This window comes from Cavia porcellus, unplaced genomic scaffold (assembly GCF_034190915.1).
Source record: "Cavia porcellus strain 051 isolate PalLab524CR breed Dunkin Hartley unplaced genomic scaffold, mCavPor4.1 scaffold_23, whole genome shotgun sequence".
Classification (NCBI taxonomy): Eukaryota; Metazoa; Chordata; class Mammalia; order Rodentia; family Caviidae; genus Cavia; species Cavia porcellus.
The window spans coordinates 217,707-504,580 of NW_026947506.1; the positions used below are offsets into that span (position 1 = coordinate 217,707).

General features: G+C 46.3%; 3 protein-coding genes and 2 long non-coding RNA genes across 7 annotated transcripts; 4 read left to right on the forward strand and 1 right to left on the reverse strand.

Annotated features, from left to right (window-relative positions):
• Nucleotides 1-13,510: 13,510 nt before the first annotated feature.
• Nucleotides 13,511-25,272, reverse strand: LOC106026828 (uncharacterized). Its single transcript, XR_001200398.3, has 3 exons — nt 24,179-25,272; nt 22,005-22,159; nt 13,511-16,327 (listed from the first exon to the last, which is right to left on the reverse strand). It is a non-coding gene; the product is annotated as an uncharacterized LOC106026828 (long non-coding RNA).
• On the forward strand, nt 25,271-43,595 carry Prxl2a (peroxiredoxin like 2A). 3 transcript variants are annotated; one of them, XM_005002062.4, is made up of 8 exons: nt 25,271-25,421; nt 27,116-27,188; nt 33,509-33,608; nt 33,811-33,989; nt 35,567-35,658; nt 38,766-38,906; nt 40,049-40,213; nt 42,777-43,595. In XM_005002062.4, exons 4-8 carry the CDS (start codon nt 33,812-33,814, stop codon nt 42,888-42,890), a joined length of 690 nt encoding a protein of 229 aa, XP_005002119.2. In that variant the 5' UTR covers nt 25,271-25,421; nt 27,116-27,188; nt 33,509-33,608; nt 33,811; the 3' UTR covers nt 42,891-43,595. The 3 variants fall into 3 exon arrangements, with proteins under 3 accessions (XP_005002119.2, XP_003466137.1, XP_063089765.1); XM_003466089.5 differs by having other exon boundaries at nt 25,294-25,421; nt 27,104-27,188; XM_063233695.1 differs by lacking the exon at nt 27,116-27,188 and having other exon boundaries at nt 25,397-25,421.
• Nucleotides 43,596-45,740: 2,145 nt separating this feature from the next.
• LOC111755710 (uncharacterized) lies at nt 45,741-54,825 on the forward strand. The gene is made up of 2 exons (XR_010042210.1): nt 45,741-45,900; nt 54,308-54,825. It is a non-coding gene; the product is annotated as an uncharacterized LOC111755710 (long non-coding RNA).
• A 5,707-nt stretch (nt 54,826-60,532) lies between these two features.
• Tspan14 (tetraspanin 14) lies at nt 60,533-106,538 on the forward strand. The gene is made up of 9 exons (XM_063233697.1): nt 60,533-60,677; nt 83,619-83,716; nt 96,054-96,104; nt 97,063-97,209; nt 99,308-99,478; nt 100,917-101,042; nt 101,748-101,792; nt 103,629-103,748; nt 105,185-106,538. Exons 2-9 carry the CDS (start codon nt 83,636-83,638, stop codon nt 105,254-105,256), a joined length of 813 nt encoding a protein of 270 aa, XP_063089767.1. The 5' UTR covers nt 60,533-60,677; nt 83,619-83,635; the 3' UTR covers nt 105,257-106,538.
• On the forward strand, nt 105,373-225,539 carry Sh2d4b (SH2 domain containing 4B). The gene is made up of 8 exons (XM_063233696.1): nt 105,373-105,685; nt 159,838-159,997; nt 161,100-161,247; nt 172,622-172,769; nt 186,213-186,429; nt 191,559-191,686; nt 214,835-215,055; nt 218,915-225,539. Exons 1-8 carry the CDS (start codon nt 105,373-105,375, stop codon nt 219,005-219,007), a joined length of 1,428 nt encoding a protein of 475 aa, XP_063089766.1. The 3' UTR covers nt 219,008-225,539.
• The last annotated feature ends 61,335 nt before the right edge of the window (nt 225,540-286,874 follow it).

Here is a 286,874-nt window from a genome sequence, read left to right on the forward strand (position 1 = left end):
CACAGTTCTTAGACATTTCAGTCAAGGCAGGGCAGCATGGCACAAGGGCATAATGGGGGAGAAGCTGCTCGGCAAGCTGGTGAGGAAGCAAGAAAGCAGCTGGCACGGACAGAAGCACTTCAGGCCACTCCCTTGGTGACTACCTCTCCTGACCAGCCCCACCTCCTGACAGCAAGTCAGCTGGACACTCTCGCAATCCAGTCATCTTCCAAAAGCCCATGCAAGGCTCTTGGGGGGTATCTAGATATAATCCATAATGTCTCCTTTATTCAAATCTGTATGTAATTTTTCCTTTTATTGATAATTGCTATACCTAGGACTTTCATTATGACATTAAATATGACTATGATAAAGACATCTTTTCCTTGTTCCCACCTTAGAGGGACAACAACTGTTCTATTTTGCTAATTTTTGTATACTTGTTCTTGAGAGATACTGGTCTACAATTCTCCTTTCTCATAATGCATTTGGTTCTGGTTTTAAGATACTGCTACCATCACAGAATGATTTAGGAAGTTTCCCTCCGCTTCGATTCTCTAGAAGAGATTGTGGATAAGTGGGATAATTGGTTTTCTCCTTCAACTAGCCAGTAGAATGGACCACTGAAACTATCTGATCCTGGTGCTTTTACTTTTCTTTTTTTTTTTTTCATTTTTTTATTTTTTGAAAGGATTTTAGTTACTGATTCAAATTCTGTTTGTATTATCTGTTGCTACTTGTATGAACTTTGGTAGGTGTCTTTCAAGAAAAATGGTCCATTCATTTACATTATCAACTTTGTAGCCACAGAGTTGATCATAATATTCTTCGGCAACCTTTGAATATCCGTGGAATGGATCAGTTGTGATAACCCATTCTTTATTTCTGCTGTAATTTGTGTATTCTCTTCTTTTTATTCTTTTGGTTAGTTTCACTTTAGTTTTATAAACTATGTTTTGTTTTTAAGAATCAGCCTGACAGGTAGATATTTTTTTCTATAACATTTTTATCTTAAATTTCACTTACTTCTACTCTAATTTTAATTATTTCTTTTCTATGTTTTCCTTTATGTTTAAAAATATGCTGTATGCTTTTCTTCTTTTTCTAGATTTCAAGGATATAATTACACACACGTATAATACATCTTCTATTTTGTCTGCATCTCTCAAACTTTGGTAAATTATATTTTCATTTTCCCTTAATTTGAAATATTTTAAAATATACTTTGAAACATTCTTTGGCTCCTGTTCTTTTTAGACGTATATTGCAACTTTCCACATATTTGGAGATTTCCATGTATCTTTCTGGTTTTGATTTCTTTTTTATAACTCTATTGTCATCTGACGACACATTATAAATGATTTATATGATTTTAAACTGGGGTAAAATGTGTTTAGACCCAGAATATGAACTGTTTTATTTGAGTGTTCCACATGAGCTTTATTAAAAGAAACACTTTAATTAAATTTAGTAGTTTCTTTGAGCAAAGAAATGATTTATGGACCAGAGATTTAGCTCAGTGGTTTATGCACCTGCCTGGCAAGCACAAAGTCATGAGTTCAATCCCCAGTACCAAAAAACAACAACAACAAAAAGAAATGATTTATGATTTGGGCTGCATCCTGAAACAACAAGGTTCACAGAGCTCCACCCAGCAGCAGAGTATTCTCAGAAAAAGAACATGAAATACATAAATAGACTGGATATCATTCTTTGGGCACATCTGAGCAGTTTGTGGCCTGTCGCTGGCTGTCAGCTTGGCTGATGAGTGGTTGAAGCTCTGCTGTTATAAGAAGATACTCTCAAGTCAGATGGTGTATATACATACAAGTTAGTTTACAGTTTACATATTAAGGCAGTGTTAATCTGAAAAGAATGTATATTTGGCTGTTGCTGAGTGGGATATCCTATAAATATGAATAAAATCCAATTGATAGATAGTGATGCTTAGATAATTATCTCCTTGCTAATTTTTGCCTGCTAAATTATGGATAGCTAAATGAGCTATCCATTACTAATGGAAATAAGTTGAGTTTCCCCCTTATAAACAAGGTTGTTTCTTGTTTCAAATCTATCAGGTGACATCTTCATTCATTTCGTGCTGCTGTGACAGGATACCTTAGATCGAGCAGCTTAGACAAAACACAGATTTTCTTCTTGGAGGCCAAGAAGTCCAAAGCTGGAGACCTGCATCTGCTAAAGGCTTTCTTGCTGTATCATTTCCTCGTGGAAACGAAGAGTGCAAGAGAAGAGGCATGCACATGTACACAAGATAGAGACAGAAGGAAAAGAGCCCAACTTGGTCTTTTGATCCCATTTCCATGATAACTAACCCACTCCCAAGGACAAGACTGCAAGCACGTGGATGTGTGCTCCTGACCCCCTCCTCCTCCTGGCTGTATCTTTTAGTTGCCCAAGGGCAGGAACTTCACAACCTCATCACCTCTGAAAGGTGCCACCTCTTACACTGTGGCCTTGGGGATTAATACATGGACTTTGGAGGACACCTTCAAACCACATCTTTTTCCCCTGGCTGCCAAAATTTTTATCCTTCTCACATGTAAAATATTTTCATTCTCTCCCAACAGCCCCAGGGTCTTTACTTCTCCAGTACCAAGTCAAAACCCCAGAGTCCCATCTGAATCAGATCAGAGCCTCTTGGTGTAATTTGTGCAGAAGCCAAGTCCTCTCCGGCTGTGAACTGGTAAAGCTAACAACATACATGCTGCCAAATAGGACAGCGAGACAGATGTCTAGCAGACTTCCCATTCCAAGTAGGAGAAGCAGGAAGAAATGGGTGACTGGTACCAAGTAAGGGAATACAACAGGGAAAACAACACTAAAATTTGAAAGCTTGAGTATAATCCCTAAGCACACTACAAGAGGGTTTGAGGCCCCCAAAACCTCACACAGCCCTGCTGCTATGGCTTTGCTGGACTTAGACCATTCCATAGTTCTTAGGGTTTAGAGTTTCAAGCCTGCAGTTCTCCCAGGCTGCAACTGCATTCAAGTAGTCCTACAGCTCTTGGGTCTTGGGGGCTTCCCCATTTTCATGGCTCCCACTGGACAATGCCCATTTGAGGTTCTCCCCTGGGATTCTTCCAAGAATGTTCATCTCTGTCTGCAAGACCCACCTATTCTTTTTTTTTTTTTTTTTTTTTTTTTTTTTTTTTTTTTTTTTTTGTCTTTTTCTTTTTTATCGGTACCGGGGATCGAACTCACGACTGCCTGCTTGCAAGGCAGGCGCTTATGCCGCTGAGCTAAATCCCCAGCCCCGACCCGCCTATTCTTGCATGTTGTCGACTTTTTCTGTTACAATTCTCAACATACCAGTCACAGACACATTAGATTATCTGTCTAACTATTCTGGTATCTGTCACATTTGAGTCTGGTGTAGATCATTGCTGCATCTTGTTACACAATGTTGTTTCTTTCCTTTTGAGAGGCCTATTCTTTTATTGGTAGAGAGCCAGGCAAATTATATCAGGCAAACTGAATTAAGTGGACTATAGAATGAGGATTCATGATAATTTCAATAGGAGTTGGGACATGTTACATGCCTGCTCTGGCTACAATGCTAGAGACTTCAGATTCCTCTAGCATCTTTATTTACATTTCTCCTTCTGACTTGATGTCTCTACATGTTCCTCCTCCTCAAAATGTATCTGTATCTTTTAGCTGCAACCTACTGTCATTACACAGGTGCAGAAAATGGGGTGGAGGTACAACCTGTCAGATTCTGGTGGGTGTGTCTTGGGCTGTGACTGTCTCAGGTTTGCTCCAGAGACGTGGATGTGTGCTCCTGACTGTCCCCTCCTCCTGGCTGTAGCACACATCTATTTTCTGAAGCCCTGACTTCTGTTGACTATGTTTTCTGCCCTTGAAGCACTTAAATCATCCAAAAAGCCTAAAGGATACTGGAGCAAAAAGAACGCCCTTCTCCAGCTGGGATGAGCCTCCAGGAAAGTCTTTTCCCTGCACTGTGGGACTTTGAAGCTGCTCTGGACATTTCAGGAGTGTGCTTTTCCTTCCCTGTCATATCCCGAAAGCTATGAGAGTAATTTCCCCTGAGAAACGGATGCAGTCACAGATCACAAGAGCTCCCCCCCGCCCACACACACACACACACACACACACACACACTGGTCCACCCTGTTGCAACAGTCCTTCAAGACTGCCCCTGCAGTGTCCAGAACAGTGCCCCTCAGCTGGACCTCCATAGGAGTTGTTCTCCTCAAATTTCCAGGGAAGGATCGTCCCTGAAAACTCAGTTTGCTGATGGGGCTACAGAAACTCATTGCTTTTTCTGGGTCTTGTTGTTATTCTCACTGTTTGCTATACTAGGGATTAAACCTCACAGCTTTCTCACTGAAGTACCTCCTTGTCCTTTTATTTTTGTTTTAATTTTGAGAAAAGGTTTCACTAATTCTGTAAGTTGCCCAGGTTGTGCTGAAACCTATGATCCTCCTGCCTCAGCTTCCCAGAGTGATGACGTCTAAGGGGTTTAAGGCTTCCCAGGGAAGCCTCTTTGCATAATGAGTCAGGGAATGATGAAGGTCATCACAGCTGGAATCCAGAAATAAGAAAGAGGGGCTGGAGGTTTACCTCAGCGGCATAAGCACCTGCCTTGCAAGCAGGCAGTTGTGAGTTCGATCCCCGGTGCCAATAAAAAGGAAAAAGACAAAAAAAAAAAAAAAAAAAAAAAAAAAAAACAAAAAACAGAAATAAGAAAGAACACATCATCCCTGCCACATAGATTAATACCTACTCCCATTTTACAGATAATGCTCCCAGTGGTAGAGGGCAGTGCTGCTCCCAAGGGTCATGGCTCAAGGCTCAGAGCCAGGAACCATCTAGATATCTTTCCTCTGCCAAGCATCTTTCCTCTTTTGTCTCTCAACAAGAATGAAGCACAGAGGTCTACTTGTCTCTGGAAATGCTCAAATAGTTTCAGGTATTTTAAGGATGGGTCTTTTTTCTGACAGCCTTGCCACAAAATAAGCAAAACTATAGCTTTAAAAAATTGCAGTATGGTGGTTAAAGCTCTCCTCAGGGAGTTACAGGACCTGAGAAGTAGCCTGGCTCTAAAGGGACTTGCTGGTGATGTAGAGGAAGTGACTCTGTCTCCGTGTCTTGTGTTTTCATCCGTAAGATGAGAAATCCCAGCCTTATCACAGGAGTCTTTTGAGTAGCATAAAAATATTTTCCATTGAATATCAATACCCTTAGCAGCCTAGAGCCCAAAGAGATTTCATGCTGGCACAAGGAAAGAGCTGTTGTGTAACTTTTAGCAATAGTTTAGGCACGGAAGAAGGGCATAGAGCAAGTCAGGAACCAATGGATGATGACAGGTTTTCCACTCTGATGGCATGAAAAAGGGTGCCCCAAAGAGCACTGGACAGAACCTGGCCACACCAAAGTGCCAGTGCAGATGGTGTCACTGGCCTTGTGTGGTTCAGCTTTCAGCACTGACTTCTCCAAAGTCAACTACAGAGACAAAGGCACGAGAAGGAGACAAGCCTGCAGGTTGTCTTGTATAGAACAGAGGTTCACAAATACAGTGTCCTCAGACTGGCCTGAGCTGATGGCAATCGCAAACAAGAAGCCCACATCATGATGCTATAGCAAGCTGTCTTCAAAAATAGCCAACTTTTCAAGCTTGTACGCCTGGCTTCAGATGTGAAGTGGAAATTCTGCAAATGCAATGATGCCTTGTATGCATGTTTCCCTTGGCGATCTGTGAATCTATCTCATGCAGAGAGGGAATGGAACTCCCAGGAGGTCTACCTTTACCTTGATTTATGACCTTGACCTGTCAAAGCCTCCAGTTCACATTTTTAAGCAGTAATTCTTTCATTTACCTAAGATAGTATATGAAAATCACTTACCACAGTATCAGACAGATCACAAGCCTGTGGTAACTAGCAATTATTATCTTTGCTGTTACAACTATTAAATTAACACAAAGCCACTAAATACCTACCATGAGCCATGGTTAGTACTACAAGCATTGTACAGCATGCTTGGCTCTTCAAACAAAATAGAAATTTGAGGCTGGGGTTATAGCTCAGGGACAAGTGCAAGGTCCTGAGTTCAAGTCTCGAAACTCCCCCCAAAAATTGGTCCAACATAATCTCTGGATCCTGGGAAGATGGTGGAACAGTAAGCAGCAGAGTAAACAGCCTCTCCGGAAGAAACAGTCCAGATGCTAGAATATAGCATTCTGGAGAAGACAAGAAGAAAGAAAGTGGGTTCCCTTGACCCAGGAAGAACCTATAGTGAGAACTGAAGCCCACAGAGAGAATTAAAAAAAAAAAAAAAAAGAAAAGAAAAAACTTAGAAGAAGGTGGTAGCTGGCAATGCTTTCACTCAGAGCTGAAACCACTATATGGGAAGCACTGCTGGAACTTTGGGATGCAAAGTCACAATGAAGCTGGTGATTGGCAAGCCTGAAGGCCTCTCTGGGGAGATGCAGTGACAGAGGGGAGCAGCAGACCAGAGAGTTGCACTGGCTGGCAGTGAGTGTGGGGGGCTCAGTCCTCCTGTGGGAGTGGGCGATTGGCTGGGGGCCATTTGGGAGTCAGACAGGATATGCCCAGAGCCAGAACTGCAGCAGGCTTCATTCAGTCACTCCTAGCTCAGAGAAGACTGTGGAAATTGCTTGGACTGAGTCCCGCCCCGTGCACAATCCAATAGCCACAGCCCAAGGTTTCCCTAAAGCTATCCCCAACCAGCTCCACCAACCCTGTGCATACTAATGTGGTGAGGGCTCCCTGTGGTTAACCTACTCTGCAGGGAGATGCCAGCTTGCCCCACCCGTTTGCACTCCAGTAGCTACCAGCAGGCTGGCAAAAACAGCAAACAGCTCTACACCAGCACACCCAATGGTTACAATCAGATATCCCTAGCCAGCATGCTTCAGAGAAACTATAAACACCACAGGAAATGCCTGGGACCCTATTACCCACTTGTCTGGAAGAAACCAGGAACATGGCAAGAGGAAGAAGCAAAAGGCAGTTCTGGCCTCCAACCCAAGCAGTACTGGTCCAGGAGATGTAAACACAGAAGAGAACAGAAGTCGCACACCTGAAGTTTCAGAAGTAACAGCAACTGAAATAAAGAAACAACTTCAGGAGACTGTAAAAAAAAAAAAAAAAAAAAACTTAGAATAGAAATACTATCTCAGGTAAAAGAAAAAAGGAGAAACATAATAAAAGAATTGCTAAGTACCTCTAAAGAAGACACAAATGGAAGAATAGAGGAGCACAGAAAAATGAGTGAAACCTTCAATGAAGAATATAAAAAGATTTAGAATACATGAAACACATTCAAAAAGATTACCAGGAAATTAAAAACTCCATTGAAAGCTGGCAAAGCTGCTTGAAAGAAACTAAAGATAGACTATCAGACCTTAAAGACAGGTTTGCAGCTTGTGAGTGCGAAAGGAAAGATCTCTTAATAGTAACAAGGAACCAGAAAGTAACAATACAAAGGCTAGAAGATGACAAGAGGAAGTATAACTTAAGAATAAAAAAAGTGAGTGAAGAAGCAGGTGTAAACACAAATGAAATACAAAGGCTATTTACAGAAATAATTCAAGAAAACTTCCCAAAATAGGAAAAGGAAATGATATTCACATAGGTGAGGCATACAGAACTCCAGCCAGCTATAACCAAAATAGATCTACACCCAGAAATATGATAATCAATATTCCAGAAATTCAACACAAGAACAGCATATTAAAAGCTGTCAGAGAAAAGAAACAGATCACCTATAAAGGAAAACCCATCAGAATCACGACAGAATTCTAGACACAAACCATCAAATCATGAAGAGCTTGGAGTGAATTATTCCAAGTCCTGAATGAAAATAACTTGCAATGCAGATTTATGTACCCTGCAAAACTATCTTTCAAAATTAATGGAGAAACAAGATGCTTCTATGACAAACATGAACTGGGGTAGTTCATGACCACCAAACCAACCCTACAAAAAATACTGAAGGACATTCTAGAGAGATCAAAAAAAGACCATGGTTCCAGGAACAGTGGCAGAGGGGGCTCACTGAATGGGGCAGACAGTGTAATGAAGAGGAAAAGTAAACAATCAACAACAGAAAACTAGCATGGCAGAGATGAGGCAGAGAAGGTCAGCCATAATCAGTAATAGATGGCCTCAATTCACCAATAAAAAGAAACACAAGAAGAGTGAATCAGAAGATAGGGTCCATCAAGATGCTCTATATATAAGAAATACATTTAACTCGAAAGGGAGTGTATAGCCTGAGATAAGAAGACAATGCTCTATGTGATGGGAACCAGAAAAAAGTGGGGGTAGCTTGCCCATCAGCTGCAGATTGATTAGAAAGCCATGACACTTTTATACAATGGAGAACTACTAAACTATAAGGAAAGAAAACCTTGAGGCTCTTGTTGGCAAATGGATACAACTAGAAATCATGCTCAGGGGTAAAACGGTTCAGAATCACTTAGGTGAATAGTGGGTTGCTTCCCTAATATAGAAACTAAAGGAGTTAGTGGGATCCAAAATGTACAATACATCCTGTGAAAGTGAAAGGGGAGGAATTGTTTAAAAAGGGAAGGGAGTGGACATTGTTAATCTATTATCATGATTTGAAACCCAGGTTGTTTTCATTGCTTTGTTTAGTTTTATTCTGTTTTAGTTTGTCTATTTGTATTAGATTTGATGACATGGACAGCTATTCCAAAGATAGCAGGATGGTAACCATTTTTGATTTCCTATTAGTTTGACTTGAAGCCCTATATTGCTTTTACTGTTTTGTTTTGATTTTTATTCTATTCTGTTTTGATAGTATCAAGTCTCATGGAATAAGCAACTAGTTTGAAGACAATAAGATATACTACCATACGCATTCTGGTTTGACTATTATCTTCTTTTGAAGTCCTATAATGTCTGCAATGTTTTGTTTTTATTGGTTTTGTTCTGTACTGTTTTGTTCAATTTTATTATGCCTGATGACATGGGTAATTCTTTTGAAGATAACAAGAGGCATTATGGTAGCCATTATTGATCTCTTTGTGTTTTAAGTCATGTATCATGTTCATCCTTTTGTTTTGATTGACTCTATTTGGTTTCGTCTCATTTGGTTTTATTCTCTTCAAAATAAAAAAAAAAAGACATAATCTCTGACCTATAGGAACTTCCAGTCTAGCAGAGGACCAAATCATACACTAAGAAATAATAACACTAGGTGGATTGGAGTTATGCTTGCAGAGAGGAACGGCAAATTTAATGAGAGTTCAAGGCAGAAGTCTTGGCTGTGGATGTAGGGAAAAAGAAATAGCTTGGCCCTAACACAGGCAGGAGATAGAGGGGCAGAGGACAGGTTGAGGGACCACAGATGTACAAGGGGAAGCCTTAGAGTTAGATAAGCCCTGTTAAATGAGCAATTTAATCTTGATCCTCAAAGCCAAAATGTAACCACTATGCAACCTTAGCTTCTAATGAGATATGATTAGAAAAGTAGATCAAGGTTAGGCCAGAGGGTCTTTGAATACCTTGCAGAGCTATTCTTCTACTGCTGCTCACACTCTGCACTGAGAGCATCTGGTGGCCTACAAGTTTGTGGCAGTTTTCTCCAAGTTGACCAGAAAGTTGCACACAGATACAAGCCAAAATCAACCAACCTGAGACAGTGTTACTGTGAGTTATGTAGTCTGGAAATTGGTTTCCAAGTTCTTGTGTGTGACTAACAAAGAACTGGACTCAGCACATGACAGCAGGAGACAGCAGCAAAGGCTGTCTAAGGCTCTGAGTGAGCAACCTCACACCAAGGACAGGAAAATGACATGAGTGATGAGGGCACCGCGCTAGGGCTTCTAGGTCCCACATGCCTGTTTTAAGGAGCCCCCATGGGGTCTTCCAGAGTGGCTGACAGCATCCTCCAATCTCACCATTGACACTAACAGGAATGTGCTGTGTGTGATGCAGCCCACACCACTCCCCCACAACACTCCAGGCTCCTCCCCTCTTAGGACCTAGCTGCTACCTGACTTAACTTTCATGGCTGAGTCCTTCCACCCTGGAAAACTGAGCAACCCAGCAGCTTGTGAGAGAGAAGGAAAGAAGGGTGAGATCTAGTGAGAAGCAGAGCTTTGGAGAACCTTTCCCATGCCTGGCTTGGTTCAGCACACCCTGGGCCTTCGTTCCTCCTTTCTTTCATGGAGGAGCAGAAAGCTTACCAGAGATGCCAGAGGAGCAGCAGCTCATGGGCCATGATGAGCATGTGGCATCCATCCGGTCACCTTTACTAAATTGAGGATGATACCAATTTCAGTAAAATAACAGGACGGACTGGGTGAGCCCAAAGACCATTCGGAGTTTTGTTTGCCTAAGTTTTACTATCATGGTTTAAAAACAGAACATAAAGTCTGCCATCTTAACCATATTTAAGTATACACTGCTGTGCAACAGATTTCCAGAACTTGTTCATCTGGCAAAATTGAAAGTTGTTTTTTACTCATTAACTCTTTATATCCCTGGTTCCCAACCGTAGTCACCTTTTGCTTTCTGTCTCTGCATTTGACTACCAAAAGTACTTTGTATAAATGAAATTCTGTAAGTATTTATCTTTTTATGACTGGCTTATTTCACTTAATATCCTTATGGTTCATCCATGTTGTAGCGTGAGTCAACATTTCCTTTTTCCATGCGTGTGTGTATGCATGCATGCGTGTGTATGAGCACACACAGTGGAATTTGCCTCTCTGGCATAATGACTCAGTGGACTGGTGGGGACAGTTAGGTAATTAATATTTGAGCCTGCTGGTTGAGGTGAAGAAAGAATTAATCACTAATCACAGAATCCTCTTTAGGGAAAACTGTGACAGAAACTTGGGTTGGCCCACCGAAACTTCTTGGATTCATTCTCACAACCTAAATGCTTGCTAGCTAACTGGTAAGGTCTATTGCATATTCTGTCCATTCATGTGTTGATGGACACTTGAGTTGCTTCTACTCCACTGCTGTTACTGAATAACACCGCTATGAACTTGAACATGTGAACACCTGGAAGCCTGGTTTGGCCCTTCAGGACTCAGCTGCATGTTTTATTACTCTATACTCCATTAAAAATACCACAACCGGCTGGTCCGATGGCAGTGGGTTATCAGAACTTATTAACATTAGTGTCACTAAAGTTGGTATACCACCCCCCCCCCCACTGCTAAATTTGACTGGCTTTAAAAAAATAAAAAATAAAAAAATAAAAAATAAAAATACCACAACCATCTCCAAGCCTCTCAAGGAGTGGCCAAACTGAAACTGACATTTAGATGGCTTTATGCATAGGGGTGGGTGGGTCGGGTAAGGGACAGAGATGCTAACTGGGAGCATCAGAAGGGAACAGTCAGATCCGGTGTGAGTGTCACACAGTGGACAGTTCACCTGGGCTCTGCAGGATGGAGCCTCTCACAGGCAGAGCAGCATGTGAAGAGCAAAGTCCACTAGGGGAGCAGCATGTGTGCATGTGGTGTGTGGCAGGGTAACAGCAGGCACAGATCAGCTGGTCCATGGCACTCCTGAGAATCCCCACTTAGAGCCCTTGCTGGATCTGTTCCCATTATGGCCATCCTGGGTACCTGTGGCTCCCAACTAGAGAGAAATCTCAGCTCTCACTGTGGGCCTGAGTGTCTATAGCTGAAGGTGGTAATAAAGCATTACCTTGCAGGCTGCACGAGGACTCTTTTCATGCTATCAGGGGCCCAGGGACTCTGCATCACCAAAGAGCAGACCCTGCCAGGCAGAAGCCTAGAGCTGAGGTCTCCTGTGTGGGGGTTTGAATGAGCTTGGTGAATGTCTGCCTCTCAGCAGCTTTCTAGGAGCCTTAGCTCTGGTCACCAAGCCAAGAGGCTGTGACATCCCTGAAATGTGAATATACCATCCATGGCTCCAACAAGCTCCTTGGGTGTCCTGATAGTGTCTGATGAAGGAATACTGCTGGTGATTAAAGATTTAAGACTCGAGCACAAGAACATGCAGCAAGGTGCCTAGAGGAAAAGAGCTCCCAGCCATTCGTAGAAGGACTGGCTGCTGGCCACACAGTTTTCCGGAGTGTGCTTCTCCATAGTTTGGGAGACAATGCCTTTCATTCTCCCAGCTCAGCCTCTTCTGCCAGGGACACACATCTTTTGAACAGGACACTGGAAAAGGCAACAAACATTTGGACCATATTAGGCAAACAGACTCTCTGTCGGAAGCTCCTTCCTGAAAACATTTTAGAATGAAACAGAGGCTCTTGGGAACCCCTCTGGTGAACAGATCAGTGAGTCTTGCTACACAAGCTTCTGTCTGGGAACTCCAGGTATCTCTCCAGCCTCAATGAAAGAGCAAGATAATTTTTTTGATAATAATAAAGTGAGAGACAGAGCTAGGATGAACTGTAGAGGACACTCAAAGCAGAGATGCCCAAGATACAGAAGATGAAGACATTTTTATTTTTTAATATGGTAGCTATTTTATTTTTTAGTTACTTTGTTTTTGAAAATGCTAATTACCCACCGGTCTATAAATTGCAAAGGAACAATCTTTCATTTTGTCCTTTTCCCCAGTGCAATGTTTCTTTCTAGATGGTTCCTATGCGTGAAGCTTATCAGAGGATACAGAGACTAATTCTGGTCTTTAAGGCAGAGTGCCACGATAAGTGATTTTGGAGATCCACCCAGAAGACTTCTGGAGCACACTTCTGGGTGTGCTCTGGAGCACACTTCTGGGCGGTTATGGAGCAGTGGCTTTGGGGTCTGTGTCTGGTCTCCCACCCCTTCCAACCACCATAGACTGAGGACTTTTACTTTGCCACACCCTTTTCCCCTAATGCTCCTGCCTTTGAGCCTTTTGATCACAGACAAAACTGTCCAAACCATGAGCAAAATTAAATCTCTCCTTTAAGTCATGAGTGTTAGATATTGTGTCCAGATGGAAAAGCTGAGTAATACACTAATACATACTACACATAACCAGGACCAGAGCTAAGAGAGAGGGAGGAAGGAAGAAAAAGACAGACAGACCGACATAGATGGCTGATGTCAGCTCTTCCTATTCAACAACCAGGATATTCAAAGGGCCAAAATAGAAGCTTTTGAGAACAGAAAATAAGGAGTGAAAGTCTTGTGTTCCCAACTGAAGGCACAGGGAAGGGGAAACAAACCCATAACTGCAGGCAAGAAGACACTTATAAGGGTGTTGAGATTTCTACAACTGACAGAAGAGAGGGGATCGGTTCATCAGACGTGATGCCAGGGCCCGATTTGTCCTTGGGTTGCTGCAGGGTTTCTGGAGCGACAGAACCATGTGCACTAAAGCACTGAGTAGCTTCAGGGTTCTAGCAGCAATTAGGTAGTCAGTGAAGAATACACTGGGAAAGACAGATAGAGTGACAACATGGAAAACTTAAACACTGTATGTTTCTTTACAAAATTTAAATTCTCTTTATTAGTTAAGTCACTTTCAACATAAGTAATAAAAATTTGACTAATGCTAGTACAAGCAATGAACTAGTCACATAACAAAAAGCTTACAAGCAGACTGTCTAAAATTAGAGCAACATTTTGACAATATTGTTCATGAAGTAAAACTTCACACGTCCTTCTGCTTTATCATTCTCAGCTTGTTGATAACATATGCTAGGTAGGATTAAAGTGGTGTGTCACTGCATGGACCTGGGCCCATGGGAAGTGGTGCACAGTCATGGTGGGAATAAATCACACCGGAGACCAGGCTGATGGCACCAATGGCTTAATGTGTCCCTTGCCCTTTTATATAGGCTGGGCTAAGACCTGGATGGTGATAGAGCCTAGATGGTGGCCCTGGAAGGATGAAAGGGGTTCTTAGGGGTAGGGCCGGAGCGGGGCAGGGCAACTCACTCAGCCTGCCAAGGACATTTCAGGTCCAAGTCTTCTCAGACCCTCTCCTCTGCCAGGGCCATCAACCAGACCTCTGGGCCTTTACTCCCCATAGTGGTGGAATAAAACTCACAGCAAAATATAGTCTCTTTGGGACCTGAATCGAGACACATGAAAACAAGAACTTGGTGGGGGAAAAAGAGTACATCTCAAGTAATTAAGATTGAACAGACAGAAAAACCAGAAACTACAGAGCAGTTAGAGAAATAGAGGACAATATACACAAAAAGATAAAAGTGGTCTGCAGAGCTAACCCTTTTGCCAGGGAGGAGGACCTAGCTTTTCTAACACAAGGTAAGCCCAGAGAGGGCCAGAATCTCCAAAGGAGAAAAAATGGACCACTAGCCACAGCAGTACTAGCTGCAAGAAAAGCCTATAGCTATTGTAAGCTGCAGAAACAGCATAGGGTTTTACTTTGAAAAAATCATTACTTAGAGCACACAGAGAGACACAGAAACTGGGGGATTAAATAATACATACCAGAAAAATCAATGAGTCAAAGAAGAAATTGGAAAGTACCTAGAATCAAATAATAAAACCAGTACAACATACCAGAACCTATCAGACACAATGAAAGTAGTCCGAAGAGGGAATTTTATAGCCATGAATTCCCACATCAGAGGAACAGAGATGACTTCTAGGAAGATGGCAGAATGGTAAGCAGCTAAGAAGAGCTGCCAACCAGACACAGGAATACGCAGTGTGAGGAAGACAAGGAGGAGGGAAGTGGGTCTCCTGGACCCAGGAAGGATGTGAAGTGAGAACTGAAGGCCACCTGGAAAGTGAAAAAACTTCAATGAAGGAGGAGGAGGTAGCTAGCAGAGCCTTCTCCCTGAGTTGGGACTCACTGTGTGGGAGGAGCAGTGACTGCTAGTGGCTCTGGAAGTCTCCAGAGAGAGATGCAGCAGTGGACAGGAATGGCAGATGTGGAGGACTGCACCAGTTAGGGTTTGTGCTGAGGGTTCTGTCAGCCTGTGGGAGACAGCCATTGGCAAGGAGGCATCTTGGAAAGAAGCTCAGTGAGTTCAGAACTCCCACCTGCTGGGGTCATCTGGCAGCTCCCAGTAGAGTTCAAGCCCGCAGAGAAGGCACTGATAGCTGCAGGCTGAGTATGGTCTTGGCCTCCATGGCTAGAATACAGGCCGAAATCCAGGGGAAATAATCCCCACAATTATCCAGTACTTCACCAAAAAGCTATTGCTGGCTTACTGGCATAAATCCACAGATCTAGACTCTGTCTCTACACATTGTCCACCAGTGATAGCGGAGACAAACCTGGAAGTGGACTTCTGGTGTTTCTTTTCACCTTCATTGTTTGATCTTATTTTAATGAGTATGAATGTGGTTTCTAGCCTCTTTGTGGCAGCTGTTCTGTTCTTTCATTTCTTTTCCCTTCCTGTTTTCACATTTCCCCAGCATAAGCACCTGCCTTGCAAGCAGGCGGTCATGAGTTCGATCCCCGGTACCGATAAAAATGAAAAAGACAAAAAAACAAAAACAAACAAACAAACAAAAAAAAAACTGTTCTCAGAAGTCAACAGCAGAAAACTTTTCTGGGAGGGAAAAAAATCTAACATGCAGATAAGTGAGGCATATAAAACTCCAATTAGCCATGATAAAAAAAAAAAATCTACAGCCAGGCATATCATAGTCAAGATTCAGAAACTCAACACAAAAATAGAACCTTAAAAGCTGTTAGCAAAAAAAAAAATCACCTGTAAACACAAAATCACAGCTGGCTTCTTTTTTTCTTTTAATTTTATTTCAGGAGAAAAAGGAAAAAAAAAACGAAAAAGGGTACAAGTTATACAGAATTTCAGAAAAAATAAACAGTAGGAAATCACTAGTTAATAGGTTACATATTGTTATCTTAGAAATAGTTGTTCAACTTATAAAATTAAAGCATAGAAAGTGGACTTTCAAACAGTGAGACTGCAAACAGTTTTGTTCAATGATCCAACAAAACTCAGTAATATGGTTATCTATCTTATACACTTAAATATATATGCAGTTATATCCTTTAGAGCACTTTCTTTTCCTCTCTTTTGTAAAATGACAATTACACATTTTGGGTTTTATTACTCCCACAGTTCTTATTACTTTTTTTTGAAGAGAGTAAAAGCAAATGTGACATAACAGAACAAAGTCAGTCAAATCAAAAGGATGGACATAATAGATAATGTAAAAACAAAATACAAGGTGATCAACAATGGTTACAATACTGCCTCTTGTTATCTTAAAAAGAATTGCCTATATCATCAGTTATAATAAAATTGAACAAAACAGTAAAGAATAAAACCAAAACATTGGAGACATTACAGGACTTTAAAAAAAAGATAACAGTCATCCAGAATGGGCGTCATAATGAATCTTATTGTCTTCACAGTTGTAGCACTTTCAAACTTGGTACTATCAAGCAAAGCAGAATAGGGGAAAATCAGTCAAAACAAGATGGTGAGGCCAATACAGGGTTTCAAATCAAGTTAATAGGAAATCAAAGTGGGTTACTATAATATATCCTGCTATTTTTTATTTTTCCCTTAATTAAAAAGATAAAAATTAAAAAGTAAATAAAAAAGGAGATTGAGATAAAAGAGGGCATAACAACAAAACAGCACAGGTTAAAACATAACCATTTAAGCAAAATAGTGTTTCACCACAAGATATCCTGATATAAAAGTAGTTACCATAATGTCTCTTTCCTTGAAATCTTTGAGTATAACTTCGTATACTGTAGCACCAAACATATCAAGACAATGTAAAACCATTCAAGAGAATGACAGTATTACAGGGTATTTAGAACCAACTATCAGAAAATGAACAATGGTATCTGTATAATCTCCTTGTCTATAAAAGTTTTACAGCTGACTTCTTAACACAAACCTTCAAGTCAGGCAGAGCTTGAAGTATTTCAAGCTCTAAAGGAAAACAACCTCCACTCCAGACACTCCACAAAACTATCTTTCAGGGCTGGGGATTTAGCTCAGCGGCATAAGCACCTGCCTTACAAGCAGGCGGTCATGAGTTTGATCCCCAGTACCGATAAAAAATAAAAAAAAAAAAAGAAACAAAAAAAAAACCTATCTTTCAAAATCAATGGAGAAGTAAGTTATTTCCAAGACAAAGAACAACAGAGGAAATTTATGACCACCTAACCAGCACTCCAAAATGTCCTGAAGGACATTCTAGAAAGAGATAACACAGACTACAACTCCATGAACTTCAACAGAACAAAGCTACCAGCCAAGACAAACAAGACAGACAGGGTAAAAATGGGAGTCAAACAACAGGAAAATAACATGACATGGATAAGTAAATACATATTAGTTATAACCATCAATGTTAATGGTCTCAATTCACCAATCAAAAGACACAGACTAGAAGAATGGATCAAGAAGCAAGATCCAAAAATATGTTTCATACAAGAAACACATTTAATTCAAAAAGAAATTCATAGACTGAAAGTGAAAGGATTGAAAACAATACTCCATGCAACAGGAACCCAGAAAAAAGCAAGGGTAGCTATTCTTTTTGCAGACAAAGTGAATTTCAAACCAAGACTGATTAAGAAAGATAAAGAAGGTCACTACATTCTTGTAAATAGAAAAATACAAGAGGAAGAGATAACAATTATAAATATATATGCAAGAAATATCAGTGTAACCAACTATATAAAACAAATATTAATGGATGAAAAATCAAATAAGCACTAATACAATTGTACTGGGAGATCTCAATACCCCACTGCCACAAAAAGACTGATAAACTAGACAAAAAAATCAACCATGAAATATTAGAACTGAACCAAACTTTTGAACAAATAGACTTGATTGATGTCTAAAAAGTGTTCTACCCCACATTAGAATACACATTCTTCTCAGCAGCACATGCGACATTCTCCAAAACAGACCATATACTGGCTCACAGAACATGCTTAAGTGTAAATGAATTGAAATTATCCCATGCATACTATCAGACAACAGTGCCATGAAATTGGAAATCTATGCCAAAGGTAACCACAAGAACTTCATCAACACATGGGAATTAAATAGCATCCTACTAAACAATCAATGGATCACAGATGAAACTAAAGAAGAAATTAGACAGTTTTTACAGTTGAATGATAAAGACCATACAACTTCCTGGAACTTGTGGGACACAATGAAAGAAGTCTTAAGAGGGAAATTTACATCAGTACATACCCATATCGGGAAAACAGAACAATCTCATATAAAGAACTAAATGTTGAACCCCAAACTTCTAGAAAAAGAAGCACAGGTTAAACCAAAAGCTTGTACAAGGGTGGAAACTATAAGGATCACAACAGAAATTAACACACTGGAGACTGAAAAAAAAAAACAGTACAAAGAATCAATTAATTAAAGAGTTGGTTCTTTAAAAGATTAAACAAAATTGATAAATCTTTGGCCAATCTTATTTTAAAAAGAAAAGACTCAAATCCATGCAATTAGGAATGAAAACAGTGAAATCACAACAGACCCTATAGAAATCCAGAAAATCATCTATACCCACTTTGAAAACTTGTATTCTAATAAGATGGAAAATACAGAAGAAATGGACAGATTCCTACATATATATGAAACCAAAACTGAATCAAGAAGGTATAAAAATGCTAAATAACCCAATATCAATAAATGAAATTAAAGATATAATTAAAAACCTCTCAAAGAAAAGCCCAGGGCCTGATGGAGTCACTGCTGAATTCTACAATAAATTTAGTAAAGACCCAATACCACTACTTCTCAAACTCCTTAATGAAACTGAAAGGGAGGCAATATTTGCAAATTCATCCCTGGAATCAAGCAGTACTCTAATTCCAAAACCAGAGAAGGAACCAACTAAGAAAGAGAATTATGGGCCAATCTCCCTAATGAACATTGATGCAAAAATTCTCAGTAAGATACTGGCAAACAGATTGCAGAAAATTGTCAAAAATATTGTACACCATCATCAAATGGGATTCATCCCAGGGATGCAGGGATGGTTCAACATACATAAACCCATAAATGTAAAACATTATATTAACAAAGCTGAAGATAAAAATCATATGATTATCTCAATAGATGCAGCAAAAACTTTTGACAAAGTCCAGCACCCATTCATGATAAAAACCCTATAGAAAATTTGAATAGATGGTCTCATCTCAATCTGATAAAAGCCGTGATTAACCATATGATTAACCAATAACCAACATCATACTAAATGGACAAAAACTGAAAGTTTTTACGCTAAAATCAGGAAGAAGACAAAGATGTCCAATGTTTCCACTTTTATTCAACATAATCCTGGAAACTTTAGCCAAAGCAATTAAACAAGAGAAAGAAAGAAAAAGAATAAAGAAAGGAAAATAAGTTAAACTATCATCATTGGCAGATGACATGATACTCAATATAGAAGACCCCAAAAATTCCACCAAAAGACTTCTAGATTTAATAAGCAAATTCAGAAATGTAGCTGGTTACAAAGTCAACACTCAAAAATCAGTAACGTTCTTATACACAAATAATAAACTCATTGAGAGAGAAATCAAGGAAATAATACCTTTTACAGTAGCATCCAAGAAAATGAAGTACCTAGGAATTAATCTAACCAAAGATATAAAAGACCTCTACATTGAAAGCTAGACTCTAAAAAAGGAGACTGAAGAGGATAATGAAAATGGAGAGATATCCATGCTCTTGGGAAGGAAGAACCAATATAGTGAAAATGGCCATACTTCCAAAACTGTTACACAAATTCAATGCAATCCCAATCAAAATTCAACAGCATGTCTTACAGTATTAGAGAAAACAACTGATCTTCTGATTCACCTGGAATCAGAAGAGACCTAGAATAGCAAAGATGATCCTGGGCAACAAACACAAGACAGGGAGCCTCACATCTCTGACTTGAAATTATACTCTAAAGCTACTGTGATAAAAACAGTGTGGTACTGGCAAAAAAAAAAAAAAAACCACCTGAAGATAATGGAATAGATTAGAAGATGCAGAAACAACTATAGACACACTAAGCCACCTCATCTTTGACAAAGGTGCCAAACACATTCACTGGAAAAAAGACACCCTCTTTAACAACTGGTACTGGAAAAACTGGCTTTCCACATGCTGAAGATTAAAACTGGGCCTATATCTCTTACCGTATATTAAGTTAAAATCAGAGTGGATTAAATATCTTAATATTAGAACAAAAACATTGAATCTGCTGGAAGACAGAGTAGGTAAAACTCCTAAAAACATTGGTGTAGACAAAGACTTTATGAAAAAAAAACAGATTGCACAGGACTTATCACAAAGAATCAACAAATAGGAACTCATTCTACTAAGAAGCTTTTGCACAGCAAGAGAAACCACCAAAAGACTAAAGAGACAACTCACAATGTGAGAGAAAATGTTTTCCAGCTGTCCCTCGGATAAAGGATTACTATCGAAAACATATAAAGAACTCAAAAACATCAGCCCTCCCAGATTTAAAGACCTAGTCCAAAAATGGGCATCTGAGATGAACACATACTTCTCAGATGAAGAAGTAAAAACAACAAATATGTATGTGAAAAAATGTTCAACAAGGGGCTGGGGATTTAGCTCAGCGGCATAAGCACCTGCCTTGCAAGCAGGCAGTCGTGAGTTCGATCCCTGGTACCGACAAAAACAAAAAAAAAGACCAAAAAAAAAGTTCAATAGTACTGGTCATTCAAGAGATGCAAATTAAAACAACACTGAGATTCCATCTCACCCCAGAAAGAATGGCTATTATAAAGAAATCAACCAATAACAAATGCTGGAGGTACTGTGGGAAAAACAGAGTACTTCTCCACTGATTGTGGGAGTGCAGACGGGTGCGACCACTGTGGAAATCACTGTAGAGATTCCTCAAAAATCTAGGATTAGAAGTCCCATTTGACCTAGCCAGTCCCTTTCTAGAGTATCATCATTAAAAACATCATATCACAGTGATATATGTGCACCCATGTTTATAGCTGCACAGTTTATAATATCCAAATCTTGGAAACAACCTAAATGCCCATCGGCTGAAGAATGGATAAAAAAGATGCATTATTTCTATACAGTGGAATACTACTTGGCCATAAAGAATGATAAACTGAACACTTTTACAGGCAAATGGCTGCGCCTTGAGAACATACTTATTATTGAAATAAGACAATGTGTAAACATCATATTGTTTCATTAGTGTGACAAGCTGAAAGAAAAAGCATGCATATGTGTATGTATATAAAAATAGTTGGTAGTTTAAAAAAAAAAGAAGCAGTATATGGCCTCCTTTGTCATCCACATGGGCTGTGAAGAAGCAAATTCAATGCCTCCCTTCATTGAACACCTCAGTAGGTGCTGCCTTTTCTTCTACACCTTGTCCCAGTCTTTTTGTCCTAGACAGAATGACCTCAGTCAAAGCAATGACTCAGGTCACACCACAGCTTCTCAAATTATTGACTCTTTGAGTAAGGTTTATTGTTTGCACTGCATGCATTAAGTTTAATTGCTATATAAAAGTAAAAAGTTACACTCTGATTTGGCACTGAAATGAAAAAGATTACACACGCATAGATTCGTGGAATTGGAGCAACAGAACAAGAATTTGATAATAAAGCAAACTTTGTCATCAGAAATGACTTTGCTTTCTTACTTTCATCCAAAGCAACAACTGAGACACAGAAAGAAGCAAGTTACACACACATGAAGTCTATTATGTTTTGCTATTACAATATACACAAATTGTGTATATTGTGAATTGTGAATTGTGGTACACTGGAAAATCATTGCTAAATCTCTTAAAATGGATAAAAGCAGTTTCAAAGTAATTCACGTGGTGTGAAGGACTAGCATTGAGATAGAGAAATTACCAAAAACTTCCTGCTAACTTTGAACAGAAAACTACATAGATAGAGCACCATTTAAGCAATGCTACATCACCAATAAATTAAAGGCCAAATGACAATACCATGTGAAAATCCAAAAACTGCTGACTCGGAGACCAAAAAGATAAAGAAGTTGTACCACTTAGGGTTCTTATAACTACGTGAAGTACAAGATAGGCTTACAATAGTCACCTGGAGAACAGTGCTGCAAGAACACACAACAGTATCCTGTGTGCTGGAGATCAGACGATCCAGTTGAAGTCAAAAGCCTGGCACTCAGTGAAGATTCTGCTGTAAGACCATGCTGGAAAGGTGACAGTTCTGTGTTCCAAGGCTGAAGAGTCACACTGAAAGACAGAAAGAACTAGAGACAAAGGTCTAAATGCAATGAGGAAAACTTGGAACTCCTCTGAAGAAGCAAAATGCAGATTTCCCTCTTCTTTCCCTTTTCATTCTGGCTACACTAATACTGGCTGGTGCCACCCACATCCAGTGTGATCTTCCTTCCTCTGCCTGGAGCTCACAAGCCCATCGGCCACACACACACCCAGAGCTCTATTAATCTGCTAGGTGGTTTGGCTGTTAAGTAATGTGACACATCACCACTACCACAGAAGTGGCGGGCTTTGAACGTGATGTTATCTAAGTTATCTTAACATCTTTGTTTCATGTCTACATTTTTAAATTTTATTTTAAAGAGGATAAAACTAAACATAACAAAACAGAACAAAGCAGATCAGAAAAAAACAATGTAAATGGCACAGATTTCTAAGCAAGACAACAGGAGATCACTATTATAATGTCTCTTATTTTCTTCTAAATAGTTGTCCATATCTTCACACACAATGAATTCATACAAAACAAAATAGCATCTGATCAGAACAGAGTGATGAAGGTATATACGTCTATATTTTTTCCACTACCTGAAAGTATTAATTTTTATTTTGAGTCAGAGTTTCTTCCTAAGTCACTAAATTGCCCAGGCTAGTCTCGAATTTCATGATCTCACCCAGAATGCTAGGATAAGATGCCTGCATTACTATACCCAGCCCCATTTTTCTTTTTAAATGTATGCATAGCAATATACAAGATGTGAACTAATCCAGACTTAGACCATCAGAGTGCAGCAATACTTGAACCCCAGTGCTTGGCCAGTAAGAGTGAAACCCTGGGCTTTGTTCACTCCTTAGTCTAACTCTTTACTTTCCCATGCTAGATCCTGGGAGCCATCCTATGACCACAGGTGAACCAGCCTTAGCATGAAGCCAACACATGGATCACAGAGCAGAGAAGTGAAAGAAGCTGGACAGTTGGTGACTACAGAATCACTTCAAAGCAATTATTTTTCTTCCTTGTCAACCAATCCTTCTTAATGTAATGAAGTCTTAGTGCAGGTTAGCTGACAGTGCAAATGGTAGTGTATGAGGACACTTAAGCAGCACCACTTTCCTAGCTGGGAACAGAGTGAACCCCTTGTGGAGCCCCTGGCCATCTGCTCACTTGCTAAGCCACTAGTACCCACCATGGTCAGCTCTGGGGAGTCCTACAGGCAATGCTATGAGGCACACTACAGAGGCTTCAAGATTTAAGAGAAATTGGAAAGTAGGAAAGGCATTTGGAACCGATCTGGGCACATTTATTTAGAGTCATAAACATTTCTTGACCATGACTAGACTTTTATGCATCCACAGAATTGGGAATCAGGGCTCAAGACAATAGAGTCAAGCACCAATTCTTGGTTTATTTTCATCTCAATGCTAGCTGCTTCCTAAACTGTTCCTGATTTAGGTTAGTGCAGACTTTACAGGGCCATCAGTTTAAACTCGGTGTCATGCTGCTGGCCTGAGTCACTGCTGAGTAAATATATGAAGCCAGTTGAATCAAAAGGTGCTGGATGCTGAAAGAATCACAAGTCTTAATTTTAAAAATAAATAAATAAAAAATAAAAACAAATCACAAGTCTTTACCTGGGTCTAATTTTTGCTAATAGTGTTTTCTATCTGTTCTTTGGAATTTGTGAGCGACTAAAAAATGTTCCAGCCCGTCAAGATGGTAATACATCCGTTTAAATTGTCACAAAACTTCTTGTCAACCACTTGAATTCAAAATCTAAAGATATTCTATGAGCTGCACAACACTAGATTTTTTTCTTTAAATGTTGGTAGATTGTAGGGATGTTTTGGGATTTTTTGTCATCCTTTTGCGTTTTGCATGTTTTGTTCAATTCATCTTTGAGCTTAGTAATGTAGTTTCTCTATGCCTGCTTGATTATAACTTATTCTTCTGGGCTGGTAGCACTTGAAAAAATTTGGCTCATGCCTTCCTGTACAAAAACAAAGCAAGAGTATGAGAAGCGTATTACCTACCAGATCCAGCTTGATTTCTAAACTCTGCAGCTTTGGGAAGTCCCAGAAGTGTAACTTGTATCACAGCGTTGTGCATTTGGTTAGGAAGAATATATAGCTCAGCTGAATTCTCTGGGCATCTCCCATCCATGATTCTGCCAGTCCCAAACCCAGAATAGCACTGCCACTAACAGTTTCTGGGTAAGTATGTCCCAAGAAGATAGCTTCTTGTTTTCCTCCCAGCAAACCTTTCTCTTTAACCAAACTTTCTGTTTTAGGATGAAGGGAGAAAGCCTTCTCTAGCTCCTCTTCGCAAGTAGGGAGAGATAAAGCAGGAATAAGGAAGGTCCCCTAGGAATAGGTAAATTGTCTTTTCATGATTACAGCCACAATGCACAAATTATATTCTTTTCGACCTTCAAATCAAATCCCTGCTCTTGAAAGAAAACTGCTTTAGCACTCCGGCTGAATTTACCCCAGGCCCTGTTTCACACAGCACTTCCCAAGTACTAGTTAAGGATGACGGCAAACGACCCTCTTGAGAACTAGACGTGGAGCAAAGGGATTGAAGATCTGATTAACTTGCACCGGATCCACCGCCTCGAGAGCGCTACAGGGAAGACGCGGTGCGAGCGGAGCGCAAAGCCTTTGGACTCTGCCAGGCCAGAGCTGCTGCACTGCTTCCCGGCCTGCTGCCCAGCGCCATGATTCCCAGGGGCCCTTGAACCCTCTGTCAGTGAGCTAGACAACACTGCCCGAGGCTGTGCTCCGGGAGCCGGGTGCACAGGGGCAGGCAGGACGCACAGGGGCGAAAAAGACAACGCGCGCCAGGGCGCACAGGGGGTGGCGCGGTGTGGGCGGCCGCGGCGCAGAGGGGCGGGTGGGGTGCGTGCGGGCGGCCGGGAGCCCAGCACGCGGACACTCCTGCTCTGCCCGACGGCACCCCTGCACCTGCTCTCGAGGCTAGAAGGAGCGCTCCGGGGACGCGCCAGTCCCGCACACTCTCCCGCCGCGCCACCGGTAGCACCGAAACCGCCTATCCGCCTCGGGAAGGCGCTCAGAGAACTCTGCAACGCCGTGGGAACCACTCTGCGGGGACCGCCGGAGGCGGGGCAGTCACGTGGGATGGGGTGGTCACGTGCGGCGGTGCTGCGCGTGCGGCGGTGCTGCGCATGCGCCGGCGGCCCTGACCGCGGCAGGGATTTTTCTCTTCGACTCTGGCCGCCCACGCGGGGAAGCGTGCGAGCGGGACTGCAGCGCGCAGGTGAGGACCTGGTGGGGCCGGGGGGTCGAACGCAGGGCCTGGTGCGACCCCAGCCTTCAAAAGTCTCTTGGACCCCCGCCCGCGCGCCCCTCCCAGCCGGCCCCACGCGCCGCGATCCGTGGCACATCCCGCGCGGGGCTCAGGTTCCCGGACCTGTCGTCCCCGCCCGCAGGCTCTGAGGCAGCGCGCGGCAGCGCCGTGTTGGGTGGTCGGCCCAGCCTGGGCACGGGGTCTCTCGGCTGCAGAGGCACCTGCTCCATCGCTGCCGGTACTTGGGAGGAGCCGGGGGCCGTGCGCCCCCGCGCAGTGCATAGAAAGGCCTGGGGGCTGGCCTGCCCACGCGGCTCGCCACACAACCGCATTCAGCTTTATTTTTCCGTAGTTACATACTTCAAGCCCACTGCGTGATTTATATTTTCTTAATGAAAGCAATTAGGATTTTTTGGAAATAACGTGTGGGAGCCGCTGGTGTAGACTTAGATACTCCTAAATGGTGGAGGAGCCCTGGAGGTAGAACGGGGATTCAGACCACAAACCCTGACTGCGGATGGTGCACCTTCGTCAGAAAACCCTCCATCCTGAGTGTAAAGAACAATTGGGACTAATTAACTGAGAAATAAGCATTACCCGACATATCTGTTGGTGTGTTTTGTAAGGCAGGTTACAGAGCGTCTCCTGTACATTTATGCCGCTTCTTTCGTCTCTTAAATGATTCCCATTTTACAGAAGCAACAGTGGCCAAGTTCATACAGCTTATAGGAATTAGATGTTGTTCTTGGTCAGGCCTTTCTGTCCTCGTTTATGAGGACACATCCTTTAGTTGAGATCGTGTATTGCTGTTGAACGTGGTGCAGAGAACATTTCTGATGTGCGCAGCTCGGGTATTACCGGGAAGATTTAAGACTGGACTCTGCGGCCCGAGCCACAGGCTTGGTCACTGTCCTGCCAGTTGTGTTGTTGCAGCAGTGGAGTGGAGCATGGGGCTTCCAGCTTCCTGGCCGAGGTTCCTGTGTCAAGAACTGCAAGCCCAGCTGGGGAGGGACCCAGCATCACCGTAGAGCCTGGGTCCCTGGTGCAGGGAGGTTTCAGTTGAGCAGGGCCCTTTGTTTCTCAGGTGCCACTAGTGCAAAGGGCAGTTTGGGCGGCCACAGGAGGAGCACAGGTCCTAGGTTATGGGTTGACAAACAGCAGGGCAGAGATGAGCCAGGGGTCCCCCTAGAGGCAACCTGCAGTGACACTGTGAGAACAGTGGGTCAAGTGTTGGACCTGCTGCAGATGCCCTGCCCTCAGGAGAGAAAGTGAGCACTGCTAATAAGAGGAAAGTGCTAGTGCTTGCTGCATTTCACATTGTTTTGCTTAAATGACCACGTTTTCGAAGGCCTTGTTTTTTAAAAGATGCTGAGATGGACAGGGTGGGATGACTGCGTAGAGTCACAGTGTGAGCTGAGGATTCAGGTTCTGGAATCCAGGCTTTCCTAATATCAGCTTTGTCTTCCTGTCCACCCCTATATGACTTGATAGGTGTCCAGCCCAGACTTGCACATGAGGACAGAATGGCTGGATCCCTGGGGGACTGTGCAGCCTCAGAGTCACTTCTCAGAAGAAAGGACCTCTCCCAGCCTCAGCCCCCACCCCATGGCTCAGTTTCCCCAGTAGCTGATTGTATCATCTTTTGCTTTGAGCATCTGTTTCAGACTTTCTGAATCTGGCATCTGAGCAGAGGCGTAAGTGGAACCAGGCAGAGCTGAGAGTTGGCGAGTGCAGCAGGTAGGTGAGACCTTGCACCGAGTGACTGGCGATGTGGTCCTTGAGGGCACAGGTAGGTGGGAGAGGACATCTGCTGTTGCCCAGTATCATCTCACTCTGCACTGGTATTTTCAGGCTTTCTCTTCAGTATCTAGAATTGACAGGGCCCTGTTACCCTGGGTAAGCAGAAGTGCAGATCAGCCTCTCACCTGAGAATGGCAGTGTGACCCTTAACAAAGTATTTGGCATTTGTTTGTAAGCACCTTGTCAAGTGTTAGGTCCGGGATAGATTGGTGATATCTCAACCAGATTTCCCAGACCCCTTTTGAGGCCTGTGTCAGCTGTTAGCATGGTTGATGCTGATGATCAGGTTTCGGGATTCAGGTTTCAGAGACCCTTGTCTTGAGTCCAAACTCCACACTTCTAGCTGCAGAGGCCATGGTCATAGCTGGCTGCTTGGGACCTGGAGTGTTGAGGTCAAGATAAAAAAAGGCGTGGGCTGAAAGCTAGGGGGCTCGAATCCCAGCACAACTGCCAACAGACACCCTGTCCCACTTCTGTGACTGTGTTAGCCTGCCCCCTCTCTGGGCCTTAGTTATCTCATACACACAGTAAAAGAAGAGCCAGATTAGAACTTCCAGGGAAGAAAAGGGGAGCCAAGAAAAAGAGAATGAAGCAGCCTTCCAGCCTCCCTCACTGAGGGCCTGAGGCAGGGAACCCCAGGTACACACACTCTTTATGTCTGTGTCTTCCAACTCATTTGAGGTGGAAGGATTCCCTGGGTGGGGCTGGGCTGGGCTGGGCAGGTGTATCCCTGTTAGAGTGCAGTACTGCCTGTACTTGTTTTGAACATGAATTAACCCAGTTAGTGCTGATGCTTTATTTTAGTAAGACTTCAGCAGTTCCTATCCAGAGGCAACTTCTTGAGCAGACAGGATTTAGGTCAGGGAAAGGAGATGAGTGTGCACAGCCACCAAGAGAGTAATGTTGGCCAGTACCCTATGGTGTTTGGGGGTGCTTCCAGTCTCTGTACCTGGGGTCATGGGATGGAGTCTAGATATCAGACTTGTTGGGACATCCTCAATTTCTAGTTGCTCCTTGTGTCTTTACAGATAGACCCCAACCCACAATGTCTTCATAGCTCATGCCAGGCAGACCTTTCTAACAGCCAGGACTAGGTTTAAATCTCAAGGTTTTCTTTAATGTCACGCCAGCTTTGTCCACAACTACCTTCCACACTGAGCTGCAATGCACTGGTTATAAGTTAATCACAACTGCCTTGTGGAGTTTAATGAGTAAAATTCAGGTATCCTTGTTATTAGACACTTACGTTTGTAATTACCAGGATTGGTGTTAAGTCTTGGAGATGCAGGATGAGCTAAGACAACCCATGTCCTCAGATCATGCTGCTGGAATTGTAAAGACAGATGTGTAACTAAAACACAAGTACATGAAGTCCATTTGTGCAGAGTGTAGCGGTGTGTGTGTGTGCACTACAGTCAGAGGCAAGGGAGCAGGCACTTGGCAACACTCTCAGGAAGGGGTTTAGAGAACAGGGTGTGTTTGTGCTGGGTTTACCCGAGGAGTAGGCAGCCTCGAGGCTGAGGGCTGTAGGGTGCTGTGGTGGTGGGAGCTAAGACTAGGTGGTCTGCTAAAGTTAAGCTGAGTTCAGTGCAAGTAGGAGCCGAAAACCAAGGGAAGGGTGTAATCAGGTCGCTCTAGCTACCACATGAGGCATGAACTGTGGACGACCAAACCCATCCTGTGGTTATTGAAGTGGGCTATAAAATATAGTAACTGGCCAGGGCTTGGAGAGTCACAGAGAGGCAGAGGAGGTTGGGTCGCACATTTTAAAAATGGACAATGTAGGTAGAGAGGGCAAAGGAAGGATTTCTGACTTGAACAGTTGGCTGGGTGCTTGTGCTATTTTCTGAGATAGGGAACCTAAAAAAAAAAAAAAATTGAATGGTATGGCCACCAGTTTTGGACTTGGTACAACAGAGACACACAAAACCCCAAAAGGAAACTAAGCCAGAAATAGGAATGGGGACCTCAGGTCAATACAGAGATGGTGGTGATGTGCTGGGAGCAGCTACTTCCAGCCAGGAAGGAGTGGAGAGGAGCAGAGAGAGAACACTTAAGTGGTGAGAAGAAAAAGACTGGAACTGGAGCGTTAAGGAGGAGGGTGGGTGAGGGAGCAGGTGGCAGGAGGTGCATGGAGGTGGGCCAGGCCCTTCGATGCTGTCCTGTGATTCAGAGCGGGAGCACGTCGCTCCGTTGGTCTGTACCCAGTGGCAGGGTGGGTCTGTTGGCGCTCGGGAAATGTTATAATCTGCATGACTGCAGATGACTCAAAGCCTTGCTCAATTGTTTGAAGGCTAGGGGCCTTGGCGTCTCTCCATTTTGATGTTTTCTGGAGATTAACTGTTGAAAGCTGAAAGGGCCCCAGGGTTTGCGTGTGGCCTGGTCCTGCCTATGGATTGATGGAGTTTAGAGGCCTAGGCAAGGCCCCAGAGCCCCGCCCCCAGCTTCCCTGCTTCCTGCACCCATCCTGCCTGCATACCCGAGCCAGCCTCATTGCTGGCAGAGGCTGGGGTGTGGACACTGCAACGGTGAGTGCCTGTTCCCAGGTCTGACTGGTCCAGCATTGGGACAGAGTCCATGGGGGTTGAGGAGGGCCCTGTGTAAGGAGGAGACAGTCCAGGTGGGCAACAGAATGGGTGAGATGGGTGGTTGTGGAGGGGACGGCTTGGTGAACAATCAAAAATGTTCTCACTCAGAAGTCAGCTGTTTGTGTTAGAACCTCTGGACACCACCAAGAGCACCCCCACGCCATTTTAGAGATGAGGAAAGTGAGGCTTGGTGAGGGAGGCAAGCTGGGCTTCCCAGGCCAAGCTGGTGGTTTCCACCCCGGGAAAGTTCATGATCCTTCACAGCTGGTATTTGTCTCCCTGCTTCACCTTCTGCAGGAGAAGGAAGATCAGCCAGTCCCTGATGGGAACTGAGTTCTGCTGTGGGGTTCACTCCTCTGTAAACAGCCCCCCTCTGGTCTCTCAGAGAGACTGGTCCTTTCCTTAATGGAAGAGGGGCAGAAGAGGAGAAAGAAAAGGGACATCTGGAGTATGGTAAATTTCCTAGGGCAGACACACTTTTACTGTGTTTGGTCCATGACTTCACAAGTTGGTGGTTTAAATGTCGTTTGAGGCCTTGCGGCCTGTATCCCTGAGCTCTACAGACACACTTGTGAACCAACAGTGAGGCAGGTAATGACACCAGGAAGGCTGCAAGGCCAGTTCCTGCTGACCATGGCATGGGGGCAGGTCCTGGTGGCTGTACCAGGAGAGGAAGGTACTGAGTGGACTTCTCTAAACCTCAGCCTTAGCAGCTGCAGACAAGCCAGTCTCTGTACTACAGGCCTGTTCAGTGAATGAGCTTAGGCTGACACTAAGGAAATTCAGCACTAATAGTCTCCTTGCCTCTGTCAGCCAAACCCCAGGGGGAGTCACATGGCTCTGTTTCTTCAATAGAGCTCTTTCTGCCACCCTTTTAGTGAACAAAAATAGTGTGCTCAGGTATGTAGCAAGACGCAGGGTTGGGTGCTCCGAAGCTGGCTGGGTTGGGGGCACCATATCACTGTGGGATCTGGCTGAGAAGCTGAACCTGTGGGTGCGTTTGGCTTCTGCTGCTTGTCCCTGGCAGGGGAGCTGTGTGCTAGGGGGCCTACTGGGAACCATATGTCTGCAGAGAGGCCTGCCCTTCAGCAGCAGTGCTGGCAGTGCTCTCCTAGCCTGTGCTGCAGGGCTTGCGAGTAGGTGCCATCTCCTTGGAGGGATGACCCTGTTTACACTTTCTGAATCACAGCTGGGGTTGAGAGAGGGAAAACAGCACTCTGTGGGGGTTGAAGCCCGGTTCTAGTACTCCAGTCTTGAACTTGAGGTAGAGAGACGGAGCCTTTGCAGTTCGGAAATGCGGGCTCTCAGGGTTCCTTTCTGTACCTGCTCCAAAGCCGCTTCTTCCCTGTGTTCCTGTGACTTCCTTGCACTGCCGTGGCCTCATTCATACCTGAGCCTAACTACCTCACCTTCCCGCTTGCTTTGTTAGGTCTGAGAGAAGGGAGAGGAGGAAGTCCGTGGGAGGAATGGAGCGGAGTGGACGGCTGTGAAAGTAGTGGGCAGCGGTGACTTTATTCCGGGAATGCGGGGAGGGGGCCCCCCGCCGCCGGCCCCGGGGCGCAGCATCTCTGCACCCGGGGCCGGTGGTGTCTCCGGGAACACGGGGAGTGGAGACTGGCGCGCTGGCCGGTGCTGGCCGCTGGAATCTGGCGGTCTCTCTCGGGCGAACTCTCTCTCTGGCGAACTCTCTCGGACACGAGGCGTGGGGGAATCTAAATAGCCTAAGCTTAGGGCAGCACCCTAAGGCCATTAGAGATGCACAGGTATCTCATTGGCGCACAGATTCTTAAGGATGGGGATATAGGGTTACAATCAAGTCCATAGGGGGCAGGAGGGGAGGAGTTTAGCTGCAGCCTTTTCTGATTAGTGTTCCATCTGGGCCAACAACTCTTTCAGCTTTCAGTCCTTGTGTGCCTATATCTCCTTCAGGACTGTGTGTCAAATTTCATTTCATGCATCACCGAAACCCATTTATTGGATAGGCCAGTGCTGAATAAATGTTTGAAAATAACCACCAAGTCTAGTGGACTTGCATTCCCTTGGACTTATCAGCAAGCAAGCTAAATACCTGTGGTGGCGGGTGGGGAGATGCAGCCTGTTGCTCCTAAGTGTGGCAGAGCTGTGTTGAAAGGATGCAGAGCTGTCTGTCAGGGTCTCCAGGCTTCCCAAATGCACTGAGAGAGCCCAGAAGTCAGAGCAAATCCCTAGTAGAGCAGAGTAAGCTGGCTTTTGCATACTGAAGCAGAAATGTTTATCACTCACGTGCATTTGAATCACACACCTGTCAGAAATCCAGGATGTTTTCGAGGAGTGTAAAGGCACAGCCCTTGTTCTAGGCTCTAGAATCTCCTGTTTACCATAGGTCGGAGAGAGCTGTGGCTTACCTCCTAAGTGTTCTGTGAACTGTAATCCAGAAATGTGTAATTTTGTTACCTTAAAAACTTGGACATGGGACTGTGAGGTTTTCCCCCTGGGCTTGGGACTCTAAGGCATCAGTTTCGTTGTTCAGTCCTATGAGACCGAGTAGTGTTTGAGTAGTATGATTATAAGACCTCTTCCATCCCAACTCGAAGATGGCAGAGCAGTTCCTCCATTCCTGAAATGCATGGCTGGAGCTCCTCCTCTTTACTGTACCCTAATACGCAGGCTCCAGGTTCCTTTTCAAGTATTTTCTTGACGACCCCATATCTGGAAGTTCTTTCTTATTTTTTAACTCATACCTGAGCTTCCCAGGCTGCCCTCAGTGCCAGCCTGGCCTACTCTTCTCCCCAAAGTTATCCCACCCAGTCATTTCCTCCCACCTCACTGCAGTGCACCCCTCAGCTGCTTCCCTCACAGTGACATGGATTTGTACACAGACCTTTGCTTGATCTTTGGAGAATCCTAGCCAAATTCTGGAGCTCCTGAGGATTCTCCTACCCAGTTGAGTCTGAGGTTGGCAACCCACCCTTACACCCATTAATGGTCCGCAATGTCTGGAGCACAGAATCAAGCTAGCACTGGGAGGGAGGAGAGCCAGGTGTTGGAAGCAGTTATCTGGAGAAGCTGAATAGACCCCTGCTGTTGTTACATAGGTGGGATGTTTCCAGGGTTCCCGCACAGGGGATGAGTCTTCCTAGCAAAGCACCCAGGCTAGGCTAAAAACAAGAGTGGATTCCAGTGGGCCTTCCTGAAATTCCGTTGCCCGGTAGAGTCCCTTGCCCTTTGTGCACACCTTTCCGCAGCATCCTCTGAAGCAGACACCCACCGGGTCCCCCTTGACAGACACTGCTGCAATTCTGTTTGCACACTGGCATTGTGCAGTGGCCATTTTCACTTCAGAAATTTGTTTTCTCAATTTTATGTAATACCTCTGGTTTAGTTATTTTTTTGTGACCTGTTTCTATAATGAGTTAAAAATAAAGCTCCTCCCAGTTGGGAGAAGTATACAGAGATTGCCTGTGTAAAGAGGAGCGAAGCCTAGCTGGACACTAGCTGGGGCCTTGGTGAATAGGATGCAGTCCTTGTTTCTCAGAGATTTTCAAAGGAAAGAAGAAAAACAGAGCAGCAAAACTAGTTTCCTCTGAGAAAGCTGCACCTAGCCAGGGAGGTCAGCTCTAAGCTAAGCCACTTGGGTAGTGAAAGACAGGCATCAGGAAAGAAAAGAATGAGCAATTATTCTGCCACCAGGAGGTCACTGCAGGCTGGCTGCCACCGCCTAGGGCTGGGAAGGAGCACAAGAGGAGCCCTGAGAAGGCTGTTGCATCCCTGGACTGGTGCCTAACTCCCGGTGAGCCCCTTGGGTGAACTGCTGGTGTAGTAGGGAGCCCTGGGTGTGGCAAGTGTCCTGCAGTCCTGTCCAACCTGGTCTCCCCCACTGTAGCCCCTCCTCCCCTAGCCTCTGGGCCACCTTCCCCACTGCCTCAGCCTTGCCTGGCAGATCTGAGCCGCCCTGTGGGAACAGTAACATCCTCCTTCCTCTCCATCTCCAGAATGTCTTTCCTCCAGGACCCAAGCTTTTTTGCTATGGGGGTGTGGTCCATTGGTGCCGGAGCCCTGGGGGCTGCTGCCCTGGCGCTGCTCTTGGCCAACACAGACGTGTTTCTGTCCAAATCCCAAGAAGCCACTCTGGAATATCTGGAGGACGTGGACCTGAAAACACTAGAGAAGGGTAAGTAGTGACCCCGCTGTTCTCAGTACTTTTCCACTGCTCCAGGGTACTGGGTTACTTACTCTTTTTAAACTAGCTCTTTATTTTTTGAAAAGGCAACATAACAGTATTAAGGAAATTATAATAACACTTTGTAAATTACATTGCTCCATTACTATAACATAATCATTGTTTTTATTTTGGCCTATTCTTTTCCGTGTATACATATTATTATATGGTTGTGATCTTGGTATAAATTGCTGTCTTATCTTTTTCTTTTCAACATCATTTTTCACTCTATTGTCTCTCTAACAGTAATTGTAAATAACTTAGTAATACTAGATGATGTTGTAACGTCACTTAATAAGGTAGGCCTTCCCCAGAGTGTTCCAATGAAATCCAGGCTTGTGGTATCTTCCTAAAAAAAGGAGCCCCTGAGTTCAAGAAGTCTGAGACACACACTTGTTCATTTTCATGTTCCTGATGTTCAGTGTGAGGTCTGGCACCCAGTGGATCTGGTTGCTACTGATGGGGTGCAGTCAGCCCCCTCTCCAGTCTGGCACTGTAGTTCAGGCCTATCTGCCTCCCCTGGAGATCCACCCAGAATTCCCCAGAGGGTGTAAAGCCACACACACACTCATGGTCGCCCTGCATCCTCACTGGCCATCTGAAGTATGCAGGCTATAACTCAGTGGGCTTGGTCATATCCAGGTATACACTGGGGCTCGCAGGCTGAGGGTATCCAGGTTAGCACCCAGGAGGAAGCCACTGTGCTGCTCCCTGAGGGCACTTAGCTAACAAGGGCAAAGGCATGATTGTATGGAAGGCTAGTAAGGTGCAAAGAAGCCTGTTGAGCTTTGTTCAGCCCAGGCTTTTCAGTCTCCCTTCAGTTACAGTTTCTCTCTCTCCCTCCTTCCTTTCTTGTTCACATAACATCCTATAGGACATGGATGCATCAGAGATAGAAATTAGGGTTCATATTTATTAAGCCCTCACAAACTGTTCGACCAGACTCTGATGAGTGTGTTTATATTCATCCTTTGATGCTCCCTGCAACTCAGAGTGGGATTACCCCATACCTGCTTTTTACAAATGGACCTAAGAGGAAAAGAGTGGCTTCCTTTTCCCAGGACCCAGCTAGAGTCAGGCTCCTAGCAACCTCTGAAGCAGACTTGGGCTGCAATATTTCCTCACTGTACATCATCTGGCTGGCTTTATTAGTAATAGTGTAATTAGCATGCTTAAGTTACATTACCTTTTTGTCCCTTGAATACATTCTTAGGAACGGAGTAAGTTCAGAGTACAGAGCTTTGAGTCCAAGCCGTGTTTGTGTTGCATAGGGTTGTTACAGTATCCCATGATGCCAGCATAAAAGGATTTATGACTGAGCTGGAAATACTGCAGTTTGGAGGACTGAAGTTTGAAAGTAGATTTGGGGGGAGGGACCTTTTGAGCATGCAGTCCACTCCTTAAGCCTTATCCCGCTCCTTGGGAAGATGCACAGTTTAGTCCTCTGCCAGGCCTCATTTCTGACCTTGCTCAGGATTTGAGGCAGGGCTGGGAGGAGAGGATGTTGTTTTCCATTTCTTCTCCCTTAGAACCAAGAACTTTCAAAGCAAAGGAGCTATGGGAGAAGAATGGAGCTGTGATTATGGCTGTGCGGAGGCCAGGCTGTTTCCTCTGCCGTGAGGTAAGTGCTTTTGAGAATCTGTTCAGAGCAGAGGATTCCAACAGATGGGGCTTTCAGTTTCCATGCTGCAGGCCCTCCTTGCCCTTCATTCAGCTACAGGCTGTTCTCTTTTATTTGCACCAGTTATTTCTTAGCATAGGCTCTGTTCCTGTTCTGTAACCCTTGCCACCTCTGACTGGGGCTGGCAACACATCTGAGTTCCCTGGTGCTTCCAAGCCTTTCACCTTGTGTTGTTTCAGTGTCTGTCCCAGACTACTTCCACCTGCCCCAGGGTATCAGTGAGGTCCAATGCCATGGTCCTGGCATCAGCATGAAACTCACCTATGAAATGGGGACTGGGCTGCTACTGATAGGGTGTGGGTAACCCCCAATTGTAATGGGGCTGCAGCATGAGCAGATGCTGTTTAAGGCCACACTTTAGAACAGATCTGCCTGTCCGTGGCCTGGGAAGCCACCAAGTCCCACCTGGGTATCTGAGTACTCCACACTCCATCGTGACTGCCCTTCTGACTCACTGCCCCTCTCACAGGGTTGGGGTGCCCATCATGCTGATGGCATGGTGCACTGGCAGGAGAGCCAGGAGAGCATTGTTGCTCACTAAGGAGTCTCCTGGTTGGCCCATCGCTACCTGTGCAGGAAGTGAGGAAACCTATGAAAAGAAGGCACCTTGTGTCAGAGGGGACTTGTCACTTTGTGATAAGCAAGCTGAGGGCCATTGTGGTTTGGTAGACTGCCCACTCAGGAGCTGAAGTGTCAAGTTCTCAGATGGCTGCCTCGTGTGGAAGAAAGCTGAGAAAGGCAGAGCTCCTGTCCCGGCAGCAGCCTAGCTTCCCAGACCCTAGCTTCAGCCTCGCCCAGGTTCCTATCCAGATTCCACAGGTCATCTCCCACTCCAAAGGGTCCCCTCTGTAGCCTGGCTGTCTCTCCTGTTCATGTGTGAGAAATCCGCCTACTCACATAGCACATCTACACCTGTTTCCTTGGTTGTCCCTCACCATATCTCCCGGAAATTTGACTTCTCATTACATTTCCCTTTTCACAGAGGCAGCAGTGGTGTGGAGGTTGGAAGACAGCTGCACTGCCAAAGAGGTGTATCAGCTTCCTGTTGCTGCTGTAGCCACATCAGAGTGGCCACTAGCGCAGGGCCCTTAAACAACACAGTTATTGTCCAACCCTGGGTAGCATGCAATTACATTCCTCCTGGAGGCTGTGGTGGAGGATGCATTGCGTTGCCTTCTCCAGTCTCTGCAGGCTGCCAGAATTCCTTAGCTTATGGCCTGTTGCTCTGTTTTCTAACTCAGTGATGGTTGGTCAAGTCATCCCCATGTTATAATCCTATGATACTAACTTGTCCGCCTCCCTCCTTCACATTTTAAGAGTCCTGGTGATTACATTGGGCCTGGCAAGATAACCAGGAGAATCTGTGTGTCTGGCTGGCTGGCTGGCTGGTTGGCTGTGTGTGTGTCTGCGCATACAAGTGCTGGATTTGAACTCAAGGTATTGGGTCTGTTAAGCACTCTGTACTCCTAAACCAATGCCCCGACCCACAGGACAATCTTTTTACTAATCAGCAGCCTAAATTTCATCTCAGGCTTCATTCCCCCTTGTTATGCCACAGAATATGTTCATGCTTCCAGGGAATTAGGCTGTAGGTATGTTTGGAGGCTCACTACTCTGCCCACCACTACAGCAGAGTTTAAACTTGGGGCTTTTCATTGCAGGTCTGTAGTGCCTGGAGACACCAATATGGAAACCTGTTTGACTTGATCTCTTGAGACAGTGAAACTCAGGGGGTTCCAAAAACAACACTTACTGCTAATTGCATCCTGTTTTCCTCTGTGCTGGTCCTTGCTGTGGTACATCATTGTATAAAAACAGTTTTCAGGATGGTGGCTGGGTGGCAAGGTGGTAGTCTGAGTTCCTGGGAGAAGCCCAAGGAGAAGGTGCATGACTCAATTTCCACTTCATGGCTTTTCACAGGGAAATACCCAGGATGAAGAGCACAGAAAAAGCAAGGGAAACTTAATCTTCCACAGATGGTCTTTGACCATATCAAACACTGCTGTCACTGCTCTAGGGAAAAACTGCCAGGCCCTAAAACTCTTGATAAATGCATTATAATTAATTCTCCTGTGCCTGTTATCCTATCTTCCCTATTTTAGAAAGTAATGAAAACTTAATTCTAGTTGCCAGTATAGAGCAGCATGTTTGTTGTTGGAGATGAGCAGGCTCCTTTTTAAAGGATTTCCTGCTGATTCTTTTAATTCTGACACCTAATGTGAAAAAGAAATTTGTTAGGCTGAAGCCTCTCTGTCACTCCTGTGATTGTTATTCATCCGCACACAGTTCCCAGGGACGTCCATACCATACTGCTCAACTGCACTGTATGCATTGTTCAGCTTCAGATCATTCTGCCTGATATCTGTACCCTCTCTGTATCCAGCCTTGTGCCAGGCACCGAAGCTCTAAGAAATGGAACACTTAGTTTCTGACTGTGGGGGCACATTAGGGATTCAGCAACAACATTCAGCTTAACAGTGACATCTGGACCTAGCAAAAAACCACCAAGCAGGGAAGATAGACACACAGACAGAGCTTCCCTGTACAAACATCTTTCTAGACCAGAGAGGCCTCCCCGAGAGTCAGGTTTGAGCTGGAAAGAGATGGAGGATTGCAGCAGATGTGAGGGGCCCCAGTACAGCAGTGTGGGGTTTGGTCATGTGGTCTGTGTGGTATCTGTCTGTGGGTCCATTGCCAGTTCAGCCTAGCACAGTGCTGGGGGCGAAGGACCTGTTGGGATGCAGCCTCCCAGTCGCAGCTGCTCCCAGGCTGTTGTTGGGACTCAGAACAGGAGCCAGCTCTACTTTCCACCCCAGGAAAGACAGGAAACCTGCACGGAGGAGGGTGCCTGACACAGACTGGCAGCTGGAGCCCGCTGGGACAGGTGCAGCCTTGGCTCCGCGGTCTGAACCATCTAGCCTTTTGTTGCTGCTGTTCCTCTCCCCACAGCACCAGCCATCCTCTGGCCAATCAGGGTGAGAATACATTGTTGACCCCAGAGCCCCGGGACTTCATGGCCCTGAACTTGAACCCCTCTTGTCCTGCAGGAGGCTGCAGACCTGTCCTCCCTGAAACCCCAGCTGGATGCATTGGGTGTCCCCCTCTATGCCGTGGTGAAGGAGCAGGTCGGAACTGAAGTGGAGGACTTCCAGCCTTATTTCAAGGGAGAAATCTTCCTGGATGCTCAGGTGCATATGCTGTGATTGGTGAGGGCTGTCTCAGCTGTGGAGAGTTGGGGGGCTCAGGTCATGTCTTGCTGGAGATGTGTGCTGGTCGTCCCGTTGCTGCCTTGCAGGGGCTTCCCAACCATCAACACAGGCTGTCCTCTTAATTATCTCTGAATTCTCTCCCTGCAGCATGCCCCAGGAGGGTGGGAAGTAGATAAAACTCTGTCAGGTGCCCAACATGCAGGTGGGAATCCTTGGAAGAGACTGGAGGAATGCAGAAGCTCTCTCCCCAGACAAAGGGCTGGGGCCCGCTTATATTAACTCTCAATGGGTGGTGCAAAACTGGCTGGTGACAGTGGAACAGGAGTGATGTTTTTATCTAGGAATTGGAATGCCTTTGTCGAGAGTGGGAAGGAAAGGCAGGGAGTCTGTTTGGGGTCTGGAGCACTGTAGGAAGAAGATTGATAAAATGTCATTTTATGGTCTTGTGGCCACGTTGGACCTCCACCACGGTGAGGGGCAAATTAATGTGACTAAACACCTATCAGTAAGAAATAAGAGGCAGGAACTGTAGCTCAGTGTGAGGGTGCTTGCCTAGTGTGTATGATGCTCTGAAGTGCTGCACAATAATCATAACAGTAATGCCAGTAATCCCACAGGCATGGTTATAAACACTTACAATCCCAGCTGCTTAGGAGACTGAGATGAGATCATAGGTTCAAGACCAGCCTCGGCAAGATAATGAGACCTTATCTCAAAAAATAAAAAGGGATCTGAACGTGTATCAGTGCTCCCTGGGTGCCATCAAGAACCACAGAACACAAAACAGTGAGAAGACAGAGTTGCTTCCCTCAGTCAGGCCTGCCTCAGGTCAGAAGTGGAACTCATGGCTGGGGATGTAGCTCAGTGGTGGAGCACTTGCCTGGCATATGTGAGGCAAGCGCATGCACATGCACACACATATGCACAGTTTCTGAAGAAGAAGCTGCATCTGGCAGGAGTTTCTGTCTGCAGGCAATTGAGAGTGGTCCTGGCAGGGTGAGCAAACGACTTGACCCAGCAGGATGGGGGCTTTGCCTGCTCTCAGATGTCCTGCCTGGAACCTGGCCCTCTGGGCAAGGAAGCATACAGGCTGCCCATGGGGCTTCTTTCTTGCTTTTCAGAAAAAGTTCTACGGTCCACAGAGACGGAAGCTGCTGTTCATGGGATTCATGCGTCTGGGCGTGTGGTGCAACTTCTTCCGGGCCTGGAATGGAGGCTTCTCTGGAAATCTGAAGGGCGAAGGGGTCATCCTTGGGGGAGTTTTTGTGGTGGGATCAGGAAAACAGGTAAATTCTCAGTGTTCTTCTTGTGGGTCAGTGGGGGTGTCGAGGGCTGACTTTCCCTGCTCAGGGCCTCCTGGCCTTCCTTTTAGGACCAGGAAGCATGAAGAGGGGAAGGGAAGGCAGATGTCATACTATAGTCAGAAGCAGCGTGACCACATTGCAAATACAGGTCTTGGGACCTGGAGAGCTGAGTGACAGCACTGAGGAGCACAGCTCCACGGTGGCACTTAAGGCTTGGACCTAGGCCTTCTGACTTTAGGTTCTGTCTTCTGGGCGTGAACCAAAGCGTCATTTGTACTCTCTTTATGAGTTATTCTTTTAGTGCTTTTCCAAGCCATGATGGAGAAAGCCAAGAGGAAAGAAGGAAAAAAACAGGCCTGATGGGGCAAGTAGCAAGGGGGATACACACTTTCCCCTGTGAGGGGCTTGGTGCTGGGGTGGAGCCTGGAGAGGTGCAGAGAGACCATGGTGAGGCTGGGTCCTAAAGACCCAGAGTCAACCTGGGGACATGGGAGGAAGAGATGGAGGAGAACATTGAGGTCATGGTGGGCCCCTGAGCAGGGGCGTGTGTCCCCTGTAGATGGTGTGGGGCAGTGCCATCCATGCATGAAGATGAACAGCAGGGGCAGGGCAGAGCGAGGGCAGGTAGGGCAGGGGGACAGCCTGCGACTGGCGGCCTAACTTCAGGCCAGTCTGTCAACCTTGCTTGTGACACAGCTCAGAAAGAAAAGAAAGTTTTTCTCTATGTGGCAGGACAAAATGATCTGCAGCATTGGATCTCACCACCAATGTTGATAATTGCTCTTTTCCCAATTTAAAAGATCTGAAACTGAGAATAGAAGCCATTGGATAAGCTTATTTCTGATCTCTTTCTTTTCTATTTTGCTTTGATAACTGTATTTGCTTCTGTTAGAATTTGCAGTTGAACAGTGTGTAATTTAATGAAACCTGTTTGCTCATTTGATGGTAAACAGATAAAAATATCAGTGGTAGTGACTGTGGGAGCATGACTGCCTGTCTGCCCAGGAGCCCACACAGGAAGTTGGGTCCTCCGCGGCCAGTCTGGGATGTCAAGAACTCTTGTCCCCATCTACCTAGAAGGCAGTGAGCCTAGAGATAGGAAACCAGTCATACAGACACAGCAAGGAGGAGTATGATGGAAATGAAACTTGAAGTGAAATGCAAATTTCACTGCCCCTTCCCTCTGGCTCTGCCTCCCCTGGCCTCTGCAGCAGGGTTTGGTACACCTGCCAGTCTCTTCTTGCTTCAGAGTGACTCACCTGGTGCTCACAGCCCAGTGGCACATTCCTGCGTTGCCAGGTGTGATGTTTGAGTTTGTTGGTGTCCCTTGAGCTCCTGGCTTTCCTCAGCCCCAGGGAAGGCTTACGAGGCTGGCTGAGCACCAGGACTTACCTGCCAGGTGCTGCCCGTGGGGATACTGGGTATCCATCATTGTTCATGTTCATGCTTTTGTTTTTGTTTTTGATGATAATAATCTATAAGGCATACTTAAAGAAGTAGAGAGAAATGTACTGCAGAAAATTTGAAAATAGCAATGTGATGGTGAGGTCATCCTGCAAGTTCAGCCACCGTGGGCAGCCCACTGGGACAGAGCTGAGTGGCTTTAGCTTTGTCTCATTTTCAGAAGATAAAGTATTATCGAAGCAAAATTTTTTCCTATTAGTAATGTGTCTTGCACGTTTCTCCATGTCGTTATATATTCTTCCTCAGTATGCTGCTGTTATGCTTTATTGAGCAAGCAAATATGATTTCCTGATCTGCCTGTAGTCACCATCACAGGTTATTTTTTTAAGTCTTTATAGATAATGACAATGTATTTACAGTTTTTTAAAATTAAATATAAGATGAGTTTTCAAATGTTATGGGTTGGGCCGGGGATTTAGCTCAGCGGCATAAGTGCCTGCCTTGCAAGTGTGCAGCCCTGAGTTCAATCCCCGCTACCGATTAATTAAAAAACAAAAAGTCAAATGTTATGAGTTAGAGATATTTTTATCAAGCACTTCTTAGCACTCATCTCAAGCTATTATATCATATCATATCATCATATCATCTTATATGGTGTGGTAGTTTAGGGTAACTTTGGGGTATCCTGTACCTCAGTGTGTTTTCCTTCACGATAAAAAGAATGGCTCACAGTTTCTCAGGAAGACTGAAGAAAGGCATTGGCTTTCCTTCTCAGCTGGTCATTCAACACCTGCCAGAGTCTCACCTCTCGAGTTCTGCTTCTTTGAGTCTTCCTGTGTTAACTTCATTCTGTGGTCTTCAGCTGCAGCATCCCTTTACCTCTCTCACTTCCTGTGTCCATCCTGCTGCCTCCTCCTGTGCTTCCTGGTCTGTGAAGCCTTCCCTAACCCCTTTGTCTGGCTTCAGCTGCGTGTGCAGTTCAAGTGCTGTGAAGTGGCTTCCCTAGGAGAAAGGACCCAGGGCAGGTGCCCGGCCTGGTGCAGCTCTGTGTCCTCTCCTCAGGCATAGGGCTGTACAGACAGCTGGCACTCAGTGGCTCTCTTATGAATGAGGACTGATGTTCCCTTCCATTTCTTTTCAGGGTATTCTTCTTGAGCACCGAGAAAAAGAATTTGGAGACAAAGTAAACCCACTTTCTGTTCTGGAAGCTGCCAAGAAGGTCAAACCCAGGAGTTTAGCCTCAGAGAACCAGTGATCCATGAAGGGGGCCAGCTCACTCATGCACCACATTTTCATTGTGGATTATTAATGAATTATGTTGTTTTCCAGTTTAGGCCCCTAAGGCAAAATAGGCCCCAAAATAAGACTGAAAAAAATCTAAGAGACTAGTGAAGAAGAGATCTAGAAAATAGAAGGCTTAAAGTTGACAGCTGCACCTCACTATAAATGTGTGTTTGAGTACCTTTACTTGAAATTTTTATTTTCATATCTTCAAGTATTAAGAAAAGTTGGGACTAGGAGTGCAACTCATTAGTAAAGCACTTGTGTAGCATACTTGAGCCCTGGCTTCAACCCCAAGCATCTCACACACACACACACAAAAAAAAAATAGAAATAAAATCTAAGGGTGGAGGATATAGCTTAGCAGCACAGCACATGCCTAGCAAGCGTGAGGTCTTGAGTTCAATTCCCAGAACCAAAAAATAAAATACAATTTAAAATCTAAGAAAAGATGGTGATGATTGAATTAAAGATTGTAGAATTAAGGGTTTTGGCTTGAGAACTTTCTTTTAATGACTCAACATGTCAGTGCTCATACAAAGCAATTTAGGGCTGTTGGGTGGTTTGATAAAGGTAAATATAAAGTGAAATCTCTTGTCTTATTGTCTTTCATTCTAGCCTCAGATTTATATTTCTACAAGTAATTATTCTGACTTTAATAAAATTATACAACAGAAAACATCTGTGTACACAAATTTTTCTGACAAAACTAATAATGAAAATACTTACCATAAATTGGCTGAAACTCAAAAGTTACCATTCTCCTCTTGTGGAGCATGATGGGTGGCTCTCATTAGAATAATGGAGCAGTTTTGAAAATGATTGGAGATTCATCCTGTCATTCATGCTGGTGATTCTGCTGTCTTTCTTGGAGGAATGATTTTGGTATTTAAAATTGGTAACTGCTTTTATGCTGGCCTTTCAGTGTAATTTGCTAAATTGACAGGAGAAAGGACGTAGAAATGATGAAACATCTTGTTTCATTAACTTGTACTTGAGTTTTGAGTCTTTTTTTTTTTTTTTTTTTGTCTTTTTCCTTTTTCCTTTTTATCGGTACCAGGGATCAAACTCACAACTGCCTGCTTGCAAAGCAGGCGCTTATGCCGCTGAGCTAAATCCCCAGCCCCTGTGCTTGAGTTTTGTCCTGTGAGTAACCAGGGAGTCTCCACCAAGATACTCTGAGCCCCAGGCCCATAGGAGGAAAGGAGCTTGAATAGAGAAGGCCAGAGTCAGGCTAGGAGAGCTGGGAACTGCAGTGTGGTTGCGCTAGGAGCATGTTGTCCTGGCCTGTACCAGGCCTGGGTCTGACTGACGGTGGTGGTAGCTGAGGAGAATGCACAAACCCATGCCCATCTAGATTGGCCCATTTTCGAGATACCTCAGGGCCTGCACAGGTGGATGGGACATCCTCTCCCTGGACTCCTGTTGCTAACAAGTAACTGGCAAATGGTTCTCTGGTGTCCAGCTGACACCTGATGCCTGAAGGCAGTTCTCTTCCAATTACAGAAGAGCCAGGTCGTATATGTGGTCTCCTGTTGGTGTGGTCATGAGGAGGACCACTGAGGGTGGGCTCAATTTCTAATTTACTGACCTTAGAGCACTGACCTCAAAATTCCCTCATTTGTAAGATGGATGTGAAAATTCTGCCCTACCATTCAGAACTGTTCATTAAAAGTCACTGAGAATGATAAATATTACAAGACAATGCTTGTCCAGCTTTTAAGTGTGTGCAGATCACCTTATCTTACTAAAATGGAGATCATTGAAGATGGGCAGATCCCCTTGATGAACAGTAGTGACAAGTCAGTGTCGAACTGAGGCAGCTTTAAATCTGCAGAAATGATTGAGGCTTTAAATGCCATCCACCATTGGGAAGTGAAAGGACTGGCTCAAACAGGGTCCAAAAAGTAGAAGAGTGCGGAAAGTGGGGTCAGTGTGCTGAGGCTCTCTCTGCTGACCGGAAGGCTGGTGACATGGGGCTTCTGTCCTCAGGGCCCTGGGGCAACTCTGCCTCTTGATAATTACTTTTGAAGAAGTGGTTCCCATATCCTGGGTTATAGGTGGTAACTACCTCCCTCAAAGAGACAGAAAATTTACTACTGTAATTTCATAAAGGAAATGTTTTAAGAAAAGAGAAGTGAGCAGCCTGTGGTCAGGTGCTGGCTGAAACAAATGGTAAATTCTCTGAGCCTTGTTGAGTTTCCCTAAGCAGAGATTCAAGGAAACGTAGTCTCAAGCTGCTAGAAATTGCTGTTTGTTCAAGTGTCTCTCTCTCTCTCTCTCTCTCTCTCTCTCTCTCTCTCTCTCCTCTCTCTCTGTATGTCTCTGTCTCTGTCTCTGTCTCTGTCTCTCTCTGTCTCTCTCTGTCTCTCTCTGTCTCTCTCTGTCTCTCTCTGTCTCTCTCTCGTGTGTGTGTGTGTGTGTGTGTGTGTGTGTGTGTGTGTGTGTGTGTTTCCCTTGTACTGAAAGTTTGGCAGCTATCAAGGCTTCAGGGTAGCAGCCTGGAACTACCAAACTATAGATAATCCTGATGCTCTGCTGGCCCTAGAATCTCCCATGGAGAAACAGGGCTCTAAGGACGACCCCACAAATCAAAGGCATTAACTCTCTAGGGACCTGGGATAAAAGCTGCAATAGTCTTTACAACCAGGTTTATTTATTTGATAAAAAAATTGAGAATCCACAATGCAAACTACTGAGAGAATGAACACAATATCCTTTACTGCATGGCTGGTGGTTCTCCACCTTGGATACACAGTTGAACTCCTTGGAGAGGTTTTCAAAACCTCTTATTCCCTGGACCATGAAATTGGCATCTCTGGGCTGGAACTCAGGCAGTAAGTATTTATTTTAGCTCCTGGTGATTACAATAAGCAGCCAAAGTTAAGAACCATTGTAAAAACCCAAGTCAAGCTTGAAAGACCAGACCAGCAGTTATATCTCAGGAGCCATTTCCCAGGAAGAGTCTGCCATGAGCATCTCAGGTGAGTTTGTGGGAAGTCTGGGTGGCAAGTGTCAGGGACAGAGTGGATGTGGGGGCGCCCCGCTGGTGCAGAGCTCTCAAGGGGGAGAAGATTCAAGTAGGAAACAGACACAAGAGAACTGGGAGGACTGTTGCATTTTGTTTGCCTGATTCTATGTCCTATTCCCAGTGTGTAGATTTCTCAAAATCACACCCACATCTGCGTTCCCTACCCCACAGCAGGGTCTGCTATGTAGTGTGGACAAACGGGAAGGATGATGAGGACCAGCTGTGGGGAGCTGTGAGTCCAGGGGTGGATGAGGTCAGAGCAGATGCTGAATACTTCTTCCTGCCCTGGCCACCTCACCTCCGGGTCTGGGGTTGCTTGGCCCATGGGCCACAGCAAGTGAGTACTCACTAGTTCACATTTGGAAGAGAGAGGAAAAGTGCTTTTTCAGGTTTAACCAATATTTTCTAAGTTTAAGGGAGTAGATACTGTTTGTGGTTTGTGTGTTTTTAAATACTGCAAGAGATGATGGCAGGTATGACCCCTGGATCTGGGGAAGCACATGCTTCCCACTGTGTGAGGTCCCCTCCCATGTGATACCCCAGTGATCAGGGCCATGCCTCATGCCAGCTGGAAGCCAGAGATGGTTCCTCCCATGGAGCAAGGCAAGGTGGAGCATGCGCACTGCAGCATCCCTCACAGGGTGGCATCTGTCAGACACTGGAAGGAAGCGAGGAACTGGGTCTTGGAACACTGGGCCAAGGGTATGTTGGGGAAAAGCAGCAGCAAGTGCAAAGGCTCTGAAGTGGGGATGGGATGGCTGTGATTAAGAAAGCATATTAGAGTCGAGCAGAAATTTGATGGGGCAGTCTAGTACTGTGGCAACTACAAAGAATGCCCAGAGGTGTGAGTGTCAACTTGGATGCACTGAAAAAATGCTAAAGAGTACAACGTGCTTCAGAATAAAGCATTCAATAGGATGCAATGTACACAAATGTTTAAGCTCTGCAAAAGGTATTGTTCAGGGTTCCAGATATGCTTGGTAAGTGCATAAAGACAGGCATGGGATGTGATAAGCTGTACAGCCAGAGCTCCCTCTGGGAGTACCATGCTTCTAAAATCCTGTCATTCAGGCCAGATCCTAGTCCAGTTAATTCAGAATCTCTGGGGACAGATCCAGGCACTTGTACTTTGTAGAACTCTCTAGAGAATTTTAGTGTAGAGTCAAAGTGGAAAACCACACAATTGTGAAATCCTGGAACAGCAAAAGGAATTTTCCTCTTGTGTACCAAAACCTTGGTCAATGTCTGGGTTTAGGCAAGAGCCACCCATGCCCCAATTTCCAGGATGTTTGTGCAGAAAGCATGAATAACTCTCAAGAGGCAGCTGAACAACTTCCTATAAAAAGAACTTCTTGGAGAAAGGGCTAATTGTGAACCAGAAGCAAAATGTGTGCATGATGAGTGTGTAACATCTTGTCATACCAGATAGCAAGCAGGTTCATTTGTTTGTTTTGGTTGTTTCAAACATGGTATTGCTATGTAGTTCCAGTTGGTCTCTATATAGTGTAGAGATCCTCCAACCACAATCTCCTGAGTGCTGGGATTTCAGGCATGAGCCACCATGAACAGCAGCAAGCAGGTTCTTAAAGACCACTGAAGGCTTGTAGAAAGGACAGAGTCAGGAGACAGAAGCAGTTCTCAACCAAGACAGGATAATTTGGGCATCAGTGATAATAACTGCAAAGAGATAAGATACATCTGATGTATTTATGGCTATTCATTATGACCATTTACAAAAAAAATTGGAAATTATGCTTTTAAAAAAACTCATTTCAAAACCTGGTAAAGAAAAGTATTTACTCTGCCTTTGCTACTCTAAAGCAACCAGAGTTGATAACAGAAGTTTCTGACTGCAAGAATAATAAGAGGGAATAGTCATTCAGCTTGGGACCAGTGAGGATTAGCATAGGAGTAACCAGGGGTAGAGGCCAGTGAAGAGGCCTGAGGCCACTGGGATGGTTCTCAGGTCTCCCTGAAAGACAACTCTCCACAGAACTTTATCCCATCAGGCAGTGCCTCTAAGGCACTCTCCACCCAGCAAGGTGGGCTATTCTGTATTCAAAATGCTCCCCCACAGAGACTGAGTCCATCGAACTCCAATCCCACCTCACTTTGTGCAAGGTAAGGCATTCTCAGGATATAGTATGAGCAGCTTTAGTGCTGATTAGCAGCAGTTTTGGAATAGAGGAAAGAACAGCCTCCAGAGTTGGCCCACCTGTTTGCCATGGCACCTTGGGCTGGCCCTGCCCTCCCCGGGACACTTCTCTACCTGTGCTATGCAGGAGACAGTCTCAATTTACCTTCTTCAGGACAAACCTGGAGTCCAGGTCTCTGTTCCATCCAGTCTGGTTACCAACCAAGCCTGCTTTGTGTCTGTGGGCTGGACATTCTCTGGAGGACAGAAGTGTGGATCTTTCTTATCTTGGTGTCCTCAGCAGCCACAAGCAGCCCAGCCCTCAAAAAATAATGCATAAGCCAAGTTAAAAGGCCAATGGTGGCTAAGAAAGCATCTGAAACTCATACCACAAATGGCTGGGGTTCCTAATCTAGAATGAGCCCCTACAAATCAGTAAAAAGCTAACAGTGCTGGGGTCTAGCTTCATGCATCAGTTCAAAGCCACAGGGCCCTCCAGACTTTGCTTTGGGCCCTGTGAGAGGGTGTGTAAGGGTGCTAACTCCTCTGTTATGTCTGAATGAACACACCAAGTGTCCAAGAGACCAAGAGGAGATGCAGAGCAGGATCACAGTCTGAGGACACTGGAGTTGTCCGAGGGATCTTTCCTTGGTCTCTGTGATGGTTCATGTCGAGATGTCTCCCAAAGCCTTTTGAGGTCATGGATGGGGCTTTTCAGAGGTGGCTCAATCTAGAATGTGTAATACTGGGATCAAGGATTCATGATGTGATGCCAGGAGTGAGGCTGGGTGCTGGGAGTAAGGTGTGGGTGCTACCTTCCCTGAAGGTGGGGAGACTGGATAGGAAAGAGGGTCCCTGATGCTTTGCCATCTTCTGCCTGCCAAGAATTGTTTCTCCTCTGTGGTGTCCCTCTGTCGTGCCACCCTGCCTTGGAGCCAGCCAACTGTAAGCTGAAATCTCTACAAACTAAGCTAAAAATCCTTTCCATCCTTTAAGTGTCAGGTATTTTGTCTCAGCAACAAAAAAGCGACTAAGGCAGTCTCTTTAGCAACATCATACCTGAACCACTGAGTCCTGAGTGCACCAGATGAGGCTGACACAGTACTTGTTTCAGTGGTCATCTTGGTGACAGGCACATAACAATGTCTCTGAAACAATGCACTGAGGTGGTGCACTGATCTGATAAGACCAGCCTCTGCCTTGGATCTGCAGGAGTCCGTGAGCACACACAATGGCCCAGCTTTGGTAAGTGTGATGTCTGGGTCAAGGAGGTGGATGTTAGGACAGGTCACCAGATGGCCTTGAATAGGCTCAGCTCATTTCATGCCTTCACTTGTAGTCCTCCAGAATACCTGTCACGTGTGCTGGGAGGGCAACATCTTGAGACAAGGAGGAACTGGCTGGAATGGACTGCACAGTTCCAGTCACTCCTGGAAAAGGATGTCCTCCATGCTTTAGCCCAATAAGTCACATGGGCCTGGGATGAAGCACCAAGAGTGGGCTGCTTTCTGGGGTCCCACAGCTGCCCTGTAAGCGAAACACTCAGAGACAAGACTTGAAACTTTGTTCAGCCTCAGGGGACCTGCTCACAAAGAATCCTAAACTTCCATTGTTCCTGGTTGCCCATCTGTAAACAATAAATCTCTTTTATGTGAATTCCTGTGTGCAAGCATTCAGTCTCAGGCAAGCTGGGCACCAGGGCACAATAAACCTGTTCACACTCAGGAGAAAATAGCCATTCACCTCAGATCTGCTGACATTTTGTCAGAACCCACCAGCCCACACTGTCGCCATTCTGCTCAACCAGCCAGGCAGGGGAGGAGCCACAGAGAAGGACTCTTAAAGTTCACAGTGCAGAAGCACTGGCTTCCTAAAAGGTTTAAGTCCAAAGCATAGGGCAGAGGACCATGTTTTATCACCACCTCCCAGAAGTTACTATTTATAGGAGCCCCTCTCCAGTAGAGTAGTACAGTCTGTCCACATGTGGGGAGAATACAGGGCATACTGAAAGGCAAATAAAAAAACACAATTTGAGGATCCAGAGTAAGCATCAGAATTAGATTCAGATATGAAAGGGAATCTGAATAATCAGACTGAGAATGTAAAACAGCTCTAATTAATATGCAGAGGGCTCTCATGGCTAAAGTAAAGAAGAACCTATGAGAAATGCAAGCAGTGACAGAAATTTAAGAAAAAGTAATATAAGTGCTATAGATTAGGAAAAAACCAAACTATAAAAAACAGAGAGTAACCACGTGTGGTGGCACATGTCTGTTGCCTGGCACTCTGGGATGCTGAGGTAGGAGGACTGTATCTAGAAATACCAAGAGCTGGGGATATAGCTCAGTATGGAAGCCCCTGATGCGATACTCAATCTTGCACACACACAGGCATGCAGAAAGAGAAATGATGAGAAACCTTGTACTTACCTACAAAAAGTAGCTGGACAATGCACCTGTCTGTCTGTCTTTGTGTGTGCATCTGTGTGTGTGCTTGTACATATGTGTGTATACTGAAGATTGAACCAGGGCCTCTGACCTATATATCTCTAGTCCTGGAACTGTGATCTTTTGCATTGATGCCTTTGTACCCAGCCAAAATTTTGTGATTCTTCCCCCCACCACACACACTGGCTTACCAAGAAAAGAATGGATTTGGGAGGAAAAACCAACATAGTCTCTTCTAAAATATGTATGGAAAAATACATGAAAACCTGGTATCAGAACAGTATTTGCTTCTGGGAACAGGGTGGTGGTGGCTGGAGACATAGGTAGGAGCAGAATGTTCCACTGAATACCCTTTTGAAACTGTAATTCGTTCCATGTGGCTGTACTAACTAGTCCAACATTTTGAAGCAAGTTATTAAAATAGCACTACCCTGTGCTCTGTGACCCTTTCCAGCAGGCTCCCTGATGAAGTCTGTGAGTCTTCCCTTGCTCCTCAGAGAGGGTTACAGAAGATGTGTTGTGTAAACTAGGCCAATGAGCTGCAGAGGATCCATACTGTTCGAGGCATGGAGAGTTCCCTGCACAGACAGGAGCAGGAATTCAGATCAGCACCTGGAGCTGCAAGGCCCAGCCCCAGGAGTGGGCCAGCTTGGGAGGGAGGGAGGAGTGAGTAGAAGCCCACTTGGTGGTCAGGCTCCTGCTCAGCGGGTCACACAGAGGGAGAGGGACCTGGAGTGGCTGCGGAGACCCAGACCAGCCAACCCCAAGGGCCATGTGCTGCCTACCTCAGAAGCAGGAAGCCTTTGAAGCCTCTGCCAGACAAGGCCCAGGTGCCCTCAGGCTTTTTCTGGACTTTGACTCTAAGAGATGTCAACTCTCAGGGGATGAGGACAGTCCATCCCTTGGTAGGGCCAAGGGGCAGGTTCGGGACTGACACCCCATTGGTGCCCCATTCAGGGTCTGCCTCCTGGCTGGTTCCCTGGGCCCTCAGGCCATCGTGCACTTGGCAGTTAATGCAGAGGGGCTCCATACCCATGGAGAGGCACCTTCAGCTCCATATCTTGTCTAAGACCCAACACGAGAATATGTAAACAACTAACACTCCTCTAAACAGGCATACACTACTCCTGCAATTTAAAAAATAAAATTTTATTATTTTAACAGAGTAGACTTTTCCTGAACACTTACACATTAAATGTAATTGGTTGCTCTCTTCCCAATTCTAATGGCTCAGAGTCTCATAAATTGTTTCAAACACCTTTAAAAATCGAAAAATAATAAGATAATCATTCTGAAACAGGATCTGGGTGCACATGCTAAATCTGCTTACAGATGCAGTACTTCAATGCATACAATTTTTTTTTTAAATTTTGTTTTTGTCTTTTTATCGGTACTAGAGATCAAACTCACAACTGCCTGCTTGCAAGGCAGGCGCTTTTGCCGCTGAGCTAAATCTCCAGCCCCTCTCTGCATACAAATTTGTGTATCATTCACCATCAACAGCCTTGGAGAGAGAAAGGATAATTACGCGGCCATATACCATCCATCGCCGATTCCCGCCACTCCCCCCCCCCCCCACAACCCGGGTTAGGGTTTAGGAGGCCTCCCTGGCTCCCTCAAGAAGCCTTGCACCTGGAGGACCCATCAGGGCCAGGAAACATGCAAGATGCAGACCGGGAGCTCTGGAACTCCTGCAAGGCTGTAGCCTCCATGCCGCTTGATCTGCAACCAGACCTAGCCGGATGGGGGCACAAGCAGGGCCCCTTCCTCCTGCGGGTGATGGGATTCCAGCCAGTGTCCTGCCTGTGTGGCCACCTCCTGAAAGTGGTAGGCTGGGTCACCAGGCCTGTGGGGGAGGCTGGAAAAGCCCAGAATCAGACTGAAGGTCTATTTTATTCTAGGGTGTTAGGTCTGCTGATAAAGGCAGGGCGTGGTCCTGTGGACCCGTAGTAGAACGCGGAGAGGCGGGGGTGGGTGGCTGGGGTGCACGGGAAACTGGGAGGCGCCAAGAGGCCAAGTGGAGCGCAGAAAACAAGGCTGCCGGGAAAGCAGTGCAGCGTGGGTACAGTCCTCTCTGCACACGCGCAGGGCACCCACGCACTCGCGTGCCCACCCAGGAACCGCCGGCTTCTCCTCGGGAGCCCGCCGGAAGCCACCAGAGCTGGAAAAGGGACAGAGGCAGCGGTAGTAACTGCCCGGCGCGGCCCTTCCTCAGCTGAGCCGAGCACCGACCTCACCCCCCTCCAGGACCGGATCAGGGAGCCCTACTGGGTGTCCCCGGGCAGGGTCTGAGCCCGCAGCTCCGGGGTCCTGAGCAGACTCCCAGACCCCTGGGTGGACTTGGGGCTGGGCAGGAAGCTGAGTCTTTGGTTCTGCTATTTGTTCTGCGCCTTCCTGGCACGTTAGCTTTCCCAGTTCTCAGCGTCGCGAAGCCCAGCCCGCTCTAGGGCTCCCGGCAGGGCAAGTGCGCCACCCAGTGGCATGCGCGCCCGTGTGCACCCTTCCCGGAGCTTTCCTAGAGCCTAGTGGGCGCGGTTTTCCCTGGCAGAGCTGAGATCCAGCCAGGGTCTTTGGTCTTAACCTCTGTCACCCACTCCTGCCCCTTTGAGGTCTTATCTGACCACATCTAGGGTTTCCTTGGTTTGCAAAGCCACTTTTTCCCATTTGGAGTCATTACACTGTGGCTGAGCCGAAGGCAGGCCAATGACCCCAGGGACATTGCCCCTGCTGAACAATCTGCTGTTCCCTAAACCCACTTTACGGGTGGACGACTGAGGCCAGGAGGGTGCTGGTGCTACCTGTCACCGCTATCTGTTAACACAGAGTCAGAGCCATCATTGAGGTGTACCCCTCAGTGGCCTGGGTCCCGTCTCAGTGCTGTCCTGCAGGGGCCTCCATCTGAGGGCAAGGCGGTAGGCTGCCCTCACAACGGCTAAGGCCACAGGTGGTAAAGGAATGAGAGCAGTTTGGAAGTTTGCAGCTTCTTTAAAACAGATCGTTCTGGAACAAATACGACAGACACTGGATGACAGGCCCAGAAATCAATTTCTTCTTTTGTCTTCTTTTTCCCATGGCTCCCTGCTTTTCTTTTTAGAAAGGCAAAATCAATTCAGAACTGAGTTTGGATCAGGACATGGGGGCACATGCCTGTAATCCCAGCACTCTGGGAGGCTGGGGCAGGAGAATTACAATTTCCAGTCCAGCCTGAGTATCTAAGGAACTTAGCAAGAATATGTCTCAAAAAAATAAAAAGGGGTGGGTATGCAGGCCAATGCAAAGGCCTTGAGCTCAATTCCCAGTACTGCAAAAACAAATCCTTAAGGTTGGGTTGGACACAATGATGCACAACTACAGTCCCAGCTCCTTGGGAGGCTGAGGCAGGAGGATTGCAAGTTCAACCCCAACCCAGGTAACTTAGCAAGAACTTGTTTTAAAATAAAAAAGGGCAAAGGATGTCACTCAGTGGCAGAATGCTGCCTATTTGACTTCCAGGAACAAAACAAAATCAATAATAATAAAAAAAAGAATCCCACTCATGGACTGGGGATATAGCTAAGTGAGCAGCATAAGTGCCAACCTGAGAAGCACAAGCTCCTGAGTTCAATCCCCCCCCAAAAAAAACAAATCTTAAAAAAAAAAAACCCATTAAGCTTGAGCAAAGTCTATAACCTTTCCTTAGTCATTCCAGCCTGCCCTTCTCAGCAGCTCATCTGGCCCTAAACTTCCCAACACTCACGAAGTCCCCCAACTCCTACTTCCTATACTTTCTTTCCTCCCAGGACCTGAAGCAGACTGCTACAGCTGTGATCTCTCCTGTGGGGTCCTGTCCTCGTGAACACTCGGTGGACCTCCAGGCTGTGGGGCGGTATGCGGAATCTGAGGTGGAAACGAGGGTCTCCTCTGGAGGGAGAGACCCAGCACCCAGGACTCAGAGAGGGGCAGCAGGGTGACTGCATACTCTTGACTGTCCTATGGCCTTGCTCTTTGTCCCCTGCTCTTTCTGATCTTCTCAGATTTTGTGTTGACCATGATTGTGTCCTTTCTCCTTCTCCTCTCAGCCCCAAGATAACCTCCTTATGCCCATTGTCTCAGTGGTCGCCCATACTCTGCTTCAGCACCCATGCTCCTACCTATCAAACGGGCTATTACTGGCTTCTCTTAGCTACTGTAGCTTTCCCTTTTCCTGCAGTGCTAGTTATTGAACCCAGTACCTTCTGCATACCAGGTGAAAGAGATGCTGTGCCCCGGGGGCCGGGGGTCTCTCCCCGCATTCCCGAAATAAAGGTTACTTATGTTTTATACTTCTTATCTTTGCAGCCACCGCCGCCCACTCCTTCCACTCCTTCCACTCCTTCCACTCCACTCCTTCCACTCCTTCCTTCCCCTCTTCCTCTACCCTTCTCAGACCTAACACCAGGCAAGTGATTTACCATGGGGCTACCCTAGCACCCTGGCCTGCAGTGTTAGGGTTGGAACCCAGGGCCTTCACATTGAATTACATTCCCAGCCCTTTTAAATTTTCACTTGTGTGCTTGCTTTTTTCTTTTTGAGATAGTCTTTCTAAATTACTAAATTGCCAAGCCTTGACTCAAACTTACAATCCTCCTGCTTAGCCTCCCAAAAAGGGCATATACCATCATGCCCAGCTTCTGTTTTTTTTTTTTTTTTTTTAAACTATATTTACCAACTTCCCTTGGACCTAGCATTTGCCATGTGAGTAACTTGTCCAGTGAGGCACAGGCAAGTCTGTGGACTTTGCAGGAAAGTTTTGCCTTCCTAAGCAAAAGCAGATCTTTCATCCTTAATGCTTTTTATTTTTCCTGTGTGAAATGCAGGTAAGAAGCTGGTGCTGGAGAAGCTATTGTGTGACCATTGGCTCACTCTGAGGATGAAATCTGCCCAGCAAAGTGTGCCAAATGACTGACAGGGGAGCTCTGAGCAATGTTTTTTGGTTACCTTCAGACATCTCATTATATCGCTCCAAAGCATGTTCAACAGTGCCAAAAGCAACAAAACCCATTTGGTTAAGGCAAATTGTTGTACACAATTCTTAGTGGATTAAAATTGGCCAGGCATGGTATCATACTTCCATAATCACAGCACTGTGGAATCTGAGGCAAGAGGATCACTTTGAGATTGATGTAACCCTGGGCTAGAAAGTTATTGTAAACCCAACTATCAAGTTCAGTTATCCAAATATTGTAATCCTCTTTCTAGTTTTCCTCACAATCCAGAAAATTATATTTGTAATCTCATTGAGATGCTATTGGAATCCTAGCAAGTTAATTCCAATCTACCACCACCAATGCTACCCACAGTGAGAGTAAAAACACCAAGACATATTCCAAGTTAAGGGCAGCCAAGGGTCCTAAATTCAGTCCCCATGAGGACGTGAGGACATGCAGACCAAGTCCTTGATCCTAGGCCTCTCCCAGCATTTACTATCTTGTGAAGAAAGGTGGGTGGCTCAGGGATGAGTGACAGTGAGGATGTCTGGAATTACCAAGTAACTGGAACTGGCTGGCCAGGTGCAAGAATGGCATCTCTGTAATTTACAGAGATAAAGATAATCCAATTAAGGTAGCAGTGGAATTGTTTTGGAGGGCTATCTCTTTCGTTTCTGATATGCAAACTCTTGTGCCCTGGGGAGTCATAGCTTCTTATCTTGAGGCTGTACCCAGTTGACATTCCTGTGAAGAACACTATGCAAAGAAACAGGACTGTCTGATGGCTACAGATTTTGCATATTAGCACCTCAGTTAGCCTTATTTGCAAAGTTCAGAGCGAATTGAAGAGACAAGGAAATACTCTAGTCAGCCTTTTACATATCCATATAAGGAAATGAGTCTCCAAGTAATCAAAACCACAGTAATTGTTTTGGATTCAAAAGGTGTCACTGGAGTGGTCTCCCACAGAAAGTGAGTTCAAGGTCAGCCTGATCTGCATAGCAAGACACTGTCTCAAAAAGATAAAACCAAAAGACAAATAAATAAATAAAAAGCTCCTAAATTTATAGCTTCTGTTTAGATGTCTCTCCTGCACTTCACATACCAAATTGGACCCTGGCTTCTGTTTGAGCATTCCATATACAAGAGGTCAAAGTCATCACTTGTTGGTGAACATGTACACTCATGTGCCAGTGAATAGAACCATTGTCTATACAGCCAGAATGTAAGGATCCTGTGTTCCACATTTCTTCATGCATTTAGTTACCATTGGCTGTACTTCCTACATGTACCCTGAATCTGTCCACCGTTCCCCATTTCTTCACCTTCTTCATACACCATTGAAGGTTTCCTTCAGGTTCATTTTTCCTTAATTGTTCACCTTTCAACCCAGTCTTCCTACTGCAGCCTTTGGGGTCTTCCAGAAGTACAAACAAGATAGTCATTACCCTACCCAATACTTTTCAGTGGCTGCATGGGATCTAAGAAATACTTGCTGTGCCATCTCAACCAAGGATCTTGATCCTGATTCTGCACATTGTTACTTCATCTGGTGTGGCCATGTTGCTCTAGCCTGGCTCAGTTCTGGCAGCCCACAGCACCACAGTGACTGGTCCAGCAGTGGGCATGGAAACCTAGGTAGACCAATGTGAATCTTTCTAGGGGGCAGAGTTATTGACACACCATGGTGGACTCAGAGCACTAGGACAGACAGAGGCTTCTGGTTTGGAAATCCCCCAGAAACAACTCCAAGTTTTGTGAGTGTCTCTTATTCCAGGTTCTTCTTTCGATTTTGAGTGACTTGAATATCTTTCTGGTAATCTTGACCCTCCTTCATTTGCCTATGCTTGTTCAGATAAGGTTCTGTTTCCAACCAAGATGTCCCAGTTACTGTAAAGAGCCTTGGTGGTTGAGCCCTAACAAGACAGTATTCCTAGGTGACAGAAGTAATGATTTCTGGGGCTGGGGATTTAGCTCAGCAGCATAAGCGCCTGCTTTGCAAGCATGTAGTTGTGAGTTCGATCCCTGGTACTGATTAAAAAAAAGAGAAGTAATGATTTCTTTACAGTTTTACCAGGGTGTGTGTGTGTGTGTGTGTGTGTTGTTTTAGAACTGGAGACTAAACTCAGGTCTTTGCACTGAGCTACATCCAGCAGAGCTCCTTACAACTTATACACACACAGGGACTGGAATGAGGGCCATGATAGGCAGGAGCAGTTATCAGAGACCAAAGGCTTTCAATCCAAAACTTTGTTCCTAGCTACTTTGGGTCTGTGTGAAAGAAAAATACAAAACAAAAGCAATTCCTGGCTTGTTTCCCTCCCTTGTGTATTATTTCTTGCTCCTGCACTCCTGGCTTTAGCTTGCAGTCTGCTCTATAATTCAGCCACATTCTTTGCAATTTCAGGCCTAAGGGACAGCCTGCAAAGTAAATCACAGATTACAATATACACACTGCATGAGTTGGGGCTGTGCTGTCATAATTCTTTTCATTGCTTAATAAAGGAAAATAAAACAGGACTGTTCTCCAAAGAGTATTCCTGATGTTCTCAGAAGCCACCCCAAGTTGCTGTAGGAATGGTAAAGCTTGGTGAGTCTCACAGGACAGTTACAGGGGCAGGGGCAGGGAAGATGTGCCAGTCCAGTGAGGCCAGCAGGGCCTAGGATGGGGAAATGTAGCCAGTTGGTGCAGAAAGGAAGTGTGTCCCTGAGGGGACTTGAAGAGTTCGCTGCACCCTCCTTCCTCCTTGTTCAACACTCAGTCCTTTGTTCACACCAGGATTAGACAGAAAAGATTGGGTATGAATAATCATCTTTTCTCCCTGACCCTTTTCTTGGTAACAAGGACTGCACTCCATCCCCACGAGTGCCCATGTGCCTTCTGCCACCTGTTCATCAGAATTCGGGCTCTTCCCTCCTCCTGGATCATTCCTATCACTGGGCAAATCTGTTCCAGTCTCTCATATTTTAGTAAAATCCCTGTGTAGTCTGACAAGGTAAAATTAGATATGATTACAAGCACCAGGAAACAGAAAATTAAACATAGCAAAAGTTTATTTCTTTCATATACAAAGTCAAGAGGTAGGCAGATCAGATTTTGGTAATGTAAATATTAGGGACCCACAACTTACTCTAACTTGTTCCACTAAAACCTTTAACACATGGCTTCCACTACTGAGCCTACATGGCTGCATGAGCTCCAGCCCTGCATCCATTATGTCCTGGTGAGGAGAAAGAGCAAGGCCCAGGAAAGCACTTTGTTTGCCTTTAAGGCTGACTTAGAATTTGCAAGGGACCCCTCCACTTCTTGTTGGCCGGAATGGAGTCACATGACCACATGTAGCTGCAGGAAAGGCTAAGAAAGCTGCCTTCATTCTGGGAAGCCACACCACCAGGTAAAGTTGAGTTTTATTTATTTATTTATTTTTTATTTATTTTTGTCTTTTTCACTTTTATCGGTACCAGGGATCGAACTCACAACTGCACACTTGCAAGGCAGGCGCTTATGCCATTGAGCTAAATCCCCAGCCCCAAAGTTGAGTTTTATAATGAAAGGATTTTATAACGAACGGCCATCTAGCAGTCCTGTTAAGTGGCTAACAGGCATCTCAAACTCCATGCGCCCAGCATGAATTCTTCCTGTTCCTCCCTGAGATGGTCGCTTTTCTCTGGGCCACCTCATCTTCCCCAGTAACCTTGAAGTCACCTGGGTTTCACTATGTTCTCGTCCCATGTCCCTACTATAGCATCCTTGTGTCCTGTGAAATCCAAACTTCCTCTCTCAACCACTCAGCACAGCCACTTTAAACCCCAATCACCAGCAGCCTGGGCTTAGGCAAAGGTTTAGTTGGCTCCCTGCTGTCATTTGGGCTGGATGCCACTAAATGTATTCTCTCACAGAGGTTAACGCCACTGCCCCCTGTCCTCACGCACTCCATCTCCCTGCTTCCCGCCTCCTTCTCAGGCCTGCTGCGTCTTTTCCTTTGGTGCTGTGCTGGACATAAAGCTTCCCTGGAATGGGCACTGGGCTCTCTAGGGGAACTGTCTCAAACTGTTCCCCAACGTGCTTCATTCTTTCCAATTTCAACATCTCCTCCTCAAGGACCTTGGACTGCTCCATCTAGAGCACCTCTTATTTCCTATTCCAATTGTGTCAGCTTTGTGTCAACTCAACTTTCAATTATTTATTTGCCTTTTCCAAAAATACAAACTACATGGACCCGGCATCTTTGGAGACCGCTGCCCAACTTGAATGCGCCCAGAGAAGCAGGGCCTTGAGCTACCTGGGACTGGAGGGAGAAGGCCGTGTCCCTCGGGGAAAAAAATGAACCAGGAAAGGGCTGACAGCCGCCTTGCAAGGGTTTACAACTAGCCTGAAGTGGCAGGCGGCTCGCAGGCCGCCGACCGGAAAGCGGGCCAGGCTGGGCGCAGAGGGCTCCCCGCAGGCAGGCAGGTGGGGGTCGAGGCCGCGCATCGAGCTGGCGAAGGGGTGAAAGCATCCCCTTCCTCCAAGGACCGTCCGCAAGACCCGTTCCACCGCCGCAGCGCCACGCTGTCTCCCGGGCACCATCCACGGGCGCGCTCCGCCCATCCGCACGGCTCGGCGCCTCTCAGCTCGGCTGCGCTCAGCCCTGCCTCCGCTCTGCCCACCCCGGGGAAGGGGCGTGCATAATAGGCTCAATCCGCGCGTCAGGCTCCGCCCAAAGCTACACAAAGCGGCGACTGGCGGCCCAGCCTTTGCGCCCGCGCAACACACCCTGTACGCCACGCGTGGCCCGGTGCAGCATGGGCGGGGTGGGGCGAGCCTTGGGGGCGGGATGGGAGCGCGAGGCGGGACAAGCGTGGGGGCGGGGCCAAGCGAGCGGGGCCAGGTGGGCGGGCTGGTGTAATGAGTGTGGGGCGGGGCCAGGTGGGGGACGCGAGCAGAGAGTGGGGCGGGGCGAGCGGAGGGGCGGGGCCAGGCGGGGTAGGCGCGGCCGCGCGGCAGCGCAGGGAAGGGTGCACGCTCCTCCGCCGCAGCTGGCGTCGCGCCCTCGGCCCCGCCCCTGCGCGCCCCGCCCCGCCCCGCCCCCGGACGGCCCGAGTCGAGCCCTCCCGCCCCGCGCTGCCGAACTTGCCGTAACTTCCTCGGCCGCCCCGGCCGCCCCGTCGCTCCGCCGCCCCGCCGCCCCGCCGCCCCGCCGCCCCGCCGCCGTCGCGCCCGGTGAGTAGCGCGCTCCCCGCCGAGCGCGGCCTCCCCCTCATTGTCTGAGGTCGGCGCTCCCGGGCGTCCTCCGGGACGAGCGCCGCGATGCGAGCTCCCGCTTAGCCCCCGGACTCCCTCCTGACCGAGTCAGGGCGGCCCCGCGGCGGCGCTGGCTTTGTCCTCCCGGATCGCCCGCCAGGATGGAGGCCGCGGCGCGGACTCCGCTCCTGAGTCGTCGTCCGCGCCGCCCGGGGGCTACACCCCGCGCTGGCCCTGCCCCGGGCCCCCTCCGGCTCGCAATGGATCACTTCAGAGCCTGAGAAGGGCGAGGATGGGCGTTGGTCAGGGAGGACCCTAGCTGCACCCGCGGGTGTGCACCCCACTCTACCGTAGTTCGGGTTAGTGCTACTCTACCGTAGCACGAGGTCGAGGAGGGGCGACCCCCCGCCTGTGATCCCTTACCTGCCCGAGCTTTAGTGACATAGGGTTTGTGGTCTTGGAGTTGGGTCTGCTCTTATTGCCCCTTTCAGCCCAGTCCCTGAGAGGGGTAGGTGCAGTGTGTGTGTGTGTGCTCGACTTGGACGCCCGGACGGCAGGAGCGCGTCACGGCCCTGAATCCGGTTTCTTCGGGAAGGGTCTCGGTGTTGTAGGTTGGACCCCAGGCAGTAGCGGTCAAATTGGAGCCCCGGCACTGCGCCCTCTCCAGGCGCTTTTTGAGTGTGAGTGCTCAGCTACCAAGCCCTGGTAGGGAGCCTGTGCTCCGCTCCCCAGAGCACGAGAAGTTGGTGCTCGCTGGGCGCTTGGGCCATCTTTACCGGTTGTGAAAGGAGCGCGGGGCCCCACATTCTGCAATCCAGTGGTGGGCAGAGTTAAACTCCTGAGCCCTGGCAGCCTCAAAATGAAGCCCAGACCCCTCCAGTCCAACGCGCACTTTGGCCTCTCCTTCAGTTGTCGTCAAGCGTTGTGTGACATTTTGGGGATTTCTGATGTTTGGGGATCCGGCCTTTGGAAACCAGGCCACTAGACGACTTTCTCCTTCCTCCCTGCCACGCTTCTCTGCACGCCGCCCTGGCTGGAGACTTGTGTAAAGGGCCCTACACTTTTGTGCCTAAGTGCTTGTGCCACCTAATGTGGCCTTCGGTTCATGTCACGCAGCAGGATTGAGAGTCAATGGCTCGTGAGTACTGCCTCAGGACTCGCTGAGCAGCCATAAACTCTGCCTGCTCTTAGGACCCAGCTGGACCTGTAGCATTTCCTCAGCTGAGCTTGATCCCAGCTTAGAAGCAGCACACAGTACTCCTGCAGGCTTGTAGCTGCTGGCAGGAAGAAGGCTAAGGAAGGTGTAAGATCCCTGCTTCCTGGCAGGGCAGCGGTGCTGGTCTCTTGGACAAGTGAGGGCTCCGCCCTTGGAGTGTGGAAACAGGAGGGCAAGCTCAGACCTTGTGTGGCCTGCCCTCCCTAGGAGGTCTGTGTGCACAGGAGTGCTGGGTTTAATCGGAATGGTTCCTGAGGCCTCACACTAGGCCGCAGTGGGCTCAGGGGCTGACCCTGCTCAACTTCGTTTTTGCCAGTGCCTGTGAAGCACCATTGTTCCAGGCCCAGGGATCCAGTGGAGGTAGGGTCAAGCTTACATCAATCATGTAGAACGCTGACTAGCATAGTAATGGTGAGTTTGCTAAGGCTTAGTGTTTACGGAGGCAACAAGCCCTATCCTAGCTCTACTTGTGTTTAGCTTGTTTGATATGTGAAACAACACAGTGTGGTAGATGGTAATCACCCCATTTTACAGATGAGGAAACTCAGGGCCCAGAAAGGTCACAGAGTGACTTGCTTGAGGTCTCACTATGAGGTGAATTTCCTCATTTCTAATTTAGAGGATGCTTTCCTCTGGAGGTGATTAAAATTGATTAATAGGCTGAACAGCCTGGCCCACAGCAGCCCTGTGAGTGAGGCCTTGAAGCACAGGTCCCTGTCAGCTCTGCTTCTGGAGGTTGTGCCCCTGACCCCCTTCTCTTGGCCTGCTGACATAGCTCCTGTCATCTAAGACAGATCATGGGAGGAGGGATCAGAGGACACTGCCTTTGTCTGGATTTGAACATCGGTTCAGAGGCTTAAAGCAGCAAAGGTTTATTTCTGTTTTGCTGCATATATCCTGTTATGTGTCTGCTTTATGTTGTCCCTATTGTAGAACCCACACTGACTCACTGAAACATTCCTGGTTACTAGACTGAGGGACAGAGAGCAGGATGAGTTTTACCTGGCTTATAGCTTCTACCTGGAAGTAGCATTTCATTGGGTGAAACAAATCATATGGCTACACTTATCTATGAGGTGGGAGGGAAGAGCACCAGAAGCATTTAGTGAATCACCTGCTGCCCTGTGTCCCTCTGTGGCTTCTTCCCAAGTTCGGGGTCCTGGTGTCATTGTGGGTTTCCCTATTGCCAGGAACACTAAGCACTAATCAGAGAATTGCAAGGTTAGAGAGCCTTGAGGTGGCGCAGTGGGAAGGCAGAGGTGTGGTAAGAGGAATGCATTTGAGAGTAGGAAAAGTGGTTTGCAGTAGCAGCTTGTTCCTCTGTCCTCTGGTCCTGGGCTTGTAGTCTGGGTTTTGTTTTACGATTCATTCATTCATTTGAAAGCCCCAGTAACTAGTGATGAGTGCTACATAAGGACTTCTCATTTAGCACATGTTCAGCCCCAAGCCTGGAGCCAGATACCGAGAACAGGATTGCTGACCTCTTTATTATTGCTGGGTCCTTGTGGCCATAAAGAGAAATGTTAGTGCCCATGGGGAAGCAAGCAGGCTCTTTCTCCTGGGCTGTCTTGTAGGATGCTGTCCTATCCCTACAGCCACCTGTGAGTCTGGCTTTTGAGTATCTATCAGCTGCTGAGTATGCTGATGTCCAGCAGGGCCAGGAGACAATGGTAGAGGTCAGGGTTCTTTGGCAGGTTCTTTGGCAGCATAATTAGCTCTGTCCTTTGGCATGCAGTATTTCCTGCTCCCCAAGCTCCCTGGTTCTCACCTGTGAATGGAGGGAGAGTGATGGTGGTCTCCAGCAGTTCCCACTCTTGGCCCATCATTGGCTTCCCAGGAGCTGTGGAGACTATCACCTAGGCGAATTCCAGCATTGTTGTTTGAACTTGTCTTTCCTTGGGGCAGTCCTCTGCCTCTCACATAAGTGAGACCACAGGTAGATGCGTGGCACCACTTGCTCTGTTTTCCATCTGAGTGACCTAGCCCAAAGGGTCACATTTTTTCATCTGTAAAATGAGAGGCATCAAGTCTACCCTTCCTGTCTCAGGGTTGCTGTAGTGGGAAAATATAGTTCAGGTTTGAGAAGCAGGATTCAAGGGCCCGAGTTAGGCCATCTGTCAGGTGCTGTCAGCAAAGTGCTTGTTGCAGCTGCTTCTGGGAACCCCACTTCCTCCACACTTGGGTTTGGTGGGGTGGGGCTGGGTGGGGCTGTGGTTTTCTCTAGGAGGCAGCTGGCCTGGTAATAAGAGCTTCAGTGGGCTTGGGCAGGTTGGAGCTCAAATGTTCGCCTCTTGGCTCTGTTCTGGCTCCTTTGTGTGGCCAAGGAAAAGGCAACCATGGCTAGACAGCTAGAGAGACAGGCTTCCCCCTCCTTGGGCTCTGTAGGCCCACACTGGGTGGCTGATAGCTGTAGCACTTTTCTTTAAAGCAGCTGACAGCCTCCTGGTAGGAGGTGAGCTCTCCGTGTAGGTGGCAGAGCTTTGGCTGCCTGTCCTGCATTCAGAGGACCTGGGGAGGCCCAGGACCAGGCTGGTGCTCTCCTGGGTTTTCCCTGGGCTCTGCTCTTATGTGCTGCAAGGCCTGGAGAGTATTGAGGAAGCAGCTTGAAGGAATTCACAACTCTGACACCCAGGACAACCTCGCAGCAGCTGGAGGGGAATGAATGCTCTGAATAGTAGTGAGTGGGGACAGATGAGGCCAGTAGCAAGCGCAAAGACACACAGTTGAGAGCTGAATCTGGAGTTTAAAGCATCAGAAGATAAGAATAGCTGCCCTGGCTTTAGCATGGGGAGAGGAAGGAGAACCCCACAAATCTGCTGCAGTGAGTGATTCAGGCCACAATGGGCTCTGAGCTGCTGGAGGGTGTCTGTCCCTAATGAGGGATGGCCCCACTGCTTGCGGAGAGGCAGTGGTTGCCTACTGAAAGACCACAACCTCTTCCTCCTGACCTCTGGTCTCCAAAGCCTGGGGTTAGGGGTCCGGTTCAGCCTTACTCCTAGAGGCCTCCTAGGGGCCTCTAGGATTGATCCTAGAGGCTGGAGGGAGGCCAGCCTGTGTGGGTGACACTGGTACAGGGTGAAAGCGATAAGTCTAGGGAGCTTTGGGGAGCTCTGTGTGGATAAAGAAAAGCTGTTCTGGCACATTGAAAAAGGTCAAGACAGCCTGTTCAGGACTCTTGCAATGGGCTTCGTATGTAGGGAAAGAGGTTGGGCGTCATTCCAGATACCACAGAGAAAAATGTGGGATCTTAGTACCAAGGCACCATGTGCTGTCTGGGATTGTGGAGAATTTCTAAGTGCATGGGAAATTATTTTGTTGAACAGACCTAACAGGACTCTTGCTGAAGGCAGGCCAGGCGAGCAGATAGTGCCTGGTGAGGAGGGTAGATGAGGACTTTAGTTAAATGCTGAAATAAACTGACTAGCAAGATTCTCATTAACTTGGTGAGATCCTCAAGGTAGAGACCAAAGCCATCAGAACTAATTGAGCCTGGAGCTCAGAGAACTGGGCTGAACTTTAGTGAAAGGCAGAATTTTGTTCAGTATCCCACATGCAATTTTGCCCTGGGCTTTGTGCTGCCCTATGCCCATGACCAGTCAACACCCTGTCCTCGGCAGTGGTAGCCTTGTGGCCTTGTAGCCTTGTGGGTGTCCCTTGTCTTAAGGAAGGGGTTGCTCTGTTGTATCTAGACAATGGCCCTTTTATTCTAAGCTTCTACTGGCTCTGTGTGCGTGGCTCCCCGCCTGCCAGCCTGCTGGGCTTCTCTGCTTTCCTTAGGGGCTGGTTCAGGGAGCCCCCCCCCCCCATCTGTTGGCTGCCATGCAGGACCCTTGCTCTGAACAACCTGCCCAGCCTGTGAAACTGAGCTCCTCTTTCTCCTGCTTCCTGCCCCTGGGCAAACCAGTTTGACAGGTTTACACACACACACACACACACACACACACACACACACTCTCTCTCTCTCTCTCTCTCTCTCTCTCTCTTTCTTTGTCTTTCTCACACACACACTCTCTCTCACACACACATACTCTCTCACACACACTCTCATACACACACTCTCTCTCTCTGTCTCTCTGTCTCTCTCTCTGTCTCTGTCTCTCTCTCTCTCTCTCTCTCTCTGTGTCTCTGTCTGTCTGTCTGTTCCCTAGCCAGAGGGTCTCACCTGTCCAGTGGGCCCAGGGAGCTGCAGTGGGCACTGTGCAGGCCTTCTGTGAGAGCTTCTGGGGGTTCTGCCATGGGAGCCCCACCGGCTCCTTCCCTGGTCTGAGGCCTCTGAATCCTGGCCTCTACCAGCCTGGTTCCGCCTCCTCCTCCTCCTGTACTGAAGCCCTGTGGGACCCAGCCTGCCCCATCTCCACCAGGCCTTGCTGTTGTGAGGGAAGTGGCCTCCTGTCAGCTGCATAGAGGCCTGCTCAACTGTCCCAACTGCCACCACCCTTGCCGGGGGAAGGGAAGGTGAAATAGCCCTGCTCTCTCAGCCATCTCGCCTCCCACAGTTATTGTCTCTGTCCTAGCTGCTTCCTGTGAGAGACTAGCAATGGTGTAAACAGGATAAGTTTTGAGGGGGCAGGTGGAGAAAGGAATTGGTGGTAGTGCTGGGGTATTTATTCCCAAGAAAAAGGAAGAGGAGGAACAGCATGCCCAGATCAGGGGTGGGCGGCAGGCTCTGTACAGTGTGCCCTGCTTGGGGCAGCCCTGATGTTGCCCTCTGTGGGAAGATCCTTGAGGTGGTGGGGCAGGTGGCGGCTGCAGTGTCACAGCATTGACTGAGGAGGATCAGTGCCTGTGTGGTGGGTGCCCTCTGAGACCGATCTTGGGATCTTGGTCTAGTGGAAGGTTAGGGTTAGATTCCAAGAAGGACTGCTCAGGAAGACTTGCCCCAGCCACCCAGGGGAGTGGGACTTGTTTCAGCAATGATATAACGGTTCCAAGTGCTGCTGTAGTGAGATTGTATTTGATTTTGTTAATTTGGAGGTTACTTGTTAAATCCTTAGCAGTCATCAGTGAGCATCTTGGGAAGCAGGGAATCCAAACATGCACCTCCCTGCTCCCTGAGAAGGCTATGCCCTTGAGGACCAGGAAATGGTGACTGCTGTGATGTCCCTGGGGTGACTCATGGAGTTCTCTGGAACCGCTCCCTGTAGTCCAGTGGTCTCCATCAGTGGTCTGGCCAGTTGTGGCCATTTTTCAACAGTGGGAGAGGCTGGAAGGTTTTTGTGTTGTTCCAGACGTGCAGAGTGATGTGGAGGAAATACATCTGAGTGCAGACTGTTCATGGACTCTTCAGTAAAGGGGGGCTTTTAAATGACATCCTGTGGGCAAGGGATGGACACAAATGGGTCTCACAGCTCCATTTTGCAGCTTCCATTTTGTGAAAGGTACATGAAATTTAGTGGTTAAAGGATAGGATTTTGAGCTGGGATTTTGGAGAAACTGTTTTTAGTTTGTCCTTGGAGTTGGGCCAGGCCTAGAAATCTGTTGGAAATAGCTTTCTGTAGCTGCTGAAGTGGGGATGGGTTCCTAATGCCAGAATGATAAGGCTCTAAGGCTCACTGGCAAGTGAGAGACACCTTCCCCAGATTCCCTGCTGGGCACCTGCACTTAATCTGCCTCCTCACACATACACCTGTCACCTGAACCTGGGGATCCTGCAGACAGTCCTTTGGTGTGGGAAAACTTCCTTTCTTTCTGTTTTTGTCAGAATCTGTTGTTCTTGCTCTTAGAAAAACTTCTATTTTGGGATTTGGAGTTGAGTTGTAAGAAGGGAGGCTCACACTCCCCTCCCCTACCCCATTTTTTCTTTTTCCCCTGCTTGTCCCCCAGGGCCCTGTGTTCTGGGGACAGTACAGACAACTCACCCAGGTATAAATACAGCAGACAGTCAGAAAGAGCTGGGTGCTCAGAGGGTCCGGGAAGATGAAAACTCATTACAGCTGTAGCCAGAGGCCAGGCCTGGGAATAAAGACAGAATGACCAGGTCTGAGACAGGTGATGACACCTAATGAAGTGTAGGTACATACCAGTCATCTCAGTGGTTGGACAGCACCCTTGAATTCATCCCTTCCTTAAGAATTCTTTTGTTCTTGGCATGTGTACTCTCTACATGACCTGCTTCCCAATTGGATCAATATTACCTAAACAGTTATATCTGTAAACTTATTGGTTGATCAGAGCTGTACCCAGTGTTGTACCCATGTGGTCATGCTCAGTAAAACTTCCATTGGGAAGTGGGATCTTCCCCAACTCACTTTTGGGTTCCCCTCCTACCTCTCAGGAGATGTACCTCTCCTCTTCAATAAATATTATTACTCCTAACCTCCATTGTTCATAGAATTTATTTTTTGATTTTTAGAGAACATGAACTCAGCATATTGGACATCTAGCAGTTTGGAGTTACAATATTTCCTTGTAGGAGTCCTGATACCATTCCTATATCAGAGAAATGGCAGAAGCTGACTGCAGAAAACTGTAGGTCAAATATTTTGTGCCTCTAGGCACAAGCTTTAGGCATTAATGTACTAATTTAGGTTTAAGTTTTGATTTAAAAATAATACATGATGAGAAACACAGAACAAAGATGTCTTGAACATTCATGCCTCTGTCCTGCCTCCTTCAGCTCTGGTCCCCCAGGCCCCATCAGCAGATGTGCAGGCCCAGGGGAAGCCCTCTGTGCATTTGTGTATTGGTGTACCAGCTGTCATGCTGGCATGCCCTGACTGCACTCTGAACTCTCCTAAAGTCGCTCCGTTTGAGTCGAGAGCCAAGTTCATCCTGTGGCAGTGCAGGCCATTCTCAGCAGTGGGGGCTGCGTGGCTTCTCACATGTAACATTGAGCTTCCTAGGGCATTGGCAGGACCTGGGTGGCTGTGAAGCTGGAACTTCTGCTGGAGCTAGCCTTTTTGACACAGGAGGGCAAGTCTTGGCTGCCCAGAGTATCTTGCCCTTCTTCCCTGGCCTCCCTGTGTCCTCTTGTCACTCTTAGGTTCCATCTGCTGTCTGCTCTGACAGGCACATGATTTGCAAGTCCTTAGAGTGCAGTAAATAATAGATGGGTTTTCTGTTTTGAGTAACACTACTTTGAGAGCAGAAGCAGAGGTAGAGGCAGAGGTTTTCCTTCCTGGGATGGATAGGGGAAGGATGGAGGCTTGTCTCTTCTGGGAGCTTTCTGGCTCTTTCCCTGTCCTGGAAGCCCTGAGTGCCTCTGAGCAGACCACAGCCTCCCCAGCACTGGGCAGTGTAGAAGGTGGGTAGATTTTAGGGCTGTCAGGCAGATAACCGCTCCACTAGGCTCAGCCTGGGGGGCTGCGACTTGTGTCCCTGCCCCAACCTCCCTCACCACTACAGGGACACAGTCCCAGGAGGGCTCTAGAGTCCCAGGCCCACAGCTTTGCTGTCCTGGCATGGCCTTGTTGCATAGAGGCTGCTTTGTGGCCTGGTGGCCTGGGGCTGACCTGTGGGGTAAGGGGCTGGGCACTGACTGTAGAGCTTTTCAGGGCTTTGTCCTGGTTTCCTGCTGCCTCCCTGTGTGGATTGGAGGGTGGGGATAGGAGCTGGAGGGAATGGCCAGGGCTGCTGAGGTTCTCTGTGGTGTTCTTGCAGACAGCCCCATGCCTCCCCAGGACCCTGTCAGTTCTGGGCCCTGCCCTCCACCTTCCTGGACCTGAGAAGTCCTGCTCTTTGTGGATTCCTTTGCCAGGCTCCCCATTCCTGTCCCCTACTCTGTGCTGTGCCTGAAGCCTCCTGGGTGAACATCCCAGCTGCGGGGACAGGCAGTAGTGCCTGGCCAGCTTGTCTGCTACCTGTCCACTGTCTGGGCCCTCACAGGCCAGCTGTGCCCTTGGGTGGGGGCCAGGCGCATGCCTGGGTGGCTGTCAGTCTTGTGGGCCCCCACCTTCCTTTGTGCCTATCCTGTGTCCCATGTCCCTATTCGAGCACTTGGCTGTAGAAAAGCCTGTTGTCTGGCAAGCAACCTCTACCTGAGCCCAGCCGCTTCCTTTGTTCTACCATCTCAGGGGAGCAGTGGGCATCCTGCACCACCAAGAGCCCACTGGTGGAGATCTGGCCTTGGAGCTGTTGCCAGCAGCTCCACGCTCTACCTCAGGTGGTGGCACCATCTTCCAGTGGTGCCAAGACTTCCCTTTGTTGACTGGATTCAGAGGTGAGACAGGGAGCCCACCAGTTTCTGTTTACTGAGCAGGTGCATGGCTGTGTCATGTGGGAACACTGGCTTGCTGTTTTCTGGCAGAAGAAGCTCTCCTTCGTGGCTCCATGCTTGAGATTGAGAATCAGCCCATTCTGCCTTGCTCTGAACAGCTCCGGGGTGTCTAGTGACCTCCAGCCTTCAAAATACAGAGTTATTTGCTACAGAACATTTTATTTTTGCCCTTTCAAAGCCCATCTGTCTTCAGTCCATCTCTCACCTGACACTCTTCTCAACCAAGTTACAAATTAGGAAGCAAGTTTCAGCCTGTAGAAGACTGAGCCTTGGGGTGTCCTCATTTTAGCAAATGTGACTTCCCTTAGACTCAAAAGCAAAAGGAGCTGGAGTTCCCTGTTAAATGAATGAAACACAGATGCCACTTTGGGGTAGTTGTACCCAAACAAGATGGAGAAAGATATTACTAAGGCCTCCCTGTGTTAGGAAGACTCAGGGCTATGGGTGTGTGCAGCTGAGGGTTGAGTCCAGCCCTGGTTCCCTGGCTAATCCTGTCACTTGACTTCCCTGGGAGTGGGTCATAGACTAGAAAACGGGAAGGAAGGAGTTTAGCTGTGACCTTTCTAGTTTTAGGACTCTTAATTTAAAAATGTCAGTCTCTGCCATGTACCACTCCAGCCTGCTTAGGATCCTCATGAAAAACATGGCATCAGATAGAGTGGACAGAGGCCCCCGTCTTGCTCAGCATGTCTTCCTCAAGTCCTCAGGTGGCCTGCTCTCCTGGGCCTAGGTCTGGTTTCCAGCGGAAGCCCACCACAGCCCAAAACCCAGACATGAGCTGCCAGCCCTGAGGTTGTGCTCTGCATCAGGGTGTCTTAACAGTCCTTGATCTGGACCCTAGCTTGACTTTTCTTGGAAATGTCGCATTGCTCTTGTTTATTAGTGCTAAAGCTTTCCATTGTGAAGCTGGACCATGGGACAGGGATGTAGAACTTTTCATTTTACCTCTTGCTGAAATGAGGCCAGGCTGTTAGTGAAAACAGCAGAATAGAGATGCCCTCTGTCCTTCAGTGTCCCATTTTTCTCCCTTAGGATTGGGGTTGGGTTTGAATTCTGTCTAGGTTCCAGGAGGCAAAATGTTCCCTCTGTCAGCCTCTTCCTTCCCACCGTGCCACCTTAGCCACCCTGCCCCCAGCCATGGCTGCTGCAGTTTTCCTCCCATTGTCTTACAGCTTCCCTGGGCCTGAGCCCTGGAAGAAGTCCAAGGGCGAGGTCCTCCTTAGAGCGGATTTCACAGCTGTGGAGTGGGACTGAAGGTGACCTGTGATGGCCTGGGGTCCTGGCTCAGTGGCCCTGCCATCTGAGAGAGCCTGGATTTGATCCCCAGCGCCACAAGCACATATGCGCGCACACACACATGCACAGGGGGCTGCTCTGAAATCCCAAACAATCCCACAATTAAAGCATTTGTCCAGGAAAGCTGATTGTGCGCTGTGGAGCAGTATGGTGTAAGGACATGCTCCCCTAGCTTCGAGGTTGTTTTCCTCCTGTGCCTTAGTGCTGTGGCTCTTTCTCTCTGAGTGAAGGTGCCACCCACGGCCTGCTGTGAGACTGCATGGTTTCACTGTGGTGGGCTTGACCTAGACCTGCTGAGTCTAGTCTGCTTCAGCAGGAGCCCCGCCCAGGCATCACAGGGCTCTGCCCTGCTGTTCCCAGTCTGCTTTGTGGTTTTGCAGGCTGCCTTCTTGTCTTTCTTAGGGTTGTTGACTTTCAATGGGTCTGGCAGCTCTGGCCCTGCAGCTCCTTCCCTTGGGTGTGTGGTGTACATTGGCCATCCTTACGGGCTGGGCTGAGGGAGCTGGCAAGGTTGACTCTGCTCTTCAGCCAGCCCCTCTGTGCCATCCTTTCCAGCTGGAGAATGGGATGGGAATCAGGTGCTGTTTGCCTTCTGTTGAAAACTCAAGCAGTCTATATAAGGATGTTTTGTGAAAGTTGAAGTTCAAATAAATACTTTGAGAGTGGACTGTAATTTTACATTTTGTAGTAGTTTTGCAGCAGAAAAAACTTGAAGTGGCTCTGGATGACCCCAGCACTACCTGCCCTGTGGAGGGGTGGGATGGGGCTGGCCTCCTGGCCAGAGGGCGAATGCATCTGCCGCCTTGCTGCCTCCTGGGCTCTAGAGCCTGACCTGCTAACCTTCCTCAGACTTTCGCCAGATTCCTCTCAGTCCCTGTCAGCACTTTCCCACCATTGATTTGCAGTTTTTAAAAAGTACACTCCTTGGCTGTCTGTTTTCTCCTTTGACACATTCCAGCACTTGGTGGTGTTTATTTTGCCCCAGTAGGCTTCATTTTTCATAGCTTCTTTGTTGTAAATCCTTTTGTCCCAGGCCTTGTGGTTCTTGGAGGCCAGGAACCGTGTTCTGTCCTGGGCTGCAAAGCTTCCTGTGGGGCACAGGGAAAGATTCTAGGTTTTCCAGAATGTCATAGGGGTGGAGAATGGGTGGTTTATCTTCAAACAGAATATTGTTGCAAACTACACAGTTTTGTGTACAAAGATTTTTAACATCTTTATAGCCATAATCTCTTTGGCTGTTAGCTATGAAAAACTGAGAGGAGTCAATATGTAAAATTCCCTCTTACAAGTTTCTTTGTGTTAGGGGAGGTAGGAAGAGAGAGGAGCCTCACAATGAGCCTTCCAGATCCCATCAGGCATGCCAGTCAGACCCTGGCAGCTGCACAGAGTGGCTCAGAGCAGCCAGAGAGACCAATTGTTGCAGCAAAGTTTGTTCCTCTCCCAGAGCTTCCTCACTATTCAGAACATCAGTATTGCTCAGCAGGAGGTTGTACCAGATCATGACCTGAGAAGTACTTTGCTGGTTTTGCCTTGGTTCCATCCACCAGGCCCTGCATTGCTCTAGGTATGCTGCCCTCAGCTAGTGAAGGTGGAAGCCAGCTGCTCTGAGTGGGGTTTTGTGACTAGCCTCCTTCCTGCCCTAGGAAGAGAAGGAGAAGGGGCCTTGGTAAGTGAATCTCCAGAACCAGGTCCACTCCTAGGTGGAATACTCTGGATGCCTAGCAGTGGAAGTAAGTTGTCGCCTTTTTACTTTGGGCCCACGACAGGTTGTCTGCAGCCTTGCAGCGCCAAGGAGCCTTTGATCCTCCACCCTGCATTGAGGGTTGCCAAGTGCATAAGCCCAGGCCAGTCTTCCAATGCCCGGAGGTCCACAGATGCAGGCCTGCTGGGTTCTTGGCCACCTTAATGGCTCTGAAAACTGGCATGTGCTCTGGTGTTTTCGAGTAGGTGGCTGAGGAGGAGAAATGGGCTCCCGAGACGCAGGTGGCCAAAACTCACCTTGAACAGCAGCACTGAGGGGACCCTGCCTGTGTCAGCCTCATATCCTGCTGCGAATGGGCAGCCTCTCCACCATGGCATCAGGAAAGGAGTGTGGAAATGTGCCAGCAAGTCTGGAGGGGCTAGGTGGCGCCAGGTACTCTTCCCCTACGTGCACCCCCTTGCTGAGTAAGACCGGTTGGGGGCCCAGCTGAGGACCAGACCCTGTATCACCTGTGCCCCTGTATCACCTGTGCCACAGATGTTGGCTGACACTGGTGTGGCTGAATGAACTGCCCAGTGATGAGTCACTTAGAAAGCTGCCTTAGGGGCCTGAGGTCTGTTTATTACCCGTGTTTTGTTTGCTTGTCTGTCTGCCCTTCTTCCCTCCCTAGGGAAAGGATCATAAGCTCTGTATTTTGATTTGAGGCTGGTTATTTGCAGACTCACCCACAATTTGAGACTGATGTTTCCTCACGATTAGATTCCTTATGATCAGATCTAGTTTATGTGTATTTTCAGAATGTGCAGGAGTGCTTGTCCTAAGCCAGTGTTCTGGGGAGGCTTGTGGTGTTGTCTTGACTCAATTTGACTGAGTGCTGGTGATGTTAGCAGTAATTATTTGTTTAGCTCGTTGTCTGCTGAGTTTCTCTCTGCTAAATTATTGTCAGAATCTTTGTAATTGTAAGGGCCCTACAAGGAGATGCTTTGAGACTGTGAAAGCGTGCTGTTTCTTGTCAAGTCTTCATCAACTAGTTATAATGACCCATTGATGAGTCCTGACAGGATGGGTTATTTATGTCCTAGTTTCCAAATAGTGATTGTTTGATTCTATAATTTCTGCTGTATCTTTTGGCATTCTACTGTAAGGAGCTCTTCTCTCCCGTTCGTTCATTTATCAGTGTGTGTATGTATGTGTGTGTTTTAGACTAGACTCACGAGTTCTTGTTTTGATACTCAGTGTGCTCAGGATTCGGCCTGTGGGGCTCCCTTACATGGACTGCTCAAGGACAACTTTGGGAAAAGCACATCTGAAAATCTGCCCCAGTCTTGGTGGAGTTCTGGACACGTTTCCTCGAGAGGCTCAGGTGTTCTGTGGGGTTTAGGATCCGCTGGGTCAGACCCGTCCTTTCCTAGGGGGCACCTCATACAGTCCTGCTTTCCCCTGCCTCCTGCAGCGAAAAATGACATGCTGTGTTTGCTTCATGTCAGGTTTCTAGGTCAGAGCTTCTTTGAGCAAAGTCTCCTGTAGCTTAAAAAGTAATACAAATAATAAGTTTGAAAATCACTGGATAAAGTGACCTCCATTGCAGGCCCAGCCTGTTCCACTGAGCTGTCTTTCTCCACTTCCCTCCTCTGACCCACATATATCCTCCTTCATTTCCTTTCGTGATGACAGTGCTGAAGTAACAAAAGCTGCCTCTTACCAAATTAGCAAGGAGGCCCCTTGGTGCTCCTGAAACCCAGCAGGTTTGGCTTGCTGGTTTTGTGATGGAAACTCACACTGCTTAATTTGCTATGTTCAGTGTTTTTACAAGAAGCCATGTACTTTGAACTCAGACCTTCTGGAGACCTGGTGAGGCTCAGCTGGCAGCCAGGCCTCCCTTGAATCTTGTGGATGACCCTTGGAGGGCCAGAGTCCAAGCCTGGTGGCTTCCTGACTCTCAGGACCCAGGGTGCCAGGGCACTATGTCTATCTGGACGGCTTGGTGATGCCTTCCTGTGGTGGAGTGAAGTGTCCTGGTTCCAGTGAGTGCTGTGGCTTTGGTGTCTGCCCCAGCCTGGTCTTGGGCCATTGGGTAGGTGGGGTGGATCAGCATAGGACATATATGCTTCTGATTCTGTAGGTGAGACTGAGAGAGTTGCTCCTTCTCTGTAGGGGAAGTGGCACCTTGGGGCTGAGGCACAGTATGGTTGCTCTGTGAGAGTTCTTTGGGTACAGCCTGCTCTGCCTGCCAAATCAACCGCATCCCTTCAGGAGCCCCTTCCTGCTCTGTGCTACTTGTCTTGTCCTGGGCCTCTCCTCAGAGCCTACCTGTTTTCTGCAGCCTGTTAAGCTCTGAAGCCCCTGGGATGGACATGAGGGGTTGGGTGTCAGTCTTGGGGCCTCCCAGGCCAGGAGGATGGTGCAGTCATGGTGAGTGACTGGCTCCCAATCATGAGGGGAGAGGTCAGTTACAGCTTGTAATATGGGTGGCTGGCACTAGAACTAAGAAGGCAGGAAGAGGGTGGAGGTGGAGATGGAGGGCAGATAACAATCCTCTGACCTTCCCCTATAGGGAGAAAAGGAGACTGACCTTTGATCTCAGAAGGGAGAGGGCAACTGTCAGGGCCCTGCTGAGCAGCAGGTGGACCCGTGCTTGGGGAGCCTGCATGGAGGCCACCCTGATGGGCTACTCGGGAGACCAAGATGGGCAGATTGGTCTGAAGTCTGCCTTCTGCCTGGGGCCTGGGGACAAGGTGTGGATGGTCAGATACACATTGGGAGCCCAGCAGGTCAGGATCTGTAAGGAGAGCGACATCCCTTGAGGGCAGCACCAGTCCCGCCAGTGGACAGGCCCTGCAAAGCCAATGAGCATGTGCTGTCTGCTTGCAAGGCCTTGCAGTATCCAGTTCCTCATCTCACAGTCCTCAGCTTCCTTCCCTTCCAGCCTCAGTCTGTCTGTTTCTGTCAGTCTTCTTCCCTCTCATTTGTATATCTATTTCCGAAAGGAGTCTATTGTTTCAGAAGTTCTCAAATTCTAATCTTATTTCATGATCTTGTTAAGGCACAGGTTGAAGGGGACCAAGATTCTACATTTCGCAAATGCTCTTGATCTCAGTAGTGTCATGATCTTGGGAGTCACAGCCCCATTTTAAAGCAGACATTGTCCGAAGAGCACAAGTCAGAGGGAGACAGCACTAAGGAGCTGCAGGCAGGAAGACCCCACAGGAGGTGTCTGGTGGTGACTGTCCACCCACTGAAGTCTCTACCTGAGTGAAGTCTGCTCCCTGGGTGTGGTTTGCCAAGCACCAAGTGAAGAAGCCTGCTTGGTTTTTCGGAAGTGCCAGTTGGTGGAGACATTTTACTTGATGTTATTCTCAGTACAACATAGTAAGCAAACTCTTTATGAAGCATTTACATTTTATTAGGTATGATAAGTAATCTGAAGTTCATGAGAGGATGTACCTCGGTTCCATGCAAGTGCCATACCATTTCCTATAAAGGGCCCAATGTCTGGGCTTTGGTTTCCACAGGGGTACAGTTGTCCTTCGGCCCCATGGTAACCTCCCTATTTAAAGACTGGTTGATTTAGGAGCCTTAATTGCATGTGCAAAGTCTGTTTTGCTCTTTCTTTCATATGCTGATAGATTATACTTCTGATTTTCTCACTTGTTAGATATAAAGTGGCAACTAGATAGTCTTTGAAGTCATTTTGGGATCTAATGAGTAAAATGGGTAATTTGACTATTACACCTAATTTTACTTTCCGATAAAACCACATGTAAATTAAGGAGAATTTTAAAAAGGAGATCAATTTACCAGGCTGGGGAGGGTGGAAAAAGAAAACAAAAGAAAAGAAAACAAAAGAAAATTTGCAAGCTAGGAATGCATGAATGGTTGACCCAGTTTAAAATACAAGAATTAATGATGCCTAGATTATTTCAGAGACTAGGACGGGAAGGTAAGCTTCAGAGGAGGGTAAATATATTAGTTGGAAAGCAATTGATATGGTTATAGCTACAAATTGTTTTCCTTCTCCATGGTGCTGCTTGATTGCCTCTCTCACTTTACCTGAGCATTGGAAAAGTCAGACTTAGGAGACCCCAGTAAACAGCCAGCAGGTCACCCTCGCTAAAACTCTCCTGCCTGAGGACTCAGCCTCCTACTTCCTTAGTCACTCCTAATCATGGAAATTGCCAACGATTGCCATACATCTGACAAAGACACTTAACCACAAGTAAAGCGAATAGGAAAAGAGCAAATTGCAACAGCCTATTCACAGAAAAGAACACTTAGAAAAAACTCAGACACTTCCTTAGATAAGAGAAATACTATATCTGTATACAGTATAGTATAAAGAACAGGACACCATAAAAAAGGCACTCTTATAAAACAAGAAGTTATTTTAAAAGTTAAAAAAAGGTGTTGTAGTCAGAGATTGCACAGAAAACAATTACATAGAGGACATATAATTTATAGAATTATTTTATAATTGTCACCCAAAGAGTTAAATATAAGAAGTGCAGAAAATGTTTCCACATACTAAGACCCAAGGAATCCAGCTAAGGACCCTGGATCCCATAGCAGTTGTGCTATATGAGTCCAGCTAAAGACCCAGAGCCCATGACAGTGACTCATATAAGTCTTTCATGGTTCTGAGCTGGGAAGGCCCAAAGATCAGTGATGGGAGCTAGAAAGTCTGTGCCAGCAGGCTGACGGATCTGTACTGGAGCCAGGAAGCGATGCTCAAAGTAAGGACCAAGGCTTCCCTGAAAAGTACCACAGCCATCCTCATCGATGACGAGCTCCCAAGCTGCTTTGATGAAGAAAACAGCCAAGTTCATATCAGGAAGCCAGCATGAAAAACTTCTCCTGGAGATTGAACCAACATACCATCTTCCCCTCCAGAGCCAGGAAGCAGTGCTCAAAGTAATGAACAGAACTCACCCAAAGTAAACCTCAGTCATTCTTAGCAATGAGGTCCCAAGCTCCTCCAACAATGAGAACAACTGAATTCATATCAGGAAGCCAACATGACAAGCTTCCTGTGGAGACTGAACAGCACACATCTTCCCCTCTAGAGCAAGGAAGCAGTAAAGTAAGGATCAGAGCTCCTCCAAAGTGAACCGCAGCCATTCTCAGTGACAACAAGATCCTGAACTCCTCCATTGATGGGAACAGCCAAATTCACGTCAGGAAAGAAGCTTGACAAACTCCTTCAAGAGAACCAAAGGCAACAGGAGAACCAACACCACCAAATAACAACCACCATTTCTTGTCCAGTTCTTTTATGCTGGCAGAAGTCCTCAGGTAGGCCCCCACTCAGCACCATGCTGGTTCAGTTCAGCTGATGTGAAGCTGACCACCAGTTTTCAATCCACCACAATAGAGTAGAGCTAAAATATCAGAGTTATTAGAAGGTAAAGTTGAGACAATGTTCTAGAAAAGATGAAGAGATGGATAATAGGACCAAAAAAGTAAGGGAAATAATCCATTAAAAGCAGAAAAAGGGACAATAGAGAAGAATGTAAGTGGCAAAGTCCTGGAGGGAAACATTTCCTAGGGTAGAAAGTTAGAAGAGCAGAAGTTGGAAGGCTTCACAGAATGAATGTCGAGTCATGGGGTGAGGCAAGACCAGTAGCTGAAACCTCAGTGTGCCTGGGAGATAATTCTTCGGGTTCCAGGGGAAAACCATCAAATACAAAGATGAAGAGTCCGTGGATTTGGGCACCCAGGGCTCAGAACAGAGAAGGCAGCAACTGCAGCTTCTCACTTTCTCCGTGACACAGGCTCACCCAGGCCCTCTGCCATGGCCAGGCTTACAACAGAGTGGGGTAGAATGAGATGTTTTCTGGAGTGCTTGGTCAGAAAAAGTCAGCCTTTATACTGGTAGGTTTCTCCACAAAGGTGAACAAAGATTGGCTCTCTAGAAGAGGGAAGGGGGAGTCTTGGCATTGGTGGTGATAAGAGGCTCCCAGAAGGGTTTCTTCTGGAAAAAGAAACATAACTAGGACTTACTGAGAGGTTTAGAAAACAGACGTTGAATTTGAGGTTGATCATTGCTAAGTTCATACAAAATGAAGCAACCAAAAATAAGAATTACTAACTCCAGAGAAAACAAAGTTGCACAGGAAAAGAAAAGCAGTCAGGATCATGGTTTAGTTTGATAGCTCACGTGGCCATACCAATGTTAGCCCTGGAAATGACCCCCAGCCAGCTCCACAGTTTAACTGTAATTACAGAGGAGGGGTGAGGAGGGCAAGGGTGACGGGGGTGGGGCTTGGGGTGGGAGAAAAGAGGTTTATGGGGAGCATTGAGGTAAACCCACATATTCCACGGTAGAAAGTAGACAGGTAATGCCCCAGACTCTCGAAGCCAGGGAATACTACTAAAAGCATGAGATACCAAGATTTCTAAGGCTGTAGATATCAAGAGGCAGCTAGAAGTCTAATGTACCATGTAGAAGGCATGTCTTAGCCATAGAGTGAGACTGGGGTCTGCTCCCTCACTAAAGGGAAGTTTTTTAGAGGTTGATTCTTAGATTACATGCAAATATAGGCTGCATAGCATGTGATGGAAATAGCATTAAAGAAAAGTCATTTCAGTTGTGCATGCAGGTGTGTACACACTGCATTGATTTCTGCTAAATGTATTTCGTTTGTTACCTTTTTATAAGGTAGGGGATTGAACTTAGGCCTTGCGCTTGCTGGTCCATTGCTGCTGGGGCTTCAACCCGTAGAGTGTATTTCTTGCTGTGAGTGGTAGTAAGACAGTTGGAAAGCCCTCCTGTAATGGCTTCTCATTGCCAGTTCACTGTTCATACCTCAGAATTGATCCCATACACACATGCATGTGCAGAAAAATGATTTTTACAGTTGAGTACATGCTACTTTTTGAATTAAACATTGGTGGCAAGAGGAAGGTCACAGCATCATCCCATCCCAGTGAGTGGCCCCCGTTTGCATTTATGCTGCCAAAATAGGTGTGAACTTCTCTGGAAGCACTTGAAGGCCAGTGCCGGGTAGCCTACTCCCTGCCCTCACAGTCCATAGGGGCCACTATCCACATGCCTGACAGACTGCTTTATAATTGCAAGCCGGGGTATTCATGCTTCATATTTAATTCATACTCTTTCTCTTGTGCTGGCTTATTTTCATGAGGCCAGTCCTGCTTAAGAGTTGGTTAGATTAAGGGTGTGACTAGATGTTTTCGGTGTTGATGAATGAGCTGGTCTGCTGGCAGCCAGCTGTGAATGCGCCCCCCCCCCCCAGTGGCAGTAAACTCCCTTGGAAACTCTCTAAATGTAATTTCAATGACATTGACTATTTTTACATCTGTTGGTTATATTGACCTTCCATTTGTATATAATGTCAATACTCTTTGTTCACCTAAAACGAGAGTCTTTTGCTTTGTTTGTTAGGTATGAATCTTTCTGGGTCATATATATTTGCTTTTTCTCATAATTGCTGCAGACAACTTATCATTTATGTTAATTTATTATTTTACTGTTACTTTTAATCATATGATAGAGATGTTTGGTAATCTCGTTCTTTGAATTTGTTTTTCTGTTGCTTCCAGAGGGAAAATGATTAACATGAGCCTGCTGAAATAGCTTGTTCTCCAGGGTAAATGTACCACGCACATACTGTGTGCCCTTTAAATGTTTAAATTGATTTTTGCTTATTTAATTGTCCTCAGAATGCTAATCAGCTATCCTGACACTATTAAGTAATTCTAATTTTGCCCTGTTTTGAGAAGTTGATTTGACAAATATGCCTTTTGTTTGCCATGTAAATGCTTTGTTTTGTACTAAAATACTTGGAATTGAGGCCTTGATAATTGTTTTTTGTTCTCACAAAGTAACATTTGCATTCTTCCCTGCTAAAGAGGTAAGAAGTATTAGGGAAAAGTTTATTCATTCCCTTTTAGAAAACCAAGATTCTTAGTCATACATGCCTCTGTGTGTGCGCGCGCGCTGAGATAAATGGTATTGGGGTTAATTGAATATGTCAGTTGATACAAGAGCTGAGACAATTCTGCTGTCATTTTGTGTTATTTGGTTGGGTAGATAAGGCAGGGTGCTGGGACTGCTTTCTTTTGGGGTCCGGTCTTCCAGCTTGGGTTTGGACCCCACATCTGTCTCTCCTGGTCTGTTGTATGCTTGTGGGACAGGAGTTGAAACCAATGGGAGAAGAAGCCCGGCCTGTGGCGGGGCCCTGCTCCTGCTGTCTGTGAGGCTCTAGTGGGCTTCTCTATGGCCAGCCTGGAGCTGCCACAGAGTGCGGATCTCCAGGGTGAGGGGCCTGGTGTTGCCCCAGGGTAACCTAGTGTCCAGGTACTGGGCAGGAAAGTGGATTGAGTCACCAGTTTCTCTGTGGAGCTACAGGAGGTCTGGCATTTTTCTTTTCCTCAGAACTTCTAGGGTGTTCTGTGCTGTGGCCACAAGATGCCTTCTAGGGTCCCTCAGCATCTGGGTGCTGGGTCTGACTGGACCTTCCAGGCTTCTCCAGGAACCTGGAGGAGGAGTGGCCACTCTTAGGGCCAGGAACATCTTGACTGCCAAAACAAACAGGGTTTCTGGCACTTAGGGTTTTTTTTGCCTACTAGTGTGTTTCTGGCTGAGTGGGTTGTTCACTGAAGAACACATGGTTGAGTTGTAGGTTTATGGTACTGAGTCCAGCCATCTGCAGCCCCTCCCCCAAGTGCAGCAAAACGAAATACCCAGTGCTTTGGGTGTCTGCCATCTGTGGAGCACAAGCAGCGGTGCTAGTGTGTTTGGTTAGTTATCACCCCATCCCAGCCAGTGTGGCGCTTCCACCCTCACAGGACGCTGGAAGGACCGTCCTGTCTCCCTCACTCGCCTACATCTGGTTGCAGACCAGCTCGAACTCATAGTCTCCTGAAGAGTCCTCAGTGAGACTTGGGGTCCCCGGGTCACTAAAGATCTGGGTCTGGGAATCTGTGACCCTGACTGGCTGGGCCTCGAATACTGGTGATACCAGGGCCAGGCACTGAGAACCTCATTCCAGTTGGGAGTGTGGAGCCTTTGGCTGCTTGGTAGCCTGCTGTGGCAGGAGGTGCCTGTGTCTCAGTGGAGAGACCCTGGCTGTCTCTGCAGCCAGTGCTGGCCCCTGGGTGCTGTGTTTCCCTCATTCTCACTGGGAGGAGCTGTGGGCATGCAGACAGTGGGTGGGCGCTGTCACCTTCCTGGACAGGGCAGGCCCTTTGGGTACTGAGTGTCCTTTCTTCTTTCCTTCCTTCCTTCCTTCCGTCCGTCCATCCATCCATCCTGGGAAGGCCATAGCAGGGTAAGCAGATGATAGAGCTGCCAAACAGTCATGGCTGTTTGCAGGGGAGTGTGGTTTGTGTCCTTGCTGACCTTGCTTTCTTGGAATGTTATAGATTAGCACTGGGTGCCCGTGGCCACCTCCCAGGAAGGCACAGAGGCCACTTCTTCTGTGGCAGTCAGGGTGGGTTGTGTCCTTATTGCCAAGGTGGACTTGTATGTGCCTCCCCACACCCTGCCTGGAAAGTGACAGTGAGCAGGGGCAGGGCTGGCCATGCCTTGTGATCTCAGACCCTGCCTTAGCCCCACTTGGTACCCTGCCCTCACTCGTTCCCATTCAGCCTCGAGAAGGAAACAGGGATGGTGTTGTTCAGGGTCACTGGATTGCCTTGTGATTTGACGGGTTCACCTTTTCTTAGGGCTCCAAAGGGGCTTTGAGGGTGGACACAGACAGCTTCCTCTCTAGACCCCTCACGCCATGGCTCTTCCAGGAAGGTGACTTCACTGCAGCCCCAGGGGCCAGAGGTCATGGTAGGCAGGACAGGGCAGGTCTGCAGGCAAGGGAGGCTGCTGGGCTGATGCTGGCTGAGGAGGCCAGCGAATCATCTGCTGCTGAGTGTGAAACTGGGAGGCCTCTAGTGTTAGAGAGCAAGGTCAGAGCCCGCCCACCCATCTGCCTGCCATGTGGCTAGGGCCCGAGCTGTCTGGCTTTTCATCTTTACTTTTTCCTTCCCGGATGTGGCTGTTGGTGGTCAAATCCTGTTTCCTCATTTTTTTCTCGTGAGTGGAAAGAATGTGGACTATGGAACCCACTGTCCTTGGTTCGGATCCTAGGCTCTGTCTTTGTTCCCTTGTCCTTGAGCAAGTCACACAACCTTTCTGAACTCCCATTTTCTTAACAAGAGGTAAAAAATCAGTATGAGTTGAGTTAATGAAAGGAATGTTTGGGAAGATTCCAAGCAGAATTCCTGGGATTTAGATGATACTGTGAAAATTGTTATCTCCTTTCAAAAATCTTCCCGTTCTTTTGTTTGTTTCTCAAGGCTAACAGAATTCTGCCTCCCCAGGAGCTGGTACTGGTAGTGGATCTGTGCATGGGTTAGCAGACAGTGGAGAGGCTTTGGAGATTTTCAGGGCCTGACTCTGAGTCTTGGCTTGTTGCTGGGGGGATGCTCTGGAGCAATGTGTGGAAACTAAGCCTGCCCTCTCATCGCCCCTTTCCGTAGGCCCTGCCTCTCGGAAGATGCACTATTACAGGTACTCGAATGCCGAGGTCAGCTGCTGGTACAAGTACCTCCTGTTCAGCTACAACATCGTCTTCTGGGTGAGTGCAGAGGAGCGCTACCTCCTGAGGGAGCTTCCTTTCTTCACACTTCTGAGGCTGTTGGGGGGTGGGTGTCCGGCTGTGTGGGCTGGTCACCTCCACTGGTGCCTGTCTGCCTGTGCTCACAGGCCTCTGGAAGGCCATGTGGTGGTGGCAGCGTGGTGACTTGTGTGCTTGGGATCGGGGAGCAGGCCCTCCTTTCACTTCTGAATGGTGACAGTGGACAGGGACAGATTTGTGGCCCTTGTGCTGAGGATCACCCAGGATAGGGGCCAGCTAAACATCCATGAAAGGCAACTCGCATTGTCAGGGAAGGGTATCCCAAGGAGAAGCATTGGGGTTGGACCTGGGACAAATGCAGAGATGGCCAGAGGGCTTCTGGGAGAGAGGCTGGGGCAGAGAGACTGTAGTCACACAGGCCTAGAGGAAGGAGTGAGCTTGGCACGTGCAAAGGACAAAAGGAGGTCTGTCCCACTGGAGCCAAGTAAAAAGCATGGACACAAGTGAGGACAGAGGTCCCTTGGGCTGTGTAGGTCTCAGCAGGAGCAGCGATTATGCTCTACTTATGTCAGTGACCCCAGGATAATCATGCACATTTTGCCTATGGGATTGGTCCGATGAGAGGCAGACAATGACCCTGTGCCAGAGGCTCTTAAGCCACTCAGCAGGCCTGGGTAGAGGGTCTGTGCAGGGCATGCAGAGGCAGGAACAGCTGGGGGCGGTGAGGCTGCATTGTGCTTCTAGTTAGGTCAGTGGTTCCTGTCTGGACTGAAACTCTTGAGAACATAGCTGGCTTACAAACCTCTCTACTTTTCAACCCTGACTTGATAGTATTGTCTCCTGGCTATTTATCTCAAAGAGATTAAGATTTTTGTACCCTGAAAGACACACGGTTTAGTGCCTTGCCCTTTAACCAGGAACTTCCTCACTGCCCTGGAAGTGGATTGAGGTGGGTATGTGTTAGCCCTCTGTCGCTCTGAGGAACCCTTAACACAGGGAAGAGGCTTGTCTTGGTTAATACTTTACCCATGGGCAGGTGGATTCCCTGCTCTGGGCCTCTGGGGTAGTTGAAGCAGAGCAAATTATCTCATGGCCAGGTAGCAGAAAGGAAGGGCAAGGGCCCGGGATTCATATCCCCTGGAGGACGCCTCTCCAAAGACCTGTGATTCTCCCTCTGTACCTTACCCGCCAGAGATGCTACCACTTCCCCATAGCACCACCTTTGACACAGGAGTCTTGGGGGCACCCTGCACCTGAATGACAGCCACTTTGCTCTTTGGGTTCTTCTTTGGGGAGGATGGTGCCTCACCTTGTTGCATGTGGTGGGGGAGCCCCTAGTTCCATGGAGTGTACCCTTCCTTCCCCCCATGCCAGGTGTGATGGAGGGCCTGCGCTAGGTGGGCAACCTGACCCTTTGCATACTTGAATTCCTGGTCTTCCCGTTCTGGCTGTGCTTGCAAACATTTGTGCCTGGGCCTGACTCTTAAGCCTGGCTTCCACAGCTGGGGCAAACTCTGCTGCCATTGTGGCCCAGACCCCTGCTTCTTCAGAGTGTCTTCAGACCTGCACTTGGGCCTGTTGGAGGCTCAGCCCCCTCAGTTGGTGACACATCTTCACCCCAATTGTAGGCTGCGGAGCTAGTAAACCCAGAGTCTAGCAAGCCCACTTGGTGGTCGGGGGTGTTACTGGCAGCATCTGTGGCAAAGGCTTAATCATTGTTCCCTTTTAGCATGCACTGGGGCAGAACAGGCACAGGGCAGCTGGCAGATGAGAGTGCTTGCTGGGGAGAGTCAAGTGGGAAGCCAGATGTCCACTCTGTGGAGGTCCCCCATCCCCTCCTGCTGGGTCCTGGAGCATCTGTCCACCTTGCCTCCCCAGGAGCTGTCAGGGAGTAGTAAAGCCAGGGGCTTAGGGTGGGCATAGCCTTCTGGGAGCTCTTGGAGAATGGGAAGCCAGGCTTCTGGGGACCCTTATCTCGGCTGGGGTCCTTGAGAAACATTGCTCCCTGCCTTGGCTTCCTGCCTCACAAAGTTGCCAGTGCACTGAGTCCTCACCTCTTCAGGGAGAGTTTTCTCACATTGGGAAAATACAATGAGTCTCACATTCCTATCAACTGGCTTCAAAAGTTACTTACTCAAGGCTGATCTTACTTCATTTATGTGCCTTTGGATTATTTTGCAGCAAAGGCTAGAGAGGTGATTTTTCAGTGTTAGATTTTATGTGGTGGACAGAGGTGAGCAGTGAGGAGAACACCAGGCTCGGTGCTCCTGGTCCTGTGGTCTGCACACAGAGCAGAGGTGAGGTTCCTGTCATGTGATGTTTGGGAAAACTGTATCCAGCTACAGCATTTTGAGAGCAGTGGCACTTTGTACTTTTTTTAAGTCACTTTTTGGTTGTGCTAGACCTATTTCTAGTGTAAAATCTCACTTCAGCTCAGGGAAGCAAAGCAAAGCCATAGTGGGCTACCACCTCTTGCCTATTAGGATGCCTGTTTAAAAAACAAAAAGCAAAGCCAAGGAGAACATAAATGCTGGCAAGGCTGTGGGGTATTGGTGTCCTTTGTGCTGCTGGCTGGGGTCCATCAGAGGGTACAGCAGGATAGGAGCAGTCTAGTAGTACTCAGGCAGCCTCCTCTGGGTGCAGACCCAAACGGTGGAGAGCAGGATGTGAGGTGTGTGCTTGTCCGATTCACAGTGACCAGAAAATGCCCATTGTTGATTGAGTGGACAAATAAAGCATGGTGCATACATGCCACAGTATTATGCATTGTGACAACTGTGTCTAGGTGTACCCCAGAGCCTAGGCAGTCATTAGTGGGGCTTTTCGGAGGTGGCTGGATCTAGAGTGTGAGATTGATTCATGATGCAGTGCTGCTCAAGGGCACTAAGATTAAGGATATATGCTGCCCACCCTGAGTACCTTAAATAAGTTAAAAGGAACAGAAGTGGCTTTTCTTGCCCCATCTTGCTTGCTTTTGCTGTCTGCTGCCCACCATGAACTCTTTTGCTCTCTGTGATGCCCCTTTGCCCCCAGTCATCCTGCTTTGGAGCCAGCCAATTATGCCTCTACAACTGTGAGCTGCATACACCTTTCCTTCTTTGGCTTTGGGTGCTGGTATTTAGTCTCAGCAGCAAGTGAAAAGAAAGGCAGTTAAAACACGTGCCACACCAGTGGGCAAAGCTTGGGGACATAACGCTAAGTGAAATGAAATATAAAAAGGCAAATACTTTCTTCCACTTATAAGACGTGTTTTGTGTGATTCCTCTTTTCCTATAAAATCATGGAGACAGTGGAATGTTGGTTGCCAGGGAACAGGAAGAGTGTCCTCATCTGCTTAGAGTACCACAGCCTGTCACTTAGGCACAGTGGACATCTGTCTGCCTCGTGCTTGGGAAGCCAGAAGGTCTGAGAGCGAGGGCACACCTGTTCAGGCTTCCTTGTTGTGTTGGAAGACAGCAGAGGACATTACTTTGCAAGGAACTGACATGAGAGGTCAGATGTATGATGGTGTCATTAGTGCCCTCACAGGTATTCTTCCGTCTTTACCTCCTACAGATGTCAGGTGTCGACCCCTGTGGCATTGGGGGCTGAGTTTCTAACAGGAGTTTAATGGACTCATTCAAGCCACAGCATGAGAGTTACATTTACTGCATGGAGTTTCAGCTTTGCTAGATGGAAGCATTTGATACCCGGGTTTTGCTGGTTGCTCTGCACTGCATCCTCTTAATACTCATAGGCTGCTCACGTAAACATGGCTAAAGTAGGAATGGATTTGGGGGCATGCAAGTGTAATCCTAGTGCTCTGGTAGGCACAAGTTTGAACTCTGCCTGGACAGCTTAGTGATTTTGAAAGAGCCTGTCCCAGATAAAAAGGGGTGGAATGCACTTGAGGCTAATCTAAGTTCAGTCTCCAGTGTACCCTCTTTACCCAAAAGTGAGTTTTCTGTCATGCATATTTCCCCATACTTGGCTGCAGTCTCTTGGAGATTAAAGTGGGTGAAAAAAATCCCCTTTGGCATTGGGTCATTCTCCATGTCTTATCGTCCTAGGTAGCATGCACTGACTGGTAGTGGAGGGATAGAGTCTTGCTTTGAGGAAGGGAGAGGAGCCCTTTGCTGAAACAGAGTCCCAGAGGGAGGTGAAATGGGTTGCAAGGTACCACCAATCAAACCTGCCTGGCAGGTTTATGTAGTTACAGTTCTTTCCCTGACAGGCAGGCTGTCCTCCAATGCAGAAACTTGACCCTGGAGGTTAGAGTCATCTTCACTGAGGCTGCCATGGCCATGGCAAAAGTGCAGACTGGGAGTCAGAGGCTGCAGGAGAGTGAGGCTCAGCCTGTGCTCCCCGCCCAGCCAGCTGTATGCGTGGTGTTGGGGGCCCCAGGCATGGCCCATGAGGGTGGCAAGGTGCTGTGGAGTTGTGGCCTGGCACCTGTGACTGGTCAGGCCTTGCAGGCTGGGTGGCAGTATGGCTGTGGAGGTCACACCCTTCTGTTACTGGGCCACATGGCCCACCCTGTGGAGTGGTCCCCCTCTCACACCAGGGCCTGAATAATCACCTCGACAGAGGTGTCCTTTCCGTAGAGCATCTGCTGGTTGAACAGCCCAGCTGACAGTGGCTGTACATGCTGTGGTGCGGGCCTGATCCTGCCATGGAAGTGCCGCGCCTGCCTGATATTGCGTCTGACTAGTTTTAATGCCAAAAATTATTAAAGTTGTTTTTTATTTTTACTTTTAAAGATTGTGGTATGTAAAACATACATAACAGAACATTTACCACTGCAGCTTTTTTGTTTCTCTACTGAGGATTGAACTTAGGGCCTTCACACGGAAGTGTGTCCCCAGCCTTTTTTATTTTTCATTTTGACACAGGGTCTCATTTAAGTTGCTAAATATGAAACTCAGAGAATTTTTATTTTTGGTACCAAGAATTAAACTCGGGATCTTTGACTTGCCAGGCAGATGCTTGTTCCCCTGAGCTACATCCCCAGCCCTAAGTTGCTGAATTGACCAGGCCAGGCTCACACCTGGAATCCTCCTGTCTCAGCCTCATAGAGTGCTGGTATCAAGGCATTTGCCATCAGGTATGTGCAGTTCATCAGCGTTAAGTATATTCACATTCTTACACAATAGTAGGTATCCAGTTTATTTCATGGAATGAGATGAAAAACATCACTAGTTTTGTTATTCTCTTCTTTATACTTGGGGGATATTTTACTTTTTTTGTAGCTTCTGACAGTTATACTGCTGCACTCCAGAATTTCTTCTTTCCTAGAAGTATTTGAAGCTAGTGCATCACACACAGTTTCCTGTTTTCACTCTGGTTAAATGTTTTGTGTATGCATGTTACAGATTAAAACTGATGGTCAGGGGCTGGGGATTTAGCTCAGTGGCATAAGCACCTGCCTTGCAAGCAGGTGGTCATGAGTTCAATCCTTGGTACCGATAAAAGTGAAAAAGACAAAAAAAAAAAAAAAAAAAAAAAAAAAAAAACAACTGATGGTCAGCTTAACACCAGCTGAATTAAATTAGCATGGTGCCGAGTGTAGATGGACCCCCTCAGGACTGTTGGCAGCATAAAAAGGAGGCACAGAGCGAGAGAGTAGGTTCTCCCAAGTGTTGTTTGAACCTGTGGGTTCTCCTGAAGGAGCTTGTCATGCTGGCTCCCCTGATAGGAGCTCACCTGTTAATCATTGGAGGAGCTTGGGGCCATGCCACTGAGAGTGGCTGCGGTTCACTGTGGAGGAGCTCTGGTCCTTTGAACATCGCTTCCTGGCTCTGGAGGGGAAGATGTGTGCTGTTCAGTCTCCAGGAGAAGCTGTCACGCTGGCATCCTGATACGAACTCAGCTGTTTTCTTTGTCAGAGCACTTTGGGATCTTGTTGCTGTGGATGGCTATAGTACTTTTCAGGGGAGCCCTGGTCCTATTTTGAGTGTCGCTTCCTGGGTCCAATGTAAAGCCTTCAGCCCACTGGCACAGATCCTTTAGCCTGCTGGCATAGACTTTGTAGCTTCCACTGCTGCCCTTTGGACCTTTCCACTGCAGATTTGTGAAACAGGCTTGCTTGAGTCATTGTTGTGGATTCGAGGCCTCCAGTTGGACTCCTGGTCCTTATTTTGAGCGTCCTTATTTTGAGGGCACTGTCATGGGCTCTGGGTCTTCAGCTGGACTCATGCAAGACATTGCTGTGGGATCCAGGCCCTCAGCTGGATTTCCTAGGTCTTTAGTGTTTTGGGCAAATTTCCTGCACTTTCTTGTATTAACTCTGGGTGACCATCATAAAATAATATTATAAATTCTGTGTCCTCTTTGCAACCCGTGACTACAACATGTGAGATTTTTCTTCACTCTCCAGTCTAGTTCAGGAATATCTCTTTGTGGCTGGATTGTGGGGTGATTTTGTGCTGATTCTATTTGGGATTCAAATCTGGGAATACTGTATTTCAATCATGACTTTTTAAATGTGTACAACCCTTTTTATTTTTGGGACTTTGCTTCCACAGATCATGGAAGCTCTGTTCAGTTTCTGGTTTCTGTTCTTTCTTTTACTTCTGTGGTTTCTGTTGCTTTGCCTCCAGGTTCATCTATCTTTTCTCCACAGCATCTAATAGGCTATAAATTCATTTCTGATCTTTTTCTGTTTCTAGTCCTAGTTTGATATGGTCTTTTTATCATTTATTTCTCATCATGTTTATTTTTCCTTTACATCACTAAACACATTTATGGTGTTTGTTTTAAATACATGTCTGCTAATTCCCTCTTCTGCCTCACCCAGTGCCTGTCTTGGCAGGTGTATTTTTCCCTGTTGTGGGTCACGTTTTTTCTTCATGTCCAGTACCTTTTGTGGGATGCTTTACCCAGAATGTTTTGCCCTAACATGATGAAGTCTTTTGTGCCTGACTCTTCTGTTAAGTTTTCTACATAGGCTTATCCCTGCTGTCAATATGTATTTGTAGGTCATTAACTCCTGTTATTGTGTGAGGTTTCCTTTGGAAGTAGATTGATTGGGTCACTTACAATTTGAAGCTATTAAAATCTGCTAAGGAGTTGTATGGGGTGTCCTGCAGTTCAGGTGTGGGTGCTAAGGGATATCCTGCCTGTTGTCTGCTGGCCGGATGGGTTCTGAGTGATAGTGCAGTGCTGGCTTGACAGATTTCGCATGCAGGCCAGACCAGCCTTCTTCCTGTTGGTGAGCACATGCCGTTCATTTGCATTTGTCTGTGATACTTTCCGGCTGTCACTCCACGGCAAGAGGTTGTGGCAGAGCTCATCCAGCATGTTTCCTCTTTGGCCAGTTTATAAGGGCAGACTGGGGTACAGCTCCCCAGCTGTCCTCCCTCTCTTGGATGATCACTCCTCTTTGCCTTTCTTGACAGCCAGATTCCTGGGTGGGGTTTAGTAGACATGGACTCTGTGGCTCTGTTATCTGGCAGCCCAGAGGCAGCTGTGGAAGTCATCCCTGCAGCCTCTCTTGGAGCCCTCTGCCTCATCTGTCCCCACCCTTGGCCCCTGCCCGGGTTCACTGCTGTGCTGAGACTGCCTTGTGCTTTGCTCTGGCTGCCAGCCTTCTGCAGCAGGAAGAGCTGGCCATGATAGTTCTGTGGCTAGTTCCACTGCCCAGTGAGAGGGACTCAGTTCATACCTTCTCACAGGACCTTGAGGCGAGATCTCCAGCCCTGACAGATACCTGGCGACTGCCTCAGACCAGGCTGTCTGGCCTCAAGTTTGGATGATTGGCATTTCATGTGGCTGCGAGCCTCACTGGTGTTCTTCAACCTTCAGGTCTGAGCCTACCTCCGCTGTGGGGTTTCAGTGGGCAGGTGATGGTTTCCAAGCCCCGCACATAAGCCCTTTGCTGCCTTTGCTCCTTTCGCAGGTTGGCGGCCTGAGCCTCAAGAGAGGGGCGGCTATGCAGGTTGAGGCGCAGTTCTGGCTTTCTCCCCATCCTGCCTGTTTTGCTTTCCATTGTCTTTTGGTGTCTCCTTGGAAAAGCCTCTAGATGTCACGTCTTCCCAAGCTCTGTGCCCCGTAGCCTCTGATGTCCGATGTAACAGGTCCCAGGGAAGGGACCTTGTTCTTAGCTGTGTTGGGACTTACGGGGTTTGGGATACTCCCAGACTGCAGTGTGTGTGTGTGGCCCCAGCAGCCCCTCCCCTCTACTCTGCCTGCTCCTCTCCCAGGCCAGCTCTGTCCTGGTGTAAGCATGTCACCTTGGAGTCTTCCTCCAGCCCTCCAACTTTCCTGTTGTACAGGGAAGCATGTGGGCCCGGAGAACGTCCCCAGCCTGCATGAGGTCCTGTCCTACAGGGGAGCATGTGGGTCTAGGGAAAGTCCACATCCTGTGCAAGGTCCATTGCCAAGGCCATGTATAGTAGAGAGGAGTGGAGGGGTGGGGAGAGGAGCTGGGCTCTGACCTGCTGACGGGGCTGCGTATTCCACACTGCTCTGCACTGCCCTGAGACCCCGGCTCACTTTTGATTTCCTTCTGCTTATCTGAGGCACAGGGCTCTGTGTCACTGTGAGTCATCAGGGAATTGTGCAAGAACCACAGAGATCCACAGCATGGCCTGGAGTTCTCTGCCTTGTGCTTGCTTAAGGGGCCTCTGGGGCCTGCTGGAACTGTCTGCCTGCTCTCCCCATGCATCCATAGAGCCTGAAGGTACAGAGGCCAGAGACCCTGGGCAGCAGCCTGCTTTAGGTCTGCCCCTTAAGCCTATAGTCTCACAGGGCCTGGCCTGGTGTTGGCACTTCTGCCAGGACTTGATCCTGCTAGGGTGAAGTGCACAGGCTTGCTTATGTGATGGGGAGACTCCTCATGGCTTGCAGAGAGCCTGTGAGGACCTCTTGGTTCTTGGTTCCAAGAGGCATTGCGTTAGGAGGAAGGCCAATGTTGGGACTTCACAGTGGCCCTGTGGAGGGCTTACTTCCTAGCCCTGTGCTGTGCTCGGGATAAGAGGGCCACCCAGCTGTGGTGTGGGATGTGGCCTTTAGGTCTGTGAAGCTCGAAGCCCCTCGGTGATGTTTTGCCCTGCTGGGCTCCTTTGTGGACCTCTCTCTCCAGAGAGGTTGACTGTCCTTCCTGGATGGTGGCCAGATAGCCAGTGGCCAAGGTCAGAAACACTGGTCAGAAAACAAGGTCAGAAACACCAGCTACCTTTGTGGGCTTGGATGGCCAAAATACAATGTGAAAAATGAGGGTGAGAGGACCAGGTGCCGAGCTGTGTGTGAGCTGTGTGTGAGGTGTGCTAAGCTGTGTACTGGGGCTGCATGTGTGAGGTTTGCAAGTTGTGTACAAGATGTGTGCTGAGCTATATGTGAGGTGTGCAATAGGGTATGAGGCATGTGTTAGGGTATGTGGGGTAAGAGGTGTATGCTGGGGTGTGTGCTGGGTCATGTGTGAGGTGTGCAGGCTGTGTCATGCTGCTTCGCATGTGACACTCGGGAGGGAGTGAGGTGCCTGCCTGGTGGCCCCGCAGTCTGTGTTTGCCAGCCTCCCCTGACAGCGTTGCGGGGGGGCTTCCTCAAGGCCATGGAGGACTTGGAGAGCACACCACGCATAGCATAGCCTGTGCTCCGGATCCGGCAGCTGGAGGTAGCCCAACCTGCCTGGCCCTGAAGAGGTCTGCTTTGAGGGGAGCTGGCGGAGTGCATGGGGTGAACCCACTTTGCCGGCTCCTCCCACCTGCTTGCTCACTGGTTTCTGGAAGACTCTGGAGCCCAGAAGTCTTCATAGGTGCCCAGCAGGGTGCAGGCATATGGCTCAGACCTTCCTGGAGGACCAGTCTATGGACTGGGTGCAGCTACTCTCACAGCCACTCAGTCCTCTGGGGAGGCACTAGGAGTCCAGGTGGCTGGAGGGAGGTAGGAGACAGAAGAAAAAGGGATGAAGGGGTGGTGCCCCTGGTTTTGCCTGATGCAGAGTGGGTGGCAGCTATGCGAGTAGGGGCATGGGAGGCAAGCAAGCAGACTGGCCTCTCCTCTCGAATTGCTGGCACTATTCAGGGCTGGATGCAGCCAGACATGCCATGAGAGGACAGGGGAGGCCTTGGGCTGGGGTGCGCAGCCCGCTGTGTCATCTATGTCCAGGCATCACCTGGGGCTCTGGGGAGGGAAGCACGGGATGGGACTGGAAGGGAAGGGGCACCCTGAGGACCTATGTCATTGGGCTTCTGGCTCTGGGCTCTGTGGTGGGCTGGGTACAGGGTCAGGCAGCAGCAGAAGGTGGAGGCTGGCAATAGCCACAGCACCCTGGATGGTTTCTGTGCTGGGTGTGGAGAGGAGTCTCAGAGGACTCTAAAGGGACCTGCTAGCCACGCAGCCACCCTTCAGTGTCCCTGGGCCCACACTGTGCTCTCCTGCGGATGTTCTGTGGTCCCCGAATAACCCAGGGGTGCTTTAAAGTCTGTGGAAGGCTCCATTAGCATCCACGCCATGCACACTGTGTCGCTGTCCCCAGGGGTTGCTGCATCCATGGGAAAGGTCTTCTGGTCCTTAGGGAGCCTCCATGTTCCCACTGGGCATTGGGCTCTGCCTGAGGGCTGGGTGCTGCCCTGGACTGGAACTGGGAGCATCCCTGCCCAGCAATGCATTCTGCTCACGGAACAGAGGGGTGGCAGTATTTTTAAAAGATCACTCGGGCCCCAGCAATGGACAAGTGAAGAAGCCACCTGGCCACTCCTGGCCAGTGCTGGGCCTCACCGAGGCACCTGCACCCAGCACACACTGGGCCGCTGAACCGAGGCCTGAGAAGAGGCACCCACAGTTCCTGACTTACACAGGTGACCACGGCCAGAGTGAGCAAAGGCAAGAGGATGGGTCGAATGTGTGGTCCATGTGGAGGTTGAGCCAACAAAGTCCTGGAGGGTCAAATGTGGGGTACAGGGAAAGGAGGTGGCAGGCTGCAGGTCCTGGGTATCTCCCTGTGAGAGGAGTGGGGAAGACTAGGGTGGCCAGGCCACATAAGCCTCGGGTGTGTGGCTGGCTCTGCAGGCCAGGGACAGATGGCATTTGGAGCCACAGGAATCTCAAGTTACCAGAGTGTCCAGGCAGGGCAGGGGCTGGGGCGGAGCCTGAGGCTGAGCAGGGGAGGGAGCTAGCCTGGGGGTAGTGCTGTGTCCTGCTGAGTGTATCTGGACCTGCCATTACTTCACCTCCCAGGAGGTCAGATGAGGTGAGTGTCAGTGTTAGCAAGAGGGAGGTCAGTTACCAGGGACCGGTGAGGAGTGACAGGGTGGCTGCTCAACCTGTGGGTACCCCCTGGGCCAAGGAGAGACAGTGGCCATGGAGAGCTGGGTACTAGGAAACGAAATGGTGTGGTGGGGCAGGAATCCGAGGCCTGTAGTCCAGAGATGGGCCCTATGGCTCCAGGTGGTACTTGGGCAGTTCTGAGTGGATACTGAGGAGCAGGGGAGGGAGAAGTGAGGTGGGATGGGAGCCCTTCCCCTTGCAGCCCACCATCTTGGTCCTGGTCCTGGTGGGTGGGATGGCTTCACTTGAGGGGTCCCCAGACACAGCGGGAAACACCAGGAGAAGCAGGAGCCCTTTGCACTTTTGGAAGACAAAAGTCTTCCAAAAGTTGCCTGTGGTCCAGAAGTGGTGGCGCTCTCCCAGGCATTTCTGGGCTGTGGCTCAAGGGACCACAAGGCCCAGCCTGGGGTGGCCTTGTCCCCTGGAGGCGGAGATTTGCAGAAGCCCTCCCAGCCTGGCAGACCTGCCTCACAGGTGCTTTGTGCCTGCAGCCGAGGTGGGGAGCAAGTGCTTCCTCCCGAGGGAGCTCAGCCCAGCGCAGGCCCCACTCCATCCAGGAGCCAGGGGCCCAGTGCCAGGTACAGGTGCTATGGTGAAGGTCTATCGCTGGCCAGGAGCGGCCAGGCGGCTTCTTTAATTGTCCATTGCTGGAGCCCGAGTCCCAGGTAGAAGCCTGAGGTAGGAATGGAGATGGTGCCACCTCTGCTGCTGGGCCATGCACTGAGATGAGCAGCTGAATGCAGAATGTAAGACACAAGGTGCGGCCTGGTGATTGTACCATGGTCCTCACACTGTGGTCCTCATCTCTGGCCTGGGTTTGATGGATTTGTAACACGAGCACTTGGAGAGGTCAAGGCAGGAGCACTGCACCTTCATATCCAGCCAGGCATCTTAAGGTTTCTTAAACCCTGTCTTAAAATTAGAAAAGACTGGGGAGGGCTTGGGTTCAAGCTCTAGTACCACAAACCAATGCCAAACAACTGAACTGCAGCAGCAGTCCATGGTGCTGCCTTCCAACCTAACCTTTCTCCTTCTCCCCCTCTCCCTTCCTTTTCCTCTCCCCCTCCCCCCATCCACTGTCTATGCCCAGCTGGCTGGAGTCGTCTTCCTTGGAGTCGGGCTGTGGGCATGGAGTGAAAAGGTAAGTGGACCTACCCGGCCAGAATACCAGGCAGCCCAGATAGAAGGCCAATAGGCATCTCTGTGCAGTGCAGCCTGAAGGGTGACACACAGCCTTGGGGCTGGCTGCTCCTGAACCTCAGCCGTTAGCAGTGCTGGGCTGGGCCTGGGCTGAGGGCCTGCTGCCTCCCGTGACCCATATGATCTTGAGCTTGCCTGCAGCTTGGCACAGCCCCTTCTCTTCTCTGTGCAGAGGAGGGAAGTCAGGCTGCTGGTCTGGTGGGCCCGGGCCCTTGGAGTGCAGGGTTTCCATGATGTGGGTGCATGGAAGAGGTGCTATCCCGGCCCTGGTGGTGAGGACTGAGGTTCCCATGGAGCCATGCAGAGTGGGAGAGGATGCGCAGTGGAGTAGAAAGGGAAGTGCAGCCTGGCAGAGCCTTGGCCTGGGCCCCTGTCCCTTCAGAGGAGCCTACCTTTGCTTCCACAAGGACGGCAGTGGGAGCACTAAGCTCTGTGCTCCTCCCTTCAGTGCCTTGAGGATTTGGTGAGGTTCTGCACCTTGCAATTGTCTTGCGAAGTTCTAAGTGGCAAAAATAGGGCCTAGGGTCCCTTTGCAGAGCATCTGCGACTCACAACACCACCGTGTGGCCACCTCCAGGACTGCAGCAGCGTGAGTGGTCTCCAGTCTCCCAGGAGTGTGGATGTCCCTAGACACACTAGCATTATGTGCATTTATGTTGAAATGATCTAAAACGAGCACAAATGCTGGCTAGTTTTTCAGTCTCCCTGGCCGTACCCCTAAGTGCTTAGTGATACCTGCGGCCAGCGAGTGTTGCATGGCAGCAGCGTGCAGGGTTCCCGAAAGAGCCTCCAAGCCCCCAGAGACCCCATGTGGGAGGACAGAGGGGCTCAGTAGCTAGGAGTCAAGGCATGGGCCTCCTGCCACCCCCCAGGGAATCCTGACAGTGCTCTCTCTGCAGGGCGTGCTGTCCGACCTCACCCGTGTGACCCGGCTGCATGGCATCGACCCAGTGGTGCTGGTCCTGATGGTGGGCGTGGTAATGTTCACGCTGGGCTTCGCCGGCTGTGTGGGGGCTCTGCGGGAGAACATCTGCCTGCTCAAATTTGTGAGTGGCCTGGTAGTGGGGGTTCAGGGGACAGCAGCAAGAGGCCCTTGGTACCTGCTGCCTTTGGGGAACAGAATTGGACCTCTCCGGTTTTTAGCTTCTGTGGAAGCAGCTGGCAGGCGCTGGCTCCTTCCTCGCCTTTTAAAAATTAGTTTTATCAGAACGTTTTAGGCATGCGTAATGATCACATTCATCATAGGGAATTTGCCCCCTGCCTTGCCTTTGTTGCCCAGAACTGCCTTTGTTATTTTATATCTCTTCTAGTTCCAAATGAATTTTAGGGATGTTTTCTCTAGTTCAGTGATGCGTGCTATTGATTGATTGAGATTGCGTAAATCTGTATAACAATTTTGGGAGTATGGCCTACAATCTGATAAAAGCCATCTACAACAAACCTACAGCCAGCGTCATGCTAAATGAACAAAAACTGAAAGCTTTAACTCTTAAATGAAGAACAAGACAACGATGTCCACTATCACCACTCTTATTCAGTGTAGTTCTGGAAATGTTTAGCCGGAACAGTTAGACAAGAAAAACAAAAGCAATAAGGATAGGAAAGGAAAAAGTTCACTTACCATTACTTGTAGATGATATGATACTCTACATAGGAGACCCTAAATCTCCACCAAAAGACTTTCAGGTTTAATAACCAGATTCAGTTGTACAGCTGTATGCATAGTTCACACTCAAAAATCAGTAGCTTGCATATGTACAAATAATGAACTAGAAATTAGGGAAAACATGCCTTTCAAAATAGCATCCAAGTAATGAAATAATTAGGAGCTATTGTAAAAAGAAGTAAAAGACCTCTGTATTGAAAACTGCAGTACTCTGTAAAAGGAGATGAAGATACCAGAAAATGGGAAGCTGTGCCTTCCTCTGGGGCAGGAAGACCCTCCCTTGCCTTTTATCTGCTCTCATAAGTTCTAAAGGAATTGTTTGTTTGCTGCTTACCTTTGCCTTTCCTGGCTAAGATCAAAAGATGTTACCTTGAGAAAACATTTCCCTCTTCCAGGATGTATGAATCTGGACCTGCAGTGCAGAATCCTAATTTCTTGGCAGAACTGCAAGCTACTAGGAATTTAGTTTTATATTTAGATGCAAATGCATTTTTCAGAGCATTCAATTAAAATTAAATAACACCTGGTGAGGAAAATATGCTATCGCTTTTCACAATATATTATTTGTTGAATTTATTAGGTCAAATGTTTTCTATTCTGGGCATAATTTACAAAGCAAAGCAAGTTTTTTTTTTTTTTTTTTTTTTTTTTTAACTTTTAAAAATGCTGTTTAGTGTCTGGCTTCCCAGTGAGCAGATACACTCTAGGGCCCTCACACACAGCTTCTGGACGTGTGAGTGTTGCTTCTGATTCTTCTCTTACTTTGAAAGCCTCTTCCACATTTTTGTTGTAGCAAAACTGCCCAGTGTCCTGTGAGGCTGTGAAGACAGACTCTGTAGGCCAGTGGCATCTTAATGGGGATGCAGGCCTGGATAGGGCCACCCCTACTTGTGGTTGGAGCAGCTGTGCTTTGGGTGGGGTCTGTCTGCAGCCGACTACCACTGTGACTGTGGACTCACCTCCAGAGTGGGTGCTGGTAACATTGGCACCTCTGGGAGTGAGAAGAGTCCTGCTGGGGAGCCCAGGTGATCTGTTGGGACCTTAGGCAAGCTGCATGCCAGGTCAACCTCAGTTCCTATGTCCCTAAAGTACGGTGGTTATCTGTATGTGGCATGTGACCATTTAATGCCTGGGCACAGGCCATGTCCACAAGCAGCTGGAAGCTTGGTTAAAGTCTCACTCTGTCCTGAGATGGGACTTTAATTTCATTGTGGAGCAGGGCCACTTCTTGGAGATGGGTGGCAGGGGGGCCAGGCCTGTTTAGATCCGCACATATTTCAGCCCTAAGGCTGTGCTACACCCCCATGTATAGAGGGGGCCAAGTTGCCAAGGGCTCCTCATCAATAGTGGGAGTCCCTGGGCCCACCTGGGATCTCACATGCGCAGCTTGTGCTCTTTGCTGCAGATGGTAGTTCTGGTGAAAGTGATTGGGGCCAGGTTTGCATATGGTGTGGTGACCCCATCCATGTCTCCCACAGTTCTGCGGTGCCATTGTGCTCATCTTCTTCCTGGAATTGGCTGGTGCTGTGCTGGCCTTCCTGTTTCAGGACTGGGTGAGGGACCGCTTCCGGGAGTTCTTTGAGAGCAACATCAGGTCCTATCGGGATGACATTGACCTGCAGAACCTCATTGACTCGCTACAGAGAGCCGTAAGTGCTGCCAGCCAGCTCCTGGTAGCCTGCTGTCCGTGTGCATAGCTGGCTGTGTCTTGGGTCTGCTGGCCACTTGGTCAGGGTAGCAAGTCCAGCAGTGTCGAGGGCACCCATCCCAGGAGCACCCCCTGCCTTCCCAAGGTCCTGGACCAAACCATGTGACTCACCCTCCAAGGCTGTTCCTGTCCTCTTCCTCCAGGATGTTTCCCTTCCTGCTAGAGAGGGCAGAGCTTCCCCTGCTGTGGGATGTGACCTCTGGAACACATCCCCAGGGCTGAGAAGTCCCGGCTGGGGCCATAGTGCCCTGCCTGGGTGGCTGCCCCTGGGGCCTGGACTATGGCCTCTTGAGGTGCACCATGCTGTCCCACACCATCCTGTGCTAGGAGCCCAGCTTCCTTAAGATGTTGATACATAGCACTTATTTAGGAGAAGGAAATAAACTAGAATGTTCTAAAAATAGCCAAGGCTGTGAGAGCTTGCTTGCCCTGAGTTCCCAGTGAACCCACCTCTGTGACCAGAGCCCACCTGTGGTGTTGCTGCTGACCCTGCTCGCCTGTGCTCCTGTCCACGCTCCTGTCTGTGCTCCTGTCCATCCTGCCTCTTCCCCCTACCCCCTTTCTGAGTTCACTTAGCCCTGGGCTAAGGGTGTTTCCTCGTGGGCAGTGCAGCCTCTGCCACTGCCCTCCTCCTCTCAGAAACGAGGCTTCCCGGGTATTTAGGGAGTTAGGGAGCTTTCTTGGGGGAACAGAGTAGGTAATAGTTAAAACAGCTGGCATATAGAAAGGTGGGGTTTTATCTTAAAAAATTGCGAACCTAAAAACTCCAAACATAGATTTGCTGTGACTTCTGCCTCGAGGGCAAGTCCAGGAGTGGGTTAGAGCCTTTTGGGTTGGGTGGCCCTAGGGTGAGAGCCATGGTTCATAACAGTGATGCTTTCAGGGTGGAAGCTTTCCTTTGCTTCGGCATCAGAATGTGGGAAGCAGGGGCAGAGGCCCCCAGAGGGCGGGAGACAGATGCATTGCTGTTCACCTCCATAGGAGCTCTCACTCTGGGTGAGACACTCAGCAACTCTTTTGTGAAGAGCCAAATGAATAACAGGGCCAGCCTGAAGTTTTTGGAGACCAGGCCTGCTGCCAAAGGGTCCCTTCCAATAGGGGAGGGCTTCATGGGACAGGAAGGCTGTGCTGGAGGCTACGGGAGGAAGGGGAGCAGCTGACCAGGGTGGGGCTAGACAGAGGCTTGAGGACTAGTGTCCCTTACAGGACTTCCTGTTTGTCAGCACTTGGCAGTATCTGCGTGCCCAGGACAAGTGCAGGCTGGGCCCACTTTCTGTTGAATAGAGGTGCCCTCAACCTGCTGTATCAGATTGCTGCCTGGTACGGGGCACCCCAGCCCCACCCCAAGCCCTGATGGCTCTGGGCATTTGTGATTGCAGAACCATTGCTGCGGAGCTTATGGTCCTGAGGACTGGGACCTCAATGTGTACTTCAACTGCAGTGGCGCCAGCTACAGCCGTGAGAAGTGTGGGGTGCCCTTCTCCTGCTGCGTGCCGGACCCTGCGGTGAGTCAGCCAACCTGGGGTCCTGTGAAGTTACCTGGATGCTCTTGCATTGTCTTCACTATATGGGGTGCTGGGTAAATTAGGAGGAAGGGCACACCCAGCCACCTCCCAGGCAGTTGAGAAGAGAGTAATTTGGCTCACAATTTTAGGGACTGTGGGCCATAGTTGGGCAGGCCTGTTGCTTCCAGGCCTCTGGTGGGGTCAGGGATGGACAATGGAAAGCACATGGCAGAGTAAAGTGCACCCCTTGTCTCCAAGAAGCAAGAGAGCAGGCCAGTGACCTGAGGGCCCTCCACTCGGCTCTGTGTCCCTGAGCACCATCTAGGACCAGGCCTTAGACACACTAGGGACATATCCAGCACTATGTTGTGATGTGGCTGAAAATGGGCCAGAGGAGAAGCATCTTGCAATACGTGTGGGTTGTAGGAAACTCACACTTCAGTGTCCATGTGGTTTTTCAGAAACGTAGCCAGGCCTGTCCCTTCTTCGCACCCCCTTGTCTATTTCCTCTGCTGCCCAGAAGAGGCAGAGTGGGCATCATGCTGGGCACCAAGCTGAAAGGGTTGCCGCCTCTGTGGCTGGAGGGGCATGCACAGTGATGGGCCTTGCACAGGTTTGCTGGTGCTGGGGCATGATTTTTCAGGGTCCTCCAGTTGCCACCTTCTCAAGAGGATAAATGTGGCTTTTTTTCTGTTTTTCTTACAGCAAAAAGTTGTGAACACACAGTGTGGATATGATGTCAGGATTCAGGTGAGCACCCTCCAGTGCACAGAACTTTGAGGGCTCTATTGTATTACAGCTTTCTAGGTTTTTATGCTTTGTGGTCTCACTTCTGGAAGTACAAATTGAGGAAGTTAACTCAGAAGGCATTGTTTGCTGTGGGAGCCAGCTGGGGGTGGGGCAGGGAATGTGCTACCACATGCTTGGGTCCCGAGCTGGCAGCACAGCCCCAGGTGCAGGTCTGGGTGGAGTTTTAAAGCCCTGTGATTCCAGTCACCAGACTTCACCATTGGTGCATCCGAGTGGGAGGTCAGAAGTCCTGGAAAACAAAGAGTGTGTTTTTAAGAGGCTCCTTCAAGGGTTTGTGGTGCTGTCATGGGAGTGTGGGCTGGGAGTCCCCAGGGAGGCAGTGGTAATGGTGGCTCTTGGTTGGTATGAGACAGCCTGGGGCGGGTTCAGAATTCTCAGGGCTCCCTCAGGCCCCAGGCAGTGGGTGCCTGGATATGAAGAAGCAAGAACCCACCCCAAAGAGACAGACAGAGGCCAGCACCCCCACCACAGTCCTTGCTATGGCAGCTCTGATAGGAGTGCCACAGTCCCAAAAGGGAAGGCTTGGGGAGTCTGTGAGGACCCTCCTGTCAGCTGGGGCATGAGGCAGTGTCCAGCAGCTTGGGAAACTTGAGGGTCATTCCTGGTGACTTTGTTTCTTGGGGACAGGCCACTATGGATGAGTGCTGCCCCCACCCCAGTTCCCATATTGAACCTTGATTGCCAGGGTGAGAGCAGCACTCGATGGATGATGTGTGGGCTGGGGTGGCCATGTGAGCTCAGTGGCAGCCTTGGATGCGAACCTTCCCAGCCCCCGGAGTGGTGACAGCTCGATTGTGTTGTCTCACCCGCCCAGCTTCTTATATATAGAAGCCCCGATAGACCCAAGAGCTCTGTCGGCTCAGTTTCCTGGGTTTCGGATCTCATCGCCTCTAATGTTAGTTTGCTGGTGCTGCTGTGACAAAGCGCCAAAGCTTAGTGGCCTAAGAAGCAGCAACCCCATTCCTCACGTGCTGAGGCCTGAGGGCCCAAGGTCCCCATGTCCCCAGGTTGGTTCCTGTGAGGGCTGAGAAGGCAGGGTCTGTCTCAGATCTCTCTCCTGGGCTTGCTGTGTCTTCATGTGGTTCTTCCCAGTGCCTGGGTCATGACCCCTCTTCTTGTAAGGACACCTGTCCTACTGGATGTATAAAAGACCTCCGCCCAGACCCTGTCATCACATACCTCACATTCTGAGGTCCAGGGGCGGGGGGTGCTTAGCACGGGTGCATAGCAGTCAGCACAGGAGGGGGCACAGCCTGTAAAGCTGCTGGAATGCATGAGTGTCTACCACTTGACCTGGAGGAGGTGGATAAATGGGGCTTAGCTCCAGGTGGTAGTGGGTAGCCTGGGACCAGAGCTCGATTGTCTACTGGGTGCCACCAGAGGTTGGCTTTGGAGGGAGCTAGTTAGCCGATGGCCACCACCCACTGGCCATGTCCTGGAACCAGGCTTCCCCAAGGCGCCACCGCTTCTTCCTTGGACAACTCCTTTGGCTGAGCACTCTTGGAATCCCCTCTCCCTGACTCTCCCATTAGAGGTAGATCTTTCTCCTCCATGCCTCCAGACTCCTTCCTGAAGGGTTTTGGGGTGTCTTTGAACAGAAAGGGTCCCAGATGAAGGCAGAGAACATTGGATCTGACAGGGACTGGGGCTGGAGTGTCCGACTGTCCCCAGCACCACACTGGAGGCCTCGTCCCTCAAGGTTGCCCTGCTCTATGTGGGAGCTGGGCTCCCCAGGGCCGTGTGGGCTGCAGGCTCAGCCAGTGTGTTTCCCTGCAGCTGAAGAGTAAGTGGGATGAGTTCATCTTCACGAAGGGCTGCATCCCAGCGCTGGAAGGCTGGCTGCCGCGGAACATCTACATCGTGGCTGGTGTCTTTCTTGCCATCTCACTCCTGCAGGTGGGTCCCCAGGGCCTGTGGGGCCGAGGCTGGCACGCTGCTTTTTATTTGAAGCAGCCAGGCCCTTAACAGGATGCTTGTCCAGCTCAGGTGTCCATCAAAAACTGTACATCTAAGCTGTGTGTGTGTCTCTGTGTGTGTGCTTGCATATCATGTGCACACATTTAGCTTGTTGGCTCTCATCACTGTTACATGTAGAGGGCCTGGGCCGAGACCAGGCTGGAAGGGCCCTGTAGCCTCCTGGAGGATCCAGGAGGCCACAGGAGTGGAGCTTGGGTTGGATGCCAGCTGGGCTGCCACCTGCTTTGGGATCCTTCCCTGCTGTGAGCAGAGGTAGCAGGCTTTAAGGAGATGGTGAGCTTTAGAAAGAAGGCTGACTATTGGTCAGCTAGGGCTGGAAGAAGACCCAAGGCTTGGATCTACAGGGTTCCTCAGCACCCCTTTCTTCCTGTCATTGGCACACATCTCCGGATTATTCCTGTTCACAGCAGACCCCTGGCTGTTCCCTTGTGAGTCTCTCTCCTGGAGGCTGCTGCCTTGTGTTCATCGGAACCAGACCTCACACATGGAAGGGGCAGAAAGACCTGGGTACATGGGCCATCAGTGTCCTTCTGAGAGAGCCAGGAAATCAGTGCCATCAGAGAATAGGCTGCATTTACAGTACTGCTCAGGGCCTCTGGGAGTGCCCAGCTCCAGCTGCAATGTGCCTGTGGGGCATATAGGTGGCTCTGATAGTGTTCGCTATGATCTGCCTGGAGTGTCCCTGCATTGCCCTGGCACCCAGCTGTCCCACATGCTGCCTCCTTCACTCCATGGCGCATGTTACGTGGACTAGAGAAAGACCGAGAGAGAGAGAAGCCTGTGGGGGGAGGGGGAGGGAGACATTCACTTGGAGAGCAGGCAGAGAGATCAGACCACAGCAAAAATTACAAAGGGGAAAAGCCAAACCAGCATGGAAGGTTCCCAAGGTCATGCTGGTCAGTTCAGGGAGAAGCCTCAACCCTGCTTCACCAAGGTTGAGCCATGTCTTCAGGTTTGCGCCAGCCACCAGGAGGGGCAGCTTTGGCTCCAGAAGATCTAGGTTGGCAGGACGCTGGGGATGTACCATCGGGAATCCAAACCAGTTGGGTTGCCCTGTACTTTAGGTCGAGCAGCTCTCCATGGCCTGTGATGTACTCACTTGTGTTGGAGGTGGAATCCAGGGCTTTCTGCTTCGTGGAGCCTACTCTTGGCTCTTCCAGACTCTGGGGACAATGATGGCCCTGGGCTCACCTCCTGGCAGTGACTCTTTTGTGCTCTGCCACTTGCCCTAGAATCTGTCTGTGTGTCTGGTGTCGCCATAGGGTGGGCAAGGGACCTATCTGCAGTGGGTATCTTCAGCCTACTCTTTGTCTTTGGGCGCTGCCGACATCACTGTCCACTGCCTTTGGTTGCAGATTTTTGGCATCTTCCTGGCGAGGACCCTGATCTCAGACATCGAGGCGGTGAAGGCAGGTCACCACTTCTGAGGAGCCAGCGCCCCGGCTTCGGCAGCAGCACAACATGACCATGACCTGTCTGCTCTGCTTGCTGGTGCTGAAGGCCCAGGGCCCCCTCAACACACCTGGAACCTGGACATCACCCAATGGGAGATGTATCTCCCCATGCAGCAGTGACTGAGAGACAGACAGGACCCTGTGGCTATGCAGAGGGCTTCACTCAGCCCCCCTGGAGTCTGAGGACGTCACAGATGCCCCAATGTTCACTGCAGCCTGGGCTCACGGGCAGCCACATCTTCCCAGGGTGGGCAGGGGGCCAAGGACAACAAGCAAGGTTCCCTGTGTCGGGTGAAGCAGGACGGGGCCTGCCCTGCTGCAGGAAGGGGTACCCAGGTGGTCCTCAGTACCCTCGGCCACAGCCAGGTGAAGCAAGCCTGAGCCAGTGCTTTGCTGGGCTCGGTAGGTAACCCCCCCCCCCCAACCCTACCCCAACCCTACACCCCCCCCCCCCCCCCCCCCCCCGCAGCATTAAGCCCAGGGCAGCAGGGTGGGTGGGGCTGGACCTCGGGAGCAGGCTCTCCTGTGGCCAGTGTACATAGTTATTTATAGCAGTAAGAGTGTCCTCACAGTGGCCTGCCTTTCCTTGGGCACCCTTCTCTCAGCAGCCTTACCTGGTGTCCCTGGAGTGTCTCAGAGCCGACCACATGGCCTCTCCTGTCCACGCTGTTGCCCTCCTCCGTGTGCCCCACACGCTTCACCTTCCCACTTGGCCTCACTGTCTCCTGGTCTCGGTGCTACTGATCCTGTCACCCAGAACTTGAATCCCCACCCTCCCTCCTCTTGGAGCCTCTTGTGCACTTCTGAGAGAGGGGCACTGCCTTAGGGCCAAGCCCAATGCCGGGAATCTTGAGGCTTTAGTTCCTGAATGTGGGTTATCCATGGTCTCTGTCTGCCCTTCCTATCCTGGCCACCTGGGACTCGATCTCGAACATGCAGCTGGCCTCTGGACCAAGTGCCCCGGGCAGTGCCCGGATGCTGTCCTTGGCTGAGCCACCCCAGTGCGTCCCCAGCCCTTCCCTCCCACCAGGGCCGCATCACCTGCCACAGTATACTCGTTCGTGTGGTGCACTCTGGTGTCGCCAGTAGGTGTTTATTGATGATGATGATTCTATAATATTTGTTTTCTGTTTTTTTTTTTTTTTTTTAACAATTCTCTGTAGATTAGAGGAAAATGAATGCTTGTGTTTTTAGGAAGTATGAAGCTTCTCTCTGACTGCCAAACTCTTTTATGGAATATATCTTTATATTAACACTGCTGTTCTGGTCTCTTATTTTTCATTACTGTTGAGGATCTTGGTGGCAAATCATCTGTCGGGAAAGACACTGGGATCAGGGTGACCACACTGTCAGGGGTCGCAGGCAGTGGCAGCAGTGTATCAGCACACTGACATTAGCCCCATTTTGCTGTAGTCCAGGCTGCTAAGATCAGTCAGCTGGCAGCCGTGTGTGGAGCTGAGGTGCTTTGCTCCTGGCCTTTCACTCAGCAGTATGTTAGGCCCAGCTCCAGGCAGTGCTGTTGACCAGGAAAAGGAGTTGGGGGCATGGGGCTGGAGTGTGGATGGTGTACTCACAGGGTTCCTAGTGCGTCCTGGACTCCTGGGTCTTTCTGAGGGGCGAGGGAGGAGGGTCGGGGACACTGTCCCATTGTGAGCTTCTGGCCAAAAAACCATCTTTTCTGCTCCACAAGCAGCCATAGCTTGACCCAGAGTGGATCCTGAGCCTTCTAAAAGCAGGAAATGCTCAGTCTCTAGCATTAAACTCAGTTGTCCGAACAGCTCTGAGGAGGCCATTTTTATGCCAAAATAAGGCGCAGAAACACGAGTTGCTGCCGAGAATTTGGGAGGACTGGGTTCACACCAGGAAGTCCCAGAACCTCCCCTGCTGCAGAAATGTGCACAGGGCCCTCCAGCCCTGAGCACCACAGCCAGTCAGCCCTTGCTACAGACCCAGAAGTCAGCTGCTCGCAGCTCTGGCAGGGCTGCAAGCTCTTAGAAAATGGTGAAGTGTTGATTTCCTCTCTCTACCTGGATTTGGGTGCTGAGTTTGTTTGGGGACCCTGGGAGCTCAGCCTCTTCCTGGGCCAGAGGAATTGGAGCTGGGTAGCAGTTGTCTCCTCTTTAATGCGAACCACACAAGGCTATCATACGTATATGCTGCGTTACCTCTGTGAGGCAGGCTGCTGGGAGGGACTCACTGCTACCTCTGCCGCCTGTGGAGGGCTCTCTGGGAGCCTTTGCAACGTGTATGGGCTTTGCAGGGAGACACCAAAGAGGCAGCTGGGGCTGTGAGCTGTACCCAGGATACTACCAGCTGGTGAGGGACCACCAGGCTTCCTGGCAGTGGGGATTGCAGAAGCCTGCAGGAAGGGGAGGTTCCTCCCCAGATGTGAGCCTGGCACCCACTGGTGGAAAACCCTCACTTGTACTGAGTGAGCATGAGTGGGGAGAAGGAACAGGTTATGTCCTTCGTGGTTGGGCCTGCTCCCAGTCACAATGTCCCACCTGTCCCCAGGCAGCGGGCTTTTGGGTTGTCTGTGCCCTGGGATGGATGCTTATGCCTCACTACTCTGGGAGGATATGGTCAGGGCCTCCAGGACAGTGCCCTTCTTGCCAAAGAGCCAGAGGTCCATCCACCTTTGGGACCTCCAGGTGCCTTCTCTCCTTGGTGCCCCAGCCACTGGACGCCTGTGGAAACCTTCCTGGGTGGGCAGGTGCCTGACCCTTCTGAGAAAGTGATGCTGCCCCAGGGCCAGACCACCACTGCTGAGAAGCTTTGGACGTTTTGTTCCATGGTGAGTCCCTGCTGGTAAATCCGTAGCCTGGTATCAGCCTTTCCTGTCCCAGCCACCAGGGGTTGCTTTTGGATACATGATCGCCTCTGTCCTGAGTCTAGCTGGCCTTTCCCTTCCAAACAGGAAAGCCATGTTTCCTCTCCAAATGCCTTAAGCAAATGTCAGATGAGCAAAATAGACCTGGGGTTGTATTGCACCTTTGGAAAAAAGTTTCAGGATCTGTTTGAGAGGGTACTGTTTTATGAAAGTTGGGTTTGGCGGGATCCCAGTGGTACAGCAGGAGCAGTGGGCATCTTTACAGAGGTCAGAGACAATTATCTCTCAGCTCAGCTTTCTGCTGGCTCTGCCTCTTCCAAGCCTGACTTCAGAACTACCAGAATAAATGATCAACTCAGGCTATAACTTAGCACCCCACGTAGCTTTTAAACTAGCCTTTTAAAATATACGCAAGTGAATGCAATCTAAACAGAGTATAAAGTCTGTTTCATGTCCAGAGGCAGCCACTATTAAGACCGTTCCAGAAAGAACCTCCAGCTCTCCACACAAATGACAGTCATTTTGCACAGCACCCTTCTGTCAGTTTTGCACTTTGCCCATCTGTGGCCTATCACATGGTCACAGTGACCGTGATAGGGTTGTGCCATGAACTGGTGGGCCTCACTTTCCTACAGGGGAGCCGGAGTGTGGTGAGTCACAGGTAACTGAAAACCCAACTCAAACTAGCCCAGCTGTGAGGGGAGGATCTTGGCTGGGAAACTGGAAAGTCTGGAGTGAGAGTCAGGGTTGGTTTGATCCAAGCAGCTGGGTGGTGTCAGCAGCATCCGGTTTCCTTTGCTGCTGCTCCGCCTTCCACATTATCCCCCTCACCTGAGGTAAAGAGAGATCAGTCTGTCTTGGACAGTGGACTCAGTGCAGCAAAGTGGAGTCCTGTGGGCGAGGGCAGGGCTGCTGTACTCCGTTGTGCTCCTGGGGTGATCCTCGCGGGGTATGCTCTAGTACTTGATTATTGGAATTACCTCCTGGGTTTGTAAACAAAGCATGTGGTTAAGGGAGCTCTCTGGAGAGGTGCCCGATGAGGCAGAATTTGGGGCTAGAGTGTGCTGCTTTCTACCGAGCCATTGCTGGTTTGTGGGAGAAGTCCTGAGCTTTTTATTTTGAAGGTAATATCACTCTCCCTTGCGAGGTTGCTTTAAGGATTAAATGAGATGTATAAACCATTTAACATAGGTCCATCGTACTTTTACTAATACAGTGTGGGGGCTCACAGGGTTGTGTTTGTAGCTGCCAGTTGCCATCAAGCTGAGCTGTCTGGGTTGCGTGTCATGCAGCTCAAGTGTGTCTCTAGGTGGGAGGCATCTAGCCCTTTAGGGAACCTCAGCAGGCATTCAGAGTTAAAGATCTCTGCTCCTTGTACCATAGTGGGTATGGTGGTGAGGAGGAACCTGCCCCTTTCTGCCCGAACCCTATGCAAGCAAAGAACCCCCCTCCCAACAGCAGTATGGTGCCATAGCTGCTGCCAAGGCCCTGGTGCCCGGGAACAACAGCAGGGTTGGAGTTGGGGCAGGGCAGGGTAGGACTGGAAGCTGGTGCAGCAGGGCCTATGTGCTCTAATGTGGTATGAAAGCTGTGGGGCGGTGACCAAGGGGGGCAGGCACTTCTCCCTCTCCTCTGAGGGAACATAGCTGCCAGCAGGACTAGGGAGTCCTGAAAGCAGGGAGTGTGTGAGTGGGACCAGTGCTGAGAAAGTTATGAAAATATGGGAACAGGTGCAGAGGCAAAGCCAGAGGGAGGGTGAATACCGTGACCCTGCAGTGGAGAGGCAGTGTTCCCCATGAAACTCTCCTCCATTGGCCAGTGTTGTCCTCTGAGTCTACCCACTTCAGCTTGCTGTGCCCTTGTGAGAAAACTCGATGTTTTAGTTACCGTACTTGCTGCTGAACTCAAAGGCAATGAAAGCAGGATCAGAACAAAAGAGCTGCAAGAGAGTTCCCTAAACAATGTGTAGGTTTCCACTGGGGGCATCCGGAAACTGTTTTGCTTGTTTGCCTTTTGTCTTCTATTCACCCTCCCTGTCTAGAAGGGAGCTCACTTCTAAATAAGCACCCAGCAGGTAATCCAGGAAGCCAGTGTCTCAGAGTGAAGAGTGATGCCTGGGAGTTACAGCACCTGCCCCACTGTCCCAAGTGATGGTCAGCTCCTGTGGGAGGCATCCTGGAGCTGCTGGCTGCCTTCTTGATGAGACTGAATGGCTCAGGCCATGTCTGCCGCACAGGGAGCCTGTGTCTATGGACCTGCTGTAATCTGTCTCCCTAACTGTGCTGTGGAAAGACATGGCATTGCTGCTTCTAAATCCTTGTCCTTTCTTCCCTGTCCCTAACCTCACCCATACCCCAGCCCACCCCACCCTATCTCAGCTGCACACATCATCTTCCATTCATTGTGGCCAAGTCCAGGAGAGTGGGCTTCATCAGGGCTCTGAGGATGACCAGGCTCCTCTGTACGAACATGGCCTATTCTCACAGTGAATCATCTCATCTAGTCAAGAGTTGCTTGGAATAGCCAATGTAAGAGGTCTCAGTGTCATTTCCCCCCTTTTTTGTCTGAATGATTCTTGGATTCCTGGATTCTTTTTTCCATCATGACTACGTTTTGAAATATATTTACTGGAGAGAAGACTTTGGTAGTACAAAAGATAATTGGGGGTACAAGGTACCTCAAGGTCCTGGCTGATGAATCCTTATTCCTCTCAACAACACAGTTCTAACTTGCAAATATATACATTTAAATTTCATAATTCTGGCCTATTTGTTTTTTGGAAGACTCCCTGTGTCAGTTTCCCTTCACTATAATGAAATAATCAATTTATAAAGAGCAATCGTTTATTTTGCTTCAGAGTTTTGAATGTCCCAGTCTATGATTGGCCCATTACTTTGGGCCTGTGATGAGACAGCACATCATGGTGGAGCACACAGGTGAACAAAGCTGCTCACCCCTTGGCCAGGAAATAAAAGCAAGAGATTTTTGCTTTTGGCCACACTACCAGTGACATGGCCCCTCTTCTGAAGTCCACAGCATCTCCTAGTGACACCACCCTGAGGACTAAGTCCTGAACACATGGACCGCTGGGGGACAGCCAGCAACCAAACTCAGTACCCACCCACCCCCAAGGCTACCCCAGAATGGGTGTCTCCCCTGGCCCTACAGGCTGCAAAATGGCTGATTATTCACTATTGTCTTCAGAAGTGAGGCTGGGGTATCCAGCATTGGAAGCCCTTCCTTTCATCTGTTCCTGAAGCAGCAGTCAAGGTCTATGTCTTAGTTACTGAGAAAAAATATTCAACATCCAAAGTTAAAGAGGAAAGGATTATTTGGCTCACAGTTTGCAGGGGTTTCAGTTCATAATCAGCAAGCTCCAAGACAGTGACATAGAGCAGCAACAGTTCATGGTGGCAGAAGATAGCAAAATCAACAAGAGCAAAAGGGGAGGAGCAAGTCTCTTTTCCTCCCTTATACTGTATGCAGGCTACCCACCTTAAGGTGGGTATAGCACTCACACCTCCAATCCCAGCGCTAGACAACGAACCAATCACAAATTCTAGATTTAGCTGCCTCCAAAAAGCTTCCCTCCCTCCATGACCACATGAGGATTTGGGGGGACACCCATACACAAATCATAACATTCTGTCCCTGGCCCCTCAAAGACTCATGTACATCCCTATATGCAAAAAGCATGTTAGTCCATCTCTTAAGAGTAGCCAAAGTCCTAACAGTTTCAGCATTGCTGAAAATTCTGGGTCCAAAGTCTCTGAGATATAAGGCAGGCTCTTGACTGTGAACCCCTGCACAAATGAGAAGTTGGTTCAACACTTGCAGCACTCAGTGGCACAAGATAAACATTTCTATTCCAAAAGTTACAAATGAGGATACAAAACAAGTCCAAGATCCAGCAGGGCACACACTAAGTGCACCATTTGAGGCAATCTGTGGCAAATTGTGAGTTCCAAAGGGATTGAATGACTCCACCCCTACAGCACATCCAGTGATAGTAGTTCCAGTATCTTCTCTATTGGGTGAGCTCTGCTTCCTCCTTGCAGATTTCCTCATGTTCTCCTAAATTCTGGGGTCTCCACTGCACCTTTGACTTCACCTTCACAGCTTCACACACTGCCCTCTTGGGGGCACACTGGCTGGCCTCCCAGGCCTTCTGAAATCTGAAGGGAAGCCTTCTCAACCCCACAATTTTTCCATTCTGCATGCACCTAAAATCAGTGTTACATAGATGATGTCAAGGTCTGCTACCAGTTGGAACAGTAGACAAACCTCCCTGTTTCACTGCTATAAAGTCAAGTGCCTGGATCACCGAGCACTCTAAATCCTCTGAGGAACAAACTCTCTATGATGCCGCCATTCTGGAACATGGTGTTTTGTGGCTTTCTTCCCAAAGCAAAGTTTTTGCTTTTGTAGTTTTGAGGCTGCAAAGGGTAGAATCCTGTTGTTTCTTGTGATGCCTTCAGGCTGTCTTTCGTATTCTGTTTCTTCTCAGCAATCAAGATATCCTCTGCTGTATCTTTGCAGTCCACAGCTCTACTGGAGCTTCCTTTCAGGCTCACATTTTAAATCATTCTCCTGGGCTTTTTACTCTTGATTCTGAACATAAATCTGACTAAAAACTTTCAGGAGTAGCCATGCCACTGCCTCAACAATAGACTGCCATGAAGTTTCCTCTGCCAGATTAATAGTTCATCACCCTTAATTTTGGTCTCTAGCAAAGTGTCTGGATGTGAGCAAAATGCTGACAAACTTTCCACCAAGCCATAACACACACCATCGGGTGTCCAACAACCAATGTTGTCTTTCCCAGCAGAAAGTTCCTGATCATGTCCCACTGTCTGGAACTCAGAGTCAGGTGGAATTGCAGGTGGCAGAAGGCTGGCTGTCAGTGGACAAGGAGTGGCTAGACACTGGATACCAGTGACCTGTGTCCCAAGTACCAGAGTTCAGGGAGGTGTGGACCACAACTGTATTTCCAGGAACAGTGCCCTGGCTGGGTGTGCTGGCTTGCTCTCTGCAGCTCTGCTCAGCCACAGGCATCTTTGCTCCTCAAGCAGCCTGGAGGATGGGGTTTGTGTCCAGGTTGGGGCTGCAGCATGCTCAGTGCTGCAGTGCCCTTCAAGTCATCTCAGGGCAGGTGGCTGGGATGCATCGTCTGCTCAGCATGGTCTTGCTAGGAGTGAGAGCCCTGGTGGGTATGGGAGGGCAAGAGCCAATCAGGGCTCAGTGCCACTGGGTTTGGTCTTCAACCTGCCCTCAGCTGGATGACCCCAAACCTGTTTCCTCAAACATAATCTTTAGGTGATGAATCGCCTGCCTTGAGATGTTTTCCTGAAGACTAAATGAGAGCTGCTACACTGCAGACAAGGAAGAAATATTTTCAGTTCTCCCCTGGCTGACCCCACCTGAACCTCCTATCCTGGGCATCTTTGTGGCACCCATGACCCTGGGTTGGGGATCTGGATTTGATACTTGCAGTGATCTTCAACCTTAGCTCTAGGGGGCCAAAGGGGTCTCCAGGCACCCACTGCAGGGAAGGACAGGAGCACATTTTACTTTTGTGCTGTTTAGAATGGACACAGAACCTCACACCTGCTAGGAAGCAACCCACCACTGACCTACAGCCTAGCCCCTCCTCTGTTCAGTCTTTTGGCTAATTCGGTAGTCTTTATATTGTGTTTCCTCCACCTCCTGCTTTCTTTTCATATTTAGCTTGGACTGATATTAACTCTATAAGTGAGTTTGAGATTGTGTTAGTTATACATGACCATGTGACAACCCTGAAACTTATACCAAGGATTAGGAATCTAGGAGCAGTTTAGTGGGGTGGTTCTGGCTGTGTGACTTTCATGAAGTGACAAAGACTTGCTGGTCAGGGCTGAGAATTCTCCAGGCTTCAGTTCTTACATGTATGATTCTCCCTGCTTTCCCCAGGGAGAATGGAAAGAAGAAGAGAGAGACAAAGACACAGAAAAGTCAAATGCCTGTTAAAACAGTCACTTCTGGTATATCTGACTGGTCATGCATACTAACCCTGGGCTGTGTCAGAGGTGACTTCACAAGGAAGAGAGCTCCAGAACATGGGACCAATTGGGAACCTCTTTGGAAAGGGTCAATTTCACAGTATTGGGTCTTATTGATGGTGAACAAAGTGTGTTTCTATACTGACTTGGTGTACCCTCAGCAAAGAGGTCTGCTTCTCTTCATCCAGGTCTCCATGGGTTCCTATGGTGAGACAGATCTGCATTCATGCTGTGTTTTCTAAGTTGTTGCTGTCCTCACACAAGGACACTACTGGCCTTTATGCCTGTTTTTCAGTAGTGACAAAAAAAAAAAAAAACAAAAAAAAAAACTACTCTTGACTTTCTCTTAGTCCTTGAATTGCAAAATTGAGACCAGGTGAGATCCCACATGAGCTTTTGGGAGTGGGCAGAGAGGAAGGAGGGTCCCTCTGCAGCTGATCCTTGTGTAGTGGCTGTGCCCATGCTTGCTTGGCTTCAGTTGACACGATGGAGTATTGTGACCATCTCTGATCCTACCTCCTGGGGACTGTGTGGTCAGGACATGAAGCCAAGGTAGGTGGCCTGCATGAGGACCACCATTCATTTGGTTTAGCCCATCTGCCAATGAGCCACACATCCAAGTGTCCTGCCCTCTGGGTGTCTGAGTCCCTTCTGTGAGCCCCTGCTGCTCTGGTCACCTCCTTAGCAGTTGCACAGGCACTGGTCGATTATGCCTGGAAAGTTACTCCTTCATTCTGTTTTCAATGTTTTCTCAGTGTAATCCTGTGTTGGGTGGTATTTTCCACCAGAGAGCCAGCCCAGTGAAAGCCCTTGTCCTTGGGAGCTTAGGGAGAGTGAGACAGGAGCATGATCACCAAGCAAGTGGATCTAAAGGTGTTTTACAAAGTAAGTGCTGAGGAGAAAACAGCAGAGAAAGGGAGAAGGTCCAGGACCACAGGGCACCTAAGACTCTGAGCGAGGACTGGAACTGGTGACAAAACCCAGGGGGTTCTGGGCAGTGCAGGTGGGGTGGGATCCCCACCCTGCACACAGAGTCTCCAGAGATAACGTTTGCAGATGACATCTCAGACTTTTGAAGCAATGTGGTTTTAGGTATATGAGTCCTACATGTCAATCATTGCAAAGCAGCAGAATAGTTAGTGGGAAGTTTCTTCCTATTCTGAGAAGCTGTGCTAAGCAATTCCCTGTAAAGTCATCCTGTAGCAGATAATGCCCCCAGCCAGTACACTGCGGACTCCTGGTTGCCCTGCGACAGATCCTGTTGCAGGTCCCCTTGCTTCTGTATCCTAGGACTGCTGTTCACTGCGGTGCACACCTGGTCATTATGATGCACACTGTAAGAACTCAAAGAGCCAAGTACTCAACCTCTGTACTTCCTGCTTTCTTATCCCATGTAAGCCCCAAACCAACGGAGATCAGGCCTGACACTTTGAGGAAAATCGAACCCTGTCAGTGCTCATCCAACCTTAGGTAAATCTGCCTCCAAATTCAGGGTGGCCTTTTGGTGTTTCAGCTTGCCATAGCACTAGTTTTTTCTTTGTTTATACAAAAGTAATCAGTGGATTTTTACTTTTTCTTCTACTCCCCAGTGCCACCTCTTGGGTTCAAGCACAGACTTTTAAAAAGAAAGACCGAACTGCCACGGCTGGCAGCTCTTTCCCCTCAGGCATGCACGGGGTCGCGCTCCCGCAGGACAGACCCATAGCGGCACTGTGGCTGTGGGTGGAGAGTGGTAAGAGTCGGTCCCAGCCGCCCTTAGCCCTTCCTGGGGCACCTGGTGCCCTGGACCCCACCTGCCCTCCGACCCTCTGGGTCCCCCCTGCTGTCAGCAGTGCCTGTCTGCCACCAGCGTGCCCCGGCCTAGGGAGGAGGTCGGAGCCGAGGCCCGCTCCATGGTGTCCGGATCTAGTGTCGCAGGATCCCACTGACCCGGGCCTGGCCCTCCCCGCGTCCCGCATGGTGCCTCCTCTGTCCCTCCTGTCCTGGGCCCCTGGGCACGGCAGGAAGTAAAGGGGCTGCCTCCGAGGCCTGAGTCCGGGTGGTGGCCTTCTCCCTGCCACCTCCCCGGGGTGCAGCTCCATCCAGCCAGAGCTGGGGCGCAAAGGCAGTGGCCGGGCCAGCGGTGGAGAGGCCGGCAGAGCCTGCGCAGCGAAGGAGGGGGTAGGGCTAGAGGTGGGCAGATAGCGGTCCCCCAGAATATCTGGGTCACCCCAGCACCCGCCTACTGTGCCTGGGAGGGGCGCCACTGGAGCCTGACTGGAACCTGCAGAGCCCTTCTTGGGGTGTGTGCGCCTTGCAGGGGATAGAGGTGCTCACCCCTAGTTTGGGCCCTTGTTTCTATGATGATGGAAATTAAGATTACATTTTACAGGGAAAAGCTTTGGTTGGAAAGAAGGGGAAAATGAAGTTGGGAGGGTGGTGTTCATAGTTCTGACAAAAATCAAGCTGGCTCCTGGACCAAGGAAAGGAAGGACTCAGGAGGCCAAGAGGAGGCTGGACCTGGCCCATTCCCAAGGGGTGCAGTGGCCAGTGGTGCTGCAGTGGACTACGGCGTGGAGGGACCCTCAGGGTATAAGAAGCCTTTGGTTCCTGTAAGGTGATGTCCTGTCTGTGCTGAGAGGGTGACTTGGTGGCAGGAGGTAGCTGCTCCGCTCTAGAGGTGAGCCATAAGGGTCGTCCAGGCTCTGTTTCCCTGAACTGGAGTTGTCTATAGGGTCACAGACGTCAGTGCAGGGGTCTGGAACTGGAAGTTGTGCAGGCAGGAAACTGAGAGCGCTGCAAACCCCGAAAGTCATTTTATTTGTTCTTATCTTGGTGTCTTTGGCCTGGAAGGGGGTTGAGACAGGCTTGGTAAGCCTGGGGCTAGTGCACCTTGTAAAGCAGGCCCTCCCTGAGTCTTGAGCAGGCGTAAAGTTTGAGCTAAAAGAGGAGACTTTCAAAGGAAGGCACAGAATGCCAGGTGTTTAGGTGACCCTGGGTGTCTGCAGGCCCACCTCCCTATTTTAAGATGCCTTTTTCGAGCTGGGGATTTAGCTCAGCGGCCTAAGTGCCTGCCTTATAAGCATGCAATCGGGAGTTTGATCTCCAGTACAAAAAAAAAAAAAAACGAAAAAGATGCCTGTTTTTAGACACCTGGCAGGCCATGGTGATGCTTCAAAAACTCTGCCATGGGAGAGAAAAGGCCCTTCCTCCATCTGCATCAGCCGAGGAGGGAAATGAGTAGGATCCGTAGTGACCTTGGAAATTGCATGGCCAACAGCCTGTTGGCCATACAGTAAAGGCCACTTACTTTTCCCAAGCCCTATTTTCTTGTCCAAAGACGAGCATCTGTGAGCACTCCTGAGCACATCTTGGGCAACTTTTGGTCTCAGCAGCAGCAGCAGCAGCTCCTACTCGTCCTTGGCCTGGCAGGGTAGGCTCCCCGAGCAGAGCAGGCTTCCTGCCTGGCCTGGCCAGGCTGCCTTACTAGTGCCCAGAGACCAGGGAGCTTCATGTTCTTTCTTTTGATGAACCCCAGGCACCTGCAACAACATAGAGATCAAATACAGTGCCCACAGTGGCCTCTGGAGGAGGTTTGTCTGTCGGGCATCCTGGCTTTGGAGTCTCCTTGTAGGAAAGAATGCTTTCTTCCTGTCCTTGAACTCCAGGAGAATGATCTGCAGCTGTCTCTACAGATCCCACTCATTTCCCTCCTTGCCTGATGCAGATGGTGCAAGGATCTTTTCTCCCCTAATGGCACAGTTTTTGAAGCATCACGGGGGCCTGCTGAGTGTCCCTAGAGGGTGGCAATGTTGGAGTAGATAGAGCAAGGGACTGAGGAATCCAAAAGCTTCTGTCTAGTGTTTCTGGCTTCTGTTTGAAGTTGGCTCAAAAGACATGGAATTGGTAGACAACACTGCCTCCTCCCCTCTCCTCCTCCTGTTACCTATGAAGGAGAGATCAGTTGGCCAGGGCAGTGTCACTGATATGGCTGGTGTCATTGTTACCTTCCACTAACAGATCATTCGACACCTACCAGCCCAGGCTGGACTCAGTCTGCCATTGCTCAGCTGAGCTGGAGCTTAGAGCCTCCCCATCACCCTCAAACCCCAGGTGAGGCCAAAGATACAGGTGATGCTGGGACGTGGTGCTTGGTGACCCAGCAGGAGGACTACATTGCTCCTGGTGGCTACTTGCATCCTTGGTTCCTGGCTTCTTTTGCTATCTAGAGCAGAGGAGATGAGTTCAGCGCTTGCCAGTAGCTGAGGTGGAGCGGCAATATACAGCATGAGAGCTGACCCTGGAGTGAGGAGCTACGGCTGAGGTGGGGTCAGGGGCATTTGCCTGCCTGACCGTCCTGGTGTAGTGCAGCCTGCATCATGCTACAGCAGATCCTGCATGATCTGTACATCGACCCCGAGCTGCTGGCAGAGCTCAGTGATGTGCAGAAGCACATCCTCTTCTATAAGATGCGAGAGGAGCAGCTGAGGCGCTGGAGGGAAAGAGAAGCCCGGGAGGCCCTGGTCCAGGCTGATGGCCTCAGGCCCCTGAAGGTCAAGCGAGGTATGAGCCTGGTCTCCGAGGGTGGAAAAGTCATTGAAGCCAAGCCTGGCTCTTCTGAATGGTGGCGCTGGTGTGAGGAAAGTGGAGACCTCAAACCCCTGCCTCTGAGGGCGTCAGGTCCCAGCTTGGGCTTCTAGTTTTTGAGCAGGAGTATAGGTCAGGGTTGCAGCAGGAGCTCTCCTGTACCCACAATGGGTGAGAGACTGGGGCTTGCTTTGTCTCTCTCTCTCTTTTTTAAAATGTATTTTTGAGACAAGGTCAGACTATGTAGCTCAAGCTGGTCTCAGACTCATGATGATTCTCCTGCCTGAGCCTCCCAAGTGCTGAGGTTACAGATGTGCACCACCATGCCTGGGTTTTACTTTGTCTTATTAGGGAGGCTGAAGTTCTGGGAAGGCACCAGAGGGGCCTCAGATTGGGCAGATGATCTGGGCAAAATTGCATGTGAGGAAGTACAGGTGGGTGAGGGGGCAAGGGGCAGTGTGTAGTTGCTTTCTCCCTGGATGCAGGCTTGGCTCTTGCACTGTGACCATGCCTTTCTCTATGTCCTTATGTGAGGAGACACTGGGGTTGTGCCTGGATCCAGGCTGGACATCTAGAGAGAGTCAGGAAATGCCCTACATGAGTTGCTAGCCCCAGATGGCAAAGCGGCTGCAGACAAGAAGCCAAGGCCTGGCCACCTTTCGAGTGGTTTATATTCAAAGTCATTGTCTTAGTTTTGTCTCACTGCTGAGACAAAATACCCGATGCCCAAAATTAAGGAAGGAAAGTTTTATTTGGCTCACAGTTTGTGGAGGTTTCAGTCCATCATCAGCTGGCTCTGGGGCAGGGTGACCTGACACAGGGACAACAGTTCAAGGCAGCAAAAGACAGCAACGCAACAAGAGCAGAAGGCAGCAGGGGCGGGGGGTGGAGCAAGCCTCTTCTCTTTCCTTATACTGTAAGCAGGCTCCCCACCTTTGGGAGTCTCTAGCCTTGGGTGGAAAAGTCAGCAAGACCAAGCCTGGCTCTTCTGAAATGCGGCTCTGGTGTGAGGAAGGCAGAGACCTCAAACCCCAGCCACTGAGACTGTCAGATCCCCAGCTTGGGCATGTATCTCTTGCACCTCCTGCCCTCCTCTTGCACAGGTTCAGGATGTTTACAAAGTGAGGATCTGGCTCCCTGCTGAGTCATTTAGTTAAACTTCTAAACCTCTCAAGTTAACACAGTGTACCAACCATTACAGTCATGCACTCATCCAGCCCTGACAGCACCTCTGGAAGTGAAGGCATTGCTCAGGAGCCCTGGGCTGGGAGCAGACTGGTTTCTGTGGCCTGGCAGGGATGCTGGGTCCTGCCAGAGATGGTGTTTGTGAGAGCTCTGCACTTATGTACACTTCGCAAAGCTCTGCCTCCTTTCACTTTCATCATCCTCCACTTGGTCTCCTGGCCCTGACTGAGTGCCCTGCAGCTTTCATCTCTTCAGAGTCTGGTAGGGCAAAGCCCTGTTTCATTGTAGACAGACAGCCCCAATAGTCCGGTCGTGTCTTCCACTGCAGCCTCATTCCCTCATGTGTGAACACACTTGCTCAGTTCACTCTGGTCTTTGTGCTGAGTTCTCACTCGGGAACATCCTCCTGCCTTTTGCTACCCAGTGGAGCCCGTTTGTGCCGGCTCTGCCCTGGAATCTTTGGGGAGCTCCCAGCACAAGCATACTTGTTCCTCTGCCTCTGTGTGGCTTGGAGGGCCTACCCTGACCCTGGGATTCGCCACCCTGTCATTGTCATCCATTGTCTACATGCCTGGTTCTCTCAGTGTACTCAAAGCCCCTGGAGCCTAAGGCTGCATACCACTCTGCCCTCCTCCAGGGTCTCATGCAGAGCTGCACATGGTGTAAAAATCCCTGTTTTGAATAAGTCACAGCTCGACCCCAGTGATGGGAGGTCATGCAGAGCTCCTGGGCTGCCTGCGTGCTGGCAGCTGCATCATCACCTGGTAGAAGTAATAGGCCACCTTTGCAGCCCCACCTGGCTCAGCCTGGGACCTCATGTCTGTCTGGTGGCTCCTTTGGAAGGAAGACTGATGCCTTTAACTGTAAAAATATTTATACGGAGATTTGTCACACATCGACATCTACATTTTCATGTATAAATTATGTATAAAGTCATTTGGGTTTCTGCTGCCAAAGATTATTTTCTGTGTAATTGATTTTCTGAATTATAAAGAGTGGAAAAGCAGGGGAGCTTGTGTGTTGCAGATTGTGACCCTGTCCAGACCAGCCCTGTGCTACCATCCTGCTTCTGTGAAGTGTTCAGGCTGGCCTCTGGGGAGCCCTAGAAGGCTGGCCCTGCCCAGAGGGGCAGAGAATTTTGGCTGGCATTCAGAATGTGCAGTGCCCACCTCCGTCCTAGGGTCATGATGAAGGGTTGCCAGGATCCCAGACCTTGTCTATGAGCTTTGTGTGTACCCGGTGCCCACCCTGCCCTTTTGAGGCTGGTGAAGGCTCAGAGCTGGGCTGGAGAGGAGGCAAGGAGAGGAGGTGGGGCCTTTACTTAGCACACACTGTCTCCTGACCATGAGCACTTTCTGTTTACATCTTCCACTTCGGTGCAGTTTCCCATGTTCTCCCGATTGTGGGAGCTCCCTGGGCTCACTGTGCGCTGCTGGGTGTAGTGTTGGCTGCTCTCCAGCCTCACTCTCCACCCTTTGTTCCCACTTGGTCCTGGACCCTCTGAAGGCCTCTTTCTGTTCCCAGTCATTTCTCAGCTGACATCCACTTCCAATGAGCCCCACCCCATCTCTGTTATAGAACCTGCTTCTTTTCCTGATAGCTCTTACTACCTCTGGAAGCCTCTGTGTATTGTGGTAAGATGCGATTTGTCATGCGAACCACTGAGGAATGCGCTCCAGTGATGGTAAATGCATTCCAAACATTGCCCGGTTGGTGCCATTGCCTAGGTCCAGAACGTTTTCCTGAGTCCCAGAAGGAACCCAGTGTCTGTCCCTCGTCCCTCAGCCTCCAGCAGCCACCCTTCTACTTTCCGCCCGCCTGTGAATCCCTGCGTCCAGCCCTCTCATCCTCCTTCTCCCTATGCCTGTGTCTGCCTGTTGAAGGTCTGTCTCCTCTTGCTGATGTGCTGAGGTCCTGGGTGTCTTGCATTGTTCTACTTTCCATCCCTACCTCTAGAGTCTACTTCGGGGTAGGGCTGGGTCCTTTCAGGTGTGACCAGGGCCCACATGTGTCAGAGGAATTTGATCCGGAGGGACACATGCCAGACCGTTTCTGAGTACAACGCTTCAGCGTGCTGCATACCCTGTGGCCTCCCCAGACTGACCTTCAGGGAACTCATGCAAAGCTTCCGTGCTTGTGTCTGGGATAGTTATAGAAGCTGGCACACAGGGCTGCACTACAGAAGCAGTGACTATTGTGTCACCTTTTCACACATAACTTGGCTCAGTTTTATTTCTTGTTTTGAATTTTAACTCGATTTGAGTTGACCAACAATGCATTTGGTCTGTTATGTTTACTCCATGTATATTTACTGTATCTTTTTCCTCCCAGACTTTTGATAGCATTTTTTATTAGGTGGCTCTATTGGAAAATGCATAATAAGCAGTGTAAGCTATGTGAAAACTTATTTTGTAAATATCTTCACACTTACTCTATTTTGCTCAAGAAAGAAAGATTGTCTCCTGAAGATGAGAAACATATTTCTACATTCTCCATGACTTTGTTGGTATAATCAAGGACATTAGATTGATTTTGCTTTATGCCACTTATTTACTCTTAAAAATTTATTTTGTGTTGGTTTATGTTTGTGATATGTGATAACTGCATTTGTCTTGGGGATTTGTACTCAATATCACATCTTAAACATTTTCAATCCTTTTCCCTTTCTCTTCTATTTCTCCTTCCCCTGATTTATTTAATCTTTCAGGACTTTTTTTTTATCTTAAACTGAGATCTCATAATCAAATCACACTAACAATAATCAGTGTGCCAGTAGCTCCCCTTTCACACTCTTTTGCTGCTCTCTTCCTGGGGGGTGTGACAAGTATCTCACTGTCCTTTGCCCTAGTATTCCATAGTATTCCTGGTGAAGCAAGTATTTGTCTTTTTCTTTTCTTTTTTTTTCTTTTTTTTTTTTTTTTTTTTTCGGTACCGGGGGATCGAACTCATGACTGCCTGCTTGCAAGGCAGGTGCTTATGCCGTGCTTATGCCGCTGAGCTAAATCCCCAGCCCCAAGTTCTACAGGGTTTTAGCTGACTCACTGCGCTGTTTAGGGGGCGACTGCATAGGAAGCCTGGGGGGAGGGGAAGGGATGAACTGCTTTCTGGACCTTACCTCTTTGCAGCTGTTGCTCTTGGCCACTTTGCTGGACAGTGGGGCCAGTGCTGTGTCATGAGGACAGAAGTTAGGGAGACAGCTGCAGCCTCCCCGTCTCATTTCTGACAGGGCTTGCTGCTCACCACCAGTGCTCCGTTCGTTGCCTTGGTTCAGAAAACACGCTCTGTCCACAAACAGTCAAGAGCAGTTCTCTGGAGGATGTGTTTGAGCTTCTTCAGCAGGCACATGCGATGTTGAGAGAGAAGCAGACATCTGTGGGTGGAGTGTGTGGTGGAGGCCATAGCATGATGTCAGGAAGAGAGCAGTGACTCACTCTCTGGGCCATGATAATTGGAAGGTGGTGATGGATGGGGTCTGAGGGACCTGCTGAAGCAGAGAGGGAAAGGGAGAGGGAGAAAGGGAGAGGGAAGGGAGGGAGAGGGAGAGACAGAGGGAGAGGGAGGGGGGAGAAGGAAAAGGTGTGGGGAGAGGGAGAGGCAGAGGGAGGAGAGAGAGAAAGAGAGAGAGGGAGGCCAGGGAGAGGGAGAGGCTCTTTGTGCTCTTCTTGGAAGGGCACTAATCCTGTTGGTGAGGGCTCCACTCTTATGTTGCTCATAATGCTGTACCTCCCAATACCCTCACATTGGGATTAGGGTTTCAGCCTAATTTGGGAGTCCATCAGAGGAGATCTTAGAGAACAGAGGCCTCTGTCTGGGGTCATACAATGGGTCAGTTACCACTGGACAGGCAAGGAACCCAAGTTTCCATGTACTCACTCTTGTCTCTGATAGGATAATTTCCAAAAGATGTGAAGTATAAAACAAAAGAGGCCCTTATTCTGAGAACACGGAGAGAGATAACCGACCCCTCCCCCCCGCCACCGCTGGAGTCCGGGGATCTCTCTGGCGGACACGTGGGGTGTGTATGTGGGGTATATAAGTAGCCTAAGCTTACGGTAGTGCCTTAGGGCCATTAGAGATGCACAGGTATCTCATTGGCACACGTTTGACGCAAGGGGCAGATTCCTAAGGGTGGGGGGAGATAGAGTCACAGGTAAATCTCTAGGGGCAGGGGGAGGTTCCAGTTGAGGCTTTCCTGGCTACAGTGTCCGGCCTGGGCCAAACCCTTTCAGTCTCCCTCTTTCCCTCAACTGCTACTGAAAGCCCAAGGACTGTCTGAACAGGACTGGGTTTTGCTCAGCTCTGCACAGAGAGGGGCACCTCTCCTGGGCTATGTATGTCAGTGAGGGATGCTGGATTAAGCTATCCAGGCTTCATTTCTCTTTCCTTGCCTCAGGACCACTCATGGCTGCCACCTCCTATTTTCCCATCTGGCCTGCAGGTCAGCCGGGGCAGTTCCTAAAAAGTCCACCAGCTGGTTGTCTCCCTGTAACCCGGCCTGGGCTCTCATCTCCAGCTCAGTGCAGGGAGGCTGAAGTAACAGCTTGTAGATTATTCCTCTGTTATCTCAAAGTGGCTAGCATTACAGCATTCTAGGTTTTGCTCACCTAAAGAGTAGCAAAGCTTCTCATGATTTTCTCATCTGGCAAAAGTTTGCATTTGATTTTGAGGTTTAAATTATTTGAGTTCATTTTCACATCGGTTTTCTCCATATCCTTTCAAAATGAATGACCTTAGGCCACAAGGATCATTTGTTTTCTATCCTATCATTTTACTGAAGTGCTCATTTTCAGGCCACCAGTGACACACACAGAAAGATGGTGCTGAACACAGCATAGAGCAGCCTGGCCCTGTCCACAGCAAATTTTATGTCTCGTTCTGGGCCTTTGCGTCCTGATGCCAGAGGGGTTTGCTTGCTGGTAAATGTGATGGTGCTTGGCTAAATTTAGCCCTACTCACTGCTTGCCCATGGTCATTTCTGCTTATTAACTTGATGCTGACAAAGTATTCAGGACTATGTAAACTGCAGACAATAATGAAACCTATATTTTACCTGTGTGAAGATGAAATAAGATGGTCTGGGGAAGTTGGATATGTTGCAAGTACTTGACATTCAGTATAGAGACTAGGTAGGCACGGTGGTGTGTGCCTGTAATCCCAGCGCTTGGGAGACTGAGGCAAGAGCATCACCATACATTAGTGGCCAGCCTGGGCTACATAAGTAAGTTCAAGGTCTGCCTGCACTGCACGGCGAGACTCTGTGTCAAAGAAACAATCAATACAGAGATTCCTCTAAAAAGTAAAACAGAGGGTCTGGAGGAGTGAATATTTCTGCAAGCAGGGAGGGATCCCAGGTTCCTGAGGCACCTCGGCCTGTGCCCAGCCGCGCCTAGCCATCGGCGTGCAGAGGAGGAGCTGGGCAGAGCCGGAGTGCCTGCAGAAGCCCCTTCCTTTGTCTGGAGGAGTGAATATTTCTGCAAGCAGGGAGGGATCCCAGGTTCCTGAGGCACCTCGGCCTGTGGTGAGTGGCCAGCACAGCCTGCCCAAATCTCAGACTGTTCCGGACCCCCCAGGCTTCTGGGTGCAGTGAAGTGGAGCAGTGGGTTAGACGCCATTACTGCCGCCTCCCCATCCCGGCTACACCTGGAGGTCTGTGGAGCTCACCGGGTGGGCGGGCCTACACTATCCCCCGAGCCCAGCTGCGCCTAGCCACCTGTGTGCAGAGGAGGAGCTGGGTGGATCCGGAGTGCCTGTAGAAGCCCCTTCCTTTGTCTGGAGGAGTGAATATTTCTGCAAGCAGGGAGGGATCCCAGGTTCCTGAGGCACCTCGGCCTGTGCCCAGCCGTGCCTAGCCATCGGCGTGCAGAGGAGGAGCTGGGCGGATCCGGAGTGCCTGCAGAAGCCCCTTCCTTTGTCTGGAGGACTGTGGATATCTCTGCAAGCAGGGAGGGATCACAGGCTCCTGAGGCACTGTGGCCTGTGGTGAGTAACCTAACCCAGCTGCGATTCAAGAGCTGTGGATCTACCAAGGGGCAGGTGGGCGCACAGTGTCCCTGAGGCACAGCTTGTCTGGAACCGCGGAGTTCTGAACAAGCAGAGGAGGGCCATTGGTTCTGCAGGCCCAATGGCCTGGGGTAGAGTGGTGCCAGAGTCTCAGTAGCTCCAAACATAGAAGGGGATTTTCAACAGATCCTGAGGAGGCTTTCAAATAACACTTGAAACACAGAAATATAGGAAAATGACAAAACGAAAGACCAAATTACAACCTCAAACCTCCAGCCCATCTCATGAAACCCTAGGAGGAATGTATTTAGAAGAAAATATATCCCATCCTCCTCATATATCAGACACAATAGCTACTGAAGTTGACAAGCAACTCCAGGAAGCTTTAAAGAAATTCAAACTCGAAATAATATCCCAGACAAAAGAAGAAATGATAAAAGAAATGAAAGAGATTCTAAATATATCTAAAGAAAACACAGATAAAAAATTGGAGGAACTAAACAAAAAGATAGAATCCCTAGATGAGCAATATAGGAAACAAACAGAATACATAATGCAGATGCACAGAGATATACAGGAAATAAAAAACTCCACTGAAAGTTGTAAAAACCGCCTTAATGAAAGTGAAGATAGAATTTCAGACCTTGAAGACAGGATTGCAGCTAGTGAATAGGAAAGGAAAGATCTTTTAAAAATAACAAGGAATCAGGAAACAACAATTCAACAACTGCAAGATGATGCAAAGAAGAATAACATAAGAATGATAGGGATTAATGAAAAAGAAGGAGACAACATAAAGGATATCAAGAGGATATTTAGAGAAGCAATAGCTGAAAACTTCCCAAGCATGAGATCAGAAACTGACATCAGGATCAGTGAAGCATATACAACTCCAAATAGTCATAACCAAAATAAAACTACACCCAGACATATAATAATCACCATCCCAGAAATCCAACACAAGAATAGATTATTAAAAGCTGTCAGAGAGAAAAGACAGATCACTTATAAAGGAAAACCTATCAGAATCACAGCAGACTTCTCATCACAAACAATAAAGTCAAGAAGAGCATGGAGTGAAGTATTCCAGATCCTAAAGCAAAATGATTTCCAACCTAGACTGATATATCCTGCAAAACTATCATTTAAAATAGATGGTGAAATACGATACTTCCATGACAAAGAACAGCTGAAGAACTTCATGAACACCAAACCAACCCTGCAAAAAATATTGAAAGACAGTTTAGATACACAAAGGAAAAAACCACTAAGCAAAGCAAATAATTAAACAGAACAGAAAGATAAAGATGCAACAGCAGAGAGATAAGATTCCTACAATTAACCAATATTTAACAGTAATAACCATTAATGTAAATGGTCTCAATGCACCAACCAAAAGAAACAGACTAGCAGAATGGATCAAGAAACAAAATCCAACCATATGCTGTTTACAGGAAACCCATCTAACCCAGAAGGATACTCACAGACTGAAAGTCAAAGGATGGAAAACAATTCTTCATGCAGCAGGAATCCAAAAAAAGGCAGGAGTAGCCATTCTGTTTGCAGACAACGTGAACTTTAAACCAACAATGACCATAAAGGATAAAGAAGGACACTACATACTCGTAAGGGGAAAACTCCAAGATGAAGAGATAACTATCTTAAATATATACGCACCAAACTCCAGAGCGCCCAATTATATAAAACAATTATTAACAGAAATGAAAACTCAAATTATCAGTAACACAATTGTAACAGGAGTCCTTAATATGCCATTGACACCAAGGGACAGATCGACCAGACAGAAAATGAGTAAAGAAATAACAGAACTGAATCATACCTGTGAACAAATGGGTTTGATAGACATATACAGAATGTTCCACCCAACAACATCAGAATACACATTCTTCTCAGCAGTACATGGATCATTTTCGAAAATAGACTATATATTAGCTCATAGAACATATTTAAACAAGTGCAGAAGAGCTGAAATCATCCCTTGCATGTTATCGGATCACAGCGCTCTGAAATTAGAAATTAACGATAAAATATACTGCAAAAATCCCACAAACACATGGAAACTGAATAACACACTCTTGAGTAATCAGTGGGTCACAGAAGAAATTAAAGAAGAAATCAAACAATACCTAAAAGAAAATGAAAATGCAGATACAACTTACCGGAATCTGTGAGATGCAATGAAAGCCGTCCTGAGAGGAAAATTTATTGCACTGAGTTCCCACATCAGGAAAACAGAACGAATACAAATAAATAACTTGATGCTACACCTCAAACAGCTAGAAAAAGAAGAGCAAGTCAAGCCCAAAGCCAAAAGAAGAGAGGAAATTATAAAAATCAGAGCAGAAATCAACGCAATAGAGACTAAGAAAACAACCCAAAGGATCAACAAATCAAAGAGTTGGTTCTTTGAAAGAATAAATAAAATCGATAAGCCCCTAGCCAACCTTATTTAAAAAAGGGAAGAAAAAGCTCAAATTCATGCAATAAGAAATGAAAAAGGAGAAGTCACTACAGACCCAATAGAAATACAGAAGATCATCAACACCTATTTTGAAAACCTCTACTCTTAAAAGTTTGATAACACAGAAGAAATAGACAGATTCTTAGAAGCATATGAAGTGCCAACGCTAGATCAAGAGGATATAAAACTGTTGAATAACCCAATCTTGGTTATTGAAATTGAAAATGTAATTAAGTCCTTACCCACCAAGAAGAGCCCAGGCCCAGATGGATTCACTGCAGAATTCTACAAGAAATACAAAGAAGACCTAATGCCGACACTCCTCAAACTATTCAATGAAATTGAAAGGGAAGCAATCCTTCCTAAGTCATTCCTGGAAGCAAATATTACTCTAATACCAAAACCTGAGAAAGACCCAACTAAAAAAGAGAACTATAGACCGATCTCCCTAATGAACACAGATGCAAAAATCCTCAATAAAATATTGGCAAATAGGATCCAGCAAATCATCAAGAAGATTATACACCATGACCAAGTGGGATTCATCCCAGGAATGCAAGGATGGTTCAACATACGCAAATCAATAAATGTAATCCACCATATCAATAAAGCCAAAAATAAGAATCACATGATCATTTCTATAGATGCAGAAAAAGCCTTCGATAAGGTCCAACATTTATTCATGATAAAAACTCTACAGAAAATTGGAATAGATGGTCTTTACCTCAATATAATAAAGGCCATTTATGACAAACCAACAGCCAGTATCATACTAAATGGCCAAAAATTGAAAGCCTTTCCTTTAAAATCGAGCACAAGACAAGGATGTCCTTTATCACCACTCCTATTTAATATAGTACTGGAAGTACTAGCCAGAGCAATTAGGCAAGAAAGAGAAATAAAAGGGGTAAAGATAGGAAAAGAAGAAGTTAAGTTGTCATTGTTTGCAGATGACATGATACTCTACATAGAAGACCCCCTAAGCTCCATTGAAAGACTCTTAGATACAATAAATAAATTCATTAATGTGGCTTGATACAAATTCAATACTCAGAAATCAATAGCATTCCTATACACAAACAACAAAATCACAGAGAGGGAAATAAGGGAAACTGGACTATTCACATTAGCAAGCAAAAAAATGAAATATTTAGGAATTACTCTTATGAAAGAAGTGAAAGACTTATACAGTGAAAACTATAATACACTGAAAAAGGAAATTGAAGATGATCTCAGAAAATGGAAAGACATCCCTTGCTCATGGATAGGAAGAACAAACATTGTGAAGATGGCCATTCTCCCAAAACTCTTATACAGATTCAATGCAATCCCAATAGAAATACCATCAACATACCTTATAGATCTAGAGAAATCACTCCTAAAATTCATCTGGAACCAGAAGAGACCTAGAATCGCAAAAGCAATTCTAAGCAGCAAAGACAAAGCAGGAGGCATCACAATCCCTGACTTGAAATTATACTACAAAGCAACAGTAGTAAAATCAACATGGTATTGGAATCAAAACAGAGCTGAAGATCAATGGAATAGATTAGAAGATACAACCACAACTACAAACACACTCAACCACCTTATTTTTGATAAAGGAGCCAAGCAGGTTCACTGGAAGAACGACAGTCTCTTTAATAAATGGTGCTGGAAAAACTGGCTCTCCATTTGCCGAAAACTAAAACTAGACCCATGTCTATCACCATGTACTAAATTAAAATCTAAATGGGTCAAAGATCTGAATATTAAAACAGAAACGCTAAATCTATTGGAAGACAAATTGGGTAGAAACCTTGGAGACATAGGAGTAGGTAGAGAATTCATGAACAGGACTCAAACTGCACGGGAAATACTTCCCAGAATCAATAACTGGGACCACTTCTTATTAAAAAGTTTCTGCATGTCAAAAGAAATCTCCAGCATAGTGAAAAGAAAACCCACAAACTGGGAAAAGATTTTAGTGAACTCTCTCTCAGACAAGGGACTCTTGTCTAAAACATATAAAGAATTAAAAAAACTCAAACCTCCAAAATTCAAAGATCCAATCCAAAAATGGGCATCTGAGATGAATACGCAATTCTCAGATGAAGAAATGCAAATGGCAAATAAATACATGAAAAAATGCTCATCATCATTGGTCATTAGAGAAATGCAAATTAAAACCACACTGAGATACCATCTCACTCCTGAAAGAATGGCCAGGATCAAGAAAACCAACAACAACAAATGCTGGAGAGGCTGTGGGGAAAAAGGAACTCTCCTGCACTGTTGGTGGGAGTGTAGACTGGTACAGCCTTTGTGGAGGTCTGTCTGGAGGTTTCTCAAAAAGTTGGGACTGGAAATCCCATTTATTCCAGCTATTCCACTTCTAGGCATATTCCCAGAAGAACTGAAAGCATCATACCACAGGCATATATGTGCACCTATGTTTATAGCAGCACAATTTGTAATCGCCAGATCTTGGAAACAACCCAAGTGTCCATCAACTGAGGAATGGATGAAAAAGTTGTGGTATTTCTATACAATGGAGTATTATTCAGCTATAAAGAAGGATCGCATTGAGATATTTATTAATAAATGAGCGCAGCTTGAGACCATACTCATAAGTGAAATAAATCAATCTCGCATGTATGAATACCGAATAGTTTCCCTAATGTAAGTAATGATTCAAATATATAAAAATATGTGATAATCATGATTCCCCATTATGTGGCCTCGAAGCCTTATAAAATTTTCACTTATTAATTAGAAAGGCTTTATTCTGGGCTTCTTGATATGGAAATATTTGAAGCTATAGTATATGAAGTTTTATCCAAATATTTTAAGGAAAAAGACAGACACTATGGTAACTACTATTCTTTAAAAAAATTATTTAGCTATTTCTTATGTTTATTTTAATTAAGGGAAAAATTAAAAAAATTAGGATATATAATAGTAACTCTTTTCGATCTCCTATTAACTTGTTTTGAAGTCCTGTAATACTCCCACGATCTTGTTTTGACTGATTAGACTCTGTTCCATTCTGTGCGATAGTAGCAAGTCTGAGGGTATAGGCAACTAATTTGAAGGCAATAAGATTCACAAAGATGCCCATTCTGGTTTGACTATTGTCTCCTTTGGAAGTCCTGTAATGTTCACAATGCCTAAGTTTCATTGGCCTTGTTCTCTACTGTTTTGTCCAACTTTATAATATCTAATGAGATAGACAATTCCTTTTAAGGAAACAAGAGACAACGTTGATAACCATTGTTAATAACCTTGTACTCTGTTCTACATCATGTGCTATGTCTATCCTTGGTTTTGACTGACAGCTTTGTTTTGCCATATTTGACTTTATTCTCTCTCCCCCCCCAAAAAAGTAATAAGAACTAAGGAGTAATAAAATCCAAAATGTGTAAATTTTGTTGTAAAAAAGAGAGGGAGGAAAAAAAAAAAGAGCTCTAACGGATATAACAGCAAGTGTGTTTAGGGGTGTTAAATAGCTGACTATATTAATGTTTTTGGATCATTGGACACAGCTGTTTGCAGTCTCTCTGTTTGGGTGTCTACTTTGTATTCTTTGATGCTGTCATTTGAGCGACTGTTTCTAGGATGATGATGTGTGGTCTGTTGACAGGTGATTTCTTACTGTTGTTTTTTTTTTGTAGTTCTATATTGTGTGTAACCTTACACTGCTTTGTTTTGTTTTGCGTTTTTCTCTTTTTCCTCTTAAATAAAAAAAAAAAAAGTAAAACAGAAATTTTGTTTGACCCAGCGATTCCCCTCCTAGTGTCTTCCTTAAAGAGTCAGATATCATGTTACAGTGATCCATGCATATCCACGTTCACAGCAGCACAATTCATAGTAGCTCAGTCTTGGAGGCAGCCTGTACATCCATCAACAGATGAGTAGATAGAGAAAACGCGGTGTTCCCACACTGCGGGGTGCTAGAGAAGCGTACCCTTGAGACTGTGAGAAGATGCGCCCTGGAACCACAATGTTAAGCAAAATAAATCAGTCTTAAATATTGTGTAATATCTCTTCTATGAGAGGACCAAAATATAGATAAATTAGGGAGCAAAATAAAAGACAACCGGAAATAGGGAGATAGCTCTTTTGCAGAAGAGAAGGGGACACAGAGCTAGAGAATTGGGGGAGGGGGTGACAAGGGGGTGAAATAAAGAACTAAGATCTGTTATGTATGTGTTCCAGCTCCCCATGATGAACGCAATCATTATATCCTGAAACATGTACTAACAAAAATGAAAACAAGCACATTCCTGGTCTTCCTAGTCCAGTTCATTTTGTTGTTTCAAAAGGTTAAAGTTCATTTATGTTAAGGAATCACACTCCCTGTTTGTTTGAGACAGATCTCACTATTAGTCCAGGCTGCTCTTGAACTTGCTGTGAAGCCCTGGTTGATCTTGAACTCACAATCCTCCTGCCTCAGCCTCTAAAGACTGGGATCACAAATAACTGTGCCTTGTTCTCAAGTTTGGAGGAAAGCACTTGACCTTGATTCATAAGTGTGATGTTAACTGTAAAATTTTCACAGATGCATTGTATCAAAGTGAGGAACTTTTCCTGTATTTCTAGTTTGCTGAGAACTTTTATTAGGAATGCATGTTTGATTTGTCAGATATTTTCCACAACTTTTCAGATACCCATAGTTTCTTTTTTCAGTAATCTGCTATGTTGAATTACTTTGTTTGAATCTTGAATGCTGAATCATCTTTAAATTTCTGTGATAAACATCATATGGTCATAATAATCTTTTTAATATATTTCTGACTTCAACTTGCCAATACATTATTACAGTTTACAAGTATCTGCATTTGTGAGAGATACTGGTCTGTAATTTTCTTGAAATAGCTTTAGTTTAATATCAGGGTGATGCTGACCTCATACAAGTGAGTTGGAATGTATTCTTTTTTCTTGCACTTCCTAGAAGAGTTGTGTAGAATTATACTATGTGTTCCCAGTAATGTCTGTTGTGTCTAGACTTTCACTGGGGGCAGATTTAAAACTACAATCAAGTTCTTTATAGATGCAGAGCTACTGAAGTGATGTTTGTTTTCTTTGTCCATCAACAGATGAAGGGACAAGGCAAATGTGGTCTGTGTACACAGTGGAGTTCTACACTGTCACAAAGGAAGATAAGCTTGGGGTGTTTGTAGGTAAAGGGCTGCAACCTGAGATCACAGTGTAAGTGAAATAAGTCAGACACAGAAGCTTAAACAGCACGTAGTTTCTGTTTTCTGGGAGAAACCATAAACCTGCACATATATACAGATATGGAGAGGGAGAGGTAGAAAGAGAGCAAGAGAGAGAAACAGAAGAAAGATAAATGAGTAGGGAGAAGTTCAAATATTTCCCCGAGCTACCTATTCCATTGATTCAAAAGTTTTACTATATATGCTAGTTTGTTTCATTTACACTACTGATTTATCTTTGTTCACTGAAAAGAACTTTTTGTGAAATTATCTGTTTGATCCTATAAGAATCTTTTGGGTTGATGGCTGGTACTTTGAGTGACTACTTTGAAGATAATGATACCCAGTGTATTAACTATTATTATTCTTTTATTGTTATTAAATTTTGTCTTAATTTTCATAAAATAAAAGAAGAGAAACAAACAGAGTTTCTTTTCTTTATCTCAGTTATCAGTGTATTGATGTGAAATTGTCTACAGGAACTGTAGCGAGGGCCCCGTGTTTATACCTACTCTTAATAAGTTATGTTTTTTCACTTGTTATCATGATCATTCTGGTGAAAATGTTATCAGTTTTACTAATGGTTTCAAAGAATGAATTTTTGTTTCGTCATTTTTTTCTTACTTTTCTGTTTTCTAGCTCTTGATTTCTGCCATTACCTTTCATGTTTCTCACTTTAAAAACAGTGCAGCTGTTTTTAAAGTGCAGCTACTTAGTGTAGAAGTGTGGGCTGTTGCTTTGAAATGTTTCTTCTTTTCTCCAAAGGATCAGAATGTATTCATCAGACAGGGAATCCCTGGCTTCCCCCTGCCGCCTCTGGCCTGGCCTGCGGCCCTCTCTATGCCCAGCCCTGGTCCGCACGCTGCTCCTTTACCGGTGCCTCTCTGTGGAAACCTCTCCCTTAGCTCCCAGTGACTCCGGGCCAGGGCCAGGGTTCCGCTGCTGCTGTCTCCACTCCATGGGAAGCGAAACCTCCTCCTTCAGTTCTTGTTTGAAAAGTTTGCCTATGAGTGCACAAAGAGGCACTTAGGGTTCAGCCTTTTAAAGTAAATTAAATTATCTCCGGCAGTGCTGGGGATAGAACCCAAAGGACTGAATGTGTGTACACAGAAATGCCCTGTGATGTCTTTATGCCACAGTCGCAATTTCATTTTAATTTTTTCATCAAAGACTTACTTTTATTACTTCTCCAGAAAGAAGCTATACAAGTATCTGTAAAAACATTGAGAAAGCACTTTAAAATCCTGGGATGACCGATATAATACATCTGTGATTTACACCGAAGCATAAAATGTTAAATTCTGTAAGTCAGAATTCTGAATGATTTTGATATTTTGATAGGAATACATGGAGAAACCAGAAAGATTTAAAGACTTTTTCAATTCAGGCATGGGGTGTAGCTTCACGGTAAAGCATGTGTTTAGCTTGCATGAGGCCCTCAGAGTGATCCCTGGCACCAAAAAAGAAAGAAACATTTTTTTCTATTTTAATCACAATTCAGTTTTGAAAAACTACACAGGTAGCAATGAGGAGATGAATGTGGAAGGAAGAGATTTGTGCATTAACGTCTGTCAGCCTTTCCGTGCAGCTCACTGAATGTTCTCTTATTTTTTCCCTTACATTTTAAATAAAAGTACAAATTTACATATGGTAAAAAAAATACACACAGTTAACATGGGTGTGGTGGTGCTGCCTGTAATCCCAGCACTTGGGAGACTGAAACAGGAGGATCACTGAAAATTCGAGACCAGCCTGAGCTACAAAGTGAGTCCAAGACCAGCCTGAACCGCATAGTGAGACCCTGTCTCAAAAAGATGGAAAAAAAAAAGTACATGTTAGAAAAATCTAAAACAGTGCATAAATACCCTTCTTCCACAACAAAGCAAGTCTGATGTCCTCAAAATCCTTAGCAGTCAGAGAGTGACCCACAAGCAGGGTGATGCAACGCTCACACCTCAAACACTTCTCAGCCTCCGGGTGCATGGCTGCCAGGCAGCCTCTCGGCCAAGGAGAGCAGTTTTATCCTTCTTGGAAAATGCCAGGGGCGATGGGATGGGACACACTGCTGGGGACAGCGAGGGCCTGGCAGCACCGCATAGGGTGCCAGAGCAGTGGTGGCCCCAGAGCCCCAGGGGTCAGCCCTCTGCCCAGCAGGGAGGGCTGTGCCTGCCTTCTTGGGGTGGGGGCGCTGGCTTAGGGCTCCGGCTTGGCCTCTGGTCCTGGGCTGAAGGCCCAGGTGCACCTCCTCCCCCCAGCTCTCTTTCTTTTTATGTCTGTCTATCTCTCTGTCTCTATCTCTCTGTTGCTCTGTCTCTCTCTGTCTCTTTCTGTCCCCCCTCTGTGTCTTGGTCTCTCTCTCTGTCCCTTTCTCTCTGTGTCTCTGCCTCTGTCTCTTGCTCTGTCCCTCTCTCTGTCTCTGTCCCTCTCTGTCTCCCTTTCTGTCTCTGTGTCTCTGTCCCTGTCTCCCTCTCTCTGTGTGTGTCTCTGTCTCCCTGTCTTTCTGTGTCTGTCTCTCTGCCCCTCTCTCGCTGTCCTTCTTCTTCTCTCTCTCTCTCTCTCTCTCTCTCTCTCTCTGTCTTTTTCTTTTTTGAAACAGGGTCTTGCTCTGTAATTTAGGCTGGCCTTGACCTCGCTATGTTACTTGGACTGGGCTGAAATCATGGCAGTCCTCTTGCCTCAGCCTCCTGAGTGCTAGGATTACAGGAGATGTGCACCACCATGCCTGGCTTGAAATGCTTCTTTTTTCCTGACTATAAATATTTGCCTTTATGAACTCCTTTCACTAAATCCCATGGATTATGGTATTGCTTTTGTTTTTCCTCATTGAATATATTTCCTGTTTTTCACTTTGGCATTTTTCTTATCCATGGGTTATTTAGAATTGTGTTTCTTGATTTCTGAATGTCTCAAGGATTTCCCCCTCAGGTGTCTTTCTGGTGTGGATTCTGGGCTGATTCTGTTGTACTCAGATCATTTATATGCATGATACCAAGAGTTTTATATTTGCTGAGCTTTTCTAATTATGTGAAGATATCTGTCATGGCAAATGCTCTGTATACCTGTGAAAAGTGTTTTGATGCTATGTAGAGTTCTATACATGCCAGGTTACATATATCACTATATCACCATAGTTCAATTAATTTTTCCTTTTTCTCATATTAATTACCAATAGATATTTTAAAAACAGCGTTGTTGAGGTATAATTAACACACAATGTAATACATCCATTCAGAATGTATAGCTCAGTGGTTTTTAGAATAGATTGAACATCCTTATCTGAAATGTTTGGGACAAGAAATGTCTTACATTTTGAATTTTTAGAATTTTTTGCATATTTATATATACATAATGAGATACACTGCGTTGAGAAACAAGTTTAAACGCAAAGCTCACATATGTTTTGCATACAAGTACCTTGAAGTTAGCTTTACAAGATATTTTAAAAAGTTTTATGCGTGGAACAAAGTTTCAGAGGTAGAGTTGTGGTAGTATGTTGATACAAAAGAGTTTCAGATTTTGGGGCTTTTTGGATTTCAGAACATCAGATTAGGGGTGTCCGGTGCTATCACCTTCACAGATAATGGGCAACCATCATCACAATTTTAGAATATTCTATCACCTTAAAAATATTATTTAACTGTCATGTCCTTAACCTTCTCTTCCCCTCCGTACTGTCTCAGCACCCAATTATCTACGGATCTTCCTCATTTAGTGGCCTGATTAATGACTGTTTGGACTTCCAACCCATCTGGTTTTTGTTGTGCAGCTTTGCTCATCCTGTTTATCAAGCCTTTTTGGACAGTACCCTTGTCTGCACAGCGCTGTAATTTTGGGCTGATTGTACTGTACAGTATAACACTGTAGTTCTGTGCTCTGGTATGCACTGCAGCACAGCATGTAAGAGTTATGCCAAAGAAAACAAAGTCTTCAAGCTGAAGTCATCTTTGACCCCTTCTGTGTTCTGACTATTTTGTACATACTGCATACAGTTCAGTTAAAGACCTAGTCACAAGAACAGAACTCAGCTGTGAAATGGGGAGTGTCTTAAGTTCCTTATTTTGGATTTTCATGTGGACGGAAATGTGCAGTGTGTAGACTCTCGAAACTGACTTCTCGTACTAAGGTCAAAGTGTAGCTCTCGGCACCTCGGCACTGCAGAAATGAACAAATAAGCAGATGGACAACTCTCCTCTCAAAATCTATCCATGTCGTAGAATGTATCAGCATTTCATTCCTTTTAATGAAGACCACAATTTGTTTATTCCCTTTTCTGTCCATGGACACCCGGTTTATCTCCAGGGTGAGCACCCTCATGAATAATGCTTCTGTAACATCCGTGGACAAGTTTCTTGTGCGCTGTGTTGTCATCACTCTTGGATGAGTCTCTGGGTTACTCAGCAACTCTATGTTCCCTTATTTGAGGAACTGCAGGGCTATTTTCGGAAGCAGCTGCACCATTTTATGCTCTGTCTTCTTTGGAGAAATGTCTGTTCAAATTCTTTGTGCGTTTTTTTTGGCTCAAGTTTTCTTTTCATTATTGAATTTTGAGTTCTTTATATACTCTAGATAAGTTTCTTATCAGATATTGATTTACAAATTTTTTTTTTCCTATTCTTTGAGTTGCTTTTTTACTTTTTTGGTGGTGTCCTTAGAAGCACAAACATTGAAATTTTGATGAACTTCACTTTATATGTTTCTTTTTTCTCTTATTGGTTGTCTTTTAATGTTATATCTAAGATAGCATTCTTTATTCTAAGGTTATAGAGATTTATGCCTATCTCTAGATTTTCAAATTTATGAACAGTGTAGCATATAATATTCTTTTAATAATTTTTATATTGCTTATGTTATTCTTAATACTATATATTTTCTTTTGCTTCATTTTTATTTAATTAGGTATGCCAGATACTTTCCTATTTTGTTGGATTTTCAAAAGTGACACATTTTAACTGTACTTGTGATATTTGCTATTTATTTCATTAGTTTTAACTTGTTTCTTTTTCCATTTTACCTATGTACTTTTATTTTATTTTATTGTTCCTTTACTAATATCTTAGATTGAAAACTTACATTATGCATTTTTTAATACAGGGTCTCAATGTGTAGCCCAGATTGGCCTTAGCTTCATGGCGATCCTCCTGCCTCAGCCTCCCAAATGCTGGAATTATAAATATGCATCACCATGTCTGGCTGATTATACATATTATTTATTTTTAAATCATGATTTTAATATTTATCAGTATAAAACACTTAACATAGAGACACAATAAAAAATTATATAAATACCCACAAGCCCATAGTGTCTTTATCAAAAGATTTAATGAGTACCATTTTTGTTCTTATTTATACCACTCTGACATTTCTGAGATCCATTCTGATGCCTATTACCTTGCTCCCCACCCCTCACCATATGCAGCTATGATTATGAATCTAGTGTATAGCATGTTTATTTCTGCCCCTTATTATAATATATATTTCATGACCATAAGCAATGTGTCACTTGATATTTACTCAAATGGTATTGTATTACTATATCATAGTAATCCTGAATTTAATTTTGTGGTTCTTCATTGTTTAAGAGATATAAATGTGTTGTTCAAACCTATTTTTATTGCTATTCACTGTTGGATTATAAAAATATACCATGTTTATCTCTTTCTTTATTGAGTATTTATTTTTCATATTTTCATGAGTTATCTTACTCGGGTTTCTCTTATTTACCTAGAAGTGCTATTCTTTAGTAATAATGGAAAGTATTTTCAATTTTCTATAAAATATTGCTAAATATCTTTAAAGTGGCTGGATTGTACTTTCTATCAGCATTCATAAGAATTACTGTTGCTTTTTATCCTTTCCAACACTCGCTGCCTTTAGACCTTTTCAGTCTTTCCAGTCTTGTAGGAGTGAAAGCTTTTCTTGCTTTAATGTGCTTATCTTTAATTAGTGGAGAAGTTTAGTATTTTTAATGCCTTCATTAATTTGTCTGTTCCCTGTGAAATGCCTGCTCCTATCAGTAACCTGGTAGGAATGTGTTCAGCTGAAAATAGCAAAATCCCTGAGCACCAGGGACCTGCATAAGTTCTACCTTCCCCATGCCTCACTTCAGTTTTTATAGCTACAGCAAAGTACCCAAGACTAGCAATTTACGTTGAGTGAAAACTTATCATCTGTTCAAGTTTTAGGAAGCTGGGAAGCCAAGCATGGCAGTGGCATCTGTCACAGCGGGTCAGCACCGGTGACACGGTACCGCGCGTCGTGCAGCCGCAGGTACCAAGCACGCCAGCCCTCTCTCTCCCCTTTATAAAGTCACAATGCCACCGTGAGGGTGCCAAGGCCTCACCCAATCCTGATTCCTTCCAAAGGCCCCACCTCCAATGCCACTAACGCATGCATAAAGAAATTAAATTTCCTATACGTGAACTCGGGGGAGGCGCACTTTGTGTCCATAAGCAATACACTGCGCAGCCTCACCTAATGAGAGCATCTGAAAAGGCCGTGTTGTTGGCTCCAGGACACCAATATCTTCTGTGGCTCTGCTTTCAAGGTCCTAGGGTGCTGGCTTAGCGTTTGGGTCCCCCTGTCCGTTGTGTACTTTGGCACCGCCTCTGAGCCTCCGCAGGGCCGCTGGAGGAGGTGTCTGCACCAGAATAGCAGAATCTTTCCCACAGCTCCCAGGAAGGCTGCACGTGTGTTCCTTGGTCAGAGCTTTGTCCTCGGTCATACTTACCTGCAGGGGTGACTGAGAGAATCCGAGAGGCGAAAGCAGGCAGGTCGCGGTCTGCAGTGAATTCAGAGTATCACAGCCAGGAGGCAGCGGGCAGGAGCTGGAGGGAGGCCAGCAGGTGACCAGCAGAGTGTGCTGGAGCGTGCACTGTGGTTTCCCTGAAGGTTGTTTTTGTATTCATTTGTAGGAATTCTTGTTTTTTATTTTAAAGAGCAAAAAGTACAAATAAAAATAACAGTAAAACAGTTTCAAAACAGGCTAGTAGAAGAGTAACAATAATGAATACATTGTGTATTGTTATCTTCATGTAGTTACTTGAGTACAAGACACGGGCATGAAGTACTGTCCACACAAGAGGAGCTCAAACTTCTCTTCAATGAACCAAGAGACACTAGCTGTATGCCTGTCTCCTATGTATTTTGTTTCCGTTTCCCTTCCCCTGGCCCCATCACAGTTTCTCTTGTTTTGAATAGTTTGTTCCCAATTCATGATATCTTTTGTACATTTTGGAGTTTATTTACTTGTTCAATGTCTCACAATAGTGAGACAGCATGTTTATGTATGTGAGTCTGATTTATTTCACCTATGAGTATGGTTTCAAGCTGCATTCATTTACCTATCAAAGTCTCAAGTTTATCCTTCTTTAGTACTGAGTAGTACTGCATTATATAAAAGCTGCGTATTTTCTTATCCATTCCTTGGTTCATGGGCATTTGGGTTGTTTCCAAGATTTAGTTGTTACAAAGTATGCTGCTGTACACATGGGTGCATATGTTTTGCTCATGTATTTTAATTCTTCTGGGAAAATACCCAGAAGGGGGACAGCTGGGTCAAACAGGACCTCTGATCCTAGTTTTTAAAAGACATCTCCACGTTGATTTCCACAGTGGTTGCTCCAATTTGCACTCCCACCAATGGTGCAGGAGGGCTCCTTTCTCCCCACAGTCCTGCCGGTGTTTGTTATTGGTTAATTTCTTAATGATAACTCTTGCTTCTGGAGTGAGGTGGAATCTCAGTGTTGTTTTAACTTGCATCTCTTGAATGATCAGTGATGTTGAACGTTTTTTATGTATTTGTTTGCCATTTGTATTTCTTCATCTGAGAACAGACACCCATTTTAGTATTGGGCCTTTGAATTTTGGAGTCCTGATTTTTTGCAATTCTTTATATGTTCTAGACATATAAAGTGCTTTGTCTGAGGGACAACTGGCTATAATTTTTTTTCCCATTCTGTGAGTTGTCTTTTCACTTGTTGGTAATTTCTTTTTTTGTGCAAAAGCCTTTTAATAAAATGGGATCTTGGTTGTTGATTCTTTTTTTTTTTTTTGTCTTTTTCATTTTTATCGGTACCAGGGATCGAACTCACGACCGCCTGCTTGCAAGGCAGGTGCTTATGCCGCTGAGCTAAATCCCCAGCCCCTGGTTGTTGATTCTTTGAAGCACATCTTGTGTGGTCTGGGTTTTGTTCATGAACTCTCTGCTTACACCCATGTCTTCAGGATTTCCACCTATTTTATATTCCAGGAGATTTAGTGTTTCTGTTTTAATGTTTAGACATTTGGTACATTTTGACTTTTAGTGCATGGTGATAGGGGTCTAGTTTTAGTCTTTGGCATGCGGAAAGTCAATTTTTATGGCACCATTTATTAAAGAGTCTGTCTTTGTTCCAGTGAACTTATTTGGTTCCTTTGTCAAAAATAAGGTGGCAGAGTGTGTTTGGAGTTGCATATGCATCCTTTTTTCTATTCCAGTGATCCTCAGGTTTGTTTTTTTTTTTTTTTTTTTTTGCCAATACCATAATGATCTTATCACTGTAGCTTTGTAGTATGATTTCAAATCAGGGATTGTGATGCTTCCTGATTGGACTTTGTTGTTAAGAATTTGTTTTGCTATTCTAGGTCTCTTCTGGTTCCACATGAATTTTAGGATTTGTTTTTCTAATTCTGTGAGGTAGGCTAAGGGTATTTTGATTGTAATTGCATTAAATCTGTGTAAAATTTTAGAAGCATGGCCATTTTCACAATGTTGATTCTTACTATCTGTGAGCAAGGGATATCTATATTTTCTGATACTGTCTTAAATATCTTTTTTTTAGAGTAGTAATTTTCAGTGTAAATGTGTGATTTTTCTAATTTTTCTCTGAGTTTGTTGCTTGTGGACAAGAATGCTATTCATTTTTTAGTGTTGATTTTGTATCCAGTTTTATACTGAATTTGGTTATTAAATTAGAAGTCTTTTGGTGGTTTTGGAGGTCTTCTATGTAGAGTATCATGTCTTCTGCAAATAACGATAATTTAATTTCTTCCTTTCCTATCCTTATTCCTGTTATTTCTTGTTCTTATCCAATTGCTTTGGCTATTTTTCAGAACTATATGGAATAGGAAGGGTGATCGTGGACATCTTTGTATTGTTCCTGATTTTAGAGTGAAAGCTTTCAGTTTTTGAAACTGATGATGTTAGCTGTTGATTTGTCATATATAGGTTTTATCAGATTGAGGTAAAGACCATTTATTTCATTTTTATGTAGACTTTGTATCATGAATGGGTGCTAGACTTTGTTAATTGTTTTTCTGCATGTAGACAGATGATCAAGTGATTTTTGTCTTTCATTCTATTAATATGATGTATTACATTTATTGATTTGTGTTTATTAAACCATCCCTGCATCCTTGGGATGAATTCTAGGTGGTCCTGGTGTATAATCTTCTTGATGATTTGCTGCATTCTGTTTACCAGTATCTTATTGAGGGTTTTTCCATCTATGCTAATTAAGGAGCTTGGCTTATAGTTTTCTTTCATTGTTGGGTTCTTCTCTGGTTTTGGAATCACATTGAAATGATTTTGAAAACTTCCCTTTCAATTTCTTTAAGAGTTTAAGCATTAGTGGCATTAATTTGTCTCTAAATTTCTTACAGAATTCACCAGTGAATCCATCATGGCCTGGGCTTTTCTTTGTTGGTAAGTTTTAAATTATATTTTCAATTTTATTGACTGATATCAGGTTATTTAGAATTTTTATATCTTCTTGATTTAGTTTTGGCAATTCAGTTGTATCTATGAATCCATTCATTTCTTCTGTGTTTTTCATCTAATTAGAATATGGTGTCTTGCGGTAGGTATTGATGCTCTTCTGAATTTCTGTAGGATCCATTACGATTTACCTCTTTTCATTTGTAATTGCTTGAATTTACATTTTTGTTCCCTCTTTTTGATGGTTTGTCAATTTTACCTATTCTTGGAAAGAACCAACTTTTCAGTTCATTGAGTTTTGTATTTTTAAGTCTCAATTGCAGAAATCTGCTCTTATCTTTGTAATTTCTCCCTCATACGAGCTTTGGGTTTTATTTGTTCTTATTTTTCTATAAAAGTTTGAGGTACAACATTAGATCATTTATGTGAGCTCATTCTATTTTCCTCATGTGAGAGTTCACTGCCATAAATTTCTCCTGTAGTACTGTTTTCATGGTATCTCATAAGTTTCAGTATGTTGGATATAGTGTTTGATTTTATCTTTAATTTCCTACATGTGGGATGATGATTATTCTGTATATACTTAAACATGTTTTGTGGGCTATCAGGTGGTCTATTTTGGAGAACATTCATGTGCAACTAAGAAGAATATGTATTCTGATGTTTTGGGGTGGAACACTGTAGACATCTCCCGAATTAATTTGTTCACAAGCATAGTTTAATTCTGTTGTTTGCTGATTTTTTGTCTAGTTGTTCAATCTATATGTGAATTGTTAACATCTCTCCCTACAATTGTGTTAGGGCTTATTTGGTTTTTCATGTCTGTTAGTATTTGTTCTATATAGATGGGTGTACCAGCATTTGGTGCACATATATTTATGTTTTTTATTTCTTCCTCTTGGAGTTTTCCCTCAACAAATATAGTGAACTTCTTTGTGTTTTTTGATTAGTGTTTGCTTAAAGTTTACATTTTCTGCAAATAAAATAGCTATTCCTGATTTTTTCTGGGTTCTGTGTCATGGAGAATTAGTTTCTATCCTTTGATGTCTAGTCTATGAATTTCTTTTTGGGTTACATGTGTTTTTTGAATGCAGCACATTGTTGGATCTTGTTTCTTAATACAGTCTACCAGTCTATTTCTTTTGATTGGTGAGTCGAGACTATTTACATTGATGGTTATAACTGATATGCATTGACTAGTCTTTTTCATGTTATTTGCCTGTTGTTGGTTCCTTATCATACTTATGTTTAATTGCTTGTCCTGCTTGGCTGTTTCTATTGGTGTTTGTGGTCTTTGTTATCTCTTTCTAATATATCCTTCATAGCATTCTGTAGAGCTGGTTTGGTGATCATGAATTTCCTCAGTTGTTTGTTGTCATGAGAGTAACTTATTTATCCATTGATTTTGAAAGACAGTTTTGTGGGGTACATCAATCTGAAGGTTTGTTTTATTCGTTTTCTTCAATTTTGAAGGTAATAGGGCTTGAAATACCTTACTCCAAGCTCTCTTTGATTTGAGAGTTTGTGTTGCGAAGTCTGCTGTGATCTAATGGACTTTCCTTTATAGGTGATTTTTTTTCTCTAGCTGCTTTTAATATTTTGTTCTGGTATTGAATTTCTGAAATCTTGATTATTATATGTCTTGGTGTAGATTTATTTTGGTCATGGATATTTGGAATTCTACACACTTCATTTATTTGTATGCCAAATTCTTTATCCATGATTGGGAAGTTTTCTGCCATTGTATCTGTGAAGAGGTTTTTAATGGACTGTCTCCAGCTTTGTCATTGAATCCAATCAATCTTATGTTGTTCTCTTTGCTTCATCTTGGAGCAGTTGGATTGATTTTTCATGGTCTCTTGTTATTTTTAAGATATCTTTTGTTTCCTGGTTACTAGTCATAATCCTGTCTTCTAGATCTTGTATTCTTTCTACACCTTCATTCAGTCTCTTGTGTATATTTTCAATAGAGTTTTTAATCTCCTGGATTTCTGGTGAGAGCTGTTTCTTTCTTTTTTTGGGGGGGGGGTAGAAATAATACATATGTTCAGAGAAAAAATAAACAGTAAGAAATCACTAGTTGATGTTTACATACTGTCCTTTTACAAATAGTTGTTCAAGATACAAAAGTGGGAATTCAAACAGCGAGACTGCAAAGAGTTCTGTGCAACTATCCAACAAAAACTTAGTAATATGCTTGTCAATCCTATACACTTAAACATACATGCAGTTATCCATATCTTCATTTATGTTGAGATTAAACAAACTAAAGCAGGCTAAAGTCATTCTGAACAAAGAATAATGGTATTGCTGGATTTCATATCATGACACTCCAGGATCAGCACTGGGTACTGTAGTATCTTTTTAAAAAAATTTTATTTAAAGAAAGACTAAATAAAACAGAAAATGGGCAGAAATAATACATACTTTAAAAGAAAAAATAGACAGTAAGAAATCACTAGTTGATGATTACAGATTGTCTTCTTACAAATAGTTATTCAAGATACTAAAGTGGAGCATATAAAGTGGGGATTCAAATAGTGAGACTGCAACCAGTTCTGTTCAACTATCCAACAAAAACTTAGAAATATGGTTATTAATCCCATACACTTAAACATATATGCAGTTATCCATATCTTCAATTATGTTGAGATTGAACAAACCCAAGCAGGCTATCACCACTCTGAACAAAGAATAGTACAATCGCTGGGTTTCACATTATGACACTCTAGGATCAGCACTGGGTACTTTAGTGTCTCTTTTTTCTTCAAAGTATCTATTCATTTCATCATGTGTCATAAGATCAGTTCTCATAAACTGTTTATAGATTCTACACATGCATGAGTCTTAACATATATTCTATCCTTTCTATATTAAGAGGGAGAAACAAAACAAAGCAAGACAAAACAAAACATATTTCTAAAAACACATGAAACAAAAAAGACATATAAGACCATTATACAAGGAGTTCTACCATAGTTCCTGTGTTGTCTCTTGTTATCTTCAATAGAATTGGCTATATCATCAGACATAGTATAATTGAATATATCAGTACATAGCAGTATTAATAAAAACACCACTTTGTATATAGTATACAACTTCAAAAGCAGGCAGTTATCAAACCAGAATGTATTGTAGAGTCTTATCATCCTCAGTGTAGTTGCCTATACTCTCAAACTTGATACTATCAATCATATCAGTTTTGAATAAAATCTTTCAATACCAAACAACAATCAAACAAACCAGATTTAACTAAGATCAATCATGATAAAACAGTATAAGTCATATAGGGCTCCAGATTAAGATAATCGGAAATTAAAGATGATTACTGTGCTATACCCTGATGTTTTTGGGATAGCTGTCTGTGCCCTCAAATCTAATGCAAGTAGACAAACTGGGGCAGAATAAAATATGTCTAAGCAGAGTGGTGCAAGGAATGTGGGTTTTAAATCCTGATACACTATTAACAATATCTTTTACCACCTTTTATAAGACTCTCCCTCCCCTTTCACTTCCCTAGGGTATACTGTGCATTTTTGGGTCTGACCAAGATCCTTGGTTTTAAACTGGGGTGGAGGGTGGCAACCTGCTATTTATCTAAGTGGTTCCGAACCTTCTCTCTGCTGGACTTGATCTCTAATTGTATTCCTTTACCTATGAAAGCTTGTCTTTCCAACCTATCCACAAATACTGGTCTAGTTTCCCCTATTACTCTCTGGTTCTCTGTCACATAGAGCATTGTTTTCTCATATTTGATTTTCAGTCCATGTACTCTTTTTCATGTTAATTATATTTCCTATAAATAGTATCTCAATGGATCCTACCTCCTGATCTACTCCACTTGTGGTTCTTTTTTTTAAATTTAGTATATCAAGGCCATCGATATTAGAGATTATAACCAACCTTCTCTGCCTCATTTTTGTTATGCTCTTTTTTTTGCCATCAGTTGTCTGCTTATCTTCTTCATTCTGTTTTCTGCTCCATTCATTGAGGCCTCTCTGCCACTGTTCCTAGAATCCTAGTACTTTTCTCTCTCTCTAGAATGCCCTGCAGTATTCTCTGTAGAATTGGACTGGTGGTTGTGAATTTCCAAGTTCCTCTTTGTCTTGGAAGCATCTTGTTTCTCCATTAATTTATAGAGACAGTTTATCAGGGTATATCAATCTGGGTTGGAGGTTATTTTCTTTCAGGACTTGGAATATTTCGTTCCAGGCTCTTCTTGACGTGATGGTTTGTGTCGAGAAATCTGCTGTTATTCTGATGGGCCTTCCTTTATAGGTCACCTGTTTCTTGTCTCTAACACCTTTTAATAGTCTGTTCTTTATTGAATTTCTGGGATCTTGATTACTATATACCTGGGTGTAGCTCTATTTTGGTTGTAGGTGGCAGGAGTTCTGTATGCCTCATGTATCAGAATATTGTTTCCTTTTCCTATGTTTGGGAAGTTTTCCTTAATTATTTCTGTGAATAGCCTTTGTAGTTCCTTTGTTTGTATCCCTGCTTCTTCATTCACATTCTTTATTCTCAAGTTGTAGATCCTCTTGCCATCTTTTAGCCTTTGTATTGTTACTGCTCGTTTCCTTGTTCTTTTTAAAAAGTTTTTCCTTTCATAATCTCACACTGCAAAACTGTCCTCCAGTTTGGATAATCTATCCTTAGTTTCTTTCAAGCAGATTTTCCATCTTTCCATAGAGTTTTTAATTTCCTAGTAATCTCTTTGAATCTGCTTCATGTATTTTATATTTTCTCTATATTCTTCATCAAATGCTACTCTCCTTTGTTTGAGTCCCTCCCTTCTTCCCTCCTTGTCTGCTTGAGGGGTGCTTAGCATCTCTTTTATTAATCTTCTATATCTTGCTTTACTTGGCTAAATATTTCACTTTGGACTTGTCTATGAGGTCCTGAAGATATCTCTTTATGTCCACTGGTGCCGTGTCTGATATTGCATGTTTGCTGTTCTCATTCTCCTTTGTATTTACCTGTCCTGGGTCAGTGTTCTCAGAGTTGGGACTTGAGGTCTTCTTGTTGTTGCTTCCTCTTCCCATCTTTTTTGTTTCTTCCAGGAGGCCCCAGTTTCTTTCTTTGTTGGTTACAATTCTTCTGAAGCATGCTGGATAGGTGACCCTTCCCCCTGTAGTGTGCTAGTGAGTTGCAAACAGGGGCAGCATGTGCTGGCCCCTCCCTTTCAGATCAGTCAAGCTGCTGAGGTCTGCACTGTATTACTATGTGCCGCCTCCCCTCCAGGTCAGTCAAACTTCTGAGGCTTCAGTGCTTTAGTGTGCACTGCTGCCATAGGGAACTAATTTCGGATAGTCTGTTAGGTCTCAGGTATGTCGTGTGACCCAGGCCTAGCTCACTCCACCAATCCCGTTCAGGAAAGGAACAACTGACTGAAATCACTGCTGCGCTTGTACCTGCCAGTCCTGCCCAGTCCCAGAAAATCATCTGCCGGAGCCCCCTTTTCTGTGGAATGGCTCCACTCCCATCACTCACCACAGGTTGATGCAGGCTCCCCACCAGCTCAGCTCTTCATTCGGCTGGCCAACCCCCAACCTCAGTGTGACTGCACCTCCAGTGAGTCGAAGCTGCAGGACCTCGATGGCTTGGCAAGTTGCCTGCTGTGGTGGGAGCACTGAACTTTTAGCTGTTCCAATAAGAGCACCGGGATTGTATGTTTGATTGGTTCTTCTCACCTTAGTTTCTTCTTGGCATGAGAGAATTCATCTCCCTTTGTTCAGGGCTTCCCATGCTATATTATGTTGAATTCTAAGTTGACTATCTCAGGGAGCCTCTGTAGCCAGCTGTTATCTATCTGCCATCTTTATGTCTTATCTTAGAGCTGTTTCATTGATTCCATTGTTTCTATGTTGGGAATTTATGGTTTCCATTGTTTTCATGAGCTCTTCTATTTTTAAAAATATGTATCTCTGTAATGTGTGTCATTATGATCATACCTTAGATATTATTTTTTCTATGGCTACTTCCATTTGTTTTTTCAATTCCGCTGCTAATGTTTCAAAAATTTCCAGTGGTTTGCTTGTGACATTAAACAGACTTGTAAAATTTTAAAGCAAAACTAACTGTCATGGTTTATGTTGGTGGCCCCCAAGCCTCATGCATTTGCATTGTGCATTTGTAATTGGTTCATTATCTTGGATTGATGGTGTCAGTACCACACCTGCCTAGGGGTGGAGTCAGCATACAATGTAATGGCTGGAAGAAGGTGTGTGTGTGTGTCTCTCTCGCCAGTTTCTATCTTGCTGTTTGTAGCCACCATAAACTGCCACCCACTATGCCACCTTGCCTTGGAGCCAACTGAGTATGGACTGAAACCTTGAAAAACTGTAAGAAATAAACCTGTCCTTCCCCGATTTTGGGCATCAGATATTTTGTCTCAGCAACAAGTAAAAAGTAACTAAGACAGAATTTGGTACCAAGGAGTGGGATTGTTTGCTGTGACTATACCTGACCATGTTTCTCAAGAGGCTTTGGAAATGGCTTGTGGGCAAAGTTTGGAAAGGTTTGGACATGTCACCTGGATGCATAAAGCTGGAGCAGCTTAGGCTGTTCTGTAGAGGATATTCTGATGAGAGCTCAGGAGACCAGATGGCTGATAGCCTCATGGTAAAGCCTAGGCTTGGGAGGTTTCTGCTGGGAATAAACTGCATTGGTTGTTGGACTCCCCAGATGTGTGTTATAGCTTGGCAGAAGTTTTGTCTACATTTTGCTCATTCAGAGACTTTGTCTGAAACTGAAATTAAGGGCAATGGACTGATTAATCTGGCAAAGGAAATTTCAAGACAGTCAAATGTTGAAGCTGTGGCATGAGCAATATTGTTGGGGGCTTTGTCTTTTTGTGTCTGGCATATTTTACTTAACACAGTGTCTTTCAAATTCATCTGTATAGTTGCAAGCAATAGGCTGTCCTTTGCTAAGGCCTAATAGTATTGCCCTGTGTGTGATATTTTCTTTACCATTCCTGTCTTGATGGATGCAAACTGATTCTGTTTTTTGGCTGTTTTGCATGATGTTGCCACAAATATAGAAGTACACACACCTTTTGGGCACATGGATTTCACTTTCTTTGTATCTATATCCAGAGGTGAGATTGCCAGATCATTTTTAATTTTTTATGTACTGCTTTAATGCCTATAATAATTTACATTCCTACAACCACATACAAATATTTCTCTATTTTCCAACACTTGTTACATTACCTTTTTTAGTTTTAAAGAGGAAAAAAGAAATAACAGAAAAATCAAGAAGAGAACAAATCCGAAAAACAACAGGGCCTGGGATATGACTCCGCAGCCCAGCACCTGCCTGGCAAGAGTGAGGTCGAGAATTCCATCCCTGGTACCAAAAACAAACAAAATACAAAACAAAATAAAACAAAACAAAACAGCAAAGAACAGTAATAGCTATATAGATTTTCAAAACAAGATAATAGGAATTTAACAATGGTTGTTATATTGCATATTTTTATCTTCAAAATAGTTGCTCAAGTTACCAGATACAGGAATAAAATAAAACAGTAAAACAGAACAAAACATTGGATTTCAAAAGTAATACAGAAGGAACTCCCCCATAGTTGCTATAATACATATTGTTATCTTCCAAATAGATATGTAGATTATCAGTTTTAGCATTAAGTTACTGCTTAATGCTTAGTTGTTATCATCTCAGCCTGAGTTTCTCCGAATCAGCCCATTGCTTACCTGGGTAGTGGGAGGAGGCAGCAGTGTGTGTTGCTTTCCTTGTCTCCCAGTGCACTGGTTTGCTCAGGGGAAGTAGTTTGGTTTCTTGATTGTCTTCCTGCTCCCCATCAAGGCCACTCTTGGCTCACAGGAAGGAGTGGTTTGGTTTCTTGATTCTGTTCCTGTTTTTCAGGGTGGCTTCTCCTGGCTGTTACTTTTTGATAGTGACCATTCTAACAGGTGTGTATGGTGTCTCATTATGGCTTTAACTCACATTTCTCTTATGGTCAGTGATGCTGACAATTTTTTCTTGTACCTGTTGGCCATGTGTATGTGCTCTCTTGAGAGTGTCTATTCCAATCCTGAGCCTACTCACCTTTTTCTTTTTGGGGGCAGATAAAGTCTCTCAATTTAGTGCAGGCTGGCTCTAAACTCATGGTGATCCCTCTTCCCATTTGTTTTCTTGATATGAAGTTGTCTGAATTTCTTATATACTTTGGATATGAACCCCTTATCAGATGTAAGCTTTATAAGTATTCTTCCTCCTTCTGTAGGCTGTTTCTTCGCTGTGGCTCTTGGGCTGTACAGAAGTGTGTCAGTCTGGCATGATACAGAAAGTAATCAGCCTCCAGATCAGTGTCGTGGAGATTTTTCCTACCTTTTCTACTGCAATTTTTTGGTTTTAGAACATATGTTACTTATTTAATGGGTTTACCATTATTTAAAAATAAGTATTTAAATTTTTTTTCATTTTTTACTTTGAATATAGTAAATATTGGTAGATACAACTTACATAAACAAAAGCTTTCTGTGAAATACTCAATTGAGAATGTGATGGTGTCTAGAAAGCACATTATTTGATAATGGCTGTCCTCGAAAACTACGGTAAATGTTTAAATTTTAAAAGATGGTTACAGGAAAGGATGTGTTGTCATTAAATCCTCTCAGAATACTTCCTCTCACCTGAAACGCACTGACCTCATCGTTCTCACCACTTTCTGAAGCAGTTCTGGAAGTCCTCAGATGTGAGCATCTTCAGTTGTACTATTGTGGCTGCCTTGTGTCCTGCATGCATTAAAAATACTTATCTTTCACACTCATTTTGACTTGGGAAGAAGCAGAAGTTGCAAGATTCCAGAGTCAGAAATAAAGTAGACAAGGACACACTGTAATCTTTTTATTTGACAGATACTGCTGTAAAGATTTTGAATTGACTTAGGACATTGAGGTAGCCATGAAAAGACACTCATGAAAGGGAACTTGCAGAACCATTGGTGACTGTGGCTGGAATGAGCGGATATGTATGTTCCAAGTGGAGGAGGGGATTTTGAGGGAAATTAATTGTAATGTATCTTTTACTGTAGTAAATTTAAACACTTTTATTTCAATATTTGCCACACATTTTGATTATACTTTGTATGTTATGAGTTCCCTTCTCTGCAGTGCTCTTGGTCTAGCTCAATCCACGTGTCATCCTTGGGATAAATGGGAAAAATCATCGTTCAAATTGTGTTTTAGGGGGCTAATTTTTCCCCTAGAAAGCTAGTTGAAAAGATTATTCTTAAATTTGTTACATATAAGATATACTGCAATTAACAGATAAGCACTCTAAGATATTAGCTGTTATTGTGTTTATTAATAGTTGCAAAGCTTTGATGGCTCTATGTATTCAGATGTCTTCTCTCACCTGTTGACTTGACTTTTAATTGTCTTTTATGATATTCTTGTGTGTGTAGGAATTATATACTTTAATCTGCACACAAATATCAACAATTACCTCTCACAGTTTATTCTTCTTATGTTGTGCAGTTCTTTTCTTCTCCAAAGTTATAATGATATGCTTGCGTGTTTTCCTCTAAAAATTTCCAGCTTTCCAAGCACTGCTTTTCACAGGCTTTTGAAACTTCCCTGAATGCACCAGTGTATAAAGTAGGTGAGTGCACACCGTAATGTTCTTATTGACAGATGCTGTGGTCCAGCCATCCAGTTTCAGTCCTCTGCCCATCAGCAGACGGGACCCAAGGTCCATTCTTAGTCCTTCCTTTGGATTTGGGATAACAGCGTCTTTGGCTGCTCTCTTTCCCCACAGGCCTCTTTGCCCTGGTCTCTTTTGCGAACCTCTTCCTTCTAAAGTGTCAGAGTTTCCTGGAATGCCATCCTTGAACTTCTTACACTCACTTTTTCACTATTTAATCCAGCTTCTTGTAAATGTCATCTGTACATGGATGACTCAAAATTTTATTTTTAGTCTCCACATCTCCACTGAACTTGATTTTACTCAACCACCTATTGGATGTTTAATAAGTGTCTCGAACTCATTCTGGCCAAAGCAGAAACATCAATTTCTCAGACTTCTTTCTTCCACACTACTCATTTCAGCAATATGATCATTTAGCTGCTTAAGCAGAAATATTGGGATTTTCCTTTTCTTCACAAAGTGCAGCCATGATGCAAGCAAACCTTCTGTTTCCTTCTGACTGTATCTACTTCTTAGCCTCTTAATGCGTTCAGTACTGCTTGCGTCTGAGAAATGACTGTCTTTTGTCCTGATTGTCACAGATGCTAACTGGCCATCAGGTTGGCCTCCTGTTCCCCAGACCCTTCCCTGACCCTCGATTTCCTGCATACAGGGCAGAAACAGCAGAGTGACCTGTTGAGAATCAAAGGAGCTCATGTCACTTCCCCCACTTCCTGCTGCTAGTGGTTTCCCATCTTACTCTGGAAAAAAATTCAGGGCAACAATCTGCCTCAGTTTCTCCAACTTCCTTTTCATTTGTCCGCCTCAGGACGGTCCTGTCGCATCTGAAGAGCATTTCAGATGCTCTAGCCTACAGGAGCTGCATTTCTGTTGCCCACTGTTTGCTCTGTGAGGCAGGAGTTCTGCAGGCGGGAGAGCCCCTCACCCCGCAATGTCGTGTGAGGGATGCCATCGAGATGTTTCTTGCGTCCCTCTGTATTTTTCTTGTTAGTTTGTATGCATTTTTGCTATGTGTTTAGAGGAGAGAGGAATGTCTTCACAAGGGCATCAAAATAAAACCTTGAACTCGGTATGTATTATTTTAACAATGAGCTACGTGAATATTTCATTCCTATATTTTCTACCCAAGATAATACGTAATTTCAGTGCCAGTTTCCCTTGAGGTTCCCAGATTGTATGGCAGATATATTCTTGATTATAGAGCAGTTAGGATTTTGTATTACTATTTTCCCCATTGATTTCTAAGTTTTGGATTATTATTGGTTAATATGGCCTATAAATTTTTCTCATAAAGAGAAACACACTCTCAGTATTTATGGAAGAAAGACTTATAAGTACTTAGTAATTTTTTTTACTGTATCAGTCAAGTCCTCTATATTATTATTTTTTAAAAATCGGTTTGACATACCGACTTCTGAAATAGACTTTGCACCCTCATCATGAATATGTCTACAGACTTTTAAATTCTTTTGTTTTCTTGGAGTTTTTGATCTGTGTAGTTGGCTGATATGTCCTTTGTTATATAAAGTTTTATGACTGTTCTATTTTCTTTGTGGGTGCTTCTTTGGTTATCAGGCAGTACCCTTCTGCTGTTTGACACATTTGTCCTTGACTCTTGCTTCATGTAACAGTACCACTTTCCTTTCCCTTTTTGCTTGTTTTTGGGCAGACTGCTGTTGCTTCTATTTTTAACATTTTGTTTAAAAATATGAGTTTTCTTTAAATGGCATGCAGCTGGGTATAATTTTAAGTTGCAGCTGACAGTCTCAGATTTTTTTTTTTGGCTTTTTTTCATTTTTATCGGTACCAGGGATCGAACTCATGACTGCCTGCTTTCAAGGCAGGTGCTTATGCCGCTGAGCTAAATCCCCAGCCCCTCAGTCTCAGATTTTTAATACACGCATTCTGTTCACATTTATTGTGTTAACTAATATACTTAAGATATGTGTTTATTTTCTGTATCAGGGATGTGCTTGATCAGAAATAACAAATCACAAAACTAATAGTTGCTTAATTAAATACATCTTTTATATTTGTGTTATCTTATTTCACTTAACTGTGGAACTTTATTTTTGGAGGTTCCTTGTTTTTCTCAAATGGCAAGAAATCTGCCAGTGTCCTGAGATGGGTGGCTTAGTTTAGTTGTTAACAAAATCTTTCAAGGCACATTTTCTTCTGTGTCTGCATCCCTATCCATTGCTTGTAGAAGTCTTTCAGCAGTCTTAAGCCTCACTTTCTCATTCCACATAGGAAAAGGAAATGGGGTAAAAGACCTAGGACTGAAGCACTTTGAAGAAGCTTTACCTTTTCTATGGAAACTTTTGCTTGTATCCCTTTTGTCAAAAACAAGGACATGGGCCAGGGATTTAGTTCAGTGGCATAAGCACCTGCCTGACAAGTGTGAGGCCCTGAGTTCGATCCCTGGTAGCAAAACAAAAACAAACAAACAAAAAACCAGGGACATCTAGTCATTCCTAATTCCATTCCTGATCGCCAATGAGAATAATATTATATGTTCAATTTAGAGACTGAGTGCAAGATGGAAACTCAGTTTTTCTGAATGTTAGAGTTTCTTGCTGCTCCCCAAACAATTGGAGTTCTACGGAGGAAGAAGTTGGCCTGGAGTAGATGGTGGGTGGGAATTGATAATGTTTGTGGTTATTGTTTTACTTTTTTTGTTGTTTTCTCTGTTAATCAGCTTTTGATTGCTATTACAAAATACCCAAGAAAAATGATTTAAAGAAGGAAAGGTTTATTTCGGCTTGTGGTTTCAGAAGTCCAGTCCATGGTCAGCCAGCTATTTCTGGACTACAGGGAGGCAGAACATCGTGGTGGAGGGCAGTGGCGAACAAAAGCTGGCTACCAGAGGGAGGAAGTGTCCAAGGACAAAATATCTCCTTCAAAGGCACGATGCCAGTGACCCGCCTGCTCCACCAGGCTCCACACCCTGCAGGCTCCATCACAGCTCAGCGGCATTAGCAGCTGGGGAACAAGCCTTCAACAGATTGAACCTTCATGGAATATTCCAGAGTCAAACCATAAGAACCATAAGACTCTGCTGACTTTACTTAATTTGTAGATGTGGGGAGCCTCATCACTTACTCCCTACGATTAACGTGAAGTTTTATAATCGCCTCCCTGCATATATTAGTCACAATTAAAACCATGCTCCTCTATAATTATATTGCTTTTAACATATCAAAAAAATCTCATGTCCCTTCTAGTTAAGGGAATCAATGTTGCCATGTGCAATAGGTAAACCATGAAATTTCAGTGGATTGATACAATGAAGGTTTATTTCTTGATCACATCACAGTTTGATGTTGGTTGGGTAGCTTTTCTGTGTGACTTTCTGTCAGACACTGACTCATGGCTCGAACTGCTTTTTCCCCTTGAAATGCTGTCAGTTTGGAGACATTTATTTCCAGCAGGGTGGACCAAAGAGAAAACGTGGAAAGGCTGCCCTCTGCTAGAAGTGGGCCAGTCACTTACCCTTGCATTCTGTGGACCAGATGTCAGGGTAGGGCCCAGGGGACTAGAAGCACCTGAGGGAAACTTTAGCCTTTGGTGGGCTCAAGATGAGGACTGTGCATAGTGGGCATAGCACTGCCACAGACTGTCATCCTAATCCTTTACATACTTTAATCTTCTTCATGTGAAATACACTTTCTCCTTCACCCAACCACTGCACTGAGCTCAAGGTCTGTGGTTGCCAAGGTTCTGCATTAGTCTCTACCAGGCTTAGTACAGTATGAACACAGCCATTTGAACAGCTCATTGCACTTAAGACACAACATACAGTGCTTATCCAGGGCTAGGCATGCCTAAGGGCTCTAGGGAAAAGGGGAACATAAGACACACAGTTTGTAGCACCCTGAAACCAGGTGAGTCAGGTTCTGAGGGCCTCTTGCCTTGGCAGAATGTGTCTCTGTCCTCAAGCAAACTCCTTCTTCATCACGACCCTCTTTGGTCTTCCTGGAAGTGAATTATGAGGACCAGACTTCCTTGGACCAGGGGAGCCTTGTAACCTGCTTCCTGATCATTGCAGGTGAGCATCCAAGGGCTTTTTGAGTCTTTAATAATCAAACACTTTTTAGTGCAGAAAAACTTAGGAGGTTCCTCACCTGTTTGATTCTTTGTCTCAGGAATAACTTCTAAAATTCTTTTCTAGATGTTGTCTCACTTTCTTTTGCCTCTTAACCTCTATGCATCTGCAGAGCACGTACTTTGAAGTTCTCATAAGACTCTGAGTGATCATGCTTTTCATGTGCTTGGTCAGACTGGTTCCTCAAAAGAGCACAGGCCAGGGTGGAACTTATTATAAGAGGGATTAATTAAGGGCCATGCCCCTGTGAGAAGGTGGGCAGGAGAACGGAGGAGGCCACAGTGCCGGGTTGATCTTGAGTGAAGGAGAGAGGAGGGAGGTTGGAAGAGGTGTTCTAGAGAGCCATGCTGTACAAAGGAGGTCCCACAGGGGATGGGTGTCTCCCAGGATGAGAGTGGCATGTTGAAGCCTGTGGCAGCTCCCGGTGGCAAACACAGGGATCTTAGACAATAGATTCCCAGTGTCCTGAATAAAGACTAGAGAAGGATGCCAAACTGAACTGCAGGACCACAGATTTACTGAAAGTGAAATTTGCTAATTAAAGATGTGTGAAGAAACACTGGTGTCATGGCTTATGTCAGTGGCCCCCAAGACTCATGCAATTATGGATGGGACCAAATATAGCACTTGTGATTGGTTCATTGTCTAGCGCTTGGATTGGTGGTGTGAGAGTTTCACCCACTCAGGGGTGGAGCCAGGATATGATGTATGGTGGGAAGAAGGTGTGTGTCTCTCTGTTGCCAGTTTGCAGTTTGCAGTTTGCTGTTTGCTGTTTGCTGTTTGCAGTGGCTGTGAATGGCTGCCCTGCTATGCCATGCTTCCTTGCAGCCAGCTGAATATGGACTGAAACCTCCAACCTGTAAGAAATAAACCTTTCCATCCTTCATTTTGGGTGGCAGGTATTTTGTCCCAGCAACGAGTAAGAAGTGGCTAAGGCAACTGGGAAATCAAGACTGGGAGAAACTAGATTTAATTCCGTCTAGGGACAGGCAGACTGAGATCAGAGTGGTATCAGTGAATATCTGGAGGGGAGGTTGTGTATATATAGGTTTGGGTTTGGGGGTTGGAGTCTCAGGGAATCTGGATGGAATGTTTGAGGTCAAGGTACAAGGACCATCTGCACAGGTATGTGTCTAATTCTGGGCTTCCAGTGTCAGGGAGACTTCGGGTACCATCCTGAATTTCTTTGTGGCCATCAATTCTTGTTTGCTGAGAGCAGCATGGATTGTAAGGTCTTTCTCAGGGGGCGGGGGGGGAGGGCTGACAAAATTATAGTCAACCAGGTGGTGTAGGTCAGTGAGAAGAACTCATGGCCCTGAGGGGTCTAGGTCCCAAGGGTTTTAAGCCTTAGGATGTGGGAGGGACTGAAAGTGGTCTGAGTTTTTTTGCCCTTGCCCACAAGTCATTTGGTTCTCCTTCTCCACTGGGCAGTAGCAGTTTTGACCTTCTGCTGCCCTCAGAGGAGCAGTTGTTGCACTCAAAGCCTTGGGGGTGTGGCCAAAACTGACCTGGTAATTAGGGCTGAGGTTGGCCCAAGCCTGCTGAAGACCTCTGGGCAGATGCCCAGAGACTTACTGTGTATAACCTAGGTTGCCTACGTCTGCCTCTCACTGTAGTTAGACCTGGGCATCCAGGCCTGAGTTAATGTTTAACTTGGAAACAGTGGAGCTAGCCAGGAAAGAAAGCTCCAAGGCAAGCTGTTCCTTCTCTCTGTGATCATCTTTAGCTACCACTGGGGCTGGCAAGCTTGGCCACTTAAGTTGGGAGTCCATGCAGCGCATCCTCAAACCACCATAATGCTTTGTGTCCTAGGTCATCTATTCACTCAGAAGTTCTACTGGCCTCTGTCATAAGGCACCTTGAATCATCCCATCGCTCCAGTTTGGGCCCTAGAAGAATATGAACTGGTTTCTGGAGTTCTACATTTTTATTTTGTCTCTATTCCTTTTCATTTTTAGCTTCAAAACACCCAGTTATTCAGTGAACTCATTTCTTTAACACCTTGTCAAACACAGCCATTAGCAACCAATACATGTTCCTGAGATTTTGTTTCCCAGCTCCTTCCCTCAGAATGACATGTCAGGACACATGAGGACCCACCTTTCAGGTGGTCATGTTTAGCACATTTGTCAAATGCTTTGCCTCTGCATTACATCGGTCTGAGTCACTCAGCCGCTGGCTGTCACTCACCGCCGACTGCCAAGGCAGTAACAAGGAACTCAGGTTTGTGCCAACAGCACCCTGTGTTTAAGGCAGTCTCTATTTTACTCACAGAACGTCGTGGAATTGGTTGCAAGAGGCAGCCTGAGAAATCTCAGGCTGGATGGAACGCAGATTTGTCTCTTGCTTGTATTACTGTCTGATGTCGCTCACGGACCCTCAGGCACCAGGCTGCTCGCTCTTGCAGTCCACAACCTCTGTTTCTCTTTCTGGCAGCAGACAGCAGGGAAAGTACAGAGCAGGGTCCCAGCTGCCAGCCACCTAGCTCAGGAGTGGCACAAGTCACTTCTCACAGTAGTGCTGCCTGTTGCTTGGAGTCCTCTCTAACAAGCAGCTCAAGAGGGTTGGGTCTCAGGTCCAGCTTTGGCCCTGGATGCTGTCCAGCAGCCTGGATGGGCTGCTGTGCAGCTCCCTAGAAGGAAGGGAGGTAAGGAGGGCAGGGAGGAGCCCTTGGGTTGCATCTCCCTGGGAGCCTCTGCTGGATGTTAGGCATTATGGCTACCTTAGCTCTTCCCTTACTGACTAAAGAGCAGATGTGTTTCTCCTCCTCCTGTATGGCAGCCAGCAACAGGCACATCCAGTGGCTCCTGGGAGCAGACGGCGAGGTCTGGGTCTGGGTCATGGGAGAAGGCCCTGGCGACAAGCCCTATGAAGAGATCTCAGAGGAGCTGATTGCTGAGCAGGCACGGCTACAGGCACAGAGGGAAGCTGAGGAGCTCTGGTGAGGGGTGCGGGCTGAGCTTGGGGTGGGTTTGGAGGATGGGAGAGGGCAGGAGGGAGGCAGGAGGTGGCAGTCACCTGAGCCCTGCTGAGAGGAGGTGACCCCAGCACTGGAGTCCATGTCAGCTGACCCAGCGGGCTCAGATCCTGGCTCTGTGGACTGGTAGTCAGCTGACCTGGGGCTGAGCTTACCCATGGTGGTGTGGGCCTGGAAGTTCCCTCCGGCCCCCTGTCATGTGAAGGCCTCCCCCAGATCCGTACACCATGTGTACTTGCTTTGCTCTCTTGTGGCTGTCACAGGCACGGGAGAGCAAATTGGATTCATTTCTGTTCTTCATTGGCTCCTTTCCTGTTCCCATTTCTCACGGAGAGGGACAGGTGAGACCAGGTGAGGTTTGGAGTCTGCCTTCTTTCATGGACACTAATGTTTCCACCAGACCTAGAAATCTGTAATGAATGGACTCCAATGCCTCCAGCCCAATTTTGAATGACAGTATTTTAGTTGCAAAATCATAAAGACATGTAAACAACATTCAAACTTACATAGAATAAATGAAAGAACAAACCACACCCATCACCTAAGACAACCACAGTGAGCATTTAGATGACATATGCTTGTAAACTGTTTTATTCACAGCTTCACAAGTTAATAGATACAAATCCACATGACCATTGAAGATTATCACATTCTATTATATGGGAAAACCATCTTATTGGTCCTATTGATAAATATTTGAATTTCTTGCCCTTTTCTGCTATGAATATCTGATGAACATTTTCTTCATGCCCCTTCGTACACTCGAGTGAGATATGGGATTTCCCAACCTAGTGTTTGGTGCTTCCAAAAAGGATTGGCTGCTCAGCACGTCCTATGTGAGAGTGCTACTTCTTCCATCCTTTGCCAAGATTGAATTTTGTTGATCTTCAGTATTTGCCATTCTAAAAGCCAGGAGAGATTTCTCTCTGTTGTTATCTGAAGTCCATAGTCAGTATTTGCTATTCTGGAAGCCAGGAAAGAGTTCGCACGGTAGTATCTGGAACCCACAGTGATGTGGCCCTTCAGGCTTTCACTTAGGCTACTCTTGCTGGTGCTTTCTTGAAAGGAGACAGAAGGAAGCAGAGATCACCAAGAAGTTCCGGGATGCTCTGGCCAATGAAAAAGCCCGGATCCTGGCAGAGAAGTGGAAAGTGGAGATGGAGGACCGCAAGGCTGCCAAAATCCTGGAGGAACGCATCCATGAGGAATTCAAGGTGGGGCGGGGCAGGGCCCCTGTGTGTAGATGTCTGCTCCAGTCCTTGAAGCTGCTGGGGCTGACCTCTGGCTTGGACCTGTCTCTGGCCCTTGGTGGTCAGTGGGTGCTTCCTGAGAACAGAAATCTGGCATGTCTGGGCAGGGGAGAACTTGATGTAACGATTTGGGCTTGTCCACTTCTCAGTGCACAGAGGAAGAAACTGGGCTGTCAGATAGTGGGAGAGAGCTTCCAAGGCTTCAGGTTGCTGGGGACAGTGTCAGGATCAGAGCCAGGCTTCCACACCCCACACCAAGGGTCCTGGAGAGAGGCCTGGCAGGCCTGGGTCTCTGGTCAGGCCACTGTGGGACCACGCTCTTCCTGTCTTGCTTACTGCTAGTGACCCTGGGAAGCTCACCTAACTCCCTGAGCCATCACTTCCCTTTTGCTAATAACTGGGCAAAGAGAACATTCTGCTTGAGTCATTAATGAGGATTTGGTTGATAGAGAGGATTTAGATATTTGTACTTAGATATTTTGGGGGCAAGGATAGGGAATTGTTTGGTAGCTCTTCATGTCTACTTATTCTGTGAGACCTTGGCATCGGAGAGGGGCTTTTCTGCTCTCTGGTAGGAAGTTTAAATTATGGACACACTTTTTTCTTTTCTTCATTCTGAGTTATTTTAACCTTTATTTATTTATTTTTTTGCTTGTTTGTTTTGGTATAGGAATAATACATCTTATAGTATAAAAACCAAAGAAAAGACAGACCCACAGAAATGAAAAAGATAATTGTGCTACATGTCAGTGTTGTATTATTTTGTGAGTTCAGTGTCACAGACAAATACAGCCAGGCGTGAGTTAAGGCTGTGAAAACAAACTTTCCCCCAGTGACTGTTGCAATGGAGAGATAGAGAGCTGGTTTCCAGCTTGTGCAGAGGCCATGTGAGTGTGTGAATGGGGCAGAGAAGTGGAATGACATATGCTTGTAAACTGTTTTATTCACAGGGAGGGAGAGGGAAGAGCAGCTTCGCAGAGAGTTGGAAACAATGCATCAGGCTGGTCAGTGTGGATCCACCAACAGCTGTGTCTGCTGGGGCGGGTGCTCAAGTCTGGGCTCTGTCCTGTCTGTGGGCAGAGACTGGAGAGGGCAGACCTTGCTTTCCCAATGAGGATATCTCAGTGGGATGGCCCTTGAGCCCTGGAGAGAGATGCTTCTGAGTTGTGAGAGATGCATACACAGTACCGGGAGCTCCTTCTAGCAAGTGCTCCAGGAAGGGCAGTGAGGGCCCAACAGTTGGGCTGGTTAGGTCAACAGAATGTCTTTCTGGTCACGCTGAGCTTGTTCAGGCAGGTGTTTAACGGGATCTGGAGTCACCCTTGGCAGACTGACCTCTGGTCCAGACTTTCAGACCAGGATTGGGCAGGAGTTATCTGTCAGTATATTTGTGGCATTTGCCCATTTAAAAATAGTCCTTCACCTCAAAATGACTGGATAGTGAGGACACTAGTTTTTTAAAAAATCATTTATGTTGCAAGAATTTTTCTCTGTTACTGGGTTTTTTCTCTTACTTATGGTTATAGTATTTTCAGATGTGCAGAAGTTTAAAAATTTTATTCACCAAATCTTTATCATTTGTTCTATGCTCAGAAAGATCTGTGTCACCATGAGTTTATAAAAATACTAATCTGTATCTTTTATATAGTTTTCATGATCTTATTTCTGTGCGTTAAAAAAATTTTTTTTTGCCTTGCAGAGTGTAATGATATAAGACTGTGGCTTTATTTTTTCCCAAATAGTTAGCAAGTTATTATAACATCCTTTATAGTACAATCTATCTTCTCCTTTTCTACTGGACTTGATTGATTCCTTGATTGGAATTTTACTGTTTACATAGTTCTGGACCTTTTCATATGTTATCTTCTGTGATTTATTGTTTCTGAGCCACACTTACCTGTTTAATTATTGTAGCTTTAAAATACATTTTTGTATGCATTGTTAGTCTTCATTTTCAAAATGTGCTTGGCAGGGGTGGGGCTGTAGCTCAGTGGCACATGTGCCTGCCTGGCATGTATGAGGTTGTGAATTTGACCCTCTGATACCAAAAATTAAACACACAAATAAAATGTCCCTGGCTAATCTTACTCATTTTTTTTTTTTCCTGCTAGGGGAACTTTTGAATCATTTTATTCCTAGTCTTTCCCTCAACTGCAAAAACTACGGTGATTTTCACTGGTATTGCTTCAATGTAAGAGCTGTGTTTATGAAAAATAGAGAATTTTTACAGTATTGAATCATTGAATTTCCTTCTTCAGGAATGTGATATATTTCTTCTGTTACTTAAAATTGTTCATCTTTGTTAAAGTTTATTAAACGCCTATAAAATGTACTGATCACCTAATGCTGAATATCTTCAGTAATTCATAAATAATTATATAGTTCTACATTTTGGATCTTGGTAAAATTTATTTACTTTGGGTGTTCTACATTTCTATTTTTAATTAAACCTTAGGGTTAATATTGTTCATTGCAATTTTGAATGAGGTCATTGATAGATCTGGCCAACAGTGACCTATTTCCCCACCATTGTAAAAGCCCAAACATAGGGACAAAAGGTCTGTTGCCACATTACCTTACCACAAGAACAAGGAAATACTCCTTGTAACAGAAAGCGCCACTGCCAAGCTCCTCCAGAAAAAGACATGTTTCATGGAAAGTACAAGAGCCACCCACAGCTCTCAGCCCATGACCTAAATAATACCTTCCCTCCCCTTTGACTCCTGATGAAAACCCTACTCAGCCTGGCCCTGAGCACCTTGCTGTGGTCTTCTGGGTGAAGAGCCGCTTCTGTATCTTTTGATTAAAACCTTTCGTGTGGACCTCCCAGTGTGTTCTGGTTCTTGGCATGGGGTTCAGCTGCTCTATCAGTCATCCCCATTAGTTTGCAACTATTGCATGTGTTGATTTATTTTTATGTGAGAGTATGTATCAGTGTCTGTATATATGTATATAGTTACTGATTTCTTTATTTAACTTTCCATGAGTTGTAACTTTTCAGGGAAGATTATCTTGAGTTTTTAAATAAAGCAATTAGATATTATATTTTATTAAATTTCAAACATACAAAGAACATGAAATAAATATAGAATTAATACTTATATTTTCCACTCAAATTTACAGATTACTGTTTTGTGAAATATGCACTCTTTTTCATGTGTATGTATACACGGTGTATATGTACATACACATGCAGTCAGTCTGTCTGTTATCTATGTCATTGTTGTTTTGCTGAACAGTTTGAAAGACAGTTCTGAAGATCATGACATTAATCACGTGTTAGCAAGCTAGTTCCTAGAAAGGCCTGGGGGAATATTTTAGGCAGTGGGGCAATTCCACCGAGGTCCCACTCCTCTCTCTGCCCTTGTAGCACAGCTGCAGCTCTATGGAAAAGAATGCACGCGCTGAGTTCCAATAAGACTTCACTTTTAAAAACAGATGGAGGCCAGATTTGATCTGGGAGCCTCAGTTTTCAGACTGCTGGTAAAATCCTAAGAACCCTTCAGCTCGCCTCTCCTACGTGTAAGGACACTGCTCTGTGGAGCCACAGTGATTCTTGTCACATGCACTGAAATCCACCATAATTCTGCAATGGATGTCCAACCTAATCCAAGGGGAGAGATGCTGACATTGTTGGATTTTGCTTGTGACTATCTAGACTGCTGGGGAGGCCATGCTACTTTTTTTTTTTTTTTATAACTCTATCACTGATACTCACTCGTTCCATTGTGGTCTCCCACTGCCCGCATGAGGCTGAGCCCCAGATGCCCAAGGACAGTTCAGGGCAACTGGGTCATAGGCCAGTTCACATGGAGATCGTGGAGGGACTCAGTTACTGCTGGAGATCTGATTAGTGGATCTCCTTGAAAGCCTTGATGATAGAAGGGAGAGAAATGGCGGGGTTCTCAGCGCCAAGGGCTGTGGAGAGGTACCGGGTTCCCATGCAGGCATCTGTTGTTATTTCTGAAGGAAGTTATAGTTATAATGTGTTTGTTTTGTCTTAAAGACTAACTTGGTAGATGGAAATGTTTCTTCTTTAGTGGAAACAGCCGTCCTGATTTGTCTTCATGTGGAAGAGCCAGCTGCAGGGGGTCTCCAGGAAGACCGGAGCTGGCCGGTCCAGCTGTGTGTGCTGGGGCCTGCTGATTGGATTTGTCCTTAGTGTGCTTTCCTTTTGCTGTGTCGAGTTCTTTATCCCAACAGATTATAAGCACAGAAGGAACCTTATCTGCAAATGTTTCTGTGGTGGCTTGCATAGGCTGGGCAAATCCTCTGACACGTCCCACTTTGGGAGTTGGGGTTGATTTCCTCTCCCGTTGAGGCAGTGCTGGCTTTGAGACTGGCTTCGATCTGGAGAAAAGAAATGATTGTACTTTCAAAAAATTTCTATTGAAAATTTTTTGCAAAAATTTTAAGAAGACATCTATATATACAAAAAGGCATAGAAAAATAACAGAAATATTTGGCCATCTAAGTCACAAATTAAAAACTTTGATATTTTCCATGTTTGCTTCACATTAAAAAAATGATGCTAGGGCTAGTGGTGCCTGCCTGCAATCCCATCCACTCTAGAAGCTGAGGCAGGAGGACCTCAGTGTGAGGCCAGCCTGAACAACTTAGCAAGGGAACTTTTCTTTAAATGAAACAACAAAAACAGCTGGAGGGGTGGGTGGCTCAGTGCTTCTCGGGTAATATCTCTGTCTATCATCTATCTATCTAATTGCTGAAGCTACTGACATCTCACATTGCCATTTTTTGTCCCTGCCTCCTCCTCCTTAGGAGATGGTAGCCACTCTCCTAAGGTTTGTACTTTATAAAATGCGTAAATCTGTAATGACTTCTGGTGGTTCATGGTTTATAAATTACATAAACATCTAAATAAATTGTCCATCATAATACTCAGTTTTTTTGGAAATCTCTTCATCCTGTGCAGTTATTTCACAATTGGATGCTTTGAAACAAAAAGGGCTTTACCACGGCTGGCTGGTGACACAGGAGGTGGAAGAATTTACCAAGCCCAGAGCCAGGAGAGAGACTATTGACTGCCTTGCTGGGGCGAAGAAGAGCGGGGTCCCCCAAGCAGAGGGAGATGCTTGTGCAGGGCAGGGCCGCTGGTTTAGGGGGTAACTGGGGTAGGGTGGGAACTGGTGAGGAGGGAACTAGGGGAAGACAGCTTTTGCCTCCGTTGCAGCTTGTGAAGATGGTACCCTCATGATAAGGTTCGGGGTCTGGCTCAGGAGGACTGCAATGGTCACACTTGTTAGGCAAAACATATTACTGACTGTTTTGCTGTGAGTTTCTGGAGCATCTCACTGGAGAACGAAGTACTCGACTCTGATATCAGGCTAATGGTGGCAAAAATGGACCCATTTACAATCCATGGTTGCTAAGTAAAAAAGACAGCTGGAAATCTGCTTATAAAATCCATTCTGTTGTGACTCATGCCATTTGAATGCAACCCTTGCATAGGAAAGGCTCCTTTAGAAAAAACAGGGTCCTGATATAATTTGTGTCACCCATCTTGGTTTCTTAACAGTAAGACTGCCTCCGCCTGCTTCCTCCCTTCAGATCACAGAGCAGGATTCAGGGAGGCTCCTGCTGTGGTCTCCCGCTGTTGTGTGGCCTTTTCCCTGCCCTGCTCCTAGTTTACCTGACAAAAGCAGACACAGTAAAGATTCCTTCAGCTTCTCTCCATCTTCCACTTGAGGTCATTCTCTTTTCACCCCCTTTAGGTAGGTGTTCATTTGGGCCACTGGATGACGTCCTCTCCAGTTGCAGAATCTATTGCTGCCTTGTTCTCAACAAGATTGTACATGGGAGGAAAACTCCCCACTTCTTAATTTTCTCTTGGAAAATTTAGACTTTGCTGATTCCCTCCTGACAAGGCTGACATGAACAAGACAACTCAGTCTGGCCTACCCTCTCCCAGGTCACACAAACCAGGGCAGTGTTACCTTCACACCTCACTAATCACCCACCCCCCACTCAGCTGTGAGCACCTACTCTGAACATGAACTGGGTGAGAACTCCATGTGTGACACAGCTGCAGCCCTGCCCACGGCAGTGCCTATCTGGCAGAGCCCAGTGGTGTTTTGGGGGCTGGATGAACACCGCCATGATGCCTCACTTGTCTTGGTGACACTTTCCACTGGGAGAGGTGGCCCCGGGCCTCTGAGGGCTCCTGCAATGTGCTGTTACTGATGGGTCATCAGGAGAAGGCAGGTGAGAAAGCCTGGGGGCTTTTTGAGGCTTGGAGCAGCCAGAGCAGGGCGGTTTGCACCCTGGATAGAATGCCAGCGGTCACAAATCTGCCACTTGGCTGTGAACCTCAATGATCTCAGACCGGCCAAGGGACCCTGATGGCTGCAGCAACAGAGAGGATTTTAGGGCATTTCATCCCTGAGAGTTGAGTCATCTTAGCGAGACCTTGACAAAAAAGATGCAGTTCAGTTTATTTGGAGTTGCCAACTATGTTCTTTGTCATCCGGTCCTTGGGCAGAGCTTGCCTTTGTTGCAGTAAATGGCCAGTCATTTCCCAGTGAGAGGGAGCAGGTTTCTGATCTTGGGCTGCCTGCTAGAGTCCCACTTGGAGGTAACCCGAAGAACAGGTGGCCACTGGAGGAGGTGGAACACCACGTGCTGGGTTGGGTGGTACAGTGCCCCTTGTCCATGGTGACCAGCATGACTCTTCTCTGGGGAGAAGCCTCCTTATTTTGGGGTGAATTTGGGCCTCCCCCAAATTCACATATTGAAATCCTAACTGCCGGTGTCCAGAAGGTAACTGTATTTGGAGACAGGCTCTTTCAGAGGTAATTACCCCCTTTCCTTGAAAAAAGACCTAATCGGGTCTTATTATTGAAAACGGGGTGAAAAGTGCCAGTTCCAACCAGCCCACCTCACGAAGGAGCCAGCGCACAAGGGAACAGTGACGGCAGCACGGTGAGGACAGGCCACTGGGGCTGGTACTGTTGGTGTCCAGTTTTTAAGGCTGACTAGTTCCTAGGTAGGTCTTATTTTCAGGGGAACACGATATGGTAAAAAGAAAATCTTCAGGATGAGTGGGACCAGTATGATTGGGTCATTATGAGAGAGAAATTTGACCATGGGCAGTCCACACTCAGAGGATAGTTCCCCGAGACAGATGCAATGGAATTGACCCTGTACCGCCTTGCTTTCTATATGTGTAATACATGTATTATGGAACTAAAGATGTAATGCACAGTTAGTCAATGTTTTAGGTAGTTTTCTTTTATTCAGACTAACTCTAATCTGTTTTTTCAATTCTTTTTTATTAGTATATATTTATAATATGTAATAATTATATTCATCTCCAATATCCAGTATATATCTATCATATTTAGTTATTTCTACTTGCCTTTCCTTTGTCTCTCAGGACCCCAGAAAGAAAGATAAAGTTGAGTCATTCTTAGGAAAACAGATGTACCTTGAGACCTCAGTGCATAAATCAATGAAATAAATCAGACCTGGGACATTGAATACCTGATGATTTCTCTTACAGGAGAAGCCCGAAGTTAAGTAAAGACAAAATCAAACATAGCCCTCGGGAAGCTGAGGCAGCCTCTGCAGAGATGGGTGGGGTCTCCAGGGTGGCTTTGTGATCTCCACAGTGCCATGGCCAGGGAACAGCTTTCTACCTCCTGGTATGGTCTGGGCTGTGTGTTCCTATGGCCTGAGCAAGTTCTTGTGCCCCTAATCTGTCTGGGGAGCAGGAGCAGGCCCAGCGGAGGGGCGGGGGTAGGCTGACAGGCTGCTCCCTTGGAGACTCCAGCAGTGGCCACAGGGTGCTGCCTTGTTGGTGTGCTGGGCACCTAGAGTGCAGGGCTGGCATCAGATGGGAGCCCTGGGAAGGACCAGGAAGTTGGCTGCTCGCAGCACTGGCTGAAGCCTGGCTCCCGCACTGCTGAGGTGCAGTGCATGAAGTAGGCCTTGGGAGTGACTCTGCTTCTTTCATGCTGGAGTCTCAGAGGGCTTGGTTCCGATTCTGCACGGCTCAGGAACTCTGTTGTGGTGTTGCTCATCGCAGCTCCCCCGCCCCACATCTTTATTGTGATGATCGCTGCTGCTGCTGCTGCTTCTGCTGCTCCTGTTTGTGGTACTGGGGCTGAACCTAGGACCTTTGCAAAGAGCTGCGTTTCCAGCTCTGTTTGCTAAGTCACTATGTTGCCCAGGCTGCACTCACACTCGCGATCCTCCTACCTCAGCCTTGTAGACCATATCTCTTTTAAGCCCACCTTCCCCTCCAGTGCTTCTCCTCATCTCACTTTCTTTTCACAGGATAAGAGCTTCCTGAACAGCTGACCATGGCTGCCTGTGGTCATCTCCTCTCCCTCCAAAGCCACTGGGTGCTGGGGCTGCCTTGTCAAACTCTGCCATCTCTTCCTGTGGCCACATCCAGCAGCCAGAGAGGCTTCTGTGTCCTTTTTTTGCGGCATCTTCTGCTCAGTTTGCCACTCCCATTTCTTGACATGATCTCTTCTTGGTTTCCCAAGAGGCGTCTCCCCATCTGGATTTTTATACCACCCTTGGCCTACCCTGTCGACCCCTTCTCTGGCTTGGATGTTCTCCACTTACAAATGATGGGGTGACTGGAAGCACTCAGGTGTTTTCCTTTCATCTGGACTCTCTTGGTGACGCCGTGGACCAGAGGGAGAGGGGAGTTGAAAAGGAAAGGTTCAGGGCTCTATTAGGCAGGATGGAGAGCAGGAGAAGGACAAGTATTAAAGTGGGAGGTGAAGCTTTGACCCCGTGTGACTCAGAGCTAGTTTATCTTATGGTGTTCAGGGCTGGTGAGTAAGTGTTTGCAAGGTCTTTGTAGTGACAGTTAGAGCCTGTTAGCTTTATTCTGCAGCCCAGTCTCATGTGGTCTTGTGATAAAGATACCATGGTGACCAACAGAATTTATCTGCTTGTTGGTTACTTCCTGGAACTAAGGCACAGGCCCCGGGCCCCTGCTGGTGCCAAATATATGAATCCTGGAGTTCCTTGGGGTATCAGGTCAACTTGTTGCATAGGGGTGAGGGCAGGCAGGGTGGGGAGGAAATGGGGACCACAGCATACATGGGATCTAGTCCAGGATGAGTGACTTAGCAGGACAACATTGCTGCCACCCTGGGAAAATTTACAAAGAGATACATTACTGCAAAGTCATGGTATTCAGGCCACGGATCCCACTTGCTCAGATCCTGCCTGTAGTGTTTTCCCCAGCTGACACCCGGAATGCTGCTGGCCAGATAGCACTCAGGAGAGACAGAGAAGACCCTGGCCAGTGTCACAGCAGGGACCCCTAAAACCTTACATCTGAAGTCCCAAAGTAGATCAGGACATCAACCCAGAAGTAGGACAGAGAAGATAAAAGATGGCAAACAAGAAAGAACTGATAAAGCACCTTTGAGATCAGTTCAAAACAAGTGCTTGCTAAGTAGCAGTCCTACAAAGAAGAAGAAAGGAGAGAAGAAATTATCGAAGAACTCCTAAGCAAAGAACACACATCACACTATACAGACTGAGACTCTAGACTGAAAGCACCCAAGCACCCAACACAGTGAAGAAAAGAAAATCCACGCCAAGGCCCACCCTTTAAAACAGTTCCAAGAGACCCTAAAGGCTTCTGGAGAAAAAACTTCACGTGCTATGTGGAAGGGTGAGAATCAGAACAGCAGTGCCGAACTCTGGAAAACAAGGAAGGCAGTAAAAGCTTTTTTAGCACTTTGCAGGAAAATAATTTTTAATCCAGCTCTCTGCTCAGCTAAATTAGCAAACCTGTGAAAGTAGCATATCAACATGTTCAGATAAGTAAGGACTCAGAAATATTAGGAAATACATTGATGAAAAAATGAAGGCGTGGCCAAGAAAGGAACAGAGGCTCTCCTGGGGAAGGTGAAGAGGTAGGCCCAGGGCGGATGGGAGGCCCTGGACTATGGTGTGTTCAGATCAGGGAAGAAGACGTGACCCTGGGCAGGAGTTCCCTCTGGAGAAGCACAACTGCTGTGCTGGGCATTATAGGAAAGCAAACTTGGTCAAACCTGGCAAAGGGTTTGCCACATCTGCTGGAAGATTCACAGCCAGCTTACAACAGGTAAAAAACAGGTATGAACCTAGGAGAGATCAGACAAAGAGATGAAAAGAAAAAGCCATCTTATTTCCATATTTGACTGAATTTAAGATGCCATCAATTATATAAACATTATTTTAAGAAGAAAAACTACGACAAACTGGAAATTGTAAGATACATGCAAAGTTTAGAAAAGCTAAAAGGTGGGGCTGGAGGTTTAGCTCAGCGGCATAAGCACCTGCCTTGCAAGCAGGCGGTCGTGAGTTCGATCCCCAGTACCGATAAAAAGGAAAAAAAAAAAAAAAAAAAAAAAAAAAAAAGAAAAGCTAAAAGGTTTAAAAATGTACTTCTAGAACTGGTGAAAATAGCTTCCTCTTTGGCTTCACAGGGAACTAACTCTACTGACCCATGATTGTGACGCAAATTTATTGTGTGGATGAGAAGAAGAAAAGTACAGGTATTCACTGCTGTGGGAAATTTAAGGTCTGAAAACTCACATGCTCAAATAAAAGACATAATTTAATGTTCAGAATTGATAAATCAAGAGTTGGTATCAGTCAACAAACACATGGATATAGGGGAGAAGAGCCTGAGGTAAATGCAGCCTGTATGTGCTAGATAGGGGTGGAGAGGTTGCGCTGGCTGAAATAAATTTGAAGGTGGCTATTTTCCAGTAGAAGTCATTGTAAGGTCACAGTTCCTGCCTCACATGAATGCATTACTTCTCTGTAACCAAAAGCAAACACACAGACACACAGACAACCTTTCTGGAACTTGAAGTGGGATAGAAGTGAGAGATTTTGGGTCCCCAAACCACTGTCTCAGGAGTACCTTGTGCAGACTACAGGTTAGGTGAGCTCACGTCCTGCTAATTTGCCTCTAGAAGACCAAGCACCCTCCTGTTGCTGCCTCCGTTCTTGGCCCCCAAAGGAAGCAAGTCCAAGGGTGGCCCAGGCTCTTCTTTGCAGAAAGCCTTAGAGTGCACACATTCCTCCATGTGGTTTGACCCATTTGGGTTTTTTCCCGGTACTGAGCATTAAACTCAGGGCCTTGTGCCTGCTAGGCAAGTGCTCTACTCTGAGCTACGATATAATTCTCACTAAGTGTAACTATTGCCTCCACCTGGGTAGGGACTGAGCGTGGAGTGGTCATGGTGGTCCAGCCCACCCAAATTCAGCTCGGCCCCTGCTTGCTGTAGACTAACAGAGGCACTTCTTTACTCTGAGGGGTTACAGTCCCCTAATGTCACTGTCTCTGACTTTTTAGAGGAAAGAAGAAGAGGAGAGGAAGCAAGGAGAGGAGCAGATTCGCCTGCAGGAGGCGCGGAGGGCGAAGGAGCTGTACTGGAGCCTGAAGCGGGCGCAGCTGCACAGCCAGACCAGCGAGCGTGAGGAGCTCGAATGGGAAGAGCAGTGTGAGTAGCACTTTTGCCCCAGGGAGGCCCCAGCCCTGACTCGCCACCCATGCCCTGGTGGCAACACTGCGACCCACTCACTCCTACACAGGTCTTTGCCAGGGCTCACTGTGCTTGTGTCCACCATGCTCCCAGAGGGCCGGGGCATGTGCTTGAGGGTTTCCATGCCTGTTCTGGAGATTCTGGTGTTAGTAAGTCAAATGCCACATTTTCCGAGCTGCCAATAATTCCTGGCTCTGTGCTACATCCTGGGGACCCCAAGGTGAGGTGTCTTGGCCCTTACATTGGAGGGACTCACCAGCGGAGCACAAGACACACATGTAGGCTTCATGGCACAGGAGCTGTGGTGGCCCAGAGTGTGCAGAGCTGTGGTGACAGCATTGGAAGTGTGCGTGGTGTAAGCCCGGGGAGCATCACAGGTGTAAAAAGTCAAACGGAACGAGGAAGTGGTGCCAGGCTTGCTAGGTGGTGTTTTGTTATGTGCCCAGAATTTGTTGTTGTTGTTGGGCAGGAAGGATGCAAGCATGGAACTGACTCAGGAAGGAGCTGGGCGTGGAGAGCTGTAGGGAGCTGAGTGACAGCCCATTGCTGCCTCTCTGTCTCTCTCTCTCCTATCAGCACTGTGTCTGCCTACATTAACCATAATCCTCTCCTGCTTAAATCTAGGACATAGCCCTGTTTTTTTTTGTAGAGGACTGATTTTGATTTTTTCTTTTGCAATCACAAGCCATGTGGCCACTTTGGCCACATTTGAAACAAGCGGCATCTGTTTTAGAACGAGAGAGGGGTTGTGTAACTGTGATCTTAGGCAATATAAATGGGTGACGATTGTCAAAGTCAACTAGCTTATTTGGAGGGTGATGATTGTCAATAGTTCCTGAAAAGGAATCTAAGGCAATAGGCCACACTTCCGTAGTCTGAAGTAGCCAATCTATTTGGTCTTTTGTAAAAGGTTAAATGATAATGTCTGGTTCTTTGCCAAAGTAACATTTTCCTTGCTTTCTACCCTGAATTATCAGGTCTGAGACAGCCTGGAAATAAGGCAGGAGTGTTCTTTTTGGGGAGACTGATAAATGGACCCACATGAGGGGAGCTTGTTGCCAGAACACTGCTGTGGGACAAAGCTTTGTATTAAAAATGAGAAACTGTAAAGGCTCATTGTAGTCCATAAAGGAAACAGTTTGTTGAGCAATAGCCTCTTCTACTTTACTGAGCGCACTCCTGGCATCAGGTGTAAGCTCTCGGGGGTGGGGGGGGAGAAGGGAGGTTGGATCTATGTCTCCCCAAAGCAGTGCATAAAGGGGCTGTAAATCATGTTTAGTTAGTTTTAAAAATGGTATGAGCCAATTAATGTCTCCCAATAGCTTTTGGAAGTCATGAAGTGTTCTGAGGCCATCAAGCCTCAGTTGGGGCCTTGGAGAGAGTATTTGAGTGCCACATAATTGAAAACCCAAGTATGTATATGGATCAGTAAGCTGTACTTTATCAGGGGCTATTTGAAGTCCAGCCTCTTGTAAGGCAACCTGTAAGTCCTGGTAGCACCTTAGGGTTTGGTTTTGGTCATCTCTTGCCAAGAGGATGTCGTCCATATAATGAATAATATAGATATGTGGCCAATGATCGCTGACTGGCTGTATTGCAGTGGCTACAAAAGACTGGCATAACGTGGGGGAGTTAGCCATACCTTGCGGCAAGATGCACCATTGAAATCTCTGCATAGGGGCTTTAAAATTAATTGTTGGGAGACTGAAGGCAAAATGCTTTTGGTCATTTGGATGTAAAGGAATAGAGAAAAAGCAATCTTTAAGATCTATGACAATTTAAAAAAACCCCAGTGGAATGGCACTGGGTGAGGGGAGGCCTGGCTGTAGAGGCCCCATTAAGACTATTGTCTTATTTATTGCCCTAAGGTCTTGTAGCAGCCTCCATTTCCCCGACTTTTTTTGAATAGCAAACATAGGTGTGTTCCAAGGGGAATTACTTGGGACAATGTGGCCTGCATTTAACTGGTCCTGCACCAGCTTTTGTGTGGCTGCAAGCTTTTCAGAGGTAAGGGGCCATATTGAGAGACTGCGGCCTTTAACTCTTTTAAGGCTGTCACGGTGAGAGGTGTGTGTATCCTAACAGCTTGTGGTTCAGTGCCCTCTTCAACATCCCGTGGGGGAGTAAGGGCCTCTGTGACTGGGAATGCCATATTAGGCTGGCTGCCGGAGGCAGGCACCATTTTAAGCGTGCCACAAGGTGTGCTGGAGGCAGGCGCCATCTCAAGGACACTATAAAACTGTAGCTTGAAGGGCCTGCAATTGAATTGAAAGATTTTGGCATTCTTTTTCTAGCTGTATCTGTTTTAAAAGATCCATTTTTCTTTGCTCTAATTCTGCTAATGTGCTAGAAGTTTGAGAGCAGATGCTGAGTGCATCATCATAGTCAGGGGACTGCCTAATAGTGGCTGGTACTGCAACAGGGTCAGGATGATATGTAGAGGCTTGTTGTGTTGGTTGTTCCCAGGGAGCAATGGTGGGAATGACCCAGACCCATTATGTGCAGGTACAAATCTGCTAAAACAAAATCCAATAATCTGTGTAACCAGTGGGAAAAGGAAAAGACTGATTAGGAAGATTAGGAACCTGAAAAGAAATAAAAAGGAAAAGTGTTTGTGGAAGATGTGGTGCAGCATACAGGGCCACCTCGAGGAGCACTGGGGTCAGTCAGGAGCTGTGGACTGAGGAGAAACAAGAGCGTTCATTGCACTGTCCCCAGGGATGTGTAACAAACAGGTTTAGGACCAGCGACCTGCTCACTCCCTGGCTGGGGCGAAGGAGCTGTCTCTAGAGTATCTGGTCCTGGGGGACCAGGGAAGAGGATGCAGGCATGGGGGTGAGAGAAAGAGAGTTAGAGGGCTGGCTTGGCTGGTTTGCAGCCAAGTCCTTGGTTTGTGTGTTGGATTTATTCATTCAGCAGAGCCTTTGAGAAATTGATATGCCATTCACTAACCATAAAGCTTAGCCTTCTAGAGGGTGCAGTTCAGTGTCTTATTTTTAGTCAACTCACAAAGTTGCACAACCACACCACTATCTAATTCTGGAACATTTTTATCATCTCAAAGAGAAACTTGGTACCAATTGGTAATCACCCCTCCCCATCTAACCTGTCCCCAGTGGGTTTGTCGTGATGGCTATTTCATGTAAATGGAATGACATACGGTCTTTTGTGTCTGAATCTTTCATACAGTAGATGCAAAGATCCATCTATGCTGTGGTGTGTATCATTACTTTGTTCTTTTTATAGCTGATGGATATTATGACCCATGCACATGCCACATTTTTATCTGTGTAGCAGTGGATGTATATTGGGATCGTTTTTCTCTTTTGGGCTGTTATAAATAATGTTGTTGTGAACATTCTCGTGCACATTTTCGCACCAGCCTGTAGTTGCATTCCTAGCGGTGGAATTCCTGGTCGCATAACTGTTTCTCATCTCGGGCACTGCCTGCTGTTGGGGATCCTGGTGGCATCAGCAGTGCTAAGGGCTCTGCTCCTTCACGCACTCGCTCACAGCAGCCACTGCTGCTGTCCTTGCCTACAGACCAACTCATGGAGATGCAGTGTAGCTCACGCTGCTTTCGGCAAACTCGTTTCCGATGACCAGCGAAGGGAAGCATCTTTTATTTGTATTATCTCCTGAGAAATTACTCTTCCAGTTCTTTGCCCATTTTTGAATTTCATTGATTTATAAGAGTTTTGTACATATTCTGGATATTAATCTTTATTATTTTTAGGTATTTTCACCATTCCTTTGAATTGTTTTTAAACAAAAATTTTTCGATTTTTGGTGGTTTAATTTATCTGATTTTTCTTTCCTTGCTTGTGACTTATGTCATATCTAAAAAACCAGTAGCTCATTTCAGGGTCACAATGACTTACACCTATTTTTCTTCTAAGAGACTAATAGTTTTAGCTCTCACATTTAGGTCTTTGATCCATTCTGAGTTAACTTCTGTATGAAAAAGGCTCCTACTTGATGTGGCTTTCAAGCACCACTTGTTGCAAAGATTATTTTTTTTCAAGACTTTGGCACTCTTAAGAGATCAATTGAACAAAAATGTAAGCGTCTGCATCTGCAGCCTCAATTCTGCTTCATTGATCCTGGCTGTCTGGTGTCAGAGCCACACTGTCTTCAGCTTTGCAGTCAGTTTGAAGTTGGCAGTGTAAGACCTCCATAGTGGCCCTTTTTTTCTGTAGTAGTATGGACATCCTGGGTACCTATATATCATATGTATTTTAGGGTCAGATTGTTGATTCCTGCCATAATGCTAGCTGGAATTGTGATAGTAATTATATTAAATTTGTAGATCAATTTGGGTAATACTGCCACCTTAATAATACTTAGTTCTCTCATTTGTGAACACAGGATACCTTTCCATTTATTTAAGTTTTATTCAATCTAATGTTTTTGTAGTTTCCAGCGTACTTTTGTCCTTATTTTGTTAAATGTATTTTTAATTATTTTTGATGCAATTATAAATGGAATTGATGTATAAGTTTCATTTTTAGGGTTTTTATTGCTAGTGTATGGAAATACAATTAACTTTCATATATTGATTTTATATCTTGAAATCTGACTAAACTTGTTTATTGTATATTCCTCATGGTTTTTCACATCCAAGATAATTTCTGGTGTAAATAGAGATATTTTACGTATTTCTTTCCAATCGGGATGGGTTTTCTTCTCTTTTCTTGCTCTGGCTTGTTCTAGCTCTAGCTAGAACTTCCAATAGGATGTTGAACAAAAGCAAGCATCCTTGTTCCTGATTTTAGAGTGCAGTTTTCAGCCTTCTTTTACAAGTGAGTACATTAGCTGTGGGTTTTCCATGGACAAATGTGCAAGTTGAGGGGGTTTCTTGGTTCCCCAGTGTGTTTTGTCATGAAAAGCTGTTGGGGCTGGGTTGGTTGCGCGTGCCTGTAATCCTAGCACTTGATAGGCTGAGGCAGAAGGATCACTGAGAGTTGGAGGCCAGCCTGGGATACATAAGCAAGTTCAAGGCCAGCCTGCACACTACCTAATGAGACCTTGTCTCAAAAAAAAAAAAAAAAAAAAAAAAAAAGAAAGAAAGAAAGAAAGAAAGGCTGATGGGTGTTATCAAATGTTTTGTCAGTATCCATTGAGATGATTATGTTTTTGTTCTTTATTCTGTTAATGTGGTGTATTCCACAGTTGAGTTCCATATGTAAAACCAGTCTTGCATTTCAGGGATGACTCTTGTTCATAGTGCATGATCTATTTCGTATGTCACTGGAATCAATGTGTTAGTGTTTTGTTGAGGATTTTTGTATCTGTATTCACGAGGGAAAGTGGTCTCTAGTTCTCTTGTAATGCTTTTGTTTAGTTGTGATATCAGGATAATACTGACCTCAAAAATGTATTGGGAAGTGTCCACTCTTGTATTGTTCTATGAAGGGTTTATGAAGAATTGGAATTAATTCTTCCTTTAATATTGGGCAAAGTTCAACAGTGAAGACATTTTGTCCTGGGATTTCTTTGTGAGGAAGTTTTTCTGATTAGTAATTTATTTCTTTGCTTAAGTCCTTTTTTTTTTTTGACTCCTTGGATTACTGTAAGCCTTTGGTTAATTTCTAACATTCTGTATAAGCTAATTATTACAGTTTGTCCAAGTTCTCTCTGCTGTTGAAGAAAAGGACTTTTGGAGCCCTCAGTTCACCCCTCTATGTTCTCTCAGCTGATAACTATTAATTCACTGTAGTCCTGAAACATTTAATTTCTGGGCCATCCTCAGTCAAAATTGAGCTTCTGGGGCAAGGTAGATATGTGGAAAGTATCTATTTTTGTGTTAGTGTTTTAAAATTCTAAATGACCCAGCACATAATCAACTGATAGAAGAGGAGGAAGCTAAGGAGTTGGATAAAGTGAAAAAATTGACTAAATTGGAAGTTACACTATCAAATTATTGTGATTTGAATCTAAAATGTCCTCAAAAGCCATATGCTGAGTGATTGGTGATTGGATCAGGACAGTCCTAAATCTGTCAGTGATTAATCCATTGATAGAGTCATAATTTCAAGGCTATATAGAGGTGATGGAAACTTAGGAGTGGGGCCTAGCTGAAGGGAGTGGGTCATGGTGTGTGGCCGTGGGGATGGCATTTTGTTCCCAGACTTCCCTGCCTCTCTCTGTGTTTCTGGCTGTCATGGGATGCCAGCTTCTCTTGACTGTGGGCTTCTTCATGATGTTCTGCCTCACCAAGACCCAGAAACAATGGGGCCATCTCACCATGGACTGAAGCTCTGAAACTGTGAGCCAGAATGAAACTTTTCTCTTTTGAGTTTTTTTCTTTTCTTTTCTTTTTTTAGGAATTTTGCACAGCAATGGAAAGTTGACTAGACCAGAGATAAATGCAATTCACAAGATACCAGCATTTCCCCCAATTTTCAGTATTGATGTTTGCGTTGGTTAATCTTGTCAAATTGACTGGTGTAGGAGTCTTCAGAGGAGGGGACTGGATCCTAGAGCACTGTATGCATTAGGGATCAAGCACTGATATTCCTGGCTTCATGTGCTGCTAGGAGCTGGGTCCAGCTGGAGGTGGCTACTGGAGGGCATATCTCTTTCTGGAGCTCTTCTCCTGGGCTCTGCTTCATGGTTGCCATGAGGAGACTTCCTCTGCTACACCCTTCCAACATGATGTTCCTGCCTCAGAAGCCAGCTGACAATGGACTAAAACCTCTGAAGCCAAGAGTGGAAAATAAATCTGTTGGGAACCACAAATTCACAATGACTAATTTTATGTATTTCCCTATGGGTTAAAAGGAAGAGTTGTGATTATTGTACCACCCATCTGAGATTTCCCATTGATTCTCTCTTTTTTTTTTTTTTTTGTCTTTTTTGAGACAAGGTCTTGCTATGCAGTTCAGGCTGGCCTTGAGCTTACTTTGTAGCCCAGGCTGGTCTCGAACTCACAATGATCCTCCCACCTCAGCCTCCCCAGTGCTGGGATTACAGGCGCGAGCCACCATGCCCAGCTATTTCCCATTGATTCTTTTTTTCTTTTCTTTCTTTTTTTCCAGTACCAGGGATCGAACTCACAACCCCCTGCTTGCAGGGCAGGTGCTTATGCTGCTGAGCTAAATCTCCAGCCCCCTTCCCATTGATTCTTCCAAGCATAAAATCATCTACATATTCATGAGTCATCTCAGGGTTATATTCAAGGTCAAGATACTCTAAGCATAAGATTATCTATGCCTTCCTGAGGGCGTAGATACTAGCCCCACCTAGTCACAGTATAGAGGGAATAAAGGGCTGCTTTGGAACTGAGGGGTTGGATCTGGGACACTGACTCCAGCAATTGTTAGAATGTTATACTTGGCTCTGTTTTTTATTTTTCTTGCTCATTCTTGAGACTGACAATTGGCCAGGTTCCCTACATAAACCTTCCATCTGTAAATAGTGGGTGTCAAGTAGTTTTTTCCAGCAGTGGAAAAGCTGATCCATTGTCCTTGACCAGGTACCCACAGGCCTCATGTACCCTGGAGTTCCTGTGCATCTAGGCCCACAGCAGACACCATCAAAGCCTGAATGCCAGCATGCTGGGAATATCATTTCTCAACGAGGCTGCCGTTTCCTCCTCCCATCAGCTTACTGCTGCAGTCACACAGCACTCACAAAGCAGGGCCCTCTGCTTTCAGCTGGTGCTGGTACAGAAGCCTTGGCTGAAGCAGGTGCATGCAGACAGCTCTGGAGAAGACAGTCCATGATGCTGTGGTTTTTGTGACTCCAGGGATCTTTCCATAAAACTTTTTGAATTCTGCATAATGTATTTTGGACACCCTTGCCCTAGCCTCATGGCTGCTCTTTGCTTGAGCTTTTCTTCCCCTTAGGAAACTTCCTTTCTTCCTCTAGGGGTCTCTGCACTATGAGAGGTTGCTTGTGTCAGGCCCCCCAGCAGTGTGAACACAGCAGGCCCCTGACCTCCTTCACAGTACCAGGGCAGTGAGTGTGTGTGTGGACCCTCAGTTCCTTCTTAACACCCACAGCCTGAAAACATGAACCACGTTAAACCTCTCCTCTTGTAAGCTGTGGACATCAGATATTGTATCTCCATGATGGAATGCTGATTATCACAGGGGCAGCAGCAGGAACAGCATTGACAAAGCAAGCTCACTGCATTAGTGTCTTCCATGGCTGTAACAAAATACCTGAGGCTGGGGGCTTCACAAAGAAAAGAGACTTATTCAGCTCACAGTGTTGGAGCTGAAAGTCCCAACAGCAGGTGCAAGGGTGCCCTGGTAGCATCACATCCTGGCAGGTAACATTATGGCAGAAGACACTGAGAGAGATGGGCCATATGGCAAGACAGGAGGCCAGAAAACAATTTGGGGCTGGGGAAGATCACCTTGAGGCTGGGCAGAAGTGACCATGATTAATTTATAATTTGCAAATATTACTATGAGAGAAGGTCCAAGGCTTGCATGGCTGGGAGAGAGACTCCCTCGGGTGTCTTGAGTGAAACCCAGCCCCAGGACCCTGCTGGAACCCCAGGACCCTGCAAACAGCCCTGGATGCCTGGTTCCTCTGAACCCAGGCAAACACTGTGCCTGAGGTTGTTTCACTTCATGGCTTCACTGACCACCAAGTAGGTCACTTGTTAACTTTGAGCGAGTGTCCTGGAAGCTACACTAGAAGGCTTTGCACCTCAATTCAGGATCTGCAGCATCAGATCAGCCTTTCAGCCCCACTTTTCCCATCACAAGCTCATCACTTATGTTGTCATTTCGATGAACATGGTTGAACATGGGCGTCCAGCGCCTAGTCTCTGTCCTCACTGCACTTTGACCATCACGGTTCCCCACTTTGCATAACTGTTCCAGTTTAGCTGCCCGACACCCTTTCTACACAGTGCTGATGGTGGGGTGTGGCGCACCCCTACCCTGCACCTCCAGATCGGCTTGGGCCGAGGCCACTGGCTTAACAGAAGATGGAAATTGGGGATTTGAAGGATGATTTCTATTGAACTCTGGATTTTTACACCTGAAGCCGAAAATTCTAAGTTGAACCATAAACCTGGGACTGTCTGTATAGAAAGCGTGGCCTGAACTCTGGGTACCTGCCCTTTGGATGAGAGCTCCAAATGGTGCTCCCCAGCCCCTCAGGCCCACTTTCCCTCCTCTGAGCTGCTGCAGTTGCACTAGGCGGCCACACGGAGACACTGTGGGCAGCCCTTTCCCCCTGCAAGGAGGATCTGTGGCCCTGGCTTGGACTGGGCTGGGAGCCTATCCCTTGGCCTGCTGGCATGAATAGCCTGCTTTTATTTTTATTTTTAAACCAGATATAGGTCTCACTGAGCCACATTCCCAAATCCTTTTTCAGTTTTTACATTTTGGGACAAGAATTTGCGAAATTGCTTAGCAGCCCAGACTGGGCTTGAATTTGTGGTCCACCTGCCGCAGCCTCCCCAGTTGCTTGGACCCCAGGCGAGCAGGCAGACCTTGCTTGTTTCCTGCAGAGTCCATCTCTCCGGCTTGCAGTCTTTGGTGTGGAACTCACCAGGTCCCCAGAGACCTGGGCTCACAGGACCAGGTGTTCCCCTGCCATTGGCCTGGAGGGATCCCCTCCCAGAAGCAGACACAGTCCCCTCCTCCTCACTGCAGGAGTCCCTGTCCTTGTCCCCTCCCCCTCCTCGCAGGAGTCTCAGGTCCCCTTCCCTTCCCCACAGGTGCCCACTTCACCTTTGAGTCCCCCATCCCGTCCTCCCTCGCCTCCCTTATCGAGGTGACCCCTGCTTAATCCTTCTGGACCAGACTTCTCACTACCTGCCAGTGGGCTGTTAGGTTTCAGGGACTTCTCTGTGTCCAAGCCCTGGCTTGCCCCTCTCCGGGCCCCTCCACAGGTCAGAGGGTCTCTGAGGACCCAGAAACACATCGGGGCTCCACAGTTTGGATGGGGCCTAGCCTACTCTGCCCTGGGACTGTGAGTGACCTTGGGCCACACCCTGCTCCAGTGGCAGGGGAAGTTGCTGGTTCCCTGCTGTGCGTGTCTCCCTGGCTTGGGAGGCAGGCAGGCAGGCAGGCAGGCAGGCAGGCAGGCAGAGAAGGGAGCTGGGGGCAGCAGTGGCCACACTCTGCAGAGCCTGTGGACCCCCCTCCTGCCCACACCCACCTGGCCTCCTGGGCCTCAGAGCTCAGCCCTCCTCTCTCCACCTGCCTGGTCACCGCAGTCAGAGGTAAAAACAGGGTGGTTGTTCTGGTCCTTTCTCCTCTAGAAGCCTAGATGGGGGAAGGTCCCATCGCCTGAGCTGGCTGTGTCCATGCCCTGTCTGTCCTGGATGTGCACTTGGCCATGGCCACTTCCCACACTGTCCTGGTGCTGTAGGGGAACGAAACTTGCAGCCTACTAGATGTCCAGTATGAGTTGGTGTTCTCTAAAATCCAAGAATGAATTTTAGGAACAATGGAGGTTAAGAGCGGAAATGTTTATTGAGCGCATGAAAGCTTGACTAAGAGAGAGACAGAAGGGGTCCCAAGCAGGTTGCCAAAGATGCTGTCTTTTCTAGGGACTTCTATAGAGCAAAACCATGAAGTGAGATGGGTCCAAGATGGGGAAAAATGGGAACTGACAAGGTGGGCATAAGGTTGGACAGAACTATGGTCAACCACTGAGATTAATTTCCCAGGTAAAATGGATCAGATTTCGGGGAGAACTGAGGAAGCCAGTCATGTAGCAAGCAGGTGTGAATATATAGAACAGTGACTCTTCCCGTGTCGGGCTGGGGCAGTGACTCCCGGCTTCCTCTGGGTGATCTGTACCTAGTTAGAATATCAGTCCCTGATGTCTAGACTCAGGGTGTGATTGCATTTGTTTTGCCTTTTGTCTAGAGATCTGGCCCGAAGCAGAAGTGTCTGTCTCCCCTAAGGTTGCAAGCTATCTAGTCTTCTGCATGCCTCCCTCAATGGCCCAGCCCTGTCTGACTGCCTGTAATATTTCTATCCAACTCGGCCGCCTGTAACACTGGCTGCAACTCTGCTGCTCGCTGGGTTTCTGTCCGAGTCTCTCTTGGATCCATTTCCAAGGCTGTGGATCTTCAGAAGTGCAAGTAGCATCTGGGTCCCCTGTCCAAACTGCACGAGGGTGTTCTTGGGCCTAGTGGAGCACGTGAAGCCACAGCCGGGCTTGTGGCCTCCATGGTCTCTTCTGTTTGACCGCAGCCCCTGCCCTTCTTCCAGGCATCACTGTGGCCCAGTCCAGGAGGGATACTCCCCGCCCTCTGGGCTTCCCCAGCCTTGCACCTGCCTGGTAAACCTCGGGTCCACTTGCAGAGTGCCCTTGTTCCTCCCATGAGTGTCCCTGTCGGCAGGGGTGCCCCTGTCGGAGGGGTGTCCCTTCTTGGGCCCTCAGCACCTGTGCCCCCACTCACCCATTGCTCACAAAGGGCTTTTCCTCCCCAAGCGCCAGCTCTGGAGGGCAAGACGTGCTGCCCCAGCTCCAGCCCAGCAATCTGGGATGCCCTCTGCTACCTGCCAGAAACCAATGGATGGTTGCGCTTGGCTGTGTGGCTGTGTGCCTGTGACTGCATGGTTTGCTGTGTGACAGCCCATAGGTGAAAAATTCGTCCATTCTTGAGGGAGGGAAAACTGAAAGCCAAGCGGATAAAAAGTTGTCCTAGGCCAGACAGGGAGCCAGCCAGCAGCAAAATGTGCCTGTCAGTGTGGTTCCGTCTCCGTGGGGCTGTAAACCCCCGAAGCCTTGTTGTCCATGGGGCCTGAGCTTTAGGGTTTAGTGTGCAGTGTGGGGACCACAAAGCCTGCCTAGGGCTTTTGATCTTGCTGGGCCCTGCACTGTGGTGCAAGGAGGTTTCTTGAGGTGTTGTGTTTGGTGTGCGGGCAGCTGGGGGCTGGGACCGGGTTTGCCACTTGGAGTGGCTTCTTGGGTCTCTGGGTCTCTCCAGAGGGTTGTAGCTCATCTTCAGCTGCTGCCCCGAATGCCTAGCACTGGAGCCCTGGGATGGGAAAGAGGGATACTGTGTCTTGTCGACTGCAGAGCAAGATGGGGAGGGGACAAGGAGCGGAGCTGCTTTAAGGAGCCAACCCATCCTGGGGATACTGACCTGGCTGCAGGACGCTTGTCCCTCTAACAGGTCCCACCTTTGACCCACTACTGTCAGCCCAGGCTGCAGCATGTGCTGTGGTGGAAAGAGCCGCATGCACTGTGGCACAGTCTCAGGCTGGGCCTCACTCGGCCCTGGCTGCAGCTCCCTACACACCCAGAGTGGCTGGCCGAGTTCTCACAAGACACTTGACTGGGGACTGAGCTTTTCTCTGAGCTGTTACCCAACCCTTTTGTTTTTATCCTGAGACAAGGGCTCCCTAAGTCACCGAGTTGTGAGACTGGGCAGAACTTGTGCTCCTCCTGCTTCAGCCACTCAGAGTGCTGCTGAGATGGCAGGTGTGCTGCCACGCCTGGCTCTTGGGTCCCTTTAGAGACGATGCCCATTACCTTCTTCATTAGGGTAGAGGTGTTTATTTGTTTTACTTCCCAGCTTGCTGTGGGTTCTTTTGTCATTTCTCTGTCCAGTGTAGGGCCAAGCACAGAGCTGAGTGCTTAACTGGGTGCTTCCAGTCCTCCAGAAATTCGTGATGTCTGCAGCCATGTTCTGGCCTGAGTTTCTGCAGTGAGCAGACCAGAGATACTTCACCAGCCTGGTGGAACACATGGCTGGCTGGGGAGCCTATCTGCTATGGCCTGGAGGCAGGGCCACAGATTCCTTCCTAGGGTGGCCCGAAGGCCAGAGCATCCCAGACCCTGTGGAGGACAGCACGTCCTCCAGCACCAGGGTGACTGCTTGTGTCCTCCAGGCGCTAACAGGATGCATCCTGCAGGTGGTCTCAAGTGTGACCAAGGAGGAGCTGCTGCTAGGAGGCCCTCCCTCCCCAGGGAAGCTAGGCAGGCTCAGGAGTGTGCTTGGAGTCCAGAGCCAGGCGGGCCTGGGAGGCAGCTGAGGAGGAGCCAGTTTTGGGGGCCTGGACTGCAGTGGGTATGGCTCTTTTCTCACTCTAGACTTCTCTTTTGAGTTTCAGAAGCAGTAGCAATACATACACTCGTGTGCACAAATGCACTCATACACGCAGTCATATGTGCATGCACACTCGCACATACAATGCACTCACACACACATGTTTCAAGCCCACTTGTTTGTGACAGGGCTCTGCCTTTAGAAACAAGGTGGAAGGCCTGAGAGAAGGCGGTGCTGGAGTCTTGAGAGTGTGGAGTGACAGTTACCCAAAGATCCCCCGAAGCATGTTCTGTCAGGAGCCCCAAGCCTCTGTGGATCCCACGTGGCTGAATCCCCAGGTTCCTGAACTGTGCCCTGGCCAGGCTTGTGCAGTGCACAGCCTGGGCTGCAGGTCAAGGCTGACAGTGTCTCTCCCGTTGCAGTGCGCAGGATCAAGGCGGCCGATGAGGAGTGGAGCCTGCAAGCCCGACGTGCCTGGGACGAGTATCGGCGCCACTCACTGTGTGCCATCCAGAAGGGCACTGTTGCCGGGCTCAGCTGCATGTTCCAGGGCCTTGGCCAGAACCATGAGCAGGAGGCAAGGCTCCACCACCCACTTCCAAGCTCTGGCCCCCCACTACCCCGTGCTGTGCCCATCAGGTGAGTCTGAGGCTCTGGAGGACCCTTGAATCTGGGGCGGGTGCAGAATGGGGCTCCCACGGGCACTCACTGGTCCTCTCCCCTCTGCAGCCTCAGGGTCTCAGGATGTTTGATGTCGTGATGGGGGTGGAACGAGGTAGGGTTTGCAATTCTCATGTTTAAGCTTTTAAACTCAGAGACGTGCAGTATTTCACCATTTTACTGCTGGTATTTTCTTCCTCCACTTTAATCATGCAGTATGAGTGCATGATAATTGCAATGATGCTGGGATTCACTGTGGTGCCTTCACACAGGCATGGAGCTTGCAGGTCTGGGTGTTTCTAACACCTTTGGAGTTCTGCGAGTCTTCGAACCTCCGGGGTGTAGGATTCCATTGGTGATCTAAGGAAGGCTGTGCACCCTCTTCCCCTCAAAATGTGCAGCTATGAATACACCAAATGTCTGCATGCCATTTCACGCTGCTAAAGGCCCTTGGACCCAGGTTAGGGGCACGTGATACAGGGCCTGAGTGGGTTAGGTAGGACCCAGGATCCCAGAAGTAGGCCTCAGGACCTTTCTAACATGAACAGTGATAGTCTGAAACAGGATGAATGGAGGGCCACAGATCAGTGTGGGGGAAGCCTGGTGGGGGGCTCTGGTTTGTGTCCCCAGGGGTCACCTAGGTGACAGTCCATGAGTGCCAGGATGGATGACCAATAGACCATGGAGGCCTTTGGGTTCACCCATCCCCACTGAAGGCCCCCTCCGCTTCCAGCCCACTCACCATTGCTAGGCAACCAGCACCCTGGGGAGGCCCAGGGCCTGTCTGGAGGGTCAGTTCACGCCCGGAAACAGGTGTCAGAGCCTGCTGTAGTGAGGGATTGTGTTTAGGCTTTGCCGACCACATCCTCATGTCTTGTGTCCTCCTCTCTTCTGTCCCTTCCTTCCCTGGCCTGTGTGAGGCTCCAGCCAGGAAGCTGAGAGAGGTGCAAGCAGCCAGGACACTGTCCTTGGGTCCCATCTCCCCAGCTCCCATGCGTCCTGCGCACTTTCCCTGGGTCCTGTCACCTTGGGTCCCATGTGCCCAGAATGCTTTCCCTGGGCTCCTTCCCCCTGGCTCCCTCTGCCCTGGTGATTATGGCTCTTATAGTGTATGTGTCCTCCCACTTTCCCTCTGAAAGTGCCGATCTGAACAGTCTGGTCCCGGGCCTCTTTTGTCATTGCTGCCTGGCAGCAGGCTTGTGCTGTAAATGATTTATTAAATACCTATCAGTGGACATCAGTGGTGTTGCACAGCTTTTGTTACCTCCAACAGTGCCTGAATGAATTACCCTGTAGAACTTAATCACATCCACATGCACTGGTTAATGCGAGAGGAAGTCTCCCCAAATGGGGGTCTCTGCATGCTCTGCCCAGGGTTTGTACTAACTCACAGCCCTATTCTTTGGACTGGTATTATAATCCCCAATATTGAATACTGTAAAATAAGTATTGTAGTCCCTTTTCCAGGCCTCCTCACAATCCAAAAAGTTATATTTCTAATCCCACTGAGATATTACTGGCATCATGACAGGTTGATTCCTGTCTACTACCTCCAATGCAACTCACAGTGACAATAAGACACAAAGATGTATTCAAAGGTAAGGGCAGCCACAGGTCCTAAGCTGAATTCCCATGAAGATACGTAGACAAAGGCCCTGGTCCCAGAGACTTTTATCTTGTGAAGAAGGAGGTGTTCTCGGAGGAGTGGCAGTGAGGATGCCGGAAACTATGTGAGGAACTTGAGCTGGCCAAGTAGACAAAAAGCATCTCTGAAAATGCAGGGACGATGACACGCAGAAGGATCGATCTGCATAATCCCATTAAAGCAGCAGCTGAGCTGTTTTTTGAGGCTGTTGCTTCAGTTTCTGCTCTGTAAACTTCTGTGCCCCAGGGAGTCATAGCCTCTTGCTTTGAGGCTCATGTCTGGCTGACATTCCCGGAACCAGTGGCTCTGCTGTCCCACCGTGCTCATATCTTTTACTGTGTGAGGAAAAGGAGACTGTCTGATGCCTTTAGGGACTACACACCAGTATCTCCGCTAGCCTTATTTGCAAAGCTTGGAGCCAATTGAAGAGAGAAGGAAATACAGTAGTCTGCCCCGTACATATCAGTGTATGAAAATAAGCCTTGATATAATCAATGTTGCAGCAATTGTTCTGCATTCAAGGGGAGTCTCTCAAATTGTCTCCTACAGACTGGCCCCCAGTGTGTTGTCAAACTCTGGTTCTGGTTTAAACTTGTGCTTTTATTTGTGAGTCTATGTATTTTTGCATGTTTATGGATCATTGGGGTTTCTTTACCTGATTCCCTATCCATTTTTACATGATGTGAGTAGTTTTTCCCTTAAGCAGTTCTAGGAATGCCTTACACATTAGGGAAAAGGATTTTTTTGTTTGCAGTAAATGTCTTTACTCCATTTGTTGCTTGTATTTTAACCTTCGTGATGGAATTTTCCAGCATGTGGGAATTCTTGAGTTTGTGCGGCGTTACTATTTGAGAACTAGCTGGAGGGTATAGTTAGTGTGTGAGTCGGCCTTCCCCTCCCTGGGACAGAACACCTAGCACCCACAGTTTGGAGGAGAACTGGTTCTATTTGGGCCCCAGCTTCGGTTTCCAGCACTGGGTTGCTGGCTCCGAGGCAGAAGCAGCATGGATGATGGCCGGGAGAGAAGCCTCCCGCCTGTGGCAGCCAGGTAACAGGGAGAGGGAGAGGGGAGTGCAGGAGACAAGAGCCCATCCTTTTCGCCATGTCCAGGTGACCCACTGCCTCCAGCGGGGGCCTACCACCCAGCAGCAGTGAACCGAGCTTATCCTCGGATGGACCTGCAACCAGCACAGCGCTCCCAGACCCCACCGTCCTCCAAACGCTGGGGTTTCCGGACCTTTTGGTTCACAGCTCTAAGGGCATGGTTAGAAAAGCCCTCCTCCGCTTTCTGCTTTCGAGGATAAAGTGTCTGTCAGTCCACGTGGTGGCGCTGCAGGAACCACAGCACAGCCAGAAAAGGGAGGGGGGGGGGGGCTCAGTTTGAGCCTGGAGAGGCCCAAGGGTTCCCAGGGGTGGACACAGACACGCTACTGCTGCCCAAGGTACAGGAGCACCCAGGCTTGTGTTTGGGGGACCAGAGTTTCTGCTTGGAAAGGTAGACACTCAGTGCTTAGAGCAGAGCCCTCAGGAGCCGGTTTCCTTTGCTGATGTTTATCACTTGCTGCTGCTGGAGCTGCAGTCCTGAAGTGGCAGGGATCTTCACCCATGGTGTAGCTGGTTTTGGGGGATGCGAATGTGGGAGAAGGGATGGAGCAGGGCCGCTGCTCAGTAGGGCAAGGAGGCCCTGGGCCCCTGAGAGGGAAGGGAGAGGTTCCCAGGGGAGGAGAGAGGAGAGTGGTGGGCTGCAGGCTCTTGGTGGGTGGGTAAGGCTGAGCCTGGAGGGGACAGGGCACCAGGTTAGAAGTCCACACTCTCACCTGGTGCTCTGTGGTCCGGATATGGTATGAGTGTGTCTGAGCCCATGTGGTGCATGTGTGGGCTTGGTTCCTAGTGTCAGTGCATAAGCAGTGCCCTGTGGCAGTCCTCACCTCATGGGGAGGGCACCTGGGACATGGGTTAAGGCAGCTCATGTGCAGAGTAAGAGTGTTCCTGGGGAGCCAGTCCGTCTAAAGGCCTGAGCCTGATTGCAGTGTGTTTTCTGCTTGGTCAGGTAACCGCTTCCCTTTGCATGCACTCCTGTATCAGTGATGCCATGGACAGCAGGCCCTCCAGATCCTGGACCAGCTAAAACCTCTCTTCTTCCTGTGCATCCGGCCCTGGCTGTTTTGTTACAGTACAGAAAACTGACCAACAGTGTGGCTGTGAGCTGTGTGCCCTGCCTTTTCTCCAGCATCTTTCCTGAAATCTGTGGTGTTTAGGCCTCTCTGTGTGTTGTGCTTACACGTGTGTGTAAGTGGGCCTATTGTGAGATGCTGTTAAGCTCTTCAAAGGTCAAAGTGTCTTCACAGAGCAAATATGGTTTATTTTATAAAAAATGTTGGATCTTGTAACCTGAGCAACTATTTCTAAGAGAACAATATGCAATATATTAACTAGTATTAAATTTCTTACTATTTTTTGAAATTCTGCATTATTTATATCCTTTTTTCTGTTTTGCTTTAAAAAAAGATGACAACAGGGGTGACTTCAAGTGCTAATCCTTCAGGGAAACAGCAAACACAAAATTGGATTTTCTGTCTCCCATCCCTCTTTCAGAGGAGTGAAGAGGGCACTTTCGCTGCCAAGAGACCACAGTCTCCTTCAGACACTGCATTTCCGCCCCATAATGCGAGGTTCCGTGGTCTTGCTGCCCTGCAGCTTAGTGCTTGGTGGGGGCCTGTCCCGTCCTGGGCTGGGCTGTCGCACTCACCGTGTGCCCATGTGCACCGTGGTCCTGGGTGACTGGGGCTCTGTGCCCCTGAGAGCCTCCGTGCAGACATGAGGCTCCCTGTGAGGTGACCTAGTGTGGCCCTGAGACCCCTCACCTGCTTCTGCTCGTCCCTCCGGGGGTTCCCGGTCCCTCATGTCCCTCTGGGCCAGGGATACCAGTGAGCAGTTGTGCTCCCTTCCCTCCCCTTTCTTCAGCTCTAGTCTCTTTACTTTCTGGGAGTCGAGGTTCTGTGCTTTCTCTTTCTGCTCATTGTCGTGATCCTGCCTTGTACAAGTCTGACTGGCTGGAAAGGCAGGAGTCCCTACAGAAGGCGGAGTGGGGGCCCCAAACCAGGACTCTCCTTGGGGGGGGTACAGGACACCTACACAGTAGATTTGCCCTGTCCCCTTGGGACCGTCTTCATCGGTGCTGATTTTCACGCCTAGCAGTCCTCCTGGGGAAAGCATCTTTTCCCACTGCAGACCTCTCCTCCTGACCTCTTTTCACTTTTCCTCAAAGTGAGTGCTAGCTATCTTCATTTTGTAAAAATAATTGTAGCTGCTACATTTGCAAAGTGCCTTCAAGTACCCAGACTCACTGAGTCCCCTTCATGGGCCTGAATCCACCACGCATTGTGCTTACTCATTCTTAGGGGCACCCCCTTCTCTCCCTCTGCACTGCACTCTAACTCCCCCATCACTTCTCTCTGCTCAGTGGAACGTGGGAGCGACCCCTGCGTCCAGTCTCCAGAGAAGTCATTGTCCGCTGGTTTAAGGAGGAGCAGCTGCCTCGTCGGGCTGGCTTCGAGAGAAACACCGAATGCATCGCGCCCTGGTTCCATGGTAGGATCTCTTTGTGGGCCCTGGGGCAGGATTGTCCATGTATCTGTGTCTCCTGCATGGACAGGAGGTCTTAGAGGAAAGCTGTAATCAGGGGATAGGGCTTCAGGCTCCAGCTGCCTCTCCTCTGCTCCCTACAATTCCAGCAGGAGTCCCCAAACTCAGGGTGCACTTAGCTGCCTCTGTCTGCGGGGAAGCAGGTGAACAAGAGTCCTGTCCACTGCTGGCCACATGTGACCCCATGGCCAGCAGAGCTCCTCTGTGGTAGCTTCCTTGGATTCAGAGCACAGTGAATCTGCAGTGGGCCCAGAGCTGTCTGAATGGAGCCTCTGGGTCCAGGCGGGGCCTGGCACAGGTGGTCTCTGGACAGATCCTTGCTCCACATGGTAGATGGTTGGATAAGGAAGTCCAGGCACCCAAACAGAGCACTGGAGCTGGTAGGCTCCATGGAGGCCTTTCAGTCCCCTCATGACAGATGAGAAACTGAGGCTTAACGAGGGAAGGAAGTTTTAATAAGGTACCAGGAGAGAGGTAAAGTCAAGTTCCAGAATGGGTCTTGAGGGTTGTGAGCCCAGTCCAGTGATGTGACTATGCAGTGGCCTCAAGCAGGGAATCAGGGCTATGACTTTGCCCTAGATTTGCTACAGGGAACCAGGAATGGCTACTGGCTGTGAGTCCCCTCTGTATGGGTTAGCTAATGCTGCATGACAAATCATCTCCAAACTCAGTTGTTTAATGGAAGTAAACAGGTATTATGTATTCAAGAATTTCTGAATCAACTGGGAGGTTCTTCTAGCATGTCTTAGCCTCAGGTGACTGAGCTGCTGGCAGGTCAGTTGGGATACTCTCAGCGGGGCTGCTCCCTTCAGTCCCTGTGTTGCTCATCCTCCTGCACCTGGCCCAGGCCCTCAGTCTCCTCTGCAGGAGCTGCAGAGTGCTTAGCTCCCCGAGCCTCTCCCTAACCAGCTCGGGTCTGCCTACAATATTCCAGTCAGAACTGGCCTTGCCCTCATGGTCACACCCTGTCAACCCACGCCTGTCTCTGCTTGCCTTCTGTTGCTCTGGAAGCTTGATTGGCCTCCACGCTGGCTGGCAGCCAGTGGTTTCTTGAGGGCTGACAGGCAACCAGCAATGGCGGGCTCCAGGGTCAGTTCTGGACATGGGCTGGCTCCACAACAGGCAGCTGTGGCTCTGAGAAGAAGCCACACAGGTTGGCAGCTCCAGCTGCACCCCTGTGCCCTTCATTCCCAGAGCTGGGCAACTTGTGCAGCAACAGGCTCACCCTATAGACCAGACACGGAGGTGTGGCACTGTGGTCGGCAGCTGAAGGTCACACGGGCAGCAGCACCAGCAGTCCAGGCTGCAGGAGATCCTCAAGGGCTGGCGCCTTTCGCTCCACAGTTCACCTTCCACCCACCGCCCGAGGCTTTTCCCAATATTCTCCGGCCCCCTTGCTGCCCTGCTCAGTGCCCTCTACTCCCCACCCCTGCAATGAGCTCTGAGCCCCAGGGCACGGCCCCCTCTACCCCAGCCTCATGCTGTGACCACTCTTTGCCCACTTACCCTCGGCCCGCTGGCCTTCTCTGTCCTTCAGGCGAGCCTCCCTTCTCTCCACTGCAGGCCCTTTGTCCTTGCTGCTGCTCTGCTACTTTTGCTGTCTTTCTGCAGCTCTTTGCCTGGCTGACGCGTTCTTGTTTTCGTGTGGAACAGTTTCTTTTCTGAGCTCCTCGCCTGCAGCACATGCGCACCCCAGTGGGACTCATTTCATTGTTCTCTTGGCTGCAGGTTAGCTCCTGGGACTGAGCACCTTGTCTGTGTGCCCAGTACCCACAGAGGGATGGCAGAGGGGGCAAATGAAGGGTCAGAAGTGGGATTAGGCTTTTGTGCCTGAAGAAATATCCTTTGCTTTCCCGTGAGGGGTTCTGGGAGGTGTGCAAGTCCCATCAGCAGCTGAGAATGATCCAGAAACCAGGAAATGTGCTGGAGAGGCTTAGCTTCTCCCCTCTGTTGGCTGTGTGCTCAGTGGGCCAAGGCTGCTGTCTCAGCACCTGTGTGCCTGCCTCACCTGCCTCCCATCTGCCCAGGCCAGGTGTAGAAGTGCATCTAAGGCAAGCCCACTGTCTCCATCTGCTGTCACTGGTGAGCTCCCAACTCCACGGACAGAAGCCTGTTGGGCAGGTCACAGTGCCTGGGCAGGCTTGGTTTTACCCTTGTAGCATTTGTGCCTGAAAAGACAATGACTCCAGCCATGAGCTACTTCTCACCCGTGTCTCAGGCCTACTGGAGCTGGGTGAAAGAGCTGAACGAGGGCCTCAGACCAGGGAGCTGTTCCCTTGGAAACTCCGATGGCTCAGGGAAGACAGAAAAGCAGGACTCTGCAAGCCGCACCAAGCCCGAAGCTTCTGCACAGGTGCAGGATTTCCCCATCCAGCGCCGGCCTGGGGTTTTCAGTGACAGGAGGATCTGTTATAACCGCCACCCACGGTTAGACCTCTGCCTTTGCCGAAAGCCTGAAGAGGCTCCGAGGCTTGGAAGATGCCAGTGTTCGAAGAGCCTGAACCCCGGTCCCTCGAGTGGGTCTGGGATTCCTGCCTCCCACTTGTGTCATGTTGCGCGTCCCTCACCCCTGCTGGAGCTCCCATATGAGTCACTGCCTTTCCCTGATTCATACATCATCATCATTGTGGTGACAGGCACGACACAGGGTGCAGCTCGACTGTCCTGAGAAGGGCATTGGCAGCTGCATCTGGGCTCAGTGGGGCTTTGACAGCCGAACAGGAAGGCACAGTAGAGGTGCTCAGATTTATCTTTAGTTTTATTTTCTACTTGATGGGGGAAAAGGTAACTTTTATATTGTTACAGAACAAACAGAACTAAGATGTGTCACAATTTATGTAACTGACTGTATGTTCTCCTGACAGCTTTACCCTAACGCGATCTGCACAGCTGCTAATCTGCTGGACGGAGCTGTTACCTGACGGGGTTTCCTCGCTCTGTGACAGAGTGAAAGGAGAGGCTCGTGTCTGGAGAAGTGCCAGGTGTCCTTGCTTGGAAAGGACTTGATGCATTTTAAGATTATAGCCTTAGTTTTACTGTGAAACTGTCTTACCTTTTATGAGATGGTGGTGCTGGTAAATGGTGGTTATTTTTACATACTGTCTTTGCAAAGGAAAAGAAAATGTTACCAGCTTTCTGTTGGTTCCTGAAACTTCTACTTTTAATAAATTGGAACAACAGGTATGCTCTAGCTTTCTGTCCAGCAGAGGAATTCCCTGAGGGAGGAGGCAGGGCCCCTACCCAGTCCTTACGGTGACAGGGAGCTTACTGCCCCTCAGGCACCTTGCACCAGCCTAAGTGCCAGGGGTTTTTGATGCTAGTGGGCAAGACTCCACTCCCTGTGTTTTTAGAGCTGGGCTTCTTAGCAGGGAAGGCTACGATGCTCCCCTCTCCTGCTCCTACTGGAGCCGCCTGGGGAGCTCAGGCTCACACTTCTTGAGGGGACAGTACAGGGCTAGGGTGCCATGGGTAGTGTAGTGCCTAACCTTTGTTCTCTGCACTGGCTCGTTGCCTCCCACTGTTGGCCACAGTGTGTCTCAGTGGCGGAGTGGGCAGTATATTATGCTGTTTTCTTGAGAGGAACTTCATAGCCAATGTCAAAGGCGTGGAGATGTGGAGGGCAGAAGAATTTGGGCCAGCAATGAACTCTGTGGTGATCCCAATGTAGAGCTTTACTTTCCTGGGTAAAACACTCTAACTTAATTTAGCTGGATTTTAGGAGCAAGTTAAAAGTAGCTACTTTGGCTCCCATTTCCTTGGCTTTTCTCACACATTTGGGTGTGTTGTGGTGAGCACCTCATGTGCCAGGAGTCTGAAGATGGGACTGTCTTTAGTCTGACCTTGGGTGAGTCCTTTCATTCCCTGCCCGAAACCTTGACATTATGACACCCACCTCACTCAAGAACACTCAAGAAAATTAAGTCGACAAAAGTGGTTTGTCACCCACAAGGGGACAGGTCAGTGAGAATGCTGATGCCTCTGGAGTCTGGGGCCAGGTACTCACCTCCTTTGGGAAACAAGATTCGGAGAAGTGGGAGGACGCTGGCTTCTCTCTGGGGTGAGGGGCTCTGATAAAGTTTCTTTTTTTAAAAGAGCAGTGCACAAGCAATTCCTTGTTTCTCTTTTGCTCACTGTTATTTTCTAGGAGTTGTAAGAGAGACTTCCAGTAACATGGGAGAATTCTTGAGAAACGGCAGTGCATATAATCTTGGTTTTGGGGAAAAATTCTTATCTTTAGGCTTTGAAGTCCATGTCCTCTGTCTGAATGTAGGTTCATCCAGGCTTATTTCTCTTCCCAAGCTTTATGGCTAGAAAAGCATTACAGAATGGCCCTTGGTCTATTGATTTAGCCTAGCTCCTGGCTGGCTTGCTGCCTGTCTTGAGAGGTGGCACCAGGTGGGACTGTGGTTGACAGTGGTGCCTGTGGGATTCTGCTCAGGCACGGGATGCTCTCCCCAGAGCTCCAGAGGGTGAGCTGCACTGGAGTGAGGTCCTGGCTTGATTTCTCTTCTGACAAGCACAGAGTCGGGGTGCCCACACCAGGGAGATACTCTCCATTCATGTAAATAGTACGGCCTGTGGCAGCCCAGCTGTTATGGGTGGGCGGAGCTCCTGTGCAAAGCAAGAGCTCAGAGTAGCTTGAGCTCCTCGAACTGAACTTCAGAGCACACCTGGAGTGGAGCAGTGCAGGCTGTAGCTGCTGGTCCTAGAATGAACCCAGGTCCTGGGACCCTGGAGTGCACTGCTGTTTGGATGACACCACAGCACAAAATTGTTTGAGGGAAGGGAATTTCAGGATGACTTGGCAAACATCTGTCTTGGGAGAAAGAAGCTACGGTGAGGAATGGATGGAGAACAGAGCCAGCCCCACAGATCTCTGGATACTGGTTAAGAGGCAAAACCCGGGTCCAGGATGGGGGTCTGAAGAGAGACATGTCACCTCATAGAGGACAGAGGTCTTGCTATCAGGCAGCCTCCCTGGCCTGAGTGCTTCCCATTCGGGGAGTGGATGCAGTGTGTGTCTGAGGGCACATTCTGCTGCTCTGGCTTCAGCACCCCTGCCGTGGCTGTGGGTCGGGGACCTGTCAGGGCCAGGCCAGCTTCAAGTGTATTCCTGGGAGTCTGTGTGCTGAAAAGCAAGTGTGTGGATTTACTCTTTGGCTGCCAAGCTTCCTACAGATTTTCCTTTGTTGCTTTTGAATTCTGGGTTTGAGCGGCTTGAGCAGCACTGAATTCCCTCCGGTCAGTGACAGTAGGAATTGGGTCGGGGCGTGTACTGGGGCTCTCCTCCTTTCTGAGTCACACAGAACAGGAAGGGATGGACTGGCTGACTGGTGCCAGCTGCCCACCATCCTTGGGCTGGCCTCTTCCGTGCAGTCTGATGTGTGTCTGCCAACTTTGGTACACAGCATCTCAGGGTGCTGACAATTGCTCCTTCACCTGGCTGTGGTCAGCACTTTACAAGTGTTCTGATTGGTGTCAACTTGAGAAGTCTAGAAGCTAACTAAGCAACTCAGCAACTCTCTGTCCTGGGGTGCGGAGGACTGGCCCTTACTGCTCTAAGATGTTGTCCAGTGCATCAGCTTGAGAACTTTAGAAGTTTAAGTGACTCATCAGGGAGCCAGGGCTTTGTAAACATGCTGAGCCTGTGCAAGAGGAGAGCATGGAGATGGTGTGAGTGCCACACCAGCCCTAGAGCGGGGAGCCCACATACAACATAAGGGAGGAAAAGAGGCTTGCTCCCCGCTTTTTGCTCTTGTTGTTTTGCTGTCTTCTGCCACCTTGAATGGTTGGCTCTCAGCCGCAGCACTCTGCCTCGGAGCCAGGTGATTACAGACTGAAGCCCCCACAAACTGAGCTGAGTAAACCTTTCCCTCTATAATTTTGGGCCTAGAATATTTTACCTCAGCAGCAAGAGAAAAGTAACTAAGACAATAAGCAATCACACCGAGGCCAGAGAGCCTGGCAAACTAACATATTTTTGTCCAGTAGTTAAGGAGGGGAGCTGGGCGAGGTCACAGGCTTTGTGGCTTTCAGTTTAACCTGCTCCATTGTGGTGACACCCTTGAATGCCTGGCAATCTATGAGTGGAATTAGGGAGAAGAATGTGTTCTCTCTGGACTTCCAATCTCTACTGCGGATTTCCTGGACACAGCAAAGCCTTATCCTTTCTCATTCCATGACCTTGCAAGACCGAGTGGAGACTGGTCTCCTGTCCTGCCTTGGGAATGCCCAGTTTCTTATTTGAGACAAAGACTCTGGGGAGAGTGAGCCAGCCCTTTCCCCGGCTTCCTATAGTGAGGCACTGGAATCACTCTAGGCTGTGGCCATGAAGGTGTTCTGGGGACCCTGGATATTTGTGAAGCCAGGCATTAAAATCCAGGCTAGGCAAGGAATTGCTGAAGAAATGAGGAAGTGGGGAAAATAATGCTACTGGTGATGTCATGAGGATTAAATATATTAACATCTATGAAATGTTTAAAACATACCTGATTTAAATGAATGCTACTGTTACTGAGTTGGGGGGGGTCTTACCTGGGTTCTTGGTATCCTCACAAAGAATCAAGCAGAACATGCAAGAGTGGCAGCAGAATCAAGGATGTTTGAAGAGAAAAGGCAAGATCCACTCCAGAGGTGGCGTGGGCCAGGGGGAAGGGTGCAGGCCCCGAGAGGGCTGTGTTGAGTTCTCAGCCTTAGGGTTTGGAGCAAGGTACAGGGTTCCTGTCTGCCAGTGAGTGGCTTGACTCAGTCCTTCCCTTGGGCAGTGGAGTTTCTATGTTTTGTGAGCCCTACAAAGAGCTATCATGGCATTCATAGCCCACCCGATAGGGTCAGAACTCCAGTCAGTGAGATGGTAATTAGGGTTGGGGTCAGTCAAAGGTTGTGGACCACTGGGCACATGCGTGGGGACTTCCTGTGCATAAAGTAAGTTAATTGGTTACTTCTTCCTGTTGTGTATAGACCTGATCCTGGGCCAGTGTTTAACTCAGAACATGGATCTATTCCAGAAACAGGCTCCAAGGGGACTGCTCCTTTCTTTTCCCAGCCACTTCCTTTGTTACCTAGTATCTCAGCTCTAGCACAGAAAACAGGCTTTATCTTCCTTTCTCTAGTGTTTTCCTGTGTTGTCTCCTGCCTCACTACTGCCTGACTATGGAATGAATCAACATGGAGGCCTTTGCAGGTGCATGATGGAACTTGACACATATACACTAGTGGTTTTGTGCCTCCAGAGCATACTTTTTACAAGTCAATGTTGTCGGAAATTTAGGGAAAGGTGACACTATGTGACTGCACAAAAGGAAGGTAACATCTTGCATTTCCAAAAAGAAAGCGTAAGTCTAAATTTTCTTTTGAGTATGATACGTATTTTGGAACAGTTTTTAAAAGCTATTAGATGTAACACTGAGATCATTTGGAAGAATGGTTAACATGTCAAGTTGGATTGCTAATTTTTCTCTCCTGAGCAGATTTCGAATGGAAATTATCCATCAACTATGATCTCAAAAGAGCAAAAAGTAGGTCAGTTAACTCACTTTCTTCTTAACTTTCTTTCTTTTTCTTTGGCTGTTTGTGGTGCTGGGGTTAAAACTCGGGCCTTGCACATGTGAGGCAAGTACTTCATCTCTGAGGGACACCCCAGTTCTTTCTTAAATTCTTGCTCAAGCTGCTTCACCTAAGAAATAAAAGACTTGAAAGGGCATCGCAAAGAACAGGTTTTGGTGATAAGAAAGCATTGATTTCCATGATTTCCCCAAGGCCTCACCTCTTTCCTTTAATCCCAGCACTGCCCTGCCCCATGCCCCTGCATGGTGTCGACCTGAAGGCACAGGATGACACTGCTTGGATAGATGGCTTCTCTGTAGAGGGGACCTGTGGTCACACCATCCTCAGGTGTGTACTGGCTGTGTCTGTGGGGTGTGGTGGGTGACTGCACCAAGGTGGGCATGCTGGGTTTTTATACTTCAATAATTTTTGGATATTTACTTTGTCCTGACACTGTGTCAAGGGAACATTAAGCATCCAGTATTCCTTTATTCTTCGTACAGCTCTCTGAGATATTTGGTAAATGTGCACACATTGCTTACCGTGTGCTAAGCACTCTCCTAAGCAGTTCACTTCTTGTGTTCCTGTAACATTCGCATACATGGGCTGTTAGCCTCCCCATTCCACGTGTGAGAAAGCTGAGGCACAAAGGAGGCCACTTGTCCAAGGTTACAGCAGTGAGCTAGGATTCAAATTCAGGTCACCTGGCTTCAGAATCCACACTTGTACCTGTGACACAATGCAGCCACCTCCCAGGGGAGGAATTAGAGACTCTGAAAATAAGGTAATGCCCCAGGGTACACAGCGCTTGAGGGATCAGTTCCACTCCAGTCAGGAACATGTCTGTGCGGATGTAGAGTCAACTGCTTCTTTAGGAGGTACCAAGCTATGCCTGGGCTATGGAGCAAGCTGTTTTAGGTGCCATACCTGGTCCCTGGCTGGAACAAGTGTTTGATCTCCTAAGCCTGGTGCCATCCTTTCAAAGAATTCCTGAAAATCACCATCTGAGTTTCTCTTCAGTTGGCAGCGCCTCCTTGCAGTGAGTAGAGAAACACAGGGGACTGTCAGCATTTGGGATCTTTGTGTTACCTGAGCAGGCTCCTTGTGTTGGGGTATTTATTTACTTATTTAAATTTTTCATTTAAAAAAACAAACAAAATAAAAGTAAAGCCAATCAAAACAAAACTGTGAAAGGGATACAGAGCTTACAAGATAATAGGAAATTAACAATGGATACCATAATATATCTTGTCTTTGAAATAACTGCCTATGTCATCAGATATAATAATAAAATCAAACCAGGTGAAACAGAATAAAACCAATCAAAACAAAACAATGAAAACAATGAAGGACTTTAAAACAAAGTGGGAATTAACAACCTTCCCTTTTTAAACATGTCCTCCCCTTTCACTTTCATAGTATCTATTGTGCATTTTGGATCCCCTAACTCCTTCAGTTTTTTATACTTTGGAGACAAATGATGTTCACCTATCGGAATTTGAATCGTTTCACCCAAGAGCATGATCTCAAGTTGTATCCATCTACCTATAAGAGCCTTGTGATTATCCTTCTTTATAGCCTAGTATCTTTCCATTGTATAAAAATGCCATATCTTTCTTATCTTTTCTGTGGTTGATAGGCAAGCTACTCTTGCTTTTTCTGGTTCCCTGTCCCATAGAACATTGTTTTGTCTCCTTTGACTTTCAGTCTATGAATTTGCTTTCAAGGTAGTATGTTTCTTGTATACCACATATTGACGGATCTTGTTTCTTGATCCACTCTCCCTGTGTTGCTTTTTATTGGTGGAGTGAGGACATCTTCATTAATGGTCATGGCCAACGTCCACTGGTTTGTCTTTGCCATGCTTTTTTCCTGCTGTTGGTTGCCTACATTCCCCCTCCATTCAGTTGTCTGCTCTGCTTGGTGGTCCCACTCTGTAGCTGCTCATGGAGCTGTGGTCATTTGTATCTCTAGAATGTCATTCAGTACTCTGTAGGGTTGGTGTGGTGGTTATGAATTTCTTCAGTTGTCCTTTGTCAAGGAAGTATCTTGTTTATTCATTAATTTTTAAAGATAACTTTGCAAGGTACATCAGTCTGGATTGGAAATTGTTTTCTTTCAGGATTTGAAACATTTCACTCCAAACTCTTCTTGGCTTGATGGTTTGTGTTGAGAAGTCTTCGTGATTCTGATTGGTCTTCTTTTATAGGTGATATATTTCTTTTCTCTAACAACTTTTAATATTCTGTTCTTGTGCTGAATTTCTGGGATCTTGATTATTATATGTGTGGGTATAGATTTATTTTGACTATGGCTATTTGTAGTTTTATCTGCCTAACTTACCTGTGTGTCAAATCCTTTTCCAATGCTTGGGGAGTTCTTGGCTATTATTTCTGTAAATTGTCTCTTTATATTAATGCCTTGGTTATCTTCTCTCATTGCTGAGACAAAAGACCTGATGCCCAAAATTAAGGAAGGGAGGGTTTATTTAGATTTTTGGAGGGTTCAGTCCATACCCAGCGGGCTCTAAGGCAGGGTAGTGTGGCTAAGGAGAAACTGTTCATGGTGCCTACAAGCAACAGAGTGAACAGGGTGAAAAGTGGCAAAGTAGCCTCCTGCCCTCCCTTATATTGTGTGCCTGCTCCCTGCCCCTGGACAGGTGCAGTACTCACACTATCAATCCCAGTGCTACACAACGAGCCAGTCACAAACACGAGACTCAGCTGCTCTAGAAAGGCCTGCCCTCATGAGTGCATGAGACTTGGGTGGGGCATTTAAACAAATCACAGTATGCCATGTGTGTTGGCTCCTGCTTTTTTGCTGATACCTATCATTCTTAAGCTATTTTTCTTTGCATTGTCTTTCAGCTGTTGAATTATTATTTCCTGTTTCCTTGTTATTTTTAAGAGATTTTTCCTTTCACTATCACTAGTTGTCATTCTGTCTTTAAGGTCTAAAAGTCTATCTTCAGTTTTTTTCAAATGGTTTTGCCAGATTTCAATGGTGTTTTTAACTTCCTGGATATCTCTTTAAGTCTGTTTCATGCATTCTAATTCTTCTCTATATTGTTCATTTAAGGTTTCTCTAATTCTTCTATGCTCCTCTTTTTTAAAAAATTATGCCTTCTTTAGATACACTTAGCAACCCTTTTATTATGTTTGTCATTTATTCTTTTACCTGAGATGTCATTTCTGATCTGATTTCTTTTACAGACTTGTGAAGTAGTTTCTTTTCTTTAGTTGCCATCATCCCAGAAATTTCAGGTGTCCAACTTCTACCTTCTCCTGTGTCCATGTCTTCTGGACTTGTTCTGTTTGGTCTAGAGGCCAGAGATAGACTTTAGCTCCTTCATCTTGACATTTTCCTAGGTTCCTCTGGGTGAACAGATTGTGGGGACCTAGGTTCCCACATTGGCTACCCATCCCCAGTGTAGGAGGATGGGTCAGGCCCCTGGGTTTCTCCTAACCCAGGTTCCCCAGGAGGCGGTGGGGTACAAGGCTTCTCCAGACATGTGTGGCTTCTCCAAAGCATGGCTGGCTGGTTTTCCCAGCCCACACTGGCTGCCCATAGGAGAGTCCCAACAGTGGCCTGCACATGGGGGCTGGCCTGGCTGCTTTTCCCTGCCAGTGCTTGTTATCCTGTTAGGGCATTTAAATAGTTAATTAGTTAACCATTAAATGTGAACTAAGTTACAGGGTACAAAGTTGCAAACAGAACTGGTCATGTTTCTAATGCCATGGAGCTTGTGTTCACTTGTAAGTAACAGAAAAGACGTAAACCATTATAATCAAAAAGAGCAATGTTTGGTTCATGTGACTGAAGAACCAACAGGTAGGTCCATCCTCAACCATTGCTTGACTCAGATACCTTAGGCTGTTTATCAGCTTGCCTCTTTCCATCTCTCATGTCTGTTGTTGTCTGAGTTGTCTTCATTCTCATGCAACCATCAGTCCAAGAGTCAAACCCCTGGAAGGGTAGGTATATTTTCTCTCAACAGTGCCAGTTGGCTGCTTTGTTGGGTCATGTTTGGTCAGATGGCCACTCCTGGACAAGTCACCTTGGTTGGGAAGATGAGCTGCCTGATTGTTGACTCAGGTAGCCTGAGTCAACATGACCAGGCCTGGAGAAGGAGAGGCAGGCAGACTCCACTCTGCTGGAACACTGTAGGCTGAGAGTAAAGAAGAGCACAGTTCCCCTGCCAGAAGATCACTCTAGGGGAAAATAGCTGGACTTCTGCTCTAGCAAAGTAGACAGTCTCATTGTGAAACTATTAGATACTCAAATTATAAATTTATCCTTCCAATGAATGCATAGGATCCTTGCTCAGCCAGATTCCCAGGTCATTTTGCTGGGAAGTGATATTGCCTGTTGAGAATAGTGATGCCACAGCTTGGATCTGAATGTTGCATGCAGACCCATGTTTGTTGCACAGAGCTCGGTCCCTGGGCTGTTTTGGGGAAGCAGTGGAAAAACTTAAGGAGAAGAGCCTCACAGGATTCTTCAGGTTATTGGGAGTGTGCTCTCAATGGGGTTGTGGGGCCCCACTTCCTTCTTTCTTTGGCTTCCTGGTCACAAAGTGCACAGTTTTTCCTGCCACACACTCCCCACCATTGGTATCCACCACCTGCACCAAAGGCCTAAAAGCAATGGATTTGGTTGATTTGGGACTGGAACCTGTAAAATTGTGAGCCAAAGTAAGCCTCTTTCTCTGTACAAGCTGGTTCTTTCAGCTGTTTGTGATAATGATGGAAAAGGGACTGGAACAATAGTGTTAGAGATTAGAGGCTGTCACCTCACTGCCGTGGGCATGATGGTCTCTCTTGTACATCAGTAGACCTGGAACCAAGACGCTTGTCCAGTGAAGCCCTTGTCTCAGCAGTTAGCTGTGGTTAAATTTCATTTGGAGTCATAAAAGATGAATGCATTTGGACTCATTTATCATAATCTCCGCGGCTTGGGATGCTTTGAGAAACTGTTGAGAATGAAGAGCTTAATAATTCCAGCCTCCTTAATGATATTGCCTGCAAAGTGTGGCAATAAGAAAAGAGAGTTGCAGAAACGAATGAGAAATAGCAGCATGGTAATGGAGGAGCTGTCAGCCAGTGAGGCGGAGCCACAGGGGAAGCTTTAAGAAATGTGTGCGTCAGATAAATTGAGACCCATAAAAAGTAGGCAGAGTGTCAAGGCTGCCCAGCCTGCATTTCTTTGTTCTCAGGGAGAAGTGCTAACAGAGAAATAAAAAGAGCTCATTTGGTTACTCAGGTTCAACTCAGAGCTAATAATTTCTGGGGACAAATGGATTTGGGAGGGGGGTGCTGCGACTGGAATCCTGGGACTGTGCAGAGGCGGATTTATGGGTCCATTAGGGGACTGTGACTTTTGGAGGTGTAAAGTACCTTTCCTTTCCTAGGCTGCCATCTGTTGGCACTGGAGAAGAAAATATTCTGATAGAGAACGTGTGTTTGGTGGTGGTGTCTGATTGCACCGTGTGAGGGAGCTGGCTTGGGTGTGAAGAAGCACATACTGTGATTGGTATCCAAGGTTCAGGATTGGGGAATGAGGTGCTGCTGGCCTCCTCACTGGAGATGAAAGGCTGGGAGCGTCAGGGCAAACGGCCCTGGCTTGTTGGACAGGCCAGCACTTGTTTTCCCCTGCAGCCTGCAGGGACAGGTAAAGGGGGAGGGGATGGTCTCAGGGAGCCCTGGGGACCAGCGCAGTGCCCCTCTCCTTGCTCTTACACCCACTGTTTGCTGCCATCATTTCACTTAAGGTGGCCAAGAATTCTGGGTGACATTAAGGTGAGTCAGTTTTGTTCAAAACCAGGCCATAAGTAGCAGGAGCACAATTGGAAATTTGTTTGACTTATCACCAGCTTTCTGCCAGGACATTAAACCAGCCCTCTGTGCTGGTGGGTTTCAACCAGGATTGAAAATAAAGTTGGTACCAAGGGCGCCAAGACTACAGAAGCTGCTGCAGGTGGCAGATAGGCTATAAGCCAGCTGGCCTTGGCCTTGACCTTGGTCACCCAGTTCAAAGGGCAGTGGCAGAAATGGACAGAGCTATAACAAGGAAACTCAGGCAAAAGCATACCACACATTCTTGGGCCCCTGGTGGAGGCCAAAGAGGAGCATTGAGCCTGGTCCCCAGGGCTCCCTGGCTAGGTGCAGCCCCTCCACTGGGCCTCCTTCCACTTTTGCTCTCTTTTGCTAGTCATTAGTGTACACTGTAATAACTATTCACCCAGCATTTAGGTTTGCACTGGGAACAACTAGAGATGAAGTTCTGTAGATGGGAGGATGTTTGTTGGTTGTGTGAAAGCTACTACAGCATTTTCTGTAAGGTACTGGAACGTCTTTGGGATTCATCATCTGTAGGGACATCCTCCAGCCACCCGGTTCTCCTTGGACACTGGGGAAGATGCTCTTAATCTCCCAGGCCCTGCTCATGACTCTGTGTGAGCAGAAAGACCCCACTGTCCATCTTGAGCTAAGGTGTTGTTTGCAGATGTTTTCACCTGCACCTCAGGCCCCTTGGCTGCTGCATGTGATAAAATAGACCGAGGCATTGCTGCGTCAGCAGCAGCCAGCCATACAGAGGGCCGGCGTTTGCCTGAAGTCCTGACATTGGCTGCGCTTCAAGAGGCCACAGGCATCTGTGCTGAATCCTCAGGTCACTGCTGGGGCTCAGGGAGCCTGGACCGGGGAGCAGCTTAAGCTATTCTCTGCCACTGCTGCCAGGGGACTTCTCCCTGGGAGGCTCTGGGTGTGGGCTGTGCCTAGGAGGGCAGGGGAGACTGTCTGACCCACAGACCATGAGCATCCAACTGACAGGAAAGGCCTGCTGCTCTTCCACCCACTTAGTGCTCCCAGCTGCACACTCTGCTAAGCAGGTCCATCTCTCTTCCCCTGCTTTTTCCATTCTGCAAAATGGGAGAATAGAACCCACCTTGAGTTTATTGTGAAGATTGAAGGATCTAGTGCTCATTAATCTCTTAGCACAGTGCTTGGTGTAATGTCTTTGTTCCATGAAGTTTGTTATGGGATTGTAAGTTTAATTAGTTAATGATTTATTCAGTGCTAATTATTGAGGTCCCAAGTTCCAGCCCTCTTTAGACATGAGGACTAGTGGGGAAAAACAGACAAAATTCTTACTGTCTTAGTTTTTGTGTTTGTAAAAGTATGATAATTTTCATATAAACAATTGTGGAAGTTTTGTGGGTTTCTTTGCATAAATTATATCACATACTGAAATCTTATTGTTCTATACTGCCTCACCTATCAGTACATTTTAGGGATTCCTAGTTTGTGTCCACAGCAGTGGTTCTTGGCAGGGCAATTGTGCCTCCAAGGGATGTTTGATAATATCTGGACGATTTTGGGGTCACAACTTTGAAGTGCCCCTGGCATTTGGTAGGTAGTGGCCAGAGATATTGGTAAACACCCTGCAGTGCACAAGGCAGCCTCACAGAACGGAAAAACGTCCTGATCCAAAAATGTCAATAGTGCCTGGATTGAGAAATCTTGTTCTACATCTATGTTCCTATCTGTTTGTTCTTTAGATTTTAAATTTTTACTGGAAAAGTTGCAACAGGTGGTGGAACGTCTTATTTGCTTGTTTTGTTATCTTATCTCAGACCTCCATTTCCTGTTCCTGACCCATAAAAATATGATCTCCCAATCACAGATAATCTTCTCCTCAAACATCACGTGGCACCTATGTTTAAGAATACTCTTCATGCATCAGTTAGATCTAATAATTCGCAAAAGTGAGAAGAAACAAAGTGTCAGATTCTTTCACCAAAAAATAAAGAGACAATCTTGTCTTCTCTGCCTTAAGTCCTTCATTTTAAGTCTTTGGTTTTCATGCAAATGCTCCAAGTCCCTCCATCTGTGTGGCTGGGCTGCTCCTGTACCACTCTCCAGAAGCAGGTTTGTGTGCAAGGGGAGCTCACATGGCCTGGGGAAGGCCAAAAAGAGGCCCTGCCTGCTAGGTGACTGGGGGCCTGGCCTGGGCCACTGCCAGGGAAGCTGGTGGACTCCAGCATGGTGGCCCTGCCTTCTCGGGACCCTGACAACTGGCCATGGCTGAGCCGTTTACTCTAGAGCCCAGTTAGGGGTCATCTTGCCTCTTTTCTAGGAAGCTGGCCAGTGCTCGCCGATGCTGAAGGCTGAGTTTCTTGGCTTGTTACTGGCAGAAACAAGGCTTTCCCTCATTTACCGACTCTTATCCTCTTCGTTTTCCACTTGCATTTGCCTCTCTCTCCCATTCTGTTACATTCAATAGCTGGTGTTGGAAGTGTTCCTGTGTTTGCCTCTGTTCCTTGGCATCTGTGAAGAATTAGTTCCAGGACTCTCAGACACGGAAGTCCCTCGTATGAAAGCTGTGGGGTTTGCGTGTAACCCATGTGCATGCGCCCACATACTTTCTCAGTTTACTTTCTCTCCTGATTACCTTTGTCATACTCTGTGCGATGTAGGTGCTGTGTAAACAGCTGCTATCCTGTACTGGTTGGGGAATAATGATGAGAAAAAGAGTCTGTGCATGTTGAGAACAGACACAATTGCCCCTCTTTCTGCTGATGGTTGGATCTATAGGCGCGGGACTGGCAGAGGCCACCTGTGTATTGAACATACATCACCTGCGGGAAAGTTGTTCTGATCTTTCTTTTCTTTGTTGTTTCTCATGACAATATTGTATGTGACTTCACCTCACTGCCTTTCTGTGAAATTAGTTTTCCTGAACTTTTCCAATGGGAGAAGGGCCAGGAAAAACACTTCTGATGTCCTCATCTGTTGTTTTTACTTAGGGTTTACAAAGGCAGCTTGCATTCCATGGTCACCAGCTGTGTTTCTGCCCTGCAGGTCTGGACCTGCTCCTTGCTTTCTTTCTTCTGCTCCCATCTTGCTCAGGTTGGTTCCGTTCCATCGGTGGACATGGCCTGGAGGGTCTCCCGTGGGCTCTGTGTCACCACCCACGGTTGGGGAGGGCAGGGCTCCCCTCGTGGGCAGCTGCTTGACTTCCTGCTTTCCAGTGAATTCCTTTGACTTGCACATCTCCCACTCTGCCTGTCACTTTGTTTGTCCTTCCTGTGTAGACACGGACCTCATGAAAGTCTTGTGTTGTTAATGGGTTTGTTTCCACAGCCATTTGTATTTGGGGGATTTTCATAGTCGGTTGGGGCTGTCATAACAGGACACTTGAGACTGGATAATTCATAAAGAACAGAAGCTCATTTCTTTGTAATCTGGAGGCTGAAATCCAAGATCAAGACGACAGCAGGTTTAGTGCCTGATAGGGGTCTCATGTCTGCTTTGAACACTGTGTCACAGACACCAGGAAAGCAGGGGAGAATGAGCCTGCTGCTCCTCAGGTCCTTTAACTGGAGCCCTAATGCCACCCATGAGAGCGTGGCTCTAATCACATTGTCACCTCCTGGAGTGCCCACCTTTTAATAGGTTGGCCTCGGGATTAAGCCTCAATATGAACTTTGCAGGGATCATTCAGAACCCACAGGCTCCTTGGCGGTACCTTGTCACCAAGTTTTGTTGTAAACCTAGTCTGTGGCCTTCTGGTTCTGCCCTGTAGTTGTACCATCTGTTTCTATGTGGCGATTTGGAGAGATGGAAAGTGATACCATTGCCATGGTGGCTACTTTTCCTCAGCCTCTTCCCTGCAGTGGACTCACACACAGCATTTCATCTGGTGTGAGGCATGAGAGCACCCAGACAGACCCATGGGTGTGCCTCTGGTTTGTCCTCTTCCCCAAATATCCCTGGGACCCAGAGTGCATGATTTCTGCTGTCAACTCCGTGACCCATGTTTAGAGCCTGTGCTACAGAAGAGCAATTAAGGCCATTCCTTGTAGGCCTTCTTTGCCTCTGCCTGTGCCCTCAACTAGGAAAAGCCCTTCCTTTCCCACTGTAGCAGGTTGTAAAACTCTGTTGTTGGACCTCCCACCATTGCTGTGAGTGCAGAGGGGTTTCTAACCTGGGAAAACCACTTTCCCACTTAGGCCAAGGCTATTGACATTCTAGCTCTGTGAGCCTCAAACCTGGCTCTATATTAGGGTCATCTAGAAAACTTTAAGCAGTAGGGATGCTGTGTGCATCCCAAATGGATGAAATCAGACTCTCTTGGACTGGAACTTGGACATCAACCCAGGCCAAGAGCCATGCACAGGGATAAAAGGCAGCCAGCATAGAGATTAAACCAACTGAGTGACCCTTTTATTCTAGGTGGTAACCTACCTCGTCCCCGAAGGACATTGACCGATCTTGAACAAGTGCCACCGTGGCGTTGTATGGGTGTTTGCAGTGTTCAGGGTGCTGCAAAGCAACAGCAGTAAGCTGTTTTTAGCAAGTAATAGCCAATGTATGCCCTTGCCAATATGGAGGGCATGAAGAAAGCGTAGGAAGTGGGTGCCGTGGAAGCCCCGGCAGCCTCTGTGTACTTCACCTGCCCAACACTGTCCCCCCGCCAGGTAGGGATGGTCCCCAGAGCTTCTCTCATCATTTCTTTGCTTCCTTTAATGCTTGCCTATTGCTCTCTAATCATGACAGTGGGTGCCTCTGTGAGCTTTTCAGTCTCTGTGGACTCACAGTTTATTTTTTAGTCATTTGCTTTATTCCTACTTCATTTCAAAATTTCTTCTCATTCATTTTTCTACTCATGTTATTTGAAGGTTGTACACCCTCAGTCCTATCTTTAGTGGTTAACTCAAATTATCTAGCATGCTCATCTCACAAACTAAAGTTACTTAGTTACCCTAAAAACTTGCAAGCCTTAATCATCCCACTCCTTATTACTAGGGCGCTGTCTAGTATTATAGCTCTACCTTAAAACCCTCTAATAATCCATCATTTATGGCTTGTGTCTAGATGTCTCCCCAAAACCCCAGGTGGTCATATGTGGGACTTTTCAGAGGTGGCTGGATCTAGGTTGTGTGACAGTGGGATAAATTCATGGTGCTGTGCTAGGATCAAGGGTGCAAGGATCAAGGCCTGAGTGCTAAGGGCCAGTACCCTGGACAAGATTAAGGGACAGAAAGAGGCTTGTCTCTTGGTGCTTGCTTGGTTTTGCTGTTTTCTGCCTGCACAAACTGTTTCTCCTCTGTGATGCCCCTCTGCCATGTGTTCTGCCTTGGAGTCAGCTGATTATGAAGCAGAAGGCCAGACATCGTGGTGCACACCTATAATCCCAGCACTCTGGAGGCCACAGCAGGAGGGTCACTACCAGTTCAAGGCTAGCCTGGGCTTCAGTGCGAGTTCAAGGCCAGTCTGAAGTGCATATTGAGATTCTGTCTCAACAAACAAACAAACAAACACTGTGAACCAAAATAAGCCTTTTCTCTTTTAACTTTGTCAGGTATTTTGTCTTAGCAATAAAGTCACTGAGACACCATTTTATAAGTGCTTTTAGATTGGCCTACAACATTTGCATTCCTCATTAGTGATGGTATCTCAGACTTTCTGTACAGAATACTTTTTCTTCTTCCTGAAGTGCAACCTCTACAATTTCCTTTATAATGAACTCTTTCCATTATTTCCCCAAAGATGGCTTAATTCTGCCCTTCTGTTTGAGACATAGTTTTAGTAAACAAAGACACTATTCTTTTAGCATATAGAAAATATTATTCTAATATACAGAAAGTCTTTTCCCACCCTTGTCACAGTCCAAGGAGATTTTATTTGTAATTCCATGGAAAAGTCATTGTGATTCTAGCCTGTTAATTCCAGTCTGACACTTCCAGTACAACCAAGGTGGGAATAAAGACTCTAACACATATTTATAATTATGAGTGGCCAAGGTCCTACATCCAGCCTAGATAGTGGCTCATCAGAACAAAGGCTTTGACTCAGGACCCAGCTCAGATTTTATTAATTCGTGAAGAAGGGAGTAGCTAGAGGATGAGTGACGCTGAGAATGGTGGGAGATGCAGGAGTCCCGTGAGCTGGGCTGGGTAGGAGGCTGAAAGCCCCTCTGCAATACGCAGAGAGAAGGAAATGCAGAAAGACCAAGCTGCGTGACACAATTGAAGTAGCATCTAGGGGTGGTGCTTCAGTTCTGATATGTAAACTTTTCTGCCCTGGGAAGTCATAGCCTCTGATCTCAAGACTAGAACCCAGTTGACAGCCCTGGAGCCGTGGCTTTTCATCCCGCCTGGCTCAACCATGTGTTTGGGAGTCACGGGACAGGGAAACAGTGACTGTCACCTAGCTTCAAAGGTGACACAGAAGCACCTCAGCCAGCCTATTTACATTGCTGAGAGCCAACTAAAGGGAAAAGGGAGTGGCTTAGCCAGCTCTGAACACATCAGGACATGGAGACAGGGCCAGGTTTAGCCAAAGTGGAGGTAATTGCTCTCCGTTCAAGGAGAGTTGTCCAGGTATCCTCCACACTAATGTCCTCTTGCTTTTACTGTTGCTACTGGGGATCCCTGTGGGCTGCCTGCTGGCCTCTGTATGTCTGCCAGAGTTCTGCTGTGGCTTGGCTTTCCCTGTAGCCCCAAGAGCCCTAGGCTTATTGTATTAGCAAGCTGCCCTCCTCACCTGGTACCTTGCTTTCGCCTCTCTGTGCCGGGTTGAGCAGCCTCTGCTGGCTGCTTTCACAACCCCTGAGCCCACGTCTATGTGGCCTTTCTTACTACCAGTCACAGTGAGCCTGAGTAGTTGCCTTCATGTTACTACAAGAAATACCTGAGGAAGTTAACTTTACAGACATAAAGGAATATTTGGCTTATTCTGTTTTGGGGACTGAGTCAAATAGCAGGGTGTAAGCTTGGAGGGTCATCTTTCGCTAACCTGCACCAAGGTGGCGGCATGTAGGAGGCCAGCAGCCTGCTTTTAAGAGGAGAGAACTGGGCTTCCTCCAAGCAGTCAGGGCTGAGGAGAACAGGGCAGGGGCTGGCAGTGGCTATGGTACAGGGAAGGGGAGAGGTAACCCTAGAGAGGGAGGTAGGCTGCGGGGCTGGGGAGCGCTGTCTCCACTGACCGTTCCTGGGTTGGGCTTCAAGGGCCATGTTGCTGTCGCTGTCAACTTTGCATATGGACAAGTCCAGTCCCAAAGGTAACAAACGCTGTTGTGGATGTTGGAAAACTGATGTCCTGGCACATTGGTGGAGGCGTAAGCTAGTGTGGCACATGGAAGGGTGCAGGGAGGGTCCAAAGGGTTGAAAAGGAGAGCTGTCTTCTGCTCCAGCCATTCTGAGAGTGTATCCAGAGGAAGCAAAGTCTGTCTGTCAGAGAGAAGTCTGTGTGTCCATGTGCATGGCAGCACTGTTCCCGCGGCCAAGGTGGAGGACGAGCCTGAGGATGGTTGGGTGCCATAAAGGCTGGAATGCTGCCGTTTCTGACAACATGGATGACCCACAGGACATCAGCCAGACAACAGAGGGGCACTCACTGTAAGAGGTTACTTACCCAGGAAATCTGAAAATGTTGGACTCATAAACACTGACGGAAGCACGGGGGTACTTGGGGGCTGGGAAAAGGACGCGGAGATGTGGGTCAGTCAGATGAATTGTGACGACTGTAGTTGGTTTGCAAACAGAAGCATCTGATAACATTTTTTTTGTTTGAAGCTGCATCAGATGACAAGCTTGACTGTGGCCATCCTTCCCACACCAACGCGACAGCAGACATTTTTCTGAAATAGTGGATAAAATAGTTTGTGAACCAAGGTACCGCATGGTATTTCAAAATTGTCAAGAGTATAGATTGTGCTATTACCACAATAATTCGGTATGTACATGAGGTAATGCTTATGATAAGTAATTTGAGTTACCTCCTTGCAGTGGCTACACATACCAAAATATCAGGTTGTCTACCAAAATCTATACAATTTTTGTCAAGTAAGGAATAAAAATAGCTAAAAGACAAAAAAGACGTTTGTTTAGAAGTAAAGGTGACAGGTCGTACGCCACTCTGACAAAACTGTGAAGCCCCCATTCCATCATACCTTGGTCTCTCCAGCAGCAGGAGGTGCCAGGGGGGCTGGCAGTGACTCTGCCCCTTCCTCTTTTGGCCTCTCTTGCTTCTTCCCTGCACAGCCTGCCTAGGGGCGGGGCTGCTGCTCTGATTACCTTTTGGAGGGAAAGGAGGAAATTGGTGGTCCCCAAATGTGTGGCAGTGTTTGGCAGCGCAGTGGCCTCTGTGCCCTCTGCTGTGGCTTTCAGGATAGGGTGGGTGTGCACCATGCTGGATAGGTGAACCATGGTGGGATCTGAGCACAGGTGAGCATGGCCCCGAGGACTCAGTGGGAAGTGGTCACAGACAGCAGCAGCTCTCAGAGTCACAGAAATGAGCAGCTCAGCTACGCCCACCCTGTGCTTAGCACTGACCATGAGCTCCCGTTGGTCAAATGCACACCAGGGGCTGATGGGTGTGTGTGCAAAGGGCAATGTGTTGTAACTCACTGCTCCCTGAAGACAGCAGAGGATCCCATGACCGAGTGTCTTCACAGCTGCTCTGTGAGAATCATCTCGAACTCCAGGTGACTCAGGCCTAGTATGCCTTTGAAGGCAGTGGCTATGGCGACTTAAATCTCCAGGGACACTGGAGAGGTGGAGGCCTTTGCAAAATATCTGATGGCCAGAGGAGGGCAGAGTAGGGGAGTGAATTGGTTTCTTCTGCCATCTCTTCCTCTCCTCAGCTCCTGCCCTCCAGAGTCTGACTCTCCATGTACACAGTCCCTCCTCATTTTTAACTTTCTATCTCTGTGACAAAATACTGGGAAAATGGCATCAAGGGGGAAAGATAACCGGTTTCAGAGGTTTCAGCTCATGTTCACTTGGCTCCGTGGCTCCCAGGCGTATGGTGAGGCAGACATCACGGCAGGACAAGGGCTACGTCCAGGCATGTGTTCAGCGGCCCCTTCTCCAGCGAGGCTCCACCTCCTGAAGGTCCCACCACTTCCCAGTAACCCCACATCTTCAGTATATGACCCTGGGACATTTCAGGTCCAAACGTTTACCGCGCCAGGTATGCCCTCCATCCTAGGATGATACCGCTCTGACCAGGGTGGGACACCTTAGAGGGTTCTGGTCCTTGAGCCAAAGGGAGGCTCTGACTTCACCCCATTTAAGAGACTGTATTTGGAGGAAGTTCTTTCAGGCTGTCAGGGAAGATACTGTTTTCAGGGTGTCACTTATGGTTCCACAGAGGTAAGTGCAGCTGTGGTCATCAGTCATTCTGGGGAGTCCTTAAATCAGGCCTCTAAGACTCCCCACAGAGCAGTGCCTGCTGACGCAGATCTGAAATCAATAGATGCTAATTCCGGTTCATTACTAACTCCTTGCTTAACCAATTAATCTAAATTAGTGGCTTTATTTGGAAGAACACATGATCAACTCAGGGCCTGTGGAGAGTGCCCCAGGGCCAACAGTTAGATGTGCAGAGCCAGGATGCCCCTGTGGATGGAGAGGAGTGCGGTTAGTCCAAGCTCTTGCCTTCCTTCCTGGTCCCATATAGCAGGGTCTGCTCACGGGATGTGGGTGAGTGGCGGAAGGGTGCAGCATCCATTGACTGTTTTTGTTTGTTTTTTTCAAATCAGGAATTATTAGCCGAGAAAATGCAGAGGATCTCCTGGAGAACATGATGGAGGGTGCGTTTCTGGTCCGAGTCAGTGAGAAGATCTGGGGCTACACCCTCTCTTACCGCCTGCACAAAGGCTTCAAGCACTTCCTTGTGGATGCATCTGGGGACTTTTACAGCTTCCTGGGCGTGGACCCCAATCGCCACGCGACTCTCACGGATCTCATTGATTTCCACAAGGTGTCCCTCTTCAGTGTGCCAGTTGGGGTGAAATGATGAAACTCTGGGGCCTAGAGAGGGCCAGGAAGCACGGGAAGCACACAGCTCCACATCAGGGGCCGTGGAGTCTCAGGGTCCTAGAGCAGCAGGGAGGAGTGTCCAGGCCAGGCTCTGGGGCCACTGCTCGCCCCTGCCTCCTCCTCTGACTCACAGTGTCTGGCCACTCTGCTCCAGGCCTCTTCCCCTGGAGGCCTGGTGCTCCCGGGTGCATGTCCCTCCTCCAAGCCCAGGCTGGCTCAGAAGTGGCGCAGCATGCTCTAGCTGGGCGTCTCTCAGCTTCAGAGCTCAGTGCAGCACAGCTGGCAGCTCTGTGGCCAGAGCAGCTTCTCCAGGGATGTACCAAACCCCTTCTCTTCTCTGAACCCCAGTTTTACCACACATTTCACACTCATTTCGTGTGTGGCCTTGGACAGGACACAGTCTCTGAGCACCCGTGGCCTAGCTGAGAGTCTTACTGCCTTTTGTAGGAGTGGGTTATTTATAAAGAACAAGCTTGTCTCATGGTTCTGGAAGTGTCTGGCAGGGGCTTTCTAGTTTCATCCCCCATGGTGGAAGGTGGAAGGTCAAAAGGTCCAATGAGAGTAGGAGGGGGCTGAACTGCACTCCCGAGATGGGGCATCAACCTGCTCATGTAGGCAGAGCCCTTGTGGCCTGATCGCCTCAGACAAGTGCCACCTCTTCATGCCCTACCATGGCAAATTATGCCATCAGCAGTGCTCATGGGGGCACAGAATGAAGCCGTAGCAGAGGCACAAAGCACACATCATACTTGACTGGTGTCCTAGTCACTTTCCTCAGTGCTGGGACAAATTACTCAACATCCAGAATTTAAAGGAGGAAGATTCTATTTTGGCTCATGTTTTGATGGCTCCCAGGTGGAAAGCTTGGCAGAGGGGCCTGGCAGTGGAAAAGCTGCTCCCACTCTGGTGGCCAGGAGGCAGAGAGAGAGAGAGAGAGAGAGAAAGAGAGAGAGAGAGAGAGAGAGAGAGAGAGAGAGAGAGAGAGAGAGAGACACTGTCCTAGGTCACAGCCCCGGTGACCTCCCTGCTGACCAGGTCCTTCCTACTAATGTCACATGTGGTTATGTCACCCCACCCCGTCCAGTCAGTCACCTTCACAAGCCCTGCACATGAGGCTTTGGGGGGCTAGGTTCTTGGCAGCTTTAGATGAGATCATGCGCATCACAGCACCCAGGCTCCATCTGCGCTTTGCAGGTGCAGGAGGGGCCACAGGGCCACTGGATCCTCTTGCTGGGCATTGATACAGTAGGGCCTCTTGGACCGGTGTTGCTTTCTCCTCATCCCTGTCCCTGGGGCAGGAGAGGTATGTAGCTTGTAATCTTTCTTGCGATTGAAGCATGTAGCAAACCACATGTCACAAGGACCTAGACCCCAAGTATACAGTGCTGCCCAGAAGACAGGACTAGCTGGAAGCTAAGCAGGTGGACTAATCCGTGCAGATCACTGCTGGTCTCGGGTTCCAGAGGAGAAAGTGGAGGGTGGCAGTGTGTGGCCACCAGGCCCTCCTCTGAGTCCTGCCTGCAGCCCCTTATATCACCCAAGCCTCTCTCCTTTGGTCCTCACACAGCCCTGCTGGGGGTGTACATGAGTCCTGCCTCACAGATCTGAAAACCAAAGCCAGGGAGGGTAAGAAACCCAGCCAAAGTCTCCCAGCTGTGTCAACTGGGTCCAGGAGTTAAGTAATCTCAAGGCTCTGTGCCAGTAAAGTCCGAGTTCATCCCGCTAAATCCCAGGTTCTTTGCTGTCCAATATGAGCTGCTCTACCAGCACAGAGTGCCTGTCCCTTTGTTCCTAGCGAAGGGTAAACGCCCCTCTCTCAGGACAAGCTTCTGAACAGCATAGTTGGGCCAGATATCCTTGAAGGCTCTTTGACCTGCCAAATCTAAACTTTAGAGATTGACAGATAGAGAGACACCATTTACGCCATGTAGAGATCTGGTGGCCAGATTCAATAAATTAAAATTTTAATTACACAATTCATTCACGCTCACATTTGAAGAAAAATCAAATGCAGTGCAAAATGAAAACCTCGTTCATTTCAAATCCTTGTTTCCCTCCTCCATGGGATGAATTGCAGCTTTGCATGTGTTTAGCCTAGGATTGCCTAGGATTGCAATCAAAACCTATGTTCATAGGAAAATACATGGTTTTGATACTTTTCACAGAAATTGGTTAGCTCTTCCTACAATGCTCAGCAACCTGACTTTGGAGAGAGCTCCCTAAGTACATCGCACAGCTTCATTTTCCAAAGCGTCATCTCTGGAATCACAGTTGGGAGTTTAAGTCCCAGCCTCACTGCCGTGTGTGACTCTGGGAACCACTCACACTTTGGTGCCTTGGTTCCCTCCACAGCATGTGGCTTAATGACCGGCACTTACCTATAAGGTTCTGGTGAGGTTTCAACAAGGCATCACTGTGTAAAGTGTTGAAACTACAGTATCCCCAGCATTGCAAGTCACCATGCTCTGTCTGCTGTTATTAAAATGTGTTGATGAGATGTCGGTGTTAGTGCATTCTCCGGCCTATGTGACAGTTTAACCACCTGCTGTCTCTTTCCATGAACGCATGGGCCTTCCAGCTTCTTGTGACCGCAAACACTGCCACAGAGACTTCTGCACTGTGTATATGTCACCGAGTCATTGTGGATACATGCTGAGTATCCCTGGAAATGGAATTGCTGGAGAGAAAAGTATGCACATTTTAATTGGAAAAGACCTGACAGATTGCCCTGCGAAGCATGGTGCCAGTTCATGTTGCTGCCAAAGCTGCAAGAGGCCTAAGCCCTGCACTGTGCTGGCGCTGAGGACTCGATCATTTAATGTTCCCTGTCAGATGGGCAGAGGCTGTGTCTCGCTATTGTTTAGTTGGCATTTCTCTGATTACCACGACACAGAGGATTTTCTCATGTGCTAAATGGCCCCTTGGATTTCTCTGTGATTCATCTGTTCATATGCTTTGTATATTTTTCTATTTAGATGTCTCTTCCTTATTGATGTGACAATTCCTTCAGCTGCTAAATTGCTCTTCAGTTGTGACCATTCTGCTTTTCAATTCTCCTGCTGAGATGTTTCTTTTTAATTTGTCTGGTCATTGTTTTCCTTTGCAGATCCATTTTTAGAAAATAATAGCCCATTCTTGTTTCACAGATGACTTCTCTGATTTCACTCAGCAAGTTAACACACATCTCTTAAAGGCACCTTCTGCTTGTTTTATAAACTTGGTATTTTCTTGGGAATCAGTTGTATTATTGAGTCTGGCATCTTGCTTTTATAGCTCTGATTGTCCTCAAATATTTATACATTTTGGGTTCCAAAGTGATCCTCCAACTTTAAATCTCCTGATTATCCTTGAGGGGACCCAGTTGCTGTTTCCCAAATCAGTTCTCCCCATGTTGCATTTGACAGTGGGCAGCTCATCCTTTGGTCTCCCCGGAACTGTTCAGGTCTCCTCATTTTCTGATCTGCCTGAGGCAAATGCTTGCTCAGAGTTCTGTCCCCAGCCTGACCCGACTTCGCTGGGCTTGGCCCTGCATTGACTGTGAAGAGCACATCCTGTGGGTTTTTGTTTTTCAGTGATTGCTCAACACTGTGACATTGTTGATGGTCAGGCCTTTTATTTTCCAGCACCTTAAAATAGATGTCTTCACAAAGACAAATTTTTTTTGCCCTTATTTCTATGGACTTGAGAGAGGGGGAAACAAAGGTATGGTCTTAGTTTTTCTGTTTTGAACCAGTTTGTTTCAGGTGAATGTTTTATAATCCTTTCTTGATTATGAGTAGTTTTTCTTTTTTCCCTTTTAGGAGGAAATTATCACCATCTCTGGGGGAGAGTTGCTACAGCAACCCTGTGGACAGAGGGAAAGCCCGCCTGACTACCACTTATTGTTTGAATGATAGTTTTGCCCTTCTTCAGTTGGGTTCCTTTGGGAAACTTCCCCCAGAGCCCAGCTTAAGAACTTTGCAGCTCAAATTCTTATGGCCTTCAGCCTTCAGCGAGTCCACCACAATCCAGAGGCACAAGAGGATCTGCATATCTCAAACTGTGCTAAACCCGAGGCGTTTGTGCTACTGTCCCCATCCCTGTGTGCAGGACAAACATTGCTAGTGGCTGATGCAAACTGTTTATGGAGAATCTAGCTCTGACCTCAAAAAGTGATGCTTATTTGTCATGACTGCCTTAAACCACACTTCTAGAGTGCGTGGGCCATGTTCTGATAATTCAGAATAATTCTAGTGCCGAGCCCTCCATCTAATATATGGTAGACTGTCACTAAGCGTTTGTTGAAGAAATGCAGCTCTTCTGACAGTTTTGCAACATGACCCAGTGTGATTACTTCTTCCTTCTCACTCTTTATAAAGTCATGAAAATACAAAGACAAATTGCAAAGTATTTATAAGGAGAACACAGAAGTGACATTCTTCATGACCTTCATCACACTTGTTGATGTTTCCACAGGAATTACCTGAGGCCTCCAAACCCCAGCTTCCAGGACAGGTGACTGAGTCTGCGATGCCTTCATTATTTGGTATCTCTCTTCCACTCTCTTGTGTCTTTGTGTCATATCTTGGCCCTGGCTTTGGAATATTAAAGTAGTGAGTTTATCTATTCCTACAGATGTGCCCAAGACCAAGATTGAATTATTAATCCAAGAATGGTGTTTGAACCTCTAACAAGATTGTAGTCTCTAGGCTGCTGTCTGCCTGAAGTTATTCAAATGATTAGCTCTGTTGTCTCTGCTTTTTTGATTTTGATGCTATTGTCTACTTAATCTGAGTATGTTCTTCATATTAATAGGAAGACTCTCCCAGTGATGGCCCAGTAACTCAAGGATGGTGTCTATTTGTGCATAACCATGTCCCATACATAGGACCATAGACCAGGAGACAGCAGATTGTGGTAGTAAAATTACAGGTCCTTGGATCAAGAAGACCTGGATTTGGAACCACAGTCTTGGTGCTCACCACCTTGCAGCAGAGTGCTTGGTGACTATACAGACACAAAGGGACTCTAGGGACATCAGGGGCCACTTAACCTTTCTTGTAGCTTCAGCAAACCTCTCTTATGCCTTGCTTGCTCTCTTGCCTTACCTGTTCCCCATGCCTTTGGCCACTTCCCAAGGCACTGTCACTATAACCCATTTTGCTTGGGCTCTGCTCTTTCTCCTTCTGTTGATCACTCTCAAGCCAGCAGTGCCACAGGCTCCTCCCTCTGGATGCCAGGATGCAGAAGAGCTGGGAGGTCAGTGTCCATGCAGTGAGCCCTGGACCAAAGGAGACTGAGGCAGGTGAATTGTTTTTTGCTCCTGCTCCTCCTGGAGGACTGACTCGGGGGCTGCTCTTCACACAGCCTCTTACAAGACAGATCTGCAAGATGGAGCAGACAATCACGATGACACCCAGCAGTGGCCAGAACAGATGACACCTCTATGTGTGCCTCCTACCTGTTGGCCTCACTCCATCTCCATTTGCACCTCTAGGATAGCCAAGGAATAACCCAGAGGCACTGGGCACAGGCTCTGCCCTTTGGGGACCTCAGAGAATCCCCATCACAAAGGTGTTTAATAACATCAACTTTGCAATTTCCAGAGATTCCTTCCCTGTCTCCCCTGGTAGATGAAAGGAAGTAGTAGGAGGATCCTGGCTTCTGAGGACTAAAATATCATTAAAGTCACCATATATCTATGAGGTCTTGGCAGAACCAAGTTTTTAAAAACATTTTTGGTTCTGCTATGTATCAAATTGAAATTAAGGAGGAGGAGGAGAAGAAGGAGGAGGAGGAAGAAGAGGAGGAGGAAGGAGAGGAGGAGAAGGAGAAGAAGAAGATGAAGAAGAAGAAGAAGAAGAAGAAGAAGAAGAAGAAGAAGAAGAAGAAGAAGAAGAAGAAGAACTACAACAAAATTTCAAAACATCAGTCAGGGGGCAACAATCGTATATACATTGTGCATTGTCATTTCCAAATCATTCACCCAGAGCACAAGACATCTGCATTCAATTGTCCAAACAATACCAGCATAAATCTTTCCCTTTAGTGAACTCAGAGCAATTAGTAGTATAACTATCTTAACTATATATATATATATATATATATAACTATTTATATATATATATATATATATAAATGCATACACATGTACATATGTTGTTTCAGCTTCTCACACTAATGAGACAATATGATGCTTACACATGTGTTCTTATTTATTTCACTTATGAGTATGGTCTCGAGTTGCATGCATTTACCTGTAAAAGTCTCCAGTTTATCCTTCTTTATTATTGAATACTACTACATCATAGAAAAATAACTCATCTTTTTTATCCATTCCTTAGTCAATGGTCGTTTAGGTTGTTCCCAAGATCTAACTATTGCAAACTGTGCTGCTATAAACATGGGCGCACATACATCATTGTGATATAATGCTCTTTTGGGAAGATTCCTAGAAGGAGAATAGCTGGATTGAATGTGACCTCTAGTCCTAGTTTTTTGAGGAATCTCCACATTGATTTCCATAGTGGTTGCACCAGTCTGCATCTCCTCCAACAGTGGAGAAGGATTCTTTTTTCCCCACAGCCCCTCTAGCACTTATTATTGCTTAATTTCTTGATAGTAGCCATTCTTTTTGGCAGTGAGGTAGAATATCAGTGTCATTTTAATTTGCATCTCTCAAATGAGCAGTGATGTTGAACTTTTTTTACATATTTATTTGCTGTTTGTATTTCTTCATCTGAGGAATGTGTGTTTATCTCAGATGCCTGTTTTTGAGCTGGATCTTTAAGTTTGGGAAGGCTGATTTTTTGAGTTCTTTATATATTCTCAATAGTAATCTTTTGTCTGAGGTGCATCTGGCAAACATTTTTTAAAAATTTTATTTAAGGAGAAAAAGAAAAAAAAACATAAAAAGGGTACAAGTTATACAGAATTTCAAAAAAATATACAATAGGAAATAATTATTTAATAGATCACATATTGTCATCTTAGAAATGGTTGTTCAAGTTACAAAATTAAAGCATATAAAGTGGACATTCAAACAGTGAGACTGCAAACAGCTCTGTTCAATGATCCATCAAAAACCCAGTAATATGGTTATCTATCTTATATGCTTAAATATACATGCAGTTATATCCTTTAGAGCACTTTGTTTTCCTCTCTTTTTTACAATGACAATTACACATTTTGGGTTTTATTACTCCCACAGTTCTTATTACTTTTTTTTTCAAGAGAATAAAATCAAATGTGACATAACAAAACAGAGTCAGTCAAATAAAAAGGATGGACATAGTACATAATGTAAAAACAGAATACAAGGTGATCAACAATGGTTATTATAATGCCTTTTGCTATCTTAAAAAGAATTGCCTATATCATCTGTTATAATAAAATTGAATAAAACAGTAAAGAACAAAACCAATAAAACTAAAACATTGGAGACATTATGGGACTTCACAAGAAGATAATAGTCAAACCAGAACGGGCATCATAGTGAATCTTATTGCCTTCACAGTTGTTGCTTATACTCTCAAACTTGGTACTATCAAGCAAGATCGAATAGAGTAAAATCAGTCAAAACAAGTTGGTGAGAGCATACAGGATTTCAAGTCAAATTAATAGGAAATCAAAGTGGGTTACTATACTATATCCTGCTATTTTTTGTTTTTTTCTCTTAATTAGAAAGATAAAAATAAATAATAAAAAAGAGGGATTGAGATAAAAGAGGATATAATAAAACAGCACAGGTCAGAACATAATCATTTACACAAAATAGTGTTTCACTACAAGATATCTCGACATAAAAATAATTACCGTAGTGGCTCTTTCCTTGAAATCTTTGAGTATAACTTCATATGCTGTAGCATCAAACATATCAAGACAATGTAAAACCATTCAAGAGAATGCCAGTATTACAGGGTATTTAGAACCAACTAACAGAAAATGAATAATGGTTTCCATATAATCTCCTTGTCTATAAAAGTATTTGTTTATATTATCACATATAATAAAATCCAATAAGATACAACCTGTTCAGATCAGTGGAGACAGAAGAACAAAACCTTGATGGGACTTCAAAACAAGATGATATTAAATCAGCACTAGCTATTATGATGTCTTGTTTTCTCCAAAATAGCTGTTCATACCATCTATTCTCCGCCTCATTTATGTTGAACTCTTTTTCTGTCATTAGTTGTCAGTTTGTCTTCTTCATTTTGCTTTCTGCTCCATTCATTGTGGCTTCTCTGCCACTATTTCTGGAATCTTGGTATTTTTCTCTTTTAGAATGTCCTGCAGTATTCTCTGTAGAGTTGAATTGGTGGTTGCAAACTCCCCTAGTTTCTCTGTATCTTGGAAGCAGCTTGTTTCTCCCTTAATTTCTAGGGACAGTTGTGCAGGATATATCAATCTTGGATGGAGGTTATTGTCTTTCAAAGCTTGAATTATTTCACCCCATGCTCTTCTTGATTTGATGGTTTGTGCTGAGAAGTCTGCTGTAATTCTGATGAGTTTTCCCTTGTAAGTGATCTGTTTCTTGTCTCTGACAGCTTTTAATATTCTGTTCTTATATTGGATTTCTGGACTTTTGATTATTATATACCTGGGTGTAGTTCTGTTTGGGTTGTAGGTGGCTGGGGTCCTGTATGCCTCATAGATCTGAGTATCTTTACCTTTTCCCATATTAGGAAAGTTCTCCTTGATTATTTCTGTGAATAGCCTTTGCAGTTCATTTGTTTGTATCCCTGCTTCTTCTTTTACATTCTTAATTCTTAAATTATAGATCCTCGTATCATCTTCTAGCCTTTGTATTATTGCTGTTTGTTTTCTTGTTATTTTTAAGAAGTTTTTCCTCTCATGCTCCCACATTACAAATCTGTCCCTCCAGTTCAGATAATCTATCCTTAGTTTCTTTCAAGCTGTTATGCCAGCTTTCAATAGAGTTTTTAGTTTCCTGGTAATCTCTTTGAATCTGCTTCATGTATTCTATGTTTTTTCTATTTTCTTCATCAAACAATTCTCCCCTTTTTTTCTGTTCTTCCATTCCACCATATGTTTTTTCTTGGGAGGTGCTTAGCATTTCTTTAACTATTCTACTTATATCTTGCTTTACTTGGTTAAATACGCCACTTTTGAACTCGTTTATGAGGTCCCGGAGATATTGCTTTATGTCAATTGGTGCTGTGCCCTGATATTGCATGTTTTCTGTCCTCATTCTCCTTTGCACTTACCTTTCCTGGATCAGTGTTCACAGGACTGGGGACTGAGAATCCTTTCTTGTTGCTCCCTCTTTCCATACTTTTTGTTCCTTCCATACAAGTATATATAGGAGACTCAGTTTCTTTCTTTGTGGGTTACAGTTTGTTTGAATCACACCGGCCAGGTGTTCCCACCCACTGCAATGTACTAGGGAGACACAGACCTGGGCAGCCTATGCTGGGCCCGCCCCTCCAGTTCAGTTAACCTGCTGAAGGCTACCCTGCATTAGGGTGCACTGCCAGGCACAGGGACCTGGTTTGGGCTAGCCTACTGGGTCGTAGTCCACGTTGTCACCCAAGTTAAGCACTCCCCACCAATCCCGCCTGAGAGGGGAATATGACTGAAGTCACTGTGGTGTCCTGTTCCGACTAGTCTGCCTGGTCTCAGAATGATCTCTGTTAGAGCCTCCTAGTCTATGGAAGGGTCCCCATTCTTCTCACTCACTGCAGGTCAATGCAGGGCTCCAAAATTTTTTTTCCACGTTGAGTGTTGTCTCTTCACCCTGTTGGTGGTTCCTCTTACTGTGCATGAGCTTTTCAGTAGGGTGAGATCCCAGTTGTTGATTCTTTGAGATAGTTCCTGTGCAATCTGGATTTTGTTCATAGTCTTTGCCTACATCAATGTCTTCAAGAGTTTTACCTATTCTACATTCCAGAAGAATTAATGAGAATTGAAATTGTTAAATGCATTTAATTTTGCAAAACTTCTGTATAACATGGAAGAAAATTTTTTATGGCAATCATTAGTTGTTTTGGCAGATCTATTAAATGGTTAATATGGAAACTGTTTAAAGGAGAGGTGTTGCTCACTATAACAGCAAACTGAGACAACTTCACACTCAGTGGTAATCTAGATGGATGTGATGGGATTTTCGACAAGTTGGGAGATCTTTCCAGCAGCAGCTTTGAAAGCAGACCAAGAAAGGTTGGGAACCTGAATCCCCCGCCTGTTGCTGCTGTCACCTCCTAATTAATATGTGGCAGACAACTGCTGAGTTTTCTGTCCCTAACACCTACATTTCATCTTATTTGGGACCTGAACTTTCTGCATGTCTAATATATTTTAGGTTTTACCTGGCTTTAAAATAAATTCCTTGTAAGTTGTCCTGCAGATGAAATTACTCTCTGGAAAACTGCAATTTCATCTTGAGAGTTTTATTATGCTAATAAATGTCAGAATTCTCAAATAGAGGAATTGCCTCTTTTTTTTTTCTGGAGCCCTACAAATATAATGAAAAAAAAGTCAACTATAACACTCAGCAGAGAGAAAATTTACACTCTATAACTAGAAAGAGAAGTTGTAAAGAACACTATGCAACTTAATGGAAGATAAATTTCAGGCAATGAAAAGGCAGCTTGATATACAGATTCAGGAGACCCCTGAGTGACAAATGTTTTAAGGACCATCCAGTGATTCAGGGGCTTAAACAGGGGCATGGACATAGTGGGACTCTAGAGAGAGGCATGCATGTGGAGATCTGGGGCTGAGGGACTTTGTTCCCTTTCAGTCCCTTTAAAGTTTTCTTTATTATCAGGACTAACTTGGAATCCCAGATGAATTTCTCTATCTCTGGGCCATAATTTATTGTGAAATGGGTGAGTTCTGACAGATTCAGAAAGAGGCAATGAAAACAGTATAAAAATTTATGAATATAAATAACACATTATAAAAGCCTTATGTATGTGAATTCTCACTACCAGGCTTGAAGAAGACAATACTTTTATCTCCATCCTATACTTGGGAAACTGAGGCATGGAAAGGTTTGTAGATTTCCCAGAGTCACTTCTCTGGGATGATATAGCACAGAGATAGGTCATAGTGTGGCCTCTGGGTCCATGTGAGCCTTAAGCCAATGCTGCTCTGACTGATGTGTGAACTGAATCTGTGGTGATGTTAGAAACCCAGATTCTCCATCAGATATCTGAATACTTACATCAGTTTAAAAGAAGAAAAGGTTCAGTTTTGCTCATGGTTCCCAGGGCTCCAGTCCATGGTCTCTTGGTCCTATTGCTTTGAGCTTATGGTAGTATGGTGCATGTTGGCAGAGAGCATGTGGCAGGGAGGCTGCTTTAACATTCAGAATCCTCTGTGATAGAAAAGCCCCACTGAGTACACCTGCTGCTTTAGGTTAGAATCCCAAGTCTACTGCTTTTCAGTTGTTAAGAGGAATACAGAAATACGCATGCAAACACATGAGACTGAGAAAGTACAAGAGTTCTGCTGACAGCAAGTCTGAAATGGGGATTTTGAGAGTTGAAACTGAAGTCATATCTTGCAAATCTCATTTATGAGAGGCTCAGTGGCATAAGCATCTGCCTTGCAAGCAGGCAGCTGTGAGTTTGATCCCCGGTACTGATAAAAACAAAAAAGACCCCCCCCCCCAAATCTCTTTTATGACTCACAGAATAGAAGAATCATGTCAAGCCAAATATCCAGGAAGAACTTAAGCTTGCTTTCCTTTAACCAGCTCATGAGATCTGTGTGAAAAAGAAGACATCTTACATATAAGTGGATCCAATAGAAACATTATGACTTATTAAAAAATTGTAATCAAGTGTGCATAACATAAAATTCATTATTTAATCCATCTACAGTTCAGTGGCACTAAGCACATTTGCATTGTTGTGCAGCTATCAACATGATCTTTCTAGAACTATTCTCATATTGCAAATCTGGAACTGTTTCCAGGGGAATTATGACCCAGCCCTTTAAGGGCCTGAAACAGTAAGATCCCAAATTTGAGCTCAGCATGGGTAACTTAGCCATTTACCAAGAACCTATCTCAAAATAAAAAAAAAAAATTAAGGCCTGGGGAAGTAGCTCATTATGAAGATTCTGGATTTATTCCCAGCACCACAAAATCAAGAAAGCAATCAAACAAACAAATTAATATAAAAACAAACCCAGTTTCCCACAATAATTTTCTAAACCAGCCCTCTCCATCCCCTGACATGCATCATTTTACTCCGTCCATTTGAGTGTGACTGCTCCTGGTATCTCATAGAAGTGGAATTATACAATATTTGTGCTTTTGTGGGTTTTCACTTATAATATTTTTAAGGTTCATCCATTCTGTGACACCTGCCAGAATTTCCTTTCTGAGCTATGTAACACTCCAGATTACATGTACATTTTATTTATCCAGTCCTCTGCAGATGGATGGTTGTATAGCTTCCACTGTTTGGCAACTGAGGCTCATAAAGCTGTGATGGACACACATGTACAGCCCAAAGTTCTTGGGCTTTCAAGATAAGACTGTTGACCATTTCAGCAGGTGCCTTGTTTAGAGATCCTGATGAGTTGCTGCCAAGGACATTTACTTTAAGCTCCTGGCCTCAGTAAGCATTCTTTCCTAGCTGGTTCCTCTGATGGATGCTTTCCCTTGCTTAATAACTGAATAAACCTAACTTTGGCTGCCTGTGTGCTCCTGGTGGGCTTCACCCCATGGGCCATAAAAGGAGAACATCGTGAAACCATCCATGATAAACACTCAGTAAGCCTCAAGTATCTTGATTTGCAATCTCTTGACACCTTTTGATGCTGAGCATTTTACTCACATGTTTTAGTCACTTGCATGTCTTCTTCTGAGACATGTTTGTTTAGATAATTTGTGTGTGTAAAAAGTTTTTTTTTTACTTTCTTTAGATATTAATAGGTATCCTATTGGATGCATCCTATATCTAGTGTCTTCACTGCATTGATTGATTTATTTCTCTGCAAAAGTTTCTTAGTTTGTTGTAATCCCGTTTCTCTAGTTATGCTTTTGTTGCATAGATCTTTGGGAACTTATAAGATTTACTGCCTATACTGATACCTCAAAGTGTTTTCCACATGCAATCATCAGCAAAATGCAAATCAAAGTCACAATGAGATACAATCTCACCTGAGTCAGAGTGGCTATTATTGGAAAGTAAAAAAATAGGAAATGCTGATGAGGATGCTGAGAAGAGAGAATTTTACATGCTGCTGGTGTAAGCATAAATTAGTTCTATGTCCACTTTTTTTTTTCATTTTCAGTGCTGGGGATTGAACCTAGGGCCTCAGGCATGACAAGCAGGCAATCCATCGCTGAGTCACAGGCCTGACCCATAGCATGATTGTGAAAAACAGTAGGGAAAAGCCTCAAAAAAAAAGAAAAACCCTAAAAACAGAGCTATAGAGTGTGATCAAAATACCATATAGGGTGCATATGGAAATAAACTTTATTATAGTAAAAGATACATTGCCGTGAGTCTGTCTCTCACTTTGAACACACTGATCCTGTCATCTTTGCCACTTGCGAAGCAGTTCTGGAAGTCCTCTTTCATGAGAGTCTTTGCTGTTGCCGTGTGCCATCCAATGGAAAAGCAGGATTATTAAACTTGCAGTGCATCCTCATCCACTCGGTTCCAGGGTTCTGACACTGTGCACCCTCTGGCGCTTCCCCAAAGAGACCATGAACAATAAATCTTTTGAATCAACTCAGAACATCAAGGCAGCCACCACAGCATAGTTAAGGAGATTCATGAAAGAGAACTTCCAGAAGAGCTTCAGAAAGTGGCAAGAAATAGGGGAGGGTTTGTTTAAAGCAAAGTGGAGGATTTTGAGGAGGCTTAATGACAATGTGTCTTTCACTGTAATACATTTAAGTTTTTAAAAAATAATCATCTTATTTTTTTGGTCATATTTTGTATATATTCATAGGAAATGAAACCAATATATCAAAGTGAGACCTGCCCTACCCTGTTTATGGCATAACTATTCCCAATAGCGAAATCAACTGGGCTGTTCACATATGGATGCACATTATAAATCATAAATTATAGCATAGATAATAGTATATAATTCAGCAATGAAGGGTGAAAACTTTTCATTTGTGGTAAAGTAGATGAAAACAGAGGACTTCATGCTAAATGAAATAAGCTAGGCACAGAAAGACAGATACTGTATATTCTCATTTTGTGTGAAGGTAAAATGTTGATCTCACAGAAGAAAGAGTAACAATTGATCACTAGGGGTTAAGCAGGACAAGGAGTAGGATTACAGAGGGAGGTTGGATACCAGGTATCAAAATACAGTTAGCAGGGCTAAGGTCTGGTGATCTACAGTACAGTGGGCTGACTATGTTTATAACAAGTTATTATGTATTTCATAAAGAACTAGAAGAGGGTTGGGAATTTAGCTCAGTGTCATAAATGCCTGCCTGACAAACATGATGTTGTGAGTTCAACCCCTGGTACAAAAACAAACAAACAAACAAACAAACACCAAACAACTAGAAGAGAAGAGTTTGAAGCCTCCAAACACAAAAAAATGATGAATGTTTAAAGACATTGAAAATATCAGTAACCCTGATTTGAGCGATATACATAAATATGCATATTTGTATTATCCATTGTATGTGCTATCTAAATACTGCAAATTTTATAAATATGTACAAATATCACATAGATTAAGAATAAATTTAGAAAAGATCCAGTGTCTTCTCTCCTCTTATAATACTGAGTATAACAAGCAAAAACCCAGAGACATGAAAGTGTGTTTTTGTGTGTTTATATCAGTATAGGCCTCAAATGCATTATTCAACAAACCCTATTCCTCACACAGAATAACTATTGCACACAGAATAAACATTTGTATAACCATCTTTTTAAAAAAGGACATTTTGTCCAGATTCCTAGCTATGAGCCATGGGCCTTAGGTACTTCTGGAAACCTATGTGGTAAGGGAAATTTACACCAACCATTTGGTGTTGGCCATTTAGCTAGACCATGCATGACTTGGCCTGCTAATCATACAGTTTTTCCTGACTTGTATATTGCCAGTGAGGTGCCATGTTCCTTTGCTGGCATGCCTCTGGATAATCTCCCTCTCATTCTCACATTGTCTTGGTTAATTTCCCCCTCATTGCTGAGATAAAACACCCGATGCCCAAAACAAAGGAAGGAAAGGTTTATTTAGCTCACAGTTTATGGAGGTTTCAGTCCATACTCAGCTGGCTCCAAGGCAGGGTGGTGTGGCTGAGGGGCAACCACTTATGGTGGCTGCGGTAGGGACCAAAAGGGCAAAGGGGCGAAGCAAGCCTCTTTCCCTCCCTTATATTGTATGCAAGCTACCCATGCTAGGGCAATGTAGCACTCACACTGCCAGTCTCGGCACTAGACAATTGAACCAATCACAAACTCTAGATTCAGCAGCTTTGAAAGCCCCCTTATGACCACATGAGTTTTTGGGGAAACATCTAGACACAAATCATAGCACATATCTTATTGGATTTTTGTATTGGGATTATTTTGATTGGCTACAGTACTGCTTTTCATTATACTATTCTTTAATGATTCTTTTTTCCCCTCTGTGCAACTTGATAAGGGGGAAAACCTGACTCCTTTAATCTTGGGTGTGTTTTTTTTTGGGGGGGGTGTTCTTTACAGCCTTATATTTCTATTGGCAGCTGGTTGAACAAAACTCAATCAGTAAACACCACTTTTTCATCTCTTGTTTCAAAGAACTTAGGAGAAGTAAAGAACACTTTTGGCAAACACAACTAACGGAACTAGAAAAATATCTCACAAGAAGAAAAAATAGTATTACAGTACCTACGTACATTCCTAATAGGCAATTGGTGAGCCAGAGGCCGAGAGATTTGCTCTAGCAGTGTCTTAGGCAAAAACCAGACCTCCTCTCAAGGCTATTCAACAAAATATGCTTTTCCATTAGCAATTTGCAATTTGTTTAAAAGGCATGGAATCCCTGAACAAACGGGCCATTGGAAAGTTAATTAATGGCACTCTGCAATCTTAAACTCAAAAAATAGACACTAAGACACAGCTGAAATAGAAATGTAAAGTCATCTTAGCAACAACTTAACTTTTATTGCTTAGTACACACCAAGGGAGGAATATTGTGTGTTAACGGCATTTACCTGACACATATATAAAAACAATAAAGCCCAGGCTGGGAGATCCAGGGCACAGCATCATTAAAGAGACAGCATCAGTACTCACAATAGAGATTGATGGTCTCCGTTAAGCAATTCAATTATTGGTTTATGGGAGTTACTATCTCTCCTAACATTTTAAAAATCCCTGAACTCTAATTTTTAACCAGTTGTACTCAGAAGTACAATGGTGACTCAACGAGGAGAAAAAGGCACATGGATTCTTCCAGGCTTTTTCTCTTGTGTGCGTGTTACTTCCTCAAGAGCTTTTCTTTTGTCTCACTAAGTGTGCAGTTTGTCTTTCTCTACAGGCATCAGAGAATGACTGGCAAAAGAAGGCTCAGGAGTATTTGGAGACAACGTTAGAGTCCTTGCGGTAAAGGACACTTCTGTTGTGTGTCTGGACAGGGCATGAGTATATGCCCTTGTTCCCTGGTCCTTCCCTCTTTGGAACTTGCCCTGTTCTCTGCTTTCCAATACCATGAGTCCAGCAGCTTTCCTCGGTCATATTCTTCCACCATATTTGTGCCTTGATGCCAGCTAACCATGGACTGAAACCTCAAAAATGATGAGCCCAAATAAACTTCTCCTCCTTTAAGTTACAGGTGTTAGGTATTTTCTCCTAGCAACTGAATAGCTGATTAATACGTTCATTTGCAGAGATAGAGAAATAGTCACAAAGGAATGTGTGGTCAGCTGGTATTAGTCAGTAGTATCTCAATCTTTACCCAGCTAGGCCAGGAGAACAAGAGTGGGAGCCGTCCTGGGGAAGCAGAGTGTTGAACATAGAGCTGGCCATTTTGAAAGGATAGAGCTATGCACAAGCACAAGCCAGGCTGAAGCAAACTTGCAGGTGGGCCACCAGGCAACATTGACCTTGCCTGATCTTTTGGCTGGGCCCCTCACTGGCTGAACCAGCCTGAAGCCAGCAGGCTAGGAGCTCTTGGCATAACCTATTCAGGTCAGCCCTTGAGGTGGAAGAGAATGTGGCACACATCTGCAGGGGCAAAGCTAATCCTATAAATGTCTTGGAAAACCCACACACAACACTGAATACATCACTGTTAGCCACAGGTGACAGACTTCATTAGTCAGCAAAGGTTATGTGGATTTCTCACAATCAACCTGTTCTTTAGTGGAGACCAGCTGGGTATCCTATAATGAAGTCAGTTCAGAGCCTGTCTACTTCTTCAGATTTAGAGTCAGATTCTAGTAGTTGAGGTCTCAGCCTGCTAACACAGCTCCACTTCAGATTCAGTTGCGAGGCCAGATGGTAACCTGTGTCCCATGCCTGGGTATCAAGCTTTCTGTCACACCTTCCTCAGGCCCAGTTAATTACCAGAACTCCACAACTCCATACAACTCCCTAATTATTGTATAGGATGCAGTGAGGTAGAAGAGACATTTAGACTAAAGTCTGAGCCTCCAGGTATCTCCATACATTCAGAGTCCAGAAGCTGTTTGGATTCTGTCTTTTGGTCCTTTGGGTTTTTGTGGAGGCTCATTACATGGGTGTGCTTTATTACATCACTGGCCATTGGTGGCCAGCTCAACCATTACCCTCTGTCCTTGCCTCAGAGGCTGGGGGTGAGGTTGAAAGATCCAACCTTCTAATAACATCCTTGGTTCCCTTGGCAGCCAGCCTCCATCCTGAAACTATCTAGGAGCTCACTAGGAGTGCTGTCAGTAGAACAAAAGATGTTCTTGTCTCCCAGGAACTTATGAAGGTCTTAGGAGCTCTGGGTCATGAACGTAGGACAATGACCAAATATAAGAATAAAAGTCTCCTAGCATCTTCATCTTCAAAAATTTTAGGAGCAGTGTTGTTTTGGTTACTTTTCTCTCATTGTTGAGACAAAATACATGATGTCCAAAATGAAGCAAACAAAGGTTTATTTATCTTACAGTTTTGGAGGTTTCAGCCCATACTCAGCTGGCTGCAGGGTGGCATGGCAGGGGCAGCTGTTCATGGCAGCCCCAAGAGACAAGAGTGAAAGGGTGAGAGACAGAAAAGATACACCTCCTTCCCTCCCTTATACTGTATGCCAGCTCTGCCCTTGGGCTGGTGCAGCACTCACACCACCAATCCCAGTGCTAGACAATGAATCAGTCTCAGATGCTAGACTCAGCCACTGCCATGACTACAAAAGACTTGGGGGGCCACCCAGACACAAACCATAACAAGTGTTTAGGGACTGAGAACAAAGTCCAGTGTTTGTATATTTTCTTATATCATAATATCTCAGTGTCCCCAGGTCTTGCCAACCTTGAGTCCTCTCAGATGCTGAAAGATACTGTTTCTTCTCTTCCACCACAACAGTCCCATTCCCAGCTTCTTCATGGTGTCATGGTGTACTTCTTTCTCCTGCTAGAAGGTGGAAGCTGTATCTCAGTACCAAAACTGACTTCACAATTTTTCTATGCCCCACATGATAGCCCTCAACTTTCCCTTTGTACCTGAGGAGACAGACAGCACCCCAACCCTGGGAGGCCAGCTGCCTATTCTTGATGCTCCAACCCTCCTTAGAGAAGGCATTTTCTGTTAATTTCCAGTATCCCAGTTGATCTGTTTTTTATTGAGAAACCTTGGAAATTCTGTAACCCCCTCTAATGAAATATGGACTCCACACCTTCCTATTCTCTGTACTCTCCCTGTTGAGTGGATCCTCCCATTTTTGGGATCTTTAAGACCCACAGCGATGGAAACCTATGGGATTCATGAGGAAAGGTCACAGCTGGAGTTGGCATTCTCCACACTCTCTCCCTGGCCTCCCTGAGAGTCTTCATATGAACCTGGGAACCGGTGCTTTTGGGTGGATCTTTCCAGGGCTTGCAGCTACAGCCCTGCTTTGGGGAGATGTGAGCTTGGTTTCCACTCACCAGGCAGCTCTGTCCAGTTTTTCTATGTAGTTATTTGCTAGTTTCTGGAGAACTAGGAGATAGCCATTTAAACATGATGGTTGTTCATGTCCTCACTGGATAATCTGAGGTAGAATTACTAAGGTAGTTTCTAGCAGATTAGAAGGGAGAGGTAAAATTGAACCCTAGTTGGGACTTCAGTTTGAGTTTAAAGTGACTTCATGTGAAATACAAGGACAGAAAACAAACCAGCATGGAGTTAAAACATCCTCAGCTTTTCGCTTGTGTCATCCAGCCACCGCCTTGTGGGGTTACCTGCTCAGTGTGAGATCTGAAAGAGTTCCCAATTGTGTTCACACAAGCTGACAAATAACAACATTCTTATTCTAGAGATGCCGATGGTTGGGCATGGAGTCTTTGCACGAACACATTTTCAAGCAATGCAAATTCTGTTTCTGGGTTAAGTGCCCCCTCTGAGGGGCACAGGGAAGGGTTGATATGCTCCCTTTGTGTGGGAATAATGACATTAAATCTTCATAATTTGGGAAGTTGTGCCTGGCATGGCACCTTAATTTTCTGTAATTAAACATCTCAAATTTCTACTCTGCTGAGAATAAAACTTGGGTATCTCAGGTAAAGTCAGCTGACTCACTGTCCTCTCTTTCCCAAGGTGGATTTCCAGTGTGTGCTTCATGATGCACTGTGGCATGTGGTGGGACTGGCGAGGCATCTGCCCCTGGGGAGGTGTTTAACTCCCCAGCATTCAATGATTTTCGGCATCTTTCCTGCTTAACTCTAACCCTAACCCTAACCCTAACCCTAACCCTAACCCTAACCCTAACCCACACCCCTGGAGCTTCAGGCAAGGTGCCCCTCTCCCCTGGAGCCTTGATGAAGCCTGGCACTGTGGGCCCAGGGTATGTGCTGGCAGGGTGTGCCTGGGAGCTGAGTGGAGCCGGGGTGGGTGGCTACGGGGCCCTCCAAAAGCAGACATGACCAGCCGAGACATCTCTCCCCTGCCTCTGTAGCAGAGGTCTCTCTCCACCACCCATATGCCCACCTGCCACCCCATATGGGCCTTAACTTACAGCGGAAATACACAGAATACCATATCTCATTTGTTCCACTGTGAGGTTCAGCCCTTCAAGAAGCTGGGTCCAGTCATCTCTGGGCTCTCAGCAGGCAGAGTCCAGAGGCTCACACCACCTGTTGGGGCTGCCTCTGCTCTTCCCTCATTCTGGGGCTAACAGTGCCTCTGAGAGCCTGTGCCAGCCCTTCCCTGGGCCTGCAGCCCAGGTAGGCCCTAAGGGGCTCCTTCACATCTGAGATATTTCATCCTTGGACCACCAGGCTGCACAGGGGTTGTGACTCCCCTGGGAGCAGAAATCCAAGCCCTTGCCTTCTTGCAGCCGGCCATGAGGGGCTGGAACAGACTTCCTTCCCTCCTGAGTGTTACAGCTGCAAAAGCCTCACCACCCATCAGTGATTCCCATGGAACATTCCTGGGAAAATGTAAAAACTATTGGTGACTAGTGCCTACTGATAGATTCACTCATTTAATTGGTCTGGGTACAGTCAGGATACAGGAACGTCCAAAAATTCTAGGTGATTCTAACCCACAGCTAAGGTTGAGGGCTGCAGCTAGCCTTATTTCTTCTCATTAGGCATAGCTGGGTGGGTGGGTGAGTGGGTAGATGAGACAGTGGGTGAGCAGGTGGTGGATGGGAAGGTGAGTGGGTAAAAGAGTGGGTCAGTGGGTGGACAGGCAGGTGGGCAGATGGCTGGATAAGGATGAACCAGGCTGCTTATCCTCTGAAATGCTCTCATAAACCAGCCTGTCATGCTGAGCTTCTGATTTCTTTTCAAAATCCAGACTCAGTGAGGTAATGTGAAAGCAGAGAAACCCATAAATTCATTTTTAAAAAGGCCAGGACCTCAGAGCTGTTTTTTCTTTAGCTATTCATCTGGTCACAGTTTAAGATTTTATGAGCGGCTGCCACATCGGCCTCCCATCATAACATGCAGATCCCACGACTGAAGACTGGAAAGTGCATTCTTAAGAAAGCTCTCAACCTCACCAAGTGACCTTTCGAACACAATGGTTTATAAGAGGAGAAATAACTGCTGCAGTGAAAAGAACATGATTTCTTTCTTTCACCTTTTTCCAGCTACCTTTATGCCCAGAGAGAGCTCTCTGAGGTGCCTTTCCCTCCTCCATTGTTAGGCTTTCCTTCTGCACCGGAGAAGGTGGCTGGGACAGGAGTGCTCCCGCAGGTGGGGGAATGGAAGACACTCCTGACCCGTCTCCTAGCTGCTCCCATCAGCAGGCCGGGCCTGGGGCTTCTTGCCCCTTGCTGGCGAGAGACCCGAAGGCAGCCAGCACCCTTGACCCCTGTCTGTCTTCCGGTAGGCACAGTGCTGCTGGGCCCATCTGCCAGAGTGTGCCAGGGGGCCGGCGCTTGTTTTGCTTACACTCTGAAAGTTATCTTTCAGGGCCTGAGTGGCCAAGCCCTTAGGATGGAGGGTGGGAATGTTCAGTAAGAACTCTGGGCCAGTGGTCAGTTCCACAAACTAGAGCAGCAGTCACCTCGAACCCTGTCTCTGACCTGGGAGGAGTGGAGTTCACTGAACCCCACTTTTAGACTTTCTGATGAACTATACAACCATCTGTGCTAGTCACCTTCCTATTAATGCACCAAATGTCTGAGACAAGCCAATTTATAAAGAGAAAAGTTTTATTTTGATTCACAGTTTTGGAGGGTTTTGTCCATGATCAACTAACACAGTTGCTCTTGTCCACTGATACAAAAAAGTGTGGTAAGGCAGAGAAAGAGGAAGAGATCCGGATCCCAAGGTCACCTTCATTGCACAACTCAGTGACCTCAGCACTCCCACTGAACCCCCTTAATGTTCCCACCACCTTCTGGCAGTGCCAGGCTAGGAACTCAGCTTTTAACATGAGGGCTTCATGACCTAAACAGCCTGTTTGAGGTATAGAGTGTCTGAGGTGATGACTGAGATGTGGCTTGATATCCCACCTGTCTGAGAGGGGGCAGTCAGTGGAAAAGGCCCCTTCCCACACAGACAGTGCCAGTGACAGGAGCCATACAGGATCTAGGGAATCCACACAGTGTGGGCGATGTTAGGGTATGAATGTTCCTTGCTAGAGTCCTGCTACTCCTAGCTATGGCATTTCAGAGGCTTAGAGATTTACCTCCTGGAAACCAAGGCCAAAGCTAGACCTTTCTTGTTGGGCAAAGTAAATTCTTTGCTCCATACCATCCAAATAAAGCTGTCAAGTAAATTATTGAATATATGAGTCTACAATTCAATGGGTACAGCCAAGATACAGCTACAATGTCTAGGAGTCTTAGATGTAGGGGTGTATCGAAAGCCAGGGGTAGGTAGATGCAACTCAAGGGCCTAGTATAAAACCTGGGCACCCCACCAGGTAGACGAGGCACCCAGAGATCATGGATCGGAAAAGGGCATGGTGGTATTGGTCAGTGAAGTAGGAGGAAACTGGGCATTTTCCAAGCGTGGTTCGTGTCTGTATCATTAAGGTACATGTGTGAGAGTCATTAAAGAGTTGGAACCACAAAAATCAGAGAGTTTAAAAGAATGATTATTAGCATCTAATAGAGTGCTTAAGATGTACTAAGACACATTGGCCTTATGTGCAAAACTTTAAGAGTTTTTCTTTAAAATCACCATTTTACAAACATTACTAACATTTAGTGAGTTCTTAATGAGAGTGGGGATGTAAGCTCATGTTTCAAGCAAGACTCCACAAAGAATCTTCTCTGTTAAATTCTCCGTATTAAAGAAGAGGCGTTAAGTCTTACAAGGGCTATAGAACCCCTGCCTTTAAGCCCTTGGCAACCCTGCCTTCTGGTGACTGGGCCCAGAGTGAGGGAGAAGGGGCCCTTCTGGATGTGTGGGTACTGTGTTCAGGACCACTGTATGGAGATGTAAAACTGCTTCACACAACAGCAGACCAATGGCCAGGACTAAGCTGGGAGCCAATGGGAGGAAAGTTTCACTGGATGCATAGAAACCCTTCCAGTCTCAGGATTCTGTGAGCCAGGCACAGGTGCTGGCACTCCTGGTCAGGGAAAGTGAGCAGGCAGATGCTGGCTAGGCATGGTCGCAGAGGCAGGACCTTTCCTCTTCTCTTGCTCCTCAGATGTGACAAGGCCCCATGCAAGGGCCATTAAGTGTAACTTGGATAGGGTAATCCCCCTTCCAACCTCCTCACTCAGGTTGTCTTCCGGTGTCCAGTTTTCTTGAAGGGAAATCGGCCAGAGGAGAAGCTGCGATTTGGTGTTGCCATAGGTGGGTGTGCTGAGCACCAAGTACTGCAGGTGCCAGGCTAAGCACAGCCCAGCAGTCTAGAGAAATCATCATGCCCACTAAAGGGCAGAGAAACTCAGAAATGCAACTTGGAGGAGGGGACGTTCAAGCTCCAGGAAACCTGGCTCCATATTTTGTCCACTCAACTCCTGTGTATAATTCAGACCAGACTCCAGCATTACACTGTTTCTGAAGTGGTCCAGGCTAATGTGTAAGCTGTCTTGTCAACCTTACATATTAATTACATTTCTCCCCCTAAGGCATTGAAAATGGATGACTAGGCATTGATGTTTTGGTGAAGACCCAAAATCAGAACTGGAATTATATGGTTCCTCCCTAAATATCGGCTGTGGACAATAGAGGTTGGAGGCCCCACATATCTGCATCTAACAGTATTTGTGTTACACCCTGGTTGTGCCCAGGGGTTGGCAGCACACAACTTGCGGTGAGTACTTATATCTAAATACTTTGAGTCTTCGGCTTCAGTCTGTTTTTGTTTAATATTTGTCTGCAACAAAAATCACTGTTCAGTTTGCAAATTGTGTCCTCCACAGCCTTACATGGTCCTGCACCTGGAGGCCTCCGGGCAGAGGCTATTGCCCCGTGCTATACATGAGGACACAAAGATCCAGAAAGGTTGAAGAAAATGCTGCAAAGTGACACTGTTCATCCTCTCTGCTTGCTGCTGCCTTTCCAAGGACCTGACTCTGCCTAGCGGTGTCTGGACTGTGGGCCTAGTGAGGGCCACCTAACCTACTTCCAGAGTCGGGGAGGTGAGTGCTGGAGGAGAGAAATCGAGGCAGCAGCTGGTGTGTTTCTGTATGTGAAATGCTGTATGAAATTTGGCTATGCCAAGTTCCAAGCCAAGCGTGGCAGCTGGGCTGGTACCTAGTCCTTAGGCTCACCCATGCATGGAGGAAAACGGGAATTGAAGGCACGTAGTCTTACTGCTGCAGCAGTGCGGGAAGGTGGAGTGATTACACTGTGCAATTCACCTGGCAGCTCAGCAGTGAAATCGCAGCTAATTAATTTTTCCTGAGTTTATGGATTCTCTTCATTCCTAATCCTTGCTTCATTCTTTGCCATGAGGTGAGGGGAGGGGTTGTGGATGGAGGTGTAATGTGTTACTGGCAAGGTAGTCTCTATGTGTGGGGCCTTGGGGTTTGCACCATTGCTCAACAAAGTTTCCAAGCACAGATGCACTTCTCCAAGGGCCTGGGGGGGAAGGAAGCTGGAGGCTTGCAGAGGGTTTGTCTTTGTCATTTTCCTCACAGCTAGGAGTAAGGGCTGATAACTTAAAGTAGGAGAGGTTTATTTTGGCTCACAATTTTAGTTTGTCATTGGCTGGTGCTGAGGCAAGTGGTGCCGTGGAAAGGTTGGTGGAAGAGAGCTGCTTAGCTCCCCCGAGCAGAGTGCAGAGTGAAGGGAGGAGCAGGAAAGGTAAAACCTCCTGGCCACCCCCTGTGTCCAGTGACTCCCAGCTTCAGACCGGATCTTACTCCTAAACAAGACAACTCTAGCTCCTCTGCGAGCCATTCTTCTTCCAGAGGGTTGCCCAGGAGTGCGTGAAGCTCTTGGCAGCCGCATAGATGTAAATCACAGTAAGATTTCATCCAGTGCCCACAGAATGGCAGAGAAATTGAAAATAAAAGACCAGAGGAGGCAGGAAGGGGCTTTAAGAGTCTGGGCAAATTTGATGGAAGATATCCTCTCTGTTCTGTTTTAGCTCTGGCTCATGAAGTGGCCAGTCTTCAAGTCATTTGGACAGAGCCTTAGGGTCCTGACCAGTAGGGGTGAGTGTGCACAAGAACCCATAAAGCTATCGTCTGGCATTGGGTAAGGCTCAGGGGTTAGGGTAATATCTAAAATTGAGGTGTGGCTGCAAGTATGGAGAATGGCATCTGATCCCAGAGCTATTAGATCCATATTAGATGCTGGCTGGCAGTCAGACCCCGACTAGGCCAGAGTTGGGGGTCCCCTGTACTTCTGTAGGAGTCAAGCTTAATGATTAGGGAGCAGGGGTCTCTCCAGCTGTGGCCACATGTCCCTGAGCTTTGCCAAAGCTCCTTTGGGAAGTCATATGGACTGTTTTGCTGATCAAAAGTAGGGTCCATCCCAGGCACGAACCACATCTCAGCACCCTCTCTGCTTCCTTTACTGGGGCATGTTTTCTTTTTGGTGTTTCCACCAGCGATTCTGTCTACAACCTGAGAACGGGACGAAAAGCTGGCTTCTATGTCTCTCCATTCTTGGTGCCTTAAGTCCGGGTCTTTGTCCTTCTAGAGAAGATCTCCTCTAATAATTTCTCCCAGGCACCCTCCCTCTTACACCTGTGTGAGCCAGCAGCCTTGGGCACTTGGGTATCCCTGGGAGAGCAATCCTTGTCATGCAGGGAGAGTGGCCCCAAGAGTTATGTGCATGCTGGGCCCAGCAGAAAGGGTCTGGATTGGATCCAGCTGTGTTTCAGCATTTGGAGAGATGGTCAGGGCATTAGTGTTACCTTTTCCCTTCTCTTTATTTCTCCTTCCCAGGGCCCAGAGGTAGAAAAGCATTCTGAACTTCAGGGATCCCTGTGTGGAGAACTTTTATATAAGCCAGGACAATCCTGAGGGAGGTCAAAGCTTGGTACCCAGGCTCTGTGTGGCTCTGTCAATTTCTGTAAAGGGTGAGGGAAGTGGTAGTCCAGGCAGAGGGAAAGGCAGACAGGTCGGAAGAAGCATGGCATCTTTGAAGAAAGGCAAGACACAAAGGGGGCGCCAAGGAGCTAAGTCTACGGAGGTCAGCAGGCGTTCCCACAGGAGTGTGCAAGCCCAAGGCGCAATTGAATCTGCCTTCAAAGCCTCACATCTGGTCACAAGAGACTCTTGGGAGACCGTAATGCCTTCCACAAAATTTGAAACAGAGTGTTTTAATCATTAATGGATTTTAAGCACTTACTGCTTTCCTTTCTGATTTTGTCAGGGCAAATATTAATACCATATAATCTTGTTCCAGATACACAGGACTTTGACACTCATATTTTGCTGATAATTTCTAATGTCATGTTTTATGAGGAGAGAGTATCTCTTCTGTGATACTGAGTTCTTAGACATACCGACCCTTCCTCTGAGGCCTAATTCTGTTGGTTTGTGTAGTTCTTTCCATACTTGACAATTACTATTTTGTAACTATAGTATTTAGTATATTTTGAAATTAAATTGTAAGGTACATAAATATTCGTGATTCTATTTTCTTATTCTTTTGTAACATTTCTTTTTGTGTTTTGAATTTCATTTTGTCGGTTTTTGTTCCCCAAGATTTGTGTGCCTTCTTTTTGTCTAATGTATCTTTTTTACAAGTTTTTTTTTCTTTTTTTTTTGAAAAGATTTTCTCTATCCTTTGGTTTCAAATGTGTCTAAGACACCTGCTGATGGATATTCTTTTCTATATGCCTGTGGTAGTCAGAAGTTGCAAGGAGAACAATTACATACAGGACACAGAATTTATAATATTATGTATGATGGTCATACAGAGTTAAACATGAGAAAGTGCAGGAAATCTGCCATAGCATTAAAGACCTTAGAAAATCCAGCTGAGGGCCTGGATCCCACAGTAATGTTGCCATGAGACCACCTGAATACCTAGAGCCCATGACAGAGCCTCATACAAATCTATTACATGGATCTGTGTGGGGAAGGCCCAAAGGTCAGCTAAAAGTCTATGCCAGCAGGGTGAAGGATCTGTGCCAGTAGGCTGAAGATTCTAGACTGGAGCCAAGAAGCAATGCTCAACTTAGGGACCAGTGCTCCCCTGAAAAGCATCACAGCCATTCTCAGTGACAATGAGGTCCTGAGCTCCTCTGATACTGAGAACAGCCGAATTCATATCAGGAAGCCTGCATGACAAACTTCTCCTAGAGACTGAGCAGCACACATCTTCCCCTCGAGCCAGGAAGCAATGCTCAAAGTAAGGACCAGAGCTCCTCCAAAGTGAACCACAGCCATCTTCAGTGACAAGGTCCTGCTGTCCTCTGATGACAACAGCTGAGTTCATGTCAGGGGAGCCACCATGCCAAGCTCCTTCAGGAGAATCAGTAGCTCCAGAAGAACCAATGACTCCAAACAACCCTCACTTAGGAGAACCTACAATGCTACTCTTCCTCTCACATCTCCCTTTTATGCTGGAACAGTCCTCAGGTAGGTGGGCCATCCATGCTCAGTACCACGCTGATTCAATTCTGCTGGTGTTAAGCCGACTATCTGTTTTTGTTTTTATTTTATTTTGAAAGTATACAACAGAACAAGTCAGAATAAAGCCAACTAAGATCGTACAGTGAAATTGGTACAGAACTTCACAGCAGGTTACCGGGATAACAGTAATAGGTATCACAGTATATTTTGGTATCTTTAGAATAGTTGTTCTTTCAATCACGTATATCAATATGAGATGAAATATAGATCACGATAGAACTAAACAAAACAGAATATTGAATAGAGCAGTACCATTAATCAGAAAAGAGCAAAACAGTAATAAAAATATTTGCCTTCAAAGAAATGGTAGAAGGAAGTCCCCCTTATTTGCTATGGCCAACCTCCCAGGAGATGCTCAGATTTCTGGTTCCCATTTGTTAATGGGCGGGGGTGGGGGGAGGAGGAGGAGGATAGGGGAAGTGGGATATTTGACTCTAGGCCATGTAGCAGTAGGTTCACTATTGCTAAGCAGGGAGGCAGGATGGTCATTTGTTTTCACAGCGTCCTCAGTTCCAACATAGTGTGGATCTCAGGAGACACTGCTGGTTCTCCCCCTGGAAGGGCTGCAGGCTGCCACCCTGCCCGCGCTTACCAGGGAGAGGAAGTCTGACCACCTGCTTTTAACCCACAACGATACCAATGTGTCTTGTTTTAAATTGGTGATTTAACCCACTTTATTGTTGCTAGATTCAAACTTACTTCTGCCATTTTAGGTGGTACTTTCCATTTGTTGTATGTATGTTTCCTTTTTGCTGTTTTCCATTAGGGCTGTCTATTGAGTTGGCGCTCACATCTAGGGTGTGGATGAGGGTCACGAAGTAGGCATGTTGTCTCTTATCTGGCTGCAGATGAATGCACCAGCCTTCTGGGGTCAATACGGTGCATGCTATATTATTTCTGTTACCATAGATAAGGATAAAACTCAGCCTCTCCATTTGACCCTATGCTTGAGTAATTTAATGGTCATTTCCTTTTATGCTTTCTCCTCACCAGACTTATTACTATGACTTGATCCAACACACTCTGAGTATATAAGTGCTTGCAGGAAAAATGATCTATTGGCATAGTAGCTTTGAAATAATACCCACACAATATTGACAGTTAATATTAAGCATTTGTGACAAAGACAAATATGTGGTTAGCCTAATACCCATTTCCATTTCCCAGGACCTTAGATTTGCATGGATGCACATGGCCGCATGGAACAATGACCGCATTCCCCATCTTCCCTTGCAGTTGGGTGAATCTGTGCACCCAGTTCTCGGCAAGGGGGCTACGTGACTCTGATGTATAATATCTTCATGGTGGTTTGGCCCTTTCCCTGCTTGCAGTAGGGGTGTGAAGGATACTTCCATTGGACAGGACTAGATGAGCTGTCCCCTGGAAAGGATAGCAGCACATGATCCTGCAGATGTAATCCAGTGTGGCTGCTGAGATTTTGAAAGTGGAGAAACATAAGTGTCTAGCTGGTTTAAACTGCTGTCATTTCTTGTCACTGTTAGTTGTAGCTATTAGTACTATGCGATGCAGGTAGAATTTTGGAGCATTCATTCTTATTGCCTATTTCTTTATGCTATATGTTTTTAAAATTTTATGCTTTTATGTTTTTAAAATTTTAATTTAACATTCGGTCTGGAAAGTTAGTCTTTGGGTTAGTTAGAGATTTGAGCTTTAATTCTAGTTTTACCAAAACCAGGAATATTTTTACTTTTTAATTTCTTTATTTACTAAATAACCAATAGCAGGCATTTTGTATGACTGTTGCAAGATTAACAAAAGGCTTGTCATAGAATAGACACATAGTGCATTTTTATACATTCTCCTTACTCTCTGTGTTAATGAATCATATCCTGAGTTCACAGAATAAGATTCCAAACTATTTCCCATAAAATGATTACATTTCAGCACAAATTGATTGCATATACAAGTACTTGTGCCCAGCCTAAAACTTTCACGGAACTTTCATTTTCCTAGCAGCTTCAAGGAACCTTATCTGGTTGACTGATGGGTAGGATTGAAATAGGTTCTTGTACTTTGGGATCTGTTGCCATTAAGTATCATTTTCTTTTTTACACTCTTTTTTTCTTTTTTCTTTTTACCAGTACCGGGGATCGAACTCACAACCACCTGCTTGCTAGGCAGGTGCTTATGCCGCTGAGCTAAATCCCCAGTCCCAAAGTATCATTTTCAATGAAGATAAAAAAAGAATATACTCAAGCTGTTAAGAAAGGGAATTAAGGAATTTCAAAAGTTTCCTGTAATGAGTTCAGATGAATTTAGTTCACCTCACTGAGCATGACATGCCCCCCAGATATATGAGAAAGAAACCAAGGTTCTGTTCTTGATTAGTTCTCAGTGTTAGCATTAAGTCTTCAAAGTCTAACATTCACAGTGAGGATTGCTCAGGGCTAAAGGAGAAGAGAGGTGTTGGCTGTTCATGTATCAGGTAGTGCCTGACAGGTGTTAGAGAGAGGAGAGATTCTCTGAGTGGACCACTGGGAGGGGTGACCCAGGGGAGCATGGGCAGGGATATTGGGATGGGGGAACAGCATCCCCTGAAGTGGTGTGTCGGGTGCCCCTGTGCCTCTGTGTGTGTCTCTGTCCTGTGTTGTGGCAACTCACTTCCATCTGGATACAGTTCTGGGGAGGATGTACCCATAGGGAAAGATAAGAAATAGCAAGTGCAGTGTTTTCAGGGGTTAGAGTCTAAATTTCCTGAAAAGTACTAAGGCCTCAGAGTGGAAGGAAAATTGGATTGTTCAGGGGAAATAACAGATGGCAGACTAGCTCGGAAGCTACTACAATCAACTGTGTGAGAGAGGAGCAGGAATCAAGTAATGCCATTTCGGGATGGAGAGAAGATGGCATGTTTGGGTGTTAAGGAGACAGATTGACAGCACTTGGCTACTGACTGGTTGCGGGATTCCAGGGCTGACTCTGGCTTTCTGGAGTGGATGGCTGAATGATCAGTGAGACGACTGACGGAGAGAGAAGGGCCAGAAACACAATTCTGGACATGTGAGGATGCTACTCTTCCTCACCACTCCGATCTTGTCTTGAATTTTACAGGGCACTTCCTGAAACCAGTGATCATTTACCTGCACTGTTGTTGGGACATAATAGCAGTTCAATTTCAAATATTTGGTGATTTAGGAAAAGTGTTTCCAGCAATAGAAGAAAGCCTGGAGCAGGCAGGTGGGAGGAGAAGGAATAGAGGTGAAGAAGGCCCTGAGATGCCTTACAAGAAAAGAAAGGGACATTCCGCAGATTATATCCAAGGGATCTCTGCATCCTGGGAGTCTGTGGGGGCTGATGAAAGGAGGAGACCATGGTCACAGCTCATGCACGAGTAAACCATGGATGTCCTGGACCAAAAGCAACCATGGCAGAACCTCAGCAGCGAGGAAGGACAGCACTTTCTCTGAAGCTGCAGCCAGACGGGTGGGCTTTTGTGCCCTCTCTCTGTTCATACTTGGCCCAGAGACCAATGGTAGGGGTACCGGCTGCTAGGAGGAAAGAAAAAGAACATAACATGATGGCAAAGGCAAGGCAGTGCCTGTGTCAGGAAGAGTTCCCATGGCCCAACGGGGTCCTGGCTCATCTACCTACGGCCCAGGGGCACTGCGACCTTCACTGTCCCAGTTCCCTTCACTCCCTGTCCTGGTTCCCTCCATGGGAAAGCACTACTTTATCAGGAAAGGAAGACTACAGAAGACAAAAACAAAGAAAAATTAGCTCCTGTAGTTTGTAGAGGGCATCATCTGTGTTTTATGTAAAACTTTGTAGGTGGGATTAATCAGTAGTCCCTTCTGGAACTTCGGTGATTTTAGGTGGTTTTATGATGTGGAGGGACATTGAGTGTTGAGTCATGATGCTTTTGTTTTGGCTAACGGGTTTGTCAATTCCAAAAATTAAAAAGCATTTAAAAGCGCATCTGAGATTTGTGTAATGTTACACAGGGACAACATGGAACAAGTACACTTATTACACTGTTCTGCTGGTTGCAAATCCGGGAATTAAAGTTCTCTTTGCTGCTTATTATTTAATTGCTCAGGGAGGTAATTTCTTTGTGAAGATTGCTTTAGCTGCAGGAGCATAAGGGCTTGTATTCCAAAGAGACAGTCACAGGATGTGGAGTTGTCTACAAGCCTGGGTCATGTGGTGAGGGGCAGAGACATGGGTTTTGGAGTCAGGAAGATGTGTACTGAAATCCTGCCTGTGTCATTTATCTGCTGGATGACTTCAGCAAGTTACTTGACCTCCCTGTTTCTCAGTATGCAAGGCAAGTGGCCAGTTCCAGGGTCTGTCTCATGGAAGGGCTGCAACAATTAAATGAAATAAAGCACAGAAAGACATCTGGTACACAGTAGGTGCTCAAGTAAGTTGACTTCTCTCCCCTAGAGAGGTTGCATTGGAAAAAACATAGCAACCAGAGGCAGAGAATCTGGATTCAAGTGCTGTGTCTACACTTGCAGCTCTGAGATGCTCTTAGCTTCTCTGAATCCCGCTTGCATTGCCCATAAAAAGGATTAATATAATGACATCTCCTAATCACTGCTAGCAGCTGCTATGAAACCTGCTGTTTTAATAGTGTGGAAGGTCCCTTGAGAGCCACAAAACCCTCTTAGATATTATGATATAGAAAGGTGTTTATAGAGAAGCAAAAAAGGCAAGAACATGTTTGTCTGTGTAGTTTACATAGGTGAGACATTCATTCAGTATTCAACAGCTATGTGTTAGTATGGCCTGTAGCTATGCCAACTGTCTGGAAGTGGAATTCGACTGAGAGTGAATGCAGGGGAAGGTTGGGGATCCTTCTAACTTGAGCTCATCAGAGGGAAAACAGCGTCCTATCTTTCTGGCTTCAAGACAAGGGGCCATGGTGGGAGGAATCCAGGGGGTTGGTTCCACACTCTACACTCCTTGGCAGGTTGCTGGGCCCTCATGTAAGCAGGTTAGTGGGCATATATTTAACATCTCTGGAGCCTAGCAGTCAGTCTAGCACCCTCAGTGATTATTTCCTCAGTAATAGGGTATAAATGCACGAATGTGTTGAGGGTGTCACTGTGTGCAGAAGACACGAGGCACTGATGCCTTGGGTGCTGAAGATGGCAGCAGTGTGGACCTTCAGTGCCCTAATATCATGCTTCAGTGTCTGATGAGAACCACTGGGCCTTGCCTGGGGTTGGCTCATGGCTCCAACTTCCACAGTGAATACATTTCAGAAATACTGCTCAGATAACTTCTGGAAAATAGGAGTAAATTGCAGATGTCTTGGCTGACAGGGTTTTGTTTCCAAGCTGATGTGGCAAATTTCCCAGCCATTTTGAGAATTGACTAAGGAACTTTAGAGGGATCAAAGTTTCCGTAGAATGGGTATTGCTGTGTCTGGAGAAGTGCTTCTTTTGATGTCCAGGCTGACGGGTTTGTAGTATATGTCCAAAGCACATGAGAAGAATGAAAAATGAAGAGGAGTCTCAACAGCAGGGATATAAAATATATATATATATATGTACCTGACATTCCTGATGTAGGATGGGAGATCATCAGGGTCAGAGGAAAGGTCAAGACACATGACAGGAATGTCCAAGGTAGGACAAAATGGCATGAAGGATAGGCTTTGACCTGTGTCTTGGGCTTGGGCAGCATTGGCTGAGGGAGCTGACTCAGGGTCGCTAGACTCCCACTCTGCATCCTAAGAGAGAGAACCCAAATGTCCTCCTATGTCACACGTCTTTGCACTGTGGCCATGAGGAAGGTGAGGTCATGGGAGGGAGACTTGTCCCACCACTCAGGCACCACACCCAGGAGGGTCCCAAAGGGACATATTATAACAGACTCTTTATGCCCAGCCACTGATGTGCCAGATAACCTCCTGACCATGATTTTGTTTGTGTTCACTCTGTTGTAAAACTTTCAATGACCCCCAGTCCTCCTCAAAGTTTCCCAAACATCCTGATAACAAGAGTCACTGGAATATCAGAACCATCCCCCTAAAGTGCCACATCATTGCATCTAGGTTGGGGTCCAGGTTGGGGTCTGTTTCTTTAATGAGCACTCCAAGTAATAACCTTAAACAAATTAGGCAATCTAATTGTCCTGCAGAATAAATCCTAGACTCATGCCTTTCAGACTCTGAGGATCCAGTAAGTGGTTTGCAGATAAAGGAAAACAGATGGGTGTTTAAGCACAGGTAGAGTTGCCAGATTAGGAGAAAGTGTCTCCAATGGCTGTTTTGAATTTGGTTTGTTTCCTTCACAATGCATGTTGAAACTCACCAGTGTCACAACATTGAGAAGGGGTGGGACTTTAAGGGTCATTAGGTCATGGTGCTCCACCCTTATGAGCAAACCTGTGCCCTTCTTCAGGGAGAGGGTTCTCTCGTAAGCCTGGGTTGCTGCTGCACAGTGAATCAGCCTTGCACGCGCTCTCTCTTGCACATGCTTGCCCCCTTTCTCTTTTGTACACATTTGACCCATCTTGCACATGCTTGCCCTTCTCTTGCACATGCTAAGACTCAGAACAAAGCAAAAGCAGAATCCAGCCACGTGCTTTTCCGAGCCTCCAGAACTGGGAGCCAATGCAAGCTTCTTCTTTCCTTGACAAATTCCCACATCTCAGGTGTTCTATTACAGCAAGAGAGAGTGGAGAAAGGCACCAATTTCTCACTTTTCACAAGACATTCTATGTTCTTAAAATAAACACCTTCCTGATTTTGCTTAAAAACACATGACCAGTGATGCACCATTAATGACTCAATTGACACAGGAAGAGTCCATGTGGCCCACCTGGTCTTACAACACACTGCCAAGCACACTGTTGCCTCCTCTGGCCCTGTCCCTTATGAGGGAGCATGGCTGTCAGGACTTTCCTTCTTCCCTCTTCTTCCCTTCACTCTGAACGTCAGCACTGGGAATTTTTAGAGTTCATAAGATCACAGAGTCAATTTGATGTTGTTCAGAATCATCTCTGCTGCAGAATTTCTTTTAAAGGGCATTCAGCAAGTCCTTGGATGTCTTCTATCTCTGAAATGATGGGGAACCCAACTACTTCACTAGGTAATTTTCCAATTTGAAGAGTTCTGGTGGCTAAACTGTTCATCTCTTTCCATTGAGTCCAGATTTGCTCTCTAAAATGATCCATAACAACTTTGTTCTCCTATCTTTTAACCACCCAGTTTCAGACATAATTTGTGTTTAGTTTTCTTTTCTATAGACTAAACTCCTTTTAGACTTTAAACAGTTTTTCACGCTATTATTTTGAGTTAATTCAATTTCTGGGTTATTTCTTTGGGGGAATGCTCTAGCTTGACAATTTTTCTCTTCAAGCTGGATGTAACCTACACGTCTTAGCTCAGAGGACTTTTTCCAAGGATGCCCATCTCTTTCTTACTTTGGTACACATTTGTTAAGCTGTGTATGTGTGTGTTATTGTTTGATTAGCCAGTGAGGACTGTGTTGACCTGTTTTTGTGCTGCTGTAACAAACTCCCATAGACTAGGTGGTTTCTAGTGAGCAGAAATTTACTAACTCATGGTGCAGGAGGTTAAGGAGTCTAAAGTTCATGGGCCATATTTGGTGAAGAAGATCTTATTATTGTGTCACAAGTGCAGAAGGCATCATATGATGGAGAATGAGAAAGAATATAAGCTGAACTCATCCTTCATCAGGAGTTCCATCTGATCATCATGAATTCTCTCCTGTGATAATGGCATTAACCATTCTGCTCTCAGGACCACTCAGCTCTTAAAGTCCCCTTCTCAGTCATGTTTTGCTGAGGATTTGGTTTTCAGCATGAGGACTTGGAGGGATGTATTCACATCATAACAAATCTGTCACCCATACTTAATGAATGATTACTTTCACAGTGTCCTTCTAATCAACCAAGGCCCTTGACCCCTACCACAAGGACCTGATCAGCCAGGTCTAGCAGCTGATGCCCTCCATTTAAATATCTTAACTCCTTGCTGGGGGATATCAGGATGCTGAATTTTGGGCAGGAATATTTAAGTCTGGAATCAGCACTGTACTGGGTTAACGTCTGTCTCCTGGGCCATGGTCCTGGCTCTATAATTGGCTTACACCATGGTGCTGGACTCCTTTTGTCCTTCACCAGGCCACTGTATATTTTTCCCCATCACACAGGAGCATAGGGTCATGGCATTGGATCCTTGGAAACTTCTGGATTTGATCAGTGTCTATGGAAGGGCAGAGGATTCTGAGAAAAAGACATCCCATCCCTTCTCCTATTCCCAATGAGGACGATATGGACAAATGTCGGTGTCACTCCCGGCCGGCAGGAAGGACACACAACAAAGTCTGGCAGTGGACAACCTTTTCTTTTATTTTCCTTCTCCGTACAGCCTGCCCCGGGAATCCTCCCGGCCGAAGCCTCTGTTGGTCTGCTCCCCGCGGCTCCTTGCGTGCTTCTCCCTACAGTCTGTCCCGAAGCCTCTACCGGTCCGCTCTCTGCGGCTCCTTGCGTGCTTCTCCCTACAGTCTGTCCCGAAGCCTCTACCGGTCCGCTCTCCGCGGCTCCTTGCGTGCTTCTTCTGCTTCTTTTTCTTCTTCTTCTTCTCTTGGCGGGAGAGGCACTCACTTTTATAGGGTTCAGTTGTTGCTAGGCAGACTATCTTACATGGCGGGTTGTGAAGCAGGAGATCTTACAGGACGGGTTGTTTACCAAGCAGGAAGCAGGAGATCTTACAGGGTGGGTTGTTTACCAAGCAGGAAGCAGGAGATCTTACAGGGCGGGTTGTTTACCAAGCAGGAAGCAGGAGATAAGCGCCATCTTAGCACACTCGATGGGAGGGGTAATCTAGCTCAGGCTTTGCTCTTTCCTACAGGCCTCACGTCCGCCAAGTAAGGCGACCGGGCTCGGCCGCGGCTCCCAACAGACAAAGGGGTGGTCAGGGAGAGATTGTTGCTCCCACTTCAGATGGCAGCTTCTGAGACAGCATGTTCTTCTGCTCAACCTATTCCAACATCAAAATATGTGCATGTGTTCCTGACTCGGGCTGGCCTTGCCGTCCTTGCCGCTGGACCTGATAGGTGGTAGAGAGGTGGCTAGGTGTATAGGGGCCAGACCTGGTTTCTCAGGGGCAATGTACTGCTTATAACTGTGACAACAACATTACAGATGAATCTGTCAGTTTTTACAAAGAGCATCCATCCGACAGGTATCAGGAACCTTCAAGGTGGAAAGATGAGGCCAACTGGAAAGACCTGGATTCTACCACAGGGAGGAGGCTTGACATTGGCCATCCTGGTCAGGTAGTTATAGAAACAATCCATGTCCCAATTCTCAAGGGGTGCACAGTGTCAGAGTACCTGAACTTAGAGGCAAGGCCCTTGGACCTAGTGTGGGGGAGTAGACTGAAGGGCAGGAGCCAGGCAGATCATGTTTTGACCTAGTTTCATTGTGGTATAGATCTAGAATGTTTCCCCCAAAGTCTTTTTGAAGATGATGAATTATTGGGGTGCCATACTGCAGTCACCAGTGGATTCATCCATTCCTGCTTTGATGAGACCATAGCTATGTGTGAGGGGCCTTGCTGGAAGAGGGAGTGGTTTTGGAGGGTGCATTTCTTTACATGGATCCTCCTCTTTCTGTTTGCTGGCTGTCATGAGGTGAGAATTCCATGGCCCAGGCCTTTCCATAGTGTGTCTGCCTTGGAGCCAGCTGACCATTGACTGAATTCCTCAAACTGTGAGCCAATTAAGCCTCTCCTTTAAAGTTGTGGGTGTTGTATTCAGCAATGGGAAAGCCAACAAGTACACTCCCTTTCGAAGTTCTGATACAGTTAAGGACTACACAGCTTCTTGGCCCAGCCCGAATTTAGGCTGTCAGGATTAGTCTGGGGTGAAGGTCTGTACACACAACACACCTGTGTGGAAAAGCAGTGTCAATCTGATGAGAAGAGTGGTGGAGTTGGAGCCAGAGGATGGAGATCTGTCATAGCAGGAAGCATTCACCTATTGCACATGGGTGGGGCTCTCACCGTGCCAGGTACCAGTGGGGTACAGCTCTGTGGCACTGGCCAGGCCCATTGGTTAGAGGCTACAGGTTCTGGCTGGATAAGTAAGGCTACCTGAGGAGCCCTTGTGGCTATGGGCAGGGGCTTCCAGTGTTCATTAGTGTCAAAAACCCTTCAGCAATTCAGAGCACAGGTGCTCATGGGCTGCTAAGGATGTGCATACATCTTTAACTACTTCATGGAAGGGCACTGGGCAGGAACTACAGACAGGGCAAAGCTTCCCTCTCTTTCCTGTGTCCTCTCCCCATCACCTACCCAGGGACACAATATGGGGTGTCTGTGATGTGCTGTTGTCCTGGCAGAGGTGCAGATGGAGGGGCAGCCCGGGAGTATCATTTGCTTTCATTTGCAACAGAACAAAAACCTCACGTCATTCTAACAAAGAAAGAATGAAACAGCAGGCAATTAGGCAGGATCATATCAGTTAGTGAGCCAGAAAAATGCTTTGCAATATTTTGATGATTCAACACTGTCAAACAAAAACCAAATAAAAAGTACCTCAAAATAAATACCAGAAACTCACAGAAATCGTTAAATCATCTCTCGTTGGGATGCATTTAAAATATGCAGAAATGGAAAAGAGAAAGATCTGCTTGGTAGGAAACACCGAATTAATATAGTGTGACAAGTGCTCCATCTGTAAGACAAATCCAGTGGCAGGAGCTCCCTCTCCTGTTTCCCTGCTGATGCACAAGTTACTGTGACTTTTCACCAGTCCCCAGTCTGTGCTGCTGAGGTCCCACCTGTCCTCAGCAGGTCCAGAGACCTTTGTCCTGCAACTGTGTGATGCAAGTCTTTCACAAACCTGGAGACGAGGAAGATGGTTCTTATCACCACCTGGTCTTTGCACTGAATCCCAGCTCGGATGCTCGTTAGCTATGGGAACAAAGGGAAGAAAGATGAGCTCTCAGATGTCCAGTTTTCAGCTTGTTAAATTAGGGTTTTGATTCTTACTTCACAAGGTCATGGTCAAGACTGAGTGAGAAAAAACATATAGCAAATCAGTGGCAAAGAGTTGGTGCCTAGCAATGCTATGTGTCTTCCCTCAGCTGAGTTTCAGACTTGAAGACAGCCTGCCAGTACATGCAAGCATCTCCAATCTACCTTGCCTAGCAAATGACAGGACCATGTGGCCACCCAGCATCAATTTCTGTAGGAGACTTTCCTTATTTCTCCATAGCAATTTTGCCTCTGTGGGAAGCCTGTGTGTTTGTCACCATTGCTCCTTATTCCCTTAAAGTAGAATCTGCACGGTCATTTCCATTTGCTTTGCATGGCTTCATTGTCTCAAATTCTCCAATTCTAGAATGTACACAGAGCGAGGTAGTGCTGTTTCATTCATTTGCTCTTTCATTTGTCCCTCGTGTGGTCATTCTTTCATTCATCCTGCGTGCATATTTATGTTTTGCTCACCAGAGAGAATGGTGATGCAGGGTTTATGGGGGCAGATGTAGAAAATGGGAGTAGGCTCAGCAGCACTGGGAGCACCAGGAGCTGGTATCAGTCAATCCATGAGTCCAGAGCCCCAGACTGCAGGGCTGAACTGTCACTAGGGGTCACTTTGATGACACGATTATGTCACAAATGGACATAGAGACCCAGAGCAGGGTCCTGGTCACTTGGAGAGCCAAAGGCAGCTCAGCTCCTTCCCAGCTCGCCTAGCAACCCAGCCTCCACACCCTCCACCATTATTCTGAACCTCGTCTTCTACTGTGAATTCCCTGCTGTTTCTCAGTGTCTCAGTCCCAGGCAGTTATCTGTGGACTCCTGCCAGGTCACTGTGGATCCAACTCTTCTGTCCCCCACCCTTGGTCTCCTCATCTACTCAAGCGCTCTCAGTTTAAATAAAAATATTGTTGACTGCAGGTCAAGTTGGCCCTATGATTGCCTTTTCTTACTGGCACCATCTTTTCATCTTTCTGGAATGAAATACTGCATGTTGCCAGTCTACGTAGTGTCTGTGCCTTTTGGGCCATGCATTCCTTGTCAGGTCAGGTCTACCATCACCTTGACAGGTAAGTTTGTTCCCCAAACTGGATGTAGCCTTTTAGTCATGGATTGGGTCAGCTTGATTCCTGGCTGCCTTATCCTCCCTCATCTGTTTGCAGCACAGATCAGGTACCCGATAGATCAGGACTGCAGGGGGGGCCTGAGCCGCTTCCTGAGTCTAAACCTGCTGGGAGCCCCAAGGCCTGCTTAACATGCATCTGTACAAGCCATGTTGCTCCCAGTTGGCCGTTTCTGCTGTGTGGTGGCCTCTGCAGAGTCTCCTGTCTCTCTGCCCCTCTGGCTGTCACCTGTCACCGCAAGTCATGTCACCAACCAGGCACTACTGATCTCTGCCAGACACCACTTTTAGTACTCTGCAGGCCTGCAAATCCCATGGGCCCAGGGTGGGCTGTGGCAAGGTGGACTGGGAACCCCCGCATTGGGCCAGCAGGTTTTGAGCCACTGTGACTCTGGGGCTGGCCTGTTTTTGTCCAGATCTCAGGGGAGGCCTGTGTTTGCAAGTGGTGGGCCAGGATTTCTCTTTGTGCTCCGTCAGTGGTGTCTAAGTTCCAGGCCAGGCTGAAGAGGGAGATGCCCTCAAAGATGGCTCTTGCCTAGCCTTTCTGGGGCAGCTTGGTCCTTCTCCCCTATCCCCATGCACCTTCCCCACAGACTCTTCTGTTCCCAGCACCCTCAGCTGCTTTCCCTCCTCCTTGTGGCCTCGGCCCTAGGCATATTGGAGGAGTGAAATAAAATCATCTGCTGTGGCAAAGCACATTGCAGATCTGCTGTCTTTTGTCTAGGTCGGTGTTTGCTCTTGGAGTCTCAGTTGCAGCATGGGGCATCCTCTGCGAAGGGAAGAGAAGCACACTGCAGACAAACTCATCAGTGTTTATAGTCTAACCTGCCCTTTGGACAGACCTGGATGTTGCCTGAGCCTGCTGACTCAGCAGTTTGGAGGGAAAACTGCTACCTGTCTGATTTTACACACTTGGGGCACCAGTTTGGGTTGTGGACTCTGTAAGCTTGCCGTGGTCCTTTCCCCTGAGGCTGCTGGGATACCATGTCCGGCCCTAGTCGGGCTGGTTCTGCCCTGAACCCACTGCTCAGTAGGAGCCTGACCTCTGCTCCAGTCTTTTAGGACTGGATCCCACCAACCACTGGAGAGACCTAGAGCTACAGATTTAAAAGATACAGGGCTGTGAATAAATTGGGTTTGTTCTAATAAAATGATAACTAGTTTCAATATGGCATGTTTTAAATGTGTCATTAAACATGATTGACTTCCTACATCTTTGTGGAACTTTCCATATAAATAAATATAGATTTCAGAGCAAGTTCATCCTCCCTCCATCCAATTTCCCTTCCTCTTTTCTTTCTCCACAAGCCAAAATACTCCAGACAAGAAGTATATGGTTTCCCCCCTAGATTTTGGAATATTTGAATATGCATAGAGAGATATCTTGGGTATGACACACAGGCCTAAACATGAAATTCATTTACTTTTCGCAGGCTGAAACTCATTTTATGTATGGTTTTAGTAGGCCTGTGTTTTGATTGTGACCCATGGCATGGGACCAGGTGCACAGTTGCCATTGCTTGCCTCCTGTTGGTGCACAGAGATCTGGAGCACTTTGCACTTTCAGGTTAGGGACACTCAACCTGTACTTGTGCAGGACTCCCCCTTCTGCGTGGATCTGTCCGCCCTGCCCCAGCCCTTCTGGTGGCCCATTCTCCATTCTACTTCCAGGGAAGTGGCCATCAAGCAGATGGATGGGCACTTTTCAGGGTAAGAAGAGTCACATCAGCAGCCAGAGAGCAGTTTGAGAACAAATGTTTCTGCTGAAAACCTCTCACACACTCATAAGCTTCAGCCTGTTTAGAGTTCCTCAGAGAGGTGACTGTGCCTTTTGATGACCCTGCAGCGGGGCACTGTTTTTTCAGAGTGGTTTCTGCTGCAGAGAGCATTGGTGACTCTCTGGAGAGGAGAGGCAGGGGATGGCAAGAGCCTCAGGAAGGTCCTGCCAGCCTGGAGCAGAGTGTTTTAATTTGGCTTGGTCCAATGCTTGTGCCATGGGATGGCTGGTCAGCTTCCTGCCTGGCCCCACCTGCTCTGCTGAGCTAGTGAGTCCAGGTGGGTCCACCCACACCTCCTGCCTCCCGTCTGCAGGGACAGACATCTTGTCTTATGCACAACAGGTGACTTCATTTTACTAAGGCACATGGGTTTGCTAGGACTGCCACACAAAACGCCACTCCTCAGTGGGCTCCACCAGGAGTTAACTGTGGTCTCAGCTCTGGAGGCCGAAGAGTCAGCTCAAGGCACCAGCAGGCTGTCTCTTATGAAAGGCCCTGTCTCTGAGCACAGCAGCATGGTGAGGCATTTGTGCATCCAGGTTGTACTCCATGAAGTCAGAGGGTCACAGAACAGAAAAGAATCGAAAATCTTACAGGGAACAAAAAGCGAAAGATAAAGGCAGGAGAACGTTTCTTACAGAAGTGCAGTGGACCTCAGTGTTTCTGGCAAGGCCGAGGCTCTGGGATGCAATGTCTCACAATGATTTATTACTGACTGGAGCCGTGCACGCCTGAGCCCCTCGGGACGGAGGGGAAGGAACTGCCCAGGACCTCCTTCCCAAGGGGCTCTGGGTGACCTGCACAGGAGGCCCCGAGGGAGACTCTGCAGACCCGCCGTGTGGCCCTGCCCCGGCCGCCCTGCACGACCCCAGGGCTCAGGAAATTAACCCTGGAGGGCGCTCTGAGGCCCAGGGCCGTGCAGGCTGACCGGTGCGCCGACCGCTTCTGGCCCACCCGTGACAGCCCTCTCTGTGGCCGGGCCCCAGGTTTTGCAGGAGACAGACGCTGAGGCGAGCAGCAGGTGGCGCCAGGCGCTGCGGAGAGGAGGACAGCACGGCTGCAGCGCCCCGCTCCGTGCCGGCCGGAGCCTGAAGCTTCCGCGTCTCCCGGTGTGACTCCGCGTGTGTCCAGGGCTGCGGGAACCTGCGCACACCGCACTCCTATTCAGGCTGCGGCAGAGCCTGTGTCCCTGTGTGGTCACCTCCTCCGCCAGCAATGACCGGAAGGGACTTAAACTTCTCCCCACCCCAGGCCCTCGGCTTGTGGTCGATCACCCTGCTCAACTCAGCATGAGTGTTTTATTGAACAGGACCCTAAACGCGACCCTTCACAGGGAAAGAAGGTGGCAACATTGGCCTGAGGCGAGGTCCCTCCTGAGTGGAGGGTGGGAGTAGCCCTGGTCTCTGAGGAGCGGAGAGGAAGGAGGTGGTGCCACCAAAATCTGTCTCCTCTCCCCAGGGTGCTGTGCACCCTCCCAGTGCTCCCAGCAAACAGGCAAAGCCCACTGGAAAACTTCTCTAGCGAGGTCCCTTTGAGTCCCTGCTTCCTGTTTTCAACAGAGCAGCCAGTCCTTCAGAGCCCTCTCCCTACCCTGGTCTGCCTGTGCCAACCAGCTTCCTGGACGCGCCCTCCCTGGTCCTGGACAGCGTCCCTGAGAAAGGAGAGGGTGGTGAGGCTGTGGGATGCGTGGGGAATCTGGGAAGGAAGGGACAATATGGCTGTCAGGTCCCTGCTGGTTGCTGTGGCAACATTCTGAAGTGACTGGTGATCAATAGCAGCAGGCTGAATTTTATTTGCTTTTATTTACTCTTGGAGAATAGCATCAGGCCTGAAAATGAGAACGGGAGAAACCCCCTGCTGGGTTGGTTACGGTGGTGGTGGGGAGGTCAGCGGCAGAGGAGGGAGATGCAGGGGTCGGTGGGGGACTGGAGCAGGAGGCTGGGTAGGAGGAGGCTGGTGAGGTGCCCCGCCAGACACTGCGCTGCCTCTAGTCACACAGCTTGACAGTGTGGGCCCCAGCCCCACCCTGTGCAGGAATCGCGGGAATGGACAGAGCCGCCCACACCCTGTGCCTCTGGGGCTTTCAGAAGAGGACTCCAGGGGGTAAACAGTGCGCCGGGGCAGGGAGCTGGATTTCTGCGATTGTGGAGTTCCTGGAGGACCGGGAGGAAAGCTGTAGCCAGGCTATTTAGGATGCTTTGAGAGAAAAACTAAAGAGGAAGGTCAAAATCCACACATCCAAACAAAGAACAAGGGCTCCAGCTTGAAGGCTATCATTCTCGACACTCTGCAGGCCGGCATAGGGATCTTTGTTTAATCCCAGAGCAGCCATAGTAAAAACCTGAATTCACTCTAAAGAGGCAGGCCCGCGGGTGGGCCGAGCCTGAGGACCCTGTGCGAGTGGAGAAAGCCAGACGTAGAAGCGCTGCGTGACTTCAGTGGTCTCAGATAAACCTGAGCGCCAGGCTCATAGATAGAAGCAGGGAGTCAAAAGTCAACTAGCCTTGCCAGGGTCTGTGGGCCAGGGAAAATCGGAAGATGATGGTAAAGGGTATGGACTTTCGTGTCAGGCAGGATAATTAAAATGCATGGATTTCCTGTACAGCAAGGTTGACTGGTGTTCACAAAGTTGAATGGGATACATGACATTTGCTAAGAGGATGCATTTTCTCTTGGTGTAATAGTGGGGACAAACTCTAAGGCTTTTACACTTACTACAACCCCAGCGCTAATTACTGTTTTATTATGAGACCAGGTCTCACTAAGTTTCCAAGTTACCTAGCTGAGCTTGCATGTATGGGATCCTCCCGCCTCAGTCTGAATCTGGATCTCAGCGCTCTCGCTGCTTGTGTGTACGTGGATGCACATGTGCGCACATGTGCTCACACACACACACACACACACACACACACACACACAGTAACTACAGGGGAAGGCACACTGGTTGGGTGGAGTGGTTATTTCACACTACATGTGTGTATCATGACAATGTTGCACAATTTAAATGTGTGTGATTTTGCCAGTTCTATTTCACTTAAATTTTATTAAAACATGAAAAAGGGTAGTCTGCTCTATCATAGTTCGAACAACTTACCTGCCTGTTGAGCAAAAACTTCTGCTGGGCGTGGCTGGAGAGGGAGAGGGGGTCAGGAGGCCCCTAGAGAGGCGTGGAGAGGGTAGGCCTGCAGCAGGGGCAGAGGCCAGGGGTCCCTGCTGGCAGATTTGGTGGGTGATTAGCAATGGTTAGTGATAAACTCTTTGTAGGACCTTAGAAGGATCTTGTCAGAGAACTTGGGGTAGGTGATAGCTATGAAATATGGATGTGCAGTTTGCTCACATAATTCCCCGGTTCTCTTCATTTTCTCATACTCTGCTTTATGGCGTGTTTTCATCCATCAGCTCATGAGTCCTGAAATGCCTGAGCAAGGTGAGACTTTGAATTTTCAGCAGGAGGCAATGTAAGCTCAGAAAAATGGCACCATTTCCATGTGGTGACTTAGTTCTGTATTTTGGGTGGTCCTCCAGCCTCATGGCTCCCCTGTAGCTACTTTCCTGGCAGTCACCTCCAGAAAGGTCCCGTTGCATTGTGCACGTCCAGTCTAACTCAGTCCTCTCTGGCTCAGTGCCCAGGGGCCAGAATGTAGCCAACAAATGGGTGGAAGCAGGTGGCTGAAAGGGGTGGACGGGAAGACCAGGGGATCACTGCTGAAGGTGAGTGACGGCCTTTTACAAAAGTACATTTCTCCTTACATCAGCATGTCAAAAGTGACTGGAAATGGCAGCTAACAGGAAGGAAAACGGGAGAGCAAGAGGGAGGACTGTGCCCACAGGAGACCCTCCAGGAGACGGAGCTAAGTCTGACCTTCAAGTTAAAACTGAAATGGTGATTAGGCTATGGAGCTGGACCTTCTAATTTCTCTATCATGGCTGAGTTTTCAGTCTGAAATAACTTCAGATTTTATAACTCCCAGAGATGACCAGGGAAGTCCTGAGAATTTAGCTAGGAGAAGATGAAAAATTGATCCTACTGCACAAATTTAAAGGGCATTAGACAGTTTTAGCTGAGGAAAAGCAACAACCATTCTATATAGTGAGGTTTGGATTTGGGTTCAGACAGTGTGGGTCTAACACCTGCTACCCCTTCTGGCTGCTGTAACCTGCAGAAATTCCTTCTTCCTCTTTGGGATTTGGTCTCTTATTTGCACAGTGTCTGTGATGATATCTGCAGAAGGTCACTGTGTTGAAGATGACACTAAGTGCCTCAACAACAAGTTGTGGATGTTATTATTAACATAATTAGTATGTTAACTTATTGCTAATGTAACAGTTACGCAGCTATGAGAACAGTGTCAACAAATGGTTATGAGGTACAGCTATCCGCTCAGCTCCGAGAGCGGCTTGTTTACACAATGTTATAATTGTAAGATAAAGAGGCAAGGAGGTGCTGCGATGGAGAAGAGGTATCTTCCTGCTTGTCTCTCACAAACTGCGCTATTCAGCATAAACATTGCTCCTGAGGAACCAGCAGTAAAACACTGACAATGTGAAGAGACTGGCGTCTTGTGATTGGGACAGTGGTGGACAGGTGTCCATAGTCCCAGGAATGTGAGAGAGCTGTGTTCCAGGCTGAAAGGAAAACAGCTTGCCTGGATCTGAGAAGAGAGAGGCCTTTCCAGTCACCAACTTGCTGGGCAGCTGCAGCTCCTCTGGGACTTGCTGTGTGGTCTCGAGGGCATCACTTCTACTCTCTGTCACTTCCTTCTCTGGTGAGTGGGAAAAGGGTTGGAGAGGAGATGATGTTGGAGGTGAGCCACACAGCCTGATGCAGGGCTGCATGGTACAGAGCTGCATGCTGAGCCCATCCTCAGGGTGGCTTCTGAGAAGGCAGGCAAAGCACAGTACCATGATCCCCGGGTGGAGAGAGCTGAGGAGGGACCCTAGAGGAAGCGCAGGGCAGGACTGGCTGGCGTGTCCTCAGGTATAGAATCGGGTGAAGGGAAAGACACTCACGCATCTAAGTCTTACTCTGCAAACTCTGGTGTGCAAGAGGGTATTACCTTATTTTTCAAATCCAATTCCCTGCTAAGCCGTTATTCTGGGAAACTGGTATAATTTCCACTGGGGTTTCCTCTGCTCAAGTTGTACCAAGACCTCAGGGCGTCTACATGACCAGCTGCCAATAGTGGGTGCCTGTGTGGTTTTGCATGAGGTTTCCACAGAGGTGATGCCCCTTCTCATGGGATGTGGCTTTCTGCACTGTGCCTTGGGGATTGCTCTGACCCCTGCCTTAGTTGTTTTGGGATCCCTCCTGTTGTTGGGCATGCTGCCCGGATGCCTTCAACATTGGTCCCTGCTCCCCAGTACCTGTGTACACCCCGTCCTGTACCTCTCTGCAGCCATTTCCATGCTGTCCGAGTCACTTTTCGTTCCTGTGACACAATCTCTGGCACCTGAAACTTAAAGGAGCAGAGATTTATTTGCCTTGCAGTTTGGAGGGCTCCATCCTTGCATAGTTGTCTGGCTCTAGTGTAGGAAGCAAGTGGCAGAAGATCCTGGTGGAGGAAAGAGCTCAGGTTCTGGGGCCATGAGGCAGAGCTGGAAGGGAGGAGGCAGTGGGGGAGAGTTAGGCTTTGAGGAGGTCCCATTCAGTCCATCTCCTACTGGGCCGCCCTCTGCTGGCCTGCCCCTGACAGTCTGCCTCCTATCAGCCAGTCAGGAGCTCATGGGGGACCAAACCCTTGGGGAGCACAGTGCCCATATGTGTCAGCCCCAAACACTGGCTGAGCATAATTCACACCTGTTCATTTTGGGAAAAAAAGGCCCAAAAGGTTATGTTTGCTTTCCATAGGGAGCCAGTGAAGCAGGAGATTGATCATATGTGGGGCTAAAGCAAGGCCAGCCCTGAAAACACAGAGAGCCCAAAGCAAGCCAGGTAAACAAGCTGCTCCAGCTCTAAGAAGACAAGGGACCCAGGCTAGCCAGGCAAACAAGTTGCTATACTGCGGTTTGAAACTGCCATGTTCCTCCTGAGTGTATAAATAAACATACTACAGTGAGTGAGCAGTTCTTTTCCTCCCATCAGGAAGGTAAGGGCTCCATCTGACCCTAGCTCTGATTATTTTCTCACCCTCTTGTGGGCCGTCCCCCCAGGAACTTCAAGAGCTTTCTACCACACTGTACCCCCCAAGGTAAGGAAGACAGCAGCTCTAATTACAGACCGAATGCAGGTGCAGTGAGTAGCCTTCTCAGAAGCAGGGCTCAGTGGCACTCTTTTCTCTGTTTGAAATAGCCACAGCCTAAATATGTGCACATTGATTGTCTGCTGTCTCCTCCCTCCCTGACCCACCTGGCATCAGAAAGCAGGATGAATGTTAGATTATGCTCACACAAGGAATGATTATATTTCTTCTCCAGCTGAAATCTGTTTTTCCTCTGAATTTGATTAATAGTTTGATTAGCAATGAAATAGCTCCATTAGACATGTGTATATACTGTTTTATTATGAAACTGACAGAAACACATTGCAAAGAATTTTTAAAAATGAGAAAAAAAGGAATAGTAGAAGGGAAGGAAGGGGAAGGATAAAAACAATAACTAGATAAAAATCATTCAAGAACAATCTAATAATCTGTTTATTGATCTGGAAATTGATTTTTGTCCCTTTAATTATATTTAAAGTATGCCATTTATTTAACATTGGTCTTTCTTCTGTTCTGTAGTCCTTAAGTCTGCTGGCTGGGTAGAATTGATTTGTATTTCCCTTTTCCTCCATTTTAATCCAGAAGTTCAGATATGCATTTGTGTTCTCTCCTGTTTGTTTTCTTTCTATTCTAAAATAAATTCCTAGACATTTTGTTTGCCTACCCTCCTCTTTACTCTGTTTTTGTTTTGCAACAACGGCATTTATTTTAGCCATGTGGATAATTTGACATTCTAGTTTTATTTCACAGGTCTCCATATCTTGCTCTTTTGTTCTGAGTTCCTCCTCCCTGAGGGGGTGCCGGGGAGAGGGTCCTTCCTGCCTGGCTGCTCTGTGGCCCTTAGGAATAGAGAGAAGGAGAGGAGACAGAGAAGTAATTAAAAATGTTATGACCCAATTATTATTACTCTCCTATTAGCCTGCTGTGAAACTGTTTTATTTTATTTCTATTTTTCTTCTTCTGTTCAAAAACTTACGATTTATTTTCCTGGAGTCTCACAGAAGAAAGAAGGGAAGGAGTTAAACTTTGAGTTAATACTTGTTTATCACGTGGCAACGTTCCCTGAACTTCTGATCTCTTTCTATCTGTTTTACCACAGGGACCGACCCAACACCTTTACGCTGAGCTTAATCGCTAGCCTCCTCAGTTTTCTTTCTGTTCGTTTTGAGACAGGGTCTCCCTAAGGTGGACTTGAATTTGAGTTCTTGTCTCAGCCCCCAGAGTGCTCGGATTATAGGCAAGTGTCACCAAGCCTGGATTAAAATTTCTTTGTCATATAGCCTGGTCTTTTCCTCAAGAGTCTTTCCATGGTCAACAAACAGCTTATGCAACTTTAGCGGTTGGGAGTAAGATTCCTAAATCACATCTTTTAAATTGTAGGTACTTTGTCAACCAACTTGCTATAAGGAATTATACAAAATTAACATTCTTTTCTTTTTTCTATCTCCATTTCCTTTGCATTTTTATTTTTGTTCTGTTGCATTATTTATTTCTACTTGGTTAAGGTTTATGATATATAAATGCTAGTATTTAAATTCTATAGTTGTGTTGGTTCTCAATTTAAATGAATTAAATAATCACCATTAATCTTGCATCATGTTTTCATATCTGATTTTTAATTTAATCATTTCTTGGGAATTGAATCCATTATCAAGTAATATCTACAAGATGGGCTCAGAGTGCTGCATATTTAACAGTTAGCATAATTTCAGGCAGTAATCATTGTTAAATGTTGATTAATAATTATAAATACAATAATAGAATAATGAAAATAGTACCTAGTTTTTGGAAAATATTTTACTTACCCATCTACTATTTAGTTGTTTTTCTTTGTAAAATTGATGTTCTTTTGTTCATCACAGAATAAAATCATTACCTCTTTGTTTTTTCTAAAGATATATTTTCAGAAGCTTTTTTTTCTCTCTTGCCTTTATATTTTGGTCTGTTTAGCTATGCAAAAACTTTAATTGTATGTAATTAAATCTGATGATCTATTCTTTGTGATTTCTTCTATTACTTCTAAGTTCATGTACTTCATATTCAATTTTATAGTCTTACTTTTCTATAATTGGAATATAATATCTTAATATGTAGCTCTTCAATTCATTTAGAATTTTTTATGTGATTTCAGGAAGAATACAAAGTTAATATTTTTTTCTAAATTCATAATCAACATAAAACTTTTCAAAGTCTTATCCTTTCTGTACTTATTGAATTTAAAATTTTGGCACACACACACAGACTCTGGGCAGTCCTTTGTTTTGGGATGTAGTGTGTCTTCTTACCCTAAAATGTGCTCCGTCTAGTTTAGAGAACTCTCTAACCCAATCAGACTGCCTCATTTCTTAACTCTCCCCCGAAACAGAAGAGCAAATCGAGCATCTCCTTTACATCTTTACCCCTGAACTCTGCAGGGAGATCTCCTGGAAGGTCTGTGGATAGCACCTGATTTCCTCCCTAGACCAGGAGACAGTGACCTTTCGACTATGCAGATTTGTTCTCTGTGAACATCCACCCACGACGGAGGCCTCACACACTCAGTTGGAGAGAGTCTCCTAAGGGTTTCCTGAGCCACTACTCGGGGAAGACCAGCATCTTAGGACAAACACCCATGGTCCCTCTCTGTGCTAGTGCCTAATAGCCTGTTTTGTTAACTTTTATAACGCTATCCATCACCAACACATTGTGAAGGGATGCAGGGCAGGAAATGTATGTCTTTGATTCTGAATATGCGAGGCTGACCCCAGAATCGATCACAAGGTTAAGGTTTAATTACTAATCATTAGAGAATGATTATCTTTTAAGTCCCACCCTCCCTTCCAAACCAATCTGTGCATCCAATGGCTTGGCATAGCATCTCACACAGGGGAAGTGATTGTGATTGTCAAGGAGACTTCCCAAACCTACTTAAATCAGTTTTGTTGCATGGAGTCAGAGTGCTCCCTCATTGGATCAGCACTGACAAATCTGGAGATGAGTCAGACATGTTTTTCTTCCTAAAGGAGCACAGATATTCTGAGGATAAGTAACCCATTAGTGTAAATATAATTCAGCATGGACACTGGTGGTGCCACACAAACTGAGACTCAAGAAAGAGAAGAAAGGAAGAGAACAATTTTCTCCATTAACCTTCGGGAATCAGAAATACCATAATTTTGGTCTTATTAAAGGCTGTCCCATGATTAATATCTCCATTTAAGAAGCAATTAAGGAATTATTATCCAGGGAGATTATAACAAAAGAAATTAAACCATGGCAGTTCTTTTCATGCAGAATAACTTTCAGCTTTAAGTATTAAAAATTAAGTCTATTTAGACTAAAGGCTTACATCTTTGTCCGTCACTTTTGCTCAGGTGCTGTATAAGAACCACTGAGTGGATAAATCATAAATTATCTAGGACTACTTAGCAAATACAGTCTGCAATGCTGAACAGAATACATTGTAATCATGGTGTGATAATCAGAATAATAATAATTTAACATGTGTAGTAGATTTCAAGGGGAAGCAACTGCATCAGTCCATTAAAGCACTTGCATTTGAAGACGTAAAATTATACTTTTTGATGTTACAGGAAGCATTTCATCATTTCCATCTATTATTAAAATAGTTGGAAGTCACCTTGTCTCAGTGTTATAATCTCATTTTGTCTACAAGGGCACTTAATTATAAACCTTTTATCAAAATTTTCTAAGCAAACCTAGTTATTTTCTCAAGGTGCTAAGTGGAAGAGTTACTATAATGCCTACAGAGCAATTTAAAACATGCATGAGACATCAACTGAAAAACACGAACGCCTTCCATTACCGACAGATTTCTGAAAGAGGAGAGAAGGAAGAAAGTTTCCCTTTCCTTAGGAGACTGTGATGCCCAGAGAGGCTGATTCACTTGTCTAAAGGGAATACATGGGGAGCAGAATCTGTGCCTTTCTAAACTCTATGCAGCATGAATACTACAGACTGCAGCCTAGTGCTCTGCCCAGGCATCTGTGAGGCATGAATACTATAGATTGCTGACTAGTACTGTTTTTTCTGGAAGGACTTGGGATTTTATTGAGAGGAAAAGAGTTGGTGTGCGTCCCTGTGAAGCCACAGGGCTGTGTCCAGTGGCTGGTCTGGGGGCCTGTGGTTGGGCTGAGTGTGCTTGCTGTGGCTGCTGCTCCCCCAGTGGCCCTGGCTCTCCTAGCAACACTGTCTCCTGCACAGGTCCTGGGCCTTTCTACCCTCTATGCAGTGTGAATACTATAGAATGCTGCCTAGTGCTCTGCCTGTGCGTCTGTGCATGAAGAATACTATAGACTGCAGCCTAGTGCTCTACCCATGCACTGTGCACCATGAATACTAGGTGACACTTGACTCAGAATGGGAAGCTGCCATTGCCTTTTTTTTTTTTTCTTTTTCTTTTTTTGTCTTTCTGAGACAGGGTCTCACTGCACAGTTCAAGCTGGCCTGGAACTCACTTTGTAGCCCAGGCTGGTCTAAAACTCTCGGTGACCCTCCTGCCTCAGCCTCCCAAATGCTGAGATTACAAGCATATGCCACCACACCTGGCTTCCTCTTCAGAAGTAAATCGGGGAATCATCTCTAATGAGGCGTGGCCTCTGTCTAGGTGAGTGGAGGCGTCACCTCTCCAGCAGCCTGGGTGCGCTCAGCAGGGACGGCATGATTGTGGCTTAGGACCACAGCTTGCCTGGGCTCTTCCTATGTTGGCCTTTTAGCATTTAAGTTCTGCATTTTTTATTTCTTGCAGTTTGTAGCCCCTGTCTAAAGGGAAAACTTTGGAGACTGCTAAGATTCTGTTTACCAAATCCATGGTGCATCTGCTTCTTGAGACTGTGTTACCTCGGGCAAGATTTGGTGGTTCATAGAGACTCTGGTCCAGATTTCTTAGTCTCTTTTCACATAAGACATATCTGCTGTTAGTGGCATTTTAACTCCAAAGGGCAACTTTTTCTCACGTCTCCAATTCGAGGCCCATTCTATCTTACACTGATAGGAAGAGTGAGTCCTTCCTCTAGGCACTCATGTGCTAAGGGTGTCCCAGTGGAATCCAAAGCTGCCACTCACACAGGCAGCAAGAGACCATCAGACAGTGTGGTCCCTTCAGCAGAGGCCCTACAGGGTCGGCAGGTTTCTTTCTCCAAGCATCTGTCTGTACGTCACCCCATGGCTCTTCCTTATGTCTGACTCAGACTGTAGTTGTGCTGCTATGGGCTTTTGTGACTTAAGGAACTGCTCTGCACCCTGTGGACCACTTCTCTCCAGGTGCACGTTAGAGCTCACTTCCGGTGCTGAAGCTGGGTCCCTCCTGGTCACACTCTAGCTCAGAAGTATCATCCTGCCTTGGCCTGGCCCTGAGTTGCTCTGTTTCCTCTCCAGCCAATTCTGCCCCTCCACTCCTGAAGTTCTGGGGGTGGTGTTTTCTCTGCTCCACAAAGTAAGGTAAAGGGAGGTCCTCCTTCTGTCCTGCTGGACAGGAAGAACAACTGTCTGACTGGGATAGGGCTGAAAATGGACATACAGGTGGTGACCAGCTGCCATGACAGTTTGAGGATCGTAACCTTATAAGAAATCAGCGAACTCTTCCAGGGGGTCCTCGTCTGCAGTCATCAGTACTACGCTGCTCCCTCTTCCTTGGCTACTCTTGCATGAGTTGCACAGATGTGAGTTAGATGGCTGGAGTGTGGGTAATCGCTGAATGGAAGATCAGTGGTGGCCACCAGTGGGACTGCCAGTGGAGAGGAGCCCTCTTTCATGCCAACCTGGATGGCTGGGTCGGAGGTTCTGTAGCATAGTTCTGTTCCCTTCACACTAGGCATTTGGAAGAACAGCTTCCACTTCTTATCTGACAGCATTAGTGTATGCTGATGGCACTTGGTTCTGTGTGGGACACTGTGCCTCTCCGTCTGTATGGACACAGCCCTGGCTCAAGCCACTTTTGCATCCGAGATGAGGATGCAGCTTCTTGAGCTGACTCCTTCAGGTCTGTCTGGCTTTGCCTCTTCTTTCCCCCTCTCCGTGCTGCATTTGCATTCTGCAAATGTTGGTCTGTCCTCTCCCACCCTCTGGCAGTTTCCGTTGGCCTGGGGTAAGGTTCAGATGTCAGTGATGTATCTGACCTGGCCTGGTTCATCTGCACCCTCAACTCAAACCTTCCTCCACATTTATGAGCGCGGCTCTTCCTTGCCTCCGGCCTCTGGTACTGCAGTCTCCTCTGGCCGGAGGGTTCTTTGTATGCTTAGATCTATTGCAGTCTTCAGATTTGCTCACATGCTCCTTCTTCGCAGAAATCTTCCCTCACCCTTCCTTATCTCAGCATCCCTGACCCTACCTCACCTGAGGCCTCTTATAGGGTCTTTTTTTTTTTCTCTTTTTCTTGTTTTTGGTACCAGGGATTGAACTCGTGACCTCATACTTGCCAGGTAGGCGCTTATGCCATTGAGCTAAATCCCCGGCCCGGGTCTCTGTCTTCTCTTTTATGGTCACCTGAGCACCAAATATTTGAAATTTTTTGTTGTTTATTAGACCATCAAAGGACGGACCTCATCTCTCTAGATGAGCATTATTGTTTCAGTGCTCACAAGTTGGCAGCCACTGGAGAAAGCACAGCCTAGAGCGTCCCTCTGCACACAAGCCCAGGTTTGTGGCTATCTGGGTATAGCTTCTCAGCACTCTGTAGAGCCAAGCGTGGCTGGGCTATGACAATGGAAAGTAACTCTTTTGAAAATTTTATGTTTATATATTTAGGAGTTTGGTTATTTCTGGCAGGCTGGGACCTCAGTTTCCCACTCTGTAATAAGAACAGCTTGAAATGTAATAGATTAGCCTTTTATGATTCATTTTGCTCTTAGTTTTGATGATTTTTGGGTGTGACCCTCTGTCTTAGGGGTCTCTGTCCTCTCAGTTGCACCGGAATTGAATCCATCCAGGTCTCCTGACTCTACAGCTTTTGCTCTCCTCACTTGAGTGTTTCCTGGGTCTAAGAACCAGAGTGTCCCAGGGGAGACTTCAGATGGGACATGGAGAGTGAATCTTTAATACAACTGCACCACTAAGCCCTTTGGGTCCTTTTAAAGAGAATGCAGCCAACAGCCATTCAGCTTAAGAGGCATGTTGCAGTGGAGGCCACGTGGCCCACCTGGGCAACTTTGGATGTCCTGCACAGCTGTCTTGCCTCGAGTCTTTCTCTTTAAGAAAGGATAAACAGAGGCTCTCTTTGCCTGGTTGTAAGGGCATGATGCTGGGGGTGGGAAAGCTTCAAGGATTCTCTGCAGCGTGCTCTGCAGAGAGGAGGAAGTTCTCAGGACCACGAGGGGCTCTGCCACTCTGCATCTCACAGATGTGCTCAGCAGGCAGCTGTACCTTCTTAAGCCAGCTGGGCTCCCAGCAGCCTAGCCAGGCTCCCTGGACTTCCTGTAGTTTTTACACTGATGCTATTATCTAGATGCTTCATGGTATGCCCAGTCCAGTAAGTCTGCCAGAAATTGAAAATATCATTAATTGCACATAGCATGAATCCGAGGTGCACTGAACACATTTAACCGTGGAACATCCTGGCTGGGCAGCACTGTGAGCACAGATGCCTGGCTGTTTCCTCATTCACAGCGTGGGCCGCTGGGAGCTGTGACATCTTCCCCTGCCCAGCACAACCAGAGATGATCACAGTGCTGGGGAAACAATTCAGATTCAAAACTTGAAGTTTGATATCCAACAAACATGTATTATTTTTACAACACTGTAACTCCAGTAATTATAGGGCAAAGCATTATAAGTTGAGAACATCTGAACAGTGCTTATCGGCCAGTTCATCGCGTCCTGTGGAGTAATGAATGCAGGGTCGAAGCATCTTCCTGACAGCTTGGCTGTGAAGAGCCCTAAGCAAGCAGCTGTGGGCTCTCACGTAAGCCTTGTGACCTTAGTTTTCTGTATCTGAAAAGTCAGGTGGAACCCATGAGCAGTTATGAGAAAGTGTTTGATAAGCAGAATATGTTAGCTGTTTCATTATTGTCCTTTCCTCCTGCGCTCAGCAAGCAGAGTGTTTCTTTTGTAGCAACTGCTTGGTAAATGTGTGCTTCTCTCTTGCTTTGATCTAGACACTGGATGAAGTTCAAGACAGAAAGGGATGGGACCCTGGTCTCTCTCCTACATGGGCACATGTGTCACAGAATCCCTCTCAATGAGTTGGTCATGCTATGTCTCCTCTTACTCTGCCAAGCTGGAAGAAGGTTGTAGGCTTTTGCAACTGGCATAATCACAGCCTTGATTACAAAAGGTAACCGACTGTCAATTTAATTAAATAGCCAGGGAGGCATAGCCCCATCTCAGGCTGCTTCAGGCAGAGCCGGCATGGGAATGGGCATCTGGACCAGTGATTAGCTACTGCTCTTCCTGGAGATTTTGAAAGCTGACTGCATTTTTATAAAAACTCACTTCATCCAGCAGAGAATCAATTAAATTAATCTATGAAATACATAGGAACAGCTCTCTCCACATCAGGCCACTGCAGAAATAGAGATCCAAACAAATTCCCATGAGATATGTCTCAGTACAGGTCACTTTTCTGAAAATTTCCCATCTGCTCTGTTTTTACTATAATCGATGGATCTGTATTTTAAGCAGCAGGCATTTATTAGGCTCCCAGTGTGGGCTAAATGTTGTTTTAGAAGCTGCTGGAACCACAGAGAAGCTGTCCTTGCATTTTGTGTGGTTGTTTTGAGAAAACCTTTCAGTGCCCAGCAATGAGCATACACAAAATGATTTTGTGCCCAGGGAAGCCAAGAGAAGTGCCAGGGCCAGGCACCTAGGGAAAACTGCTGAGCCTTTAGCCTGGAGGACCAGTACAGAGGCCACGGTTTGTGGTCCCTCCTTGTCCTTGGTCCTTTTCTGTCTTCCACATCTGGAATAGCCAGAGGTCCTTCTCACCCTCCGGAGTGTGGTGGGGACCAGAAGAGTCTCCCAGCTCGGTCTGGCAGAGCAAGGTCCTTTGGGAGGTGGGGTCATTCCAGATGGCTTCCAGGCACCGGGCCTTGGTTGGACACTCAGAAACCGGCTCTCACAGGAGGATTCCTGCGCTACCCGCCTTGTGCCATCCTCACCTTGGGGGCCTCAGGAGAAATGGGGTCATCCACGGCTCCATTCTGCTTTGCCTTGCCTGTGCCAACATTTCTTCCCCCAAATGCGGGTGTGATCAAGCGGGTTTTGCCGCTCATACCATTTTCAAAACTCCCCTTTCTGGACTCTATTAACTCAGTCTCAGTCGGATTTAGAGGAATTATGAGTAACATCACAAATTTCAGTTTCCTCAAGCCCAATAAGGAGCATTTTCAGACTCCAAGAGAAAGTCATTAACTGAAGAATTTTTATTCATTACAGTCATGGGATTTTATTCCTCCTCTTTTGCTCTGGTTAACACTGGGGAGGCCTCTGCTGTTCTTTGTTTTACACAAAATCCCTTCTCCATTCTCTGTGGAGCCTTTCTGTTCCCTGGCTGCCATCCCGTCCTGCTTCGTGCATCCCTGGGACTCATCCCTTTCTGGCTGCATCGAAACTTCCTGTTGTGGCCTCCACGTCCGGACTGTGGCTCTAAGTGATTTCTGGCTTCACAGCACCCAGGGTGACTCCACGGGTGCCCGGGGGCTGCTCAGTGAACGATGGAAAGGAGAACACGTGCGGAAGCAGCCTGCTCCAGACCAGCAGATGGGACCTGCAGGCTGCGGACAGCAGCTGGGTGTGAGGCACAAAGGCCAAGGCAGTGAATTCAAAACATTTTTATTTGACCTGATTAAAGGAAGCTAAAGCACTGAGAAGTTTCTGTGTAGAAATTAAAGGAGTTGGAAGAGGCAGGAGAGCAAAGGAAGTTGAGGGCTGGGCTGCAGGGCGATGGCGGCCTTGAGCCCACCACCATCCATGGAGATGAGGATTTGTGTTGTCTGTGTACTTAGGGCTCCTCTGGTGTTGCCGATGTGACATCTGAGCCCAGTGGCAGTTAACACCATGTCTGTGTTGGACAGAGTCTAACCCAGGAGCAAAGGAAGAGAGTCAGAAGGAAAGGCCCCACTAATATGTCCAAGTGATATGGTTAGCAATGCTTTATTAGAATCACATCCATCATGGTGCCTGGTGTTCCCTATGGAGAGACTTGGGGTGAAGGTGAGGTGCCTTAGCTGGGTTTTGCTGCCATTTCTAATAACTAGAAAAGCCGTGGGCTGGAGCCTAGTAAAGCTTGCTTTACAAATGTTGATACTTGGCCTTTCAGGAACATGCATGGCTTCGCATGAGTGTTTGTGTTCCCTCAAATTCATGTATTAGATGTTGGTACCCACTATGATAGCATTAGGAGGTGAGGTCTTTGGAGGGTGATAGAGAAGTGAGACTCCATTGCTGTGAGTAACATGAATATCCTTAGAAGGAGGTGTTAGGAAAGATCTCTGGCCACCTTCTGCCATACAAACACACAGCTAAAAGGTGCCATCCTAGAAGCAGAGAACGAATAAACGGAGGTCCTGTGAGGGAAAACAGCCAAAAATCAGGGCAGCCAAGTTTTGCTGAATGTTTCTTGCTGTGTCAGGGGGATGCTTTGTCACAGTAAAGATTCACTAGGTGTCATGGTTTGGCTCCGAAATGCCCCCAAAAGCCTTGTGTTCAGAAGTGGAGTTTTTGGAAGGTGATTGGATGATGGGGTTGCTATGTTAATAAATGAGTTCATCAACTGATGGGTGCTGTAACTTTGTGTTGTTAGAAGACAGGACCTGGTTGGATGGAGGGCATGACTTGAACGGTGGATTCTTGTCCCTAAATCCTGTCTCTGCTGCCTGGGTGCTGTGAGGTGAGCGGCTTTCTTCTACTATCTCGATGCACTATGCCATTTCGGCCTTAGAACAGCTGACTGAACCTGATGAGAGCATGAGCTAAAATAAGCCTCTTTTGCTTTAAATTGTGGGCGTCTGTTACTTTGTCTCAGTGGTTAATACACTGGACAAAGAAGAGGCTGGGGTTTTTGGACCTGCTTGGTTTTAGTTTGGCAAGGAATATTGGAAGGTGTTTGCTTTGATACTAGGAAGAGAAGCAGTGAGATCGTAGGTTCATATGTATCTGGTGCTGCAGGATCAAAGCAGGTGTGGAAGTGGGTGTGGCACTAAGAACACTGCCACAAGGACGGCTGGTTGAGTATTAAAGTGCCTTGTGCCGACACAGCAGGGGACTGAGTAGGTAACTAAGAGTGTGCGATGCTGATACCAGAACCCTGGGTACCAGGAGTCACTATTTCTGGAAAACTTTCCTTCTAGACAAAGGGATGCTTCTTGGTAGGGTAAAGAGGTTGGAGATTCAGCTTGCACCACTTAATAGCCATGTGACCTTAGCCAAATTTTCAATAAATCTCAGTTTCCATACTTGACAATTCAGGAAATTAACCTTTACTTCATTGGTTTGTTGTAAAAATTAAATTATTTAACATATAGAAGTTTTCTGCTTTAAGATGGCCTAAGGCAATCAGCTCTTGAGAGTTTTATTTGGTTGCTATATGAATATTAATAAAATTGCACAAAAATAGTTCTGGACACAGGAATGCAGTCATTTACAATCTTTTGGAAGAAACTTGCTCAGCTATGGTTTTGGTGAAAGAATGGTCAGATGCCCACCGCCTTGTGGCATCTCATTTTTTTATTATTGCCGATGACTCATGGTCGTGTTTTATAATCTGTTGATTATTTGGTATGTTCTAGCAATTTCAGGTTCTTTGCTGGCGTGATTCTGCCCACTCTCCTCTGCATGGGGCTGTGCCATTTGGCAGGTAAACAATTGCTCCCTCCCTACCATGTACCCATAGGTCAAGGACGGGCTCTGCCTCAGCTAGGAAGCAGGCCCATTTCTGAATGGCTGAGGTCTTACCTGCCGTATGTGGGTCTATTCTTTTCCTTCAGAGTCCATAACTTCTATATCTAAAATAATGAGCAACTGGATGTTACTACTACTTTGTAACCAACAAGTCAAAATGGATCTTCGACTAGAATTTTTTTGGGTGGAGTTTACTAGAAAACAAACTCAGAACTTGCCAGGCAGGCATTGTGCCACTGAGTTAAATCTCTGGCCACAAAACTAGAATTTTAAAAACTATAAACCATTTCATCATGCTTCTTCATGTTGAGAGTGTAAACTATCACCCTTCCCCTGACATACCAAGGAGAATTCAGCACTGCTACCCCTCTGGGCAGAAGCTTGGCTAAGTCTTACATGCTGCTGCTTCCTGGCTTTGGTCTGGTGTCTTCTCTGTGAGGGAGGTTTCTTTGTGGTCAGAGTGGGCACACCAGTTGCTTTCCCAGTTAAACCAAGGTGATTTCTCATTTTCACAGGATTTTCCTCATTTTTACATACTTTTACCTGTCCAAGGGAACCAAATCCAGGATGTGGGGAGCAGGCACCCAAATTCAGGCCACTTGATCCTAGCTGGTCACAATGTCTTGGGGCCCTTTGGAAAAGGATGGAGGAGAAAAGAGGAACTCTGGGAACAGGAGCAACTGTTTTCTATGAACTGCGCTTAGTTAAAAGGGAACTCCCACTTCTAATTTTACTAGGAATTTCATTATTTGCCTTAATGCAATAGGAGCAGAACTTTGTTACATTCTAGAATTTGGAGCCAGGGAGGCAAACATCAGTCTTTCTGTGTGTGTGTGTGTGTGTGTGTGTGTATGTGTGTGTGTCTGTGTCTGTTGTTTAGGGTGAAACCCAGAATCTAGTGCATACTAAACACATGCCAAGCTTTCTCAGGCTTTTTTCTAGCTTTTACTCTGAGAAAGGGTTCTCTTTTGCTATGGTCTTTGTTGGTGTATTTTTTTGGAGTAAGATATTTCATATATTGCTGTTCCCATTATAAAATAGAGACAATAATGTTTTCCTAATAGAAATACAGGAGTACTAAGTTATTTCTAAATATGTAGTATTTGGTTCTTTGTTCATAGTTCTTAAGACCTAGCTTACTAGACCTAGCCTCAAAGAATACAGCATAAATTATTATAATTGATCGATCTTCTGTCTTGGAGTAGAGAAGGCATGGTAATTTCTCCATCCTGTATAACAGGAGAACAGTGCAAACAGGATAAGGTTTAACAAAGCACACTGAAGCAAGAATTGGTTAGAATCAGGACACAGAAGAACATTTGCTAATGTGTCCTTTAGGGGTCATGGCCTTGTCCTCGCCTCCGCATACACCAGAAGTCATGGCCTTCATCAAACAAGTGCAGGCTAAGAAGGAGAAAACAAGAATGAGGTGGGCAGATAAATGACTAAACAGACAAGACAGTTTCTTACTAACAAACTCCATAAAGATTTTCAGGGAAATGAAATAAGTAAGCTTAACGGTGGACCCAAACATTGGCATAACCGTGCAGAGAGGAAATATTCCAAGCGGCTGTAAGCACTGTACTTTGGCATTAGCAGAGAATTATCCTCCAAGGACAAAGAGAACTGCAGAATATCTTGAGCCTCATTCAGAAGTTGCATTGGTGACAGTGGCGTTGTCACTGTTGCTCTGAAGCTGTTGCGTGTATACTGTGGGACAAATCAAATGTGTGATTATGTTGCTAACATTGAGAACTGAGATTCTGGTTGTGGTTGAAAGGAAGCAAAAATGTGAGCTGGTGGAATGAAATAAACTTTCTGCAGACTCTAGGTTTGAATCATCAGTGTGAACTGTATTTTGCCCTAGTTTCCTGGCTCGGTCAGTTGAAAAGGCCTGGGAGTATTGGCCAGCGCTGAGCTTACCTTGTGTCCTTGTGTCTGGGTTGTGATCTCTAGGGGATTCACTGGTGAGAGGACTCAGGTATCTTAAAGAACCGGCTGATTCTAATTCTTGAAAAAGGTGCAGGATGGGTCTGAAGTCACTTGTCACAGTAGATGACAAAGAAGCTACTAAGTATCAGTACAGATGTGTCAGAACAGCAGAGATCCCGTGAACAGGCTCCCGCTGGCCACGCTGAGGCATAGTGGCTTTTCAGAGGTGTCTCCGTCACTTTTTTATTGCAGGGACACAATGCCTGCCGCCTACAGCCTACAGGAGGACGGGTTTATTGGGCTTCACATTTTCAGTCCGTGGTGTGCTGGATCCAGGCAGAGTGTGGTGGAAAGGCCTGGGCAGGCGCACATAGCTGCTCACCCAGGTAGCCAAGAAGAGGCAAGAGCTGGGCGTGCGAATGCACTTTGCAGGCTACACACCCAGGGCCACCTCTGACAAGGAGCACCTTTGGCTGCACAGTGCTTGAATGGATGAAACCACTGAGGAGTGTGGGGTCATATGATGCAACTGCCCTTCACATACGTGAGAATTTGGGGGGACATCGTAATATCTAATCCGTGGCATTAAGATAATATTGAAATAGGTTAACACACTTCCGGCATATGTCAATGCAGGTGGTCATAATGATGAGAGCAATAAGACTCATCAATTACTTTTAGAGGATGCTGGAGAATCATTTTTATTTTAAAGTCTAGGAAACAAAGAGAAAGTGGCAAACATCTACCCAGTATTTCTTACAGTATTTCTTTTTCTGGACAATGGCTTGAGGAGAAGCAGTTTCTCCATGTGAAAGAATTTAAACTGATAAGCAATAAATGGTACAAAATGACCATTTTATAGTCTCTACAGTGTTTAACCAGGCAAGCTTATGAAGGGCTGGTAACATTGCAAGGAGAAGAATGGAGAGAGAAGCTATTAAATATCAATAGAGATGTATGTTCTGATGGAAATGAACACCATAACCTACAAAAGGAGTCTGTTTCTCTTACACACACACACACACACACACACACACCACATACCCACATACACGCACATGTCAATGAAGTCTCTAGGTCTAAAAATGAATTTCAATGATTACTGAAATACAGAAGACAAACGAACATGTTCATGACACCGTAGGGATACCATCAGCGAACTCCTAGAGTATAGAAAACTCTAACAGACAAATGATCTTTGGTTTTCAAGGGAAAAACAAAGCAAAACAAAATAACAATAATGAAAATAAAATATGCAAAAACTCCAAGGAAAATAAGAGAGATAGAGGACAATACATAAATTAAAAGAAATTTACAGGACACAGCAACCAAACTGATTTTTGTTTCAAACAATTATTCCAGAACAAAAACAAAAACTTACAAGACATCTGGAAAAATCTGAATATTGCTTGTTTGGGCTTGTATCTTAACTATTATTGTGAGTATGTCTTCAAAGCAGTGATCATCTTTTAAAGATAAATGCTGAAACATTAATAATTGTTGATGAGATAGGCCTATTTTTATAAGCATTTAAAACATTTCATAAAAGATAATATCTTTCAGAAAAATAAAAGTTTGGTTATAGATTATGAAGAGTAGAAATTACACTCAAGAAACAATGATCATTTGTAAAACAAAATCTTGGCAAGTTCTTGCATAGTATAGAGCTAAAGTGCTTCTCATGGTTTCTTGACCATGGTTAGATTTGAGATGTGTTTTTCTCTCCTCCTCAAAGTCCACTTCTCTACTCTGCTCTGATTCCATGTGTCACCCACCAGCGACGCCTTAGGGCTGGGAAGCTGCTTCTTGCGCTCACCAGGGACACGAAAGAGTAGAATGAACCCAAGCTCACGGCTGTCCTACCATGAAAATGAAGTTTTGGAGGGGCTGGGGATTTAGCTCAGCGGCATAAGCATCTGCCTTGCAAGGAGGCAGTCGTGAGTTCAATCCCTGGTACCGATAAAAAACGAAAAAGGCAAAAAAAAAAAAAAAAGACAGTATAAAAAAAAAGTTTTGGGAGAGTTGATCAGTTCCCTGTGGATGCGGGAACAAGATGATTGCTGGTGTTTGTCCTGCAGGACTGCGACATCAGGGACACTGTGAAGTGTGCAAATATTCATTCTTTTGCACACTTCATTTCAAGTGTAGACGGTGCTTGAAGTCTCTGGGATCTGACAATATAATGGTATTTTGTCACATACAAGGCTTGAGTAGCTCCCACTCCCACAGATAGTATGTGAGTCACAAAGACAGCAGACCTTCTCGAGTCTCATAAATGCCATGCCCTCTAGCTTCTCAGGGTGGGAAACCTCGCCATCCTTGGCAGTCGGGCCTCCTCTCCACAGCTCAGCTCAGAGGGGTCCTCCACCACGAGGGGTCTCCAGCTCTCCCATTCTGTGCTTCCTGGGCTCCCTCCTCTGACCACCTTTCTTTTCTTCCTCTCTGCCTAACTTTCAGGAAGACTCCTCTGTATTTCTCTGATGGATTAGTAACTTCCACTTGTGCATATATAGATGGCTTATATGTTTTGCTGTATTTTAAGCTTTTGTGTTCTATTTTTGCCTGTGTAATTTTAATAAACATTTGATATATATATATATATATATATATATATGTACAAGTCATATGAAATCATATTTTTGGATATATCTAACATTTGCATCTTAGGTGATGAGTGAATTGTTTACTTATTTTTAATTTTCTAATTTTTCGGTTTGTTTTTTGCTTGTCTTACACATTTTTGGATTTATTTCTATCTGCTTTTCTCCCCTAATCTGAATTGATAAAAAATTTTTAATTTCTATTTGGAATGCTAATCCTGGTGGCATTTCTTTTAATGATTACTGGAAGGTTTGATGTACTTATTAATTATATATTTATGTAATGTAGTGCCTCTGTTCTGCTCTTTATACAAAAAAATTAGAAAATGACTTCAGCATATGTTATTACATGCTGGTTGTTGACTCTGCTTCTCTGATTACTATTTTCTAATGCTTTGGTTCTATACTTTTAATATAAAAATTACATGGTTAGTACTGTAATTATGGACAGTTTGGCCATTTTCTTTAGTCCCTGTTGTGCTTGTATTGTAAACTTCTCTTTGTATTCACAATTCATCGTTGAGGATAAGTTATTCAGTAATTTTCAGTGAGAATCTGTGAGTAGCAACCTTTCTGTTTTGTAAGTCTGAAAATGTACTTATTTTGACAAAACCCCTAAGCAAAGATCAGTAAATATTAATTCTATCCTCTTTTCCCAAAATAAGACTTAGCTAGAAAACAATCCTTCAAACTAGTTTACAGCTGCCAGCCCCAGTCCGCCTGTGACTGCCTTACCTGCCGCCGCGATTCTTTTGCTCTGTGGCCACCCCAAAAGACAGGTTTTCAGGGCTGATTATTTTCTAGCTAGCTTTAATTTCTGGGAAACACAGTATGAGCTCTAGAAACACTTTAGCATCATAAAGCTAATTGCTTTAGCAATTTCATGGTAGTAGTGAAAAGCTGACCAATATAGTCACCGCAGATCACTTAGTTATGTATCTATCCCTTTGTTTGGTTTTTGACCTGCAATCCTAAAGTGGTACTCTCTTTTTAATACTAGAAAATTCTCAATCATTATTTCTTTGTATATTGCTTCTCCTCCACCTCTCCTTTTTTGGGCTTTGGGAACTCTTGTTAGTCCTGTATTGGAGCCTTTTGATTGAATCTCTGGATCTTACTTTCTTCTTCAGTGTTTTTAAACTTCTTGTCTGTCTCTTGGCAAAGATCCTCAGAGAGCTTCTCACCAGTGCCAAGTTTAATTCAGTAATTCAGCTGAACTATGCCTAATCTGGAGTTTATTGAATCTGTCTCATTTTAAAAATTCAGTGACTATATTTTCCTCCCAGGATTTGTAGTTTTTTTTTTAAACTATTAATTTCTCATGATTTATTTTTTCTTTTCAGTTCTTGGGATCAAACCCAGAAGGTTTCACATGTCAGGCAAGTACTCTGCCATTGGGCTACATGCCTTTCCTGTTTGGCTTTTCTTAACTGGAAGATGTTTACTTTTGAATCATGTTACAGAATCCCTCAGATGGAGGCTGTGCTCTTTGTCACAGTGCCTGTGTTATCTGGAAAGCCTGATTTGGGGTATCCACCCAATGTCACCACAGCCCTGTGTGAGCGCATGTTACAGTCTTCACGCCCATGCATGGAAAAGGAAACTCAGAGAGTCCTGTGCTGTCATCACAGCAACCTGAGCATCTCGATGACATGGTTTTGGTTTTGCCTTTTATTTTAAGAAGCATGCTTGGTCTTCACCTACTTCAAACTATGAGAACTTTCATCCATAAATGTATATTTTGTGTTGTAAGTCTGGTATTTCTTTGCACTAATTTTATCTATGGCCTTCATATTCTTAGAAACTACATTATTTTGTATAAATCTTTGACTTAGCAGTCATATAACTAAAAATCACAATATACTGAGAGAAAAAAAACACATCTGCTGGAATGGTTTTCAAAACTGTCAGTTGCCTCCAAAATTAATCTTGCATTATTTGCAAATCAGACATCAATGAGATCGCTTACAGAAGACATAGCTTTGGTGACAATTTGAAACAAATTGAAATTCTGTATTTTGTCTTGATATAAGCTATATATTTTTTTTAATCTGACTTCTCATTTATACTTAGGGTTTCATGACCACAGTGTGCTCTTCACCCACTGCACGCACAAATGAGACATATATGTCCTGGGTGGAATTTCCTATTTCTTAGTCCTGTTCACCTTCTGGAAACTTAAGATCATCCACCCCAACTTCTCTAGTTGCTGTTAGCAAGAAAAGGTAACCATGCTGGACAAAGTTTGGGCTCTTGCTGTTTTTCCTGGGCCTCTCCATGCCCCTGGACTTTATGGTGCTTTTGCTTCTAATGGATTCACTGGAGATCTATAGGCTCTGTCGGCTGCCTTTCCCGTGGACACACAGTGAGGAAAGTGTCCGAGCATTTAGGCCAATGACTGACTGACACACGAGCATAAAAGCCTCGTTTTCGTGGTCCCAAGAAAATCTCTGAGGTTCAGTTTATAGGGGACCATATCCAGAAGGAATTTATGTAAAATGACCCTGTGGTGGTATTAGTCAGACTTCTGTCACACAATGCCTGAGATAATTAACTTAGTAAGGGAAAAGGTTTAGTTTTAGCTCATAGTTTTAGAGGTTTCACTCCATGAATCAGTCAAATATTTGCTCAGCACACAATTCACCTAAATCAGTAGTTTTCTAAGTTTTATTGTATTTTGGCAAAAAGATTCAATGTGAAGTCCACGCTCTTCATACATTTTTAAGTGTATCGTCTTTCATCAGGAACTACAGATGCACTCTTGTACAGCAGAACTCTAAAGCCTCCTCACCCCGAGGGACTGTAACTTGGTGCCCATGGTTGGTTAGTCTCTATTTTTTCTACTTCTGAGTAGTTTTCAGACTTACTTTTCAGCACTGAAGCATTTTCCTCCATGCAAATCTCACATATAAGTCCTCAGGTACCATGCACACCTGTCTAGTGCAGTATATGTGACTTAGTATGTCACTAAGTTTCCTCAGACTGGCGTCCTTCAGCCTTGGACTCCCAGAATGCCAAGACCGCAAGTGTATGCTACCACACCTGGTTTGATGTTTACTTTAATTATTGAGTTTAGGTATACTTTGGAAAATAGACTTTTCTTTCTTCGTGTCTATGGCAAGAAAACATGTTTGTTATCCTCAGCTTCCATTTTCTTTCTTTGTATCCTTCTCAGCTTCTTTCTCTCTCATTTTTTAACCTTATTTTCTCTTTCTTAATCTCCTTCCTTCCTTTGTCTGCCTTAGATTTTAGGTCGTCTGTCTGTATTATTATCCCCACAGCACTTGTAGAGTATAGTTTCCTCAGAATCACCAGGGTAGCATGGCCCCTCTGAGAGCAGGCAAAGCCCCTTTTGCAGAGCTGGACCTTGTCTACACGTGGGACTCTTTCCTCTCTGAGAGAGGCCCGCAGCTGTCGCCTCCTCCCCTCCTGGACAGAACCTGCAAGGCCCCTCGCAAAGTGTCCACTCTTTCATTCCCAGCTTTTGTTCCTCTCCTTCAAGGCTTCAGCTCACTGTGAAAATGACTGACAACCTTTGTCCTCTGGAGGTGCCTGGTGGGGACCAGAGGAGGCGCCGTCCCTCAGGACTGAAACAGACTCTGGCTGGTGCTGGTCCCCTGGTCTACATGCTCAGGGTTGCTCTCCCAGCAGCATCTCGCAGCTGTCTCCGGGGAGGAGATGCATGCCTCCTCTGTCCTGGGATGAGGGCTCCAGTGCACAGGGCAGGGTTTCTGGATACCTGCTGACAGCTGGATTACTGGACAGGCGATGGCCGGAGCTCACACGATTCCTCCACGGCTACTATAGAGCAGCCAACAGTTTGATAACTGGATTACAAGATTTCTGAAAGATCTTTTAAAAGTTAATTTATTTTGTAACTGGTGCTAAAACCTAAAAGTTGTACACATTAACAGGGCACCATATGATGTTGTGATACACATGTATATTGTGTTACATTTAAGTCAGGTTAAACATCTACTTCATTTATCATTTCGCTTTTAATGAATCTGTTTATTCTGATTTTTTTGCATTTATCATTTCTTTATGGCAAAAAACACTTAGAATTCTTCCTTCTAGCTTTTACAAAGATATACTAAATTATTGTTATCAGCTTTGACTAGCATATAGCACAGCGGTTCCATCTATTTCATCGTATCCATTGTTCAACCTCTCCCATCCCCACTTTCTTCATCCTTTCTTTCCGACTTCCCATCCCCAACTCCTGTGAGATCAGCTTCTCAAGCTCTACAAATGATCAGCCCCACACTTTACTCATCTTTTTGTGGCTTGGCTTATTTCACATAACGTAATTACTCCAGTTCCATCATCTTGTCACAAACGCCAGCTTTTCTCCATTCTTCATGGCTGAAGAGTCTTCTGTGACTTCGACACAGCACATTTTCTCCATGCATTTATCATACAAGCAAGCTCACTTTGCCCGAACTTCTCGGCCGCTGTGCTGGAAAGGACACGGGGTGCAGCTGTCCCTTTGACATGTTTGCTGCACACCGTTTGGATGCAGACCCAGTAGCAGGATTGCTGGGTCATGTGTTAGTTCTACTGTTAATGTCTGAGGAGCCTCCGTGCTGTTTTCTGTAATGGGTGCGTTTGTCTACATTCCCATCTGCAGTGTGTGGAGATCCCTTTCGTCACACCTTAGCAGCACTTGTTTCGTTTAGTCTTTTGCCGGCCGTCATTCTCACAGGAGTGATGAGAATTCCTCAAGCTGCAACAAGATGTCTCTAGCATACTCTGTCCAAATTTGTTCATTTGCTTTCATTTTGTATGGTTCTCCAGGCCTCTGTGGGATCCGTCGGCACTCTGATCGGATTCTTTTCTAGACGATCAAGGAGCCATCCTCTACCGTTGTCTCCCACAGCTTCTCCAGCTGCTATGACCTTCATTGTGTTATGCAGCTGTGTTCGTTGGAAGATCGTTGGTGTTTAGATAAGCAGCCATCACAACCAAATCCTGGGTTAGATTTTGTTTGTAATTTGAAATGAGGGAAATGGCTTCTTATGAGCCATATTGTCTCTTTTTAAATAATTATTTAGAAAATGGTGAGATTTAATGAAATAAATCTTACCTAGTCAGATCATTCTTGATTACATCCACTGTCTGAATAATGTACCAAAAGGAAGAGGAAGAAAATGAGTTAATGTCCTGTTACTCCATAAAGATGCTGTCCAAGCTCAGTAACAGAGAAAAATTCACATAAGTAGGTGAATAAACCTGCTTTGGCAAAATGTATCAGTGCAGTAATTTCTTCTCTGACTATTTTTATAGGTAACTCTATCATGGGATTCATAAAAAAGACAGTCACAGAAATCCAGTTGTTCTGGATGTGGCCTGAGTGGTGGCACGTATGTAGCCAGTGACTCAACACAGACAGCTCGGGAAGTAAAGTAAATGATGGTGTGGACATACTCAGCCAATAAGCCTTGCAGTTAGTCCTCTGCTGGAGCAGATCTGGTCTGGCTCAGGTCTTTTAGGGAAGGACAGTATTTTTATTGTTGGAATTATGAACAAAGAAAGCCCTAATGATATCTGTTTTCCTAAATTGTAGTGGAGGTTTTAGAAACAGTATGTATTGACTGAGTTTGTTGAAAGGATACAGAAGAGAAGGCCATTCCATCAATTCTGTGATATAGGTAGGCAATTAGGCCATAATAGGATCATTTCCTACATGTCTTCCACTTTGGAAATTAAGGAACACTGGTGATTGTTTTTATTATCTTCTTTCATTTCATTGTTCTCATTCACTGGTTGTAGATGCTATCAGCAAAATTTTAGAGTGCTAAAATCTAGTGCTGTGAAACAAGAGGGAAAGGAAAAGGAAGATATATTATTATTGAGTAACTCCTATGTTCTAAGAACACAGGCACCTTTTACTAATCAGATTGCCACAATTCTGTGACAGAGGCATGCAACACTGCACCTCCTACTTGACATATCTATTGCCTGCCTTCCCTCAAGCACCATCCTACAGTGATGCCAATCACCTGCCTCAGACTCTCATTAAAGTCAGGCTGACCAGAGTGATAGAGGGGAAAGAAACTCATAACGCTCTAAATGTTCTGTACAAGTCGTGTTCGCTAAAATCAGAGAATGAATTTTAGGAACAAGGGAGAATAAGAGCAGACTGTATTTATGGAGGGAAAGATAGCTTCTGTCTGAGAGAAAGAAACAGACAGAGAGGGGTCCCAAGTGGGTTACCAAGGACTCTGTCTTTTCTAGGGACTTATATAAAGCAAAATCACAAAGTGAGGCAGGTCTAAAGTGAGGAACACATGGGAACTTGCAAGGTGGGCGTGAGGTTATTTTCTCAGGTAAAATTGATTAAATCAGGGCCAAATAAGGAAGCAAGTCACTTGGCAGATGGGCAGGCATACAGAGCAGAGAGTCTTCCTGTAGGGCGTTGGGATGGTGACTCCTGGCTGCCTCAGGGTGATGGAAGCTTAGTCAGAATATCAATCCCTGATGTTTACCCTTAGGAAGTATGTGGGTGCGTTTGTGTCATCTTTTGTCTTGAGGTCTGGCCTGCAGCAGAGGTGTCTGTCTCCCCCACAATTGCAGGGTATCTGGTCTACACTGGCTCCTCTGAGGACCTCGTATTACTATCCAACTCAGTTGCCTGAAACAAGGGGACTCTTTTGATCAGAGTACATGACTACAAATTTCGTGTGCCCTTTCTTAGAAAAGCCTCTAAAGCCATTGCTGTTTCTTCCATCAACTTTCTCCCTCTTCTGGCAGTATAGCGAGCTTCTGATGGGCCTGAACTTCATCCTGGAGCCCAGAAGATGGGAAATCCATGCAAATGATTTCCAGCCAACAGGTTCGATGTGTGAGAAATAAACTGTGTAAGTCACTGGGATTTTGAAGTTTGTTTTAGTAGAAAAACTTAGCAAAATTTGACCAATCTAGAAATTGGTATCACAAAATAAGTTCTGTATACTAACAAAAAAGCAGCAATAGTGTCTAAAATATGTGACAAGGCCAAAATATTTGGCAAAATCATTGCCTACAACAGCTTGGAAAGCAAATAACCTAACAAATTTTTAGCTTTATGAAAAAAGAGGAAAATAAAATCTTGTAGCATAAATTGATTGCTATTAGAAATGGGCTAAAAAAATGAGGTTAGTTCAGAAAGAATTAGCCAATAGATAAGCAGGATTGAAAGTGAACATAGAAAACCTTAGAATTCCAAGATTTTCATGATGGAAGAGGGAGTTGATTTTTATTTATAACTCAAAAAACAAAGTTGAGAAATGCTTTGGCATGTCTATTGTGGGTGTCGTTGCCATGTGTTGACTGGATCTGATCGGATTATATTGATAACATTTTTGAGAATGGCCTGTAGCCAAAATCCTGTAGTCACATTGTAGTCCATAATTCCTCCACCAGAGCCCATTAAAGAGACAGACTGCTGAAGACTTAAAAGAGTCCTATGATCTCCAAATTTGCTATAAATAATGGCTACTCAGCCTGTAAAATGGGCATGTCCTCTCATGTCACCTTCAAGGCTGACAAGAAAGATAATTAAAAACGGAAGATTTTTCCAGAGGGCACAACCATAAGCAACAGTGGGTTCCCAACTGCAGATTAACTTTTTTCAGATAGAGACCTAAACTTCGTCTTTTTTTGAATATTTCTTTTTATTTTAAAAACAAAACAAAAGATATAAATGATAAAGAATTTCAAAAAAAGGAAATTAACACTA

Excerpts from the sequence above, each read along its gene's own strand:
- Prxl2a (XM_005002062.4), top strand. The coding sequence starts at position 33,812 with ATGTCTTTCCTCCAGGACCCAAGCTTTTTTGCTATGGGGGTGTGGTCC. Across the intron at positions 33,990-35,566 it reads CCTGAAAACACTAGAGAAGG|AACCAAGAACTTTCAAAGCA; the intron begins GTAAGTAGTGAC and ends CTTCTCCCTTAG. Across the intron at positions 38,907-40,048 it reads AAATCTTCCTGGATGCTCAG|AAAAAGTTCTACGGTCCACA; the intron begins GTGCATATGCTG and ends CTTGCTTTTCAG.
- Tspan14 (XM_063233697.1), top strand. The coding sequence starts at position 83,636 with ATGCACTATTACAGGTACTCGAATGCCGAGGTCAGCTGCTGGTACAAG. Across the intron at positions 83,717-96,053 it reads GCTACAACATCGTCTTCTGG|CTGGCTGGAGTCGTCTTCCT; the intron begins GTGAGTGCAGAG and ends GTCTATGCCCAG. Across the intron at positions 99,479-100,916 it reads TTGACTCGCTACAGAGAGCC|AACCATTGCTGCGGAGCTTA; the intron begins GTAAGTGCTGCC and ends TTGTGATTGCAG.
- Sh2d4b (XM_063233696.1), top strand. The coding sequence starts at position 105,373 with ATGGGAGATGTATCTCCCCATGCAGCAGTGACTGAGAGACAGACAGGA. Across the intron at positions 159,998-161,099 it reads AGGGAAGCTGAGGAGCTCTG|GAGACAGAAGGAAGCAGAGA; the intron begins GTGAGGGGTGCG and ends CTTTCTTGAAAG. Across the intron at positions 161,248-172,621 it reads GCATCCATGAGGAATTCAAG|AGGAAAGAAGAAGAGGAGAG; the intron begins GTGGGGCGGGGC and ends CTGACTTTTTAG.